Source organism: Takifugu rubripes, chromosome 4 (assembly GCF_901000725.2).
Source record: "Takifugu rubripes chromosome 4, fTakRub1.2, whole genome shotgun sequence".
Classification (NCBI taxonomy): Eukaryota; Metazoa; Chordata; class Actinopteri; order Tetraodontiformes; family Tetraodontidae; genus Takifugu; species Takifugu rubripes.
Genome location: NC_042288.1, coordinates 10,841,611 through 11,129,968, shown reverse-complemented (window position 1 = coordinate 11,129,968; position 288,358 = coordinate 10,841,611). Strand labels below are relative to the sequence as shown.

At 44.2% G+C, this 288,358-nt stretch overlaps 7 protein-coding genes and 1 long non-coding RNA gene across 14 annotated transcripts; 4 read left to right on the top strand and 4 right to left on the bottom strand.

Annotated features, from left to right (window-relative positions):
• The first annotated feature begins 8,829 nt into the window (after positions 1 to 8,829).
• On the top strand, positions 8,830 to 10,906 carry LOC115249573 (uncharacterized). Its single transcript, XR_003888248.1, has 3 exons — positions 8,830 to 9,081; positions 9,844 to 9,922; positions 10,080 to 10,906. It is a non-coding gene; the product is annotated as an uncharacterized lncRNA (long non-coding RNA).
• Positions 10,907 to 18,242: 7,336 nt separating this feature from the next.
• On the top strand, positions 18,243 to 36,569 carry pcsk2 (proprotein convertase subtilisin/kexin type 2). Its single transcript, XM_003963994.3, has 12 exons — positions 18,243 to 18,859; positions 20,318 to 20,422; positions 23,990 to 24,103; positions 24,680 to 24,788; positions 24,907 to 24,944; positions 27,607 to 27,683; positions 28,590 to 28,678; positions 28,916 to 29,091; positions 30,478 to 30,693; positions 31,793 to 31,893; positions 32,757 to 32,984; positions 35,528 to 36,569. Exons 1-12 carry the CDS (start codon positions 18,677 to 18,679, stop codon positions 36,015 to 36,017), a joined length of 1,926 nt encoding a protein of 641 aa, XP_003964043.1. The 5' UTR covers positions 18,243 to 18,676; the 3' UTR covers positions 36,018 to 36,569.
• An 806-nt stretch (positions 36,570 to 37,375) lies between these two features.
• bfsp1 (beaded filament structural protein 1) lies at positions 37,376 to 45,166 on the bottom strand. Its single transcript, XM_029835821.1, has 8 exons — positions 44,644 to 45,166; positions 43,636 to 43,696; positions 42,855 to 42,950; positions 41,045 to 41,137; positions 40,083 to 40,196; positions 39,434 to 39,654; positions 38,996 to 39,087; positions 37,376 to 38,742 (listed from the first exon to the last, which is right to left on the bottom strand). Exons 1-8 carry the CDS (start codon positions 45,015 to 45,017, stop codon positions 37,787 to 37,789), a joined length of 2,007 nt encoding a protein of 668 aa, XP_029691681.1. The 5' UTR covers positions 45,018 to 45,166; the 3' UTR covers positions 37,376 to 37,786.
• Positions 45,167 to 52,325: 7,159 nt separating this feature from the next.
• Positions 52,326 to 57,517, top strand: prokr1b (prokineticin receptor 1b). The gene is made up of 4 exons (XM_003963992.2): positions 52,326 to 52,629; positions 53,364 to 53,965; positions 55,603 to 56,304; positions 56,401 to 57,517. The coding sequence occupies exons 2-4, from the start codon at positions 53,514 to 53,516 to the stop codon at positions 56,462 to 56,464; spliced, it is 1,218 nt and encodes a 405-aa protein (XP_003964041.2). The 5' UTR covers positions 52,326 to 52,629; positions 53,364 to 53,513; the 3' UTR covers positions 56,465 to 57,517.
• A 4,389-nt stretch (positions 57,518 to 61,906) lies between these two features.
• On the bottom strand, positions 61,907 to 67,991 carry plek (pleckstrin). Of its 3 annotated transcripts, XR_003888342.1 has the most exons (10): positions 67,839 to 67,991; positions 65,932 to 66,087; positions 65,364 to 65,545; positions 64,939 to 65,078; positions 64,662 to 64,846; positions 64,371 to 64,475; positions 64,200 to 64,283; positions 64,051 to 64,123; positions 62,271 to 63,929; positions 61,907 to 62,191 (listed from the first exon to the last, which is right to left on the bottom strand). XR_003888342.1 is itself a non-coding variant. In XM_029835667.1 (9 exons), exons 1-9 carry the CDS (start codon positions 67,878 to 67,880, stop codon positions 63,790 to 63,792), a joined length of 1,107 nt encoding a protein of 368 aa, XP_029691527.1. In that variant the 5' UTR covers positions 67,881 to 67,991; the 3' UTR covers positions 61,907 to 63,789. The 3 variants fall into 3 exon arrangements, 2 of the variants coding, with proteins under 2 accessions (XP_029691527.1, XP_003964013.1); XM_029835667.1 differs by having other exon boundaries at positions 61,907 to 63,929; XM_003963964.3 differs by having other exon boundaries at positions 61,907 to 63,929; positions 64,939 to 65,030.
• Positions 67,992 to 78,582: 10,591 nt separating this feature from the next.
• Positions 78,583 to 200,500, top strand: pcdh15a (protocadherin-related 15a). 4 transcript variants are annotated; one of them, XM_029835283.1, is made up of 40 exons: positions 78,583 to 78,750; positions 78,858 to 79,166; positions 115,571 to 115,689; positions 122,457 to 122,471; positions 123,775 to 123,840; positions 130,988 to 131,148; positions 132,032 to 132,187; positions 132,921 to 133,040; positions 133,168 to 133,278; positions 134,152 to 134,322; positions 136,500 to 136,608; positions 136,717 to 136,829; positions 138,924 to 139,130; positions 140,902 to 141,036; positions 143,998 to 144,147; positions 145,662 to 145,855; positions 146,309 to 146,441; positions 146,560 to 146,639; positions 150,021 to 150,114; positions 152,172 to 152,300; positions 155,091 to 155,396; positions 158,094 to 158,324; positions 159,934 to 160,050; positions 161,875 to 162,015; positions 163,040 to 163,152; positions 175,713 to 175,822; positions 176,853 to 176,993; positions 178,392 to 178,519; positions 182,272 to 182,487; positions 183,248 to 183,336; positions 183,868 to 184,044; positions 185,204 to 185,422; positions 186,956 to 186,964; positions 187,588 to 187,707; positions 193,625 to 193,646; positions 194,430 to 194,468; positions 194,606 to 194,679; positions 195,758 to 195,872; positions 196,019 to 198,111; positions 199,138 to 199,269. In XM_029835283.1, exons 3-39 carry the CDS (start codon positions 115,599 to 115,601, stop codon positions 198,086 to 198,088), a joined length of 6,672 nt encoding a protein of 2,223 aa, XP_029691143.1. In that variant the 5' UTR covers positions 78,583 to 78,750; positions 78,858 to 79,166; positions 115,571 to 115,598; the 3' UTR covers positions 198,089 to 198,111; positions 199,138 to 199,269. The 4 variants fall into 4 exon arrangements, with proteins under 4 accessions (XP_029691143.1, XP_029691144.1, XP_029691146.1 ...); XM_029835284.1 differs by lacking the exon at positions 122,457 to 122,471 and having other exon boundaries at positions 78,583 to 79,166; XM_029835286.1 differs by lacking the exon at positions 196,019 to 198,111 and having other exon boundaries at positions 78,585 to 79,166; positions 195,758 to 195,824; positions 199,138 to 200,500.
• A 26,565-nt stretch (positions 200,501 to 227,065) lies between these two features.
• On the bottom strand, positions 227,066 to 229,218 carry LOC105416356 (dickkopf-related protein 1-like). Its single transcript, XM_011603261.2, has 4 exons — positions 228,547 to 229,218; positions 228,290 to 228,434; positions 228,026 to 228,160; positions 227,066 to 227,925 (listed from the first exon to the last, which is right to left on the bottom strand). Exons 1-4 carry the CDS (start codon positions 229,045 to 229,047, stop codon positions 227,660 to 227,662), a joined length of 1,047 nt encoding a protein of 348 aa, XP_011601563.2. The 5' UTR covers positions 229,048 to 229,218; the 3' UTR covers positions 227,066 to 227,659.
• Positions 229,219 to 230,502: 1,284 nt separating this feature from the next.
• LOC101061256 (cGMP-dependent protein kinase 1) lies at positions 230,503 to 287,268 on the bottom strand. Of its 2 annotated transcripts, none has more exons than XM_029835262.1 (18): positions 286,463 to 287,268; positions 280,473 to 280,639; positions 265,741 to 265,854; positions 251,285 to 251,390; positions 247,763 to 247,826; positions 245,679 to 245,756; positions 244,775 to 244,869; positions 240,361 to 240,426; positions 238,715 to 238,789; positions 235,619 to 235,715; positions 235,371 to 235,510; positions 234,927 to 235,016; positions 233,732 to 233,873; positions 233,455 to 233,618; positions 233,214 to 233,336; positions 233,077 to 233,139; positions 232,901 to 232,967; positions 230,503 to 232,812 (listed from the first exon to the last, which is right to left on the bottom strand). In XM_029835262.1, the coding sequence occupies exons 1-18, from the start codon at positions 286,717 to 286,719 to the stop codon at positions 232,714 to 232,716; spliced, it is 2,007 nt and encodes a 668-aa protein (XP_029691122.1). In that variant the 5' UTR covers positions 286,720 to 287,268; the 3' UTR covers positions 230,503 to 232,713. The 2 variants fall into 2 exon arrangements, with proteins under 2 accessions (XP_029691122.1, XP_003964012.1); XM_003963963.3 differs by lacking the exon at positions 286,463 to 287,268 and adding an exon at positions 283,366 to 283,945.
• Between the last annotated feature and the right edge of the window lie 1,090 nt (positions 287,269 to 288,358).

Genomic DNA, 288,358 nt, shown 5'->3' with positions numbered 1-288,358 from the left:
ATACAGTTTGCCCACACACACATATGAATTTGATCATATTTAAGTGAATATTTCTTCAATGAGTTTAATGATGTAGCTATGACTTAAAGAGTGCACCATAAAGAATTTCGGTGTGCTACAGCAGTCCGACACCGATGTGACATTAACAAGAGAGGTTTTTTTGATTCTGGAGGAAAACGTCAAATACATCATTGTTTCATTGACAATTTCATAACCTATTTTATATTGGTTTCACCTCACTATAAAACAACTGGGTTTTTCCAAAATTCCAGTCTCTAACAGAAGGCAGATAGGGCAAAAAAAAAAAAGATAGTTCAAGCCAAACCCCCCCCCCCCAAAAAAACTCACGAGTAACAAACTAAAATTGCTTAAATGCTTGACAAAGACAAACTGACACCAACAACAGGGGAGCACACACTAAATACAAAAAGGAGAAGGAACACAATGAGACACAGGTGCAACACAAAGGGTGTGGCAGGTAATCACAGGGGAGGAAAATGTGACAGGAAGTGATGTGCCAAGAGTGGAGTTTAGACAAAATAAAACAGGAAATATTGATCTAAAATGGGAAATCCCAAATACATGACAACACATGAAGCTTGCAGGTGGACGTTTTTATTTCCATTCCTGTGTCTGCAATCACAAAAGCAAATTCAATAAATATTATGCTGCACTTGTGGAGCACAAACACTCCATGCCTGGTATTTGAGGAAAGGGGGAGGAGGGATGTGCTGGGGTTGGATAGGACTCACTGGCCTGTTTTTGTTTTGTTGGGCCTATGTGGAACTGTTAACTGTAAATTGTACTGTTAACTGTAAACCGTAAAAGACCTTGATCAAAAAGAAGTTTATGCTGAAATTGGTACTGCCTATTGTGTTTTGAAGGAGCTGTTGCTTGTCCAATTAACAGGGTAATTGTATATTAAGTTTTTCCAAGGGTTGTCACTATGACAAAAATGCCGTTTTACAATAGAAACAAACATCCAGTAAAAAAGGCCAAACACATGAAAGGTTACAGCATTGTATCCACTTGGTGGCAGCTGAAGGTCTTCATATGTTAGTGAAAGGTTTTGTTTTAAGTTTTGAAAATGAAGTGATAACCTCTCTTAATTAAAATCCAAAAATATATTCAGGCAAGTGTGATGATTTTCATGATTTTTGATTAGTTTTTTGTAAATCTGATCTGCTGGATGTCAAGATGGTCCTGGTCGTTCACATATGTGTCCTTTTGGCTCTGTTCAGACTGATTAGCTTTGGAGATCACTGAAAAATCATTCAGAATTTGATCTTCTTGCTCTTCTCTGAAGAAGCAGGAAGACTGATCACTGAGCCCCATGTCTTTCTCTGTTTCTTCCTCTGAGACATCAACAAATGAATGCAGAAGAACCTCCAGCGGCATAATACGTTTCTGAGGGTCTACATCCAACATCTTCTGGATAAGATCCAAAAACAGGTCCAGACCAGTCTGAGGTCCTTGTTTCAATATAATTTCATCTTTGATATCGTCAAAACCACTTAACTCACCTAAGTGCTTCATGGAAATAGCTCCTGTCTCATGCTCATATTGTTTGACTGTCTTAATTGACCATTTTGGCCTCGTTTTGATGTCTTCATTGAAAAAGGCTCGTGTTGTACTGCCATTGTCTAGGACATGGTCTGGTGGTTGGCCCATTATATTGATGATAAACTTTAGAATGTCATAGTTATTGTTGAGGGGTGGAATAAAATCCGTTCCAAGAGCAGCAACGACGACAGTAAGTCCCAGAGACCACATATCTATGGCCTCATCAAATGGACAGTTTAAGAGCACCTCTGGAGAGCTGTAGCAATTTGTGCAAGGAGAAATGTTAGAGTTAATATTTCCACAATACTGAGCTGTACTAAAGTCTGCTAACTTGACGTTCAGTGGTTCTTCTTGACGGTTCACCACCATGATGTTATTGGGTTTAATGTCTCCATGAATAATGCCGATAGTTTTCAGATAGTGCAGAGCTGTGGCCAGTTGATGTGTGATGGCTCTGACCTCTGATAAAGCAAGACCTCTGTTTAATGGTGGGCCCTTAGTATTAGAAATGTAGGAAAATAGATCCAGATCTCGGAGCTCAAAGCTCAGACAGGTCCTTGCCTTCTCAGAGAAAAAGTTATTAAATTTTGCTATGTGACATTCGTCAGAATCCAAGCACTGCAACCGCTTCAGGATTTGAACTTCTTTGTCTGCCATTGAAATCACATCTGATTTACTCTTTAAGATCTTTACAGCCTCAAATCTGCCAGTTTTATAGTTGTAACACTTGACCACTTGACCAAAGTTGCCCTGTCCTAAGAGTTTAATTATTCGATGATCGTTTCCTAGTGGGTCATAGGTATGTCCTTGAATCTGAGTAGAAACATTATCTTCTGCAGCATTTTCCGACTTGTCTTCTGTAGATTCAATCATCTGGAATTTTTGACTGTCCCCCAGATATGTGTGGAAATCAGACCTGGCTTGATCTTCTTCCTCTTCTCTGCAGAAGCAGGAAGACTGATCACTGAGCCCCATGTCTTTCTCTGTTTCTTCCTCTGTGACATCAACAAATGAATGCAGAAGAAACTCCAGTGGCATTATACGCTTCTCAGGGTCTACATCCAACATCTTCTGGATAAGATCCAAAAACAGGTCCACACCAGTCTGAGCTCCTATGTTGCTTATAATTTCATCTTTGATATCATCAAAACTAATTCCCTCATCTAAGTACCTCACAGCAGTGGTTCCTGTCTCTTGCTCATATTGTTCTACTGTCATAATTGTCCATTTTGGGTTCGTGTTTATGTCTTCATTGAAAAAGTCTTGTGTTGTACTACCATTGTCGAGGACATGGTCTGGTGGTTGGCCCATTATATTGATGATAAACTTTAGCATGTCATAGGTGTTGTTGTATGGAATAAAACTAGTTCCAAGAGCAGCAACTACTAAGGTAATTCCCAGAGACCACATATCTATGGCCTCATCAAATGGACAGTTTAAGAGCACCTCAGGAGGGCTGTAGCAATTTGTGCGAGGAGAAATGTTAGAATTAATATTTCCACAAAACTGAGCCGTACTAAAGTCTCCTAACTTGACCTTCAGTGGTTCTTCTTGACGTTTCACCACCATGATATTATTGGGTTTAATGTCTCCATGAATAATACCGTTAGTTTTCAGATGGTGCAGAGCTGTGGCCAGTTGATGTGCGATGGCTCTGACCTCTGATAAAGCAAGGCCCCCGTTTAATGGTGGGCCCTTTACGTCATAAATGTAGGTAAATAGATCCAGATCTAGGGGCTCAAAGCTCAGACAGATCCCTTCCTTATCAAAGAAAAAGTTGTTAAATTTTACTATGTGAGATTTTTCGGGATCCAGGCACTGCAACCGCTTCAGGATTCTAACTTCTCTGTCTGCCAGTGTAATCACATCAGCGTGACTCTTTAAGATCTTTACAGCCTCAAATGTGTCATTTTTGGAGTTGTAACACTTTACCACTTGACCGAAGGTGCCCTGTCCCAACACTTCTAGTATTAGATGGTCCTTTCCCAGTGGGTCAAAGGGATGCTTTCTGCTGTGGGTGGAAACCACATCTTCTGCAGAGTTTTCCCAGCTTTCAGGCTGGTCTTCTGCAATGTTTTCTGAATTGTCCCCTGTAGATTCCATTGTCTCAAATTTCTGCTTCATATGTGTTAACGTCTCTTTAGATTTTATCCTGCTTTTCTGTGTGGAAGCTGCACAACTGTTTACTGTGTTCCTCCTCTGTGTCTCCTTCTGTTAAAACAATAAGCTACTTTTACCTTTTGTATGCTACCATTTCTGTTACAACACAGCATATTTGTCTTAAATGTTTGTCCTTTGCCTCTGATCTTGGCTTTTTATTTGCTTGCTTTGAAGAACTAAGCACACTACCTTTGTTTTATTTTAGAGAAATGCTTTTTCAGAATTTTACAGGTGGTTTTACTGGTGGCATTGATCTTGCCAATCACATTTTTGTGACAACCTATCCATGTTCTATTTTCTCCCTGTCAGGGTCACATGAAAAAAGCCCCAAATTCACGTTTTTGGACTTGCGGAGGAGGCCAGGGATACACAGGTGAAACAAGCTAATTTCACCCCTGCTCAGATCAGACATAGGCTGGAGTACACAATCTACCCACTCAAGGATTTTCTAAAGAAATTTTTATTCATTACCAAATCCCCACACAAAGATAAAAACCAAGACATTGAACAGTTTTGATTATTTGTGGTGTGCTCTAATAATTTCAACTCATCACACAACACACATCAAGATTCTGTCCCATCATGAAATGTCACACGATCACACCTGATCCAACAAAATGAAGAATCATAGCAACAATCAGAAAATACTACAGACAACATGAAAGAGTAAGCAAAAGAAAAGGGGCCATGCGACTGTTTTTAATGGAAAATGCCATTTATGCCTGCTTCCTCGTTCCTCAGTCAGCTTGCTTCCTGATTGGCTACATTCTGTTCCACGTGAAAACTCAGAGTCCTGACTGAAGAATTGTTGCTTTCCCCATAGACATGAAGGTTTTTGGACTTCAACTGTTTTCAGAGTTGATTAGCGGGGAAAAATAACTCCGAACACACCTCATGTCAGATCCCCTGCTATGTCAGAGATGACATCATAAATTTGTTTGGGTTGAAACCTTATCTTCTGCAGAGTTTTCTGACTGGTCTTCTGTAGATTCAATGTGCTGGATGTGTGGACTGTCCACATATGTGTTAAAGTCACACCTGTATTGATCCTCTTGGTCTTCGCTGTAGAAGCAGGAAGACTGATCACTGAGCCCCATGTCTTTCTCTGTTTCTTCCTCTGTGACATCAACAAAAGACTGTAGAAGAACCTCCAGAGGCACAATACGCTTCTGAGGGTCTACATCCATCATCTCCTGGAGAAGATCCAAAAACAGGTCGAGACGAGACTGTGGTCCTTGTTTATCCTCTTGTGTATCCTCTGCAGAGTTTTCTAATTTTTCTTCTGTAGATTCAATCATCTGGAATTTTTGACTGTCCCCCAGATATGTGTGGAAATCAGTCCTGGTTTGATCTTCTTGCTCTTCTCTGCAGAAGCAGGAAGACTGATCACTGGGCCCCATGTCTTTCTCCGTTTCATGTTCTGTGATGGCTAAGAATGAATGCAAAAGAACCTCCAGAGGCAGAATACGTTTCTGAGGGTCTACATCCAACATCTTCTGGATAAGATCCAAAAACAGGTCCACACCAGTCTGAGGTCCTTGTTTCAATATAATTTCATCTTTGATATCGTCAAAACCACTTAACTCACCTAAGTGCTTCATGGAAATAGCTCCTGTCTCATGCTCATATTGTTCTACTGTCTTAATTGACCATTTTGGCCTCGTTTTGATGTCTTCATTGAAAAAGTCTCTTGTTGCACTACCATTGTCTAGGACATGGTCTGGTGGTTGGCCCATTATATTGTTGATAAACTTTAGTATGTCGTAGGTGTTGTTGTATGGAATAAAACTAGTTCCAAGAGCAGCAACTACTAAGGTAATTCCCAGAGACCACATATCTATGGCCTCATCAAATGGACAGTTTAAGAGCACCTCCGGAGGGCTGTAGCACCTTGTGTGAACACAAGTGCAAGAATTAATATTTCCACAAAACTGAGACCCACCAAAGTCTGCTAACTTGACCTTTACTGATCTTTCTTGACAGTCCTCCACCATAATGTTACTGAGTTTAATGTCTCCATGAATAATGCCGATAGTTTTCAGATGGTGCAGAGCTGTGGCCAGTTGATGTGTGATGGCTCTGACCTCTGATAAAGCAAGACCTCCGTTTAATGTTGGGCTCTTAATATCGCAAATGTAGTTCAATAGATCCAGATCTAGGAGCTCAAAGCTCAGACAGATCCCTTGCTTATCAAAGAAAAAGTTGTTAAATTTTACTATGTGACATTTGTCGGGATCCAGGCACTGCAACCGCTTCAGGATTTGAATTTCTTGGTCTGCCATTGAAATCACATCAGATTTACTCTTTAAGATCTTTACAGCCTCAAATGTGCCAGTTTTATAGTTGTAACACTTGACCACTTGACCAAAGGTGCCCTCTCCTAAGAGTTTAATTATTCGATGATCGTTTCCTAGTGGGTCATAGGTATGTCCTTGAATCTGAGAAGAAACATTATCTTCTGCAGCATTTTCTGACTTGTCTTCTGTAGATTCAATCATCTGGAATTTTTGACTGTCCCCCAGATATGTGTGGAAATCAGTCCTGGCTTGATCTTCTTGCTCTTCGCTGCAGAAGCAGGAAGACTGATCACTGAGCCCCATGTCTTTCTCCGTTTCATGTTCTGTGACGGCTAAGAATGAATGCAAAAGAACCCCCAGAGGCATAATACGCTTCTTAGGGTCTACATCCAACATCTTCTGGATAAGATCCAAAAACAGGTCCACACCAGTCTGAGGTCCTTGTTTCAATATAATTTCATCTTTGATATCGTCAAAACCACTTAACTCACCTAAGTGCTTCATGGAAATAGCTCCTGTCTCATGCTCATATTGTTCTACTGTCTTAATTGACCATTTTGGCCTCGTTTTGATGTCTTCATTGAAAAAGTCTAGTGTTGCACTACCATTGTCTAGGACATGGTCTGGTGGTTGGCCCATTATATTGTTGATAAACTTTAGTATGTCATAGGTGTTGTTGTATGGAATAAAAGTGGTTCCAAGAGCAGCAAATACTAAGGTAATTCCCAGAGACCACATATCTATGGCCTCATCAAATGGACAGTTTAAGAGCACCTCCGGAGGGCTGTAGCACCTTGTGTGAACACAAGTGCAAGAATTAATATTTCCACAAAACTGAGACCCACCAAAGTCTCCTAACTTGACCTTTACTGATCTTTCTTGACAGTCCTTCACCATAATGTTACTGGGTTTAATGTCTCCATGAATAATGCCAATACTTCTCAGATGGAGCAGAGCTGTGGCCAGTTGATGTGTGATGGCTCTGACCTCTGATAAAGCAAGACCTCCATTTAATGTTGGGCTCTTAATATTCCAAATGTAGTTCAATAGATCCAGATCTAGGAGCTCAAAGCTCAGACAGATCCCTTGCTTATCAAAGAAAAAGTTGTTAAATTTTACTATGTGACATTTGTCGGGATCCAGGCACTGCAACCGCTTCAGGATTTGAATTTCTTGTTCTGCCATTGAAATCACATCAGATTTACTCTTTAAGATCTTTACAGCCTCAAATCTGCCAGTTTTATAGTTGTAACACTTGACCACTTGACCAAAGGTGCCCTGTCCTAAGAGTTTAATTATTCGATGATCGTTTCCTAGTGGGTCATAGGTATGTCCTTGAATCTGAGTAGAAACATTATCTTCTGCAGCATTTTCCGACTTGTCTTCTGTAGATTCAATCATCTGGAATTTTTGACTGTCCCCCAGATATGTGTGGAAATCAGACCTGGCTTGATCTTCTTCCTCTTCTCTGCAGAAGCAGGAAGACTGATCACTGAGCCCCATGTCTTTCTCTGTTTTCTCCTCTGTTACAGCAAAGAATGGATGCAGAAGAACCTCCAGTGGCATTATACGCTTCTCAGGGTCTACATCCAACATCTTCTGGATAAGATCCAAAAACAGGTCCACACCAGACTGAGCTCCTATGTTGCTTATAATTTCATCTTTGATATCATCAAAACTAATTCCCTCATCTAAGTACCTCACAGCAGTGGTTCCTGTCTCTTGCTCATATTGTTCTACTGTCTTAATTGTCCATTTTGGGTTAGTGTTTATGTCTTCATTGAAAAAGTCTTGTGTTGTACTACCATTGTCGAGGACATGGTCTGGTGGTTGGCCCATTATATTGATGATAAACTTTAGCATGTCGTAGGTGTTGTTGTGTGGAATAAAACTAGTTCCAAGAGCAGCAACTACTAAGGTAATTCCCAGAGACCACATATCTATGGCCTCATCAAATGGACAGTTTAAGAGCACCTCAGGAGGGCTGTAGCAATTGGTGCGAGGAGAAATGTTAGAATCAATATTTCCACAAAACTGAGCCGTACTAAAGTCTCCTAACTTGACCTTCAGTGGTTCTTCTTGACGGTTCACCACCATGATATTATTGGGTTTAATGTCTCCATGAATAATGTCGATAGTTCTCAGATGGTGCAGAGCTGTGGCCAGTTGATGTGCGATGGCTCTGACCTCTGATAAAGCAAGGCCCCTGTTTAATGGTGGGCCCTTTACGTCATAAATGTAGGTAAATAGATCCAGATCTAGAGGCTCAAAGCTCAGACAGATCCCTTCCTTATCAAAGAAAAAGTTGTTAAATTTTACTATGTGAGATTTTTCGGGATCCAGGCACTGCAACCGCTTCAGGATTCTAACTTCTCTGTCTGCCAGTGTAATCACATCAGCGTGACTCTTTAAGATCTTTACAGCCTCAAATGTGTCATTTTTGGAGTTGTAACACTTTACCACTTGACCGAAGGTGCCCTGTCCCAACACTTCTAGTATTAGATGGTCCTTTCCCAGTGGGTCAAAGGGATGCTTTCTGCTGTGGGTGGAAACCACATCTTCTGCAGAGTTTTCCCAGCTTTCAGGCTGGTCTTCTGCAATGTTTTCTGAATTGTCCCCTGTAGATTCCATTGTCTCAAATTTCTGCTTCATATGTGTTAACGTCTCTTTAGATTTTATCCTGCTTTTCTGTGTGGAAGCTGCACAACTGTTTACTGTGTTCCTCCTCTGTGTCTCCTTCTGTTAAAACAATAAGCTACTTTTACCTTTTGTATGCTACCATTTCTGTTACAACACAGCATATTTGTCTTAAATGTTTGTCCTTTGCCTCTGATCTTGGCTTTTTATTTGCTTGCTTTGAAGAACTAAGCACACTACCTTTGTTTTATTTTAGAGAAATGCTTTTTCAGAATTTTACAGGTGGTTTTACTGGTGGCATTGATCTTGCCAATCACATTTTTGTGACAACCTATCCATGTTCTATTTTCTCCCTGTCAGGGTCACATGAAAAAAGCCCCAAATTCACGTTTTTGGACTTGCGGAGGAGGCCAGGGATACACAGGTGAAACAAGCTAATTTCACCCCTGCTCAGATCAGACATAGGCTGGAGTACACAATCTACCCACTCAAGGATTTTCTAAAGAAATTTTTATTCATTACCAAATCCCCACACAAAGATAAAAACCAAGACATTGAACAGTTTTGATTATTTGTGGTGTGCTCTAATAATTTCAACTCATCACACAACACACATCAAGATTCTGTCCCATCATGAAATGTCACACGATCACACCTGATCCAACAAAATGAAGAATCATAGCAACAATCAGAAAATACTACAGGCAACATGAAAGAGTAAGCAAAAGAAAAGGGGCCATGCGACTGTTTTTAATGGAAAATGCCATTTATGCCTGCTTCCTCGTTCCTCAGTCAGCTTGCTTCCTGATTGGCTACATTCTGTTCCACGTGAAAACTCAGAGTCCTGACTGAAGAATTGTTGCTTTCCCCATAGACATGAAGGTTTTTGGACTTCAACTGTTTTCAGAGTTGATTAGCGGGGAAAAATAACTCCGAACACACCTCATGTCAGATCCCCTGCTATGTCAGAGATGACATCATAAATTTGTTTGGGTTGAAACCTTATCTTCTGCAGAGTTTTCTGACTGGTCTTCTGTAGATTCAATGTGCTGGATGTGTGGACTGTCCACATATGTGTTAAAGTCACACCTGTATTGATCCTCTTGGTCTTCGCTGTAGAAGCAGGAAGACTGATCACTGAGCCCCATGTCTTTCTCTGTTTCTTCCTCTGTGACATCAACAAAAGACTGCAGAAGAACCTCCAGAGGCACAATACGCTTCTGAGGGTCTACATCCATCATCTCCTGGAGAAGATCCAAAAACAGGTCGAGACGAGACTGTGGTCCTTGTTTATCCTCTTGTGTATCCTCTGCAGAGTTTTCTCATTTTTCTTCTGTAGATTCAATCATCTGGAATTTTTGACTGTCCCCCAGATATGTGTGGAAATCAGTCCTGGTTTGATCTTCTTGCTCTTCTCTGCAGAAGCAGGAAGACTGATCACTGGGCCCCATGTCTTTCTCTGTTTCATGTTCCGTGATGGCTAAGAATGAATGCAGAAGAACCTCCAGAGGCATAATACGTTTCTGAGGGTCTACATCCAACATCTTCTGGATAAGATCCAAAAACAGGTCCAGACCAGTCTGAGGTCCTTGTTTCAATATAATTTTATCTTTGATATCGTTAAAACCACTTAACTCACCTAAGTGCTTCATGGAAATAGCTCCTGTCTCATGCTCATATTGTTCTACTGTCTTAATTGACCATTTTGGCCTCGTTTTGATGTCTTCATTGAAAAAGTCTCTTGTTGCACTACCATTGTCTAGGACATGGTCTGGTGGTTGGCCCATTATATTGTTGATAAACTTTAGTATGTCGTAGGTGCTGTTGTATGGAATAAAACTAGTTCCAAGAACAGCAACTACTAAGGTAATTCCCAGAGACCACATATCTATGGCCTCATCAAACGGACAGTTTAAGAGCACCTCCGGAGGGCTGTAGCACCTTGTGTGAACACAAGTGCAAGAATTAATATTTCCACAAAACTGAGACCCACCAAAGTCTGCTAACTTGACCTTTACTGATATTTCTTGACAGTCCTTCACCATAATGTTACTGGGTTTAATGTCTCCATGAATAATGCCGATAGTTCTCAGATGGAGCAGAGCTGTGGCCAGTTGATGTGTGATGGCTCTGACCTCTGATAAAGCAAGACCTCCGTTTAATGCTTCAATTCGAAAAGGACGACAAGGACACTGCCACTAGGACCCCTCTCCCAGCAGACCACCAACCCATCACACTATCATCTACCGCCGTCTACACAGCCCTCAGCCGGATCAATCCACGCAAGGCTGCTGGTCCTGATGGCATCCCTGGACGTGTGCTCAGGGCATGCGCAGAACAGCTCGCCGGGATTTTTACGGACATCTTCAATCTGTCCCTCACCCACGCAGTGGTCCCGTCTTGCTTCAAGGCCACAACTATCGTCCGAGTTCCGAAGCATTCCAGACCAACCTGCCTCAATGACTACCGCCCGGTAGCACTCACCCCCATCATTATGAAGTGCTTCGAGCGGCTGGTCCTGGCTCACCTGAAGGACTGCCTCCCAACCACACTCGATCCACACCAGTTTGCCTACCACAGCAACAGGAGCATAGATGATGTAGTCTCCATAGCACTGCACTCTGTGCTCACACACCTGGACAACACGAACACTTATGCACGATTGCTGTTTGCTGACTTCAGCTCAGCTTTCAACACCGTCGTCCCCTCCAAGCTGATCACCAAACTTGGAGACCTGGGCATCAACCCCTCCCTCTGCAACTGGACTTCCTGACCGACAGACCACAGCATGTTAGGTCAGGTCACAGCCGCTCCACCACCATCACACTCAGCACCGGTGTGCCACAAGGCTGTGTGCTGAGCCCGTTCCTCTACTCTCTATTCACCTACGACTGCAGACCTGTACATGGATCCAACTCCATCATCAAGTTTGCAGACGACACAACGGTGATCGGTCTCATCAGCAACAACGACGAGACAGCCTACAGAGAGGAGGTAGAGCGCCTGACCACATGGTGCGCTAACAATAACTTGGTCCTCAACACCAGCAAGACCAAGGAGCTCATCGTGGACTTCAGGAAGGCAAGGGGAGGCACACAGGACCCCATCCACATCAACGGGATGGCCGTCGAGCGTGTCTCCAGCTTCAAGTTCCTGGGGACCCACATCTCAGAGGACCTGTCCTGGACCACAAACACCTCCAGCATCATCAAGAAGGCTCACCAGCGCCTCTTCTTCCTGAGGACACTTAGGAAGAACCAGCTATCCTCGGCTGTCCTGGTGAACTTCTATCGCTGTGCGATAGAAAGCATCCTGACCAACTGCGTGTCAGTCTGGTATGGAAGCTGCACTATCGCTGAGCACAAGGCCTTGCAGAAGGTGGTGAAAACTGCCCAACGCATCACAAGGACTACACTCCCTGCCATCGGAGATGTCCAGAGGAAGCGCTGCCTGCATCGAGCACGCAGCATACTCAAGGACTCCTCCCACCCTGCCCACAGACTATTTTCCCTCCTGTCCTCTGGGAGGCGCTACAGAACCCTCAGGACTCGGACCAGTAGACTGAGGAACAGCTTCTTCCCCAGAGCGGTGTCCCTGTTGAACTCCTGCTGACCCTTACACACTCCACACCTCACTACACTACAGCAGTTTACACAACAACTCACTAGTTAGTAACCAATGTAGCTACTGTTTAAACCTGTCCTGCGCACTCATGCACTTTATCATCTGTATACAAGTAATTTATAATTTGCACATCTCCTCTATCTTATGTAAATAGCTAAATAGCTCCTGCACTTATAGTCTAAGGCATTTAATGTAAACACCATCTGTAAAATATGTTTATAGCACAACCCGGTAAACGATTGTAAAAAATAACCGCACATACTGTATTTATTAAGTTATTATCCTCACTTGCTGCTTCTTTTGCACTTCTGGTTAGATGCTAAACTGCATTTTGTTGCTCTGTACCTGTACATGTGCAATAACAATAAAGTTGAATCTAATCTAATCTAATGTTGGGCTCTTAATATCGCAAATGTAGTTCAATAGATCCAGATCTAGGAGCTCAAAGCTCAGACAGATCCTTTGCTTATCAAAGAAAAAGTTGTTAAATGTTACTATGTGACATTTGTTGGGATCCAGGCACTGCAACCGCTTCACATCAGATTTACTCTTTAAGATCTTTACAGCCTCAAATGTGTCATTTTTGGAGTTGTAACACCTTACCACTTGACCGAAGGTGCCCTGTCCCAAGTCTTCTAGTATTCAGAGTTGATTATCGGGAAAAATTAACTCTTAACATACCTCATGCCAGACCCCCGCTATGTCAGAGATGACATCATAAATTTGTTGTCTTGTACCACCAAGTGATCAGACTGCAAATATGACATTTATCACACCCCGCCCGATCATTGTGTGATGTCAGACTACATTTGTGTAGTATGATCCATAACCCTTACCTGGACCTGAGGTAGACAGTTGGCTTTTACACCTTTCTATCAAAAGAGAACCCGCATGGGCACTGTGAGAACATACAAAATGCCGCAGTGGTTTCAAACCGTGAATTACCTTTTTGTAAGTCAACAGTGCCAGCGGCAATTGTGCCAACGATACAATTGCCGTTGGCAAGGTCAATACATTTTTTGATTCAACTTACAAAAAACTGATATCAAATAAAGCTACAAAGTAAGCTGTTTTATTATTATTATTAGCTAATGTTAGTTATTAGTAATTACCATTTTGAAGTGTTAGAAAAATAAACTCAAACATAAATATAGAGTCACTTACCCATGAAATTAAATATGTAACTAACAAACAGATAAATACAGAAGCTGACCCTGACAAAAACCAAAAAAATCCCTTTAAAACTTATATAGGTTCTTTTTCTGATTTCTTTTTAATTCACTCTGGCCCTTCCATATTTTTAAGTTTTAGAACTAATTTAAAAGTAATTTAAATTCACTGAATTTAATATTCTGAACATCACAAATGGGCAATAAGGGAACAAAAATGTTATAACATTTTAGATAAAAGCTACCGCCTTCAAAGAAAGAATTTATTCATCATCTGCAACTGAATGATGATTCATCTCTGACATTAATTTGCATGTTCTTTAATTCCTAATGCATTCATTAGGTGGCACAGAATTCACTACCCCAAATAGGTAATACACAGAGAGAAATAATTATTGGGATTATGAAAACTCTATTCCTGCATAGCTGTGTTTTTTCTCCAATTACACTTTAATTAATATTCAGAAAATGCTTTGACTAACAAAACAGGTGGTGCAACTCTCCACTGCTGAACAGAACCAGGGAGCTGCAGCCTGTCACATCCAACTGTATTTTTTGTTTAGTTTGACTTTTAAAAAGTGAGCTTTTTAAATAGGTGTATTCCTTTTGTAATTCATTTATGGAGAGTTTTAATGTAGTAGTTAAATTGACGCAGTTCTTCCTGTGGTGTCTGGAAGTGTCTCAGGACAAAGCAGGGCAAGGATATCAGTGTCATTTAGCACCCCACTGAGAGAAAGGCACTGAACATGACATATGTTGTTGCCAGCCAAATTACCTGTTCCCCACATGTCTGCTGCAGCTCTGCAGGGGGCCCGCGAACAGCTCTTACACTGCAACATAATGATTTTGAAGTGGAGAAGAAAGGTTATATTACAGACTGTTTTGCCGATGAGAGAGGGTGGCCAAGTGTGAGAAATGGCAGGCAATGAGCTCAGGTAAATGTTCTCAGTGTCGAGTAGCTTGGCCCAAAATGGATCGGGCTGCTGTTTCCATCTGGAATCTCTGTCACACATGACAGCGCATGAAGCTCATCGACCCAATTCAGGCATTTTAAAAAGTTATTGTCTAATCTCAGTCTACCTATGAAGCTGCTTATCTCTCAGAAGCAGAGACAGGTAGTAGCTTATGGAGAGAGAGAAAGAGAGAGAGAGATCCAGACGAAATCCACACCAGTGTACACACATGCACACATTAGTATCTTTGTTGTTAGACAGCTCCATACCCTAATGCTAAAATCCCAACTAAATATATATATATATATATATATATATATATATATATATATACAGTATATACAGTATATATAGATAGATAGATAGATAGATAGATAGATAGATAGATAGATAGATAGATAGATAGATAGATAGATAGATAGATAGATAGATATACACACAGGACAGCTAAAATACCTGGAGATCCCACAGGCAAATGGTAACCATGAGGAGGCAGCGAGGAGGTCAGCCACAGCTAAAAACTTACAGAGGTTAAGGCAGCTCCTCAGCTGAATGGTAAGCATAAGATCCAGGCCATAAACACCTATGCCCTGCCAGTCATCAGATACCCTGCTGGCATGATACCCTGGCCACTAGAAGAGATACGAGCCACTGACGTCAAGACAAGGAAACTCCTCACCATGCATGGAGGGTTTCACCCTAAGTCCAGTGTCCCGAGGCTGCACACGAAGCGAAAGGAAGGGGGCCGAGGACTAGTAAGTGTCCAAACTAATGTCCAGGAGGAAACAACAAGCCTCCGAGAGTACATCAAGAAGATGGCCACCACTGACCAGCTGCTGAGTGAATGCCTCAGGCAACAAAAGCCCACCAAGGAGGAGGAACCTGAGGGGCTATCATGGAAGGATATGCCCCTGCATGGTATGTACCACCGACAAATTAAGGAAGTGGCTGATATTGAGAAAACCTACCAGTGGCTGGAAAAGTCCGGACTGAAAGACAGCACAGAGGCACTACTCATGGCTACACAAGAACACCAGAGCAATAGTCGCCTGGGTCTACCATACCAGACAAGACCCCAGGTGCAGACTGTGTGGAGATGCCCCTGAGACAGTTCAGCATATCACAGCAGGGTGCAAGATGTTGGCACTGCACTGGACTGGAGGTCCCAGGGTCCAGGTGGTCCAAGATGGTGGTGGCCAATCCGCCTGACATAGTGGTGGTAGATAAACACCAGAAGACAGTGGTGATGATAGATGCAGCAATCCAAAGTGATAGCAACATCAGTAAGAAGGAACACAAGAAGCTGGAGAAATACCAAGGGCTGAAAGAGGAGATAGAGAGAATGTGGGGTATGAAGGCAACAGTGGTCCCAGTAGTGATTGGGACACTATGGGCAGTAACACCCAAGCTGAATATATGGCTCCAACAGATACCAGGAACCACATCAGAGATCTCTGTCCAGAAGAGTGCAGTCCTAGGAACAGCTAAGATCCTGAACAGAACCCTCAGTCTCCTAGGCCTCTGGTAGAGGACCTGAGTCTGAAGGAAGGAGGCACCGCCCAGGAGGGGCAAGAGATTTTTTTTGTCACAGCTGCGGGCGAACTCGCCCTTGTGTCCTCACTCACTCCGCGCACCTGAGGCGGATCATTAATTACGAGCCCTTTTAGTTCCCTGCGCTACGCTGCCTCCCTGCTAGATTGTCCTCTGTGTTTCCACATGACTCTCCAGTGTTTTCCTGCCTGCCTGTTTGCCTGGTTCTGACCTTGCCTGTTCCTGACGACTCTGTTCTGCCTGTTCCCCGGTATATCCTGTCTGCCTTCTGTTCCTGTTAATAAAGCTGTGTTCAACTGAACTCTGGTGTCGCTCTTGGGTTCTCGTATGCTGCCTAACATTTTTTTACATACAGTATATTGAAGTGTTATTACAAAAGGGAGTGCTGCTGTACATAATAGTCTGGCCGTGATGTCACACAATACTCCATATATATGGCTCATATTTGTTGCTGCACTTGTGTTTAGGAGAGCAACCCTGCTGTGCAAAGGACCAGAGCTGGACTATTGTAAATTATTAAATGTGTATTCACACTCGCTCAAAAGCAGCGTTCACAGCTTACTCGGGAAACAAAACAAGGGTACTATATCAAAATGGTTTAGACTTCTTGCCTACTGAGACTTTGGTTTCCAATGGAACAGTGAACAGATGTGTACATTATAAATTTGTTGGGAACGATATATGGTGCTGAACATCCCTTTTAACCTGGAGATCGCCCTGTGAACTGCAGAGCAACCGCTGATCAAGGGTCATTATTCAAGGAGCCGAGAGGTTAAATGCTGGTAACATTGGAAAACTGACTTCAGCACAGGGTTCTACAAAGAACAGACATATTTTTTGACAAGTCCTCAGAGAACATTATTATGTGAGATGTAATCAGACTGAAGGAGCTTGGCTAACTTCACACAAATCATCTGATGGTCCTCACGAAACAACACTTCTTCATGAGTGGAACATTTTGCCCTACCTCTTTAGATGTGCAAATATTTTTTCTTTTATTATTTTACTGTATGTTTTTACCGTAAAGGCGAGGTTTGCTTAAACAACCCGAATCCCCCTCAGAACAATAACACTCACATTTCATTATATACGGAAGAGTGGATGGAGAAATAATGGAAATTTAGATTTAGACGCAAATCATAAATTGGGGATAAAATGACTTGACTATGTCATTTAAAGGAAGAATATTCTCTAAATGGCGTGTTTATGTATTTAAAATGCAGGAACCTTCCAGGTTAAATAAATCCTGCTGTTTCTTCACGTTCCTCCAGACAGCAAGTATCACAGACTGTCAGCTGTGCAGCAAAAACCTCATAAGTGAAATGAGCATCACACTGAGAATAACTAATTATTCCCTCCTGCTCTGTGTCCACGCACACGTGCACGCCGCTCTTCCTCTCTCGTGTATAGCAGCAGACCCCTTTAATGAGGTGCCATTGTGACAGGGTCACTTATTGCAGGAGTCTCTCTAACAGCCTGCTCTTGTCATCCAAAGACCCAGAGCTCAGTGAGGCCCTCCTGGGCTTCCACTGCATAGGACTGGACAAACTGGATGGATTTTTGTAAGACATATAAGGAAAGGGTGTTTTTCTAAATTAGCATTAATTCCGTGAATCTTTTTGCATATATAATTTTTATTATTTTTAAACTGATGTAATGGTCAGATGTGTTTTTATACCGTTATGTTTTCATCAATTTAACAAACGGCAGCTTTATTGCGCAATAGTCAACCAGATAAGATCTCACATTCAATATGACTACTGACAGTTTAATATTTAGCATACATAATAAATGTAACTATCTGCTCCGTGCCACCATAAACAAATGTCAGTGGGCCCCACCGAAATGATTGTTCAGTTTAAAGATTAATAGAAATCTATCAGTAACTTCAATTGAGGCGCAAGTAAATAGGGAAAAAATGAAAATAAATCGAGCGTGGCCATTTTAGTTTTATAATTTTACCAGCTGCTCATTTATTTCCACGTGATGCATTACATATTTGACTGAGACAAACATACCCTTCTGATTATCGACGCATATAAAATTATGCTATTAATGTAGCGCAAGATTAAATAAATAAGGCTGTAGTCGGTGATATTCATCCGCTTGGAATAGTGCCGCGGAATATTGTAAAACTGTTACATTTGTGAGGTAGAACTTTAAGAAGGTCACCGCATGCGTACTTGGGTGGATGTATTTGCTTTTTCTTTACCCCCCCCCCACAAAAAAAAATAAAAAATAAATAAATAAATAACTGCAGGGAGTAAGATTTCGCTGAGAGGAGATTCTCCGAGGTGCTGGTAAGTGTCTCGGAGCTCATCCGGGGAGGAAACGAATGGGGTCACACCCGCCGGAGCCCATTGGTACAACGTCACGTTCACCGAGTACCCGAGCTAGGTAAATGAATTATGATGAGAGGAGAAGAGCAGGAGGAGGAGGAAGAGAGATAGAAAGCTGAGGATGCAGCTTTGGCTCCACACAACGTCCCCCAACTCGAACCACCCAGCCTGAGCGGCTCCACCCCGACGAAATCCAACTTCCACTGGTCTCACCAGCTGACGGCGAGGAGATGCTTTGATTCGACCCCCTCGCCACATCCGCGCATCCTCCTCTTCCTCCTCACCCTCTTCTCTAGCGAGGAGCATCCCGTACACTGATCTTTCCACCCCCCACCCCCGCCCGACGAACAGGCAAACGGGCGGACTGACAGCAGCCGGACACGATGCGCGGGTCTCCCCGACACAGGACAGCGGCGGGATGGATGGTGCTGCTGAATGCGCTGCTGCTCTCGACGCAGCCCGCACACGGTGCCATCACGGACCATCTCCTGGTTCAGCTGCGCGGGGACGCACAGGACGAGGCGCACCAACTTGCAACTCAGCACGGGTTTCAGAGTGCAAGAAAGGTGAGGAGATGCGTGTTTATCTGTTTCCCTCATGCGCAACTTTGATCAATCTAAATCGGAATCATATGGAAGATTATTTCAGTCAAAAAAATGACCCGTGTTTAATGTTTTCTAAAACCCAACGGTGCGGATCACTACGCCAAAGGCTCCGTTTTGGTTTGATTTACTAGGTATGAATACGTCATCTCCAGTAAATCGCAGGTCCTGGCCAGTAGGTTTCCCCACTGGCCTGTGGCCTCCTGTGGAGATTTATTTAAACCTCCAGCCAGCTTGGAGAAATAGGACAAGGCAGGTTTTCTGTGGGAGAAAATCACACAGGATGTTAGTCTGTTCTGTACAGGTCTGTTAATAAACGCTGAATTTCACTTCTGAGCTCATGCTTGACATGGATAAGATCATCTCTGGACACAAAAGATGAAGCTTTCTCCACGTTGCCGAACACGAGCAAGTCCTGACACGACAACGATGGCATTCCGATCAGCTCAGCTGATGTCTCACCAAACGCAGCCCTGCGCCACCACATGTCAAAAGGTCAAAAGATGCAAATCATCAGTTTAAGCTGGACCTGGGAAACAGTTCCACCGTCGGCGAGAGTGTGTCCACGTGAATAACCGTGTGGGTGAAATCAGCCCTAGCCTTAGTCCCCCCAGCAGAAGCAGGTCTGTTTACTGACGGATGCCTCCCCCCTTTCCTGCACTGAAAGAAAGCAAACAAAGAAAGTAACGGATTTTTTTTTTGGGGGGGGGGGGGTTAGCTGTGATGCCAGGGCAATCTCTATTCCTTAGACAGTACATCACCCCTCCCACCCCTCTATGCCCTGCCTTCCAGCCTCGCAGGTTATGTAATCGGCAGCTATATTTGTCTTTAATGGGATATGCATCATTAAACTATGTCTATGTCATTTGAATTAGCCTCTATTGTTGATTAATTGATGAGACTGAAACACAGAATCAGAGCGAGGATGGTTTCTCAGACCGGCCAGTATTCAAGTAAACCATCGTGAGGTGTAGATACATCTGGTGTAGGCATATATGTATAGATATTAATGCAGTATGCGCCCTATGGGAAACAAATGCAGGATCCAGGCAGTGAAAGACAGAATGAATTCTTCAGAAATAAGAATATTTGTGTCCACAGCCGCGCCGTAAAAGCGTACGTTTTGAGGATTGACCCTGGTGCTTCTGAAGCATTCGGAGGGCTTTTATCTGCAGCTGGGGGAAGCTCTGGATGCTGCATCTCATTTGGCCGCCTTGGTGATTTATTACGGTTGATTTCAGCGCTCCCCTCCTTAAATAGATCCTCGGTGAAAAGCCGGTGGAATCGGCATGATTGTTCTCACCTGGACAAATGACCCACCGGCCTCCTTCACCATCCAGGCAGCATTTTACGCATTTGCCTCTGTGATTTCTTGCCTCTCATCCTCACCTCTACCTCGGCTCCCTCTGTTTTTCTACCCAGCTTCCCTTCGGAGAGGGGCTCTTTCACTTTTATCCTCAAGATGCTTCAAAGAGGAGGAATAAGCGCAGCACGCACAGAAGACAGCAGCTCCAAAAAGACAACAGGGTAAGTGTCCACAGGAGAACAGAGCATGTTTCTCTGTGCCATGAACCTCATTTATTCAGCCTGGAAAGATCAGCGACAGGGTCTCATGCCTATCATACATGTTGTGCATGGATCAAGACAGAGCTTTTAATGAGCTCTTTCAATTCATTACTCAGTCATTACCAACTGTAAACATCATATATCTATGTTATATTGATTTTTCCCTCTAATATATAGTTTTGAATCAAGCTGCCCTTGAGAAAAAAACGCTTAATTTTAGAGCTGATAAGTGGCGGAATGGTGGAGATGTGACAGCCTGCTGCTGCTGCTGTGGAAGCCATTCTTTATATTCTTGGTTAAAAGGGTCCTGGATTTATCCAGAAGGGTTTTTTTTTGGATGCATATGGTGCCTGTGTTAAAGCAGGAAGGTAATTTGAGTGTGATGCATGCAGTCATCATATGGAGTAAACACTGATTATTTATTCCTATGAGCACCTTCCAGTTTGCCTGATTGCGCGGAAGCAAAATGCAGCGAGAATCACACGATTTGCTTTTTTATTTTTATGATTCATTGACATTATGTTATGACCCAGACAGCAATCCACGCAGCTTTTAATATGCCTCACAGAGATCAGACAGAAAATGTCATGACCGTATTGTTTGCAATATTTTCCACAAGCAGAGGAAAAATTTAACAAAGAGCTGTCAGATGAGATTCACGATGCCGAGAGATGGAAAAATTACTCTGTATTTATGAATGCTGTGCAAAACAAAGGCATGTATGCTTCTCACTGAGATTCAACACGAATCTGAGATAAATGTCTGTTCTAGTGGCGTCGTCTGATTGTTAAATGTCAGCCAAACACACAAAAAGGAAAAGCAGAAAAGTCCCCTTTTGAAAAAAGAGACAGACTAGTTATTGGGCGCTAAACCAGGTAAATCAGACTGCTTTGCTTGTGAGCTGAGCACGTTTTGGGTTTTAATACTGTCCAGTGCTGGAGGCTGACAAAGTGGTGATCCTGCTGGAGACAATCAACTAACCTATCTGATTGCAGTTGTGAGGAGTGCTAATGAAAATAAATGCTAGCCTCTCTGCCAGGCTAATGCGGCTAATGGATGCGAGACAGCGAGGACATGAGCTGGTCTGTGTTCCAGGTGCTGGGTTTTAATCAGATGCTTGACATGCTCATATGCAGCACCACACTTATTGATTTGTGTGCTTCTCTGGAATAGATTGCTCAGCTCGTCTGATTTAATAGAGGCTGTTTATCATTTGGAAGCCTCTTCCCTCCATCTTTCTGGATGATGCAGGGAACGAGCCTCACTTTTCCACCTGTAACAGCGCAAAAGGTGTCTGCAAGGAGTAACAATCACAGAGCCTTTCGGTAACGGATGAGCTGGGGGCGAATTTCTTAGAATCCCCAAGAGTCCTGTTCTTTATCGACTTATCGGAACAGGATGACCCACTTCTAACTCCCCCATAGTTCTTCATACTTCTCTTCATCCCTTTCCTCTTCTGTCCTTTGCTTTTGAATAAAATATCTATTTCAACATTTTCAGCAAAACCTGGTCTGTTGTAGGTGAGGTTGGGCGGGGGACCAGCGTCAGGGTACACCTGCTGTGGTAGCAATGCTTGTGTGAATTCACCCCAAATCATACATGAAAATAAATTTGGTATGATGTTCTCACTATAGCTACTGCCACTTTTAATCTAATCTAATCAAATCCAAGCCATTTGATAAAACCTACAGCTCTATGCTTTAAGATGAAGACCCCACTAGGACAATGTATCTTTTTAAATAGCTGTCAGCTTTTTCCGCATGCAACTGTTAGCAATCAACAAAGGTCATGTGCGTAGCTCAATGCTAAATGGACTGAATTTACAGTGAAAGGGACCTGCATCGAGCCTACAGCATGTGTCACCAGAGCACATTCTCTAGTTGCAGCTGCTATGTGGAACCAGGAGCTATTCTTCTGTTGTGTTAGATAGCTGGAACAAAGACCTGCCTGGTACGATTTATCTGCTTTGTTGGCTGGAAGACATGTTGTGATCTAAAGCTACGAGGTTGCTAATTGATCTACAGATCACAGATTTGTAAACCTGGGGTGCTACCTCAACACGGCGCGTTCATTTCAAATTTCCGTCCACTTAACCACGGTTCTTTTTTGGGGGGGCAATGTCAAAATCTCCTCCTACAATCAATTTAATGAAGTGGGTGTGAAATAGGAAAAGGTGATTAGCAGACTCTTGAAATCTTTAAGAATGACTGAGTATCCCTGGTCCGTGACATGTGCTCGCCTGTGCAAGCCAGCAGGGAAATGAGGATGGTGTTTGAAGTGAACAGAAGCATTGTTAGACAGCAGAGAGGGATGTGATGGCGTGTGGTTACTGGTTAATGTTGTAAGTGGGCAGACTGACATGTTTTCTCTGCCGCGGTGGCGACTCTCCTGCCAAGAGACGCTGAGCTGAAAGTGAGGCTAAACTCAGGGATAATGCTAATGCATCCTCATGGGAATCCAATGGCGTTGTAAATGCTCCCAATTAAAACAAAAATCCAGAGCGAAAAATCAGATTTGAAAGCAAAAGACTCACACGTGAATCCACTTATTTCATTTCTCGGGCGGTTTTGTGTCTGAACGACTTACTGATACACTCATTTAGAGTGTGTGTGTGCAGTCTGATTGCGTAGAGTGTGCCGTAAAAGAGAGACCTGGATGAATTGACTTTGCCTGTTTTGCTACCGTGAGTGCTGCTCTGCTGGCTTATCTGTGATGGTAAACATGTCAGACAATGCCTGTTTCTCCACCCTAGATCTGCAACGGCAGAAGGACGCAGTCGCACAAACCCCTTGAAAATGCTGCCTTTTAGTATCAATAAAGCCACCATATTTATAACAACAGATGCAGTCGTTTGAAGATATACATTTAGGTGTGGTCTGGAGAACAGAATCAGAAGGGAGACAGAAAACAGCCGACAAGATCCCTGAGACCTCAGTGACAAGTGGGATTTTTGTTATTTTTTTCAATAAATGCCATGCTCGCACGCTTGTATTAACAGACTGTAGTAAATTGAATTATCTTGCCTCTCTCCTCAAGTGTAAAAGGCAGCCGTCTGATTTGTCCTCGTGAGCGCTGACAGAAGAGAAAGCGCCATGTTTCTGGCTCGCATTTCAAAATGGAGCAGGAATTGAATAAGAGAAAAATTAGACAACACTCCATTATTAAAGACGCATAATTATTTTGGATGGCAGCCGCCACCTTAAAGGAGGCCCCGGTGTGACTGCGCGGCGTGCATCCCCGTCATTGACGTGCTCCTTCCTGTGTGACTTAAATGACACTCTCAGGAAACGTCTCACTCTAAACTGTCTTCAGTGAGTCAAATATGGAGGAAAAAAAGACTTTTGTGTGACGGTGAGAGCCTTGGCACCAGCTGCAGCTCCTCTGACTAGGAGATAAAGAGTGTCTGATATGAAGGTCCTTCCCCTCCCCGTGTTTGCCGATTTCCCGTGCGCGGTGCAGCGACGCCTGTTCGACGTGACCTCTTTGTTAACTGCTGGTTGTGACCCTGACCTGACGCTGCCTCCGCAGGTGAAGGATGTCTTCGAGCAAGAGGGGTTCAGCCGTCAGAAGCGAGGCTACAGAAATATCGACGACATTGAAGTCAACATGAGCGATCCTCTGTTCACCAAACAGTGGTATTTGGTGAGTAATCAGCCCGGCGTCTGCCTGCTCGCTGCCTGACCTTTAAGACCGTCCCATATTCTTCCACCTTAATTACACAGAAGCCAGGCATATTCTCTGTGACTCCCTGAATCAGTGCTATTATTTATTCTCTAATTAGCCCAACCAATACTGCCCGTGCCAGCTCATCAGCGCATTCACGCCTCCGCGCTTGTTTACTCCTGGCGACGGGGACATCGATAGAGCGGCGTGCCTTCCCCCATTCATCAGGAAGATCAGAGGAACGTGGCATATCTCTGACCTTTACTTCGCATTTTGACCTCCTTCCCACCCACCAGCTGTATTCTCTCCCCTTCCCATACACGCACGTGCATGCACACACGCTCTTTGTAGTGTCTACTATGTAGCTAAAGAGTAGCTAGGTCATGGCAGGGACCCAACACAGGACCCCCACACCCTCAGGAAAAGCTGTGATTCATCACAATCTGACGTTAAAGCAGATTTCGGAGTTAAAAACACACAAACACTTCTTGTTTGTTGATGGAATTTCCCACCTGGGTGCCATGAGTCATGCATATCACTGTCATCCGTGATCAGATAAACACAGGCCAAGCGGACGGCACCCCCGGGCTGGATCTTAATGTGGCTGAAGCATGGCAACTGGGCTACACGGGAAAAGGCGTGACCATCGCAATCATGGACGATGGTGAGTATTAATTGCTTGTTTATGGCCCTTTTGATGCCCTTTGATGGCAAAGAATTTGTTGCATTTATTTAGTGAAACACAAAATTCTGATCAATATTTGATCAAATTCACCTTTCAGGCATTGACTACCTGCACCCAGACCTGGCATCGAACTATGTGAGTACACAGTTGCATTTCCTTCTTGCCGTACCGGTAAAGCTGGAGTGCACGTCGCTGGGCGGATTTACCGTAACGGCCATTATATTTGCCGCCCTTGGCAATGACAGGTGCTTTTCAAGCAGCTTCGCGTCTCCCTGCGCCCTCCCCTGAGGCTGCGGGGGCAGGCAGTCGGCCAGCCGAGCTGTTTAATGTTAATGCACACTGCGCTGTTCGGGCACAACGGCAGGCCGATCTGTCAGGAGCAGAGATAATGGCGGGGTAGTTGGCAAGGCATAATGTGACGCCGTAGCTCCAGAATACTGATAAAACTGTAAAGGACACGATGCATTGCTAGATTGAACAAGGATGGAAATAACGTTGTGTTACTTCACGATGACGTTCCATCAGTCCGACAACATGATGTCATCATCTTACACCCATACAAGTGCTATCTGCAGGGAAATCACAGGCGCTTAAAAAGAGTGAGTCAAACCCTTAGAAATGTTACTTGTATTCTCTATTATATCTCTCTATTATATATCTACTATATTTTATCTCTGTTATATATTTTTTTCACAATGACTCCCTTAATCTTACGCTAAGCTGCAGCTTTACAACACACTGCTCACATGCAGTTCTCAGAAATCAGCCGCGGTTCAAAAATAACACTCGGTCGCAGCTGGGGCATTATGCCACCGGATTGATGGATTGTGTGGTGTGTGTTTGTGGGAGTGTGTTCTGAAAGGAAAGATGCTACATATGTAGTCTGGTTTTGCCTCTGTTGTCATGGTGTTTCGCAGATCCACAAAGACCTCCTAATACAGAACAATAAGCTAAACAACAAGGCGAAACTTGGTGTGTTGATCACATTAGCAACGGTGTGCATCCCTAGGTGCTGCGTGAAGCTGCATTGTTCTGGCAAATATGCAGGGGTGGTGGTTGTTTCTACCTTTGTTGTGATGATCACACTTAACAGCTCCCAAGATAAACACTGATATGAGAAATTAGCCTGGGGGGACAAAATCTCTAACTTGGTAGGCCAATTTCATGGTGAATTTATCTGAAAACACTTCAGCTCATATTCAGGTTAATAAAAACACCTCCAAATTCTATTACACCACAGAAATGAGAAATTGCGATCCGCTGTTCTGTTCACTGAAAACCACCATTGTGGGACTTTGATAAGGGACCACAGCAGCTAGGAATCATTTACTTTCTTCTCCGTGTTTATCTCCTTGTTTGCATCATCCATGCATCAGTACGTATTGGGTTTCGCTGCCCTACAGCTGGAGGACTTCTGAGGGCCAAGAGCCTCAATCACAGAGGTTTTCTTCCCATCTTAGTCTCAAAGACAAGTTGTTTTGTGCAGCCATGATGCAGGTTGAGGATGTTTGTGAGGAGGATTCTCCTAAAATAGATTCTGGGAACGCTACGTTGCCACCTGCTCTTTTTCTTCCAGTGTTTCTCTTTGCAAAAGTACGGTAGCTCCTCTCGGTGTTCTCTCTTGAAAGGTGGACTTTGTATGACTTCACCAGCATTTTGGAACATATCACATGATACTTTGCAACCTTTTGTCAGCTTATCTGAATTGTATACTCAAGGTTCTCCCTGCCAAATATTTAAATTTGTTGTTGATGATGAGGTAAATGGTTGTAGGACAGACACCAGACCAGTCAGGGCTGATTCTTACTCTTTTTTGATTGAATCGTTTTAAGGTGGAAAGTCCGCTGTTGTTGATGGTGTTGTTTTTTTAAAGGCTAAGAATAAAAGCTGACCAAATATCTAATGAACCTAAAGTAAGATACTGATCAAGTAGAGTTTAAATTGGTCTAAATCATTCAGTACACTCTTCAAAGGTCCTAGTTAAATAATGAGGTGGCTGAAACAGGACATGATCCAGTATCCTGTTCCTCACTGGACACCAGAGGAAGATAAGAGCCAGATTAAGACACACACTCACACAAACGCACCACCACCTCCACACAGGAGAGCCGTGCGCTCATGTATAAAGAATGAACCATCAACAGTTCATATAAAATTCTGTGTGCATGTGTTAGAGCTGAAAGCAGATGGAAGCTGAGGTGAGACATTCAGGATCAATAAAATGTTGCAATCTTGTTGCCAGTTACATGTTTCACATAAAGTTTAATATATTTTAAATCCAGTCCTTTATCCTGCACCACATCGTCTGGAATGCATGCACTAAACCCCAAATGTGTCCTCAGAGCGGCTAATAAAATTTAATAGAAAATAAAAATAGAGATCCACTTCAGCAGTTCCACTTTCCTCTAATGACCTGCTCCAGACTGCAATAATCATGTTCCTCCACTGGGCCAATAAACCTTTGCTGTTTTTGCTTGCTCTTCATTGGTGTCTGGCCGCAGCTTTAAAACACCCTCGTGGCTGTGCAGCGGAAGATACACGTGGGCCAAGTGTGTGTGTGTGTGTGTGTGTGTGGTGGTGGGGTGTAAAGGTCACAGCAGGCTGAAATCCCTGACCTTTGGCACACAAAAGAAAGAAAGACTAACCTTCATCAAGGCTGCTACGCCTGTAACACAATAGCTAACATAGATAGCGGTTAGCACTTCACTGCGAAATCTCCCTCTCCCCACTTTGGTCTCTCTTTTTTCTCTCCTTCTGTCCTGATTGATTGGTGAGCGCCTCCATTTGGTCCTTGCAGAATGCCGATGCCAGCTACGACTTCAGCAGCAATGACCCGTTCCCATTTCCACGCTACACAGATGACTGGTTCAACAGGTAAAGACCATCCATCCGTATCTGTTTGTGTGGACACACGTGTGCATGTGCACTCTCCGCGCTCCGGGAGCCCGGGCCCATCATCTTTTCTTTTCTGTTTTTTTTTTTTAACTTCAGACATAATGGTAGGGTATAAACAGAGCTGCACCACAACATAATAGAAGGTACAATGGCCATAATTACCTTCTCTAACGGAGGAGATAAAGTAAAAAGGAGCACCAGTGAGAGCGGAGTCTCCTTTTATGGTGGCAGTGTTCACAGCGGTGACCTTCTGTCTGATAGCGCCTTATCTGGCCTCCATCTTCAATTCACACAGGGTGATCCACTGCCTCAGCTACACATGGCAAAGCGAAAAACAAAGCCTAAAATATATTCTCTGTCTTCCTGACCTCCTCCTCCTTTGCACACCTCAGTCAAGCGTGTGTTTGTATGTGTGCGTGTGTGTGTGTGTTTGCGTGGGAGAGAGAGAGAGGAGGCAGTATTTGGGTTTGGCAGTTTAGCGGTTGCTGACTGTCGGGCTCAACTCGCTGGCTAATCATCTGGATGTTATAAATAGCTGCCTGGCTGTAGCAAAGGATGCTGGGAGAGAGGGGTTGCAGTATCTCTGTGGGGAGCGGAGGGATGGAGAGATAGAAAGACACCGCATGGCGCTTACGGAGCGCTGATATGTGCAAACACATCGAGCCGGTCTAAGATGATTGACGGACAAATGGATAATTCATGTGGTCTGTTTCACACAGACAAAATCTCTTCTTCAGATAAACTCATTATCATAGAAAAACAAATCTGTTTCCCATTTGAAAATATGATTTCATATTTAGCGCCTTTGTTGCTGTTTATGTAAATTCATGCAAAATCATGCAAATGTTCTCCGGAAAATGATTCTCTGCTTTTCACCGTCACCAGTCACGGCACACGGTGTGCTGGAGAGGTGTCTGCAGCAGCCAACAACAACATCTGCGGTGTGGGAGTCGCGTACAGCTCCAAGGTGGCAGGTGTGTGTCACATTACAGCTCCAACCCAGACAGAGATAAGCATATCAATGAGCCGACGGCGGTGTCAGGGAAATTGTGGCTTGGATGGCGGTAGGGTGACGGTATCAGGTGTGGGATGAGGGCTGATGTAGAAGCTGCATGTCTGAGTCAGAAAATGGGCAAATATGGGCAGAATCTGGATCAGTCTTTTACCGTTTGAAAACAAGCCCGACGCGTGTTCACGCGTCACTCTTTTAGGCATCAGGATGCTGGATCAACCCTTCATGACTGACGTCATTGAGGCGTCGTCCATCAGCCACATGCCGCAGCTCATCGACATCTACAGCGCCAGCTGGGGCCCCACCGATGATGGCAAGACGGTGGATGGGCCCCGAGAGCTCACGCTGCAGGCCATGGCTGACGGTGTCAACAAGGTAAGATGGCAATAAAGCTATCACAGCTATAATAAAGGCCGAGTTACTGTGAGTTTCTTTTCAATAAAGTAACGATTTTGTGTCCACTGGGGCGCCAAATGTGGAGGTCCGCTGTCTTTGTAAATCTAATTAAAACAAGGTGTCACATGGTGTCCGGTTCCTTTTTAGTGCTCCATGTGCATGCTGGGGTCATAAGAACATTTCAGTTTTGATGTTCTTGGCTCATCAACAACCACCTGAAGTGTATCGCTGGCGTTCCCATAAGTTGAAATCTCGGTTGATTTGTTGTGCACTCCATCAGTTTCCTGCTACTAGTTATGCTGTTCTAACCTACAAGTTCTAGTTGCTGCCTCAGATTTCCATTTACAACAGAACAGCCAAGAATCAGGCTGGTGAAGGTTCCTCGTCTCCGGCTGAGAAGGAAGAAGCTGTAATCTGCGAACAACCAATCAAGCTGCCACTCTGCAATCTGTTAGATTCTAATGATCACTTACAACGGCTACCAGCAAACCAACATCATGGGCACTGTGCAAAAAGCACATTATGTTAAATTAACAGTTGAGTCAGGCGGAGCGGCTTCTTGTTGGCGTCTAAAACACGACTGTGGTTTGGCAAATTGGCAGCGATAATTGAAATACACGGCGATGTGCAGTAAATTAAAGCACTTTGTTGTCTCCTACAGGAGACTGTAGCCGGCGGCTTACATTTACATCATGTTTGTAAATCGGGAGGATTTTTGCTGTTTGTGGCGACATCCAATCGATATTTAGACAGCTATTAAACAGACCAATGATTGGGTACAGTCTCTCTTGGGGACAAGACTCACTGGTAGGAACAAACTCAATCTCAACTGACTTTAACAGCAACTTCTCTTTAAAAAAAAGGCTTTTATGCATGCTAAACTTCAAAACGTAGAATTTGCACCATCAATAATGTTCAGAGTTCAGCAAACCTTCCAATTTGAATCATGTGATGCAGAACTGCTGCGGAAGTGTGGTGCTGTAAATGAATGACCGCTTATTTTAAATGAATCTACTCCTTCGTTATTTCCTTTGGGTTACCTTATGAAAGCCGGGCTGACAGACTGTCGGTGTGAATTGTTTCGCATCAAGAGAAGCTGCACAGCCCGAGGCTCTGAAGTTATATATATTTGGTGTTTTTCATATGGTGTCAAAGGCAAATTGACTGTTTGTGAGTCGTTCTGATTTCTCGTCGAGCAACTACCAGGGAGCATGGGGTCTGGTTTGTTTAGCATTTATTTGCCATCGCTAACAACACACACGTGCCTCCTTTCAGTAAAGCAGAAGAAGAACTCGTACTCCCGGCTCTCTTTTCACTAGTAATATGGTCTTTTAACTCTGTGATGATGGCATCTTTCTTGTTAAGGGGCGTGGAGGCAAAGGCAGCATCTATGTGTGGGCCTCGGGAGACGGCGGCAGCTACGACGACTGCAACTGCGACGGCTATGCTTCAAGCATGTGGACCATCTCCATCAACTCGGCCATCAACGACGGCCGCACGGCCCTGTACGACGAGAGCTGCTCCTCCACCCTGGCCTCCACCTTCAGCAACGGCCGCAAGAGGAACCCAGAGGCCGGAGTGGTGAGTGCTCCACCGGGCCAAAGTTCCGCGTGACTGAAAACTTTCGTCGAAATTAGTTTCAGTGGATTCGTGAGCTTTCAGCATTCAAAGAACATATCTTTTTTTTTAAAGCTCATTTATAGCTTGGAGGAAAAAAAGATGCTTCCTTTCAATGCAGCAGAGAGTGAATCTGGGACCTTTCAGGAAATTTGATGAGATCGTGAACCTTCAGACCTGGGAAGCTTTTATGCCGTGGATGCTGACGGGGTTTGATAAAAATGGACCCCATCTGTGGCAGGAGTCTTTCTATTTTATCATTTTGCTGGATGTCGGTCTGTGGCATTTTGCCACATTTGCTTGGAGCAACGGTATAATTCAACTTTAAAGCAGCATCTGTGTTTTTAGAACATGAAAAGCAAAATTAGGGTGATTGCAAGACTTCATTGGCTGCTATTAGCAAATATGCATTCCTGTATCATATCCAGCTATCATTCCTTCCACTTCTTAATAAAAAATAATAAAGCTGCTAAATCTGCCCTGCATGCAAATCAGATGCAGTTGGATAAAATTCTTGTCTGCAAACAGAGTTCCCCCATGTACAAACTGGGTGACAGTGTTTGTGTTTGTGATTATGCAAATCACCTTTGGCTGTTGACAGAGCCACAGATCCTCCCCAGGGTAGCCCAGTCAGTCTGTTGTCATTTCTAATTAGGCACTAAATTAAATAATTTATTGCTTATTAGGTGAAAACCAACATGTTTGCTCTTTTTCTGTGCTGAGCTTCAGTCTTTTATTATATACATATATACTCTATTTTTTCGTCAGACGTCTCTCGAATGTCGTAAATGATGAACATTTGCCCAAAGCAGCAGGACCGATCTCAGTAAATAAAGTGATTGAGTGAGGAAGTGGAGGTAATGAGATGGGGAAAGTGAGGGGGTGAAGGTGAAGAAACAGGAGGTACCACCTGATTACCCGGGAGATTCAACAGTAAGGAGAGGCTAACAGGGTTGGAGATTTACCCTCCAACAGCCCAACAATAGGAAAAGGATGAAAGAAAAAGGGGCTGTGTGCAGCACAATCGCTCATGAAGTTCTGTCTGGTTCCTGGGTTGTTTCAGGCAACCACAGACCTGTACGGGAACTGCACGCTACGTCACTCTGGAACCTCGGCGGCGGCTCCTGAGGCGGCCGGTGTCTTTGCTCTGGCCCTAGAAGCTAAGTATGTGCACCGTGTCCGTGCAGCTCTAACGAGCCTCATTATTTATATCAGTGTAAACACAGTCGGATGAGAATACCAGGAACACATCAGCTGCCCTCTAAACAATGGGTGCTTTCAGCTGTGTTTTGTATTCAGAGCTGCAGTCTCAGACATTTACAGCATATCAATCTCACTGACTCCCCCCGTCAGTCTGCATTCTCATGACGTTTATCAATCCCTCTCACATTACCACAGCCATAAAAAACAAGGTCTCTGGAATCTATGTCAGTTTCTTCAGGAGTTACCACTTCCTGGATGCACTTATTGCGGCTAATGCAGGCTAACTAGGATTTCATAGCTTCAATGGGCGTCTATAGTGGATTGTTCTGATGTCCTTGTGGATGATAAGCAAAATGGAAACATTTGCATGGATGCAGACCCGCCCACATGAAATCGCATTAGTACGTCAAATCTGCAGTAGAATCTGAGGAATCGCTGCTCCTCCAGCCCCGGAGAGCCATTGCTGCTCCCTCCCCCGACTTCATTTTTCACATGCGAGCCTGTCAGGATTCTCCTGCCATTAACTGACACCGCCGAGTGGAGCTGAGCAAAGAAAGGCTGTTTGCTGTGCACACACGGTAATGATGCCGCTGTTAGGATGAACGCCTACTTGTCCCCTTTGCCACCAAATACCTCACGAGGCTGTTGGGGATGAGTGCGCGGCCTTTTTACTGCCCAAACACTCTCAAGCGGCGTCAAAGGGGGAGTCAGTGAGTCATTGGTAGCAAAGCTGTTGCCACCAGCTGGATAACGGAGGGAGATGCAAAGTCAACCACCTCAAAAGCACTCAGTGATAAATTATTTGTCTTGATTTCCCGCTCCAGCCCCAACCTGACATGGAGGGATATGCAGCACTTGTCTGTGCTGACCTCCAAGAGGAACCAACTCCACGACGAGGTTCACCAGTGGAGGAGGAACGGCGTGGGTCTGGAGTTTAACCACCTGTTTGGCTACGGCGTGCTGGACGCTGGGGGGATGGTGAAAATGGCCAAGGACTGGAAAACGGTGCCTGAGCGTTTCCACTGCGTCGCCGGATCCATCCAGGAATCCCAGTGAGTCTGTTTCAAATGTGACATTTCATTAGGTCAGAACACATGCTGCCATCTCGACAGGTTCCTACCAAGATTTTAGAAAACCAAAAATACAGAGTAGGAAAGTCTTTCTCATCTAATTATTGGGCAATCCCACCACTGCCTAATTTAATTCCACATTTACAATGGGAGTGTCCTATTCATAACCCTGTAATTGCTGTGTCTGATGATCCGTCAGAGGAATAATGACATCGACTGATAACCTGACAGGTGGAAATTAGTTCATGTTTTCGGACCTGCCCACAGGAATGACTGATGGCTGATGTTGTGTAACATCATTATAGTATGAGATTGCATACTAACATAGCTTGCTAACATTGCAAGCTATGTTAGCCTATGCTAACATAGCTTGTTCTGAATGTTGCTCTGTAATTTGCAATTTTGTCTCAGCTTTGTCAAAACGAACAAATTGATCAGAGCTATCTCAATCAAATTGCACAGACCAAAGTCCCCCTCGTCTTTATCCCCCAGTCTCAGAGGGAGACCTGGGACAATGGTGGCTGCTGGGGTTTGTAGGCTCAATGATGACAGAGTATTCCCATTATAAATCCACATTGCTATCATGCTGAGGCTGCAGATGAATTTGTAATGACTCCCTCTCTTTCCAGCCCTCCCATCAGTTTTATTCTATAAATACTCAGTTTTGCATCGCCTTGAATCAATGTGTGGACAAAATGTGAGAAAGCCATGCTGCTTGCAGCATTTATTTAATTTTCTTGTGCTAATACAATAGCAGTCTGTGCTACTGAAGCTCCTTTCTAGTGTTGAAAATGATCAAATTACCGACTGGACCTTGGAGACAACAAATGGCAGAATTAGCTCCATAGATCTCAAATGCAGCTGTCTTGTCAAGAGCTCCATCCTGGCAGCGAGGAGGAGATTTCAAGAGTCTTTCCTCTAACCTGACCCTGCCACTGTGCCAGCATGTGGGTAAAGATAAAAGCACACTGAATAAGATGCCCCCCACCCCCCCAAAATCAACCAGTTCCTTATTTCATTTTCTAATCACCGCTCCGAAGCCCATGTAGTCACGACTGCGTGCTGCGTGGGCGCTCGACTTGAGCGCGCCGGCGTCTAAAAGGAGGCACCTCTTCTCACAGACATGTTGCTTTTATTGCGTCCCTGAGGATGACGCGTTCAAACGGTGGTGGCTAGAGTGCCCCGACATGTATAAAAACTAAAATATCTGCTCTTAAAGGAGTTTATAGGTCTTTCCTCATTCAAAACCCCCACATTGCTGCCATGTTCCTCATCAGCTCAGTGTCGCCGTGGCAGCGCCACAGGGCTTGTTCTGCCTCTATTGCAATACAGATATAATTACAACAGGGCCCCCCTCTTATCATAATGTGTCGCCAGAGAGAAGCAATAAACACCATTAGAAGTGTTCACAAACACACTGCTCGGCACAGATCTGCTCTGGCCAGCTGGAGCTCACTTAGCCAGAGGAGAACTTTTATTTTACTTTAGTTTAATTAATCATAAACATTATCTGTCTGGATAATTAGTCTGGGGTCAAGAGTTCGTCCCATTTTTGGAGAGAAATGCGCAGTATAGTGTTGCATTTGGGAATGTTCTTAATCACCCCTTTGAGCTCAGTGGGACGATCGATTCCTCATTTCTCTAACAGGATGTGAGTCCACATGACTTCTTCGCACGCTGCGTCTCATCCCAGTTGCCATGGATGATTCTCGACCACCGCGATTCAGCCTTGGCATTTAATAACATTATTACGCCTCCACATATTGTTCAGCCACCCCTGCCCTGCTGTCCCTCTTTTCTTTCCTTCATCCTAAGAGATGAACAGCAGGTTGTCTCCTTGACCGCACAGCCAAGTCAATACAGAGAGCAGCTTTTACACAAGGTTCTGTACAAAACCATTCTCAGAAGAGAGAGAGAGTGCGAGGAAAATCAGCTTGAACTGTTTCCAGCACATAGTACATTCTATTAATTGCTGTTATTGTTCTTTTTATAATCATATGATTATTGTTATTATTTCTTGTTTAACTCTGCCTTGCAATGCCGCCCACGAAAGCTAGGTGGCACTAAATCACACATTCACAGAATCACTGATATAGGTGGATGGATTAATTTAAACTTGCAATATAATATTGTCTATATTTGGGTGTCTTGCAGCATTAATTATAAGATATGACCCGGCATCATCAATGTATTGTTTTGCTGTCTTTGTGAGAAGACAGTCACCACTGTTATTGTGACAGGCTGAAATTGAGGCCTGTCTTTGTCAGGTTTGGGTGGTTCTATAGGAAAAATAGGTCGAGCACTGTAATTAGTGGGGAAAAAAGGAAGACAGGACTGACTGTGCTGCAAATGGACTGAAAAATCACTCTTTTTTTTAATGCATTCTCACAGAGATGAATGCTGAAAGTCATTTCTTCTGTTATTGCAGTGGTTTTGCCCCAGTATTTCCCTTCATTTTGTTCAATTTTGAGTCTGAAGTTGCCTTTTCTGCCACCCACATTTCTCTCTGTTTTCTCTCCTACCAGTAAAATCCAATCTGGCAGAAAGCTAGTGCTGGCCATCAACACCGAGGCCTGCCAGGGCAAGGACAACTTTGTCCGCTACCTGGAGCACGTTCAGGCAGTGGTCACGGTCAACGCCAGTCGCCGTGGCGACCTCAACATCAACATGACCTCCCCCATGGGAACAAAGTCCATTCTGCTAAGTCGAAGGCCCCGTGACGACGACGCCAAGGTGGGCTTCGACAAGTGGCCCTTCATGACCACCCACACCTGGGGGGAAGACCCCCGTGGGACCTGGCTTCTGGAGGTGGGCTTTCAGGGTAAGGAGCCACAGCACGGTGTCCTAAAGGAGTGGACCCTCATGCTGCACGGAACACAAAGTGCCCCTTATATAGACCAGATAGTGCGTGATTATAAGTCCAAACTGGCCATGTCTAAAAAGGAAGAGCTGGAGGAGGAGCTGGACGAGGCCGTGGAGAGAAGTCTGAACAGCTTGCTGAGTAAAACCAACTGAAACCCATCTGCATGTTTGCCCGATCGTTCACCTTCCCATATTTCTTCAGCCTTGGTCTGTCCTGTAACTCCCATTGCTCCTTCCTTTCTCCGCACTCTTTTGCTTCCCTCTTTTCAACACCTGGTTTTGTGCATCTTAATCGCCCTCGCCTCACCTTCAATGAATGTCTCTTGTAACCCAAAGTTGATTAAGAATATGTAACCTTTCACCATCTGTTGTAGAAGAAAAACAAGCCGTATCAGCAGATTTTTATTAAACATCCCATAGAACTGTACTTAGAGCCAGACTGCTCCATCCTGTTCCACATCTCTTCTGCCAACCGTTGTACAGTTTGTGTGTGTAAATTATTTTTCTGTGCCATTCTACTTAAAGTTTAATATCTTGCAAATGATACAGTGCTACTTCTTTCTGTTTATATTTTTTTATGTGACATGCGCTGTTTATATTTAGAAGAATGGGAGTGAGTGATTCATTTGGCAGCCTGTGGTTCACAGCCCCTATTTCATTATCTTGGATGTATACTATAATAAATATATTCAGCTGTTTATTAAATCTCTGGCGTGATTTCCAAAAAATTACAATATAAAATATTTTCACAGTAGACGCTCGTTATTCTAGTATTAATGATATGGACATTAGACTGAAGTCTTCTCCCACCCGGTGGGATGTATAGGCAATACACTCAGAGCGGGGGGCACGATTTAAAGCAGGGCTGCACAAATCCAGCCCTGGTGGGCCGAGATCCAGCCAGGTTTTCTGTCCAACCAGGCAAAAAAAAAAAAAACCCTGACATAAAGGAAAGGGGATTTTTACTCTGGCATTCAGGCTACAAGCACACACTTATTATGGTGGCAGCCAGGTGCTGTTACTTTGTAACTAGATGCATTAATAAATAGTTAACTGTAAGTCTGTTTTAACTTTTTTTCAAATAATGATAAAAAATGATTTCAAAAGTAGTATTACAACCAAAAATGTGTCTCTTTAGAAAGGTTGAGGAGATTGGAATTGGTCTGTTGTTGATCTCAGCCCCTTAATGTGCCTTCATTGGAAGCCTAAAGCAGGGACTTCCTGCCATCTGATGCAGCTACAATGGAAGGATAACATGAAGAGCTAATATGTCCATGGAGAACAGAATAGCGGAGAAAATTACCTTTAATGACATTAAAATGACTTTTAAGTAGCATCCTTGCTTTGCTGACATATCCCTTCATTAATATTTTGGCTCATACAATAAGAAATATCATGTTAAAAAAACCTTTTCTGTGAATGTTATAGCTATTATTTTTGTTCCGACATGGTCGTGAATGTGAGTTCACACTATATGGTGTCTGTAAGGAAACGCAAGCTGCACAACAAGGTACCAACTGATATTCCGTTTCATTTATTATTCAATAATTCAAAGCAAATTAATACACAGCAAAATGATGCTGAGGACAGGCAGTGGCATCCAATTAAAGAAATGATCTCAAAGGGGAAAGTTGGAGCTCTAAGACAGAGTTCAAAGGGTGGCACAGCTTTTTTTGTCTTTTTATGCGTAAATTTGGACTTGTGGCATGGAGCTTTCCAGTTCGTTGTCCCAAGTTTTCAGACAGTAAAGGACTCATGAGACAGCATGAGTCGGGTAGAACAGCGGCGGCAGGATTGATGGAACCAGCAGAACGTATTCTGGACACAAGACCAGAGACTGCAAGCAAATGGAAGAGCGCTACGCGTCAAGAGAGGAATGTGAACATGACTTGTTGTAGTTTTGACTGGGACTGATTCCATCCTCAGTGTTTCTTCTTGCTGGACTTCTCGATCACCGTCTCCACAACCATGGAAGTCTCCTCGTAACCTTTAACCTTGTGGTCATTTGAGAACTTCTCCACGGATTCCACCACCTCCAGCTTCTCGTAACTCATGCTTTCTGGGCTAAAGCTGCCCGAGCTGGTGGTGCTGCTGGAGCTGGAGCTGGAGCTGGAGCTGGTGCTGGCGACACGAGGCGCGGGCTTTGGAGTGGGACCACTGGGCTCACTGTCGTTCTTGCTTTTCTTGGGTTGCTTGTTGGCGGGGGTGGGATCTTTGGAGTTAGAGTTCGGTCCAGAAGGGGGATGGACTGGGCTTGGATCTTTGGGCCTTGGATCAGTGGTCTTGTTCTTTTCCTTGTCGCCGTTTGCATCCTTACTTCCTCTTTCATCCGAAGGCAAGTTGGGACTGAGGGGCCTTGGGTCGATCGTAGGCTGAGGAGATGGAGGAGTTGGGGTGCTGTGGCCATAAAGCTCATATGGTGGCGTCATTCCATCTCGGATTGTGACAAAAATGTGGCCGGCTGATGGCGTGGAGGTACAGAAGCATGGGTCTGGGTAGCTGCTGTCACCGGTGACGAGGACGTAACGACCCTTGGTATAAAAATCAGCGATGGGCTCGGGCTTCTTGTACCTCCTCATCCTGTCTCTGACAATGTTACAAAGAGTATCAAAGGCTTTGCTGATCTGGGCGCCATCTGGGACGTCCTGCGGCGACACCCCGGTGAGGACAGGCCTCTGCTCTTTCCTCTTCACCCACTCCTCCTGCACTTTGTCGGGGCTCCCCATTGCGTCTGCAGCGGCGCCCCCACCGTTCCTTTCCTCCTGGGTGCTGTCCATCACATCTTTTGGGGTCAGGTCTTTCTTCTTCATGACCTTCTTTGCCATAAACTTCTGCCGAGGCTTGATGTTGGTGATGTCCTGGATAGCCTGGGTGATATCTGGACACATATATGCTCATAGGTTATCCACTGCATGTATGAAGACACCTGCAACCACGGCGTAAATGTATTGAAGTTGCTGAAAACGCAGACTAGGAAAAGGATCACCAGTGGTCATGATACTGGAATGTTTGCAATAGATGAATTAAGTTTTACTGAGATAAAATCAGCTTAACAACACCACCGACACCAAATGCCTGAGACGGCAGCGCTAACACTGATTGTGCGCGTCCGCAGCGCCCAGCGCCCTTACCTCTCCCCCTGCTTGATGCGGCAGGCGTGTGGGTATAGTGGTAGTTAGTGGTGAACAGGGTAATGGGAGTGCCGATGATTGCCGAATTCAACCTGCAAGACAGAAAGCGATGAAATGGCACCTGCTCGCTTCGCCATTCAGGAAAATCTGCGGCAGATATTGACAGGTGGCTTAATTATTTTAATCAAAGAGCCACTAAGCAACTCAACATGATCCAAGCAAACCTTTGACTGGTAGTTGTTGCTTTAGTAGAGGAAATCTTGACCTGCTTTAAGACCTCATTAAGATCAAACTACTTGTAATTAACAAAGAAGAGAATCTGAAGAGTACCGGGAAGAACCTCTCTGTAGAAAAATGTGTGGGAAACACATAGAAACTGCAGCTGATCCAAAAACTGTACACAGCCCCAGCACCTCTAATCTGGGAGTGGAAGGTTACCTGTTGTCTTCGTTCTCGATGATCCTCTTGTACCTCTCCAGCTCGTTCTCCAGAGATGTCTGGTACATGGCCAGGTGGCGGCACTCACAGGTGAACCGCTCCAGGGCCCGCTCGGCCTCTTCGATCTCTTTCCGCAGCGTTTCGATCTGTTCGTTGTACATCTGTATTTCATCGTCGTAGCTCTCCTGTGTGTTCTTGATGTTTTGCTCCAGCATTGAGGTCTGACAGAAGACACAAGGTCATTTTAATCGACCTCATCCCACATGAATCCTCTTGGTTATTGAAGACATCGCTTATGATAATTACTATATTTACAAAATGAGAGGTAAAAAAAAAGGAAAGTAGTTTATGGTGCCGATTATAAGCGTAGTGATTGTGTTCAAAAGTCTCTTTGTGGTCTAATAATCGTGTTCTGTTACTGGGTGGTCGAGAGTGACATCTAGCGGTTATTGGGTATAACCTTCCGACGTCCCATATTAAAAGTCACGGAAAAAAATAATTTTGTTTGCAGATTACATCGGACAGAAAGTTAAACAGATTTATATTGTCAACTTCTAGGATCCAAAGAACAAACCAATAAAACACTGAGTTCGTTGTAAAAAGGTAATAAATAAGAAGCGTGTGGAACCTTGATGCTGGCGTGACCCACCTCAGTGTGCAGACGCTGCTTCTGCGCCTGCAGCTGACAGAGGGCGCTCTTGAACTCTTCCAGCTGACTCTGAAGACCCGGAACTTTCCTCTGAGCCAGGAGTTTCTCCTGCTCCTGCACACATTAAGCATCACATTAACAAAATCAAAAGGCAACAGGCCTCCAATGATGGTGAACCCACACTCACTGATCATTTTAAGAGGACGTTTCTGGTATTTGTGGATTGTGGGAGAAAACAAAATTCAAAAGTGACAACAATCGCTTTTCAGCGTGGTCAATAGGTGGCCCCTTGGGCTCTGTTTCAAAGCAACGACCCATCAGTGTAACTCTCTTCCTGTACCAATGGGTTCAATTTAGATTTTCTCTCTGACCTCATTGGCTTACGGATTTGTGATGCCACAAATTGTTATGTCGGCTGGCCTCAGGAAAGAAAGACCACCAAACTCAATTACACTAGCTCATCACTTGCTTTCCCTCCATCCAAGCCCCGAGCTGAGGCTGCATCCGCCCAGCGAGGGTAGATTGACTAAAGCGTGAGGGTGATTCTGCTTTTTCAAATGTTTTTCAACTGTGGCTATAAAGGATTTGCATACGCAGCCTTTCTTCCTGGCAGTTTCTCCATTATGTGTCCTGACACTCTAACTGCTGGCCTGTCCTTGTGTTCTGGGGACAGGGTTGATTGTTTGCACACACACACATACGGATGCACGCACACATGCACACACGCACACATGCGTGCGCACACAGACACACACACACACGCACACACACACACACACACACACACAGGCAAATGCGAGCAAACAGTTCAAAACCCGGACAAAGAGACTGGGAATCTCATCAAACCTGAACACGTATGCAGTGGTGACACCAATGCAAACACTCTATTTGGTCTGAGGAACACACGCACGCGCGTGCACACACACACACACACAGGAACACTGTGACATTAATGACCTCACCTCAGAAGTGCCCAGTGACACATTGGGAACGAGAGGAAGTGTCTGATTAATTTGCTGCAGAATGTTGACATAGGTCTGGATCTCTGCAAGGTTCTGTGCACAAGATGAGAAAACATCAGGAAAAAGACAACAGGGGGAGAAAATGGAAGGTTCCGATACCCGCCTTGGAAAACACTTTATATGTTGTGCCTGCAGTGCCCTAAAGTATGAATTTATCTCAAACAAAACCCAGCAGCTTCGACCCAGAAATATAAAAAGTCCCTTCTTTACAGTACGATAACAGACGTGGCGACAAAAGCAATATTGGTGGGAAACTAAAAGAGGGCAAAATTGAACGAGCAAATCCAAAACCTTCCATTGGGTTTCTTTCTTGCGAAGCCTTAATGCCATTTCTATTACTTCAGTTTTAGCCTCGCCTCTGTTTTTCCTGTCATAAATCTTCTCCCGCAGTGTGAAACAGCTACATTTCACCACATTCCCTTCGCCCAAATCCCAGGAAATACATTTCTCCAAACCCGGCAGATATAAAACATCTTATCAGCATCAACGGTGTTCAACAGAAAAGAAACGCACGCATGCATATGGGTCCAACCCTAAAGTATATTTTCTGCTATGGATCAGGCTTCTAACGGCTGGAACCCTCTGGCCTGATAAATGATGTCATCATAAAGAAGAATGTGTTTCATTGGAACCACCGTTAACGGTGTTGTAGATGACAGGGATGAACCAACGCCGTTTCTCTCTTTTACTGACAGTATCAATAACCTCACCCGGAGCATCAGTGCCCATTTCCACCACATGCTCACGCACCTTTCCTCCTAACGATCTATTGATTTCTCATCCGTGATGGAGATTTACTTTCTATGATATTTACAGATTCGCTCACCACTGAATACCCCATTATAACCTTTATAGATGAGCTCTTTGGTCACACACTGTCCCTCATGTGGTGAGTTAGAATTGCAAATGTGTCCTGAGGGTCTTAATAGCGTCACCCAACTTGTTTGTTTTTACCGTGCTGCCATTTCATGTGGACCGCTTTTCGGCATTCAAGAGTTAAGGGTGGTGAAGCCAGCATCTATTATCTGTCACTGTGGACTGTGTGTGTGTGTGTGTGTCGGTGGGGAGGGGGTCAGTTGATGACATGGAGAGACAGTCTAACCTACAGTCGGAGTCGGAGTAACTAATTAGTGTAATTGCTTATCTTTGGTCCGGGGGAGGATGACGACTTGTCGGGAGGAGACATGCTGGAGGGGACAAACATGCTAAGCTCACACCGGGAGGAGTCAAATTGAGAGGTGTATGTGTGTGTGTGTGTGTGTGTGTGGGGGGGGGGGGTTACTGGGACCTTCTCTTTGGCAGGTCACAAAAGGCTTCTGAGGATCAGCAGGCAGGACGTGCACGATTTTATAATAAAGGATATGCCCTCGTTACAAAGTCAGTAGTGGCTATTAAAAAAAAGCGTGTTGCCCTCTCATGTCATTCTGCACGCTTGGCCTAATGGCAACAATACAGCATTTTAGGCACAATGGCCCCTCATCAGGACAAACCCAAAGAGGATTTTTGTCATGCAGATGGCAGGGTTTTTTTTTCCCATTTTCATGAATATTTAACTGTTTAATATGGCTGACAAGGGCCTCAAATAGGTTGTTGTTAGACAATGAACAAAATATGCTTCATTTATTGCAGTCATGACAACTTTACAATATACTGTATTTGTTGTCTTAAGGGTAGAATATTTTTAACAGGACACTTTTTTCCCAGCAGCATGAATGAAATATCCTGAAGGGGATGAATAAACATCACTCACCTTCTTGTGTCTCTCTCTGGTGGAGTTGATGTCATCCTGCAGGAACTGGGACTGGATCTGGTACTCCAGGTTTCTGAGAAGAGCATCATCGGCCTCCTGCAGAGGAGAGGAGAGGAGAGGAGAGGAGAGGAGAGGAGAGGAGAGGAGAGGAGAGGAGAGGAGGGGGAGGAGAAGTGAGGAGAGGAGAGGGGAGGAGAGGAGGGGGAGGAGGAGAGGAGAGTAGGGAGAAGGGGGAGGAGAAGAGAGGAGAGCAAGGGGAGGAGAGGAGGGGGAAGAGAGGAGAGGAGGGGGAGGAGAAGAGAGGAGAGGAGAGGAGGAGAGGAGAGGAGAGGAGAGGAGAGGAGAGGAGAGGAGAGGAGAGGAGAGGAGAGGAGAGGAGAGGAGAGGAGAGGAGAGGAGGGGGAGGAGAAGTGAGGAGAGGAGAGGGGAGGAGAGGAGGGGGAGGAGGAGAGGAGAGTAGGGAGAAGGGGGAGGATAGGAGTGGAGAGGAGAGGAGGGGAGGTGGAGAGGAGAGTATGGAGAAGGGGGAGGAGAAGAGAGGAGAGCAAGGGGAGGAGAGGAGGGGGAAGAGAGGAGAGGAGGGGGAGGAGAAGAGAGGAGAGGAGAGGAGGGGAGGAGAGGAGAGGAGAGGAGAGGAGAGGAGAGGAGAGGAGAGGAGAGGAGAGGAGAGGAGAGGAGAGGAGAGGAGAGGAGAGGAGAGGAGAGGAGAGGAGAGGAGAGGAAGCATGGTTTTTATGCTTCTAAAAGCCTCCTACAGGTGCTCGTTTTTCCTCTGCTGTACCTTGTTCAAGTGTTCCAGTTTGTTCCGCAGCTGTTCTTGATAATCACATTCCGTTTTGTACCTGGAACATGAGGCAGAGAGAAGTTCAGAGAAACAGTGCTGCAGAAGTATGTAGATCTGCTCTGAATGATCTGTGCGTGCACGTGCGTGTGCACGTAAATTGGCTCAGTTGTTCAGGTCGAAGACAATCTTGGCTTAAGCAAAACCAGTTAATTTAGAACTACCGGTAAATTTAAAAAGAACAGAAATCCGATTTGAATGATGAGGCATTGGTTCCCGAAAATCCTCACAAGGATAGAAGCACAAATGTTATGTGTGTGTGTGCGCGCGCGTGTGTGTGTGTGGTGGCCATGATTGCAGATCCAATGCCCTCATCTAACGCATCATGAAACAGTCGTGATTCCAAAGTGCCACAGATGGAACTTCCACATGTTGAAATCCAGCTGTCCCACCTACCAATTCTTCCACGACCGGTCGATATTCTTCTCAACACATCAGTAATTAACGGAGGCTTTGTGGTGCGTGGAGCACTGATTTCAACAACCCCCCTCCCCCATCCCCCAGGGTTTTTTGCATTGTGGAGGTGAAGGGATTTTTAATTTTTGGCACCCGTGACTCATTCATGGAAATCACTGCGTAGAGTTTACACTCAGTTTGTCTTTTTCATTGAAAACCTCTGCTGAACTCGCATATTATCGAGAAAAAAACAAGGAACCCGAAGAGAAAAAAATGTGGCGGAAATGTAATCATTCGGAATTGATCCTTGGACGTAATCACCATTATTTCAATCCGGTGTCATTTTACTGCCTTGTTTCACAGTCTCAGTTAATAATGTCCAGATAATTAGTATTTACCTCTGGATCTGACTGTGGTCCACTGCCACCGCAGTCATTTGGTTACACTAGTTTAAAACAAACCCCAAGAACCTGTAACTTTCTGCCACTCCACCAGGCGACATTTGACCTTTGACACAGACCAGCCACCACCATCCGCCTGTTGCTGTCTTACTTGCTGGTGAAGTCATCCAGCAGGCGGCACGCGTCCTTCAGCTCGCGCTCCAGCTTGGCTCGGTCAGACAGCAGCTCGCGGGTCCGTTGCCTGTTGACGTCGATCTGCTCCGTGAAAGCTTCCTCCAGTCCGCTGGCTTCCTCCATCCGCTGCAGCGTCTCCAGCTGCTTCCGGAACACGGCGTTGCGCTGCTCCAGCACCCGCGCCCTGTTGATGTAGCGGGCGAAGCGGCTGTTGAGCTCCTGCAGGCTCTCCCAGCCCTGGATGGCGGAGATGCCTGCGGAGGACTCGGCGTCCGCGGTCTCCTCGTCGAAGACATCCGAACGCTCGTACTTTTCCTTGCGAACCTCGTGCAAGTAGCTGCTCTTGAACATGGTGGTCGGCTTCTCCTGCTGCGGGTTGATGGTGTCCCCAGAGTGCTCGGTCCCCTTCCGCACCTTTATTGTGTGAAAACTTGGGTGTTCACCCTCGGCTGTCTCATGTTAGACTGAACCCTGCACAGCACCGGCGGCTGGCGAAATACCCTCAAAACCTCCCCGCTGCTGCAGCTGCTGGTGGCGCTCAGCCTGGGACCTTCCAGCGGGTATTGTTGCCTTTGTGGCAGGGATTAGAGCAGTAGCATGGTTGATGACAAAGCACAACCACAAAAACAAACAATCGGGCGTCCCGCGAAAGCACTGGGTTGTCACATGCCATTATTTTGGTTCTTAGTCAGCTGCTTTCTGATCCCTGTATGATACTGTTGATGGATGGCGGCCCGTCGCTGGACAGAGGGGAAGCTTCGTGCGAGGTAATGTGTGCGGACAGCAGGGACCTATTAAGAAGTGTTGACATATTTCGTGGAGAAAGCTGGAAAGAACAAGCGGTGCAAAATGCATTTGGTTCTCTGGTCTAAAAAAAACAAAAACAAAACAGCAAAAAACCAGCCCATAATAGAGAGATAAATGTTCCATCCCCAGCTTGATCAAAAAGGCAAGCAGCCCTCTCCCTTTCACATTATGGTGTGAACTTGGATTAATGAATACAAGTTCCAGTCATTAACTAATGACTTCGCAAGGAACAAAGCCACACTTTCAATGGGAACCAAGACAGCTTTGTCTTCTTCGCAATGTGCTTTTGCCAACGTTCTGATGTTTCTTCGTGTGCCACCATTTCATCTTTAACATTTAATTAACAGGAATGTTCATAGAAATCAGAGGGCTAAAGGAACAGAAAGAGAATAGCTTCCTGAAATGGCATTAGCTGCAAATCAAAGGCAGAACAACAGGCAACTGAATACATATATAAAGAAAGATACAGACAACAGAATCCTTTTATTGTCTTTTCATCCAACTACACGTCTATTCTCGATTTGCACGCTCGCATGTACTTTCACTAGAGACCTGCACTATTATTGTATTATTCCTCACTCGTTTTACCCGCTAGATGCTCAACTCTGACCCTGATCAGGCATCAATGTCAGTCACAGCCTTACCGAGTGTATATTTAATGGCATCTACGTGTTGTCCAATGATTTCTTGGACATGGACGGATTATCGCCTGGACCCCTCACAAGAGTTCCATGTACAAACTTGGTGAAAGACCTTTAAAACAAGCTCAAGGTGTTCACTGACCTCGCTGCTCAAACTTGCAATCATACCTGTTTCCAGCGGTGCGTCGTCTCCGTTCTAACCAAATGTCAGTGGTTCCACTGCCACGTCTTCCTTCACGTTATGATCCGTGGCGCCAAGGCCAGGTGAAAAACAAGCCTTGACCTTTACGGATACCCCGATCCAGCAGACAGACAGGGAAAGATCATCCTGACCCTGGACGCTCACTAACCTGTTGCCGCACAAATAAAGGCAGAGAAAATTCAGTGGACCATCAATCACATCACTAATAAGTTAAACGTCTATGTGGTTCAATGCTGCTCGCTGGTTTGGACGTGTAGCTACAAATTCTCACCCCCCCACCCCCCCCCCCCCCCCCCATACAGCCCAAAACCCGGAGACAGATTCACATCTATTTATATTGATAATGTTTCACTGGTGCTTAGCTCCACCATTACACTGTCAGCCATGAATTACTTGACGCGTCCACCCGGTTGCAGAGGCTGTATATCAAAAGGTCTTGGGCTACATAACGTTTCATGCTTTAAAAGCACTGCTCCCCTTTTTTTTCCATTCACATTTGAAGAAGCTGTAAATCCAGACCCAGGGTGAGATTAGAGAACAGGCCAAAGGTGGAAATGAAAACCTGGTGTTTACTCTACTGGGCCTGCTGGCCTAAAGAGACACATTCTGAATGAGTAGCCTCTGATATTTAGAGGGTAATAAAAGCTAACAGGAACATGCTGAGACTGATCTGGTCGATTTTGGTCTCGGGATTCTGTTGAAGCTGTAGAAAGCCAAGCATTGGTTTTTTTTGTTTTTTTTTTGCTGTTCAGCAACAATTAAACTTTATACCTTTTTATATAGATCCTTTTATAACTTTTCCTAAAAAACAGGGCACTGTTTTTTTACTGCGTAATCTGACTGCAGTTGTGCATTTACTGACCTCCTATCTGTTTGAATGCCATACTTTTAGGACGGGCTCATATGCATAAGTAGGCCAGGCAAGCATGTGTTCCTCCACTCCTCACAGGATGGATTGACAGCATTTGGGGCTATATTGAAGGGGCCTCAATCAGCAGCTCAGATCCACCCACCGTGGTCACACCAAGGTAATTACGCAGTCTATTCCATTTTACGGGCAACATGACCCCATAAGACGGCTGCAAACCGGAGTTGACCTTTCATGCGTCACAGCGATCATGACATCCTTGCGCCTTCTGCTTGTTGAGTCCTCGCATCGCGCACGCGCGTCCACCTCGCCCGCGTCTCCGCGTCTGTAATATTCTCAGGGAATATCTTATATATGCTGTAGTGCCGCCCAGAGGCATTTGTTGAAAGTCGTCACCCGGTAACAAGGGGTGTGTCTATCGGCTAGAGTTAAAAAGACAATCTGGAGTACCCGTATGTATTCGCGAAGTGGAAATAAAAGTTAAGCCCGCACGTCGTCCTGCTTTTTATTATTGTACATATTGTGCAATACAAGACATGGTGTCAGAGTGACTCGAACCTGCATTGAAAAGAAGAAAATAATAGTGGAAATATGGACGTCGCTGGAGTTCCTTCACCTCGCATGGACTGGGATGCGAGCAACTTGCCCGAAGCATGGCGAAAATTCAAGCTACATGTGGACTTGATGTTCTCTGGCCCTTTCAAGGAGAAAAGTGAAGAGGAAAAATGCAGCTACTTGCTCCTTTGGATCGGAGATAAAGGTAGAGATGTTTATAACACATGGACACTTACTGAAGAGGAACGCAAGGTATTAAAAACCTATTATGACCGCTTCCAAGCATATGTAGAGCCCAAAGTGAACGTGATTTTCGCTAGATACATGTTTCACCAGAAAGTACAGGGAGCTACAGAGCCTTTTGAGCAATTCGTGACCGAACTGAGACTACTTGTCAAAGACTGCAGCTATAATAATAGTGAAGAGATGGTGCGAGATCGTGTGGTCTTTGGGATTTATTCACCAAAAATAAGAGAGAAGCTACTCAGTGTCGGGTCTGATCTAACATTGGATAAGGCGATAGACATTGCCAGGAGCCACGGCATGGCACAAGCTCAGCTCCGGAGTTTTGCTAACAGCGGGAGTTTTGCTAACAGCGGCAGCGCAAACTCGCGCGAACAAGGTGTACACGCGGTGAGCCGGCATACATCAAAGGGTGCCGCATGGAAAACCCGCGCAGACTGGACGAAAAGAGAACACGCGCAATACCCCAGGAATCCTCAGGAGGGAGACAGAAATCACTCCAAATCGTGTGGATACTGCGGAAACAGAGCTCACAGAGAGAAAGACACTTGCCCAGCAAAAGGAAAGCAATGCAAGATTTGCAACAAGTGGAACCATTTTGCAAAGGTATGCCGTTCCAAAACAGGCAAAGTGCATTCAGTCAGTGAAAAAGAGCAGAACCAAGACCCAGACAATGAAGATTTGTTTATTGATGTAGTGACACAAGAAAATAACACAAATAAAACAGAGCAAGCCTATGCAAATGTGCAAGTTGGCCCAAATAAGACTGTAGTTCACTTTAAGTTAGACACTGGCGCAGACACAAATGTCATAAACCCAGATATACTCAGATCTTTAGGACTACAGGATACACTGGAGCCCTCAATACGCCCACTCTATGGCTATGGAGGTGAGCAACTTAGTGTTAAGGGCAAATGCAACATAAAATGCCAATACAAGGACACTAAGCTAACGTTGAAAGTGCATGTTGTCGACACACGTGCGCCACCAGTGCTAGGCTTAAAAGCATGTCTGGACTTTGGACTGATTAAGCTCATACTATCGGTGTTTGACACACCAGATGTGTCAATTCTGGACAAGTTTGCAGATGTCTTCACAGGAATAGGACTATTCCCTGGTGAATGCACCATCCACCTGGACCCCAAAGCAGTACCTGTTGTTCACCCACCAAGGCGTGTCCCCATTGCACTGCGTAAACGTCTCCAGATGGAGCTACAAAACATGGAAAGGCAGCAGGTTATCATCAAAGTAACAGAGCCAACCGAATGGGTCAATTCCATGGTGGCAGCAGAAAAACCTCGCACAGGCAAGCTGAGAGTATGTCTCGACCCCAAGGACCTGAACAAGGCTATCAAGCGGCCACACTATCCCTTGCCCACTCTCGATGATGTCACAGCTAAGCTGGCAGGAGCCTGCTATTTCAGTGTTATGGATGCCAGATCAGGCTACTGGGCTATTAAGCTCACAGAAGAGTCATCTAAACTGACTACCTTCAACACTGTGTTTGGGCGATACAGGTTCCTCCGCTTACCTTTTGGAATCATATCAGCCCAAGACGAGTTTCAACGGAGAGTCGACGAGACCTACGAGGGTCTGCAAGGAGTCACAGCCATAGTGGATGACATCCTGATTTTTGCAAAGACTAAAGAGGAACACGACAAGAACCTCCATGCAATGCTACAGCGCTCCAGAGAGCGAGGAGTGAAACTCAACCCAGAGAAGAGCATTATCTGTGCCACAGAAGTCAGCTATTTTGGGCACCTCATCACCAAAGATGGAATCAAGCCTGACCCAGCCAAGGTCAGAGCTGTGAGAGACATGGAACCACCTAAAGACAAAGGTGAACTCGAAACAATACTTGGCACAATTAACTATCTGTCAAAGTTTTCCCCTAGGCTAGCAGAAACCAACGCTCCTCTGCGTCAACTAATGAAGAGCACAAGTGAATTTATATGGGACGCACAGCATGATGCCGCATTCAGGAAAATAAAAGAGCTGATCACACGGGAACCAGGACCAGTTCTCACGTTTTATGACCCCAGCAAGGAGCTCAGACTCCAAGTCGATGCATCAAAATATGGGCTCGGTGCTGTTTTACTGCAAGAAGGAAAACCCATAGCCTATGCATCCAAATCACTCAGTGACAGTGAAGTGAACTATGCCCAGATTGAGAAAGAGCTATACGCCATCTTGTTCGGATGCAAGCGCTTCCATCAGTATGTCTATGGCCGCCACACCATTGTGGAAAGCGACCACAAGCCCCTTGAGTCCATTATGAAGAAACCGCTTGCAGCAGCGCCCCCGAGGCTACAGAGGATGATTCTCCAGCTGCAGCGATATGACTTCTCCATCGTACACAGACCAGGCAAGGACATTCCTGTCGCAGACACCCTCTCCAGGAAGTCACTGTCTGACCAAGATGACAGTCTCAGGGAAGGCATGGACATGCAGGTGCACACAGTGTACAGCAACTTACCTGTCAGTGACACAAAGCTGAAGGAAATCAGAGCTGAGACTGAGAAAGACGCACAGCTCGTGCTGCTGAAAGAAACGATCAAGTCAGGCTGGCCTGAGAAGAGGCCAATGTGTCCTCAGAGCATTGCAGAATATTGGAATCACAGGGCTGAACTTTCCGTGATGAACGACATCATATTCAAGGGGGAAAAAATCATCATCCCTACGCTACTGCGCACAGAAATGTTATCCCGGATACATTCAGGTCACATGGGCATGGAGAAATGTAAACTGAGAGCCCGTGACATTTTATTCTGGCCTGGGATGAACAAGCAGATAGAGGAGATGGTTGGAAAATGCCCCACATGTCTCACATACAGACCGTCTAACACCAGAGAGCCCATGACGTCTCATCAGATCCCAGACAGGCCATGGCAAGCAGTGGCTACAGACCTGTTCACTTGGAACAACGATAACTACATCGTCACAGTAGACTATTACAGTCGATACTTCGAGTTGGACAAACTACACAGCACAACGGCCCCCACCGTGATCCGCAAGCTGAAAGCAGCCTTCTCCAGGCATGGTGTGCCTCAGACCGTCGTTTCGGATGGTGGTCCTCAGTATAGCTGCAAGGAATTCGACACGTTTGCCAAAGAATGGGAGTTTACACATATCACCACCAGCCCATACTATCCTCGCAGCAATGGCCTTGCTGAGAAAGCCGTGCACATTGCCAAGTCACTCATGGAGAAAGCTAAAGTGGATAAAAGAGACCCCTACCTCAGTCTCCTTGAATACCGTAACACACCTGTGGACAACTTCAAATCACCAGCCCAGCTGTTAATGAGCCGTCGCCTGCGCTCCATCCTACCCAACACCCACAAACAGCTGCAACCAGAGGTAGTCAACCACGGTGATGTCTACACCAGGAGAATTCAACAACAGCAGCATCAGAAGAAGTACTACGACCGATCAGCCCGCCCGATGACTACACTGCAGCCAGGACAAAACATCCGTCTCCAGGAGCATGGTCGTTGGAAACCAGCAGTCGTCATCAAGCCAGCTGACACAGATCGATCCTACCACGTACGTACTACAGAAGGACAGGAGTACCGACGAAACAGACTCCATCTTCTGGACACTAATGAGGTACACAGCGATGAGGTGAGCTCATATGAACAGTATACTGCACCACCTGCCCCACAGGCAACCGGTGACACCACACCTCCCGCTGTGACTGACATTACACCACCCACCAACGTAACTGTCCCATATCAGACAAGATCTGGACGAACCGTCAAACCCAGAAGTGTTATGGACTTGTAGGTAAAGCTACACAAGGACTGAGTTTCATGACATAGTTGAACCTGTAAAATGTCATTTTGGATTTACACTGAGTTACGTTGATTATTGATATATACTGTTTTGCCACGTTCATAAGTATTACGAAGCATGCAGAAGAAAAACACTGAAGCTTGGAATGTATGTTTCTGTTCATTGCATTAAGGAATCTGTCTTCTAATAGCTGAAATTGAACATTTATTACACGGGTTACATTACGTATTTCAAAGTATTGCATGGTACAATTCTGTATAGAATATGTTTGTTTATCTCGTTATTAGGCATTTTAACCAGTAATATACTGCGCCATTTTTCAAAAGAAAGGGGATGTAATATTCTCAGGGAATATCTTATATATGCTGTAGTGCCGCCCAGAGGCATTTGTTGAAAGTCGTCACCCGGTAACAAGGGGTGTGTCTATCGGCTAGAGTTAAAAAGACAATCTGGAGTACCCGTATGTATTCGCGAAGTGGAAATAAAAGTTAAGCCCGCACGTCGTCCTGCTTTTTATTATTGTACATATTGTGCAATACAAGACAGCGTCATCGTCGGATTTTCTGGCTTGACGCAGAAGAAAAACGCGGACGCAACTTTTTCCACCCAGTCTTTTCCTCCTCTTTGCGCGGACAAGAAGAGGCGCTCCGAAAGGTAAGCAGCTGCAGCTGACGGCGCAGACGGTGATGGTTGAGGGAGGCTGATGATGCCTCCTCCTGTCTCCACCGGTGGAAGAGCTCAAGCAGAGATCACCCGGACGCGGCGCCGCACTTGTCACCAGGACAATGGAAATATTCATTTTAGCAATTAACGGGCGCGGGAAAGTGTCGGACTGAAAGTCTGCACAGTCTGCAGGTGAGCCTCCCGCTTATTCATTTCCAGCCAACAAGATTTACTTATGATAAAGAAATCTGCTGTTTTAAAACTTTGTTTGGATGTGTTGTATGCGTGCGCTTGCGGTGATTTAGATTCCTAGTGTCCTTCTGCGGCGCTTAAACTGTTCAGACTGTGACTATAAAAGCTTAATACTAGGTGACAGTCCCCCCGCAGCCTGTGAGAGCTGCATGAAGGTTCGCTTGGGGTATCAGCGTGTGCGTGCGCGCCCGCGCGTGTGTGAGAGGGGGGAGATGATGGATAGATGGTTGGTTGGCTGGTTGTGTACAGTCTAATGCATTTCATTAGAACCCCTCTAATTACATCTGGAAAATGGCTTAATTTATTTCGTTTTAATCTCAAATCAAACAAGATTGTTGAACCAAGGGACACTCATCTTTGTGCCTCTTGCTGTTGCTGTGTGTGTATATCACAGCATCCTGACGCAGGGATTACTGTGTCCATTTCTTAACAAACACAAGCTACTCGCTCATCTTTGGGAGTTGAAAAATGATTTGCAAAGTGCCCCAAAAAACAAAAAAATGATAAGAATGTCTTTACAGCAATAATACACTCACCACAGAAATGCCATGTGCTGGTGTGTTTGTCCTCTGTGCTTGGTTATTTATTTAGAAAGTGTCATGTTGCCATGAGTGAATAATGGCTTCACCCTGTGCGACGACTACTGATACTGAAATACTGAAACTCTCTTCCAGGTGAAATGCCGCTGCCTTTTCCAGGGATGAATTCAATTTGAGTCCTCCCTTAAGTAAATGAATAATTAAGCGGCCTCAAAGGAATAATTGCAGCCTTTATAAAAGTCATCAAATTTTCATTTGCCAATTTTGAAAGAGTGTGTGCGAGACATGGGGGACGAAAACATCAGCCGCACGGTCCCTGAAGCAGAGCTCCAGATGGGCAAGTTGGACCAGTACGTGGAGCACTACGATACGGATTACGGCATCCACCCTGACGAGATCCCGGACACCACGCAGGGCCAGGCCTTCTACGTGGCCACCATCGTCATCGGCGCCGTGCTTGTCTGCATCATGCTCGTTTGCGGGCTGGGAAACTTCATATTCATCGCCACTTTGACGCGCTACAAAAAGCTCCGAAATCTCACCAACCTGCTGATAGCCAACCTGGCCATCTCTGACTTCATCGTGGCGGTGGTGTGCTGCCCGTTCCTAATGGACTACTATGTGGTGAAGCAGCTCTCCTGGGACCATGGATTGGTGCTGTGTGCTTCTGTCAACTACCTCCGGACTGTGTCGCTCTACGTGTCCACCAATGCGTTGCTGGCCATTGCAGTTGACAGGTGAGTGCGTTTTGTCATATCTCTGAGCGTTCAAATCAATAAAACTGGTATTTTCTCATCCCTTTTATTTGGCTCTTATCTGCTTGCATCAGAGAGATCCATCCCAGAGCTGCTCTGTATTTCTTGGTTAGTACTGTTGGCTCTTAGCATGGTTCTCGGTTTGATTCCGGAGCTCACAGCCTGGTCATATGGAGTTTGTGTTTTTGCTGATTTTCTTCCATTGTGCCCAAGATTAGAATGAATGGAGACAAACACTGCCCCCCGGTATGAACACTGTGTCTGCCTGTGACGGACCAGTGACCTTTCTATGTCATATTCCTGCTTCCCAACAGGTAACCCCACCAGCGTACCCCTCTCTACCCGGACCTAAGAGTAATTCTGAAAAAAAAAAAAGTCTCATAAAGGGGGACATGATGACTAACACCAGGAAGTGTTGTTGTAGGCGAAAGGGGAGCAACCTTGCTGACTGTTTGCATTACTGTTGGCCCAGATTGCCAGAATCTCTTTTTCTCTTCCAGTGAAAGATGTTTCATTTTGGTCTTGCCCGATAAAATTTCACTTTTTTCCCCCTTAGTCTCTTCTGAGTATTGTGCTGTTCATGCACAGTGTTTCAGACATTCTCCTGCTGAACATGTGAAGTTAGAACAATGGAAAGATCTGGATTAAATGAAAAGAAAAGGTCCCTGGTTCAACCCCGGGTTTCAGCATCTTATTAAGGGTTTTGTTTGCCTTGGCTTGCCTCACATAGTCCCAATATTGGAATTTTCTGCTTGAAAAAGAAATACTGTACCTTAAGCTTGGAAAAAAATGGTTACTCTAAAGTCACTCTTAGCTTCTGCATGAATGGATGCTTGACCCTCCCTCATCGGGCATGAAGCATTAATGATGCCCCATAAGGGACCTTTGCATTCCTCAGGTTCCCCCATTTTGACGTGATTTGTATTTTTGACATTTTACGTGGAAAAAAGCTTAAAATCATTACTGTTACACCGTGTTTTTTCTACCTATCCCAAAATCAAATTGAAAAAGGTACAGTATCATCAAACTATTTAACATTTCGTTCCTGTTAAATAGTTTTGAAAATAAATGCATTTGGAGGTTACTCTTCTCGCTAACCGTCACCAACCAGGTCCACCCTTTGGTAGAAATTATGGATTTCCAATAAGGGTATTGGTTTTAAGCTGATCAAATAGCTGCTCCTGGTTGCCTGTGCTGATAAGATTACTGATGATTTGTTCACATGTTTGGACAGAAAGAAAGGATCATATGTACTGTAGTCATGAGACCACACTACTGAGTAAAGAGGGACAATTAGTCCCCAGTAAAGGTATTGGGCAGAGGAAAGAGAACCATGCTGGTGTGGGAAGAGTGTGAACATCATATTAAGAAGCTCTTAAGCCTGGGATTGAACCAAGACCCTTTTTGCTGAAAGGCTTTAGATTACACAGCCTTAAGTAGCTCAAAAGCCATAAAAATGACCCCTGAATGAATCATTCAGGTCACTGAATAATAAAAGGCTGTATAATGAACTTTAATCTTCTCTGGGTGACTGAGAAATATTTGTTGAAGCTACTGACAACAGCAGTCTGTGCTACACATTCTGGTTTCACTGTGCTGCCATGTTTTTGTTTTTCCAGGTACATGGCTATAGTCCACCCTCTGAGGCCACGGATGAAGTTCCAAACGGCCTATTGCCTAATAACAGGAGTCTGGATCTTTCCAATCCTGCTATCGATTCCCTCGGCCTACTTTGCCTCTGTGACCAAGTACCCTAATGGCGGCAATTCTGAGGCCACTCCCAAAGTGTTCTGTGCACAGATCTGGCCTGTAGACCAGCAGGCCTACTACCAGTCCTACTTCCTGTTTGTTTTTGCGATGGAGTTCGTCGCTCCTGTGATTGTCATGGCAATGTGCTACGTGAGAATTTCCCGTGAGCTCTGGTTCAAGAGCGTCCCGGGATTCCAGACGGAGCAGATCAGAAAGAGGTTGCGTTGTCGCCGGAAGACGGTAATGGTCCTGATCGGCATCTTAACAGCGTACATCCTGTGCTGGGCACCGTACTACGGCTTCGCCATCCTGCGAGACTTCCATCCGACGATCATCTCCCGAGAAAAGAATTCGCTGGTGGCCTTCTACATCATCGAGTGCATTGCCATGAGCAACAGCATGATCAACACTTTGTGTTTTGTCAGTGTTAAGAACAATACGGTGAAGCACTTGAAGAAGATTGTGCTGGTGCGCTGGCGGTCGACGTACACCCTCAACAAGACCATAGATGAGCTGGACATGAAGACGTCCTCTATCCCCATAACGGAGGAGATTGAATGCATTCAGCTGCGGTAAACCTGCAATTTAACATTATTATTTAAGATTTAAACCATCAGCAAGGTAGCATTCCACCCATTTCCTGCTAACTGCGACATATGTGTAATTAGGAGTCTTTCCCAGCAATCACCAGGAGAGAGGCAGGAATACGACCCATTTGGCGGCAGTTCCTGATGACAGGGTTTCTCCCGGCGGCTTTTCTGGATGTAAGGAGCTTTCCACTGATTATGCTCTGCTCCAACTGAAGTAATGATGCACTGCTGCAGCCGAAGCATCACAAAATGACGCAGATACTACGGGACATACATCAACCTTTTGATTAATGTCTCATTATTTGATGATTTGTGGTGAGAAAGGCTTCCTCTCATTAAGCACTGGGGTTGGGATTAGGATTGACCAGTAAGGCATCAAAAGTGTCCCAAATTGTGTACTTTGAAATCATTGAGTGACACGTTGGTGTTTAAACGGGCAGGATAGTATGGATTTATGGAAAGCAGTTGACTTTAATTCTTTGGAATATATTTGGACTGAAGCCTAGACCACCAGGAAAGGTAAAATTAAACCAACGTCTCCACCAGATGCACCAGAAGCCACCGCAGCTGGGGGGTAATCTGCAGTAATTACACCCAATATTTGGCTTTCCATAGTAAACAGTCACGTCAGTGCTGCAGCAAGTCTGTTAGCAAATAATGAATCCATCTTATTTTATATAAAATACCTTACAGTGACAGTATACATGATAAATAATTAAAATAACAGAACATAAATCGTGTCAAAAAACAGTCATCTTGTAAATAAATGATCCACTCCTCAGATGTTCTGCAGAAAATTGCTGCTGCAACTGCAGACACGTGCACCACAGACCACAATTGTGTTGCATACATGACCACTCAGAGTCCCATCTTGTGAATATTCAGAATACCAGATGCGATGCCTAAACATGTGTTTGCATGTACAGTTCTTCAATGGAGATTTGGCAAGAATGTGCTTGTTTTGCATACTGTGACTATACTGTGATTTTGTAAAGTGTCGTGATTTGTGTTGATGTACAAATGGAAGAAATCCAACGAAAAACTACTGAGTTTTAATAATCACTGACTATCTGCCGTCTCTAATCTTCGTGTAGACAGTATCTGTTGCTAAGTGTTGATATTGAAATCCGGTGACATATTCTGTTTTCTCTGACCTCTGTCTGTTTCTGTGTGTTGTTAATAAATATTGTGAAAACTGGAAAATTGTGGTTTTGCTTTCTGGAATCACTTACACCAGGTCTCCGATTCCGAACCGAGTGGTTTGCTAATAAAGTGAACAAAAACAAAAATACGTGTTATACCTGCAAATGTATTCCTCAGTTTTTACTGCAGCGGGAGCTGCTCTGACGCTGAGAAGATGTTGTACATTCGCCACAAAGTCACCTAACGATTGCCATTTATACAAACCCACGGCGGGAGTTATGATGTAATCATTTTATGATAATTTTCTCTGCCAGCTCTCAGTGTTCCGCTCAACAGGACCATCTCAAAGGTTATAAAAGCCCACAGTCACATCGGCCTTAATTCAGAGGTTTCTTCAGGAAAATGTTATGACGGTAATAACTGTCAGGAGGCCAGAGGGACACGTTCCGTACCGTCATGATTATGTAAAATCTAAAGGTGAGCCTGAAGTGAGGTTGCTTTATGTCGACTGTAAATGGAAATACCTCATGTTTTTGGTGGATATTGTGCTCTGTGTTTCGATCTAAACCACCAAATTTATGGAAACTCAAATCCCTGAAAGGGTTAGGGTTATCTTGGTTTAATTATCACAGTAGCACTCCTATATATCACCGTCATTAGAAGTTATGAATCAGTATCATCTGTTGGAGTCAAATCCTAAAATAAATACTCCATCTGAGGACAGAGCATGATGGTGGCAGGCCGAAGGTAGAACCCTGAGGGACTCCATGTTAGTTGGTGTAAATTATGATGGCAGTACTGTTCTTACTACTGCAGCTTTAAAGTTCCATTGATATTCTATTGTTCAGATCCAAATCTCTGTCATTTGGTCATGTTTGTTAGTTGTTTCTCAGTCAAAAGGTAAATTCAAAGTGGAAGAACTTTCCAGAACAGCTGCTTCCTTTTACAGGGATCCAGTGAGTTAAAACAAAGGCCAAACAGGAAGTATAAGCTACCCATCCTTTGGTGCTTTTGCCTTTACATCAGCTGTTTGTGACCACACCGAAATTAAATTAATGTTGCAGTTGAAGACAGAAACCTTATTTTCATTAATGCAGTTCTGATTTTAATGTCATCAACCAACTCAATTAAACTGACTAGACAGAAGTGTTTTCCCCCCTTATCTATCCATAATTAGAGTAATGCATCAAGAGGTGATGCTGTACATGCAGTACAAGTGTGATTCATATTCTTCCTGCTGGCCAATTTTAATAGTCCATTTGAAAATATTAAATGATTAAATATAAACAAATTAAAAGAATGCTGGAACACAGAAGCACAGACTATACAATATTTTAGTTCAACCTGGTCCAAAAGTGAGAATATTTGGGTTTTTTGGCACTTTTTCTTTCTTTTTTTAATCACTGTGGAGAGATCAGAGAGTGTCATTCGTTTCCATTATGAAAGTCATTATGAAAGTCCATTATGAAAGTCAGTATAGACTGTTGTTGATTTAATTGACTTTAGATAAACTCGCAGCAGTGGGGTAAAACGACCATTCATATTCTGATTCATGCACATACGTTAAGGGGGTGCAGATCAGTTATGAATATCTGAGTGGTTGTTTCGGACACATTTTCTTTAAGCTGCTCTTCTCCTGAACACCACTTTGCACGCTGTGCATCACCTTTATTGTCTTATCTGCAGCTCAGTCATGTTTCCTGTGGTTTTCCCATTAGGCCCCGGTTAAGTGCGATGATGGCGTGTGAAGATTAGCGCCTGGTATGCTAATGTTCTCATAGACCATTGTTTAATGTTGGGAAATGCTTGATTTGCCACTGCCAAGGGCCATGCTTATTGTCCCCATTACTCTATGTCCTCTAGCTCCCGTGGGTGGGTTATAAGTGTCAGTTAAGGCTTGATTGTTTGCCACAATTTAATCACCTGAAAATGCTACAATTAGGTCAATGAAATGGACCTTGATCGATCGATCTAGGTCCATAGATAGATCTATCTATCTATCTAGCTGTCTGTCTGTCTGTCTGTCTGTCTGTCTGTCTGCCTGCCTGCCTGCCTGCCTGCCTGCCTGCCTATCTATCTATCTATCTATCTATCTATCTATCTATCTATCTATCTATCTATCTATCTATCTATCTATCTATCTATCTATCTATCTATCTATCTATCTATCTATCTATCTATCTATCTATCTATCTATCTATCTATCTATCTATCTATCTATCTATCTATCTATCTATCTATCTATCTAATGATAAGTCCTCCAGGAGGCCTATGGAGGGTGTACACCCAGATGATGTCATTGTTTATTCATTTTGACGACATGGCCAGATTACAAAAAGTCAATTTATTGCTATTGCAGCTAAGAGTAAACACATCGTTTTGGTCACGGTGGAAACAGGCTGGGGACATTGTTCTTTTCAAGATATTTTTTTAATGTTATGATTTCATAAAATATCTCTGTGACATTAACAAAAAGCTGTTGGTCATGTTCAGCGTCTCCCCTCTAAAAAGCGCCTGGCGGAGGCTGGACATTAATCCCGTCCTTACAGAGATCAAACGGTTTGTCGGAGACAAGCCTTCCCTTAAATGGTTGACCCGTTTGACTCTCAAGGCAAGTGGATCCAACCGGGTGACGCTGTCCAGGAAAGTCTGGCTGATTTGAACACATCATCTCTTCTTTGTTAAATATGCAGACATGTGGCTGTGCTAGCAAGAAAAATACACCCACGCCGTATGTCTTCTGTTGGAATATGACTCTTTACACAACTTTACAACACACACACCAGTACAAAAACACACACCATTAACCTATAGATTTAAAAGTCTGCATTGTATGGGAGGGTTTTCTCTGGCGTTATCTCTTTTATTTTGACAGTTTCTCTTCACATTAGGGCCAAACTCACCCCTGAGCCGGACCTTGACTTTGGCAGAGCGCTGCCAGGATCAATGTGTAAGATTTAAGACGAAAAACTGGGCTGAAACTCTGGCAGGAGTGAAATATAATATTCCTGACTGTGTTTTCATCAGTATCTTGTCACCTCAAACCAAGAATGTTTCATGATTATGAGCCTTTTATGCCTGCTGACGGAGTGGCTCCCAAGTCCCTGGACCTTGAAGTCCTGCAGTTATCGATTTAGAGGCAAAATGATTGAGGTGTTTTTTTTTTTTTATCCCACGCTAACAGATTTTGGACAGTGAGAAAATATAATGACTTTGTTGTATATTTTACAGGCTTTATGTATGCTGAGTCCTGTCATCATCCTTCAGCAGGTAAATATGATATAACCCCCCCCACCCCCCACCCCCACCCACCCAAATAAATCCATACGAAAACAGCAAAGCTGAATTTGAGATTAAGCTGAGAACCATATGACAGCGACAATTCCTCCAGCTGTCCACAACACGAGATTTTGCTCCACCGTTTCTGTAGGAAATAGAGACAGGGATAGATGGTGATTTCCAGGGTCGGTGCGATAATGACTCTTTGACTTCACTTTGGGGCTGTTACGGCCACATCTCCCAGGTAGCGCTTGTGTTTGTGCACTCCCCCAGTCTTTTATGTGGACAGCTTCGCAGGCAGGCGGCATCCTGTGACAGCAAATCATTGACGGGTCATGAATAATGATGTGGTCTATGGGTTACACTGAGCGGGGAACAATGCGATCGATACCCCTCCTTTAGCAGCTCTGAGGAACAATTGCCAGAGATCTCTGTCCCGTCTGCAAATGGTGTGATGATGACAATGAAAGAGATGATGCTGTTGATGATTTTAACAAAAACGAATGGGGCTGCAGGATATGCGTTGTGGGGATTGATCCGACCACTTGTTGCACACGTGTTCCACCCCTCAGACATAGTTTCCAACCCCTTTACCTTCTCCTTCGAGGGTTCCTGATCCTTCCACTGAGCTCTACCCCGTCACACCATCAGAAGTGTTACCTCTCATAAACTCCACCAGCATCTCCTCCGCATCCCAGAATGCAGACCCACCAGGGCACAGACCTGTCCTGTCGCTTAATAATTAATAAATCCCCAACTCAATTTGCGCTTCTGTTGCGTCCTCACGTAGAAAAGTCCGCGGGAATGTACGAGGCGGCGTGAGGTGAGTGTTGATGTCCTGACCGACATCCGCCGCCGCTTGTGTTGTCAGAGCACGTCAGGATTACTCTTGGATGACAGACAAACTGTTTCATGGATCTCCGGATAAAATTAGCATTACTCCGAGACAGGTGTCATCTCAATCTCAGCTTCAGAAGATTTAATGACTTGAGACTGTGAATGAGCTTCCCGACCTTTATGAATGAAATGCTCGCTGCAATCCGTGAAAACCACAGGAAAAAGGTAAAATCTGTGCAAATTATTACTCAGTTCTTTCGTTATTTTCGGTATAAGGCTGTGTAGTTTTTCATTTTTAGTTTAACGCATTTCTTTGTTTTTTAAAAAAAAAAAATCAATCTTTTTGTAGAAATGTTTACATTCTTCACACCGCACATATTTGTTTACTCTTTAGCACTTATTCTAGCTTTTCCAGTAGCAAATAGTTACAAATATTAATGACCATTTTATGTCCTATACATAAGCCAACGTAGCAACATAAAACCCAGCGAGATGTCTGTATGTCTGGAATGTTCTTTAACTTCTTTAAATGTGGACCATTTCTTCAAATCAGTGATTTTTCGTAACGGAGGCGAGCAGGACCTTCAGTCGTCTTTTGTCCTCACCTCTCCTGGAAATGTGCATAATGATAAAGTCTGAAAGACCTACAGAGACTGAGACCATAACATATCTGATACGCTTATACTCACCTTCTCCTTCATAAGAGCACTTTTCACACTCCTCTTCTTGCTGAATGTTATTGAAGGAGAACATGTTCTCCATCAGAGTGCTAAACACGCCGTTATCATTACGCATTAAAGCCAAGAGACGAGCCCGTCTGTCTGCTGAATTTACTCACTGTTTTCTGCTTTATGTTAGAGGTTTGGAAGAGAATCCTGCTCCCTACTTCATGGTGATCATGATGAACAGTTTCAAGATGATCGCACCTCTGATTTACTGTGGAAAACATTGGACCAAGTTATGAGATTTAAAGTTCACGGTCTCATGTACATAAAACAGGCCCCATAAGGACAGTTTGAAATATTTTCACTACGTTGCGTCTAAATATTTTAATTAAATGCATTCTGGATGTATAGTTGCGATAATGGTGGCGTTCTAATTTAAAGTGAAGGCCAGGTATTTTGCGTTGATATACAGCGCTCCCTTCTGTTCAAAAATAGAACTGCATGCAAGCGAACAAAGAATACTTTTTTTTATCACTGAAAATTTGTCACATCAGTATACTCACCTTTCGTATTGGACTTGATCAGAAAGTGAAAATGCATTAAAGCATTTGACCAGCCTCTTAGGTACAACAATGATAACATTTAATGAGGTTGTTCTCGTTTTGGCATAGTTTCAAGGTTATTGTTGAAAGGTAAAAACCACAAGGTAAAAGTGAAAGTTTAAAGAAAACTAGCAGAAATATCCGCACGTCGTTAATTATGCAGAGCGAGTCCACACACTGTCATGACAAATTAAGGTCATTCTAGAGTAGCTGCTTTTTGTCCCATTAGCAGAGCCTGATCTGGTCCCTGAATGCAGCACAGCTGCCTTTGGTGACAACAGGCTGACTCACCAAGGCCGTGCACGTGGTTACGCTCAGTGAAGTCAGTCATTTCTGTCACTGATAATATTCTCCACTTGGAACCGCAGTCTGACAGCAAAGTGTGAAGTGTCACGGGAACAGGGCGTCGCTGCCTGGTTTCAAGCATCTCTGACCCTTCCAAGCCAAGTAAAGTCCGGACTATTGGTCTTAAGGACAGCGTCTTTTCTCCAGTCTGACATTAACTTTCCTGCTCATTCGGCAAATTAGAGCCATTCAAAATGTTGTTTTGACTTTATAGTTACAAACAGGCCAGTATTATATCGTTGTAAAGACTTGAATGTTTCTCAGACGGGTGAAAATTCTTTCATGTGTTTATATCAAAGCATGAAAGAATTTAGAATCACAATATTCATTCAACATTCAACTTTTTCTTTATACAGGAAGCACTTTAAGTTACAACCTCATTAAAATATTAACAATAAATATCAGAACTTTAACATAATTTTCTACATTTATTGTTCTGTTAATATTAACATAAAAAAATCAATGCTCAGAATTTGTATAAATAAAGAAATAACACCTTGTTTGCTGGAAATTGACTATTTCCTGCTGTGGTAGAGTACTGGGTAACTTGCTGTTCATGTAACTGCTTTAAAGGTTTCACTGAGGGTTTTTGCCTCCTATTTGCCACATTTTGCCACCACCTGCACTGCTTTGATCCAGTCCTTCCTCTCTTCGGCCGTGGCGGCCTGCAGGAAGTAATGAACCTCATCGGAAGTGATGATCTCAAAGAAGTTGCCGTCAGCACCGTGTTTTTTGGCTGAAAATGAGAAATAAAAGAGCAGATGAGCTAAAGGAAAACCAAATGAAAGTCAGTGAGAGTAATCCAGGAGAACTTTCCCGTCCGCATTGTAACGGTAGGGGGATAATGCCCGGCTTACCGTCGGGCACGAAATCCACAGCTGTGACCACAGAACCACGGAGGGGGATGGAGCCCAGAGGATCATCGTCATTCTGATGAGAAAGGAAGGAGAGCTGAGAACTGAGAAGGTCTGATGTTCCTGCTCTCGCCTGGACCGGCTGGCGTTACCTTTGAAGGGTCATAGTAATGCATGAATGCGGGGTCGTCCCTCAGTATGAACTTCCGTACCTTCCAGTTTTTTATCCTGTGACCCTGTAATGAACAAAGTCTGTGAGGGCCTCAAGGTCGGGAAAGTCAGGGCCACATGGTAAAGTGTGACCTTTAAGCAGGAATATTCACCTGTTTGAGCAAACAGCCCTGTTTCACAATGTTTCCTCTGAATTCTTCCTTCACCAGCACGTCATCATCGCTTGAGTAACCTTCACAGAAGAATCCACTATCGGCCTGACACACACACACACACACACACACACACACACACACACACACACACACACACACACACACACACACACACACACACACACAGTCAGAGCTGAGAGGATGGTGGTTTGTGACCAAAGTTTTGTGTCACCAAATGCCTCTCTGACAAGTTTCCACAGCAGTAGTTTTGGTTTCTCATCGACTTACAAAGTAATACAGAGCATTTGTTTCATCTAAAAAGGTCGACTGCTCCCCGCCCCCGGCACCGTCCTTTGACAGGTCGCCTGCGGGCAGCAGGAAACCCTCGTTCATGAGGCCCGTCGCCAGCATCAGGGCCTCAGGCTGATTTCTCGCTTTCCCCTTCTCGACAAGCCACTCGACCACTGTTGCACCTGCACGGAGACAGGGAAGGAGACCAGGTGTTACGCAACAGCAGGGAAGAAGACGGCGTCTTTGGGTGTCACTGGAACCAAGTCAACAGCACCGGTGAAGCAGTGGTTGAAGACGCGTTTCTCCTGCTCTAGCACCAACTCTCTGACTCCATCGTCCTGGTCCTTCATCAGGCTGTAGAGCTCACTGCAAAACACAAGGCAGAGGACGGAACCTCCTGAGTCCTGCAGTTTCCTGCCAATGTGAGAGCCACAGGAAGTATCTGGGTGGGTACTGTAACAACCTTGCATACCCTGATATATTTATAGAGGAGAGTGATGACGCAATTAAGATAGCTTCACACTACAGTTACCCAAAAGCCAGACCGCTGAACTTCCACCAGTTGTGGATAAATAAAGTTCAGAAGTCATTTCAGTGATAAAAAAAGGGTATTGCACCAACTCTCAGTTAAAATACAGAACTGCCACTGTTCCCCTGCTTTTGTTTCACTGGAACTTTGGATGATTTTGCGGAACATACCACAGGTTGACGGTTTCTGGGAGGCGGATAGAGCGCCGTGTGGACTTCCTGGCAAACTTTTTGCCCCCTTGGATGCAGGTGAGGGCCCTTTTTATGTCTTTGACCCAAAGTTCTCTCTCCTCCACGTGAGAAGCTTGGAAGAAGTGATCGTGCTTCTTGTCCGTGGTAATCTTGAACACCAACTAAGAGAAGAATTATCAGCCAGTGACTTTGCTGCACCTCCACAAACCACCAACAGCTCAAGTGCGGCCGTTCTATTTCAGTGGTGTTCACTTGAGCTGTGGAATCATTAAGGTCGAAACTGCTGCTGCCTGGTTAGCGTTGGAGGTTAACGAACCTTCTGCTCGCTCACATTAGCAATGGAGCTAGTGTGAAAACACAAGGCTGGAGAGTTGTTCAGCTGTGTGATGAGGACATGACAGGAGGGGACTAGAGAAAGGTTAAGAATCACATGACCTCCAGCACTGACCAACTATGGCATCCATCCATATTCCTCTCTGTGTTTGCCGCCACTAGTTAATTTAGATTTTCTGTATCCTGGATGGGTATAATCATATTTTCTGCTTACCAGCCTCTTCCCAAAGTCCTGGCAGGGGCTCAGGAGTGTGGCTCCTTTCAGTGGAATCATTCCTTTAGGCGACCGGTCTGTTTTCTTCTTGTAGAATTCCACCGCATCTTCCGATAACACGACCCACACTGGCTTCCAGGTGTTTAGTACAGTGCCCTGAGGATCAGAAACAGGGGTCAGGAATGTTGCTTGACAGTTTAGCAAAAATGTTATGAACATTGCCCCCCCCCCAGATCCGGATGGGTGCTGTGGTGTGATATCTTCTGCCCTGTCCATGAGTGATCCACACACAGGGTTCTTCTCCTCCAAAACATTTCTCACTGGGTTGACAGCAGGAAATATGTCTTTCCGCATGCTATAAAAGCACACGATCCATCTCTGCTGTGGACTCGCTGCGGCATCACTTTCACTACCCACACAGTTGTGGGTAGTGAAAGAGTCCTTTATTTTCTCTTATTCCTGTTCTCCATTTTCTGAAATACTTAGATCAGGACAGAATAAAATGCAAGAAATCTGCCTGGTGCGTCATAGAAATCACCCCCTTTGTGCAACTCCTCTCCAAAGCACTTTGAGCTTCATGTTTTTTGGGAATTGTCAGCTTCATTTGGTTCCATGTTATTCCATATAAACTTAATGATTCCTTAAATTGGCTATTTTCAAGATGGCATCCACAACAAGCTCTGGGTGAGGCCCACAAATTATTATTACATAAATTACACACAAGAACACTAGATTTAATTGCACCACCCTCCACGATTTTGGCTTAATGTAACAACTGCACCCATTGATCTGGGAAGAATAGCATCGTATTTCTCATGCCCATAAACCCAATAACAAGAATCATCATCGGTGCTATAAACTAGCATCAGAAGCAGAATATCTCCCTTGATTTTGAACCAATATTAATATTATTAATAACTAGAAATGAGTGTTTTATTTTTACTCAGAACCTGTTCAATCATGAAACATATTGAAGAATATTTTAACAGTAACTTGCTGTAACTTACTCACATGTTTATTGTTTACTGTCAGAATATAGGAACGATGACCTCATCCAAACCACCTCTGTCCCATCTGTTAATCAATCTACAAATCAATAATCAACCAACTCAAATAAATCAACCTAATGCAGCCCCAGATTTACATTAAGTGGGAGGTAATACTCTTTATAGTTATGTCTTTGGTTGTCAAAGTACATCAAACAACCAGGTTCTTCCTGGTTTTGGATGCTTTTGTGTGTCACTGCTGGGAGTCACGGCGAGTTTGATGATCTCACAGTATTTTTAGCTTGAGATTCGGACAGAAACAGGAACTGGAGAACCCGTGTCGGTGATGCCCAGCTGGGGCCCATCAGACCGCGGCTCGTCTCCAGATAGGTGGATAGCGACTCCGACTCCCTCCTCCAACTGTCGCCTGGATGCCCTTCTGTTGCCTGGCCGTTATTGCAGACGTTTGCTCCTTCCTGTCTCTGCTGAAACTGCTACGTCCTCCACCCAGCGTCCACTGGGAGACACTTTACCCTCCGCTCAGCCTGCTGACCAGCACTACACTGAACTTAATTACGCCCAACCACCAGTGCTTCTTCTACAGGAATGAAATACAGTTCTCTGAAGTACTGCCCTTTGTTTTGTGTTTTGGGACTGTATCTGTAATGTACCAGGGAATGCTGGGATACCTGTGATGTGTGTTATGTTATTGGTAGTCGAGTAATGCGCCGTGTCTGCCGGCTGTGTGTTATTAGACCAACACACCACAAGTTCTGCAACTATTGTTGCAAATGTGTGACCCAATGTTTTCTGCAGTGTGTACCCGACTGCTTCAGCCCAATCACCGCATATATGACTAAAACCCACTAAAGCTTGTCAAAGAGGTGGACATGACTTAATCAGAAGCGTTTGGTCTCTTACCTTCTTCACCAGGTATCCTTCTCGGATCTCTTGTGGCTCCATGTCCCTCTGCTCTGCTGCTGTCAGGACTTCTGCCTGTTTTCAGACACTTCACTCAATGTTTCCTATTTAAAACTCCACCCACCTACACACACACACACACGCAAACACACACACACACACACACGCACACACACATACACACACACACACACACGCAAACACACACACGCACACACAGCACACACACACACACGCAAACACACTGACACACACAGCACACACACACAGGAAGTTGAGTCTGAGAGTGTGTCAAAATCATCAGCGGTCAAGTCACTTCCCCTTTGTGTCACTGACAGAAGCTTCCTGAATTCCATTATTATCATTTCAGTATGGTACGCTTGCTCATCTACATTGTCAGTAGGGTTTCTGCTGGTAGAACTATTGTAGAAATTTGCACAGATCGGCTAAAAATCACACGGTGGAGTGCACGTGGAGCCAGATCAGAAGAAAAGGGATTCATGAGCGGCGGGTTGAGGCGTTCCCTTCCTTTGGCAGATCTTTTTCTTAAAACTTGACACAGATTCAGACTCTTCTCCTTTCTGAAGGAAACGCCAGCAGTTAACCATCCATCTTCTGTCACTTTCCCTCAGCGGGGTTGTTGGGGGGGGGGGGCTGGAGAGGTGGGTTACACCCTGGACATCCATTTGCACCTAATGCCAATTTAGGATCACTATCTTTTTATTCAAGGGGAATTTTGGCAACACTGTTTATACTGACTGAGTCAGACAGCGTTAAAAGGAGGAACCTGGATGCAGGAGGGGTGCAGGAGGGGTGCAGGAGGGGGGCAGGAGGGGGCGGCGCAGCGTGCAGGGGAGTGGACCAGAGCAGGCAGGCAGGTCAGTGCAGGTTACAGTCTTTGATCAGTTCTAATTGGAGCAGCTGGAGCAAAACAAAAGCGAAAATGGCGACTTAAGCTGAAGGTTTATTTCCAGACCGTGTGAAAAACAAAGAAGAATCTCAATTTGGCTTTCTGTGAAAAGTGTGAATCGAATCTTTTTTTTTTTGCATCCTTCATTCGTTCTTCTTCATCTAAGCGTCTGTTTTGGGTGGCATAGGTGGCTCCTCAGCTACTCTGAGACGTGCTGCTGGAGTCTTCTCAGACTAAAACATGTGTCACTCTGTGCCTGTTCACACAAATTTTCCAGCACGACAGGAAAACTTCTCATTTGAGGCGTCAACTCGCAGATAACAGAGTGACACAGGGTTCAGTCGCCAACTAAACTGACTGCAGGGATGAAAGGAGGAGCTCTTTCACAGCACAAAGGGCCGACTCAAACTCCTCCAGTGCAGAAAGCGTGCTCTTCTCAGACTTTTGGAGGTTATAATCTAGCTGAGCCAAACCAGCCAAAAATGATACTTTTGATTAGCATTGGCGGGTTAGCTTGGGCTTGATTTGGAGCCAAACATAACACCCTTCTCTCTCCCCGCCTCTCACACAGAAATGAAATCCAAAACAACAAAGTCTGATGTCGACATTAATTCGCACTGTTGTGGCATCGGCCTTCTATTATGGGGTGTTCTGTCAGGGAGCTCAACTGACTGAGGACACTGCTCAGGGGAGCCTGTTCTGCCCTGGGATGTCACCTATGAGGTGGAGACAGGGAGGAGGACTAAACAGTCATTTATGTTAGTGAACAACACCCACTCTCTGCAGGATGCATCAACATCACCGGGGTGACAAGTGGCTTTAGCCAGTGTGAAAGGGTGCTATTGCAGGTCCTTTCACAGTCAGCACTGCTCCCAGCAGACCACAGGCTCACAACATGCACAACCTCAGACAAACTGCATTGTGCACCCTAAAATATTTGTTCTGTGTGAAAGCCAGTCCACACTGTGCAATACTCCAGGGAACTCACGGCAGTACTGAAATGTTATCATTGCTATGTGCAATATTCATATTTTATTATTCCAAATGTATAGTGACAGCTATTGCCATCTACTGTCCTAACATTTATGCAATACAGTATATATATTGTATTGTTACATTTTAATTTGTCATCTTATCAACTTTTATGTAATATCCAATATTGTCCTGTAGACGGCGCACGAATACATACAATGAAATTTAAGGCAGAAATCTGGAGGCACAAATAACAGAATGATGCACGTTTATTTTTCAAATATATTTGTGATTTCATGACAATCCCAAGACGAAGTATTATGAACATAATCTGATCTCCAAAACCTGCAGAGAGAGTCGCTATGTGGGGCTGAACACATCTATTGTGAAGTTCTGGCCCAATGATGGTGCAGGATCCAACATACAGGGATCATTATTGTTGGGATTCAAGCCTTAACTTAAAAAACCACACACACACACACACACACACCATATCAATCATTAAATGTCTATATTACATAACATTAACGCTACGAATGCTTCAGCAGAAACCCCACTTTGCCTTCATGAGCAAGTATAAAACTGGTTACTATAAAAGGCCACCATGACCATCAAAACAGATGTACTGTTAGAAATGCAGCACTAAATATTACAATCTCCTCTTTGTGAAAATGCTGTAACATTTTCATTGACCTCTGTTAACGCTGCATAGCATCATAAATAAAAACCTATTCCACCTGAAGATGATTGCTGTCTTTGTGTCGACGCTAACGGTGATGAGCATGTTCTGTACACTGCTCAAGCCATAAAAAGCTTTGCAGAAGATTGTGCTGTGTGGGAGCACAATGGGAACGGTGGGATGTGCAGGAGAGACTGAGGGAGCCATAGAAAAGCCATCAATACCCCCTATTTTCAGCTCACTGCACATTTTAGCAGGATTATTGACGGTTCTTGAGATGTACAGTTGAGTGGGATGAAGATGTCACAATCCCTTGGCAGCCGAGGGAGAAAGAGACCGCAGTCTGGGGCAGCGAGGGGAAGAATTCATTCTGCAGCTATTGTGTACAGCAAATGCAGAAGAATGAGCACGGACTGGCAATGTCACTGCTGTCAATATCGTGTCTCAGGGTCTGTTGTTGTTTGTTGTCTGTTGTCTGTTGTTTTGAAGGAGGAGAGAACACTGTATGTGGTTAGTTTACCACCAGGGATATTGTTCCAGCCTTTTCTTCCAGCATACATGCAGAACCCCCCCCCCCCCCGATCTGGCTTCCAGGTGAAAGAAAAAATACAAAAGATTAATCCCCTGCCACTGAAAAAATTGATCTACGGAGGCCCCTTGATGAAACCTGACAACAGCTGCAACATCTTTATGATCAGAGGACGTGTTCCGCACAGCCGGGACTACTGACATCGTGGAACGGTGAAAAATGGGGGAACAGGCGGCTAAAGGTGCCATTTAAAGCTTCTGGACTGTGAGAAGAAAACCAGAGAACCTGGAAGAAACAGAAGAGCAGGGAAAATCAGGTTCCAACACTGAAAAAGGAAAAAGTTCTAACACAGTTCAGGATCCAGTTTTTTCCAGGACAGGGCGTGACATGATCGACAACTGAACGCCCGCTCTGTCAGGAAGCTCTGAAAATGATGCCGCCTCGACAAGCTGGCAGCCACAACACTGCTGCCACAACATTAGCTCCAAACATGCTGCTCAGCTTCCCCAGGCTACTATGAACACAGCTGCAACAGAAGTGACCTGCTCAAGTGAATCTTTTTAAGGAGGAAACACCTTGAGCCTACAAAAGAGGACCTGAGCTGCTTAGAGGGTTTGTGGCAGTGGCAGAAGTGAGTGTGGAACAGGTGAATCTCACGCAGCAGTGTGGGAAGAGCAACAATCACACGTGGCCCGCCACCACCAGCGTCAGAGACAGGAAGTGGTCACATGCTTGTTCGAAGCGCACGACAACAGGAGCTACGCCACATCGAAAGTAACAGATTCAAGAATGATTTCCGCAGTGAGAAATGGAAACCACCAATGCCACCCACATGCCATTAACAGCCTAAAGGTTATTAACAAGCTTATTTATGCCCTTTTATAACCCTCTAGTCTCTACATGTAACTGCCACATGAGGTCAAAACTATGCTCATGTGAGCTTTTTGGGGGGGTTATTTTTTTGAGTTTTTGTGTTAAGAAGATAAATCTCATCTGTGTCCTTCAACCTGTTCTGCTTGTATGCTATTTCCAGCATGTGCGCGTGCACACACAATGTTATGCTACAGAAACAAGCGTCGACATGCTTGCAAGACCAGAGTGACTGATTCGGGAGCCTTCGGGAACCTTGTCTGAACCATTTATAAGCTATTGATTGGAGCCAGAAGCCACTGAGGAGGCCACTTGTCATCATCGGGCTTAAAGTGCTCAAGGCCACCTCAGTTAGGTTGCCCTCATGGTTTCTCTTGCATTAACGTAATGTCTATTTGATCAGTTGCCTGCACCTGTGGAGTCACTTTATAGTTTTAAAGATGATGCCGATGCTCGTGTTTGCAGCTCCAGGACCAGATTAATGAACAAATGTTGAAGTGCCTTGATTTTTAAAATAAAACGTGGGTGAAACTGCAGTAAATGTCGCCGGTCACCCTGGACACACACTGAAACACTGTACAGAACCAACACTGGTCGAGTTAAACCGTGTGTGTGTGTGTGTGTGTGTGTGTGTGTGTGTGTGTGTGTGCGTGTGTGTGTGTGTGTGTGTGTGAGCACTGGCGTGGAAGTGATGTGGTTTGATGGGGAAGGCTGGCTCAGTCCTGCTGGGGAACAGAGGGGAGCAGAGAGTGAGAAGGTGCCAAAGAACAGACGGAGGCAGGATATAAACCAAATCCCTCGGGAGACTCCCAGAGACACGCTGGGCATTCTGAAGTCTGCCAGCGTTTCAGGACCAAGGCCACCGGGACGCGGGTCCAAAATTTGATGGAAGCACAGGGGCGGAAAAGAGATTACGCTCTGTGATAGACAAAGATCGGCTCGGGATTCAGATAGGGGCATGATGGCAGGATGGATTCACACACAAGTGAAGAGTTCAAGTCCAGAAGTTAACGATGATTCCACAAGAGAGAGGCAGTAACAAGGAGAAACAAGTGAGACAGAGACGCCCGCAGTCCAGCACAATCAGGAAAGATGGACCTTGCAGACACAATCAGGGATGAGGAAGAGGAAACAAACCACAATCAGAACACAGGAGAAAGACAACACTTAAAGAACTTAACAGAGAAACTAAGAGAGAAAATCAGGATAAATGAAGGACAAATTTGGAGCATGATGATGACAGGAGAAAGACAACACTTAAAGAACTTAACAGAGAAACTAAGAGAGAAAATCAGGATAAATGAAGGACAAATTTGGAGCATGATGATGACAGGAGAAAGACGACACTTAAAGAACTAAACAGAGAAACTAAGAGAGAAAATCAGGATAAATGAAGGACAAATTTGGAGCATCATGACATCAGCATAAAACAAGGTGTCTGTTTTCACACCCCAAACAGGCGTTTTTGTCCCAGGAGCATGTCTTATGGTTTCATTTCCACCTTTCTTGGTCCATTTTAGTCTGTCTCATCTGATTTGTCAACATAAAACCAGTGCATTCTTCACCATTCTGCCTCTCTGCACGGCCCAATCCCGGCGGACTGGATCAGGGGCCATGATGAACTTGCATATGCTACCATTCCTTCCCCGCACATTGATTCAGACTCAGGAGTCCTGGAAACCTCATTTCCGCTCAGCTGAAATGATTTAGGTGCTCAGTTCAGTCAGACGACTCTGGATTAAGCCGAATACCTAATTACATATGCAAGTATTTGCAAAATTAGCTGAGCATCAATTTAACAACATCGAAGCAGGTTTGGCGTCAGGCTCTGTCTCAAGGTATTCATTCCAATGTGAGTCTGCCAGGAAAGGGAATGAACATTAGCCCCCCCTAAAGTGAGCAACGAATTAGAGCCCACTGGAGGATGCTAGGGAGGAGGTGGAATTGAGCTCTGAAGAGCGGAAAAATTAAAGGTCTGATTCTTTTGAAGATGCAAAAGAATTCCACAGAAAGAAGCACAAAGGAGTGGTTCATGCTAGTTTGGTGGAAGATAAGAGCTGAGGAGACACACGTAGGCTGTGAACTGCTTGAATAACTATGGAATCTTCCAGAATATCAGGATCAAACATTTTACTCATCAGTCCAAAGTCATCTGCTAGTTCCTGGGAAAGGGAGGTTGCCAGGATAGAATAGAGCAGAAAGGCCCAGCACACTGCTCTCAGGCTGGGCCGGTGAGCACATCTGACTGGTCTCCCTACTGCAAAAGAACAAACTTTGTCTGCTTTTGTAGCCGGATGTGCCCTGTGTCTAATTGTTAGCAGAGAATTCCCCTCACATCGTTGGTCATTCGGTTATCAGGTATCACCAATGGACAAAACCCAACTGATTCCCCAGCTTCCCTCACGCAGGATATAAACCTGGTCAATCTGTCTCAGCTCGTCTCCAAGGCTGTTCCCTGGACCGCCGTGTCTACAGCCTCTTCTCACCCTCGTCACGGTCAACTTAAAGGCCAGTTTGAACTTCGAATACCGAAAGAACTCGCAGACAAAGCCCTGGAAAAACAGTCACCATGTAAGTCTGCACCAGTGCTGCGCCTCCGAGCTCTTGCTCCTCGGAATACTGCAGTATTCTCCCTCCCACGCGTGTCCGAACATTTGGAAAGTTTTCAGTGCCATGGCCCGACCCTCAGCCCGTCTCCAACACCTAGTTTAGGACATAAAAAATGAATCAACGTCCATTCAGCCATAGGGATCAGGGTCAGCCCCCCATTACCGAGGAAGTAAGGATGTGTTCGCCTCCAGGAAGAGTTCCAGCAGTGGTACGGTAAGACGTACGGGCTGATTTACAGCCGTTGGGCTGTAATATAGTTATTTTGTTACCCGTGCTGGTTCTTCCTGTCTGCATTTTAAACCAGTACAGTAGTAACAAGTTATAGTAACTCCATGAAGTAGCTTAAAGCTAACAAATAGCTAAAAAACTTTCCAGAGACCTGCATTTAATATAGAAGGGTTTTACCCCCCCCTTCCCCCAGCACATACTGGTTTAATTTGTTCCCAGAGATGAGTTGACTGTCATGCTTATGGTCTCGCTCATTACCAAAGCTTCAGTCAAAACACACCCGTCTGAGGACGCAAGAATTAATGAATCCTGATCCCTTGCTTCCTCCTGTAGCTTCAAATCAGTCACAACATTAATATCGGTGACAACTGGAGCGAATAATAATGATCTTGTTCATTATACAATGTTCTCTGGTTCTGAGAACTCTGGGTCACAATTCATGCACATTTCTCCACACGTACCACCTGCTGCTGCCTCCTTCGTCGTCGTCAGCGATGAAAGACTCCAAGCTTTGGTTCCAAAACTTGGAAAATAATAAAAGTGGCGACTGGTGAGCGGCACCACAGGCTTTTGCTGAAGATCCTCTTTTATCTCTGGAGCATTTAATCCATTTTTGATGACTGATTAATTATGTAATTCATATGATGCCTGAACCAAGATGCAGGATAATTGGTATGATTTAAACAAGATGAAGCATTATTTCCAAATAAATGTAATCAACTATAATCATGTAATGATGCCAATACTAGTCATCAACATAATAATATAATCATCTGGATTTATGGAGCATTATTAATAACCCAGGATAGACGGGGGCGCTTCAAGGTTAAAACCAACAAAAGTTTCATGAAAAACAAAATGCCCACACATTTTCCGTTTGAAATGTAAGGCGATTGTTAGACTTCTAGGACTCCTACTGCAAGTATTCATAATGCAAGGAATTTTTTCTCCCCTTTTCTTTTTTGAGAAAAAGACTGCTGCTGGTTCACCGAACACATTTTTGAGGTCAGAACAGGACTTAGTATATGTGCGTTAGGTTCAGCTCCTCGTATGTGGAATAACAAAGGAAACAAACTTTAACTGCCTCAGGCTGCATGAGCTGCATCGTTTAGCCACCAATGTACACAGAATAATTTAGACGTGGAGTTGGTGTATCTTGCACTTCCTGGCGCTCCCACCAGGTCGTACAGTACAATCTCTTATTTCATCTGAAAGCAGCCTTCGTGCCAGATTGTCACTGATGGATGAAAATAACGGCCGCCAACATCGGATCTGTGCAGATGACAGCAGGCGATACAATCGGGACTGGAGAGGAAGGAAAAAGAATCCATCCTCTGGCAACATAGAGGCCGAGCCGATGCTGAAGGTGGGCCTGCCAGATTAAACGTGAATTATCAGAATAATAGGATCGTTATTGTGCGGCTCTGTCGTGTTTTTGCATCCAGATTCGTTCCGACAGTTAAAAGCACAGTTAATATTTTATCACGGGCACACAGCAGTCAGAGCAGGGGGCATCTCTTCACCACATGCCACGTATTCAGCACGAGGAGGTAAAAAATAAAGGTGAATGGAGACATTGATTCTCTAATATCAGTTCTAAATGGCTGCATGTTCGATAGGCTGTGCTATTAAAAGTAAGAATATTACAGACTTCCTCATTTTAATATCAATAATGAGATTAAATGCAACTTTTTCCAGTAAGTAGATCTCAACTCCAGGGAAAAATGAAACTCTATTGTGTGTGATCCTAATAAGGAGGCACAAAAGCATATTTTACCAGCGATGCAGAGGGTGATAGGCTGGCTTGGAAATGAGTTGTGGAAATGTTTCAGAGGGCTGGAAGAAAAGTCAAATTTTCTATGTAAATCAGAGCTGAGCTCAGATGGATGTTTGGTTCTGGTGGTCTGTTATGAATCATTCAACGCTGCCGGGCGACGTCACTGCGACCCAGATCCTTTATACGCCAAACTCAGAGGGACGCAAACCCTCAACCTTTCCTTGCTGCGAGAGAGATTTGCAAGCCTGGCTAATATCGGTCCATTTAGCGCCGATTCCCCTGGCACTGTGTTATTGTTTGGGCTTTAACAACAATGGTGTAGCCTTTAAATCTTTAAGGCTAACGGCTCTGTCAGACAACCAAAAACGGATTTGTGTTAGATTAAAAACCTCCCTCTCAGCCAAACTCCTGATTGCACCGGGCGGATGGAGTTATTATGATTAAGCTGCAGGTTTATGGATGAATGATTCCCACCTGCCTGAAAATCAATAAAGGTTACCTCTAAGAGCATTTTCACGATAGCCCGAGTTGCATAATAAGCTTTCTCAAGCTTCCACCTGGTGATTAATTGCATTCGATCCCGAAGTCGAGTTCAGCCATTTAGCATGGTAAAGAGAGACGTCAGCAATGAAAATGCCCCTCTTAGATTCAAATGTGGCTCATAAAATATCCTGATACCTGAAATTCACTCCTGTTTTTGGTGTAACATTATGTAAACCTCTGATATTGTGTTTGGCTTGGTTGGGTGAGCGCCACATGCACACACACACACACACGCACACACACACACACACACACATTCTGATTATGACTCTTTTCTGATTTCACTGTCGCTCTACCTTCTTTTATTTATGCAGGCGCCTTCATTTGTGCAGCACACTGCTTGTATTGAAGTGTAGTGCCCACTGGTGCATGCTGTGCCCTGCCGTGTTTGCTTTTAACCTCCCTGCACACCTTTGCTGGAATGCCCATGTGGACAGCATAGCATGTTGATGCATTTATTAGAATATTTGTGTTTGCTGAAGAAGAAGCCTGAACCTCCGTTGACCCTCCTGCCCGTAGTTTCATAATCAGATAGAAAACCTTTCATTAATTAGTCTCATTTCCACATTTTGCCCTGGCAATCCCGGAGCGATTTTGTGTTCAAATGTGATGGTCAGACACAACACAAGATTTTTAAAGGGATATTGTAACTAATTATTATTTAGCAGATACATTACAGCACATTCAGAATCAGTGTGAAAACATTCTCTCAAATGGTTAGAAACCCATGAACAAAGCATCTCAGCTGAAACTGCCTGGCGGTAAATAAAAGTTTCCTCTTAAATCTGATGTGGGCTGCTAGTAGAAATATTATTGGAAGTAATTCCCGACTCTTCTCACTCACTTGTGTAAAAGAGCAGCAGTTATTTGTTCGTCTAGACTTTGGATACTTGTATTAATCAAGAACGCTTGCTTATGGTGGTCTGATGTTAACGTCAGACTGCGTGAATTTGTTCACTCATTTTACAGAGATTCGTAGAAATAACCGAGACAGATACAGAGCTCGCATCGGATTCCAGTCCTGACTTTCTGATGTCAGGCAACACTTTGGCTCTTAGAAACAAAATCGATTAAATATGCATCTCTTTGCTCCTTCAACATGAGCGTGTCCTGTCAGACCTTTCACATTTCACGGTTTTAGCTCGTTTCAGTGGATTAAAGTTAACAGAAATTCAAACGGGTGTGTTGGGTAGGACTTAACAGTGTCAAGAGCAGTGGGGCAACTAGAAAGGCATAAGATCTCTAACAGACCTTCAGATATCAAGCGAAATGGCACCGAGGTAGAAAGACACTGCTGCACAGGCGTTCAATTCTGCTGCTGGCTCAGAGGGAGCGCTTTCCTTCCTAATCAATAAATCACAACAGAAGGAGGAGAACCATTCAGACTGATGTCCTCCAACATACAAACTACACACCACTGTATTGTGTCTCCAGCTGAACGACGGAGTTGTGAAATTGTTGTTATTCAGACACATTTTGTTGCTGCATTTGATTGCGTTTTCTGTCACATCTTCTTCCTGCACCAGTCAATAACCAGTTCCCTGCGTCCACGCCGGGAACTGGGCAGTTTCCTTTCATTGATTGCCATCAGCTGTGACAGTCCCCCCTAAATCACGAAAAACAGGTGTGAAAAACACAAGTGTGCCAGTCGGAGATAAAGATGGATACGCAGATACACACGGGCATGGCGACGTTTGAAAATGCTTCCCAGGTCAGGAAGACTCCTCAGGACAACTTTGGGTGGCGCCAGAACGCAACAAAAGAGGGAGAGAATGGGTGGCGGGCTCCACACGAGTAAGGGTTTAATCTGCGCACGGCGCCGCTCCAGTTTCGGTCGTCTCCGCATCCCGGATTGTGCTTGCTTATTCACGAGTGTTTGGGGGTCGCCTCTCTCGCCGCAGACACGGACAGAATCTCCCAGCTTTGGGGCAACAGACGCGGGCAACTTTGTGTGAGCGGCGCTGCGCAAAGGAAAGTGAAGCAAACGCACCAGCTGAGAGTGCTGCGATTCCAGAGGAGCGACGCGGCGCCCAGGAGATTCAGACCCAGCTCACTTTGAAGATTAGAGGGCTGACAGCGTCTAAAGGACACTGAGAGCATGGATTAGGCATCTCAAGCTCCCCTACTTCTCTTCACTCCTACATCTTGTCCTCTGAGTATTTGCGCAATGACCTTTGGTGCACTTGGATTGCAGCGGGTACGCCCGTGAGGTAAGGAAAAAATATTAATTTTTTCTTAATGAGACCGGAGTGAACTGCAGGTATTAAGTTTTTTTCGGGCTATGAATCAACTCCAAAGACGTGCCAGCGCTTAATTGCCGCCTGTTACGCGCGCAGTTGCCGTCTGAAACCTGTGAATATTTCAGTACCAGCGAAAAGCACATGTACTTTTGACAGGTGGAGTATTTCTGATGGCGCTTTCATCCACAGGAAACCTTTTGGATGATCCTAAAATATCGTTCGGCTCTCGGCGGAGCTCAATTTGCGGGATGAGCCCCTAAAATGCTGCCAGTCAGTTCACGCATCGGTTTTTTTTTTTATGTGACGTTTTAACCCGCGCTGCTGCGTGACTGTATAAAGGCGACAAATCTAAGGCTTATTGTTGTCAAAATAAGTAATGAATTATTTGTATTCGCGCTGTTCCACGCTAATATGCGAGCTGGATATTCTGAGTAGTTTTCAGCTCCTCCAATACCGTAAATTAATTGTAGTCATTATATTTGGGACTGGAGAGATTTGCTTCAGACCAGACACAGCGCTTATTTTAAGAACCTGGGACAATCATTACAGGACAGGACGTATCGCTGCATCAGCTCTCAATAATTCATAATTTGTGGTTCACCAAAGGAAAAACGCAGCAGCAAAACCTTAAAATAGACGCAAGTTCTTGTGCTTTTGAAGCATGGAAGCCCACTTTCATCTGCCTCGACTGCAGAGGGTCCTTACACAATTATTCAAGCAACAAATGTGCACAAAAGCAGCACATGTCACATGTCTTTGATGGTATGAATAATGTAAGCCCCCCCATCATCAGTCCACCTCCTTCAGAGAGGTGCTCGTTTTAGTGAAGTTTTAACTCTCAACATTCCCACATTAGCTCCTCTGAGGACCACAGAACATAATCCAACCCTGGATTTGGCGCATATCAACATTTGACTGTCTGTGTGCTTGTTAGAGCTGCATACTAATGTTTATCCAGCAAGATTTGTCCAGTGAGGACTCCACAGTCCTGCCCTTTGCACTAAAAACAATTCCTTGTTTGCTCCTTTCCTTGGATTCCTTTGAAATTGGTAATTTGAGGGCAGGAGGAGGAGGAGAGCGAAGGGAAAAGCTTAAAAAAAAAAACATTGGAGGAGATCATCTCGAGTTGGAGTGCTTCTTTCCAGAAGGATTTTATAGTCGGGAGATTAGACGCACGTATGCTGGGGGGGGTTATTAGAACCTTTCAAACCTCCAAACAGATCTTGTGTTACAAAGTCATGGATTTAAGCAGCAAATCAGTGTTGTGCCCAAGATGGAAATCCCAGTCAAAGTTGCAATATGTCGAGTTCAAGCTCCTCACAGTTGGTCCACAATGCAGCAGCTCACATCACCCTAATTCTGCCCCCCCTTCTCGAAATAATTTTTTTTTTTGTTTTTAAACCCTTAAATGGGTTTGCCACCCATGTATTCCAGACCTTCTAAATAATTAAATCTTTCTGTTGTTAATGTTTGCGAACCAGCAACAACTCACCGTCCCAAAAATGAGGCTGTGGGGGGCAATGGTCATTAACCATGACCATGCCCCCCCCCATCCCCACCTTACATACTCCTAAATCTTTAAAATGGACTTTTCCACTTTCACCCAGCTTGAGTCGTGTAGCCTCTGTCTTAGTTTGGTTTTGGTCTTTTGCTTCTGTTTTTAGACAGGTTCTATTTATTTATTTTTACTGTATTTTACATGTTTTATGCACTTTGGGAACCTTGTGTTTTAAAAAATGTGCCATATAAATAAAGCAGATTAGAGTGTGGTGGGTAACATATTCAAACATTTTTATGCCCTACACATTTCTGTAAGTAGCGATACGGCCCTTCTCCCTGGAACGGGATATGAACTAATACTATTACTCATTTTTAATCCATCACCTCTGCAGTATTACAAACCAATACCCCAAACTAAATTTCAGATTCAGGGGGTCATTTCTAAATATATCTACATCAGACACATTAGACCTGTAACCACCTTTTGAAAGATTCAAAAATATGGTGGATTTATAAGCTTTTGGATGGGGCTTTTTGAATGTGTGAACATCTTTCTGATGTATAAATGGTTTAATGACTAACCTGGAGGACATAAATGACTCGGAGTAGGAAAAGGCTTCAAAATGAGAGAAATAAAATTATAGAGCCAATGTCAGGCCAGATTTGAATGGGTTCCATGTCAACTCCCGACTTCAACTGTATTTGTGCAATGAGGGATGAAGAGTAGCGGCTCAGCTCAGACATGCTGGCATTGATATTCTCCCTGCATCACTCACCATAGGCAGCCTATTGTCACGGCCTACTCAGCGGGATCGCGTGTGATGATTGAGGCGGAGAAGAAACCTGAAAGTCAGTATGGGAAGAAATTGAAGGTTAATTTTTTGAAGGTTACTGCCAATATTACAAACGTGAAGTCTACATGCAGGGCGTGCTTTAGCCGCGTGGAGGGGAAAAAAACCAACAAATGATTGTGAATGCAGAATAATGGGAAACTGGATTAATCATATTGAGATCAGTGGATCCTTTTCGAACTATTCGATCTAGATGAGCAGGTTGAGAGTTATTGCTATTTAATATTGCAGGGTATGTGAGCAAGTTATTGGTTCCCCAGTTGTGCAGGTTGGGGCAGCAGCAGACTCTCCACGTGTGGTCGGGAGATTTATCTGCACAGGGGGTGGAGGTGCACCAGCCTACACTGGTCTGTCTGTCTGACACCCTCCAGTGTGTCCTGAAGAAGGTCCACAGCTGTGGGCTTTAATGGCCCTCTTTCAGGTAGAAGAGATCGATTCTCGGTCTTATTTCCAAAACTCATTGAACTTGGACTCATTAAAAATTGTTTTTCTGTAATCATGTTAGTCGGCGCTGACGCGCCTCCACCAGCTGCGGTTCGCCTCATTGACGCGCTCCAACATTTGAGGGGAGAGGAGCAATCAGACATGCAAGTGCTGCAGCTGAACGTCCGCTAAAATGCTGAGCAACTGAGGGGAGCAGGTGCTGTCGACAAGTCCTGACTAAGCAGAAAAGACCGAGCAGCTCTCCAGCGAGCAGCTTCATGACTTGGACGTCAACCCTGTAGTGACTGTGGTCTGTCCACTGTGGATTGTGTAGCGTGACATCACAGCGTGATGATGTAATGCGGGGGTCATGATGGGTCATTAAATCCAGAGATTAGGTTTATAAGTGGGGGGGATGTCTCTGAACACAGATGAGTGCTGAATGATGATTCTGGCTCAGGTCTTTATTTGTGAATTTTGCATGTTCCCCATGTGCCTGAGCGGGTTTCCAGTTGGAGGTTGACTCGAGACTCTAAATTCCCCACAGGGGTGTGCTGCCCACGGTCTATTCCTGACCACTGAGGTGGACACCAGCACCGACTCGGTGTTTCGCAGGAACGGGCTGCACAAGGAAACCAGCCTCAGACAAACATTTCATGCTGTTCAGCACCACTGGAGTCATTTTCCTGACATGGCTCCCATATTATCTGAGTCCATCCAGCAACTGGATGATTGACAGGCCTTGACTGACAGTTAACCTGTGGGAGTGTGGGTGGGCTACACCAAAAAGCAAGTCAGCCACCCAGCTGGACAGCAGGTCACATAACCGAGTGGCCAATTATGTGAGAGGGAGACCTGTTAACCAGCTAGTGGGGACTAAACAGCGGCCCGGTGGGACAGGGAGGACCCGGTGTACCAGATGGCCAGTCCGCCCCTAGTGTTTAGAATAAATGGTGTTAAACAGAAGATGGATGGGTGGAAGAGAGATGCAGCAAGAAGCATCCAATACTGGACTAACTCAAATTGAACTGTACCGCTCAATGATGCTGGACACACTCCTCGCTCTTGTGTTAATGATGTGACACCCGACGAGGTAACGGTTACAGTACATCGCAGCAAAGGACATCGAGGAAAAATGGGCGCGCCTTAATTATCCGCAACCCAGCTAGAAAGTTAGAGAATCAATCTCGGCAGCGGCCCCGAACGACGATAACCTTTGGAAGTGCGATGAGTTCAGAAGTTTTAGTTGCTCCAGTAAGCTTTCAGCTTCACCGTGCAGACTTGAGCCTCCCAAGTTTGCTGCTACTTGCCTTCCAAATCAATCTAAGGCATAAAAGGTCTGTACGCTAAGTAAGTTTGTGCCTTAAGCTGAATTGATTTCCCTTTAGGACAGTTGGTTCTGGTGTCAATAAGAGCATTAGTCACAGGTTTGCTTTTAATGGCTGTCAGAGTAAGCTGCTAATCATGATTAACTACAGTTGTGGTTTGTCTTTCGTACAGGATACAACACTGTTCAAATTTAAAAATGAAAAAAGCGGGTGGAAAAGGAGACGAATACAAACTGCAAGTGATGTGTTTGGCATATGGAGGAATCTACATCAATGTGTAGTAAAGACGCAATTGCACTTTTTTTTTTTTTAGCCCCTAATATGCTTGCAGAAGCACTCTCTGCTTGTTCATATGTAATAAGCAGTATATCTTCTGTCATCCTGTTGTAGGCGTGGTAGTAAGAACCGCATCAACTTAATAATTCAGAGGAGCTCGTGGCTGGCTGTGGCACACAGACAGAGAACATGACATCTGGGTGTTATAACTTTGCAGCCTTGTAGCGGTCTGAGCAGAGCCCGACTGGCTGCCGCGGCCCGGCAGCTGCAGCAGAACTCTGAGCCCGCGTCACTGGAGCGTGAAGGCAGGAGGCGATTTCTTCTGTGTGTAGCCATTGTGACAACAGCAATGGTCTCAAAATTAACATCGGGGTGTTGATACAAATATTAAAAACCCACTCATGCGTATAGACAGCACAGATTTACCCTCTGAGTTCCGCCCCTTGTCTTGTTCCCCCAGCAGGGCTGTAGGTGTGGCTTTTACCCCTCAGACGGGCTTGAGATTTTACTGCTGCCAAGGTTTTTTCAGCCAAATGTTTGTGGATGCTGGGCTCAGGACTGAGTCAACAGGCTCTTTGTGAAACTGAGTTGAGTCATTTCTTTGACAGATGGATCATCAGTGATGAAAGACACCGTTTATTAACAGCACAGAAGTTGGACTGATTAGGACCAGGGCGCGCACCCCCGAGTGATGTCGCGGGCGCCTGTAACCAATAAAGGAGCAGACTGTGTTGGTCATTAAAGTTAATAATCCGTCAAACCACAATGACGACTTGTTGATTTTACCCGGCTGGGAGGGGCGACACACGTAGACCAGCCTGAAAGATCCGGAGTTTGACGTTTGTGATTTGTCCCTTTTTTAGAAACGTCACCTTGGTGTCTGAAGGGGACGGATCAAGATTGACTAGTATGAATGCTCACTGAAATAACTATTTATTCCAACTCGTATCTGACACCAATACAATGAGGGGGTAGGAATTTCCTTAGCACATTGAAGCTCAACTAAGCATCAGCTGCACCATTTGTAAGTGCAAGATTGTGGCAGTGTTTTAATTTCACACTTGAGCAGGAGTATTTATCTGGCTGATGTGGCGGTTCACGCTGCCTGTTCTGTAACTCTGCTGTCAAAGACAATAACACAGAGCTTCTGTAGTCTGTGTTTTACATTTGAATAGTAAAATGTGCACTGAACTTAAGCTGTTGCATATCTAATATGAAATGTGGAGCCCTGATCCTATCTGGGAATCTGGAAATCTGTCTCCGGTTTCTAAAGGAAACAGGATTTAATCCAGAAAATATGTATTCAAGCATAATTAGCTGTTACACACTAATTTTGGCCTCTTTGACCATCTTCCTCCTCCCAGTTTGAATAAATACTAAAAGCATGGTTGACAGTCAGACAAATGTATTTGTTTCCCAACAGCCTCATAAATATTGAATATTTATAACGAACATGTGAGTGTTTGACACATTAAAAGGAAATCTGTGTTGGTCTCCAGTCACATGTTGCTACTAAAATTACTGTTTTATGCATCCCCGGTGAGACCGTAATAAGCGCTGATAGATGAATCAGATTTTTTTTTGGGGGGGGGGGGTTGATTCTATTTTTTTCTTCCTGCAGTCTTCTTTGGCAGAGTTTATAACATCACTGGAGAGCAGATATTTGAAGTTTTATCGGGTGAAACAATTAATTGTGCCTGAATATTCCTAAGAACAAAAAGTGAATATTTTGTTCGCCTCGCGTGTCTCCTAAAGATGCGGACGCTGCAGGAGTCTGGGCTCGTTCCTGTATGAACACTGCTTCCCACTGTTGCCTGCACGCAGAGACGGACTTCATAAGACATCTTTGTCTTTTTTAGCTCTTTGATTGCAGCTCCAAAGAAATAAATCCTCTTGCTTTGGCCCCGTATAACAATCCTACATGTATAAGAAAAAGCTTTGATGTGACAAAGTTTAAATGTAACTAAGTGGGACAACTTTGTGTGACTTAAAAGCTTTTTATCTGTAATGTGGACACCATCGGTTGCATGCTGGGAGTTGATCGCAATACTGGTATCAGTAAAAGTTCCCTTTTTTTTTTTTTTAAAATGAATGTTTGATACTGTGCATTTCTCTCATAAAACCCCAACAAAACCCAATTGTGCTAAATGGAGCCTCCATGGTGGTGGTGCCACCTGCAGCTCCAGGTGGTGAGTGTGGGGTCACTGCTGCAGGTATGCTCAAACATCAATATTCACGACAGATTACACTACAGTGGTGCATCTTAATGGCTCATGAGGAAGAAATGTGGTCCTCAAGCACTGGCCAAGGCCAAAATATCAGTGCACAAGTAGGCGATGCCTTCACTGATTATTACCATCTTGAGTAAAAGTTGGTTGGTTTATTTTTATTTATTTATTTTTTTTTGATCCATGACCAGTGATGGAAGGGTAAACGACACGGAATTGAAACCATTATTGGTAACAATGGCCGCACCACTGCAGATATGGACACGTGTAAGGTATCAGCAGTGAGGAACGTGTGGCTTTAAAACCTTTTGTTTAATTACCTCTGACATCCTGGAAGCTCTTACTGTATCTGCAGAGCGTTGATAAAGGGGCGAGTCGAGTGGTCACCTTCACCTAATTAACCACACTCTTTCTATCACTGCAGTCCCTGAAGACTTGACTAAAATATAATGGTACTTGTCAAAACACTGAATGTTTCCAGCTTCCTAATTAGAAATGCCTATGGTGCATCCAGGTGAGCTGTGAAATGGAGCGCAGCGCTGGGAAGAAAGTAGGTACAGTAAAAGTTGTGTGTATGGATGGCGTTTTGTGAAATGTGGCCTGAACAGGGACAAACCTGAGGATTTCTCTGCATCCCACTCAAATTGCATGCATAATCCTGCACCACAAGCAGGGCCTGCACTTGTTTTTCCACCTTTTCTTTAAAAACCAGTTACCACAGGCCAGTTCCAGAGCAGACACACATGTGGCTTTGCTCCCTTCATCTCAATCAGGCACCTTTTTAAAAATTACACAAGTGGGCAAAAGTTCACTCCAGAGCGGGTTGTTTATGGTTTTATGTGGTGAAAGGTTCACTGTTGCGCCGCTGCCTCATGATTCACAAATCACCCTCCAGCCAATACAGACAAGAAATGGATTACCTGGTTTTGCCTCTTTTTGGGACACTGAAGTGGATTTAGTCTCTAGACCACTGGTCCATTAATCTGCAGCTAATCAGCTTGGAATTGATCTACACACACACCTAAAGCATCAAACTTAACACCAAACTGTGTTTAAAAAAAAAAAATAATAAAAAAAAAAAATCACTTCACTCTCCAACTGAGCTTTAGAAATGCTAACACTCTGTCGTCATGTGTGAATGTGCTGCTTTTGTGATTATTTTCATGCCAGGGCACATTGTTATTCCATATTACAGCCTCGCAGAATAGTAACACATTCTTATGACAGATAATGCAGGCGCTCTACTGTACCTCATTCCAGTTTTCTCTCTCCTCGCAATAATCACCGTAGCGCTTGGCTTATTTTGACATTTCATATCACACATTTCATTAATCTGGCCTTGCACGGAGCAGAGGATGCTGTTTGAACATGACAGGCTCGAGGGGATGCAGAAACGGGCCTTTTAATGAAGAGGGCAAGGTTTTAGCCTGGAAAATGAACTCCAACAAAGAGAGTGAATTGCTTTGAAGTTGGAGTAAGAGGCTCAATTAAACAGGAGAAAATGTCTGTACTTTACATTTATGAGCCTAAATCCTGAACCTCCAACACGCCCCAGATTTCTGCGGTGTCGTGCCTGCTGCATGAGGGCGATGCATCTTCTGCATGTGGAACATAAAAGCAGCATGTAAACGCATAGGGTCAAGGCCCATTACCTCAACAGTGAGTGGGAGTTCACTCAATAAAGAAAATGACCTTCTGGCTCGCTGAGAGTGAAATCTTCCTGTGCATGTTGCTGTAAACTCCCATCTAGCTCCAGGGATTGAAAGTGCAGCTTGATTTCCTTATTTTTTACAAGACATCAAAAAGTATCATTTCACCCATTTGTTAAGACGTTGACGGCACGATATGGCCTTTTCTGGGAACCGGCTCATCTGCACTCAGACACATAAATACGCCTCACACCTTCCCTAATAATGAAGCTTTGTGAATGATTCTGCTTTGATTCCTGTCAGTTTGGCTGCGTGTGATTCATCGACTGTTGTCGACATTTGGAAGGACCATCCAAGTGATGCTAAAGGTGTTTATCACCCCAGTTTTGTGTGCGATGTCCACGTGCTGACTCTCGCCAGATTAAAGGAAAATGGCTGGACAGACTCTAAGACTGGACGTGAGCGCCGTTTTTGCATCAGAATGAAACTAAGATAAGCCGAGCGTGCGTATATTAAGGTGGACTGACGCCTTTTATAAAACGAGGACCTGAAGCTGCATTACTCTGGTAAATGGGTGTGGGGGTGGAAGTACCGGCAAGAGACAAGTAAAAAAAACACTGATTTCATATTTATGTTCCTAAATTCTCTCTAAACACAATTTCCACACCATCCTGCTGACAAGATGAAAGCCAGAGGATCTCCTGGAGTGGTTAAAAAGCCCAGCGGATAAACCTCGTGATATTATCATGCATTGCTTCATGTGTATTGATTCACTTTATTCTGCTTTGATGGATCTCTCCTTCCTTTGGCTCTGTGAGGGTTTTTATCAGAAGAGAGTCAAATCAAAATGTTCCTGACATGCTCTCGTCTCGTCTAATTCATGAAATCCCCCGACGGCTCTGGTAAATAACCTCCAGTGTTCCGGCGCTCATCAGACTTAAAAGTTTTCAACACGGGAACGATAATTTCCCGAGGTCCAAATTTCCACATTTCTTCTGGATTACCGAGTTACTATGATAATACGGACCTCTTGTGGGTGCATTAAGTTTGCTTCAGTGTGATATCTGGTGCTGCCTTTCTCAAAATATCCAAGTCTGCTGGGTCAAGACGATGGATACTTTACAGCAGGACTAATATTTGTTTTAAAGCCCCTTTGGGAATTTGGAGATAATCTTCTTCCTCCATTATTTGCTTTTTTTCCACAGTAGCTCCAGAGTTCTCTGGGTTAAAATGTATTATCGCCGCCTTTTTGACTTTAAGTTGGGGCGAACTGCAGACTTATTTATTTGTTTACCTATTTGTTTGTTGTGGCAGCAGCTGGGGATAGTTTGTTTTCTTTGTAGCAGGGATGGAGGGGGAGTGGCGAACAAAGCTGCAAGAAGGCTCTGGGTTTGTTTCCAGCAATATGGCCTTCTGTTTTGCCTCTGGTGTAGTCAGAGTGCTTATTTATATTTTAAACTAAAAATCTTTTGGGTTATTGGAACATTGAAGGTGTGTGGCAACACTGGATGGAAGGATGGAGCAGAGTTAACATGCTTGTTCACATACTTCTTTAAATGAACATAAGGACATTTTAATCAAAATAATAAAATTCATGCTGATGCATTATTGTGGTGGTCTTCTTGATTATTGGAATCGCTTGTGCGTTTGAAGTGGACCGACATTTGAATCAAATGGGGTTCTGTCTGGTCAAAGCGCCGTTAAATGCTCCATCTTTATGAAATTACACTAAAGAAAATCAGTTTCTTTTGGTTGACACTAGGTTGACTACTCAGCCATACTTTAAGATTAGATGTTTATTAAAATAGGCTCTTACAATAGAGCATTTCAATGTGGAAAGCTAAATGCTAGAAACATGCTAGTGATAGTTTGTGAAACATTTTAAACATCTGGGTTGTTGATTGTGATAACATGCCAATCTATCGTGTTTTAGGTTCTCTGGACCTGGGTGAGCTTTTATGGATTTGTTAATGGTTATGCAATCCTACTAATTTTTGTATATTTAACAGGGCACCAGAGGTGTAAAATGTGGGTTAAGTAAAGCTGATTTTGAAATAAAGATTAAAACCTTTGAAACTTGGGCTACATCGCTGAGTAAATGCTGATTATCTATTAATGTAAAGCATGACAAGGAAAATCTACTGTCTACTAATATTCAAGAGGGATTCTTTTGTTAAACTTAAATTAAGGCTGCAGTATAAATGAAATACTGCAGGATGTTGTACAGGACGCAGGTTTAATGCAGCAATTTTTAAAAATAAATCTAGTCACAATTTCCTGCACTAATGGAAAAGAAAAAAACAAAAACTCCTATCAGCAACAGATTCACCATGGCAACCAGGGACAAGAAATGGCCGCTGGACCTTTTTCACACCACAGGAGAAAGAGGTTTTTCAGCACTTATGAGGGATATAAAGAGGTAGAAAGCACTGTGGTGAATAGACAGCTGACAGGTGAGCCTAAACATGAGGGGGCCAGATCATTATTGACCTTGGCTGAAAAGTCAAGGAACTGAACAGGCATGACAAAAGTGCAGTTTTTCAAAGAAGGTATGAGACACATTTGACTGGAAAATAAAATATACAAATATTGTCTGCCTCTGTGAAAAAGCAGCAATAAAATATGAATCACAAACCTTAAATGGCACCTAAATGGGAGTCTCCAGCTCCAAATTGGTTTGGAATTACAGATACCTTTTAAAATTGACTGCGCTAAGAGAAATTACAGCATTTTAATGTTAGCTCTTGTGACTTTATCAATGAAAAATACTTTTTTTTCTACCTATGGCTAACTTTAATTCATTTTCTGAGCTAAATCTGACTTCCGGACGGACATTTAGACTATTGTGGCTGCTTTGCGGAGTGTTTTAATGGCTTTTTCTTATTAAAATGTTTACCAATGACATTTCTTGATAAGTATAGTTGTTCCATGGTCACAAGCACCTTAAATGGATAAAAGTGCAGCTTTTAGCACTGCTGAAATAATTAATAGCTTTAGGTGTAACTTCAGGATGGGGAGACTCAGTATATTTGTAGCCAGTTCAATAGAGTGGTGGCGTATAGAGAAAAATATATAAACAACGCAGCCCCACAATGTCTGATTGTATGTTGTTTTGCTGAACATTCCCCCAATATAAAAGTCACCCAAGTTAAAAGGAGAAGCACTTTAAAATATTCTATTTTGAAAAGTGAAAAACCCACAGCGTAAAATCCTTCTGGACCCCAAACGTAAATCACAAAATTGGCAAGTATTAAAATGCAAACCAGCGGTGTTGTTGATCAGCACCTGCAGGACGTCTGGATGCTGCAGATTTTGTGGCGTAGTCATCTGACACACGAGGTTTGTAGTACCACCATCCTGGAGTGTGTTGGCAGCGTTGGAATACTCAAGGTTGAGAGGTTTTTCCACACAGTCAACGGATCCACACAGCAGGAAAACAGTTATTTGTATTGTTTTAGGTTTTCACAACCATCTGTATCTGAAAGTGGCAGAAAAGAACAATCAGTCGGATCTACAGTTGGGATTGGCTGAGATGACGAGATGAAGCCATCCGCAGATGTGAGGATTAACATTTTTAACAAAGTTATCAGCTGCTTGGTGCAGACATGTATTTTGCTCAGCAATGAGCTTAAAGTTCGGAGAAAATTGGATATACTCTGGAGCGACAAAAGTTCAGGCATGTCACCCTTCCTCATTATCTCCATAAATCAGTTTCAGTTGTTTTATCCCTACTACACGTTATTGTCGTCATAATTGGCAAACCAGGTGTTCGGGCCACTCGTCTGCTGTAGCTAATTCAGTCTTTACATAGAGCTCCCGGTGACATTTCATCATGGACATTACATTTCTAATCAGTTGAATGAATCTGGGATGTTGGATTGGAAAAGGGGAACTTTTTCATGGCTTAACAGTCAATGTTAAACTGCCTCAGTCCAATCAGCTGCAGGTCACCATGGTTGATATCAGGCATGTATTTTCATTTCTTTCTAGAGTCTTAAAGACAAAAATGTCCCACGCAGCAACTTCCAGAAGAACCAAGTTCCTCTGGTGTGGAGCCACAACCTCCCAAAGAGCAGAAATGGAGCATTTATTTTGAAGGGACAACCTGCTGGCAGATCTTTTTTCACGACAAATAAATTCAATTTTCTTGCTCTTTTAAAAAATATCGACAAATGAACCAGCAGTAGGGTCTGAAAGGCCTTTACATCCTTTCCCCCCCCCCCCCCCCCCCCCAGTTTAGCTGCTATATAGTTCAACACAATTCAAACTGTCCATCTCGTACACTTCCTCCCACTCTCCTCTGCAGTTCCTTTGCTGATTCCCTTTGGCTTTTTCCTTTATCATGCTGCCTTTCTTGCCCCACTGCTGTCATTTCCTCTTCTCCCTCTCTCCCCTTTTCGCCTCCCTCTCCTTTGCTTCGGCTCCTTTTGAAGTGCTAAACAATGAGAAGGAGCCACACTCACTGTTAAGCTCATGGGGAAATCCGAGCTGAAACAGCACGGCGCATCGCCGCGGTATCTTTCTCCACGACCACAGGTGGAAGGAGGCGGAGACGGTGGCATCAAAAGTGCGACCGGCGTGCAGTGACAATAACAGTATCTGCACAGAGCCTTTATCCTCAGATCTGTCGGCTCAGCGGATGAGCACAGCATGGTTGGATGCTAAAGCTAATGTCCATGGCCGTCTCCGTCGTTTCCACTAGTGAAACCTGACATCTATCTGCTTCCTCTTAGGCTTCCTGTGAGACTATAAAGGCGTCATTATGGAGCCCTTTCATGTCGGTGAAAAGGCTTTATTTTGTTTTTTTCACTTCAGAGTGTCACTGTAAAAAATAAATGCACTTGTCTTGCTTCCACTTGCCTGCTGAACAACCACGTGGTGATGAATGCTCTTTATTATGGAGGAAATGGAGCAAAACCTGACTTTGAGAAGCAATCAGCGGCACGGCCATATTCTGTCACCCGTCGAGGCGCGTGACATGTGTTCATCCACTCCTGGAGGTTTACTCGGGGCTGCGTTTGGCCGCCTGTTCTGACGCTTCCTGTCACCTTCACACATTCGTCTTTTCTGTCTACGTCTGTCTCGTTTTCAATAATTTATCAATGCCAGCGCAAGCTACACGGCGTTCTCCGTCTCACAGCGCGGGCTCAATAATTCGGGTCCCATCAGCCACCTTTAATATCAGCCATCCATCTGTTCTTCTGGGTGACATGATGAGTTCCACAGAGGGGTTTGTCAAATTTTACACATTTTTGTTTTACCTCATTTTATGGAGTTCATATTGGTGTCAAATTTATGCCTCCTGCCCAATGTTACTGTTTGCTTTATTGTTAGTGTTGATTTCAGATTTATTTATGGGCTCTTTGGGCTAAAGATGTTTAAATCATCTGCGTGTGGCTGAAATTTGCCAGATTTTGCTGGCGATAATTCATAGGATTAGCATCAACGCCTTCATTTCACACAGCAGTTCTGTGTTTTATTGTATGATGGATGGAATAAAGAACAGGAAGAGAGAAATGATTGACATTTTTAATTTAGTCACCATAATTGCTGCTCTGTATTTGGCATCGTCAGGTGAGCCGCTCATGACCTTTGCCACCAAACGCAAATATGGAGTCAGATTAGAGCAGATTGTCTGTCAGGTTCACGCAGCAACTACAGTAAAAATGTAAATGATGGCTGAGACTACTGCACTGACAGCAACCATCATTTTTAATGTATTCACACCCGCTTGCAAATCTCCAGAGCTGCTTCAACAGTTTCCTGACACTTGTCAGTCACATTTCTGTGAGAGAGATTCATTTTTTTGATGAGAGGCAAAAATGCTGGTAAAGAAGTAACCACTAATTCAAAGTTCTTGTGTACTGCCTCGTTTAAAATTTGGATCCTTCACACGAACACGTCTGACACACTGCATCTAATAGTTTTCCGACCGTCATGTTCTGCATTTCTGCCGCAGCGTCTGCAGACGAGGAACTCGGGGAAATCTATTTTACCTTATTAATAGTTTGTGTGCTGACAGAGAATGTTGACTTTTAACAATGAAAAATGCGACTTCATACTGTTTGTTTGCGGATCAGTGTCAGGGCAAGATTTGAGTTTAGGTTAAATGAAGCACCAAAGTGGAGGTGTGTGTGTGTGTGTGTGTGTGTGTGTGTGTGTGTGTGTGTGTGTGTGTGTGTGTGTGTACGCTGACAAACACTTGCAGCGCTGCAGAGTATGTTGCAACAATTTGTTGTAGTTGCATTTACATTTGTAATCCAATGAAGTTCTGCAGAATGTAATTTGATCGTGTAGAGTGAGCAGGCAGCCAGATAGAGGGGTGCCGTTATCTGAGAGCGGAATGAAATTGTCATGGCAACCAGGTTTAGGTAGGCGACATAAAAACCAATAACAGCCCATCAATATATGTATAGAAAGATAAAAAGGGGACCAACATATAGTCAATAAAGAGTCACCACACACAAGTCAGCAAGAGACGCATATATTATGGTGATGTGTGATGCATTCAGGGTCTGTGAAGGTCTGAGACCTAAGTCTGATGCATTCAGGGTCTGTGTAGGTCTGAGACCTAAGTCTGTAGACAGCGTGAGGTCAAATGCATTTGACTTATTTGATTCTCCTTAGAGTTGATGTGAGTCCAGGAACTTGAATCTGGTAGATTTTGGGTGTTTACTTTACCCGGATAAGACACAAAACCCGTGTTTCCAGTGTTGTCAGTCGTCTCACCCGGGCGCATTAGCCTTGTTCTCCATCCTGCTTGGTCAGTTCTGCTGTTATTCGGCTCTGACAGAGCAGAGTAGGACCTTCCAGAGACATACTGAAACAGACAGGATGGACCGTTGGGGGTTTAAAGCTTTGGTTTGCTATGTTTTATTGATGTCCCCAAGTTGATTTGCCCTGACATTTGCTGATGCTCCTGCTTCAAGCAGATCTCCTGCACCCTCAGTCTCATTATTCAGGGTATAATGTGTGTTCACTATTCTTTTAAAAGGTCACAATTATCTGTATTTATTAAGGCTGTTCAAGTCAAAAGACTGAGTTGCTGTTTTCTAAACTATAGGTTGTATGAATTTGTAGGGCTGGATCTTTGATTGATCTGCCAGGATCTCTTCTCTGCTGGGTCTTCAGCCAAAAGTACAAAAGCAGCAGCTCCCCCTGATCAGTAGTGACACCAGCCTATGCGGTTTACAGTGTTGTCTTTGGCCAGTAGATTAATTTGATTGAGATGTTGGATTGTCAGACTCATTGTGTAGATTGATTTCACTGGCAGACACAGAAGCTCGTTGCAAATTACGACTCGTGTGGATTTTCTCATGTTCTCTCTGTGACCCATTCATTCTGTCCCACTTCCCATTTCTTGTGTAAATCATAATTCTGGGTTTGCATTTAGCTTTTTTCCCACCTCAAGAAGTCTCATTTGCAACCCACACGGCAATGGACGGGTTCAGTTTCAGCATGAGGACGGAAGAACAAGGAGGATGGAGAAGAAAAGCAAGGGGGAAAATAAAGAGGCAGTGGTGCAGGAGAAGGGGACTGTTGGGAATATGTTGTACTCTGAGAGAGTGGCTGGAGTGGAACTGGGGCTTCTGCTCATCATTTAGCACGTACGTTGAGCACATCGGCCGTAGCTCAGTCTGTGGGGGACTGAGCTGAAAAGTGGAAGGTTCTTGGTTCAAGACCCCAGTGCACACAAAACATGGACGAAACATGTCCTCAGTGGTGCTGTGAAGGTGTTCTGGTAGAATGAGGATGTAGCCATTAGTCACACACGTCAGTGAAATAACATCACTTAAGAGTCAGTAAATCAGGTGCCATTAGCAGACCGTTTCTTTGATATTGACAGGGAGAGAAGGGTGTCTGTGAATTAACCTAGTTCAAAGTTCTATAATGTACCATCCCCTTCCTACAGAGTCGTACTGAATGAATCTACTTGAAAGAGTAATCAGAACACAATTTCCTCTGCCTTCCTTCATTTCTAAGTGGCATTTCACTCATTCCCAGTTTTATTTGGTAGCTTGTAGCAAGCAGAAATAATTTAGGCAGTGCTGTCATGATCACAGCGTCTTATTACTCTATTTATTCACCATGTTTTGAACAGTTGCTTATTACCGTGTGCATGCATGTAGTTGTGGATGTTTTTAGGTGAACACTGAATGGATTATGAGAAGATAGTCATTCCAGCTACAGGCCTGTGCAAAGCGTAAACTTGAACTCCAACCAGTAGGGGGTGCTAATGTAAGAACCATGCCAAACTTACCTGGTTACTGAAACAACACCTAAATAGTGACTTTTTTCTTCAAATCAGTGCTTTTAAGGTGGCCTTTCTGACTAACATTCACAGCCAAATGGAACAGTCAGTTTATCCAAGTAACCTGCAAACATATCTGCATGTCTTGTCAGTCGTGAGTGGTCGGAGTTCCTGGAGTTCAAATTCACTTCATTCGTTCATCATTGTAAAGTTTTCCTCCTCCTTTGTGTTTGGCACGTTCTGTCTACAGAGCTCTCGAAAAACCAGAGCACGCCATGAAAATCAAACCTCTGTCGCGTCACCCCCCTCAAAATTGTCCACAAGGCATCTTATATCTGATCCGTGCTGTTCGCACATGCACGACTTTAGAAAACCGAGAAAAAGGGGAGCTTTGGAAATGAATTGGTAGCTGCCCGACTGGCTGGAAATGACAGATGATGGAGTTATCTGTATGGATCAGAGCAGGCAGAGCCTTTATTACAGCTGGGTAATTTCTGAGGCTCGTTGACTGAGAGAATTTTGGATTTGCCAGAGGGCGAGTTGCGAAAACAACCAACGTTCCCCGTCTCATTAACATAAATGATGTTTATTCATCTCAGAGGTCACACAAGTCGTTTTCACCGGTAACTAAGAAGAGTTTTCTTAGCTTTGCATCCTCTCTCCTCTCCACATCTTTATCTCATCACCATCTTGGTCTAATCTCCACATAGCATCTATGTCCTCAGTCTTATCTGTAAGTGCCAGACACAAGGGAATGCCATCTCAATGCGAGGGAGAGATAACTGAGTGTAAAAATAGGGGTGGTGGTGGGGGGGGTTACAATTCTAGAGATTTAAATTAAAACGAGAAATCCCAGGGATAATATGCTACTACAAATCTAAAATCAAGCTTTGTCTGGGTCAGTCATCACATTTGAGAGCTGAAAGCCTCCTGAATGGAATAATTTATCCTTTTAAAACTTGAACAGAAAAAAGGTGCCAGTCCCATCCTGCTTTGCAGTGACTGGTGTTTTGACTCGCTTTTCCTCCCCCTAACTTCAGAGGTTGAAAGACTGCTCTCCAGTTGAAGATGTCAGATACTCTTGTAGGTGCTAATGGACTCCTCAGAAGTTGCTCTTGGTTGTAAAAGTAATAACCTAAGCTAGCTGTCAAAAAGAGTCTCCCTTAGGTTGCCAAGGTGCACTTGAAACAGAAGAGAAAAGGTATGGCGCGGGAGAAAAGGGAAAAAATCTTTTAGAGGGAACATTTTCATTACTGCCGTGAGTATTGCTTTCTGTAGCTTCTGGGAATCCAAGTAACGGGTCTGCTGCCAGCGCTCTGCTCCCCGTGTGTTCCAATTATCAAACCCCTTTAGCTTTAATGCCCTTGTGAGCTGCACACGGAGACCGACAGCTGAAGGTTACCGGAAATCAAGTCAGACAAAGAGTATGACTGTAATAACTATGCCATCGGTTGGGTTTCAGTTAGTTAACTTTTTTTTTTTCCTTTAAGCTGCAGTATCCAACTTTTGCACAGTCGCGTGGAAAGACGGCATAATTAAATGGTTTATTCACTTCTGCTTTGTAGGTTCCTCATCTTTAACTCGGGGAAAGATTTGATTAAGGGAGATAATCACGCATTTGTTAAATAAGCTCTGATGTCGCAAATGCTGAACTGGCATAAATATTGGTGGTTTCTTTAAAATGTGCATTAATATCTGAGTATTTTATCTTTGTGTCCTGAAAACTGTGTTGGAGGATCAGCAGGACGACTAAAACTGACCTCAAGGTTCTTCTTTCTTTCTCTTCGGTCTTTTCTGCCACTCAGATTTATGTTTAATTTGGTTTTCAGTTTGTAACATCTTCTTTTTTCCACTGCCGTGGCCCTTCTTGCTTAAACTACCAATTTTCTTTTCTATCTCTTCAACATTTCAGAATTTTCTCTGAATATTCAGCCAGAACGCAGCCTACACTGGTCAGACGTCTCCTGGGGATCTAGACCATCAATGCGATTTTGGGATCCACCGTAATATATATGTGACAAGACAAGATTCTGTGTTATTCATTATTTGATGTATATTTGCTAACTTGTGTTCACTTTTTTTGCCAAGCCTGTGTCCTTAAAAAGGTCAAAGCCTTTGTCTCAGTTCACGTCTGAGTTGCTGGACTAAAAAAACAAACAAAACACAGATCTTACGTGTTTTGAAACCCCCTGACTTATATTGAGTGTTGGCTTAAGTGGAGAGTACTTTAACAATGACGTGTTTGTTTGTGGAGATTTCCCAGATTTACCTGCACAGCCGCCTTGCTCATGGATTTGCCACTAAAAGCTTTTTCACACCAGGAATGATTCCTCATGCAGAAAACCCAGCTCGTAATAAAATATAAATCGACTCCAGGTTTGTACTATAAATACCGTGGCTCAAATCTGCAGGCAGCAAAGGTCATTTGCATAATCACTCACTTCATAACTCAACTGAAAAAGACATTGTCAGATTAGCTCTCAGGAAAACATCACAACATGATGTTTAGAGCAAACTACTCTGTTATTTTCAAATCCACCCTGCTGCAGCCTTCAAGCTTCTGGTCATGGATATTTATGTGATGAGTCAGCTGTGGCGTTCACGCCTCGACAGGCTTCTGATGGAACAGAACCCTGAATTTAGGGTTAAAAAATATTACTTTGTTTGTTTATTCTTCAGCTGAGCTCACATCAGTGCACCACTGTCTGCTTTAGATGTCAAAGGAATACAGTCTAAACACACCTGAACCCCTGCATGTTTCTCACACACACACACTTTCCCCCCTCGATCCCTGCTGCTGTGTCCCTGGTGCCCCACCTCTGTAAATAACACAGGCTGTCACTCCTCAGAAAGACATCCCCCCTCCCTCCCTCCACAACACCTCTTCAACCTGGACTTCCCTCTCGGCTCTTCTATTCTCACGAAGCAATTTTCAATTTTTATAACTGGTGTGTGGGGGGTTATAGAATAAAGGGTCGCAGTCAAAGTTGGAGAAACAGACGTGTGTGTGTGTGTGTGTGTGTGTGTGTGTGTGTGTGTGTGTGTGTGTGTGTGTGTGTGTGTGTGTGTGTGTGTGTGTGTGTGTGTGTGTGTGTGTGTGTGTGCGCGCGCGCGCGCGCATCACAGACCCCTCAGTACGTATAGGAGGCTGCACACATCAAGAAACAAGTTAACTATAAGAAAGCAGTGGCCATTTTTCCGGACTGTGTGCTCATAGTGGATGTGTGTTGAAAGCATCAGGGAAATTTGGTGTCTCACAAGACAAAAGGGGCAGATTATTGCTTTATCATATCAATCCTTAACTTTGTGTTTGGTATCTGGACCACTGCACATAACTTGGTAGCCCCATGGTGGGGGACCCAAGTTAGTATTTCTATAAATGTATTAATTTTACAGAGATTAATCTGATAAAATGTACCCTGGTATTTATAATTTATAAATTTTGCACATATAGATTAATGCATGTATGTGTGGGGGGTTGGAATCCCCACAGGGCTAAAGAATGAACAGCTGTGAGTTCAACTACAGTACAGCAGAATGATGCCTCAGCAGGAAAAATGGCTCAGTTAGTCCCCATGAAAAGCAGCGTTGGAGATAAAGCGTCCCTTTGGTGTCTGGGTCCTTCTAGCTTTTGATTTTTCTGTTTCGCATCACCCGCACAGCCTTTATAAGCTTGTTGAAATGTCCTTTCAAAGCTCAAGTTCAAACAGAAAGGTGGTATCAATGGGTTCCATAAACAAGCGAGTAATTCAGAGTTTCCTCCAGTACCTCAATGCTTCACTGTTGCATTGATTAAAGCACCCACCATCAGCTGAATCTCTTCTTTTAAGCATCCACAACACGTTGAGTAGATGTTAGTGTGAATCTCAGAGCTGTAAATTGATGGCCCCGAACGGTGCAGCACTCGATGTACCGCCAATGCCGTTTTTATTCATAGGTGAGAAAGCCTTTCACTCTTTCTGGTCATTTCTCTTTGAATAAAATGCAAACTTAAATAGCGAAAATGTAAATATTATCAAAAACGGATATATCACCGAGGATCACTATGTGTCTTTTCCTTTATTTTGTGTTTGGTTTTCTGCTGTAGTTGCATTTTGTCTCCCTGTCGCCTGGTTTCTCCCACTCCTCCTCTCATCTGATCCCTCACCTCCGTCTAACTGTCTCCCTCTGTCTTCCTCGTGCATTTAAATCTTCGCTAATAGAAATAGATTGGTCTGATTAGTGATTGAACTGTTACGTTATCATCAGTCACAGCTAATGTGGCTCTCTCAGAGGACCCTCAGGCTGGAACAGAAAAAGCCGGATCCTTCCACAACTCTGGGAATTCGGATGCCAGAACACACATTTAGATGCAATCGAGTTCAGTTAAACCATATTTTCCAGCTCTTGAAAGGGGGTACCAAAGGGACACAATCTCTTACACAACAGAAACTGCTACTAGACAAAATTCAGGATGATTTACCAAATAAAACACTGCTTTAGTATGAATCAAAACATGTTTCTATAGCGTGATCGTCGCTCTCCTACTGATGAAACAACCCAGAATAGAACTGCTGCATTAATTCAGAAAAGTAAACACCACCCCGAAGGCACATGAATCTTGGTATTGGGGATTTTTCTTTTTTCTTTTCTTTTTTTCTAAACTTGCTCTGTGATACTATACTTTTCTCGAGCAGCATTTGCCATAATCAGCCTGTTCTGTTGGGTGTGTTCACTCCTGCGCGGCCCCTCAGTCTCGCCATGTTTGTGCCGCAGCAGAGATAAGAGCGAATTAGCAGGGGGCTGATTACTGGAGAGGTTCCTTCCTCATAACAAAACAAGCCCGACCAGGTCGAGGCAGCGATGACTTAACCTGGATTATGCCATCCTGCTCATCCAGGGCGGATGCAGAAGGGTGAAGGGCTCCTTTTTTAATAGTTTAACTGCTGCAGTGGATTCCGGATGCAGCCATTGTCTGACCGATTTGAATAGCGCTTTACGTTAGAAACCATCCAATGATATTGAGGCCACATTTACTTCCTGGTGAAAATATTTCCATCCCAATTATGTACAGTTGTTATGGCAACCTCCAGTGACACCGTGTACCATTTGTGGATGTCACTTTTCTGCTTTTCCTTTCACAGAAGCATGTAGGGAGTCGCCGTGGACTTGGGCGCCTATAATCCAGCCCCCTCCTTTGCACTCACCCCTCAAGTGACTGATTCAAAGTTTCAAACCTGCTTCGTCTCTCCGGCTGCACCCACCACATATCAGCACTAATGACGCTCGGATTAAGGGTGCAGGTTTATTTCGATCATTAGCATTTTGGGTGCAACCTTCCTGATTTTCATCTACTACAGCCTCTACGCATGTGGCAAATTGTTCCGCTCTCACTAATTACCGTCTGTTTCTCTAGAGCTGTACGGAGCGGGGCATGCGGTAGAAATCCGAAGATAAAACAGAATTCTAAGATCAAATCCATTTTGCGTGGTTTATTACGCCTCTGCCAAGAGTTCGCAGCGATAAAATCACTCTCTGTACCAGCTGACAAAGAGACTTTATGGTGGAGAAACAGATGAGAATGTGGAGCCGGAGCCAGATTGATTGAGCCTCTGATAACGGTTAAGTGACTCCTACTGTGGCCCAGATGGGTAATGGTGCCCCTTTCAGCCTCTTGTCTTTGACTTTCTTCTGACCCACAGAGTTAGATGCATCACTGAAATTCCAGCAACATTTAGCCGGACACATTTGGAAAGGAATCTAGTTAAAAGCGACAGGCGGCTTTTTCTTAACGGCTTAGCAGAGGTATGCCAAAAAGCCAGCGAGTGATACAAACCTGAACGGCTCAAGTTTTTCTTGATCAGAACGTCGCTTCAGTTGGTTCAGACAGCACAACAGATCACACTCGGAATTGAGAACTTACAGTAAATTTGCATTTATTGACCTTCAGTCAGAATTTAGACCCATAGATTCACCAGAATGCCATTGCAATTCACATGCAGTAATAAGATATTGATTAGTTTGACCTCCCTGACTTTAGTATAGGAAGGATTCTCTGTTAAATACAGTCACTGGGCCTCAGGGGGCGTCTCATGAGTTAGTCAAGCGCATGTCCAGCACATATGAAGACGGACAATAGACTTACAGTTTCACCTTTACTGACCGGTTTAATGAGATTACTCTCCACGCACGTCATCCACAAAGAAAGGGAGAGAGCGAGGGGGCGCTGAAAGGGAGCTGAAAATGTGCGCTTGGAGCGCTCGGCTCGTAAACCCGCCGTAGTGCGCACTGCTGAAGCGCATCTGACGGGTGCTGTGGTGTAGAGACCAGGCGTATGGATAGATTGCTGCTCATCCTGATGCGTTTTTCCTTTCTGAACAACATATCTGGTAAAAACATGGTAAGGCGCTACCTTTCTTTCGTTAGGGCTGGTCACTGCGTAATTTGTCGTTTGAGACCGCGGAGTTGTTTCGGGATGTGTGCTTCGCAGGAATTCTTCACCACATTACAGCTCAACAATTTCATTTAAGTAAGCAATCCGCTGGCCGTTTACTTTGCACCTCATCTGCGCTCCAATTTGGACGTTTCTCAAACGGAACGCGTTAACTTCTGTGTAATTACTTAGCCGCCCCGTGCGGATGACTGGCCGGTGTCGGTCTAAATATTTAATTGAAGCATCGCTTTGAAATGGAGCCAATTATCGCCTGAATGTCTGACTTTTCCCCGTCTTTACATGCGTATTCAAAAGAGCATTGCAGTGAACACGGTGAATACAATAAGTTCACTGCCAGTGAAACTGCTGCGCTGCGAGCGTCTTCATCTTTAACGCGCCCCCAGCTTTCACATACAAAAGTAATAAAGTTGAGATCCCGACGCCAAAATCATGTTGAGGTCTGCTCTTTCGAGACTTAATATGCCAAATGAGTGCTAAAGCCCCTGTAGATCAGCTCCTTTCAGTGTGGCACAGCGGTCGTCTGGAAGTGCAGATGTGGCGGTAAAGTACCTGCTTATTACCAATTTTTAATGTTAAGTGATTTGAAGGCCAGAGACTGTTGTGGATGATTATGTATGCAGTTTCCTAGCTGGTTATGGAAATAACTGTGCGTACTCCTGGTTTCTCATTGTAGATTTTCCTCACAGTACAATAAGATGCAATCATTGCACAACAGATTCATATTTAACTTCTGGCCTTGTTAGGAGCCTGTGTGCCATATCAGTTATGTGACTCTAGCAGTTTTCATTTCAAGTCTTCTATAACTCCGTAGATGAGTGGAAGCTGGTCAAACTGGCAAGCACACACTGGTTTGTTTGCAGTTTTTATCTCCATGCAAGCCAGTTCCCCTCACACGAAAGGTTTGTGCACACTGGACCGGATAAACTGGGAGGTTGGTTTTCGTTCGATCTCTCCGCTGTTGGTTCCTGGTATTCCGAAAGTGATTTTCTGGAGGATGGTGACATGAATCAGATTGGTTGTCATTTTATCCAAGGTAGTTTTCTCTGTCAACTGGACTGGGTTTCTTCTCTTGAAAACATTTCGCCTTCTATCCAGAAGGCTTCTTCAGTTCTGAAATCGCTGGGGAGAGAGCTTGAAAATATATAGCGCCTGTGGACCATTTGCATGCTAATGATCTGGGTGGTCACCTGAGAGTCGTTGTGATTTTAGTGAGTTGCTGGCCGATCGATGGTGTGATTCCCCCCCACCCCAGCCTTCCGCATGTCCAGGTGACCCAGATGGTGACAGATCACATCAATGGTTGAGTTCATTTATGCGTCCAAGTTATTGCGCGGGTGAACGCAAAATAGAAATCAAACAAATACATCATGGCCAAATATTCCATTCTCTTAATTTCTACATAGGAGTCAAATGCAACTGCGAAATGTGATCTTACTGTAGCCGCAGAATTTTCTGTTATCCTTCCAGACACGATGTTCAGTAAAGTGCATGAAATCATCTCAGTTACAGGCTCCAACAGGTTTCCCTTGCACCACCTGTATTTGGATTTCCAATCAATGTTAGAGTAGCCAGTTACATTTCACAGACTCATTCATAATTCATAAAACGTGTCACAGCAGGTAGAAATAAGGTTAATTTGACTTTTACGCATGATGGTTTTCACTGATAAATTTATGTGTGTGATAAATATACTGCAGAATATCTGTTTTCAGCCAGTCTCAACAGGCTGTGAATTATTCCTTACGCGCTGATCACTTGTGTTGATGACAGTTGGTGCTGTGTAATAATGACAGAAGCCTCCAAAATAGCTGCTGCAACAGACTCCCGTGACTATCTGAGGTTTGGTGCGTTGGCTCATCGGTTCAGGGGGCTAAACTAGTAACTCAGTCAGCAGTCAAGCCTCTTAATGGCTCCAAACAGCCTCTGGGTCTCTAAAGCCACTTTTTTTTCTCCTCTGCCTCTGGAACAGACCTCACTAATGTGAGTGCACCAGGGCTACACAAGCTGGAAGAAAGTGCTGCAGTTTCCAGGTTACATCATACTTTCATAGAAAAATCCGATAATGTATAGATGGGACTCCTCCATCCAGCTTCAAAATTGGTGCATTTCTCATGTGGTGATTTTCCCCCTTGTCTCAGTCCATGATGTGGTTATTTCTTGGGCTGTGATCTATGTCTGGCTTTTTTGTCATCTTGTTCAGCTGTTTCTTTTAGTGTCTTGGTCAATCGCCCGGCTGTCTCCTTCTCACATTCATTTTGATGTTCCTTTTTTCGGGTGCTGAGGTCTTCCGATTTCTCCGATGTAGGTTTTATTACAGGATTCGCGTGGAATTCCGTGTACGATATCGCATTTTTTGTTCAGTGTTTTTGTGCCTTTGGGTGTACAAGCTTCTGCTGGAGGTTTGAGTGTAGTTTTACTGCACAGTCGGCTGTTTTTAGACACAGGTCACACTGAGCAGATCACTTCTGAAGAGGGCTGAAGCTACAGCTGGATCTTGCTCACAGGTAGCTTTTATCTTTTACCTTTTATTACGCTGTAATTGATCTGATAATATTCAGGTGGGTTAGGTGAGGTGTTGTTACTTCATACACATAATTAATAATGATTGTTTTGCTGATTAGACATCTGTCTCAACCTGTAAGGCAATTACAGGTGGTTCCTCCACCATATGGTCGTCCGTCCGTCCGTCTGTCCGCCTGTCTGCCTGTCTGCCTGCCTGCCTGTCTGTCTGTCTGTCTGAGACGCAGCCACTCAAATGAGCCAGTATGTTATGTAATGTTTAAAGTCATTTCAATTAATAATGCAACATTTTATTTCAATTAATAATGAACCAAAAACATATTTGTGTTTGACAGATTTGCTTTGGTGTCTGGAGAAAGAGACTACCCCTCCTAACACACACACACACACACACAGCTGTTGCCTAAGCAACTGTACTGCGTGTGATGAGCAATAAAAAAAAAACGAAATATATTTTATCTTCCCACCATCAAATAGAGTAACACAAAGAAGAGATTCTTTAATTTTAGATGCAATACAAGGAAAGATTTCTGGCATTCTTTCACTCCCGCAGTGACCTCACTGACAAATCAATTACTGAACTAGCTTCTGATTAATTTTCTGTGGGACTTTTAGCCTTAAAGCTGTGATCTATAGAGTCAACACTGTCTTGGACCACCCTATAATGATGATATATACAGTATATTTTATCTTTTAGGTCATTTACAAATTTGGAAGTGAGTTTATAGTTATCGCCCTCCAACCCTGATATGTCTTTGTGCTTTTCTATGAGACGTGTCTTTAATAGCCATTTAGTGGAACGATATAATAAGGTTTTTGTCTTTGCCTACTCTGGTGGATGCCGTTTGATTAATAGGAAGTCCTTGCCTTTCTTATGAGCTGCGGGGTTATACGATTTTTAGTGTCATGATGGAAGGCAGATCTCCCTTTTAAAGTTAAGGCTGAACTAAAGATGCTGTAAAATTCCTTAACCGAAGGGAACCACAATGGCACAGAGGAAAATAGCCGGTTGTGAATTGTTCTCACATCTAAGGAGCACCGACAGATGGCAGGGAAGCAAAGCCTCCAGGATGTGGCTCATAAATTGAACAGGGGACTAATCTTATCAGCAGGTGGTCAGTCTCCACTGGTTATAACAGGTTATCTCAGATGGAGAAGCTTGTTAGAGAGCTGTTTTTTCTCTACCTCAGCTTTATGGCTCTGCATCAAACACAATGCTCAGCAGTCCACACCTTCACAGCTGAAGGCGGGTCATATTCAGAGTGTGTGCTTTGCATTTATTTGTGCTTCACTTGCTTATTAGAGCACACAGGAGGAGCACACAGGGACCAGGGGCCTTAATTTAACTCTGGCCAGCTCTTGCTTTTACATTTGAATCCTCATCACAATTGACCACTTCGTTGGCCTAACATGCATCATCAGTGTATCATCATCATCGCCAAGGCTCGTTTGACTCCCAGGTGACTTCAGCAATGGGGCAAAACTACTTGACCGTTGGTCAGTGGCACCATGGTGCAACCTCAGCCCACCCTATCTCGTTCCATGCTGCAGCGTCCGGTCCACCCAGAGCACTCTAGCAAAGACTGTACTGGATAAAAGATATGCATGTCGCACAGTCTCACATCTGACTGTGTAGAAACAGACTCCCATTATCAGACTGCATGAAATGGGAGGAAATTGGGGTAAAACGGTGTCGGTGAAGCCAAAACAAACGGCTAAAAAACCAGAAAAGAGCAATGAAGACTCCATCCTTGATTCTAAGAATATCTGTTCTTATTTGACAGTTCCCAGCCTTCTCTTTTGTTTCTAAATTAGTTGTTTATCAAAGCTCTTATTTAGTAAAAAAAAGTCCACATTGTGTGGTTAATAGTGACTATTTGACCCTCACCATTGTTTCTTATTACTCAGACATTTGTGTGTGAGACGTCTGAGACGATTCAAGGCTCAGTGTGCTGCCAGAGCAAAGAAATAAGAGCAATTGAGAAATGCTCTGTTCCTGCTCTTCCTCACGGTGTTTCAATTTCTAGTAATGCTCCATAAAAGATGCAGGGGGAGGCACTGCAGATTGTACGTCTATATGATAATGTCACACTTTTCTCCAGCTGGTTCCACGTCTGGAAGATAAGAATCTACAGAGCAAGAAGGTCGTTATCAGATCCGCGGATAAGAAAGGAGATCTCTTTCAGGTCTGTTCCAAGAGTAAAAGTCTGTTAGAGCTTTAACTCGCTTCATTACCACTGTAGATGTCATTGATGTGTTTTTTAATGTCCTCTGTACAACATTTACATTTTCTTTAGGATTTAAGTGGGAGTTTCATGTTATCCTTGCTGCAGATTCTGGACATATTTTTAAACCCTCAAAGTAAAGCCTTTTAATATATGGAGCAGGGCTTTTTCAGTACTATAGCATCAGTAGAAGGCAAGATTATATTCACTTTTCCCCAGTTAATTAAACATCATGTCAGAGATGAAAAACAAACAAGTTTTTAGATGTGTGAGATGTAGCAGGCTCTTAAATAGAATATATAGTTAAAAAAAAACACATTCATTCCACTCTGACTAGGCAATATTCTTCGAACTGGGAAAAAGATTTGAAATTGGGGGATAAACAAGCATTGAACGAAACCAAAAAGGAATTTGAAAGTAGGGTCTTTGTATTATTTATTAGAGTGCGAGTGTGTTCCGGTTGTGAGCACTTGAGTGTGATCGGCACCTCGTCTGTGGAATTGATGGTGTTTCTGAGGCTCTAGTCATTTGAACAAATGCAATTAACAGAGCAACATTTGTTAATTTATAAAACCACCAATTTATTTTCCCTACTTTCCTTATCAAAGGTGGAGGCATTCCAGACGGGAAAATATGGGTTAGACCGATTATGCTCAGTGTTAATTTCTGTTAAAGCTAAATGGTTTTGTGCTACTTTATATTGTTTGTTTTTCCCAGGTAAAGCTGGTTTTAATTACTAAATACATCATTTGCATAATTGTAAATGCATTTACACTTCAGTGAGTTGCATGGTCCTAGTATGTGCTGGTTGGTGAGACCTCTCACCCGCAGCGTGTTTGCTGATTAAATCCTCAGGCTGGATGAAGGCATCCTCCATAAACACCTAAATCAGGATATTACCACAGAATCACTCATTTTAGAGTCATTGGTTGACTCTCAGCTCATCACATAATGATCCTGTGCTGTAATTTACAATTTGATGTGGGGAAAAAAACTCTTTCATGCGCTCAGACCGACAATGGCATTGTAGAGCCTTAACACCTGATAGAAGTGCTGGAGGTTGACCTCTTTGGTCCTCTGAGCCACCACCTGACCAGGATTCTGCACTTAACTAATCTGGAATGAAAACATGTCGGTATTTGTCAGCTTTAGGCTTAAATCTTGCTCTTTTTGGCTCAGCGCTCTCCCATATATAACTCTCCCATAGCTTGCGTCCTGCATCACTGGTCTGCTCTCTGGCTGACCTAGGATGGGACTGGCAGGTAACACACTGACTAAGCACAAGCACCTCAAACGGGCCCATTTCAGGAAATGCCACGGCAACTTTAAGCGATGCAGCTGTCAATTCTTTTTAGAATCTGATTGGTGAAAAGGCTGTATTTTCCAAGTCGATGGAGGCCTGGAGAAAAGTGGCCATATGCTTCATCATGCAGATCCGTTTTTTAGCAGCTTTAATCAGTCGGTCAGATATGCACTAGCCTTCTAAACCCTCCCTGCCAAGCTCAGCCATGTTGTGATCATCAGGGATGGAAGAAAATACTGGCATTGTTTAATGATTTACAAATTCACAGGCTTTTTTTTTTTTCTTTTTTTATTTCATCTGGCATTAGCTGTAAAGTGGTTTCTGTTGCCGAGCAGTGCTTCCTGTGACACAGATGTGGCTTTGTTGATGCTAAGAAGACAGATTGGAGTGGCCATTGCACCCACGTGGACTGAGGGTTTAGAGATTTAGAGCGCGGTCATGAGATGACTTAAGCAGAGGGATTAGGACCTCTGAGACCTGCAGCTCACTCGCTCACAATCATGGAAAATGAGAGTTTTAGGGGACCACCAAGCATGAAGTCATTAGCTGCAGCTGAATCCATTAACTTTACCCCACTGCCTATAGATTTACATTAAAGCAACATTTCTAATGGTTTTTCAATAGAGTTACACTGTTGAAATGTGCTCAAATCAGTGATGCTAATTTTAAAAATGTGTATTTTCACAATATTAATTTCTTCACTTCAAAAGATGATCCCGCCGCTGCTTTTATTCCAGTTCCAGACTTCCATCCCCAGAAGATGCTAAAGTATCCTCCGTGTCCCCGTTTCTGCTTTACCTTACAACCAAGTCTTTCGAAATACGTAACAGCACACTCATGTCTAATTTTGGATTTTAATAAGGTTCCATTCCACAGTAATCCACCAATGGAGAATTGACTTTCTCTGGTTAACCAGTGTAGATGCGGTGCAGCCATGTCTGATCTCAAGGGTGAACTGGTTCAATTTAGATTTAGTGGTCAAGGTCACTGTTGCATGGAAAAAAATAGTGAAAAATATTTTTGTTTGTTGGCTTCCCCTATATATTTATTTTAGATTTCCCCTCCTGTTCTTTAAGCGGTGTATGCTTCCAGTCACCAGTCCTCTGCTGGTGGCTCATCCAGAATAATAACTGCACTTTGGGACACAAAACCTTGTGTCAATCTTGATGTGGCTGCAGTAGGGATGTTCTCGTGTGTGTGTGTGTGTGTGTGTGTGTGTGTGTGTGTGTGTGTGTGTGTGTGTGTGTGTGTGTGTGTGTGTGTGTGTGTGTGTGTGTGTGTGTGTGTGTGTGTGTGTGTGTGTGTGTGTGTGTGTGTGTGTGTGTGTGTGTGTGTGTGATGCTCTCAGCTCTCATCACCATCACGTTGGTGTCACATTAGCATGCCTTTTCCAGAACGAGTGTGGTCGGATTCACATATAGCTGCACCCTTTTAGGAGTCGCAGTAGTGCCTTTCTCCAAAACTTCTTCAGAGAAAGTCGGAACACTTCAGGTTTTTTGCAAACTTCGCTCTTTCTTTGCAGCCGTGCTCGTGCGTTCGTGTTTACTCTTCTTCTTTATACTGAATTCCACCCAGCACCTTTTTTTTTTTTTCATCATTTAAACTGGTCAGGGAGGCTTTCTGCATGCCATCTTATTCAGGCTACAACACTTTTCTCTTAGTTTTCAAATGCTGGGAACTCATGCAGACACCTTTGTAGAACAGTCTGATCAGCTATTCCGTTTTCAGCATTGCATTGATCCCCAGAATGAATTATACAATTCTTTCCTGCCGATACGCACTTGTACTTGTGAACACTTCCCGTTTCATTTCCTCTTTCCTCCCACTTCTACTTCAAGCGGACATATTTTTGTCCAAAGAGTCACGCTGCACGTGCAGCTGCGCTGCGTTCATCGCTGTTTACACCTTCCCAGTGCAGCGCCGCAGCAATGAGAGCATTCGTGTTCTGCATCACATCCTTCATTTTTCAAGAGCCCATAATGGTGTGTGCGCATTGTTTTGCCCAGTGAAACATCCCAGGGTTGATGTCTGTGTTTGGAGTCGGCAACAGTCGGCCCAGTCTCGCCAAAGCAAGCCAGATGAAATACACCTCCAGGTGCATCGTTAGAAGGCTGGGAGAGTTTTTGGATCACCGCCATCACCGCGGCCCTCCAAATAATCACTTGGTTATTAGAGTGTTTACATCAGAGGGAGAGAAACCGGCGGAATTCATGTGACACTTCATGCAGAAGGATTTTAGAGAAGCAGCCATCACTCAAAGTCAGGACAAAGTGGTCTTCAGTCCTTGTTGCTCTTCAGTGCAGGCTTTAAAACTGGAGGCATCATAACTGAAATATTCTAATAATGTAGTTTGGTACATCATAGGAACATTAGTTTCTGCTACCTCAGATGTACAACAGCCATGTCAGCAGTCCTCTGCTAATGACCATACATTATTTTACTTTTGAGTCATGACTTCTGGGGATTCTTTTGATTATACCTCTAGGCGCGAGCATGTTTGTCGGCCATCTCAAGACATTATGGTCAAAATAAATAAATGGAAAGATTAAACACAGTGGGCAAAGACATCCACCTATCCTAAAATCTACATTCATTTTTAAGGGGAAGTGGATGTCTTTGCCCACTGTGTTTAATCTTTCTATTTATTTATTTTGACCATAATGTCTTGAGATGCAGTTGTATAGCTGAATATATACAATCATTATGGCATTATGGATTGGATTCACCTCTCAGTGCTACTACTTTGAGTTGAGAACATCTTGCTTCCATTTATTTTACTCTATTTGGAAATTAGACCAGGCTGTGCAGCACGGTTAAACCACTATGATGCCTATCTGTAGGTTATTTCTCCAAAAGGCATTCCTTGATTAAATGTGACTCACTTTGTTGAGACATTACAGATGCAGACTTTTGTTAAGTACCACTGAATTTGACACTTAGTGTTAAAGAGGTGTGCATCATTGCATGGAAAATGGAAAAACTAATGAGGTATAGAAGCCAGTTTCCACCTCATTCTGACTGTAGGAACAAATTAAATTAAAAAGCTTCTTTCTACATGAGTGCCTCATTCAAATCTACCAGCTACTAACCCAGGCTCAGACATCGGTGGAAAGCAAGTGAACTGTGTGTCTGGTTGACTCCAGACGTTTCCCTGGTGCGTGTCCAGCTGGGAGGGGACCCCAAGCAGAGAGGGACATGCTGGAACTTTTCCATCCCCAAGCTGCACTTGAAAAAGTACCTGCATGAGCCATGAGGAGAGGATAACCGGGGCTTACGTCCACACAATGGGTTGTAGCCAAGCACAGGTCAGCTCCTTAGCTCAGTTTAATCTCTTCCAACAGTTTTGCTACTCCTAAATGTTTCTTACGATTGTTTTTTGTACATATTCTTGTTTTAATGTGTAGTGAGTGGGGCCCTCTGAAATCCAGAGCTCATCATTTCAGATTTATTAACACAAAACAACTAATTTAAGCAAATATCAGAACATAAAAGCAGTTGTCAATGAGGGAAAAATCTAAGAGGAAATGAGCCAAACTGTAGAGTCCAAATTCTAAATGTCATTCTTTCCATTTTCTCTTTAAGCTTAGCTTTAAATAAATATGGTTCATGATACTAAATTATAGCTGGGTGCTGCTAGCTCATCTGGGTGGTTTGACAAGATGGTGATGAGACATATTACATTTGAAATTTTACTTAGCTGACATTGATCCTACATTTTGCTCTGTCAGCTGTCCCGAGCTGCTGTCAGCATCCTTTCTGCAAAACCCACGACCACTGTGAGGATTAAACACCCCCCCCCCCCCACACACACACACACACACACACACACACTGTTTTTGTTCATTCTTAAATGTACTCACACTTAGTAATAGTTGTTAAACTGGACACATGCCAATGCTGTCAATCATCCACTGTATACACAAGCAATGTTCAGTATAATGCAATTAAAAGTTACTTGTATAAAGTGATTCTTGTACTTATGTAGAAAGTAATAAACAAGTTTAATAGTTATTTTGTATTTAGCCTCACAAAAATGCATCTTTTACATTATAAGTTCCCACAGTGGACAATTAATACCTCAAAGGGAAATTTCCTTGGCTTTAATTTATTTAAATGTAAATGTCTGTTTTGTTTTTATTATTTACACCTAATCACAGCACACACGCAGCCGTGTTCTCCACACTGTGGCTTTAAACCAGAGAAGATGGACTTTGCTGGACTACAGTGGCTTTTAATGCGTCTGTGCATGTGTAAGCTTTCTACGGCTGGCTAGTGGGCAAACTGGGAAATGTGCAAGTAGCAACGGAAGAGAGTGTTTGTTCTGCTGCATTTGCAAGACAGAAGATAAAAATGATGCATTTTCTTTAAATATTCCTTGCTCCCCTGACCTCCCGCCAAACAGCTCATGTGGGTGGACCTTTACCTGCAGAAAAGGTGACGGGCAAAGTAAATTGTTCCTAATTATTTCACTTAAATTGTAATAAGTAGAAGCTTGATATGGGAAATGTTGATTATTGGATGGGTTTTTTGGCCTGGCTGATGAACACATGATCTAAATCTTTACGATGTTTTCGTCAGCGAGCCATCTCTGACAGTCCATCAAAACGGAGAATGGGAACAGGAAGACACTGAAAAAGAAATCAATTGTGGAGGAAAAGGCGATCGAAGGAACACAGGCAGAGGAAGAAAGGAGGAGACGAGCTGTCTCTTCCTTCCACCGACAGACAATCCCATCTGTTGACAAAGAACTGCATCTTTACTGTCGTTTTAATCCACATACGAGATGGCTTCACTCCTCTGTTCGCCTTTTTTATTTGCTTGGTTGTGAATCAGTTTTCTTTTCACGCCCGCACTCGAAGGAAACATTGAACCTGCAACAACCTTTAATATTACAGTGATTACAAAACAGCTAATTCATATGTTTGCATTGTTGTTGTCTTTAATGGGCAGCCATTACGTTGAAACACAATATTAAATGTGTTTTTATTTAAAATTCTGCTTCTTGGTCAGTAATCTCTTCAGGCATCCTGTTTATTAAAATTGAAAGTGAATGTAAAGGAGTTGCAGTGTTCCCATAACAACCAAAAATAGGTTTGAAGAAGGCTTTTGAAAGTAATAATTATCCTCTTCAGGGTGGCTATTTGGGCAGGTCTGGGGTTTCTTATGTGAAAGGGATCAAAGCCGTCTTCCCTGGCCCTCTTAAGGAAGGAAGATGTACGTATGTGGGAAATCAAATCTTCAAAAATAACCCCACTGGGACCTGAGGAGATGAGAGAAAAGGAAGCTCGTGTGAAATCTATCTTGTTGCACTGTAAGGGTGAGAATACAGCTGTCTCCTGTTGTCCACAGAGAGTTCATAGAGGATGTCTGATGTCTGGGTTCTGCAGTGTAAAATCGGCTTCTGCACGTCTGGCCATATTTGTATGAGACCAAGTAAATACACCGCGCAATGTGTGTGCCAGAGATACAGAGAAAAGAGGGAAATCTCAGAAAAGAAAGTGGCTGGTCGAGTCCAAAAGTTTGCCAGAGATGCTTTGATCTGACGGTGTTGCTCTTTTCCTCTTAAGCGCAGCAATCAAAGTGGATTTTGCAGCTTATCACCTGTTCCGAGAGTTAGCCGTCTGAGGGGGGTTTGACATCTGCCGGCACGGAGAGAAGTGGGGAAAACCTCCCTGTCCCTCGCAGGCACAGGCAGGGAACGTGCTTGACATCCCTATGTGCTACTGGACAAGAATTAACATGCTGTGTGTGTGTGTCTGTCGTTTGTAGTTGTTTTTGACCAAACATTAATGGATATTTTCCAGTAAAAGACTGGATCTGGCACCATTACGCTGACAGCATTCTTGCTCTCTACTGGAGGATCAGCAGCAGGAGATTTTTAATTAGGCACTGTCACATTTTTATTGGAATGCAGTTTTATTCCAATTGGAATTAATTTCTTCATAGCCAATAACTATTAATTTTAAGAGATACAGTGAATCTACATAAAATGCCATCATTCAGGATGCACACGTTTACATAAACAGAAGGGGAAGAGGACCAGTAACAAAGGAGTCAAGGAGGGCAAGAGAAGACTGAAGTTGGCTGCTCAAAGTATGAAGTGTTGGGAGAAGTGACAGTTTGAGAGTGTTTTGTAGGGAAGTCCAGTCGTTTGCAGCAAAGCAAATTCAGCCCCGAGGCTGGGGGCAGAGAGCACAACGAGGCCACTGGTCAAGTTGTTATGGCAAAGGTGCAGGAGACATCTGTAGGTAGACTTAATGTTGGGCATTATCATGACATGTATACAATAAAATCCATGCTAGATGGTGATGATGCTAATCTGTTACGGTCTTAGACACTAACGAGACTGGCACCTGGCCAGAGCAGTGACCTGGTGCACTTAATTTTTGACTGCTCTCTCATTAGTGGCCTGACAATAATGAATTCTTTCTGTTGGAAAACTATTCTCCTAACAACAGCCATTGAAATACCTGCTTTTGATAAGAGTAGCTCATCCGAATGCTTTGAAGCTTTGTCAATGCGACAATAATCAATGTTCAAATTAGCATTTAAATGCACCAGTCTTTATTCTGTTTTCTCTTTTGGAAAGGAACTTCCTTCATAGCCTGTGCACAAGCTACCTCACTAAACTCAATTACATGCCCATTATAGGAGCAGAGAAATGCTGTTGGAGGAAACTAAGCGTATAACTCAAAGCGATCAACTCTTTTTGCTTCTGAAACCATATGCAAACATAAATCATCCACCTGCTACCCACCTAAAGAGATTATCCTCTCAATTCTGAGACCCACATTACTCCTTAATGTCAGGTGGAGTAGATTATTAATGTAAGTGTTTTCTGTAGCCAGGTTTTTAGACCTTATCATATTTTGTTACGTTGCTAACCTACACTTCATATCCAAGAACAGCAGATTGAAACCAAAATCTCAGAATTAAGCTTTTTTTTAGGTTTTACTTGGATGATTAGAGACATTTCTATGCTCCCACCCATGAAGCTCCAGTTTGTACAGTTGAACAGCAAAGACCTTTAGTTATAAACTCAAGGAGACAGGTGAAACTCTTCAGCGGACACAGGATTACATTTTTGGCTTCCGAAATATATTGCTTTGTGATATTGCCTGGGACAGCTGGGAAGCAGCTAAGGAATTTCCTTTTGTGGGTGACCTTTGTAGAAATGAGACGTAAGATGTACAACATGTCAGCTGTACCTGTTTCCCGAAGGTATAACTGCCATCACTCCCGAGCCCACAAAACATCCCTCAGACGGTTTAACTTCCAAATGAGAATCAGAAAACACAATGGGTTGTGTAACATGTGGCAAGAAACAATGTGTGTAGACTGGAGATATGAATGAATAATATTCTCCTTTTTCTCTCCTCTGGTCCAGGTGGGCAGGCACTAAGCCTTGACAAAAGATGCAACAGGGGCGATGGCTCATCGGGTGCCTGGGGGCAGGAATGGCAATTCTCTCTTTGATAAGCCACAGCTGGGGCCAGGACACAGAAGGTACGAACAGCCAGAACCCCCTCCGGCCTTCCCGTGTTCACTTAACTCTGTGGTGCTTCTGCCAACAGGAAACTGGTAATAAGGGAAAGGTGACGTTTGGCTGTCAGAAGAGCAGCCTGGAGTAGATTCTCCTTACAACAGCAACCAGTTTGCTGCTTATACAAGAATGCGCCAAACAAGTGTAAATCGGACCTTTGCAGTGGTGAACGAAAGCAGTTAGACTGGTGCAGGAGTATCAATTTAAAGAATGGGTGCATTGTTAAAAAGAAAGGAGGCTGTGAGGAGCCTCAAGAAAAGACCAACACCTACATAAAGTATTGCAGAGGGCAGACAACAAGCCACTAGAGAACACTGGAGATCAGGAAGCTCAGCATTATGACACTCAGCTGTGAATGGAGCAGCCAAACTGATGTTTGTGTCTGCTGACAGTCACTAACAGCACGAGTGCTCTCCTCACATTCCTCATTTCAGTTCAGTTAGCCCCTCTCATTCCCGCTGCCAACACTTTGACTCCTGTTTTGTCAAATTTTCTTTTTGCCATTTTAAGGTAACACACTGTGGATTCCACTCAAAACCAAATTTGCTTTTGTGCAATTAATTGGAAGTCAAAGAACACACACTGCTGGGCTCGCGTATTCAAATGACTCAATCCACAGAAGAGCTGAGGTCTGGAGCACCACAATCCGACGTGTGCGTTTGATCGCTGCTGTGTACCAGCCTGTTTGGATCTCCACAAACTCCCCAGTGCACGTTTTCATAATGCCGACGGGAGGCAACGTGATCACATCATCAGTGACATGATGTTGATCAATAAATCACATCTGGAGTCTTTGAGGGTGTAGCTTTACTTGGATAATTAAATGTTCTGAGCGGCCATGCAAATAAAACTGAAATGCAATCTATTCACAGCACAGAGAGAGGAGCTCAAGGGCATCAAGTGTTTAAAGGGTGCTTATAAGAAGGCCAGATTCCAGGATGTTCCTTTTCAGAGTAGTGATCCTTGAATAAAGACATCGGATTACTTGCCAAATTTAGAACAACATCATTGAATTGCTCTTTTGGTGTCTCTTTGTTGTTTTTTGGCTTAAAACTAACTTACCTCCATGTTATCTGCTGAATTTTAAGTTTTGCATCCACAAAGCTGAAGATTAAAAATAACACCACTGAAACATCACATCCTGACACATCCCCTTTGTTAGTGTGGCACATCCGGGGTTGGTTTGATTGCTGGGATCGGAAGGACCACCGTAACAGTACCAAAGTACCAACACAGCTGCCATCATACAGCTGGTTATCTGTCAAGTGGACATGCACAAATCCAGCTGTCTGCCCGTGCACATCATTCATCACGTTAAGAGGATTGTCCTTGATGTTTAATATTTAAATGAAGGCATCGACATTCACTTCAGCCCAGAGGTGACTGGGTTTGTTGATTAGTTCCTAATCGTCCAACAAGGTGGAAGCTTCTAAAGGCTGTTTCCATGAATGTATTCATGAATGAGTGAATGTGGCAAAAACAGTAAAATGTATTAAGGAATCATGCAAAATTCTAACAATATCCATCTGCCATCATAAGAAAGATCTCTTTTTTTCACCACCCCCCAGCTTATTATCAGTGAGGCTGCAGCCTTTTCAGTGAAGTGCTCCAGACAGGATTGATGACTGTCATTCTGGGTGCAAATGGGCTCTGATAGAAATAAAGCCACCAAATGACCCATGGTGTCATAACTGTAATGAGAAAGCAGAGAGTTGTTTTGATTTGTAATGTGGACGCCAATGTTGCCGCTCGGCATCACCTGGGGACGGACAGTCGGAGGATGGATTTTAGCACATCCCTCATCTCACTTGGAATTCTCCTTGTGCCGCCCACCGTGGTTTGCCCTTGGCTTTTCGGCTCTGTCAGCCTGTTTGTTATCAAATGAAAAAATCAACCAGAAATGTTTAGATGGCATTGAGTTGCGGAGGGCCAGTAAATTCCAGCCGGTCTCTTGTGTCTGTCAAGATTTAAATTAAGTACAGCAGAGAAGTAATTGTTAAGCTGTCAGCGTGGACAAAAATGCAGAGGACGAGACAATGACAACCGGCAATTTATTACCGAAGGTTTGGAGAGTTTTCATCCGTGTACCTTCCATTTGAGGTACAATTTGGGATTTCTCTCCTCTGTTTTGACCGAGCAAATGTTTGCCAAACTCTGTTTCTACACGCGGGTTTTAATGAACGTTAATAAAGGACGCGCCACAGTCTGAAAGAGCGTGGACAGATGCGCACTTAAATCCCTCTGTGGCTAGAATCCAGATGTCGGTCAAACACACATGCACGCACCCTTATTCAGACAGCACCGGGCTGCATTTGTGTGACGTGGAGATTAGCGACTATGCCTGCAGACAATTCTGACATGTGACATCAGCCCACCTTCCTCTCTCGCCCCACCCCTCCCCTCTCCATCTGCACATCCTTTCGACTACAGTTGTAAATCAATTTTAGGGATTTTCCCGATGAGCCAGATGTGCAGATGGTGCCTGACTGAAGCAGAGGCCTGTGGAGTTGGGGGACAGAGGAGCGAATGTGGGGAAAGTGGTTGGCAGGAGAGAGGTGCTAGTTGTGGGGGCAAGGGGGGGTAATCCACCAGCCTGCAGCCTGTAATCGGTGAGCTCTAAAAGGAAGGGAGATGCTCTTGACAAATCCAAACTCCGCACTGGGGGAGGCTGGGTGATGAACCTTTGACCTGCTGCCTTTACTGTGAACCTCAGGGGGAGTGAGAGGAAGCGCAGGAAGTTCTGCAAAGGATTACACCACAGAGATAATCCCTTTCTTGCTTCTAATATCAGCCTCTAATGAATAACATGTTGCTGCAACAATCCTTTCTTAGCCATCCTCTCTCACTGCCAACACACGTTCCTTCTTCCATATGCCTCTATTCTTTCCACTTTGAGACAAGATCCTTGGAAAATACGCAGACGTAATTACAGAGGGAAGCTCTTCACAGGATCCTACATTTTATATAATGAGATTTGGAGAGACAGAAGAACAGAGGAGTAGTCGCCTCCAAACAAAGAAGCATTTCTGTTCCCACATTGGTTTTCAGGTTTCATCGTCACGAGTTGGAGGAAGTAAAATTCTCACTTTTTTCTCTAGCTAACAGAACTCACAGGTAGTATTTTACCCCAAGCTTCTCCTGCTGCTGCAGTTCTCAGTGGTCAATAGTTGAGGCAATCAGGTTTTTCCAGATGCAACCAACAGGCACGAGCTCGAGGCCAAAGCAGCCGTTTTAGCCGGGAAAACGCTTTCAACCTAAAATCTTAACTTGATCTGAGGGGAAACCGTTCTGCCTCCACCCAGCTAGCAATTGTAGGAAATTCAAGGAGTTTTGATGTCACGATGTAAAAATCTATATCTGGCTGCTTTTGAAAAGGTTCATTCTGTCTCCAGGAATTCCAACCTTTCTATATCTGGCTGTGTGTCATGTTTAATTTGGTACCATTCAAAACAAGATATTCTGACAGGTTTGAGTTTGTGGTTGTTTTCAAGGCCAAAATGACCTTGATGCTGTGGTCTTTACATTGATTGTTAAAGATGGGTAATGGATCTGGGCTTAATTTTGGTTATGATGAAATCCATTTAAAAATATGTAAATATATGCAAAACCACCGATGAAATGAAAGTTTTATCACTGTCAAAGGCCTGATGCCCATATATCAGAGTGCAGAAACATTTAGAATATATGTGCAATGTACAGTGTCAGGCTTTTTTTTCCCCCTGTTGGCATTTTGCTATTTACCTATAAAAGATGAGAAATTAGTTCCTCCTCCTCAATTACTCCATGGCCTCTGTCCTTTTGTCCTTTCTCATAAAGGTTCCTTTTCAGCATCTGTAGTTCTGTGTGCTTACACAAGTCTCCAGATTCCTCACATTGTTCACGCATTGTTGATCTTCTGTACAAATATCTGTTATCCTGGTGCTAATTACATTTAAAGATCAATTGCCCCAGTCAGGCGTCATGTATGTTCGCTGGTTGTTCTTCAAAGCTTCATTTTTTTTTATTTGTTTTTTTTGTTTGTTTTTTCTTGTTTCGATCTTAACTCTTCAGGAACAGAAGTTTGATTTATTGCTTGCTCTAAAGGTGCTTTCACTGATGAAGGCACAGGAAAGGTTATCGACTCAAGTGGCAGAAAAATATTCCTTTTGGAGCTAAATGTCAGCCGCCAGACATTATCCTTGTTGGGCCGGTTTGTAAAAATCTTCTTTCATTGTCATGATGTGACCGCCATGTGGGAGTTTCCGTTTTATCTCAATGTAATGTAGCAATATCCAAAACTAGCATGAAAAGCTCCGACAATGCTTTTCCCCATTAAAATGTAGCAATAAATATGTATTAATTTGGTATATTTACTCTCGCTACATTTGTTTTCATCTCTTATTAATCGATTAGGAATATATTTGTGTTTATAGATGGGAAAAACAATCCACACAGTTTATAATGCATGTCAGGCTCTTCGGTAAAGTCAAAGAAGTTAATCGCCTGATTAACTTCTATCTTAATCGGGTGATTAATGGAGAACAAATGCACAACTCCAACAGAGAAAATGAACGTGATGAATTATTCATATAGGAAATCTGATGTGTTTCGCTACTTTGCGGGTTTATGCAAAGATCCAACAGGTTTAATATTTTGTCATTCAGCGGTTGTTAATGAAGACTAATGACATTATGTTTTATGTCAGTTTTAGGCTGCAACAAAGGTAAATGGTTCTTCTTGCTCTGTATTTGTAATACTATATAAGCACTTTTCTGCCTGTTGTTATCTTTTACCCCTTCAACAGCTCTAGATTTACACTTTAACACCAAGCATCAGCTCCTAAAGCAAGCTGGCTGTGAGCGCCTCTATCGAATCATGAATGCACATATGATGCGTCGTACTGGCGTCCCCACAGCTGCTGCCCTATTCTTTATATCTGTTGATGCACCTTGTAGCTCACTCATTCGCTTCTTTTATCATGCAAACATTAATAATTAAAGTGATATGTTTAATTTTGAAATGGCTGCTGCTAAAATCCCAGGCAGCCCTGAGCCTTGTTAAAAATCGTTAGAGCGTAGTCAGCAAAGCTGTCTGCTTCATTACATCCGTCTTTGAGCTCCTACGACCAAAAGCGTCTCATGTTCTCACCGTTGTCCTTGTTTCCAACTTGAAGCATCATTTTATTTTCTTATGAATAGAATGCAACATTCAGCCGCTAACTGACATTTATACTCAACATTTTATGGCTCCTCGACACATATCGATCAAGTCACCTCCACAGAATGAGCTGATGCACATGTCCAATAAAAGTAAGCCAGCAGGACTCTTCTCGTTGCCTTCAGAGTTGCAGGACTGTAACCTTTTAGTTTGAGCAGTGGGATTTGGCATCTTGTTGCAGTTTTGGGCTGAAGTTGTGCTGCAGTTATGCGCAAGCCTTGTTTCTGCTCTGGTGGCACTTAAAGTGATAACAGTAAAGTTTTCAGGCTCTCGCTGGATGCTACGCTGGATGCTACACGCAAATATATGTTCATTGTTGCCTGGAAATGACAAAGCAGCAACAGGAAAATGAACTTAGACAGGTTTTACAAGCGCCCCCTCACCTGTACGGTGCTCTGTGTATTTACATATTCATCTTGATGCTGCTTGTATGAAAAACAAGTGCAATTCCATCTCCAGCAGATGGTTACAGGTTGTCTCATTAGTAGAAAACCCCTCAAAGGATGCTTTAAACAAACACTTAAAGAATTAGCAGCAGCACTAGATTGCGCTGACATTTGTTCCACGAGAATTTCACACGCGTGCGCATCGTCTAGCCGCCTCGTGCCGGTGGAGGGTTTTCACAGAGCTGCTCACATATGGAGCGGGATGAAATGGCTCACGAATCTAAAGCCCTACATGAACTCATTTTAATGACAAATTAAATTAGAGGAGAGACCGAAATGACATGCAGGAAATAGCGTGTTCCGTTGCCTCGGGATTTCATTACCATTTAAGTGCTAATTATTGTTTGTATCTCGACAGCCACATCACATCTTGAGGTTTGTGCCTCTAATTCATAAGAATTCTAACAACCACATTATAGCGAAGGCTCGGGGCATGCATATTTGATAGGAAACCTAGCCACTGTTCATCACTCCAGGTGCAACAGGTGCACAGTTGAAACAGAAGGGCGCTGGGAAACCCTATAGCAGGTGACTACTCATGTGGTGTCACTGGCCATGTGTCTTTTTTTATCGTGCCCCTATCTGATTGCTTGTAAGGTAAGAGGACTCTAGCTAACAGCTTGCTGCTGGCTGTCCGGGGTCTCGCAAGATGCGGGATGAGTAATTTGAGAGAGACTGACGAGTGACGATGCTTGTCATTTGCATTCCAACACACTTTCCTTTTTTATTCGCGTATGATATGGCTTAATTTAGCTAAAAGAAGCTTTTTAGTCCTCAGACTGATTAATATTTTCACTGCACTCCACTCCTTTCTTGTGGAATAATGTCAGCCAGCAGCTACTGGCAGAAGATTTCCGCTGGCCATATTTGCTGAAGCTGTGCACTTGACTAATATTTCTCTAGTGGAGTGTTCTAAACTACAGAAAAGTGCCTCTCTTCTCTTGTATTTCTATCATTTCTTCCTTTTTAAAACAACAGTCTTTTATCTATTTTCCTGACAACGGAACTGTCTGTAAACCCTCGTTTCATTGCCTTTCTTCAATGCTTCCGCTTCTCTCCCCTCTGGTGCCACTAACCTGTGATCCCAGACTGGCAGTATGAGGGTAAGAGGTCAAACTTTAATTGTATGTTTTCCTTTTAATTTTTCTATAGCTCTACTACCTGACTCTGCCTCCATCACACCCTGCCCCCCTTCACCCTGCTGAAAGATGCTGAACCTTCCTCATCAGATGCAGAGCATGTTGCCTTTCATCACCTATTCCTCAACGTTAGACACCTCCTGTCCTCTTTGCTCCTCTGTCCCACCTCTCCTGCTGCCCCATCTGCTGCTGTCTGTCAATCCACCAGTACCGGTGTCCCATGCGCTCATGCCGTCTCATGCCCCCCCCCCCCGTCTGTGAAGTTGCTCCAGCCGTTGCTCCATTCATGATGTTGGCACGTGCTTTGGTCTCCCTGCGTGTCTGCTGTCACTATCGCACCGCTTGCTCCTTTTTGATGCTTGTGTTGTACCAGTTAATGTGTTTATTATATGTTGCATCAGTGCTGCTGTCCACCCTGTGACAAACTCTCCTATTATTATCTGGTTAATCGCTTTGGTCCAGCAGTCTCCAATTCAGTCGCAGATGGCATTTCTGTGACATTTTCGATCTGTTTTAAAGGTCCACTGTGTAAGATTTTTCAATATTTTTTTTGTTGGACTTCTCATTTACTGTAAGTTTCAGTAGCACAACACTAATATCTGTGTTTGTTCACTTCAAATTTAGATACTTCTGGAAACATCTATTTGAGTCTCTTCCATGGGTGCTAGAATTTTGCTCCAATATGTTTCTACAATTTTTAATACTTAAAAAAAGCTAATGTTAACAGAAAGATTAGCTTTTAATGTTGATGCTCAATTCAAAGGTCAGTGCTAGTTTCAAAGTATACCTGCAACCCACAGAAGGCCTCGGGGCTGAAAACACTTGGACGCAATAATGTAAAAATCCATTTGATCCCTCTTGTATGTTCTTCGCTGCCCCTGAGAAAGGATGTTAATGACAGGCAATTAATCCTTGCGATCTGTGTTAATATTTTACAAACAGGGTCTTTAGAGCTAAAGCCATAATTGCTTGAAGTTCAGGTAAATGCTGTGGGTGAATTAAACCCTCATCATTTTATTTGGGACAATTTGCACAGGTATCAAAGACTCCAAGAGTGTCCAACTAGGATTTGCTTTCAGGTCGTTTGAGCACTAAATCAAATTATGTTAATACTTTGTCAGTCATGTGAGTCTTAATATACAAGATATGAAAAATATATATATAATGAGGAATACTCTCCACATTTGGCTTGTAGACATTCTCAACTAGCTACTGATGTTGTTTTCTTTGTGTAATTGGATAATTTTTCTTCCTTCTGCCCATACAGAGTGTAAGCTGTCCCGCCCAGGCCCTCCTGCAACCATAGTAACCATTGATGAAGAGAGTCCCAATGGTATGTACCAACCAGTTACCTGCTTGCCTCCTCTCCTGCAGCATTCCACTTGTCCAATTGCTCCTGCATTCGTGTCATGGAGTGCACCGTTGGGACTGTTTGTGTTCCACAGCGAGCGCTTCGGTAGTGCAGAAGACCTTAATGCTTCCACTGCTGTAATTGTTTATTACTTGTGGCGTTGTTCTGCCGGCGCCACTGCTACATGGTTTACCAGATGCTGTGGTTGGACGGTTTTGATTGAATTATAATTGAAAGGTAAATAAATAGCTCCCGTTCCTGGTTTGTAGGTTTGTGCGCTCACGTGCCTGCGTGTCTCTGAGTAAATTCAGATGGTATTTGGCATCCAGCGGCGCCATGGCGTTCATTAATGAGTATTGTGCTCCTTGTACAGGTTGGATTTCATTGATTTATACAGTATTTTTTTGCTGCGCTCTTTCAGGCAAAAGTGTTGCTTCTCCATCTTTTAGTCATCTGCATCACTTTCCTCGCCTTCCTCTGCTTTTCCTGCATCACGGCTCCTTTTACAGGATCCAATCATTTGCCATCTGTTTTGTTAATAACTTGGGGTATTGGTTTGATTATGTGTGTGTGTGTGTGTGTGAGTGTGTGAGAGAGAGAGAGAGCGGGAGACAGAGCGCTGACTAGTGCTCTGGGAGGGAGGAGCCTTGTGTGCATTGAGGGAATGAGGAATGCATTTCCCTAAAAGGAGCAGGTGGGTGTTTGTCTCACTCGCTCTCCCTGTAGGTATTTGTACTGCAGGTTAATCGAGTTTAATGAGCAGATCACACTGAAGATTGGATCCAGAGGTTTGTTTCTGCAGGCGGAATACTATTTCACACATGCTGCTATTTAGGCTGACGCTACTGCTGTTTTCAAGAGGAGACTGTGTGCATATATAGGTATGCACATTTCATGCATATTTGAATCCCAAAAGCTCATTGAATGACAGATGAGGCATCCATTCATCAGGGTCTCGTGGTCTCGCCTCCTTCCTCCTCTGTGTGCAGCTGTGGTTTGAGGCTTTGATCGATCGCCAGGGGAATGGGTGTGATGGAGGTAGCCAAGCCTGCATCTGAAAGTCTCTCTCACTCCACACTGCTCTGTGTGAGGGATTTACACTAATCACCCTCATAAGGCACTCATTTACCTGGGATATGGGTCTCTCCTGGCTCCAGCATCCTTTTATTTATCTCCCCTTGATGAAACAGCACAGAGCCAGTTCTTCCTATAATGGAATGTAAAACAGCCAACCAGAATGATATTGACCCGTGCAATTATCCCTCTAAATGCATTTCATCGCCTCTATTCTGTCACACAGAAGCCATACAAACGGCACATAATAAGATTCATCTTTTTTAGTGTTTGCCTTTATTTTCATTCATGTCAGCAAAGGGGAATGCAAACAACATAATCACCCATCTGTCGTTCAGTGTTTGTTGGAGGTCAGGAAAGATAAGCAAATAAGTGTATAATCCTGTTCCTACTGGCTCCTTATGAGAGCAAATTTAGCCCCTCAGCCAAGAAAGCGTCGGCTTCCCGTTCAGACATGGCAGTCGAACGTGCCAAGTCACTATTTGTTCATCGCTGGCTTAGTATTCAGGGCAGAATCATATTTAAATCAAAAGAGTCAAAGGTCACGCCTTGGGCAAGGATAGATTCTGAAGTCCTCTGTTGTTTTTTTTTAAAGATGAGGTTGGTGCTTTTCTATTCTTGAGAAAATAGAAACCAAAAGAAAGATTTCATGAGAGGACAGCAGCTTGCTGCCTCAGTTGGAGGGTAACATGTTTAATTTACCAGCTGCGTCTTCCGCAGACCCGCTAACGTGCCAAAAACAACACGTGGCATCACGCTCAGTGTGCCGACCAGCCTCATTTCCTATAGGCTGCTTTACTGATCCAGTGTAAATGCAAAATGATGTCGTCCAAATGGGCTGAGGCACTCTGGATATAAGAAGGGAGGTTTTATTTTGACGCTGATCAAACTACAGTGAAGACTATGTCAAACAATCTCTCCAGGCTTTTATTACATCTGCAAATTCCTGATTTGCCACCTGCAGCACAAAAAAAGTCCCAAACTGTGCTGAGCAACATCTTATATATTAACTGCGCTGCTGACAGGCACCGATGAAACCTGCGTAGCACTGACCTCAAATGCTGTAAAATGGGTGGAATATGTAAGTGTGAAATGCGTGTTTGTCCTCTAATGTCACACATCAGAATATTTTTCCGCTGTCTGGGTCTCCCAGCTGCAGCTTTTCCAAGCATCCTAATCAGCCGAGGGTTTTACTGTGGTATCCATAGACGTGGGTTAATGAAACAGGAAGGCTTTTCAGACTACGGCCAATCAGAAACCTCACACGTCTGAGCAAACGACAGGGACAATACAATATAATGACATTAAACTCATAATCCTGGCTGGAAATAACCACACTGCCTCCATCAAAAGCAGGAAGCACTGCAGGAAAATGGGAATCAGCAAACATTTTACCAGAGATGCAAACTAAACAGTTTAACCGCATGTTGGTTTTTTTTCTGTGCTTTTTTTTTTTTAAAGATGCCTTTTTTAAGAAGAAATCCTTTGTGAATATACTCAAAAAAGATGTCAAAAATAAAATGAAAAACTGGAGAAAGAAATCTGTAGTTGATACAAAACCAAGGTGGGCTGTGATAAACTATACACACACAAAATATAGCTGCAACAGGAAATCTAAAGCTAATGGACAGGGGGGAGCCACAGGGAAGTTTGGGTCTTCTCACCAGTAACTCAGAAGTAGTTAGGAACACATATGGAGCGTTTTATTATCCATGTCCTTCAGCCTCTGCAGCTGATATATAGAAGTGTTCAGTGTTTTATCTTCCCCTGCAGGTTGAGGCCAAATGATCTCATATCCAGGAGTTCAAGCTCTGCACCTCTCAGCTGTTAGAGATGCTCTTTTTATTGCATTTGTAGCCATTTAATGTGCATCTCTTTCCAAAAAGATAGAACTAAGCTGTGTTGTAAATGCTGGGAGATTTACTGCATGGGTGCGACGCTCCACCCCGGATAAACCATTCACGGACCCCACCCACCCCCATGAGTCTCGCACGTTTCTTTTTGCACTCCTACTCAAGTGTGTTTCAGACCCGTGTCAGCTAAGTGACCTCAAGGGCTCGGCGGCAGCTCATCAAGGTGTTAAATGTGTTAGCAGTTTTAAGCAATTAATGGGATGAGGCAGCCTGTGAGTGTTTTCCTCAGCCACTGTGGACTCATTAGCTCCTCTCCTTATAGTTAATTCAATACCTCAGTCTGGTTTCATCACACAGCTTGTTTGTTTTCCTTATTTCTACAGTAAAACTCTGTAAATATTCTAAAAATAAAAAAAGAAACTCATTTCACTTTCATTTTAACCTCTGAGAAATATTTTCTTTGAATGGATGATTTCAGAATTTTATTTGAAACCTTGTCACATTTATCTGAATTGGCCTTTTTTTAGTTGTCCAACTTGTAATTAGATACTCTGAACTTTAAGGTGTGGCTCTCAGGAGAGACCACGAAGCTGCTCTTACTTTAATTAGAAATCTAATTTGTGGAGATGTAGGCAAGAACATCAATAAAGAAACCTAATTTTGTTATTTCAAATTCAAGATGAATATTCTGTTAAAGATGTGGTGTTTGCTGTATTACTATATCACACACACATGCACACACACACGCACAGTTCATTAGCTCCAGTTCTGATGATTGCTGGATCATCAATCTATAATTAATGCACAGTTGAAGGCCTTGGATTGGGATTAGGGCACAGCACCTGCTGCTGGTGGATTATAGAGCGAACCAGGAGGGCGGGCGGGTCTTACCGTATTAATAAAGGACTACAGATTTATTTATATATATATGTGTATATATATATATATATATATATATATATATATGTGTGTGTGTGTGTGTGTGTCTTGCACCTGTCTTCTTTCCATGATGCGTTTCCTGTTTATCTCTGGTTATATTTGTAGATAATCACTCCTGCAAAAGCCTCTTGTCCATCAACTAATTTACTTGAGTAGGTTTATATAATTGATTTTCTCTGCAGGGGCTTTTTACTGTTTAACAAAAATAGGTTGACTGTACCCACAGCAGAAACTAAAAACTAGCAGGTACCCAATGTTGACGTGTTTTAGTGAATCTCGATTGCCTCTGCATGTGCGTATATGGTATATTTGTGTGTGTGTGTGTTTGTGTGTGTGTGTGTGTGTGTGTGTGTGTGTGTGTGTGTATCCTGATGACCTGTACTGGTGCCTTCCTGCCTCTCACCCAGTTAGTGGTGGGGTAGACTCCAGCCATCATGTGACCCTGAACAAGAATAGGCTCCTGGTTAATGGATGGATGGATGGATGGATGTAGATAACCCATTATCTCATTTTAGTCAGAGTAATTGTGGAAGATAAATTGCATTAATTTGTGTTGCCAACCCAGAATACACCTCCTGTTGCCATGCCGCCTCCTGCAATACATTATCTCTAATAAGTCCACCAAAGGGACAGATATTTTTAATAAAAAAGATTAACTTGGAATTTAACTTTTCAGTTGCCATTTAGATGGCCTTTTCTCTCTATTATTGATGACAACCAAGTTCTACTCTCTAAGATGGTCCAGTTCTGGCTGGTTTTTGCTGGTTTCCTTTTATTTCCTAAGTTAAACTCATACATCTTCTCCACTTAACTTAAAATAAGTATGATAGATGTCTGGTCTGATTCTGATGTACAGTTCCATAAAGGATCGGTTAAGAAGGATGGCAGAGACATTTATTGCCCGGGACATCTTTCAAGCTGACACTGAGTGAATGCACAACCGCTTGACATCAGGAACACATTACACATTAAATCTCTCCTCAAATGAAGCTCTAAAATGGCTGCGTTTAAATAAGATTCCATCATTCGCTCTTCACACATCAGCTTCAGGCAGCTGCAGCAGATTTCCTGTGTCATGGTCTTATTTACCTGCTGTGAAAACGCCAGTAAAATGCACTGCATAAAAATATGCAATCCGAAGACTGACCAGCTTCAGCTTGGAAAGACAGTGGACATTATTTTGTGGATTAGCAGAATTTTCTGTTCCTGCTGAATCATTGTTGGTGGTAGTGCTGGGACCACCATCAGTGTCTTGACGTCACCGTCGGGCCTCAGTTCGGTTGCCGAGTTTCAATCTTTGCTGAAATGTGGGGCACATGTTGCAAGGATGGTTTCTGCCAGGCTGCTTTTGGAATTCAACAGGGAAGAAAAGTGTTGTAGGACAAACTTGTCTCAGGGAATTAATAGGATTGTCTGGAGAACAGTCTGGCAACTTTCATCATTTGCCGACCACGCTTTGTCGTAAGGCACCTCTGGTGTCAACATCTGCCCTGGCTGACCCCAGGACACAACATTCCACATTCTGGACGCATATAATATTGTGATGTCGGTCTTCCTTCAGGAAATGCACTTTCGCAAAGACAGAGCTGTGCTGCCTTAGAAAAATGAGAGGTTTGTGGTTCACCTGAGGTTGAGCTGGATTTCAAAGATGGTTCAATGCCACTCCTTGTGCTCAGGGGCCCTTGTCAAGGCCCTCGAGTCACTGAGATCAGACGTAGACCTGCTTCTCAAGAACTGTGTTTACAGAATGAACCAGCTGTTCCTAGTTAACTCCCGCAGGCACGCATAAATATACAGATGGCATTCCTGTCAAATTATATCAAAAGTTATAAGGAGCCATTAGGCATTTAAGATGGCAACAACATCCTGTCTATTCTCATTTGATGGTGGTTGTAAAGGAGCTCCCCTCAGTTGGCAATGGGTGTGTTTAGGCAGCTTCCTCAACAGTTGGAGATGATTCTTTTGGAGTTTCTTGACTTTGTAGCACAGCTGTTGTTCAAGACTGAAGTTAAGTTAAGTTGTGTTTGGCTTTATAGTTTTTAAAACTGGATAGGAGGTCCATCCATCCATCCAATTTCCAAATATGGAATTTCTGGAAGCCGTTCCTATGGTGACATGGTCATAGTTTTGGTTTGCTAGTGACAGACCTAAAGCAAAGATGGTCAGAATGGCTCAGAACAGCCATGCATGTATAAATAATGTACCTTTTATATTTACTGATCTTTAAATAGATACAAGGCTCTCTGTGCCCTCTGTCTCAATACTATGAACAATATGTAATTTCTGACTTCAGAGCCTCACAAAGATGTGCTTCCAGTTACCAAGGCAGATGTATTTCGAGACAGCTGTGCTCCAGCTGAATGCAGCTGTAAGTGGAGGAGTGTCTTTTGACTTTTAAATTAAATCCCTACAAGATCCATTTTTCAGATGCAGTTTAGCACCGCAGAGACGGATAATTGCAGGTCCTTGTCATTACAACACAGACATGCATCACAGCCAGTCGGCGGCAAACAGGGAGCAGACTCATTAATAGCTGCATAAAAATGAGGCAAGATTATTATGATTATAAGGTAAGAGCCTCCATCTGTGCTCCTTTTAGAGTATCTGAGTGACTGTGCAACATTAATAAACACACTTTGTGAAGGGCTAAAGTACAAAATGTTGCGTGAAGTAATTAAAAAGCACATTAAGGTGCCAACACTACTTTAATAGCTTCTAATGTTAAGTAGAATCAAGTTCATTATCGCAAAATCAGACCTGCACATGGTTTATGTTCCATTTTAATATATGTGAAAGTCTACATTCTTGGTACCTTCACAAAGGTTTATTTCCAGGGAGACAGTTTGCATTTTATCCTAAAAATGACAAACATTAATTTTCAGACTTCGTTTTTGCTTAGAATTCCTTCCTGGTTATCGTCAATTTGGTTAATCTTTCTGGACATTTTCAAACCTTCTGAGACACTCAGGAGGACCAGATGTCAAACCTCGATGACCGTTGCCAGCTGTGTTAACGTGCACTCGTTTTACTGCAATGTCTTACCATATAAATTACATTGCCTAATTGAATGTCCAGTTCCTAGAATGGGAGCCGTCAACTGTGTGTTCAGATGAGCCACAGAGGTTTTTTTGTTTTTTTTTCCTTTTAACACTTCCTGTCTTATCACCACTTAAACAGTCCCTCAGACTGTTTAAGCGTCCCAACTTTCCAGGGTTGGGATCCTCACCAACTTTTGTTGAAAGTGGATTCCTTCCTCGCCACAGGTACCGTCTTGGTGGAAAACATGCAGATAAACGGCCGTGCGCAGGATCCAGGTCGAACCATTTCGCTGACTCTGCTGGACAACTACGACTATTGGGTGATTTTGGAACCGGCCCAGCAGCGGCTGTATCTCAACAGCACAGGACGCGTTCTGGACAGAGACGTAAGCTCTCAATAAAAATAGATTTTTATGTCGCATTAAAAAAAAATCGCACTAAACTGGTGACGGTTATTGCACACAACCATAAACACTGTCGCTCGTCTGGAATAAGACTGGCTAGACTACAACAACAATAATAATCAATGACCGGTGATTATGGTTGGTGAACTGATGGCCATCATAATATCCTCAAAGTTCCCGCCGGCAGTTCTGGATTCCTCAGCAGTCTTCAGGCTGAGTTCCCTGAAGAGCTGGGTATCATCACACTCATTCATAATGCATTACCAGCCGAGACGATACAATTCATCATGTGAATTGCTTCACTGAACTCGGACTCCATTTCTTTCAGCTTGTTTTACGGTGTCGGTTCCCTCGCTGCCCATTATTGCAACTTGAGGTGATGAATAGAAAAGTCATTTATCTGCCACGTTATCCTGCTTTGTCAGAATATGGAATATTTTCCCAAATGCTCTCGAATTAAGCGCTTTATCTGTTCACGGTGGTGCAGGAGTGCATGGAATAGATATGCAGTATGGGGGGGACCGTCAGGAAGACGGTAATGAGAACATGTCAGGCATAAGGCCAATGACAACGACAGGGGTGGAAGAAACAATGGCAGGCGGCCTTCTCCAGTAATGAGAGGTGTGATCCATGCTGTGTTACACCAGATTACACAATAGGTCAAGATCATCCATGTTTCTTTATTCAGATTATGCTGATTATGCTCGCGCGCACACACACACACACACATACAAACATGTTATCCTTGGCTTGTTGTGACCAGCCAATTGTGTGATTTTATATCAAAAACTAGAATTGGGTATAAACAAAATAAGAAAATAAACCCACACCTTTTATAAATGGTGCTTTTATTTCTCTCTTCCAGCCCCCAAACTACATCATGACCATAGTGGTGCAAGTCCAGTGCACCAACGAGCTGGTTGGTACTGTTATTTTCCACGAGGTGCGGATCGTCGTGAGGGACAGGAACGACAACATCCCCCGCTTTCAGCAGCCGCGTTACTATGTTGCCGTCAATGAGGTAAGATGCATCTGTTGTTTTTCTTGTAGTGCGTGTACACCGAGACACTGTGTGCTGAATTCTAATAGGACATTGTGATGCTCTATCATTGCTGTGGTTTTGATCACTGCCATGAATCGCACCGTTCGAGTGGTCAGGCTTGTTTAATCGAGCAGAGAGGCATCCTTTCTGTGCTGAGAGTGAACAGTGAGCCGCACTTGACCCCTAACAGGCCAAACTCTCAACACTCCTGCACCTCCATCTTGCTTTGGCTTGCCTATTACTGCACGCTCCAAAGGTCCAGGTGCATCGCTGTCACTACCTGCTGCTGTCAGCCCAAATTACTGATAACAGAATTAGTCCCCATCGCTAACATTTCATCTGGGTTTTTTTGAGCCAATAAGGTCTCACACTGTTTTTGGATTGTTTGAAAAATGCCTCAGTCCTCATGGTCATCGCGTGTTCTACATTTATGAGTGTGTGTTATCGCAGCTGCCCCTGCACGAACATCACTATCTCCCTTGCACCAGCTCATCTGCCCACTGCATGGTCCTCCACTGAGTGCTCCAGGGAACAGCAGTCTCTTCCCTCTCCTCATACTGGCTTTTTGTTATTCAGCAGCGTGTGCATAAGTGTGTGCAGACCACTGCTGACTACAACATTTGCTCTCCTGGTTTTGTTTTATACTAATGGATGTCAGCCATAAGTGCGTGTAGATTCACCTTTGTTTCTCCTTCTCTTTTACTTTCTGTAGCTCACGCCAGTCGGAACAACGATTTTCACTGGATTCTCAGGGAATAATGGCGCCACCGATATCGACGATGGACCTAATGGACACATAGAATACAGCGTCCTTTACAACCCCAATGACCCGGTATATGGACAAGTCACGCCATGACAAACACCCTCTGCACCATTGTAAATTTCTTCAGCAGTCATGGCTTATTGCTCTCATCCAGCTTTCTTTTTATCTTATGTCGACTCTTGTGTCTCTGTTTTAGGAGTCCAACAAGACAGTAAGCGTTGGAAACACGCTTTCAGGGCACATTATCCTGGCAGAGAGGCTAAACTACGAGGAGAGGACACGTTACCTGGTTGTTGTCCAAGCTAATGTGAGTCAGCTGAAAACTCCCTTAAGCGTCTGGGAACTCCTGGTCTTTTTTCCCGTTATCAGGCTAGGTCGTGGTTTCGCACGAGCTATTTTGCATGCATTCAATTTCGTGCTCAACGAAAGCTATTATTTATATTCTTTGGCCTGAACTAAAGACTTGCCCGTGCAGTTTTCTTGTAAAATGCATGTAGTTATATAAAATAAAGTTAGATGGTTTACATTATTTATATTACTTCTTAATCCCTCACCCTAATAATCCTAATAAAACATTAAAATGGAACATGTTCTGCAGCACAGCCGATCACTGCTCACCAACCTTTCTGTCTATTTCCTGCTTGAGGGAGCCGAAGCATTGATCCATTAGCCCAGTAAGCAGAAAAGGAAGGTAACAGGACGCTTGCTGGAACTCTGCTCGACACTAAACATCTATTCTTTTTCCATGGACGGACAGACATGAGTGTTTATATCGGATTGCAGGTTCCCTATTGTGTGTCAATGGAAGGAAAGTTATATGGATTAAAATTCTATTGTTTTACACCTTCTTTTTCATGATAGCAATAATGAGGGTATTATGAATGCACCGTTTTGACAAGATATCAAAATTCCAATTTTGATAATCCGCTGTTTGAAATGAAAGAAAAGAGACTTTGAAATAAAGAAGCAAAGAATAATCATTGCATTGCACTAAGCTTCCATTATGTCCACTGCTGAGATATACGCTGAAGATCATCTGCAGGGCTCCGTTGTGGTTTTAACCTGATATTGATTTTAGCTCAGACTGTGTTTAGCCCTTCTGCACAACGCAGCAAACCCTCTGAGTTTAAAGGTAAATATTTAAAGCTTCTTTTTTTTTTTTTTTAAATTCATCCTCCAGGACCGAGCACCTTACCCACCCAACAGGCGAACGGCTACAACCACCCTGACCGTGGACGTTCTGGATGGAGACGACCTGGGCCCCATGTTCCTGCCGTGTGTGTTAGTGAACAACACGCGTGACTGCAACCCGCTCTCCTACCGCGCTGCTATCCCTGAATTCACTGAACCGGTAAGAAGGTGGCCATCAGGCAGGTGCGAACACGCTGCTCCTCCAACAGGTCACTTTGACACGCCCGTCTCTGTGTGCGGGTTTGTGTCCTCATACATACAGCTCTGTCTCTTTCGCTGTGCCAGACAATTTGCATTCGTGTTAGCGCTGTGTAGTATTTGCCGTGTTCAGTGTGAACTGTTGCCACAGCTGTAATTGCGTGTTGCGTTAGCCCCTCTGCATAAAGGCAGCCCACCTGTTGCTCTGTTGTCTCCGTCTGCTCAGTCCATGAACATTTTCTGGTTAGGTGGGCCAAGAAATTGGAGTTAAAGGGCTACGGTGACCTTGGAAGATCATTCTACCCCACCACTGTTACCCTGGAGCCTTTCGAAAAGGCGGGAATGCAGAAGAGGCACCTGGCCAGTCATTGACCAATCACACAATACAATATACTGCTATCAAGCTAATACTGGCTGTCTTTGTTTTACTCAAATTAAAGCATGAGTCTTCATTTTTACTTTCACTAAAATTTCAATATGAAATTGCTCTCACTGAGAAACTAGTGGAACCTCTGAGGTTATGGAGTTTTAAAATGACATCTCCACAATCACGACACAGTCAGAGGACAATAGGTGAAAGATCATTTGTTCTGAGTTTTTTTAATTTAAAATCCCTATCATGCATAATTTATGGTAAATCTCCTCTTCCCTCCCTATATCGTGCTCCTACAACTGCAGACACAAACAGGATTTTTCCACCAGACCTTTTCATTTTTACCCAATAGTTCTTGTGTGTTACTCTCCTAACCCATTTTCCTCGTTAAAAGTGTTTTTCATCCGAGTTTATTCTGAATTGTCCTGCTGCCCTTGTTTTGCTATTGTGCACCAATCTGTTCAGTTGACATTGTAATGATTGTACCATCATACCCATCAACATTGAGATTTCGCTCTTCATAATTGATGAGCTTGTTGTAATTAACCACGTTGGCTAGAGAGGAATTATTAAGTTAATCTGGTTTTATTTATTTATTTCTTTGGGGGGGATAAAACGTTGGCTCTGGAGTCCTCCGGATAATGACTGCTAGAGGAGGGTATTACAGCTAATCATCATTGTGCAGAGCCAGGGGGATTTGATTTAGCACACCTCCAGACATTGTAAAATCGAGGGGGGGGGGGGGGTTTGCTCTAGAGCTGCAGGATCTAATGGGCGTCCTCAGAGGAGGGTTCCTTCTGCATTAGAGCAGTTAGGCATGTATGTGATGAGAAAGTTTAGCATGGACACACACACCGTCTCAGCTAGCCATGCCTCAGTATGCACCAGGAAAGTCCACAGTCATGACCAATTCTTGGCGTGAAATTAAAAAGAAATGCTCATTAAATATAGTGGGAGTACTTTGTTTTGGTCAGTGTTCTATAGGGATAATGTACATTGGAACTCAGTCCATAAAACTGAGATAAGCGATTCAATTTTTGCTCTGTCATTTTGAATGTTTGCAGCCTTTTAAATTAAGGCACGGTGAACAGAGTACTTTTCTACTTATGTAAACAAGCTCAAGTGTGTCGGCTTTGGAATTCTCAGCATAGCACAATGCAAAAGTGCGTGGGAGGAACATTATGCATGAGGATGAGCAAGTAGTTCTTCTGTAATAGCCGAACACAGCAGTGCATCAGTGTAGTCTTTTAATGGCTGAGTTATACTGTTTGTATCAGGAAAGCAGTCAAAATCATTATACGAGCCAGGGAATTTCTGTAGATAATTGACTTTTAAAATCAAGCACTTTGATTGTGCACCCATTAAAACCACGATTAATTATAATTACTGATGGATTAATACTAATGATGATGATTTTAGTTAGAGAACATCTTTTAAACCAACATACCGTAAATGAGAACAGCGTATAGAAACGGAATGCAAGCAATCAGTGACGACTCAGCCGTAAAAAAAAAACCACTGCTGCCATAATCGGCAATTAAAGTGGGAAGACAACGACCCACTGACATCGATAACAAAACCACTATCAAGGAAAACACACTCGTTAAATGATGGAAGTCAAGGATTAAATGAATAAAAATTAAAAAGTTATCAGATTCCAATGCCAGTAAAGTTTGTCTGTAAAAGTGGAGAGAAGCCATTTCTGAGGTGCCACTGAGCCTGATCCTCTTCAGCTTGCCGAATGACTGCACCACATCTTGTTGCAGAGCAAATTGAACCCACTGAACGTGACCCCCCCGATTCGTGCCGTGGACATGGACAGGAACATCCAGCCTCCATCCAACAGACCCGGAATTCTGTACTACATCCTGGTTGGTAGGTTTCTGACATTTAAATGCATCAGTAAATACATTGGTTTTATGTTTATGGCTGATGTTTTATTTAAAAAGGGTTGTTTTCCTTCTGGATTTTCTGTTTTTTTAGGTCACCCAGCCACATTTGCAGAGTATTTCTCCCTGAACAAAACCACAGCGGAGCTGCGCGTTCTGCAACCAATCAACAGAGACTTATATCAGAGGTTCACCCTCATCATCAAGGTGATTAAAAACATAATTCCAGTCAGTTAGCTGTATTTATGAGTTTGTTGTTGCTTAATTAAGAGGCAGCATGTTTGGTTTGAGTCGAAGATTAATTCATAGTGGTGCAGCCATTTCCAAAATGAGGCCATTGCGTTTCATCAGGAGGATCTTTGGAACGATGTTCACATAAATTCTCACATTTTCTGGACACAAATTACAGTTGCAATTGTTTTTCCAATGATTGTGCCACTCTCCTTAAATACGCAGTGGATTTTTACATGACGGACCAGCTGCTGCAATGTCTGATGGTTTATTCGTCGCTGCAATAATCGATCGTGAACAGGCTTTCGCTGTTTGCAGAGCAATTTACCGAACCCCAGCACGAGGAGGATCGCCCTTTCACATTTAGTTAGTGTGTCCTCTGGTCAAGCAAAGGTTTGCATTGGCATTCACAGGTACTACATTGTTGGTCTGGTACAGCATCAATGTGCATGGATTATTCCATTTTAAGTAAATGACTGAAAAGTAAGATTGATCATCCAGCTGACCTTGCCTGATTTCATTGTACAATTGTGTATAATGACAATAAGGCTCCTTCTTCATCTTAGGGTTAGAGTTGGTATTATTTTCTCTTATACCAAGCAGACTTCTCTGAGGCTGTCTGACCAACCCCCAGACCTGAATAAGGATTAAGCTGCAGTCCAGTCCCATGATGACATCAGATTGTCCCCAACTCTTCCTCTTTATCATTTGTTACATTGACCAGAATTAGAATATATTTAAGACAAGTCTCTGTGGGTAACACAGACAAAGAAAGGGGTTGAGTTTTTAAAGGAGAAATAAAATGCAGTATGATGACATAAATGATGGAGTCACAGTGAGAGAGTGATGTCGGGGTGATACACGGTGACTTTTTGTAGCGGTCAATGACCAACAGGCTCGATGGGGGTCATTAAGCAATGGCTTCCAGACATAAGGACATAGCTAGAAAGCTAAACCACCAAGGAATGTTGTAATCCCAGACCCAACCTTTCTGTCATTCTGTGTGCGTGTGTGTGTGTGTGATGGAGAGTTCCAGGCACCATGTGTTGTCTGCATTTCTCCCTCAGGTGTTTGTTTGGGATGCTTTGTTGGGCACCCCCCATCGTTAAACTTTTTTTTGGGGGGGGGCGGAGAACTGTGATGAAACTCCCCTGGCTCCGCAGAATTCATATTAGGGTAAAAATCCAAAGTCACGGCAAACAAGAGCAGCATGGCAGGTGGCCCCTGAGTCGATTATCAGTAAAACAACAAATTATTCTAGTGCTGTAATTAGTATTCTTCTACACGAGCCCTTTGAAAGGAGGCTAATGCGTAGAATTAGTTCCAGGTCATGGTTTGAACTGATGTAGCCTCACTCCACCGCTCCACTTTTAAGTGTTCCTGAAGCATCCCAGTAGCAGCGTATGTGCAATGATGAGAGCGGGTGCAGTGAGATGCTCACTGACAGACTTGGGCTATTTGGTTTGACCCCACCAAGACCTCCAGACACGACCTTTGGGGGAAAAAAGCTCTCTTTATTTTGCTGTAATAACATTGGTGGGGGTATAGCACAACTGGACTAATAGCTAGTTTGCAGCCACATCTGAAAAAGCCTTTTTGTACAGAACTGAAGAGAAATAGCTTCTACAAAACCTATTTCAGATGCAAGGAGAAACATGATCAGGGTCTGCATTGATGCTGCTTTGACCTGATGATGGGGAAGTTACACCAAAAACATACATGTTATGGTAACTGGTAAAATAGTAAATTTTAATGATGACAGCCAGTAATATTTCCCGTTAGCTGTTTCCTGTCTGTGGTCAGTCATTTGAAGAGGTAGCAATAGTCTAATTACAATGGCTTCCCTTTAAATCATGGTAGTTGTATTGAGTGCTCTGGTAGCTGCTGTTTAATCCTAAGTGCCCCCCAATTAAATTAAATCAATTGATCTTTTGGAATCAAATGACAGAGAGAAATTAGTCATTGCAAGAACGGGAGCAACTGAAACAGTTTTTCCCACATTTCTGTCAGTGTCTGGCTGGTTTTCAGGCAACTAATAGCAAGACAACACTGTCAAACCCTTGTTTTTAGGCTGAGCAGGACAACGGACACCCCCTCCCGGCCTACGCCGACCTCATCATCGAGATCCTGGATGAGAACAACCAGGCGCCGTACTTCCAGCTCGCCACCTATCAGGGATACGTGAGTGAGTCTTCGCCGGTGGGTACAACCATCTCAGGCAGCTCAAACCTGACGACGCCCCTGGAAATCATCGCACTGGACAATGACATCGAGGAGGTAGGTGGGACGCAACATTAGCACACCTGCGGTGTCTCATGAACATCGGCGCCAACACGCTTGAACATGTGACAGTATCAAACCAGACTGATGCTCATTCATTCCTGTATGCAATGACCTCATGACCATGACTCATTTTCCTCCCGTTGTAGCTGGAGCCAGGTGATTCACCTGTAGGTAAAGGGTTTGCTTTTGAGTGCAGTAACACACACACACAGGCATTCACACATGTGTCCTATAGGGATGTCCTATGGTGAAAAATATTGACTATATATTGAAAATAAGAGTTTTAACAGCTCCAAATTCCAGCTGTATAGACTGAGGCAGCTTTTGAACAACAGAAACTGGTAATTAATTGTATTTGTTTTTGTTTCAAAACCATTCATCAATCAGTCGTTCATGTTTATTGTGGCATCCGCACCTGTCGTGCTTTAATTACAATGGGTTTTAAATAAGCAAAGAATCCGCATTGTTGTCATAAAACAAATTTTGAGCCATTAAAAATCTTTCATTCATCTGAGGTAGACAGCAGATTGCTCTGGGACATCTCTATTGTGTTGTTAATTTATGCGTCACATTGGGGAAAGTGGAAACGCTTGTTGTTACTGGAGACATCCAGAATGTGCAACTTTGAGCAATTTAGGAGGGAAAAATTGACTTTCTGTTGTGCTTGGAATGATTTTCCCTATCGCAACATTTCATAACCGCTGAACTAAATACAAGCATGTCTCCAGTAATGATGGCCGTGCACTGACTTTTGTTTTCTAATGAGAGTGTGTGCGTTTGGTCTTTTGCTGTGCTGTGTTCTCTTTCTTATTATGCAGATTGCTTTTTTCGGTCTGTCTGGAGCACTTTGCATAACAAAATCCCACCGTCATTCCGTCTCGAGACCAAATGTATTGTGTAAATCATTATACACGTACAGTACATGCCGGACTCCATGTCCCCAACTCCGAATGCACTGTTTAAAATTCATTTAGTAACGATCAAATTGTTGAAATACTTTCAATTAATCAGATTTTGCGAACAGATCGTTTCTTGTTTTTGTATTATTTACATCTGTCCTTTCATTATTTTGGGAGAGGGGGTGGTTGAAGATTCTGATAAAATAATTTTCCGACTTTGTAGTTATTTAACGCAGTTATTAAGACAAAATTAGGGAGCAGGTGCTCATTTGTTCACCAAATTCAAGACTTAAATGTTTATGATCTCTAATTAAGCGCTATTATACCAGAGGTCCCAGGTGGCACAAGAAAACCTCGAGTGCTTTTAGGAAAAAAAACAAGTCAATGTCAATTAGAAAGCCAGGTAATACAATCAATCCCCCCCCGGCCCACCAGGGCGGACTGTTTACCAAACCGTCTCCGCGGGATTCATTGATGGTCAGGAGCCGAAGGTGGCAATGATAATAGACTCCAGGTTTATTTAACAGTTTACCCAACAATGTTTAACATTGCACAGCAGCTGTTAATTGTATTAACGCTTCCCGCCAGTTTTTGCACGTTTCAATAAGTGATTGATAATTGTGGTTTCCTCTGAAAGTGACCAGAGCCGCGATGGCGGCAGAAATCATTGGCCGGAGTCGCTTTGCGGCGCTCCGCTCTTTCCTGCCGGCTGACACTGATTACCCTGCCGGCACTCTGGCAGTCGAAAATGTTGTCTTTGATACGTTTTTTGCAACCACACAGCTGCGACCTCAGAAAAGCCCATGAAAAACGCATCACCATGGTAACGCTTCTCTCCTTCTTTGAAAACTGCTTCTCTTGCAAAGACAAAAGACCCGTTGGTGAAGATTTCCCTCGACAACTACGCCACGATATTTGGTGTGACTCCGACTGGCATAGTGCGCTACCTGAGACTGGTTACACCTGTGGACCGGGAGAAGCAGATGGCTTACACGTTCACGGTACGACTCCACTTCTACCCTTTTTTTTGTGTCCTATTCTGTGTTGAAGGAGTCACACAGTAGGAGGCACCTCTAGGTATAAAATTGACCTGGCATTTACTGGGGATAGAGAGGGTCTTCCTGAGGTCTGAGATTAAGCCCTCCAAAGATCAAGACCTCATAATGTACGAACGTTCCCTCCTCTGTCCATCAAGTAAAGCCTAAACTTCACATGTTTCCTGAAGTTCAGTTAGAGCCCAACCTCTGATAATATCTGTGATGTTGCTGTTGCCGTCACGGCTGATGGGATGTGCTCGGCTTTGCCATTATAAATCTTTTTCTTTTCTTGTAAGATCCAAACGTTTGTGTACAGTTATTTTGAAATGCTGTCGGTGATGGATGGACACGGATGTTGCCGTTTTGGCCTTGGTGTGATGCTTCACATTCCCACTTCTGATGCTAGACTGAAAGGCTGAAAAATTAACATAAGCTGCTTTACCATCACAGGGACTTTTGTTTGTGATTTTGAAAGACCAGCGGAATAAACTTTCCCTCAATCCCAAACTTTCCCTAACCAAGAAGGGAAGCTATAACAAGTGGACCGACGGTCAGATCCAGACCATATCGAGCATATTTGTAAGGAGGGACTTTAACTCAACAACAGGAAATGACTGAGTCCGTCGAGCTGGGAAAGTTAAATGTGAGACAATGAAATGAGTTCGGCATCAGGGCTTCGAAAGTTCATTAACCCCCCCCCCCCCCTAATCCCACCCAAACCCCTCATCTGTCTGATTTGAATACATTTTCTGGAACTTTGAGGTGCAGAGAAATGCAAACAAAATTTTCTGGGACTTTTTTTTTACCCAGGTAAAAATTCCTGGCAATAAACGTTCCTGGAACTCCTGGTGGAAAGTGATTTAACTTGTTCTAGTATCTAAATGATTTCAGTATTCTCTGAAATGGTTAAGCCTGAGATGAGTCCATCGTTAACTTTTAAATCAGATGGCGACGTCTTGTCTCCATAACCTTCATAAAAGCAGCGCTAATACTAATAGTTAGTAATAATCTTGATCATTTTGATTGAACTATTGAACTAAAGAAAGAGAGCATATGATCCCACAGTTTGTCATGTAAAGTCAATCATGTATTTACACCTGTTTTACTGCAGGGTGAATAACTAAGTGTGCCATAAAAACAGATGGTAATAACATAATTCATACGACCACATAATAAGCGAAGTAGTTTGCTCCTGACTGTCTGCAGTTTGATTTAGCAGCAGATCCTTAAATCAGCCTCTGCCGTGGCCACGAGCCATTGTTGTGCAGCTATTATATCACTCCTGTAAGAAGAAAACAATATTTTCTCCATTTAAATGCACAGCTCATAAATCAACTTGAACAAATAAACACCGTGCATATACAACAAGGAGAAAATGGATATAAGGATGGTGGTACAAATGAAATGAATGGCTGCTAACATCGCAGGCAACCACATCTCAAACCCGCCTCATCAATTATGGACACTTTGACATCACACATGCCAAATGAGAGCGGGCCTGTGCCGTCACTTTGCTGCTCAGACAGTCAGCGATGGTGTGTCTCCCAGCGCTAACGGCTGCATTTCCCAAGTGTTTGATGCTTCATGATGAATTTCGCTCAACATATCACACAGCCTTCACATGCACTACATGACAAGTCTGGAAGCGATTTGACGTTTATGACGGACACTGAATGAAAAGTTTAGAAGCGTATTACGACGCGCTTGTAAAGTAGCCCGGATGTTTATTTACCAAGCTTGTTTTAATTATTTTCCCCTAATGAGAATATAATGATCAGGATGCTGAAATTGCGGGATGTGAATTACATCACAATGAGGATAAGTAGACAGTGTATTTTTTTTTTTTTTTTTGCAGCTGGAAGCCAACATACAGCTGTTTTCTTCAACTTTTAATTTGATGGGTAGGAGGCGTCTGACCAGCACAGCTGCACTATTAACAAACGTGTCAACAGAGAGCCGGAATGGTGGCTGTCATCCCGATTCCGCGATGAGGCTCGTTTAATTAAAATGGCAAAATTGATTTAACACACGCGTCAAAGCAACCAGTTCAGTTCGTTCAAGTTCTGAGATGATTATCCAGATTAAAGCTGAGCTGCAACAGAAGAAAACGCATCTCGGGGGACAAAGAGATCGTAATAATCTTCTGTCCATCAGACATTAAAAGAGAAAGGGAATGTTGTTTACATAATGATAAACAGCAGAGGGACCTTAAAGATTGCGCTCTTGCCTTTCTCTCGAGGTAATTTCCCGGAATATTGGACAAAAAAAGGAAAAACACGTCCTTTTGAAAAGGGCAGCACTAAATCAATTCTCTAAAAACTGTCTGTGCCTTAGTAGGGAAAGCACATCGATCCAATTTAGATGAATATCAGACTGTAAAGATTGAAGTTTTCACATTTTGTGTTTGCGTGCAGAAAATGGCCGACTTTGTTTACAGCTATTTTGTGCGGCCGTATTGAGAGACACGCATCGGTTCTTCAGTTGTGTACAGGTGTACACGCACAGTAGTGATGACTCGGTGAATCTAAATTGGCTCTTGCCCTCGACGTGTTGAAAGGCTACATGAAGTCAACACGTGGTTGGACAGGACGGGATATCGAGGTCGTGCTGTATGTTATCAGGCCTTTTCTGTGTAACACCTTCACACCTGATTGTTGGGCTATTACAGTGTATTAAAACCTGCAAAATGTTTCTGTCCAGAGAACAAATTATAGAGGAAAAGCAATTTCCCACACAGAAAAGTACCCACCTTATCAGTTTAGGCCTCTTCTGTACTTTGTCGATCCGCTTGCTCCATTTTACTTCTCCCCTCCCACGTTCTGGAAATCAGAGCTGCGGACAAATAAATATAAAATACTGTCTTTTAGAAAGACACACAGTCGTGCGCTTAAACCCTATGCTCCTACACACCTTTCTCGTTTCCAGATGGTGGCATCGGATGGTGTCCAGCAGAGCACCCCAGTGACTGTCAACATCCTGGTCATCGACGCCAATGACAACACGCCCACATTCGCCAAGGCCTCCTACAATGTTGAAGTCTTCACCGACATGCAGCCGGGGGAAACCGTTCTCCAGGTAATCAATCAGGGATAGTGTCCACCTCCTTATACACGCTGGCTCGGCGTAACTCTCTTTGTCCCCATTGCGGCACACCTCGCCGCAGCGATCCCGTGATTTGTGGACAGGACGAGCATCCATGTTCAGGACAATCAAGTCTGAAAGAATGCTTCGTCCTGGGAACCGTGCAAGCACGATTTAGGTTAATCGCCAGATGATTTTCAAACTGGGGTTTTATTTTTCATAATTTAACCGGCTTATACAGAGATTGTTATTCCATGTTTTCGGTGCCTCCTCAGATTTAAAGGTTGTGGTTTTCTTTTAAAGGCCACTCGTATACATGAGGACGCAAGTAAGAATGCGGCTATGGCCTTTTGATTCAGGAATCCGTAAACCCGGTCTTCTAAATCACTTTCTTGTCTGTGTCACTCAGAACGTGGTCTCTCGGCACAACCGCTCATGAGAAAAAAAAGTCCAACACTCAAAAGGTCAAGTTTAATCTGTCTCGAATACCAGCTGTTTTGCCCTCTCCAAAATGAGGCCAAGGGTCACGGAATGTCTGCCATGACCGCTTAACTGATTTTGTAAGCCGTTTATGAAAGCTTTGCTGCCCCCGAGGATGCTGTTGCTGCCTATTTGCTAGCGGTGATTTAAGTTGCAGCTTCAGGACCCCGATTAGAAGTTTGAGGTCTTCTAAGATACAAAGCAACCAACATCACAAGGACTCTAAATCACAGGCAGCAGAGCACCCTGGTGAAGAACAAGCTGCAGTAAGCCCGGTTTATATATGTCATGTATCTAAAAAGTGTAGTAAATATATCAAGAATCCATTCTGATCTCACTGACGTGTTTTTGTTCTGCGCTGTTTAACTTAAAAACAACCATGGCCACTCTGCAACTTCCTTCTTGATTAATTCGGTTAGTCGGCTCCAAACGCTGCAAAGCTAAAGTAATCTGGATCAAAACACTGGAACTAAATCCACAATCTGTACATATTCCATTTCTCCTGTTTGTGTTCCTAGCAGCTAAGTGTTTACATCAATTTACATCAGTCAGTGGGACATCGCATTTAACAACTGTGTTATTAACTGCGTTTGTGATTTTTGCCATAATCGGTGCAATCAGCCTGAACAGTAGTCGTTACCAGCCATCTGGAGGTCAGGCTGGGACGTCGGCCGGATGCTCTGAGCGAGAGGACTGTTTTTGATTTCAGACTTCAAAGATGGGCGCTCGCTACCCGAACATAAGGCAGCAAAAGATTTGAAATAAAAGTGTATTAACAATCAGACTGAAGTCAGCCCTCAAGAGGAAGAACAAGTTTTCTGCACTGCTTCACACTGTCAGACGAACTTTCTTACTGAAAATCACAACATGCACTTGGCACTAACCTGCCTCTCTCTCTCTCTGTCTGTCTGTCTGTCTGTCTGTCTGTCTGTCTGTCTGTCTGTCTGTCTGTCTGTCTGTCTGTCTGTCTGTCTGTCTGTCTGTCTGTCTGTCTGTCTGTCTGTCTGTCTGTCTGTCTGTTCTGCAAGTTAACTGCAGCGGATGCTGATGAAGGATTGAACGGCCTGGTGACGTATGAGATATTGGCCGGGGCCCAGGGACACTTCATCATTAATAATCGCACAGGTCGCCTCACCGTGGCGCCAGGCGTGGCTTTAACTGTGGGACAGTCTTATGCACTGACTGTCAAGGCCTCAGACGGGGCTCCAGAAACACAGCGAAGGTGCTTTTTGAGTGTTATTTCTGTTTTTATAACACAATTACTGTGGTGGGCTTTTATTGGTGTTCTGGATTACAGAATCTTTGAATTCTGGGTGAATTACAAGTCTGTCCTTCTGTGATCCAGTAACATGAATTGTTTATCTTGTCATTTACAAGCAATCATTTCCAGTAGAAGTACAGCCAAATAAGGCTGATTATTGGATTTTGAAATCTCATTTTGATGCATACATGACCCTTCACAGGAGTTCAACGAAAGGTGTCTCACACAGCGCAGGAGTAAATAATCATCACAGTCTGTGAGCCTGAAAACCAGCAGGCTCATTTTTAGGAAAGTGAATGAAAATGAGGAAGCGCACTGAATTTCTTTGACTCCACTGTCTGATCGCTGCGGCTCAGAAGGTGATCTAAGGAAATGATGCTGTCTAAAATGATTTTCATTCTTCTTTCCCGTCAGGAGCTCCATCACCACCGTCTACATTGAGGTTTTGCCACCCAATAACCAGAGCCCGCCGCGCTTCCCCCTCCTCACCTACAGCCTGGAGGTCAGCGAGGCCATGAGGATCGGAGCGATCCTGCTCAATCTGCAGGTGAGATTCTTTTCTGTAAATGAGTCCAAGGCCGCCATCCTCACAGAGGGTTGCCACATGAGCCGCAGCTTAAATGGTGCGTATTGTTTTCAAGAATCTGTTTTTCTTCCCCCTCCAGGCCACAGACAGAGAAAATGACCCCATCACTTACCGCATTGTGAGCGGAGATTCCCAGAAGGTGTTCAACCTCTCTGAAACGTGAGTCCCGTGTTTCCTCCCCACCTCAGGCGTACTTGAGAGGGAATATAGACATGCGGTTTGAAGAGCTAATGAATTATTAATCAAAAGATAAAGTATACCGACTGTCCTTAAATCACACAGCGCGAGTGTGTGTGTGTGTGTGTGTGTGTGTGTGTGTGTGTGTGTGTGTGTGTGTGTGTGTGTGTGTGTGTGAGTGTGTGTGTGTGTGTGTTGCATACTGGACCAAAATTAGCTTTTCATTGTCAAAGTAAGGACATTTAATTCAAAGCAGGTTTTTGAGGGTTAAGACTTGGTTTTAGGATCCCAGTTGTGTTTTATTTTGATTTTCCCAGCATTTATTCATGGATCAATTTTAAAACAAGTTCAGACTGAAAAGAGTTTAAATTTGTTTCCATTTTCCCACACATCGAGTCTTGTCTCAACAAATATCTGTAAAACGACTGTAAATTATTCATGATCCAAAGATTGAAAAGAACAGTTCTTCCTTTAGCTGCTTTATCTATTAGATCTAATAGAATTCAAAGTACCATCAACATTTTAGAGGTGGCTCATTTGGAAGATTTTCAGTCTATGCTCAGGTTTGTTTTTCTTGAATACTTCTATCAAGGTTGTAAATTAAGATTTCAATTCCTAAAAGCATCCATTCTTATTAACATTTATTAAGAAGGCAGAGGTGAGCAGCAAAAACAAACACAAACCCCTCAGAATTTAATGAGCATACAGTACCTTTGTTTTGTTATCTGTTATTGTGTTTTCAGGGTAGAATTACTTTCCCTTTCATTCCACACATTTCTGGAATAGCATTAACAGACTAGTTTAGATGATCCCTGCACAAATAGAGATAGAAACAAAGAAGCAGAGACAGAATAAAAAAACAGAGATATTTCTGTTTAGTGTGGCTCGTTTTTTCCCCCCACATTCTCTCTGGCTTTTTATCTCTCGCGTTTCTTCTGCCTGAAAGGAGGAAGACAATATTTCTGGGTATAAAAGCACCCCAAATACTTCGGTATACCTCTCATCATCTACATCAGCATAAAAGAAAAATCACCTGACTCAGAGGCATAAAATATTTAAGTGGTCTGTGCTTTTTAACATCCCTTAAATAGGCGAGCAAATATGGAGGAGAGCGGAGACGTGTGGAGACTGAGAATGAAGGACCCTGCCAGACACGTTTCGCTCTAATTGATTAAAGCCTCTTTTGTTTGCATCCTCAGTCCCCTGGCTACACAAGGGCAAGCTGTGTCGTCCTGCCATTTGTTTCCTCTTAATCTGCCTCATTGTCTTTCAATCAAAACTAAATAAAATAGCGCCGTTGTTTTTGGGGAGACGTGTCAGGGAGGCTGCTGCCGTGGACGGCTCCCGTCTCCTGTTATCTCTGTGAATGAGCTAATATGATCACAGCCTGTCAGCGGCAGAACAAACATGAAAACCACACGATTAATCAAAGGATAATTAGCTGGTGCTCTTGATGAGTCCTGATCCAGTGAGGAATTTTGCTACACACTCCGACATCCAGAGTGGCTTCAGTCGGGCTATTATGAATAATGAGCTCTCTGATGTATAACTCACTTTAAATGGGCCAGACCCCCCCCCCCCCTCAAGAAGGGGGGGATGCTTGAGATTCCACCGTCATGTGTGTGAGCAGTGTAGACGACTCTGAGCGTGCGAGCCGACATGATGTAGGTTGAACACGTCACACCCTCAACGCCTCTTCTGCCCCCTCCCCTCTGCGAAACATGTGACACCTATAACACCACATTTTAAATTTATATCTGGATTCTACTAAATTCATGTGTCAAATACTTAAAATGCCGGTTGTAGCCCGTTTGGTCAACTTGATTTCATAATTGTATCCAACTACATCAATTTGTATAAATTTACATCATTTTTAAAACTCTGGCAAAAACCTTTTTCAACAAGTCATCTTGGCATATTTAGAACTATAATAACTGAACTCGTGTCCTTTTCATTTATAGTATTATTCAGAAAGGGACATCTACCGCACATCCTTTTAAAATGTTTTGCTTGCTTCAACTTAAAAAGGATGCCACCCTTTAATTCATAATTAATAAATGGAAAAAGAGGTAAAAATGTCACATAAACTGAAAAAAATAAAGAGGTTGTCTTTATTGGTACATTGAACCAGACATTTGGGTCATTACTTAAGGTTTTAAATGTCTAAATAGAGCTGCAGATTCATATTTGAAATTACTGTTTTTTTTTTCCCGTGTTCAACAAGACACAATCAGACTTGGAGATCAGCAGATTACCTGACCTGGCCTGCGCTGCCGCTGCCTCCGCCGCCACGTAATACGCAGCCGAGCGTCCGCCGTGTTTGACAACATCCTTTTCACGAGCTGGTTCTGGGGACAGAAGGTCGTACATTATCAAACATGATCAGTGAACCTCTCAGACCCAGCTGCTGGAGCACAGCTCAGCACTCCAGCTGCAGGAAGGACGTGCCTCCCCCGGGCGGGCTAATCTTTCCTCTTTAATCATTCCGATCCTTGTCAGCATCGCCATCAAGATCACCCGGATAATCAGAGTAATTATGTCAGTCCTCATCCTCACATCTGTATTATTACAGTCAAGTCAGAGCCAGCTGCGCCAAAGTTGCCTATCTGAATGCCTGTCCAGAATAAATAAACTCATCAGTCATAAGGGAAGGATGGCGCTGCCGTATTTGACCGGTTTGGATCATTGTTTTTAGTTTCTGACCTCTGGGTGTATTGGATCATGCTCACCACATTGGATGAGTGACCAGAGAAGTAGACGTTCTCGGATCTCGTTGCATTACAACTAAGGCAGTAAACAAGGAGGCTGTCAGCGTCTGCTCCGACTTTAAATCAGAAATTCAAAAAGGGGCAGGAGGGAATTGTGATTGGGAATAATCTAGTGGTGCATTCAGATGTGTTCTTGCACAGCCTCTTCTGTCGCTGGGAAATTGGTTTATTTCTTTATGTATTAGTTTTGCCCGCGTGTGTTTGTTTACCTGTTGCTGCACCTGAAATCACATGTTTGACCATCATTTGGCATTCCATTTGTGTTGGAATACTCTGATGCCAGATTATTGCTTGTGACTGAGCAGGGAAGCTAGGTATTGTGCTGCAGAATGAAGACACACGTATTTATGCCTGTATTTCCTGTGCTGTGGGAGAATAAGTGAGTTTTTCTTGCTAAAACTCTGACCGCTGTCAGCCATGTTTGATGAATCCTGAAGTGAATTCCCTCTGACGAGCAGCCTTCTCTGTCACCCTCTGCTGCATCTGAAAATAAGTGCTTGTGCATGATTGTGATTCAAAGAAGCTGTTGTGTTTGTCTCCCCAAAGCGTCTGCTTGTAACACCTCCGTGTTGTCACCTCTGACCCCTCTCTGCAGGATCGGGCTGTTACTTCTGGGGAAGCCTCTGGACAGAGAGAGCACAGATCAGTACCGCCTGATCGTCACAGCCTCCGATGGGAACCCTGGAGGGGTGAGACACAACTCTTTCCTCGTTGTCTTCCTTCAGAGCTGACAAACAACTGACTTTCTAACTCATTAATCTGGAAAAGGGGCTTAAAATACCGAACATCCACAACGCAGAAGAACAAGTGAGAGAACAGAAACTATATCGACCCCACTTGTTGCTTCAGAGAGGTTGTTCTTCATCCAAACCATCCAAGTCCCCCTGTTTCACCTTATGACAGTCAGAACCTCAGCCCAGTTCTGACCATCAACCCTGGAGTTTAAAAGGAAATCGGCTGCTTTCAAGCTGTTTATCCCCCTCCTGTGCTTCAAAGTCTACACGCACGCAACACTTTCTTTTCCTGTTTTAATATGTAAAACTGCAGTGGACGGCGTGCTGGTGCAGTGGTCAGCACCTTTGCACTAACAAGATTATGGATGGATAATTAAAAAGTTACAGTATGTAATTTAGCTTTTGATGTTTTTACCCCTTAGAAATCCACTCGCATCCCATCCAGGTTCTGCCATCACTTCTCAGACAAGTCTAATGAAATAAAGCAACTATTTCCGCTCTCCTTTATTAATTAGTAAACAGTAAATTGCAGAGTCATCATCCGTCCGACTACTTCCTGTCACTGAGCTGTCTCTTCAGCTCATCGCGGGGAAGCAGCCCATAGCTGAACTAAAAGTGAACGCTGGCAGCTTCCCCTCCCGCCGAGAGTTTATAATCACATCAACCGTCGTAATTTGATTCTGCTCCTTCGCGGTTGGCTCAGGCTTCGCTGCCTCGATTCCAGACAAGTTTAGGTGAAACGTGGATAATAGCTAACGACATGAGGTGAGGGGCTTTGGTCGGCACGGCCGTGGCGTGCACGTGCAAACGCGCCGTGCTGGACGGCTCATTTTTATCTGTCCATAAACTACCGGTTAGTGAGAACTGGCATCAGTGTGAGCGGAGAGATGGATGGATGGGTGGGTGGGTGGATGGATGGATGGATGGGTGGGTGGGTGGGTGGATGGATGGATGGATGGGTGGATGGGTGGGTGGGTGGGTTGTTATTCTACGAGAAAAAGACCAAAATCGTCGTGGAGTGTTTTGAGTTTTCAGCCTGGCCAGACGTGTCATTATTATGATTACGCGTCTCCGAAACGAAAACCAAAACAACCGCAGAGAAGGAATTCCAAACAGAAACCGAGATGAAGGTGACAGTAACTAGGCCATTTCTTTCATGACACTCGGCTCAGTGCTGCGTCTGCCAGGGTAACTTCAAACAGCGCTCTCTAATGTCTCTCTCATGAAGACCGACTCCTCCCACCTCCCACCCAGCACTCCTCCCCCAAAGGAGACCACTTACAAAATTATTTGCATACAGATTCCCCCCAGTGCACCGAGAAACTCCCAAAGGTGCGTTTTCAACTTTAGTATGCTGATTGAAGTAAAGGGTTGAGATTTATTCCTAATTTAATAGTTATTTACTGTGCTGCCACTCATATGACGATGATTTGGAAATAAATGGACTCGTGTTATGTTGCTGGTTTCGATGCCGCTATCTTTCTTTTATCACTCTATCATGCTAATAGTCTGATTTATATTTAGCGGTGGCCAAAATAATTCGAACACCTGATATTTGAGAGGTTTGGGGGGGCCTCTTTTGAATTGGCCAAAAGGAAAGACTTCTATTGGGAAATGAGGACCTCCTGAAAGTCTGAAGCTCAACCTCATGGAGCATATTTGGAGGGGAGATGGAAAATAAAAAGGGCAGATTTGTTTTAGATTTTGGTCTGAGTTGCAGAAGACACAAGAGAATGTTAGTGTTGAGGTTTTCAGGTAATATATTGAGTACGCCAGATCGGCGTGCTGCGGTGCTTAGAACAAGCATCTGCATTTTTCATGAACAATACGAGAGGAAATCGTCTTTTGGAGGTCGAATTTTTTTTTTTTTTCAGATCTTTCAGGTGTTCAAATAACATTGGCCCCTGTTGGACATTGAAAAGAGTCAATAAAGAACGAGGAGAATCACAACTACATGTTTTACACCTACACCTTCGGAGGCGTGAAGGCTGTTGTTTGTGCTCTGCCCTCAGACTTCCACCACCACGGTCGACATTGTCGTCACAGATGTCAACGACAACGATCCCAAATTTGACTTCGCCATACCTGTTAACTTCACCGTCCGAGAAGAAGAGGCCGACCTTTTTGTGGGCCTTGTGAGGGTGAGTGTGACGTCCGCGTCGCTTTCTAACGTCTGCTGACACAACAGTTGTCGCCTTCAGACGGCGACGCCGTATCCCTGTTGTCTGAGTCAGTTCGGCACCATCGAGCAGCCAGAATTTCCTAATTAATGTAGATTAATTGGCCTGATGCCTGTCAGTAGATTAATCCTTGAATCATGACAGGAAACAGCTGTGAGGAACCGATACAGAACATGTTTACGATGTGCCAGCTAAGACAGGGGAAAAAGCTGCCTTTTTTTTTTATCATCCAAGATTATTTTTTCCCTCTCCTATTTCCCTCAAGTCAGCCCAGAGCCTCAGCTGATTTCCACAGAACACCTTTATGGCACGTGAGAGCTGTGCTGTGACCAGCAGCAAACCCGCAGCCATTCTGCTCAGCGTTTCCATTGTTACAGATATTGAAAGGTTTTCTTTGTTCTAAAGCTGATGTGGGTTGTGTGTGCAATCAGAAGCATTAATTCAGACACTTCTGTGTGTATAGTTTCAGGAGTAATCCCTTTTTATGATATCAGGAGTTCACACTGTCAATTCAGACAAAAGCTTGTATAAAGGAAGTTTTTTTTGCCACCTTCAGCCTCCAGTCTCACAAATACAGCCAGCAATTAGATTAGGGATTAGGGGATTATGGTGTTCTATGCTCTTTGCAAGTTAATGAAGCACTTTTAGCTACTAAGTTAGATACTCAAAAGGATAAAGACAACTTTTCATATACCACTTGTTGGAAAACTGTGGATATTATTGTGTATTTGATGTGTTCTAGGTCAAATAAATGTTTTATTTTAAATAAACAGGGCGGTTCCGAGTGCCGCTGCTGATCTCTTAACTAATAGACTGTGCTGTTGGTGCTGCCAAGATACGCCTGCGACATGTCTCGTGGCAAAAAAACAAAAACAAACGGCGACCATGGAAGTGTAGAAGGGCAGGAAGACAGGAGACATAATGCATACAAACCCAACGCTCATCTCCCAACGAAATGGAGGGATGACTGAGGTTAACCATCCTGGGTCAGGAGAGCACCACAGAGGCGAGGAGGCTTGAGAGGAGTCGGGGAACTCTTTCAGTTTGTCGGCCAGGTATCTCCAGAGGCCGATGGGAGCACGTATTAATCACCATACTGATTTTATCCAACTCAAATCTGGTTGATAGATACACTAGCAGTAGCAGGGAAACTAACGTGAACGCTCATAAGCTAGGGTTGTCTGTAGGCTACTATAGAAGTCAAAGTTGATTATATTTAGGGTTTACTCAACCAGTAGTGTAATAAATAAACAAAAAAAAAAATCTTTACTATAATTGAATAATGATAATAACTGGTTATATACTTACTACAACTCCACTGGGTGGTGCCCCCCGTCCCTTATTTTCAGGAAGGTGGCAACCCTACTGCAGTGTGCATAATGCATAATGCTATTAAGCAGCTTAATGCTAGCCCTAATGGATTCTGGCTTATCCTGACAGTAACTGAAAACTGTTCACGGAGTCGTGTTCCAATTCTCTCTACGTTCTGTTCCAAACTAAACGACTCGTGTGAAAAATGCCATTTAGCATTTTGTAATCCAAATTTTTTAACTGCCATGTCTGCTCACATCTGTTACAAATTTGGTGGATTAGGCAGTTCACTGGGACACACGGTGCGTTACGCACAAAGGTGTCACTACAGAATTTGATTACAGGCAGCAAGCAGTCAAAATTACTGATGTGTGATCGCTGTAGGAGTCTGTTCACAGGTGCCTGGATTTGGTTGCTCTCTCTGACCTGGCTATTGTAAATCTAAACGAGTGGTACAAATGTTTCACCTTGTTCTCTTGACTCTTTTTGTAGGGCTTCTTGTACAAGGTTTAATTCAGGCTCAATGGAACCTTTCTGAACACTGTGCTTGATATATACTTTTGTGCTTTTTTTGCACTTTTGTGCTTTATGGTTTGAAACACAGAATCTCTCTGTGCCCTAAGCTTCAAAAGAAAATGCTTTTCCTTTCTTTTTTTGTCGCAAATAAGGGCCTGAAACATTTACATCAGATTATTTTAAAAGCTTTTCTGGAGCTTTTAGTTCACTCTTCTCTTTTTGAGTTTGAGTAATTTAGTACAGCTTTTAGTCTGCAGGGAGTACACAAAGCAAGGGTGATTCCCCGCGTCTGTCTGTATGGACTTTACTTTAAATCAGCGTCAATATAAAGCCTCACTCTGTTAAAATAATAGAATTATTCCTTTTGTCTTTTCTTTCCCCTTATTTTGTGAAGCGTTACTTTGGAATGACACCATGTTCATGCTTTAATCTCAGTTATGTGAAAGTGATGTTTGAGATGAAGATCAGCAAACTGAAATGTTACTGGTGTTGTTGTTTATCGGTACAGCTGTGCAGCTTCTGTTCCAGGGGCTCAGACAATGCATCATATCAAAATGGGAACAGCTGCTGCATGCTCTGCATCACTTAAAGCTAATTAATCTCTGCCTTTGTGAATGGAAATGGGTTCTCTGTCTTTCTTATGTCGTCATCTACTCAAAAAAAGATCATCTTTTAGGGTAAAGTTTAACACCAAATCAAAGAACTGGCAAATAAAAGTCCTTTTGATGAGTTGCATCATTTCTATTACAGAAACTTAATTGATTTTGAAGTTATTAATATAACTTTTTTGATCAGACAGTTCATCAAAGATAAACAGAAGCCTGGATTATCAAGTCATTAGTTTAACTCTGGATAAACTAGATATCAAAGCTTTTTATTCTGGTACCAGTAAAGAAGCCCTCTGATTATGTTGCTCCTCCTCAGGCTACAGATCCAGATGCGGGGGCTAACGGCCAGGTGGGCTACCGGATCATAAATCACCCCGACTTGTTTGTGATCAGTGCCAATGGCAGCATCTACACGAAGGTGCCTCTGGACCGGGAGCTCCGGAGCCAGTATGATCTTGTTGTGGAGGCGTCGGACGGGGCTGTGGATCCACGGCGGACCACCTTGACCCTCTCCATCCAGGTCACAGATATTGATGACAGCAGTCCGGTTTTCTCCCAGCAAAATTACGTGGTGAATGTTCCAGAAAACACGCCTGTGGGGACCGTCGTATTGAAGCTAAGCGTAAGTATGAATGTGTGCGCGCTTGCTTGCGTCCCACGTCGGTTTTCTTTTTATTTCTAATGCAGCACAGGGGCTGCAGTGCCACATGTTTGACTTGAGTCGCAAGCGGTTTGTGAGCTTACGATAGCAGGAAGTGTTTAAAATATTAAATGCTTTGAGACAAAAGCATGCAGACTGAAACACTCGGTGCCTTAGGTGAGGCAGACCGTACATGACAGCTGGTGTGGAATGGCGATCTTCCTGCCGAAAAACAGGAAATAGGTTAAAACTATAATATTTACAACAGACAACAGCCCAGACTTTTAGATATTTGCAGATACATTAGAATATCGACATCAGGACCTGTTTCACTTTCTTTTACTCCTCTGTGTGTACCTGTTGGCCAACACGTGCAGCTGTCTATGTGATGTCATCTCGCTGTGACATCACCTGCATTCTTAGTTTTAATATTGTCTTCCTGCACAAATCAGTGGCACAATGGCTGACAATCATTAGTATTGTAATTTCTAACTAAAATGAAAAAATTCTTATTTTCTACATAATTATTCCCATTTATTAATTATTCAGTGATACTAACGTCATTGTTCTGACAGAATGTGATAATTAGCTTTGTTTTTTATAGCAACCCAAACCGAGTTTGTATTCTATAACTTGTCCTGACCAGCAAGGATATAAATAGAAAACTCTCACCTACCTGCTGCATTTTTTACTGGAGTGTCGAAAAACCAGGCAGGGAAAACAAAACAGGGCACCAGGCAATTGCGGATTTATCATGAGTGACGGTTTCCAGAGAGAGATTAAGTGAAAGACAGAAAGAGGAGTTCAGGCATGAGGTTTGAGGTTGAAGGGTGTAAGTGACAGTGGCAGCGTGACACCATTAATCTCCCTGACAACACATCTCAGCTCTAAACAGATGAAGTTGGAGACGGGGGAGAATAACAACAGCAAAGACCTCCTGACAATGCTGAACTCTCGTTACCTCTGACCCCGTCTTGTGGTCCCTGGAACTGGGACCTCTGTCTGGCTGTGGATTTTCTTGTGTTTATAATGTCTTTGCCAGGCTGGATTGGGATCTGAGCATGTTGGAGGTGTGATTTTGATGTTTGACTCTTTATTATGCCCCCGCCCATTATACCATCCACATGAATCCCAGTAGCTAGATCCTAATGTCCAAAGGCTTGTGTGGATTTCATATTTGAAACCTGGCGCTCAAATCCAGAAAAGTACGTACGTGCAAAAAAAAAATTTGATCCAAGCACATTTTTCTTTGTGCGTCCCAGCTTGGAATGTTCGAGTACCAGTCTCCTCCCTCGCCACACCTTGAATAAATGTGCAAATTAGTAGAAACGGGGGAGGATTCCCCTCTCTGCACCATCAGGTAACGGAACCAAGCCATGAGTTGTTAAGGCAGGAAGGGGAACTTTACCGATTGTGAGTTTGAGACGAGGGATAAAAAAAATCTTCTTTTTGGCTTCTGGAATTAATAGTAAAAGACGAGTTATATTCTGTACAACAGTAAATCATCCGCCATTTGGGAATTTGATACACCACTAACATGGTTTAATTTCTTTAAACATGGAGACATTTAGGGGCTTGTCACTAACTTTTACCACTGCCGAGTAATGATGCCGAACCCAGGCTCATATTTCGGGGGCACACATGCTCCACACCTGTCAGAGGGATTCATTTCAGGACAAATAAATGATTCATTTACCAAGAAGCCACCCATCCTTCACCGTGTCATCTTGTAGCCTGTTGCCACCAATGTTGGTCAGAACAACTGAGTCATGCATTGATCCAATGTTGGTTAATAGTATTTCATCACAGCTGATCTGTACACCGAGCAATTGAAAATGCTTCCTGCTTACATAAACAAATTCAACTTGTGATGGTGCCTTTATATCAACGTGTACGATCTAATTAGGATAAACAGCTGCTGCAAATTGTACTTTTATGCTGGCCTGTTAATCTGCAGTGTATACGGGAATCTGGTGTATGGTGCTGACATTTGGATAACTGCATGCCACACAGCTGCCACGGCTCGGCTCAGTGTCGACTGGCTCAGTCCCAATTGGTCGGCCAGTTCTCGCTGAAATGACCCCGTATCTGGGAGGCCCGTGTGGTCAGCACCTGTATGGCCACAGGTAGGGCATGGCTCCTGGCCATGTCACGCTCCGAGCGCCGCAGCAGCTCATTGCAAAGGTCCACTGAGGGTGGCCAACAACTCCAAAGTGCTACAAATGTGCCTACGCCCACCAGGCGATCGACGTGGAGGACCGCATGTTTCCATGGACATTTCCCTTTTGATAAATCTGAAAGTGAGCGTGGGGAAAGTGCATTTGCGCTGTTTGCACATGAGGCTTCTGTAGTTTCCAAATAAAGCCTCACATTTGAAAGAAATGGTGATCCTCACTCACTGCACAAGTGACTAGTTTTAATGTTTTGTTTGGTTCTTGTAGACCTTGATTGTTATATATGCTGATTATTATATATGCTGATTGTTGTATATGCTGATTGTTGTATATGCTGATTGTTGTATATGCTGATTGTTGTATATGCTGATTGTTATATACGTTGCGCCACTGTAATGATTTTTTTTTTTAGATGACTGCACAGGATTTTTGATATTGGCTGTTTCTCTTTTCAAGCTCTAACTGTGTGACTTTCTGTTGCTCCTTTTTCTGCCTCCTCTCACAGGCAACAGACTCGGACCTCTTCTCCAATGTCACCTACCGGATCAGGACTGAGGCAGCCCGACAGCTGTTTTCTCTGAACCCTATTACAGGGGAGCTGGCTGTGCTGCAGACGCTGGATTTTGAGGACCTGGCAGCTTTGGGCATTGGGACCTCTTATGCTTTCCAGGTAGAGGCTATAGACCAAGGAGGGATCATGCCCCCGGGGCAGGCAACTGTCACAGTCCGCATCACGGTAGGAGTCCCTGGATGTTCTATCAGCAGTCCTCTTTTATCTTCTCATCTGTCACTTGTAATGAATACAGGATGACTGTTAGCAGTCCTATATTAGCTCAACATAACTGGCAGTCTATAGATTACAATGGTAAAGATTCTAATGTTCTGTTATGCATCATAAATGCAGCAGAGGTTTTCTTTGTAAGACACACCAGGCCTCTCAAATATAAACCTTTGGCGGTGTGAAGGCCTTTTTTTCCACAGGTGCTTGTTTATGGAGCCAGAGGAGTGAAATTGTGCAGCAAGTCTGCATGGCACCCCACAGGCACCAGTACCAGAACCACTCCCATTCTGCTCATCCCGCTTTCAATCGGAGATACTTCGGTTATGATGGAGATTGAATGAAAAGGGCTCCTGAAAATTCACCATCCCAACGGACTGTTTGACCAGCTAAAAAAAATTTTCTTTGGGAGGTTGTTCTGCACCGTTCCACCAAAACACCATAAAGTCAAATTTAAACCAGCTTGGTTCTGTGTAAAAAAATATTCAAATAACAAACACACACTTATTTGGGATCTTGAAGTTCCAGATACAAATATGAAATCCTTTGATGGAAGCATCTGCTCCTCAAAGCAGGATGAGTCGACTAGGAATGTTCTGGTGCACATACGCGCATCACATTTAAAAGAAATCTTTTAATGACTTGAATTTCTTTTTGAAAGATTGTTTTTTTTTCAATTCTTTTTTTATTGCCAGCATTTTCATTTGCATGTCTTTCAGCGACAATGTCTCAATTGCGTGACTGCAGTCTTTATATTATGCTGGATAAGAGGCAGCTCTTAAAGTAATACAGGAAGGGCTGCCACAGCCAGTTTGTCCTCTGATAAGGACACACATTGTTGTGGTGTTCAAGCTGTCATACAGGAACTGTGCTGATAGGATGAGATTCAGAGCAGCTCCTTTATATAAAATGGCAGACATGAATTGGAATGAGCCTTATGGATTCTTCCTGTATTCATGAGGACTTGAGATGGTGCTGAGTCGGCTCCTTCAACATATAAAAACCTCCTGAGGGTTATTGAAGTCATTTCTGTTTGATTTTCCTTTGGATTGTTTTTCTGTTTCCTCTTTTCATTGAATGCCTTACAGTGACGGATGGAGTGTCCTGTGGGTCTACTTCCTCCCAACAGGTCTCTTATTTCTTCCATCCTTTTACTGAAAGTGAAAAGGTCACCTGAAAGACAGACACCCTCACGTGTCCTCGCATACTGCTGCTAATGTGTCAAAACAGTGGGGAAAATCAGCTGTCCTCCTGGATTAGGCCGCCGTGTTGCCGAGGAGTGTGCACCACTCTTTCAGGGTTGTAAACTGGAAGAAGGGATGAGGAATTTAGCTACAGTTTTTTATGGTATTAGAGATTTTAATTTCACTCATGAGCTGTTGGCATATGTTTACATTTGCTTCAGATTGTCTGCAGCTGTTTAAACCCTGCAGTGGGGAGATTTATTTATAAAAAAAAAAAAAAAGCACCAGCTCATTATGTGCAGAGCTGCACTTTCCAGCCAGCAGCAGCAGAGCTACATTACAGATGCAGTAAAATAATCCTTCCTGGAATCTCTTTTCTTTAGGACATGAATGACTTCTCACCCGTGTTTAGCCAAGACCTGTACAAAGGCATGGTGGCACCCAATGCAGAGAAAGGAACGGTGATAACAACGGTGTTAGCGGAGGATCGGGACCCTCCGGTGAGTAAGAACCTTCGCAATACGTCACGTCTATATTTAATACACACAGCGCATAAAGTACAAGCTACAAAATTTAGGCAGATGTTTATCTCCTTATGTGATGTTTCATCCACAACCGGCTGGAGAATTTGCCACAATGAATTTTGAAGAGGCTCAGAAGGCTCTTATTTATAGACAGTAGCACTGCGTACATTAAGGTTCCTCACTTGGATGAGTCATTTATCAGATCCCCAGATTTATTTATCTCTCTGAGCTTAGTGCTAAAAATGCCTCTTATAAGTACTTCTGGGAAGCCTGGATGTGACACCTTTTAAGACTACAAATTATGACTGGGGAAAACAGGATGGAAATGCCCCTTGTGACTTTTTTAGTCTTCTAAGAGTATGTCGACGGAATAAAATACAAATTTAGGTTTTTTTTTAACAGTCTTTATTCTGCATTCAGTAGAGTAGAAGCTGTTTTATTTGCTGTGGCATCAATCTTTCAGATTTCTCCAAAACAAACCACTTTTATCTTTTGTGTGTCTATTATTTATAGTTGTTTGTGGCTTAATACAGATCATCTTTTCTGCCAGAGTCCGGCCGCTCTTAATTTCTGCGAGACTTTCCATACGTTTCCCCCGCTGGTGGCATCACATCAGGGCTGGGTGACTTCGGTCGCGCTGTGTTGCATGTGAAATCTGAAGGATAATGCCTGTCGGACTGAGCCGTGGGCGGAAGTCACCTCACAGCGTCACAATGATGACAGCACGTCTTGCATTTTCCCCCGCTTTCCTTGTCTCATCTCCACCTCACTGTTCAGACTTGAAATGTTCTCTTTAGCTGGGACTCAAATCTTAAGGATTTTAACAGGACTTAAAGGCAAGTCATGTTGAAGAGGGAGGCAAAATGACCCCAAGCTCAACTAACTGGCACATCGGAGCGATTCTGCAGACATCTTTGACAGACAGGGGATTAGAATTTGAACCCAGAGCTGATGAACTAGCAGGTTATTGAACTGAAACTGGGAGCTCAAATGATTTTGTTGATGGGATGTCTGTCAGAGACTCCCCCCAGCTGAACAGAACTCAGGCCTGTTTAAAAAATGACATGCACACTTTGTCTCTAAAGTAATGATGCCGTAAACAAGAGCTCTGCAAATTAAAAAGTCGATTTTTAAAAAAAAAAAATGTTTTTCTCGTGGCAACAGCCCGCAGGAAAAGGGGTGATATCGCCTTTTTTTTATTTTAAATCAAGCTGTCTCCAACAACTTTTTCATTACCTGTTGGAAAACAAGTTGAAAAGCTTTTAGAGGTGAGGCCCACTTTGCAAGTCCCCCTCTGTGCATTCACTCTGATGGTTTTTGTATATTGTAAAGAGACACTTGTGTGAGGAATCCTCCCAGAGGATCAGCTGTTTCTACAGGTTTCACCTCATTTCTCTAGCCTCAGGATTTACTCCCTCCCTGGGGAGTAAAATCAGTGCAGAGAAGGCAGCAAACCTTATTAGACAGAAACCAATGGGATGAAGCTGCAGTTATATAACGTAAAGCGATGACTATTAATCAGAAATCGTGGTTAATGTCGTGAAGAAGTTACAGCGCTAATGTAGGTGTTTTAGTCTGCGAGTCAGTTTAACGGCAGTAATTCTATTGTCTAATGAAAGGCCAGAAACTTGAAGCACTTAATGTTTAACTATTTTAGAGAAGATCAAAGTTTTTATACTCAAACCTCTTGAAGAAAATGTAAGAAAGCCATTAACCTGCCTAATTAATTTAACTTTACTGTCTTTGAAAAGGTGAAAGGCAAACCACTCTTGTTCTTCCCACTTCTTCATCTCCTTCCAGGATACCCCAGCCAGCTTTGTCCGCTACCGAGTTGACCTGGACAGGTCTCCCTACAGCGGCAGCATCTTTGACGTGGAGGAGGAAACGGGAAGAATCGTCACTAAGGTCAACCTCAACGAAGAACCCAGCGTCACCTTTAAGGTGAGCCCACGTAGTGACTGGAAAGGCCGTTGGGAAGTTTGTTTTCTCAAGGTACCAAGAAGAGAAGCTGATCTCGTTCATGGGGCCCAAAATAGGACACAGGAGGCATAATCAAGTTCTCCCAAGCTGTGAGAAGTCTCCAGACAATATATTTCTCTGCTCCTGTGGGGACCATATTACCGTAAGCCTATTAGTTGCTCTTTTGCTGCTGCTCAACTCTCCCTCAGTAAACCATTGAGGAAGTGCGCTCACAAATGCAGTCCCTATAATCCTGATGTTCGCATGACATCAGCAGAGATGTTCTCATCCAAACACACGTCCTCCATCTACAGTCAAATATTTCACCTTAAAATATCATCAAATCATCGCTCTTCATAACCAAAACCTCCACGTACTCCTTCAGGCTGATTGTGCCGACTCATGGTCACTCATGGTAACTGTCTATATAATGATGCGTATTGTGATACAGAGTGGGCGAGATCAGCTCTGCAGCGTCGCTTCCTCCTGCTCGCCAGTGCTTCTCCGTGTGTCCACAGTGATAATTACCTCCTATGTGTTCCCGTATTGATGTGCTGGCACATCTAAAATTCTGATCAGTGGGCCACTCGCTCAGCGATCACACCGTCAGTCCCAGTGAAGTCACTTCTTTGATTTGGGCTCCCGTGTTTCCTTTGCGCTGGACTGTTTCCCTTCCTCTGTTTCTTTAAACACTCACTTGTGTTTATTCTCTTCCTTCCTATCTCCTCTGTCTCCGTGTCACCCCAGCTCACTACCGAGTTCTCCACACTCAATGATTGCAGATCAATACATTAGTACACGCTCGTGGCGAGTCCAGCAAGACGGCTCACAGCATCCCGTTTTGTCAGTCCGCCCGTGTTAAGATGCCAAACATGTCTTCACCAGGCTGCCACTGGAGGGAAACGATCAGTGCTGTGCCTGGTCCAAACAGCGCCGCTGTTATCTAAGGCTTCACATTTGTTTCTGCTTCATTAGCTTCATCAGCCTCTTCTCTTCTGTGCCACAGTTGTTTATCATCGCCTTTGACGACGGCGAACCGGTGAAGACCAACAGCACTCTGGTGGAGATCACTGTCCTCCAGCCCTCTCGGATCCCCATCTTCACCCAGGAGGAGTACAGGTTGGTCATCTCTGCACGCGCTTTGTCATTTGGGCTTTCAGGTTATGTGTGAATGGAGCTGCAGGGCTTGTTCAGACCCTCATTTCAGGTTGTTTAATACTGTTCAGTTTTCAATGTTACCACTTTGTGAGTTATTGGGCCTTGAATTACCTTCAATGACCATGAAGATACAATTTCTTGTGCATGCCTTGTCTGGTAAGGACGATAACTGTACTTTATTGTTCCCCGAACACTCAATAAGATTCTTGCAGGTCTTCTTGTTTGCCTTGCTTTCTTCCCCCTGCTTGACTGATGAATCAGCTTTTAGTGTGAATATGCATTAGAGCTTCGGGGTGGATGCGGCTGATCATCGCTGCTATAAACATAATTTGTTTCTCACTAAAGGCAACGGACGGCTTTCTTTGAGTTCATTAGTAGCCTGTTTTGACAATATTAAGTGTTTAGACCATCAAACTAGCAGAGAGGTGGGGGATGATGGAACAAAATCTATAGTTCTTTGAGATCACTGTTGTCTGCACATGTGATCTATGAGCGTACTCTTCCAGAGCTGATTAGAGCTTGTCTGAACTAATATTACTGAGGTTTATGGGCCAAACACTCATTTATTATTAAACCAGCCCAGTTTGCTTTGAGAAATCTGCCATGGTGGTTGGATGGGTTTACCGTTCTCTAGGAGATCCTAAACATTCACCTTATCTGTAGTGAGCAACCTTTGTGACCTTTCATCATATCTTTTCCGCTCTCACTGATGTTCTTCATTCTTTCTGACCACACCTTAACACGAGCATATCTTCAGGGGGGGTGTATCACACATATAGCATATCAACGGGGGGTGTATCACACATGATCCAGCCGTTCGTCTGTGTTCTGACCTTCTCCTGTTGCTCACTTTTTATTTAATCATCCATAGTGAATCAGCGGTGTAGTTGCTTTCTGTCTGACACAGGCACACGTACACCAGTCAGGGACCTCTGTAAAGTAACAGTGTTAGCCGTAGCCAGTGACAGATCTGCCCTAAATTGTGAAGCATGAAAGCATTAGCCAGGCGCTGGAGCCACTTTTGGCTCTCCAACAGAGAGCATCCAATCTGCTCCCTCTCTGATGAATCGTCCACCTTATTCCTCATCTCTGCGTGTCTCTCCCAGAGGACGGTTCTGAGCAGAATTCATTCTGAAAACGTTAGCAGGAGATCTCATCTGTCTCTGTGATAGCAGTTAGTTATAGCAGCAATCAGGTAAGCTATGCCTGCAGGTCCAGAGCACACAATTAAACCATCTCTGTGGGGTTTTGGCTGACTTAATGAATCCTGCTCCTGCTTTATAGTTGCTCACCTCCATCTGTCACTGGGAAATGAGGGGTTCCCAGTCATTGTTGGCTGGAATAGATGACTAACATTGGAGCTGCTACTGCAGCAGCGCACTATAATGCTCTTTGCAGAGACTTTGTGACCATTTGTCGAATCAGAAATACAAAAACATTTGTAGACATTTTCGTGTTTGACTACCCTCCAACTGTTTTTCAAACATGCATTCAGTAATGTTGTTTACCTCAAACCAGTTGTGGGTTTATGAAATGGTTTCCTGCAGAGGGAGGGAGTGCATTTACCTCAGCAATGCTTCTCACTTAAAGCTTCAGTCGGTCCCACCCCCCTTTTTTTCTGCTGCACATAAACACATTTTAAATGCTCACACATCACTTCAGACGGTGGAAGAGCGTGGTGATGCATTAATGTTGGTGTTCGGTGTCATTATTCACTATTCAAACAGAATTACATCAATGCGATGTGACAACCATCTTCCTGCATCATTATTAACGCTAATTACAACCAACTGTTTGGTAATGTGGCTGGTTCCCATCAGCTGCTGTGCAGTAGGTTTGCTCAGTTAACATTGTATTGGACTAATTGTGCGCTGATGTTAATGTTATTTTAGTAGAAATTCTGTTTTAAATGCATTTCTTTTAAAAACTGCCTAAATTCCATGGGGGAAAATATGGGAATCCAAATTGCCTGGAGTCCTTTGGTAGCATCATTTTAACAGACCCAATCCAATAATATCCCTGATCCCAACCCCAGCTTCCTAAATTATTAGTTATAGTTGCGCTCAGTTGTGTCTGCCCCATGAGACGGTGCTGATCGAAGTCAATCCTCTGCTAGGAGTTCTGCGATCGACTTTGTAATCCCTGATGGCTTCAGCTGTTATCTGCCACTTTTCAGGGTCTCGACTGTGACATCATCTGTAACAGCAACAAACTTCTGCTTTGTGTGTGTATGTAAAAAAATAACAAAAAAATATATATATTAAAAAATACAATAACTTTCTACTAAAAGCTCGTAGATATAATGCTAACAGGGAGTCTTTAGTACTGAGTGGATGAAAATAGAATAAATGTGCATTTCCCCTTGAGAATGTGACACGTTCCCATTATGTAAATCCGCTCTTGTGTGCTGAAGCTAGATCATTGGCCTCGTGTTGAACGCCTGTGGTTTTCTCTGCTTTTACCTTTCTCGCAGCACTTCCACTCCTAGATCCAAATCACATGAGAATTTAGCCTCGAGCCTCTGGGTATTTCATTTTGCTCCATCCCAGCTCGACTTTGCCTGAGCGTTACCTCCTCGGTTTGGCTCGCCATGTCAGTTTACTCCATGTTAGCCTCTGAGATTCGGAAAGTCACATTATGGCATCAACAGAGCTGAATATATATTTTTTTAATCAGTTTTTTATTTATTCACACTGACTGACTCTAAGGCTTCATAATGACACCCCGCTGTGTAATTTCCTTTAGCGATCAGGTTGCGTCCTTGTTTAGATGTGCTGTTAGCTGTGCTGTGTGCAGAATGCAATAACATGACAAAAAGAGTAATTTACTGTTCCTGTTAGATGGCTCATCGCCTCATCCTCTGCTTCTGTAGTGTGTATTACCCTAAACTCGCTGTGTTAACACTCCAGTAAGGGTCCTGCACGCGGTTGTTCAGCTTTTTGATGTCGCTGGTCACTGGTGGCCCCCTTTAAATCTCCTTTTCCCAGGTCACAAGTGACAAGAGCCAAAAACCAGGAACAATACTCGATTGTCCGCGTAAAAAGACGTGACCTCAGTTGCAAGAACAGTTTTGTGGAATCCATTACATCTCACACACAGTACAGTGTAATGCAGTGATTGCTGCCTTTTTCTATATTTGTCATATTATTTCTACTTTGGATGCAACACTGTTATATTAGCAGACCCATACAGCTGAGGGACAGCTATGCGTAGAACCATTTTATCTGTCGGAGCATTTGTTCGGGACATTTTCAGTTCAACCAGAGTTCAGCACGGCCTTGTGTTAACATCAGAAATGCAGAAACGTCCCAATACAAACACAATACCGACCTTTTACTGCGACGTTACCTGACATCACGTTGTTTCTGGTCAGCCCATGAATCTATTGTTATAGTATTTCCATGCGGTCTCCTCCATTTACTGTAGAGCGAACTGCTGCCCAATCCAACATGACTTTTGAGTTTTTAAGGAGGTGGTGCTACAAATGTTAATGAAGCAGAAATGCAGCCCACCCAACCTGACTGCAGCACAAATGACCTTATCAGAAATGACATAATCAGTGTAATCTGCCTTCTTCTCCTTCGCTCGTACTTCAGCGAGGCCATCGGGGTATCGGAAACAGTGTTAAAATGATTCATATCATCGACTGAAGAGGAAACCATCCGGGAGTGATCATGTATTCTCTTTATGGCGGCGATGTCGCAGGCAGCAGATGTTGCTCCATACCTGCAGCATTAATATGCAGCCCTGCAATAGTCGAACACAACAACAGATTATTGAGCGATGCCCTTAGTAACATTGTTAGCACACCTTAGTGAGCGGTGTCACCACGGGTACCATCAAGAGTGGAGCTGCTAATTATGTGATTACTGACAATATGGGGAAATGATTCTGCTTTATGACAGATGAACGTTACAAACTCACTCAGCATTTTCTTAGGGAAGCCTTTTAGAGTAGATGATTTCTCTTTTAGACTTGCCTGTTTAATTGGGTGTTTCCTGCGTTAAAGTTCTGAGTATTTAAACACCTCAGAGTTCTGAAGTAGAAGAAGAATCATTCATTCATCCCACAGAAATTACTGTTTTTACACACAAGATGCTTTCAGTTAATGAATGTGAACATATAGTGAACACCTGCACATGTAATCATTAAGTATTTGCTGCCTTGCTCAGGAGTACCTTCACAATCCTCTGAAAGCCTCCCAGCACCTTACCGTGACTTGAACTGCTGCTGCTGCTGCTGCTGCTGCTGCTGCTGCTGCTGCTGCTGCTGCTGCTGCTGCTGCTGCTGCTGCTGCTGCTGCTGTGACAGAAGCAGCGACAGCAGCGCTCGTTGGGCATTTAAAGGGTTACTCTGAGCCCTGCTGGGGTCTCTCCCACACTGTCTGCATGTGTCAGGGCAAATAACCACATGCTTACAAATAAAACCCCAACAAAGTCAACCCTCTGCTTCTGCCACCTCATTCCCTCCGCCCTGTCTCCCATCATGTGAGCTACAGCTTGATGTGTGGATAGCATTCATCCTCCTGAAGGGCATGATTGATTTTCAACCGCAGGTTTGAATCCGCTGTAGCGAGCCTTGAAATTGTTAAAACCAGAAGTGCACTGACCTTTCACTAGCATCTGCTAAATAGGCAGACGTCACTCGGCTGTCTGAGAGACGCCCAGTCACATTTATTTCACCAATCCCAAATATCAGCTAAAAGGTCAATGTTGCAAGCCTGCCAAGACAAGCAGAACACGCTGGACTATAAGTCCTCACTACAAACCAATAGTAAGCATGTGTGGACGCAGGATCGCCAACAGTCAGACTGGCGCGGACATGAAGAGAAACACCGGCGAGGGGAAAACGTAAAAAAAAACAAAGCAGGACTCGTTTGTTTGCCTCCCAGTAAGAGACGGAGTGGTTTCCAAATCTTATAAATGCCCCACCGCGGTGCTCTTGAAGAAGGAGGGATGAGGAGGAGATCAAACTGGTTTTACTGGGCAGAATCCAATATGTGAGTCAGTGCAAGGTTTAAACTGAAGAAGCCTCTTGTTTAGCTGTGTAGCATTATGTAGCACACATAAAAGGAGGTGTTCGTTTCTGAATATAATTGGGCTGCTGTAAATAAAAGAGCTGCTGCTTTCAAAGAATCCTCATTAGACATTTAGTGTCATTTTTCAATGAGCATGCTCATTAAATATCGGTGCCATTCCAGACCAATCTATAACGCCTGCGTATGTGTTCTAGGTGACATGATTAAGGTTAGAGTTATTGTTGGGGCACAAAAAGACAAAGGGATTATATACTATTCTGGCTAAATTTATCATTAATTACTATAGCAATTTATTGTTGAAGTCAATGTATTTTCAAACAAAGGTCAAAGCTTTGAGACAGTAAAAACTCACTTCTAGGACATGTTGGCATATTAAGATTCTCTAATCTTCAAGTTGGAAGCAGATTTGTTTGTTCAAAATGTGTTGGCAAGTGAAAAAGTCTTTATGACAATTTTATCCTGGTAAAATGAGGGGAAATGGTGCAAATGCTTTACAGACCAAATAAGAGTCTGTAAATAAGTATAAGACATTTTCAAACATATGATGTGATTTTTTTTTGTTTGTTTGTTGTGGTGACAAATGTTGTGTAAGAAAAGTTGATTTAGGCAGGAGCAGCAATTAGTCAGGCATGCAGGAAACAGAACCGTTTCACATTGTGAGCCCCAGCGACTGGCCCAGTCAGACACCAGCGTCCAGGCGTTTACTGGCCCAGGGCTGGAGGATGATATCATCCAGTGGGCTGACACGGCCAAGCCGGCTCATACTGTCCGCCAGAGCAGTAAATGTTGTACTCCTCAGCGTCCCCCTCCCTCGTGCCCCTGAGAAGCTGTTTTGTGTTTTGACGGCCTCTTTCTTTTCCTGGAGAAATGCTCCAGTGTGACCACAACAGAGACGGCGGGTCTGCTGTTGCAAGATAAGTGATCAGAGGAATGGCTCAGAGAGGAACGTGATCAGACCTGTGGTTGTGATGACAGGTTCCCGCTTATGCTAGCTGTACTCCCTGTTACAGGTGTTGGATTCCAGAGATGTTTTTTTAGCATCTGAGACTTCATTAGTAAATCCTATTAGCAAGTGAGAGTCAGCAGCCCATCAGGAGTCTGAGCTCATATCTGCACGTGCTGAATCTGGTTTGCAGCAGCGAGTCTTTGATTGAGCAGATGAGGAGAGGTTTTAAGGCCACAATAGTCAGAGAGACCTGTTAAACCTCCCGGTTTAAGGCCATTCCCCGGAATCCACTTTGACATCCATCACATGTACAGAATATTCCATTGAGCATTAAAAATGTTCTTTGCCAAAAAAAATAGTCGGGATTTTTAAAGGCCAAGTGTTCTGCTATATGTTTGAAGATTTTTAAACTCCTATTTTTAGGGGCACTTAAAGGCAGTAACCTTTAAGATATGGCTTTAAAAGTAAAAGAACAGCAATAACAATGATGTCAATGGTCTGGATTATTTTAGAAAATGTGCAATACATATACATAATGACTATAGGTTTCACAGTCCATACAGTCTAAATATGAACATTAATGATGTCAGTGTCTTTCAATGAGACTGGTTTTAAAATGTTAGGCTCACTGTAGTTTATTCTGGGATAAAACTGTTCTGTGTGTTGTTCTACAAATTGCTTCAGAGCTTTTTCATTTTTATGTAATATTGAAAGGAGCAGTTAAATCTCCCTCGCTCATCATAACAATAAGAATTTGGGGCTGTCAAAGGAGAATGCAGACTATTTATTCAGATTAATCACAGGGCCACTGTGGATTAATGTAGATTAATCACAATTAATTCTAGGCCGTTGTTAATTGTGTTGGATCAAATAAATATACCTGCTTGAAATTTGTTTTATTTAGCAAATTGTGAAACCTGCCTAAAGGCTGTTTCCATGATGATTTTGGTGTTCTTAGGATCCAGGCCAGACTTTGATTTTTGCTTTGATTGTCTCCTAGGTAGACATCACCCATGTGTGTGTGCATAGGCCTCCCCAACTGCTTGATTCATGTTTGGAGTGGCAGCCTTTTAAAAAGGACCAATAAGATGCGTAGAGATGTCCATCTTGATGGTTCTGCTGACAAATAGCATCATAGCACCAGTCCTGGCCAGTGAGTCAACACGTGCTGCATTAAAGTTCCAAAATACTCGAGAAACTAAATTTGTTATCCCCTTAAATATATCTACAATAATGGAGTAGACTAGGAACTGCCATCATTTGCATTACATTTGCAAGTATAAATACTGTAGATGAATATTTAGACACATGGGATCATCTGATTTTCAAATCAAGGCCATTGCAGAATGAAAGTGTTTATAATTCCCTCTGCAATGAGCACTGAGTGGTATGAAGAGACGTTAGGGGTTATGAAAGGTGCTAAACTGATCTAAGATGAGCCCCGATTCCTCTCGACATCAGGTCAACACACCTGATTTCCAGAGCGTGCGTCCAAGGCCGTATGTTTTCCTGCCTCGCTGGATGTGATGGACAAGGCTCCGCTCTGCCCGCTGATGTATGCTGATATATTCAGCCACAGAAAAACCCCTCTCCTCCTATGGGAATAGAGTCCCTTCTGTGATACCCACCGAGTGAAGGGGGGGGTGCTGGACATTGCCACTCGCTTCAGTATTCTGTCCATCGGCACCACCCTGAAATCACAATACCATTTCCTGTCAAACTGGGTCAGAGCACGCACGTTGGTTCATTCCCCTCCTGCCGCGCCACCAGTCGCAGCATATGAAGCTTGGCCCTGGCCCCTGTGACAAAAGGGTCAATGAAGCGGCCCTTGGATGTTTCAGTGCTTCCTACCCAGAAGTGGAGCTCTCTGTCTTTGCTTTGTTAGTCAGAATACGTGTGGGAAGAGAGCAGCCGCGAACCGGCTGGATCATTTTGGCCGAAATTGGCTTTTATTTTCAAACCAAATGAATCCTCCCGCTGCTTGTTTACAGGCGGAGGCGCGACGAACAAAGCGTCCCATGAATGTTGAGATCAATTTGTCACCTTGGCGACGGCTCCCAGTCATGTGAGTCTTGCCAATTAAGCGCAAGGCCACACTAAAGAAGGGAAAAGGCCCTTTTTGCTCTTTATTTGCAGGTAACATCACGGTCGCAGGAATCAAAATGAACGGAAACAATGCTTGAAAACGGGACCCATTATTGTCTAGATCATTGTAGCTTAACCAGCGATGCGTTGCAATTGTTTACATTGTCATCTAAATGAATTGCATTATTTTACCAACCGTGAAAATGCACCTTAAACAGGAGTCTCCTTAGTTTAAACCAACTGCTTTATTGACTTCCTGTTTTCCTGCTTCCTGCTGTTTGACTGTGATCATTTTAACACCACAGGCGGCCTCAAAGGGGCCGTGAGGGGCATTTAACCTTTTCAGAAAAATATTCTAATGAGGCCTCCTCCTCTAAAATGGTATGAACTGGAAAGTTAAGATGCTGTCGTTTGCCGAGGACACATAATCGTACCTCTGACAAAGAATCCTCCTGTTCCTTGCTGCTCTGCCTGGACCTGGACCTGATGTGTCCTGTCTTATTTACTCACAGGTCACCAATTAGCAAGTGAAAGACTCGGTGTTGGTTCAGTGAGCCAGGCTGATTAACCATTGTTCATGGTGGGGTTAGCAAGTGCATCTCTGTTAGGACTCTTGTGCTTAGGACCTTGAGACAGGTGAAGACCTCCTTGCACCCAAGGAGATCCCTCTTTATACATCCCACCATTTCCCTCTCTGTGATATAGTGCATGAATAGCAAGGGGAAGGCAAGCTAAAGAGATCATTGACACATTTTCAGCAGCCCCTGCGCTGCACTACGAGTTCCAGACACCTCTGTCTTGTCTCATAAGCATCAGTGCACCATTAGCCTTGGGGCAAAGTGCTCTCCGACACCTGTGTGCCGCCCACCACTCTCAGTGGCGTTCCGTTCACCTTGTCATGTTGACGCCAGGGTTTTGCTGCAGCCTGTAGACATGTCAGCTTCTTATTCTTCTACTTAACTTTGATACAACATTTTTTTTTTCTCATCCAAGGATGAAAGTACTGACGGGTGGGCTCTTCTCATTAACATTTATTACTATTCATAACGGCATAACTGACTTGTTTTGTGCTTTGACAGATGAATAATCTTCTTGAGAATTTTTTCTGGTAACATGGGTCATTTGTCAGTTCAGCACCCTTAAATTCTAGTGAAAATGAAAAATCGTAATTTTCCATACAGTTGGTTCTGCTGGACTGTCTTGTATTAGCATTAGCTAATGCTGAACCGTCTGATAAACTGACGTGAACCCACATGTTTGATTCACATGTCAGACAAATATTGAAACAGTTGACAGTTTATCTGATATTTCAGATATGAATCAGCCCATATTCTTTAGAGGCCAACAGATATTGATCACCAAAGACGACAGCCTAATCCTGGACAGATAAAAAGGTGCCCAGAATTACACTCCTATTGAGAGAATAACTGCCGGTCCTCCTCAAATTGATCCTAGTTGTTGTATTGCTGAACCGCTCAGTGGGGCAGCATCTGAGGGGAGCCAGATATCTTTTGAGTGCACATTTTGATCTGGACGCTGGTGTGCGTGCGCACCTTTCTGTCCACATGTGCCCCATTTCCGCCTACACAGCTGCACGCTTGACATTCACACGCGGCTCCGCATTTATCTGCAGCTCACAGCCTTCAGCAAGAGCCGCTTTGTAGGGAAGTCATAACCTGTCAACTCGGCTTGTTCCCAACAATCACACCATGCAGCCCAACACTGCTGTCCCACACGCGGTGCTTTCATAACTGATCTGCACAGCAATTAACACCCAGATGGCAGTTATACATATACAACAGTCGGCGTTCCATCCAGGGCTCCCGCAGTCAACCTGTCATAGTGTCCTTGAGGAAGATACCGAATCCCAAATGTCTCCTAGGGCTGCCTGGTGGGTGTGTGAATATATCTGGTAAACTTTGACCCTCCTGCCACCAGTGCAAAGTCAAAAATACCTGCCTGTTTTTATACATCTAGCTTGTCTCATTGACAAGAGTAAAACTGTGCAAGCGGACGCCCAGAAGTTTTAAATTTGATTGTAGAACATGCAAATTTGGAAGGAATGATGCCTCTGGGTATTATGTGCAAACATTTCATAAATATTAATTCAATAGATTTTAGCTTTTTTTTCATCTCTCTTATACACATCTCCTGTGAAACATAATAAGGTTTAGCATTTAAAACATTTCACTTTTCTCTCTGACCGAGAGTCCGCAGAACTTCACGAGCACGTGTCATGTGATGCGAGTCTTTTATTAAAATTCCATTTAAATTTGATTTCCATCCACCCTTTTTTATGAGCCACCACTAATATGACTCTTTAATTCGTATTCTAAATCAGGGATGTGGGTGATGCTGGAGTCTCTACCAGCAGCAGTACATGGACAGCACCATTCACCGAGGGGCTATTTAGTGTCTCCAATCACCCTAATGAACCTATCCCTTGGGGAAAAAAGAGGTCTTACTATTTCTATCCATCGATATATGCACATATATTACAGATTGTATGTATAAATCTAATGTTTTAAGTAACTAAATGTGTTTAGAATCATGAGGACTGCAGTGGCTTGTGGTGATTTTAAAATAACATGAATAACATAAAATTGAAGGGTACTTTAGTGTCCATGTAAAGCCTATGGTATATTTAGTTCTTTTTCCGCAAGCATTTGCCTCTGTGTTTTTCTCATTTTGACGTTCTCTTAAAGGATATAATGGCCGCATTAAGAAATCCCCTCCTCCTGTCCTCAAAAGCAGGATGGATTTTTGCTTCCGTCTGCCTCGGAGACTGCGCTTATACAGTATAGTTATTATCACTAACTGCCCTGTATTTTCCACAAAAAGGCAGCACTACACATACATTGTGCGGCCAGTTTCTTTGCAGCACAGCCTCAATAATGTAATCTCTCAGCATGGGATGCTATATCGCACTGCTTGGCAGAAGAGGGGAGTCATTTTCTTTTCATTCATTTTTCATGAAATGTCTTTAAGTGATATTTGTCTCTGGAGATAGGAAATAAAGCCCCCAGGGTGGGGGGTATATACAGTGGATGTCTTCAGCGGCGTCTCATAAGAAGCCTCCCTCTGCATGTCGATATTCTGCACCAGTTGTCATAAGGTAACTTAGCGGGTTGTTTTACTCCAGTGTGGGGTCCAGACTTTGTCATTTATTGCCTCCGCATCTGTGCATCCTCTCAGTTGTGTCTTGTTTGGAACATTGTGTTATCGGTGTAGTGAAAATGTGCTGGAAAGGAGGAACAGGGACAGAGGAGGAGGTTTGAAGGGTCGATACACACCCTCGCCCGAGCGTCCGCCGCTCCAGGCTTGCGTGCGACTGCCTGGCTTCTTCCTTCTGCTGTTATACGAGGGAGAAATATTTCTAAATGCAAAATTGCCATGGAGAGCTTCTCCAACATGCCCACAGAACTCAATACGGAGGGCTAAAATTCAGACATGGCAGAATAGGGAAAATAAGTCACGCCAGGGTTTCACGAGCCGATGACGCCATCAGCTTTAATCAGCCGTCGCCGACACATGACCGAAGAAGGCTTCCCCGCTATTCACGGCAAGCCACGATCATATCTGCTGGATATGATTACCCACTTGTAGGCCTGACTCATCGGCACGGCTATTTGCCGTTAGTCTCACTCATCGAGGAAAGAAAAACCCCAATCTGTTCCATGCTGTGTTGTTTAAAGCCATTTTCAATTCCATCTCAAATTTATTTCTCAAGACGGGGAGATTTCGATGGTAAATGCTTAGTTTTTTCATTTTTCATCAAGCAAACTGTTGTAGATATCCAGCCAAACAGCCATCTGCTTCCGCCCCAGCATCTCTCCTCAGTCTGCACTTTCCTAAAAGATGAAGACAGTAAGATTCTTTCTCCGAGATGGAACAACCACAGCTGGTTACCGTGGACACAATAGAGCATCAGGTCCATGGGGGAGGTCCCTTGGGTCAGTAAGGATAAAGTGAAACCTTATTTCAGCTTCTTGAATGTTCCTGTTCTCGGGCTCGCAAGTCTGGGTGCAGCTAAGCTAATATGTAGATAAAGGTTTGTTTTTGTTCACCATTTTAAAATGGGGATTGTCCAACGGAAAATGATAAAAGCTCAGGACTAATCCTTGACCCTCATGACTCAAACTGAGCAGAAAACGAGTTATGCTAAAGGAAAGTGTGTAGGCCAATAATTACACCCCATACTTGGCATAGCTCAAAGCGCTGGGAAAAGAGAGGTTAATTCATATATCAATAGTGACACACTGTGTGCACAGCAGACTGTTTTCTCTTCCAACTAATCTACATCAGTCACGCATGAATTAGGAGTGCATAATTAATAACTCTGAAATATCTTGCCTCGTTCTTCTGGAGACTTCTATCTTCATTATTTCAGGTTGTTTCTTTGATGCCAGGATGATGTCAGTAAACTCAAAATTTGTCCTTTTTTTAATGCAGGTTTCCTCCAGTAAGCGAGCTGGCTCCATTCGGCACCCCGGTGGGGACGGTTCTGGCTGCTGCTGTCAATCAAAGCATCTTCTACTCCATCGTAGGAGGCAATGATTTAGGTATGCAAATAAATGTTTATAGGACAGTTGTATAATGTTATTGTACATCATCGCACGCATTTTCTCCTTAAAAAGGAAAATTGCCTTTTTGCATTTGTTTGTTTTCGTTTGTTTGGTTGCACTTTTTTCTTCCATGTTTCCAGCAATGTCGCTGGTAGGGATATAGCGTAAATATTTAAGGTGGTTCAAACCTGGCAGTGATGGAAGAGAACAGATCAGGTTTAGAGGGATCTGCTTAAAGTTTGCCCTTTTCCTGAGCTGCATCAAAGAGCTAAAGATGCCGACAGCAGAAGCATTAGCCTGACATGTGACAGGCAGTTCAAGCCCCTGTGAGATTTTTGAGATCACGATTTTCTGTGGATTCCACTTCAATGGGCTGGGTTTTGATGATCCACAGGCTGCTGTTTGTATGTATGTTCTAATAGGTTTGTCAGGTGTGTATTGTCCAGTTGTTGTTAAAAGATGGCACAAAGGTTGCTCAGACACAAGAATGTGCTTGTGAATTCATTCAAAGCATCAGAGCATCTTTTGTGGCACTGATATCTTCATTTTAATTGTTTAACAATGTCATTCTTGATCGTTACACTGCCTTGACTGCACGCCATCAAAATGTGACAATGTGCTTAAAATCCCGTTAATGATCCATCCGTGGAGAATTATCTAACGCAACGCTAAAAGTTTTAATAACCAGCCAGTCTGTCCTTATCTCCTCATCTGCACTGAAAATTGCAACGGCTATGTCAGGATTTCCAGATCCCAACTCAGCATTCAGTATTCCGAGCCATGGCGCTGATTAGAAAACACTGATTACAACAGTATCGGAGAATCAAAGCTGCGCTGGAAAACCAAAGTAAAATAATCCCGTGAAGGACAACAAATCAATTCAATTCACAGGGCTGCATTTGAATATTGACCCTGAGGTGTACGTGTGCCCAGGAAGGAGGCAGTCTCACACGCACACACAACACACACACACACACACGGCTGCTGTTTACGCTCCCATCTTTCATTTCCTCATCTGCGCTTCCAGGTCATTTTCAGATCAACAACAAGACAGGCGTCATCTCCACAGCCAAACCTCTGGACTACGAAAATGTGACAAGCTACGTCCTGCGGGTGCAGGCGGACTCCATGGAGGTCGTCATGTCCAACCTGCGCGTTCCCTCTAAAAGTAAGGACACTCCATCCGATTAGGGGTTGAAAATCAGGGCCCAAACGATGTTTCACGTTACTCCAGGTGTTGTATTTATAGTGAATCCCAATCTCTCCGTGTGACTGATTATGATTACACGCAGCTTTTTATTGCTGTTTCTTTTCATCACTTATTTTTAGCTGCGTGTTTACCACAATTTTTATGCATAAAAGCATCGAGTCTGCCCGACGACTAGAATGTCAGAATCTCACAAAAACCCTACAGTAAACGTCGGTGGTACATCTTTCCCACAGCTTTCCAAATGACGGTTTTTAATTGCGTTTATACATAATATACATATTGTAATATATGTAAGTAGATGATCACTTAAAAGGTAAATAATATAATGTTAGTATTTGCTTTCATTGCCATTAAGTAAATATGGAGCGTTACACAACCAGGAGGAATTATTGCACCGACAGAGCAATAATTCCACAAGAACTTTGGCAGTTGAAAATATTTTCCTTGATAGATTTCTTTGTTTGCTCCTGTTCCTCATTTTGGGGTTGAATTTAGAATGACTTCATTCTGGTGTTATTAAGTCCGGTTGCTGTGGCAACCGTCCTAGTCCCGCACTCACCATTTGTTCACCGCCAATTTTAATGTCAACAAACGTCTCGTCGGCTGAGGTGAGCTTTAATTAATTGGGCTAATTTTTAATGGCTCCATATTAGTTTGGAAACTTAATTGATGCTGTCATACAGAATATCCACTCTTCTCTTTTTCAGATTTATTTTTTGGGGGTGGGGACACACAGAGAGAGAGAAAGAAGGGGGCCTTGGGAGCATCTTAACGTTATTAACGTAGCTCCACTAAAGAGCGTCTGTCTCATTAGAAGAGCTTCTCTGAAAATGCACTTCAAAGCGTTTCTGCAGGAGATTTAATTTACCTTCTTTAGTCAAAATTGACCCAAGCTGCATTTTTGTGCACATCACCAACCTATTTTCAGTTATGATTGGATCTGCTTCAGAGACGATACTTAGGCTGCACCTTATTAAAATTGATCTAATCTGAAGAAATATGCTTAGATGTCTGCAGTGATGATTGGCTGTCAAGTATTTTTGAAAATAATTTCCAAGTTCTTTTTTGAAGTTGTTGAACATCCGCTGGCCATAAAATGATTGTATTTATGTCACAGCTTGAGGTTAAAATATGCAGGATTTGATATTTGTGGCTTCAAATAAGTTGACAGATGTGTTAATTTAACACGTGGTGCTGGGGAAGATGTCAGTTCTGCAGTTTGTGCATCTCTTGTGATTTCATCGCCCTGGGGGTGCAATAAACCAATCACTGGATGAGTGAAAGCAAATATTATTTTTGGATTTCTTTGTAGCTCATGTTGCAGCGAAACTGTTCTGTTCTGGTTATTTCCTGCAGCTAACACAGCCAAGGTGTTCATCGAAGTGCAGGATGAGAATGACCACCCACCCGTCTTCTCCAGGAAGCTCTACATCGGCGGCGTGACAGAGGACACCAAGATCTTCAGCTCCGTGCTCAAGATAGTGGTAAGAAAGCTAAAGCGCCACTCGGGTATATATACGTTCCTCCAGATGTGCACTTTGACACCTTCCCCGCAGCCATGGTGGGGGGTGTGATCTGATCCGCTCTCTGCAGCGCTCCCTCCTTCCTCCTTCACTTTCCTGCTCTCCTTGAGCTCTTCCACACGCTGGAGGGCTCACTCCGAGCTCAGCTCTGTAGTCCCCGTACGTTCCAGAAGCGGGTCTGGACAGCGTTCTGCAGAAGGTTTCATTTTGTCATGTCGAGTACTTTACTGGAGGCTATGTCTGCTCCTCATTTGTGAGTGGGAGTTATGGAAAATATAATCTTGTTTTTGTGCACAAAATCCTTCCAAAATCATTGCCTGCAACATCTACTTTCAGTTTCATCACTCACCCTCAATGCAGGTGTGCATTGATGCTCTGGAAACAACCAAGTATAAGACAGTAGTAGTTTTTCTGACGTCATGTTGATGAAAAGTGTGTTTTCCCTTATTAACCTCTGATTGTGCTCGTCTAATCCATCCACATTGTAGCAGACACTTGCTACAGAAAATACTAAATCAAGCTCTGAAATTATTGGTTGGAACTTGACCTCAAAGGAAGGAAGACTAATTGCTCACCCTGGAAAATACATTGGACATGATTTTCATGTACTGGTGATATTTTCTTTAATAAAAGCTTTAGAAGAGTAGGTGGTGGTTAAATTAAAAAATCTAATGTTGCTTTCTGATCATTTGACAATAATCAAAAGGTAAATCCAAGAATATAATCTACACACATTTTATTGTGCAAAAGGAATCTATGACATTCATACTAACATTTATTCATTATTACGCATTGAGTGTAGTTACTTTAAAGAGAAAATGCCTCCACAGTGGCTCACCTCTGCCCAGACAGGTTGTGCACATGGGTTGTTTTTGCTCATATCTCATGTGTAACATCTAGTTTATTCAGCTTACGATGAATTTTAAAACACTTTATTGATCTACAAGGCAAAACTCAGCAACCCCCCAGGGCGGCTGCTCGATACAGCATAATCGGATTTGCATTCATGGTGCTGGGCATGAGAGAGACTCCAGGACAATGTGAGGCGAGCAGCAGACCTCCACTGCCCTCCGCTCCTACCCTCCCCGTCCCACCCCCCCCCCCCCCCCCCCACCTTCCATATCTTCATAGATATGAAGTGTAATAGGTCCAATCATAACCGTTCCTTTCCAGCCAGATAAATTCTGAATTCAGTGTTGCATGTGTTCAAAACCCCAAATCAAAGCATCAGAGTCAGAGCCTGATTAAAGTGCAGAACATCGTGGCCACGTGATAATTCCAGAGAGGTGAAAGCTCTCCTGGGAGGGCAGTCGTGAACAATTGAACTGATTTTCAGTCTACTGTTACTGACATAGGGGCAGAAGGAAAAAAGGTTGTTTCTCATCATTAAGAACGCTGTTACTTATCTTTAATTATGTGGCACTTGCCTTCAGTCTGCAGGATTAGACCCTAGTTTCTTTTTATCCTCTTTAGTTTTGGTGTTAAAGGAAGCAGGCTGGTGCTATAAATAGCAGGTAAGTCGAGGAACACAGAGTTCATAGAGTGATTTTATTAAAAACCCTAATAAAAAAGTAAGCCTATTTAATAGTCTTGTAACTTGTAAAGATTAAAAATCAAGAACGTATCCCTATGTGCAAAGACAGAAATGCTACAGGCTGACTAAAAATATTATTGAACAGTGATCTACTTAAATAAAGCTCTGGGGTTAGAAATGAGCTCATCCCTAATCTTCATGTTCTAACCGTACAGAATCATGCCTCACAGGATGGTTACGTTATTCCAGAATTATCTCTGGCTCCATTTTATAGTTCATGTTGATCCATCATGCGCATTCCTAAAATTAATCAGAATAAATATAAATGGGCTGGGAACCATAATTAACACATTAAATCACTGATACATTTATTTACATTAGTAATGGTTTTACCCTTTGGTATAAATTCTACTTGAATATCGGGATGGGGGGGCGTTATTATTAGTCTACAGTTCATGTTTGATAATCCTATTATTCGCGCATCGTTAATGATCCCGTTAAACATAACCAACAGCAATTTGACCAGCTATAGGCTACATCAGTCCTCATTATTTAAAGCAGTGAATTACGTAGAAGCAATGTTATCAATATCCACAAGACACTTGAGTACACAACATATTAGATGTAACACCAGAAGCATCTCTCTGACTGAAAAAGCACCGCGGCGGGTGCATTTTAGAGCAGTCAACAGAGGGATTATTGCCTCCGCATCTGTGTGTGTTTCCATCACACACACACACACACACACACACACACACACACACACACACACACACACACTTTGAACCAGGGACAAATATCTTATTTCAAAATTGGGGAGACGATTAACAGGACATTTTCCCAACTGCAGTGATTGAGTGTGCCGCCATCGTTGCTGTTTAGCAAAACCTGTTTAACATGCTGGTGTTAAACTGGAGGGGAAACATTTATTTCTAATTTTGGTCTATTTAAAATAATTGAAAAGCGGGTTTTGCTAAAGAAAACGGATTTTCCACAGAGAAAGTCAAGTTGTCCCCTGTGCTCTAATGTGGGTGAGATGGTGACTAACAAATTTATTTCCTTTTTCAGTTTTGGATCCAAAAATGTTTAATGTCTTGGTGATAAAGAATGCAACATTTGAATCATCGCAAAAACAAAATACCTACATTGTTGACATAAAAATCAAAATTACATTTACAAAAAGAGGTTTGTGTGTTTGTTGTAGGGAGTACAAGGGGGCAGGCCAGACCCTGTATGGCCCACATACATATGCACTCAGTCAGATTTCTCACAAAGAATCCAAATTCTCCACCGTGTCCACATCTTCTAAATATATAAAACACATCTGTTTGAAGTCTCACATGTTGCCCTGAGAATCTCTGATTGAACGCTTCAATCAGTCCAGCAAATCAAAACCCCTCTTCTGCCTCTAATTTAGAATTGACACCAAAGCGCAGAATATTGGGTCAAGTGCTATCTATAATTTTCCCAGAACCAGATTCTTGAAAATATGACTAGCGTGGAGTGTTTGTACTTGACTTACTTAGGAATGAAGCCGGGCGCCTGTTTTCTCTGAAGATAATCTGTTGAATATTATCACTTCACACACTTCTCGATTTCTGTTGTTTCACTCATTTGGAGTGAAAAGGAGAAACAAACTGAAGTCAGAAGTCATATCTGAGGGTTTTGCATAAGTGTAGCCTGATAAACGGAAGGCTGGCAGCATCTCCGTGCCTGTACATGACAATGACTTGACCTTCTTTATCAACCAGCAGCTCATCAGATTAATGGGGCAAATCAGCCTTTTTCCTTCCCATTGACAGTTTTCCAGCAGTGGCTGTAACATCTCTGTACAAAGCTAGCACCTGTCTTTGGTTTTTTACGCACTGACAGTACTTCAGGGTTAATTAATGCGTCCTTTCAAAGGTGCATCCCTCCCTCTTTCCCTTCCCTGTCAACTGCTGAGGAAAAAAAAAATTGCTCCAATTTGTCATGTGTCGCTCGGACTTGCCCGCCCGTTGCGCGTCAGCCCGGACCTGGTTTGTGCTGCAGAGGCCACAGATGTGGGTGTGTTTCCAGCACAGACAGACTAGCATTTACAGTAATGATGCTAAACCTCGATGTGTTTGAACTGAAATAAAATGAAACATCCAGACTTGCATTTGTTTGCTGAGCCATGTGTCCCAAAACCTCTCAACAGGCCACTGACAAGGACACCGGGAATTACAGCGAGATGGCGTACCGCCTGATTATTCCGCCCACCCAAGAGGGCCAGGACAGCTTCGTCATCGAGACCTACACAGGCATCATCAAGTCGGCCATCATGTTTCGGAACATGCGCAGGTCCTACTTCAAGTTTCAAGTCATTGCCACCGACGACTACGGAGCAGGGCTCAGCAGCAGTGCTGAAGTGGTGGTGAGTGACCGGGGGGGGGGTTCTAAACAGTTACTGAACCTGCTCAACAGGTAGAGCAGCAGCTAATCTTGATGTGGTATGGGTGTGAGCCTTGAATTCCATCAACCCCTCGGATGTCATCGGTTTATCAGGTTTGGATCTATCAGAAGAAACTGCAAAACACTCCGGTGTGCTATTTGTTAATTAATTATAGTTGTTCTGAACGTGGCCTCTGCCCAGCTGAAGAGCCAATTACAGTCCTGTTTTGATGTGCGTTGACATCGTGTACGGCCGTAAGTGTCTGACTCATCTCTCTGCTCTTCTGTCCCTTAATTATTTTCTTGCTCACATACTCCGATTGGCCTTATGTTTCCCCCCACCCCCCGCCTCTTCGCGCGTGTCTTTCCTGGCTGTGGGCAGGCTTATTTTTTTGTTCCAGTGAAATATGCCCGCTAACAAGCTCCTAACGAGACAGAGGGAAGGTCTGGGACATCACCTCGCTATGAGAGGGAGCAGAGAGTGCTTAACCACGATGCTCGTTAATTTTCAAGGGGGAAGCCTAATTTCACGGGAGCCGCTTGGGAGATTAGGCTCCCCAACGCCGAGGCAGCGGCCCGTGCATTTGAGTGCAGCCTCAGACTCGGGACCCGTTTAGTCTGCTGCGTGACTCTAAAACAAGCAATTAGTTGTCATGTTTGGTCCTCAGAAAATCAGCATTTAATTCTGGGAACAAAACATGTTTTCTATCTTTTTGAATATCATTCTGATTTGTCTCCCTCAGGTTTCTGTGGTCAACGCCTTGGACATGCAAGTTGTTGTGTCCACCGTGCCGCCCACTTTAGTGGAGGAGAAGAAGGACGAGCTCATTAGGTGAAACAGTCAGTAACTTGTAATTCATGTGTTTATTGATAAATTGATTTTATGCATGGAAATGAACCTCGTGCACATTTGCCTGTTTAAATAAGGGTCATTTTGTTCAAGGTGGTAGCTCTTTTGCATTTGAAGTACTTTTTTATGTTTTGTGTGATTCACCTGTGCCAAACAACTGCTGAAAGGAAGTTGTATTTAATTGTTAAATGCAGATGAAACTAGGTTTGACATTGCTTTTCAGCCCCTTATTGTTCACGAAACTTGTTTTCATTGGCCTTTTAGGCACACTACATTTAGTCCAATTAGTTGATCTAAAAGGCAAATTAGGAAATAGTTGTTTTGAATAACTTAATGTCTCACTCTAATACATGATTGTGCGCTTCAGGCTCTAAAACCCAACATATTCACGTTAAGTTGTTTGCACTAATGCCATGTGAGGGTTCTGCGATGTTGCACAAGGCTGTTCGTCACCCCTCACAAAGGCAGACAGCTATACTGTATATGCATAACTTGTCTTTTTGTTGGGTTCAGTATTTTGGAGCGCCACGTCCAGGACCAGATTCCGGGTGCCAAGGTGATAGTAGAGTCCATCGGCCCCCGTCGTCATGGCGATGGCTTTGAGCTAGAGGACTACACTAAATCCGACCTGATGGTCTACGCCATTGACCCCCTCACAAACAGGGCCATCTCTCCCAAGGAGCTCTTCAAGTGAGTGGTTGAATAGAGCAAGAATTAAACCCCATCATTTGTTATAAAATGGCTTCCTGATGACCCCTGGCGTGCCGTTTGTCTTCCCTCCATAATTCATAAGCCGCTTGCTCAGGTTCCCCTTCGTCCACATATTCACGCAGCTCCTGCAGGTGCACCACGAGGCACCATATTTTGGGCTCGTTGTGTTTTTCTGTTCCCTCAAATTCCACGCTGGAAGCCCTGGACTCACCTTCCAGTCCTTGAGGCTCGTCCTCGGCTCGTGCTCCCGCTTTTCTGCAAAAACAGGCAGTTGAGGCAACTTAAAGGGAACCTCCATCAGAGCATGAGACACAAGTCAATAGACAACAGCCTCACTTCACTCCACCTCCCTGCTTATCTCACATCGGGCTGTGCGACACCATCTCGTCTTTGTTTCTGTTTATCTCTGGTTACCACCAGAACCACCAGTTCCATGTTGTGGGCCCCCGCCTCTGTCTCTGATTTCAGGTCATTTGCAAAGGCTCCGCTCAAACGCTGAACTCTGAATGCCCCACTCTGTGTCCTTGACTGTTTTCTGCCTGTTCTAATCAGATGCCCAATCACAGTGAAAGGAAACGCCTCCCTCAAACCTAAATAAGTTCTAGCTGCTGTAATCAGAATTAGCAGCTGTTTAAAATGCAAAGCTTGCTTAAAAGATATCATCTTCATCCGTGCTTTATTATAAATATGCTTCTTTAGATGCCGATACTCTTGTGCTTATCATTGAGAGGAGCACTGCTTTTTAAGCATGCAGACCATGTTTGACAATATCAGCAGGGGGGAGATGGCTGGGGGGGGTGTAATTGCATGTAGTTCGGATCAGAGGGAGGAAGAAAAGATCAACAGAGGGGGACGTCTTCAATGCACAGCCCTTTAGAGCACTTTGAATACGACATTGTTTGCAGTTTCTCAGATCTTGGACTTTTTCTCCTCTTGTCCCTGGTCGCAGATTTGCAGTGGGGGGCAATTTTTTTTAAAGTTTTTAGCTGTTTTCATTGAAAAAAGGCAGTAAAATAAAGATCGCTGTAACTATTGAACGAACAGTGAAAGAAGGAATCTGCTCAAACTAATAAGTGATGACATCTATGGATTTATGAGCTGTTTGCTGAGTCTCTTGTTGGCCCCCCTCTGCTGACAGATTCCTCGATGGCAACGTCCTGGAAATCAATAAGGAGTTCCAGCCGTATCTGGGGGAAGGCGGCCGCATCCTGGAGATCCGCTCCCCCGACATCGTGGCCAGCGTGAAGAAGGCCGCCCAGGCCGTGGGCTACACGGAGGGGGCGCTCCTGGCCCTGGCCATCATCATCATCCTCTGCTGCATCCCCGCCATCCTCATCGTCATGGTCACCTACAAACAGTGAGCAATCTCCTGGCTAATAATCAGTTATTTCAGCACTCGATTAATCATATTTAATTTGTTGTCAGAAAGTTATAAAGGACATATATTTTAATTACGTTGACCATTATTACGGGAGCTATTGAGCTGGAGTTTTCACCTTCACTGACTAATTTATTGTTGCAATGTCTGGTATGCCGGCAGCGCCTGGCTCGTGCCCACGTGCGTGCGCGCCGCTCTCCCCCTCCCTTCATCTGTTATCGTCAGCCTGATTGCGCACTCTGCTGGGCTAATCTCCCTGCCCATGCTCCATGCAAGCAGATTAATTAACACTCATTTGTGACAAACATCTACAGCCAGTTGTGAGCGCCACACGGCGTCTTGATGCTACTCAATCATCTTGGCGTGGCGCTCGCACGTTTCATCTGCGTCTGTCCATCCGTCTGTCTCTCTGCCGCTCACGAAGCCGCGATGCGTTTGATTTCCCGTTAGAAAGATAAAAGAAACCATTGCTCAAGTTCTTGTTCCCCCTAATCGTCTGTATGCTGAAAGTGAGCTGCGAACAATGTTGGGGGGACGCGTAGTCAAAGCAGATGGGGCGGATTGGTCGCGCATAGACAAATACACGGGCCAAACGAAAGCAGACGTCTGGCTGGTGACATTAGACCGAACGCACACACATCCAGTCACAGCAGATGGCACTTTGTTGTGATGGCTTAAAGTCGTGTCAAAGGAAAGGATTTAGAAAATCATTTTCAGATTTCTGTCTGCATAATAGGAGCCTTCAAATTGGGAACCATGTAGAGGTTTTGTGAGTCCTGTTTGTTTATTACAAAAAACAAGTAGTAATGAACACATTGAGTATATTAAGCTGTAATTACTGCCCAGCATTATAGGCATATATGGCAATTAAGCTATTAACGGTATCCATCACTGTCATTGAAATTAGACGGTGGCTGGGCTTTATTAAATGTGTGACAGCAGTGCACTGAAACTCATGTCGACAGCCGTGAAGAGAGTTCAAATCTAGAAATCTTAACACAGTCTGCACAGATCACATTTGATCTTTGACCTTCCCGTTTATGCTCAATGTCACCAGTTGGTAATAGTTTTCCTTTTGATATTTGTGTTGAATGTGGTGAACATTAGCATCATTTTCGAGGGCATTTTGGCGAGGTCTGAACCGCCTTTGGTGATCGGTTGTAATCTGGCCATACTCCGGCGAGAATGCGTGTGGTTAAATTGAAGGAATTCCCTTAAAGCATTCCTCGGATATTTTTGTTCACAAGGAGGCCGCAAAAGGTCAATACAACAAGTAAAAACTCTTCATTTCCGTCGTCCCCGGCACAGAGGTACGAACATAATAAACCATGTAGTGTGGAGGAAACACCCAGACGGAATAAATGTTACAGACGTCTGTGGTCTGTTGAGCTTCACATCAATAATATCTGTTAAAAAACCTGATGTTGCAGTCTTGCCTAACCATGCTTTATTTTATCTCCCTCTGCCCTCCCCGACTCCTCTGCTTGTCACTGAATTCCAATGTATCACCAGATTCAAAGAGTAAGTACTTTTTCTTTTTAATATTCTACACCTGCTATCTCCTTTTCCATCTCCGACTTGTTTGTAAAGTATAGTTCCTTTCATTTTTGATGTTCATTAGTTATTTAAGAATATGCAGAATGAGTGAGGCCCATGAGCAAAATGCACAAAGGCCTTTTAAAGTGGCGGCTGATGTATCTTTTAGATTAAGGAATAAATGTTTAATTTAGCAGAAGGATCTCCCTTCGTGTGGAAAATGCCATCCACTTAGAGACAGCTCAACCTGGATTATCACAGAACTTTGGCCTCCTAATCACTTTCATTTTCCTGGTTTTGCTTCAATTTTCCCTCATCCAAAGATTATTCTACTGATTTATTTTGAATACAATTTGGACACTTTGCTTCCAGTATTTGCAGTGTTAGTTGGCTGATTGAAGTTCTGAGTTTGCTGGGGAAGAGCATTTAAGTTGTGAATTATTACACCTCAAATTGACGACCCATTGCCAAATTTCCTGTTGTGTTTTACAACCCCCCGTGGTTTTTAGCCACAATTCTTTTTTTCCACAGTTCTTTTTCTTGAGAAGATGAGATGATTTCACGTGTGACTCAGAAAGACAGACTGTCAATGTGATCTATGGTTACAGGCGACAGGCAGAGTGTGCCAAAACTGCCCGGATTCAGATGGCTTTACCACCAGGAGGGAAAGCACCTGCAGCCGCTGCCCCCACCGCAAACCTGTATGAGGAGCTGGGCGACGGTAGCATGTGAGTTAACACTCTGCCATGATTAATATTCAGCCGTGGTAAACTGCACCCACCTGCTCTTCAGCTGATTTTAAGAAAGTCCAGTCTGCCTCTGTGTTTAATGCTGGGAATGCTGCTGCTTTTGGGGGTGTTAAAAAGGAATTTTCTGTTACATATGGAATAGATTAAGATGTATGTATGAGTTAATGGAATTTGCTGCTGTCCTGAAGAGCAGTTTGCTGTCAGATTTTACTCTATGAATATAATCTTATGCATTAACTGATTACTCCGAGAGCTTCTCTCAAGGTAGGAATTTGACCTTTGCTCAACATTATTATTGAAACTTTTTTGCTTTGTACGTGCCTCTTATTTCCCTGTGGGTGCTGAGGCTTGGAGGTCTTTATGTTTGACCCTCAGCATAATCGTGATAAAAAACAACGCTGAATGATGTAATGTCCATAGGTGGACCTTAGATGAGGAAAGGACGCCAGGTTGGGGTCAACTCTTTGCTGTTGTCATGTAAAAGTCATAGTAGCTTATTGATTGAAGTGAGTTTTATGCTGCCCAACACTGACACAAAGAGCCAGACAAACGGCCAGGTCTGATGCCATTTGAGGTTTGGATTTGAATCCCAGTTAGAAAATTGTTTGCACTATCATGGAAAGATTTTAAATCCCCGTTTAAGCTGCTGCTCTCAGGCAAAAGCCACCAGGAGACATCATTCAGGCCCTCATCAGTCTGTAGAACTGAACTCCATATTCTATTAACCCCACCATGATGGCTGAGTGTCAGCAGAGATGGCTGCAGTGTGTGTGTGTGTGTGTGTGTGTGTGTGTGTGTGTGTGTGTGTGTGTGTGTGTGTGATTGCAACAGTCTCTCTGGCAGGGATGGCTGCAGTGTTGCCCTTCAAAAAAAAAATCATGCATCATCCAATTTATTCTTGCTTCTTTTTGCTGCTCCTGTGTTTTCATCTTACCATTTTTCATGTTTCCTTTCTGTTGTGGCTTCAGATTTCAGTAAGTAACAACAGCACATATACTGTACACTCAGGTTGTGAACAGAACTACCACAGTTTTGATTAGAAATACAGCTTCTTTCGGGATATTGTCAGTGTAGTTTCATAGTGCGCTTCATCGGAGACTAAAACCTTTGTATGTTTTAGATTGTTTGTAATGTGATGTTTGTAAATCACTAAAAAAAACCTTTGTATTTTGTAAATGGGGCAAGTTTTAGGGCTGTAGAAGCTTAGCATCCAGTACTGCTGTTGTGTCTTAGTTCAATTTGCAGGATTTTGTTTTGTGCTCTGCTGCTCTCGTGTAGTTTTCTGGTGTTTTGACTGATTGCACCCATGCAGCCGCCCTCTGTCGATGGCAGTTCTTTTCATTGTATTGTTGGACTCGGGCCCAGGCTGTAGGCGTCACAATTGCATTATTTCAACTACAGCAATTTGTACAGTAGGTCGTCAACATTTGTCGGCCCTCATCACTTACACAAATATATATATATATATATATATATATATATATATATATATATATAAAGCCATGTCATTTAAACCAGTCTGAGGAACAGTCAGAATCAGTCAAGACAGGCTAATGATAGCGCTGCTTCTGCTTCGCTCGAATTTAGTCTTTCGACTTTTATGTTTAAAGGTTTTTTCTTCTTCTTCACCTCCTCTTTTACTGTGGCAGGGCTAAAAAGTCTGTCATTGAAGAGGCAGAGCGCCAACGGCTCCTTAGCACATTCGCCTGTCGCGCCATCACAGCCCGCAGCAACGGAGCGCTGCAGGTTAATTTGCCCAGGTCGGAAAGCAACGTGACGTTCCTTTCCGACTGCAACCCACTCACCACTCGCAACCCCCTCTATGATGACAGCAGTCCCAGCAGTCCTGATGTCTTTGCACAGAGGCGCGGCTTGCCTGAAAAGCGATGGACCGCCTCCCCTTCCTATTCACCCGGGTCGGGGGGGTTCAGATCAGTGCCTGCTCGCATTCACAGTGGACTGCCGGGTTGCGAGGGGCCAAGGAGGCAAGCTCTTATGGACCCAGACGATTGGGAGGCATCAGAAGCCAGGAAAAGGCTGCAGAGTTTCAATACACTTCAGCTAGGAGACAACACAGACACCAAGCTGTCCGTCCGTCAGCAGGCCAAGCAGTTTGAGCAGAAGGTCATCCAGGATCAAACCCTCAGGCAGAGCAGAGACTCCCCCAGTTCTCTTCCATCCATCATTTTCAGGAACAGAAACAGTGACTCTGTAGTAGAGCTGCCCTCAGAAACCCTGCTCTCCATCCTGGACCACAGCACGGCAACTGTGGGCAGGGACGCCCCACCAGTGGTTGTCGTATCCCAGGGTGACGAAGCACGCCCCCAGAGACCATCCCAGCTTGATATCAGGAGGTTCAGCTCCAGTATCGGCAACTTCATGGCACTTCAACCTTGTCAGATCACGGTGGAAATGATCCCAGACCCACCAGAGGATCCTCCGCCTCCCCCTCCAGAACGGCCACCTCCCTCCTCCCCAAAAACATCCCCTCCTTATAGTCTGCCATCTACCCCTCCTTTACCCTCCCATCTCCACAAACCCGAGTGCCCCCTTCAGCCGCCTCCTGGATCCAGCAGCCAGGGGTCCCCCCCAACACCACCACCGCTCCCCCCACCACTCTCCCCAGCGAGCAATCAGCTGTGCCAGCTTCTCCAGTTTGTTCCAGCATCTCTGCCGCCGGTGTCCTCACTGCGTCCCGTCTCGCAGCGAAAACACCCCCCTCCTCCTGAGTCATCTCAAACTGACTGTGGGAGGAAAAAGGAGCTCAAAGGGATCCTGAAAAACATCCAGAATCTCGCTGACATAGAGAGGTCCATTGCCAACATGTACAGCCAAGTAGACAAAAACTACAAGGTGCCCAAGCTTCATCCTAAACCACAAGTGACTGAAGAATCCGAAGACACCGAAAGTACTCAAAGCTCGGATCCCTGGGATGAGCAGAGCACCACCAAAACAACCAAATCCACTTCCGCAGATGACTCAACAATTACGAACTGCGCTGAAAGCGAACCACGTCCCCTGAACGCGCCATCAGAGAGCCAATCGAAACCAAGCCCAGACTCTGCTGACCTGAGTGACTCCCAGTCCACCGTGTTCTGACTGCTCCTCATCCACACTTTTCCTTATTTCTTGTCATATTTCTACTGTACGCCTTCTTGTTTGTGTTTCTGCTGATGCTTTTTACTTCCTACCTTGTGTGAAAATCAAATTTCGCTGTCATCTGCCAAGAAGCATGCTCAGTTCCGTCACGCTCGCTGCTCCTGTTGCTCACTGGCTCGCACTGCAGCAGGAAAGAGGCTTGCATACATTGTCAATTTGGCTCCGTTTGTTTCCAAGTGTTCACTATTTCAACTGCTACAAGGTCTAGGATAGCGCTAAGTATGCCCCAGAATGGGCAGATTAGTCAGTTTTTCATGATATAAGTATGTGATTTTGGTTTGCAACACTAACATTAACATTTCATAAGCAAATCCACTTTAATTCAATTAAATTGAACAGCAAGTGATATAGCTAGCGATCTTACAACCCTGGGGTCTGTTTCTTGCAATTTACTGGCTGCCTATGTCTGATTTGAGTTAGTGCTTAGTCTTCCACGTGAAGATAAGAGGCTAGATAGTTAGGATACAGCCCCTTTGTGCAGAATCCAAATATGGCAACAGGAATAATGTGTAATTTTAGATGACTGGAAATTAGCATAGCTGTTAAGAATTTCCCATTGGTATGCTAATTCTGTGAAATCAGCTTCGGGAGATTCAAGGAGGATGATCACACATTAGTTGATTTAACATATTCAGAAAGTTGTTGCTGAGAATTAAGCTTTTACAAAGTATTAAAAAATGCTCTAATGTGCTTTTAACAGGAAATACACACTGCGATATTGAAATCACCATTTCATGCAAATAAATACGCCGACATTATTCTGCGCTTTTCCTCCTCGTTTCTCTTTTAAATGAACATTATCTCCCGGTTGGCTGTAACATTCCCTGGCAGGCTCGTGCTGGATGAAGACAGTCGAGCTCTGGGGGACCTGTCTATTCACATGTCTGTAGAGATCCTCCCAGCATGATGAAAGAGTCACTGTGGGGTTTAGCTACACGCTAGAAAAGGCTAATTAAAGAACCAATCAATCATTAACCAGGGCTGCTGCCTATGGGACTGTCAGCTACTGTTACCATTTCTTTTTCCAGCCTTCTGACCTCCTGCCTTCCCTGTTTGTCTGAGCTTCTCTCCCGCATCCTCACACTCTGCAGTCAGCCATAATACTTTTCAATCCACAGGCTCTTCTTCGTAATCCCCCCATGGTTCAGAGATTCCCTTAACTTCTTACCGTTCATTTCAGTGGAACCGCTGGTTTTTGATTTCTGCTCTTCTCTGTCTTTCTCTGACTGCCCTTCATCTGTTTGTTTCACCCTCTGTGCCCAAAGGCAAGTGGTCTTACGATCCCTCCCTCCCCAACATTGTAATGTTCGATTCATCACACATTCCCCATGAGCAGATCGACAGCCTGCTAATTCCGTATTCCATGTTCACTACGTGGGGTAAACTCCTTTTTTCAAAAGGCTAGCAGCTCCATGCTGTGTTTTTTTTTTTTTTTTTTAACTCTTAAGAACAGAAGCCTCCATTTACACAGCTGATATTATCGAACAGTTATATCATGGCGAAACATCTTGGCAACACAAGCAGAGTGCAGGGATAAAAACAGGTTAAAAAAAGTAATAAGCATCAAGAAAAGTGGCAGTGATGCTGCGAAACAAAACTGGAACAAAAAGCACCATATGGTCGCAGACGTTCCGGTGGTCTGAATATTCGTGTTCATATGAAATGCTAAACTAAATCCTTTGTTGCTTCTGTGCGCATGCTGTGTCACAATCCAAGTTCATTATGTTTGTCTTGCATGAACACAATGAATCTGCTGGGAGCGGCTTCCTGGCACCTGCACAAGAAATGTGAAACAAAAGCCAGCTGATTCGCATAGACATAAATTAAAATCACCATCTTTCCGCTATGCACATACATATTTTAGCTTTTAAAACCAGTTGATCCGTTAAAGTAGAAACCTGGAATCTCTCTCTCTCTCTCTCCTTCTACCGTCTCTGCATCACTTTTCTGAATCTTTACCTACAAGCCTGCTCTTCTGCAAACCACGTATAGCTTCTGTCCTTGGGGGAGTTTTCTCTCGATGTCACATGAAGCAGTTGGAGCAAATAGACAGGGATCAGGATCCACTCTGATCAGCAGTTGAGCTGGGATGTGTGGCTGGCTCCCTCGGACCCTCCCCCATAGTAACAGATTTTAGATGTTGTCATTGCTCGGCCATATATCTGACTGTTAATGTCATCAGTACTACTGTATTAAAGGGCCCTGATAGGTTAAACAGGAGGATCTAACCAGGCTTTTCCATTACTCTGTTTCTCTTTGGGCTGTGCTGAAAACACTTTTATCCTCCTGAGCAGAAAAACCCTCATTTAAATGCAACACATAGGATGATGGTGAGGTTTGTGGAGGGAACCAGAAACTGTTTAATTACCTGCTTTGATCACTCTCCCTGAATCTGATTGTTTCCTGTGAGCCAAGATAGAATTATATTTAAAAATAGTTTTCTTTGAGACTTTAATTCTTGTATTCACAAAGTTTTTTTTCCAGGTGAGGGGGGAGGGAAGCATCAAACGCCACCATGATAAGATGGTGGCTTTAGGGGATCTGTAAAACTGAACTGAGAGCTGCTTATTCTGTTATTTAGCAAATGAAAAAGCACTGTAAGTAACACATTGGTCAGCAGAATGTCGGCATTCTAGTCCTCTAGCTTTAGTGCTACTTTTATATGAAAATCCTGGAAGTATAGGTCCAAGTATAAACATTCATTGCTTGTGTTATTTCTCTTTTGTGCCTCCCACAGCAGACGAGGTTATGGCAGACAGGTAAGCCTTCCTTTCTTTTTTAAAAATCTTATAATTCCAGGATTGTTTTTTTTATATATTCTATTATTCTTATCTGCAACGCTGTTGATGAATACTAACAAAAATGGGATTTAGGCAAGACTTTCAAGCCTGACTGCATCGCTTTAATTTGAAGCCTGTTTCTGTTCCGCAGCACTCATATTATACAGAAGATAAACGGATTTGTTTTAAAGAATAAAGAATCCCAGTAAAGTAAATTAGCTGTAATGCCAGTAATCATACACAGGGGATCAAATGACCCCTTTTCCCCCATTGAGTTAATGTCATCCCCATATTTCCATTCGCTCCTTTATATGCGCAATCGGTGGCAATGTCCACTTTGTTTCCTGTCAGAACAATTCTGACATTTCAGGATCTGAACAAAGGATGGATAACTGACACTGTGCCTCATTTGTGCAACAGCTGGAGCTGCTCGTGGTCTCTCTCCTCATTGTTTGTGCGTCCAGAAACATCACTGCGACACATTTCTGTCAGGCCCCAGAAGGAACTCAGTTCTCTGTTCTGCAGAGGCACAAGGATAGAATATTTCCACAGAAGCTCCTTTAAAATATCCCATCCTTCCTTTCATTTTATCCCAACCACTGCGCCTGATTAAAGGTTTACATCAGTTTTAACGCTCTGGCTGCACACTGCATCGTTACATCTGAAGGATTTGTAGAGTGTACTTTCCGTGGTGTTTGTGTCTCTCCTGGACTTTTCCTTCCTTCCATGACCGTATCCTTCTTCTGTACTAATCTCTGGCAGCAACAGCAACTGCTGAGGCCATCTCTGCTGAGACCTGAGGTAGAAACTTCCCACTTCTCTTAATTCAAGGGGATTGTGCTCGTACTCCCAGTTTCCGCTGCTGCTGCTCTTCTTGTGGTCCGGCCTTCCTTCGAGCAGCGTTGAGTGATTTCTCTCTTTGCCTCCCTGAATCACAGGAATTCTCCATGGAGTCAGGTATCGACCCAGGCCAGGATTACTATGCGCAAGACTACTATAATTACGATCAAGGGTGAGCATGCCGCTGTCTGTCAACCTCGCCTCCTAACAGTCTTCCTTTGATCCCAGACACTCGTCTCTATTGTTTTGTTTAAAGAATTTACAAGAGCACAATCTTCCAATTCCTGCTGCTTCAGTGCAGCATTGAAAGTTAAACTCAAGTTTTAAGAGGTTTAAAACCTAACTAAGCATAATTTATGCAGCCATTTAACCTCCCTATTACCATCAAATGAGCCAGACTCAGACATCTAAGTGCGAGAGACACATTTACTTTGAGTTAATGGATGGGGGGGGTTTAGACGTCCCCCTCACATCGTCCATATGGCGTGAAGAGGGGAAAATATGGAAGCCGGAGCTGAAACAGCCAATGAGAAAATGCTGTTCAACACTCCTGCTCTATGACAGATGACTTGTACCAAGCTGAGGAATTATCTTGTGAGTTTAAAAAAAAAAAAAACACTTTAACACAATGTTTATAATAACACTCCTATTAAAGCTCAATAATTGAAATGGTTAATAGTCATTATGATACCTAATCAATGCAACCATAATGAAAAAACTGCACATAAACACATAAAGTGGTTATTTTTACATTTATGTTGTATTATATTAGATAGATTTTAGATATTTTGAAATAGTTTTGTTGATTGATGCATTTGTCAATAAACAACAAAGAAATTGAGTTTTAAGTAAATTATCTTTTTTTTCTCTTTAAGCCTCTTCTCATGAAAGCCAAACATGCTGGCTAAAAATCAGCACATTTGAGGATAGTTACACAACTTAATGCTCAATGTCAAGGTTTTAATCCTTCAGTCCTTCAGCTGTTATCATCAGCGGGTCCACTATCCTCTGGTTCTGTGTATTAAAAGCTCTAAAAAGATTATTTTTCTGCTTGCAGTGATTTCACAGAACTGTAAAACAGTTACATACTGCTACTGCTGGCAGTTGAAATAATATCAAATTTTGGACTGAAATGTGATCTTGCAACAGCTGATTGTTTCTGATGCTATTTTAGGTATCATTGAAAGAATATAAATATTGCAACCCATATTTATTCAGTTATTCTGAACATGTAATGCAATCTCTTTCAGATATGACCTCCCTCAATATGGCAGTCGAAGGAGGCTAATTACACCTATGTATGATGAATATGGAGAGGTAATCATGGAGGATGATGGGTATTATTACAGCCCTCATGGCCCTGAGGTATTATGTTTCCATATATTTGAATTTCACACTCTGTAACTATGTCAAAATTTCAATTATGGACTTAATAGCGTGTGTGCCGTGTGCGTTATTCTAACATCATCAGGCCATATAGCAGGTTGTTACATTAACTATGACTGTCCTAGGGTCGAGGCAGAATGAGAGGCCGCGGTGGCATGCGAGGCAGAGGCCCACCAAAGAGAGTTGCTTTTAGGGATGTCCCACCACTAGATGAAGTCGATCAAACTGAACCGGCGGAACAAGCTGAGCAGTCAAAGGCCGCCAAGAAACTGAAATCTGTGATGAAACTCAGCAAACTTCTTGCTGCTGGCAAAATAGGGCAGGGATCTGGCGCCGGTCCTTCTGCACCATCTCCATGGAAGAAAGCCAAAATGTTAAAGTTGTTTGGAACCAAGAAAAAGGACAAAAATTACGCCAAACTGATGTCCGCCCGGCGTATTGACAGTGAGGAGAGTCTGGCTGATGGACCGGCACTTACAGGACCGATTGACAGCAAGTCGGAAACCCGGAGTCGGCTTGGAAAAGCTCTAAAAAAAATCAACCTGGGCAACAAGTTACAGCGCCGGCGGAAATCACAGAGTAGTGTGAGCCATGACTCGGTCACAGGTAGTGAGAGAGATGAAGAAGCCTCACAGGCAACCAGCGAGGATGACAAGAAGTCTAAGGTGTCCATTAGCATCACGGAAAGTGAGCAAGAAGCAGGTACAAGTGGGAGCGGCAAAGGGAAAGGCTCGGATGAAGAGTCCTCTGAGAAAAGCAGCGTTGACAAAGATTATCTGAAAGTAGATTTAGACCGGGATGATGCCAATGAAAGCACCGTGGATTCAGAGGAAGAGCCCGATGAAGAGCCAGAGGATTCTGAGGAGGAATCCAAATCTGAAGGAGATGAAACTGAGAAGGAATCTGTCAGCGAGAAAGATTCTGGGACTGAGAGAGAGTCGAAGAGGTCATCGGCTACAGAGGAAGAGTCGGGAACAGAGAGAGAGTCAGAGTCCAGGAAGTCATCGGCCACGGAGGAAGAGTCGGGAACTGAGAGGGAGTCAAGGTCAAAGAAGTCATCAGCCACGGAGGAAGAGTCGGGAACTGAGAGGGAGTCAAGGTCAAAGAAGTCATCGGCCACGGAGGAAGAGTCGGGAACTGAGAGGGAGTCAAGGTCAAAGAAGTCATCAGAAACAGAGGAAGAATCTGAGTCAGAGAGTGGCTCAGGAACAGAAGAAGACTCTGGGTCTGAGAAAGACTCAGAATCCGAAGAAGAAAAAGAGTCGGGAACGGGAACAGAGAGGGAAACGAGCACAGAAAAAGGATCACCTACAGAGGCAGACTCTGAGGAAGATCACCAAGAAGATCTAGATTCAGGGAGCACCAGGGAGAGTGGCTCTTCGGCACGCTCCTCCTTGAGATCATCAGCGACCGAAGCCAGCAAAAGAACCGGTGCTTCAGCCATTAGTGGCAGCGGGACCACAGGAAGTGAAAGTTTGAGTCGGACAGACAGCAGCCGGACCAATGGTGCTGCATCTTTATCTGGCTCTAGTGCCCGGTCATCACGGAAAACCAGATCATCAGGAAGTGCAGTAGTGTCAGAAAAATCTAGCGAAGAGGTGAGTGAGGCAGAGTCAGGGACGGGGACAGCTAGCGATGCTGAGTCAGGTTCAGGAAGTGAAGGTTCTTCATCTGGTAGGTCCAGCCTAAAGAGAATGTCTGGCACTGAGTCTAGTGGAGGGCTTTCCCACAGCAACCAGGTGACGGAGCAGAGTTCCCTGGGTAGTGAAGAGAGTTCAGGAAGTTCTCGCTCAGCCAGTGGCAGCAGGCGTTCCAGGAAGTCCTCGTTGAGTCATGGATCTGAGGACACAGTCACAGAAGAGGTTGAGGAGGAGGACGAAGAGTCAGAGTCTGTTGAAGAAAGCAAAGAGTCGACTAGTGATGAATCCAAGAGGTCCAGCATGGTATCTGAACACCCTGGACCCTCCACCGCCTACAGCGGACCCCCCTACAGCTCAGAGATCAGAAGCATCAGTGGCACCTCTATGGAGACATACGGCGGACTGTCTCCCATCACCGAGGTGGATGAGGATGCCATCTCCTCTGACAAACCTTCAGAGAGTTCTGCCTCAGACACTGGCAGCACATCTAAGAACTCCGGCGAAACAGAAGCAACGTCAGATGAAGATTCAGAGTCTGAAGGAACTTCCTTCTAGAGGAACATGTTTACCAGTGACATGTAAGAGTGTGTAAAATCGATTACCCTTGCATGAGAGTGAAGGAGGATATCTTTTCTTGACAGGAGGCCTCAGTCTTCCACCTTTTCTTCGGCTCTTCTCAAGGGCAGCCTGGTGGTGTTTTCTGCTGCAACACACCAGCTTTGTACTTCTGCCTTCATCTCCGTGATGTCTCTTTAGAGTGTTTTATGCTTTTTCTTGAATGTTTTTGTCTCTTCTGTGCCTCTTCTGCTGTAGTTCCTGCTATTACATTTTTTTTTTACTTTAACACAATTATTTTCCTGGAACAGCAGCACAGATGGCGGGGAGATAGAGTTAGAGATTGATGTATTTATCTACTTGTTTACAGCTTGACTTTCTCCTGTTACACCGGAGGAGCTACTCCAGTCGTCAAAGTTGTCATTGGCTATAGAAGTATTTACCAGAGAACAACCATTGCACATTCACACTACATTCTATCGGCATATGCTTAATGATGTGACAGAATTATTGATTAAATACTATTTAATAATTGAAAAGTCGTAATTAGATTAATTACAGTGCCCCTGTAGCTTCATTTAGATGAATCACAATTAATGTGCATTTATTATCGTGTCATCTCGTTGGGGCAAGACAATATTAAGTGGAAGGTTTTCATATTCCACGTTGAGCCTATGTCGGTCAGTCTGTCAAAGGTAGACTTACTGTAGCCCCTGATGTTCTCTGAGGGTGCTTAGAAGTAAGCTGGGCATCTCCTACGTACTTCCAGTGGAATCTGCCACTAATGTTTTCTTCGCCTCATGTTAGGCCAGAAATATTTGGGTCAAATGAAACCTTCCTTCTGTGCAATCTGCTTTTCCTTGGGTTGGCCGCGTCTCTGTCAGGCCTACTTTTGTAGATCCTTCTGAGTGTACTTCCTATAGCTGTTTGTGGAGATCTTCGTGTGGGGAAAAAAACTTCCCTTTCCCCAAAAAACTTGCATGACTCTTGTGTCAACAACGACCTCAATGTGGATATGTATTAATTCGGTCTTGTTCTGTCTTCTCTAGCTTGGAAAGAAACGAATTATGCTGGTTTTAGATCGAGAAAAGGAGAATAGCACAGCAGGAGAGGAGAGCAATACAGAAATCCAGCGGGACAGACTCCCCAACAGCCACAGCAATATTAACGGGAACATCTACCTCGCACAGAATGGCACTATAATCCGGACTCGGCGGCTGCCCCAACCAAACAATCTGAAGGTGGGCTCTCCGTGCCGGCTTGGTAAGCAGTTTAAAAAACTAGAGAAGCTGGGTGTGACGCTTGAAGAACCTGCTCCCATCAGTAGCATTGAGAGCCCAGGGAAGGACACAGAAAACGGAGTAGGCGTGTGTGTTCCTGCTAATATGGACATCACGAACAAGCAGTCCTCCTGCGGCTCCATGGGAAGGACCATCACAAACCTGACAAGTTTCGGCTCCAAAAATAACATTACCAAGGTCTCGATTGACAGCAACAGCAGCCGGAGCGTGAATGAGGAGCAAGAGACTCATGTTGACAACCACAAAGACGGGCACACCGAGAGCCACACTGAGCCCCCAGCGACGGACGGGGAGGAGCTGTGGATGGGACCCTGGAACAGCCTGCATATACCAATGACAAAACTGTGACCGGGCCATGGGTGACATGGACTCTCCTCGCATTCTATCGTAACTGTGTTTGGATTCATTTCAAATCAGATTGTGTGCCTCAAGAAGAATAAGACCTTCACAGAGAACTTTGTCCAGCTGAAATCTATTTAACCATTATTTTTCGTCTTATCTTTAGTGTTGCAGCGTGAGAGCGGCGAGTGCCTCAAGGACAAAGATTTTTATTTGATGCACATTTGACTGAATTTTTCTTATCATTTAAAACAAGAGGGTTCTTTCGAAGGTTTTCATAGTTTGCTTTCTCTTCACTGCCTTGTCATCCTTTACATCCTGACAGGATCACAAAGAGATTTACAACTGTCTCCTTATCACCCTAAAGAGAATCTGCATTTAACAAAGAATTTGTCACGATTGTCTCTGAAGAAGGAAAAGATGCTTATTTTGCTATTGACTTGCAGAGAGATAAAGATTGTCACAGATAATTTCTTGTTTTGAAAATTTCTGAAGAATATCTAATATTTTTTTGTCTATTTTGTATCTAACGCAGATGGAAGAATTAGATAGGTCAATGGTGTCATCGCTGTATTTCAACAGTGAGATATGACTGTATGATCATAGTGTTTTTATATGCACATTTGTAACCTGAGAATGTGGTATTTTATGCCCCTTTACATCGTGCAGACCCACTACGTCAATGATAATTTAATGAACGATACATCAGGAACCCACAAAGGACTACCAAAAGAAATGTGCTAGATTCAACAATAAAGATCTAACTTATTTTAACGTGCATTGTGGAGCATGCTTTTTGTGGGACTAGGTCTGACTCGTGTCAAGGTTTTTTTTAAGTTCTTCAGCTGATTGGGTTGAGCTACTAGAACTTTAAATGCAAGCTAATAGAAATTTATGGTTATAAAAAAACTAGTCCTTGAAAAACCTGAAACCCATGGAAGTGGAATAGTTGAGGTTGAACCTTTTGTGCAGATGATATTTTTTTTCTTTCTCAATTGTCGGCACAAGCTGCGAAACGATGAAAAACATATCGGTGGAAGTCATTATAGTTCAAAGAGGCAGCGGGCGATGCACATCTCGTGTGGAGCCTGTTCGTTTGTTCTCTGTGTGATCAAACGCTGACAATAGCACCTCCACACTGACATTCGCCAAAAAAGTGTCCCGCCGTCAACCAAACTCTGAATGTCAATCAATTTCAGAAGACTTGGGGAAAGGAGCCGGAGCCCAAACGGTTCAAAAGGCTGCTCGGAAAGTGGGTCGGGAGGGGAACATGTTCAGGGTCCTGAAGGATCACTGCGCACTTCTGCGCTGGGAAAATACATCCAAATACATGTATGAGGGTCACTTTGAATTGACCACCAGGCAGGTCTGTTTATTTCTGACAGCAGAAGCTTCTTATTCTTTTTTTTTTTTCCATGTTTATCAAGACGTGCCAACTGTCCTGCGTCCAAACAGAACAGCACTCAACATTTGGAGCATTGTGGAGATTATCTTGAATCCATAAATAGTCCAAAATGGGATAAAGTAGATAAGAAACGCATCAATTTGTAAATTAACTTCTCCACACAAGGGCTCAAATCTTGAGTTGAATATCTTTTTGCATTAAATTGGATTAAACCTCACCGCAAAAATCATGGAAGGGTTTCGACTGAGCACGTGGGTCTGGCATTATTTAACTTTTTGCCCAGATGCGTTCACTTAGTAGATTAAACTGCTAATAAGAATGCGCACGGGGCTCGGCTAATGGATTTCTGACCTGAAGAAATCTATAATCTAATGTCTGCTCAAATGGGATTGACTCTAAATTTACATTTAAAATTTGGAAAGACTCTTGAGACAATAAAATGCAGCACATCCAAACAAAGGTGACGATGCCGTCCACGTGAAGGGTATCTGTCTGTGCAGATACAGCTAGTAATGCTGACTATTAATGACAATTTTAGAGTCCAAAGTGTGAGACCTAGAGTCTCACAAGACAAATTTAATATTCGTGCACATCCAAAACAGATTGCCTTCAGCAACAACTGAAGAAGCCTTCTGGACAGAAGGCAAAACGTCTTCAAAAGAGAAGAAAAACAGTCCAGTTGATAAAGAAAACTACCTTGGATTACTATGACCTGGATGATTAAGAATCTACAAAGATTGCCTTCAGCAACAGACATTTTAACTAAGATAATTTAGCGACCAGGGCTTCTGCCACCCCCCCATTACACACACACACACACACACCCATCCAAGACCCAGCAGAAGCTCATTATTTACTCATCCACTGATAAACATGAATTAATAAGATGGATTGTTTGATGCAGGCTCCCATTTTAAATGCTCTGACTCTCAAGCGCCTCCTCAGCTTTACCTCATCTGACATCAAGACGTCAGAATCCGCCGAACTGACTGAAGCCTCTTCATGTCTCCAGTCGTCACGCAACAAATCTGTTATGTAGCGCCATCATGAGGTCAAAAGGCTTTAGTTTAAGACGGATGTCTGTAAAACTGGGAAGGTAAATAACATAAATACATTAATAGAAATGTATCATAATGATAATCATTAGCACAAAGCTGCGGTGTGAGGCGTTACAGATGCCTTCCACTTGCTGTTCCGCTCAGTTAGCGGCCCACTGATCTATTTCCGGAAACATAGTGAGCAATGTGTGCTGCAACACCCTCACAGCAGCCTGTAATCAACAAATAGATGTCAAATTATCACAGCTCTCCCAAGGTTGCATATAAAGTGATGATTTATAGACCGAAAGGTGTGAGTTAAACAGCAGCGCGGGGTCACGCTCTCTCTGTAGCTTGTTAGAGTTTTCTCTTTCTAATTGGCCTGTCGAGGCCCCCGTTCTCAGCCCGAACTTTAATGAGGCCTACAAGCTCTCATTCATTCAGACACGGCCAAAGTTTCTCTAACAACTGAGCAAAGTCGTTGGTTTTCCCAGCGAAAGCGGCAGCAGCATCAAACGGAGTCGTAGCTCCTGATATGTTAACATCCAATTTGACAGGGAAACGAAGAGGGAGCAACTTCACAGAAATCCATCAATAATAAATCACCCCCAATGAAATATTCATCCTGAAAATTAAAACTAAGACGTGCACTCAAACAGAAACTTTGTTAATATTGGTATTATTTTTTTTATCGATCTGTCTCAAGCCCACAGTCCGCTTTTGTAGCGGCACAACAGCTGTCATTGGCGTGCCTAAAGGTTAAAGGTCAAAAAAGGACCCGCGTCTTTCGAGCTGACGCCACGTTCAAGGTCAGTAAATAAAGTCATTAGCAATCGCTGAATTGACACAATTAATTGTAGTTTTGAACCCGGATTGTTTTTTCCACCCCAAAACACTGGACCCCCCCACCCACCACTGCACCAGGCCTCATTTCAGCAATGTTTTGCTGACAGGCGTATGACTCATTTGCTGCGCTCAACTGGCAAAGTGTGCGGTGAAACAAAATGAGCTCATCAATAATTTTCGAGGCACTAGTTTTGAAGCGCCGATTCCCCGAAACCGCGGGAACATCGCTGAGCAAACAGGATTAATACCCCTCCCCCGCCCCCCAAGTTCGTAAAGAAGCAGATTAAATTCAGATGGAACATTAATTCCGTTCACTTGGGAATGTTTGGGGTTTTTTTTCCAGGTTCAGATAAGCAATGTTGTCATTCCGGGTCCACCGGAGCCTCCTGAGATCCATCTATTAGCATTGCCTACATCGGATATCCTGGCCTACAGAGGGCAATATGGTAATCTACTCATGAGTCATTCTGAAGGAGATTATGGCAAATCCACAACGGAGGGATGAGAAACTGCTTTCTAATGCCTTTTATAATACCTATCTGTCACCATTACTTATTGCGTACTTAGACCTGCAGGCAGCGCTCTTCATTTCCTCCTGGACTAAGCTGAAATGTATAAATGATCAATTTCACCATCTCTGTCTTAATATTAGAGGTCAGATGTTTGCCCAGTGAAAAATTCAGATGATATGAATAAAATAAATATTACAATACCATGCTGCCATACAGAAAGCTGAGCCCAGAGGCTGTTGCAGATGAAATGACGGCCTATGGTGTTCAGTAAAGTCCATATTTTCACTCATTAAAGTGGATCAGCTCAAGCCTGTGGGAGAGACCCAGGTTTGTTGCTGAGGAGCCACTTCTGAGGGTGTCTTTATACCACCAAGGGCACATGAAGGTCCTTGTTATGTAGGAGAACAACTGGTTTTCCCAACCACATCATACCTGCCGCCTCTGACATTTGGCTTTCTATGTTTTGCTGAGAGAAGTGAAATGTGATAACCCAGAATGTGCAAAACAGATATAATCCGTCTTCTGCCTCCTGGTTGGGGTCACGGGGGTTGTTGGAGAACGTCCCTGTGGTCGCTGCGCAAAGATCAGCTAAAAATGTGAGGGTTTGTGCGCGGCCAAACCAGTTCAGCAGTAAATTCTGCCGTTCTCTTGAACATCCATTCTTTAAATAACCCAGAAGGACCCGTGTGAACGGCAAACTGGAAGGCACAGAAGGGTAAATGTGTTGTTATTAATGTGATGTGACCCAGAAGCAAGCACGTATGTTTGTGATAGTCTTCCACCCAAGTCGTGCTGCTTTAACATTTTCATTTCTTATCAGGCGTCATGGTAACGCGTGGCTACTGAAATTAAGAGTGACCCTAATGAGAGTGCTGAGCAGAGTTTGGGTCACGATCTCGAGCAAAACGTGCCGGACAGAATTTTTGAGTCGATACAGATCCCACGTCTTTTCCTGGAAGAGACATGAATTTAAAACTGGAAATCTCTGCGTGTGTTTTGCGATCCGGCGCTGAAATCTCTGGACAAAACTTTATAGTAGCTCACTGCTTGAGCCATGGGATGTCAGATGGAGTTAAGCTAGTGTGTTATTTTCTTGTGTTCACGACTGTATTGTGATTACTGAAAGGATTACAGCGCCCTAATGATGTTGGAGCTTCCCGTAGAACATTAATCCTCCTGACACTGATGTTATTATTGAAGCTCCGGCCTCGCCCAATCAATGTTAAATTCATCACAGCTTCCCCTTCAGCCATAACTTGATTAACTACACTTAAGTCCAATTCATAAACATTGTGCGAATCTCAGCGGGGCCCTCAGAAGCCACTTGTGATCAATTTGGCTCTGTCCTCCTCAGTTTTTCGCCCGGCAGCTGAGACCCCTTTCAGGAGCGCACCTCCTTCACATTTCAGCACATGTGGGGATTGGTGACAGGAGCTCCTAAGGAGCGCGTTAAAGGCGGGATTCTGAGGATCAGCTTGGGTCCCACAGGAGGTCCCAGTGGAAGCATCCACACCATCCTGGAAGAATGATCACACGCCAACATGAACATCACCAGACAAACCTTTTAAAGACACAAAGACTTGGCAGCAGGCAAACGTCCATCTGATTAATCCTCCTCTCCTCCCCCTCATTGTGTAGAGTTAATATCCAGAAAGTGGGCCCTTTTGTAAAACATTTCATCAATAAATGAGGCAGCAGGGAAACGATGATAAATATTGTAATGGCTGTTTGCTTCTACATCTATTAGTCATTGTCACATTAAAAAAAACGACCTCACTACCTTTTTCAGATTTTTTAAAAAAATTATTATTGGAAGACAAATGTCAGCAATGCACCCGAATCCGGGAGTTGGTCTGCCGGCCGCTCATGTGCGTTCATGGCCACAAGATGGCGCTTAATAACCACAGAACATCTGCTCGAGAGGAGAGTGGAAATGAAAGGATGCAACAGGCTCGGGAAGAGCTGGGAATAAATGATACGCTGATACAACAGTTATTTGTTTAAAGGATTGTATTTGAACACAATGCAATGGTTAATGTTTGAAGTAATGATTGTCTTTACACCATACAAGAAACAAAGAAATGTCATATTTCAGAGGTTCAAATGAGCTTACCTTACATAGTTTGTCCATTCTGTTGGTGATATCGGTCCACCTTTCCATTCATTTGATCATGAAATGGTTGAATTAACATCAGCCTGTCATGTTGCTGTTGGGGTCTCTCTGATGACCCCCCACCCCCCTGTTTTCTTTCTTGGAGGGCCACATATCACTGCTATTTCCAGACAGTGATGCTTAGGCAGTGGGTAGATCCATAGTCCTTCATCATCTCCTCATTTCCTTCAGCTATTTAAAAACTGTGTCTCTCAAAAAACAGTCGCCCGATGACCACAGCTTCAGTCATTCGGGGACTGGTTTTCCGGCTAATTCTGGGATATTAGGATGTCTTGTTTTGACATCTTTATACCTTTGTTGATCGCTGTATGTGCAGAGCGCGCGCCAGCCAACCTAATGTCATTTTAAAGTCCCTTTGAATGTTTTTAGGTTTCCATAACCATATATTGTACAACTTGAGTGCTTTATAATTTCCAGGCTGCACATTGTTATTTTGGAAATGTACTCGAAACCCAAAGTAAGGTTTAACTGACAGACGGAACGCACAAACACACACTGCAGCTCCGAGAGCGCGGGCCTACAACATCCCGCCCAAAGGTTATATTCTATCTGAAATGTTGGGTGTGTAGTAAAATACATGCTCCTTACTGTCTGGCTCTCCTAATGAAGGGGTGTGTGAGTGGTAGTCCTGTGTCTGTACCATGTATCATACCCTGCTCCATCACTGTGTACAAGGGCTCAGCATGATCTTATTCTATATCTGTGAGAGGATCCAGAGATGGAAGCAGGGCACAGTGCTACTTCAGGGACTACTTCAGATTGATGGCGTTAAAATGATTTGATCTGATTTTGTGCTCCAGTTGCTCTTTATTCTATTAACAGCACATAATGAAGTTTTCATAAAACCTGCCTGCCGTTATGGAGGCAGAGACGGCCCAATGTGGCCAGACTTGTCAGATTGTGAGCTTCCAGCACCCACAGTGTTAATGTATAATGTCAACGCAGGAGGGAGCCTTGTTAAAAAGCAATTAAGCCAAAATGATTTAAACATTGTGCGGTTTGGCCAGCGACGGGCCTCGAGGTACACGTCGTGTTGTTGTCTTAAAATGAGAATTTCACTGTCTGCTCACACTGAAAACCACTATTTGTGTGAGTGTAGCTCTAACCACACTTTCCCACAGCCGCCAAACCATACCAAACCACAGACTTCTGACTATGAACACCAAACACACACACACACACACACACACACACACACACACACAGAGCAGTATTCACATGAGGAGTAATTGAGGGGTTTGACTAGTTTTTGGTGCATTAAAACAGTAGCTGTTTAAAATGACAGGGGGCTGCCGAGACATTTTTTGCATTGATGTCTGTGAGCCTGCTAAAGATGGCTGATTACTAAAAAGAGGACGTGGCATTCCGTAACTCTTATTATATCCCTCTTTATTCGGAGGAATTTGACTGAATCATAGCCATTTAAGCTGTTCCTGTAATACATTCTTAATGGCTCTCCTGATTGGCGCACTTAACTTCTCCAGTGATTTCAGGCACACGCCTCTCTGCAAACAGCGTCTCGCTTGGACGTTTGTGGCCCTCGACGCGACGCTGACAGCTGAGTGTCTCCCAGCAAGTCTAGGACTATGTCAGGAGCCTTAATTTTGGTTCCTGTGGCCCTTGTCTTGGGCAAAGATTAGTTCTAGGACTCAGGCAGACACATTTTAGCTGTTGGCAGATTGTTAGCTTACACTCTGTGCACAAATGTGCTCATCACAGCCAGACTTGCTTGGATGTGGTTTGGAACATCTGTGTGGTCCCCACTCCACAAGACAGACAGAGGAGAGACAGGGGGGGGGGGGAGTGGTGGGACCCCAGGGCTCCTCAGAAAGAAGCCCTCAGTTTTTCCATCACTGCTGCTGCCACTATACTGCCAGGGCATGGTATTAGGCAGATTAAAAATGGTGTGTGTGTGTGTGTGTGTGTGTGTGTGTGTGTGTGTGTGTGTGTGTGTGTGTCAGAAAGAACAACCTAAGGACTGTCTTTCTGCTTGATGACTGATGGAGCTGAAGGTTACGTTATCCGTGGAGCTGATGGCAGGGGTGGTAAGAGGAGCGTCGAGAGGAGGTCTGGTCCAAACTTGCGGTCCCCCCCCCCCACCACCATCAACATCGAAAGCCCAGCTCCCTGCCTGCATGTGTGTGGCGCTTATTTACGAGCCTGTTTAACCACGGCGCGGGTCCTGTGGTGGACTGACACCAGATGACAGCAGCCTAAATGTCTTGCCCTTTAAATCCAGCCTAATGGCCGCTTAATGTTGTGGAGACCGACACTGGGATGGGCGCCAGGGGTCTTTTCATAGAGGCCCTCTGAGTAACACATCAGCTCACACATCTATGGGCCACCGTCCAGAGCCTTATTACTACCTGCTTCTGTGGCTGTGGCGCCACTGATTTAGCCATGGCTGGATGCAGAGGGACAATACGAGCATGGGAATATTCATCTATTGCCACCACTCCGAGAAAGATCTTGGATGTAAATGTCTTTTTAATATCTGCGTTTGTGGTGTCTGGGCCACTGTGAATACCCACTGGAGGCTTTGGCTGAAGAGCTAAAGTGCAGCAATTTAACCTGACGTTCAGGGTGCCTGTGCCTCGCAAATGTTGGATTCCCAATTCTGAACCTGCCATTTACTTTCAGGAGCTGAAAAATGGGAAGTCTTTTTTCGTTGTTTTTAATATTTCACGCTGTCCAGACGAGAACAAAAATAGCTAGTCGCTCGCGTTTTTGCCCAAGTGTTGTGGTAAGTTAATGGCAGATGTGAGTGTTATTGGGCAAATTATATGCAATATAAGTGCAAACATGCAGTTCACACAAAAAAGCGACCTGCAGAAACACACCATTCATAACTGCGTGGCATTCTGTGTGGGCTCGCCAGCCGACGCAATTAGATGCTTTCTGAGAGGAAGGAAAGATTACCGTCCAAAAGCTTGCGCCTTGCACAATTCATGCGAAAAAGAGGCATGTTTATTGTGAGTCAGGCTCGGCCCGTCAATAATCCACAACAAATCTTAGCTAGAGTCGCTGTGATCACACCTCAAGGATCTGTGAGAGGAAACACGGGTGGAGGGGGAGTTGGCCACAAATCCCATGGGAATCCATCTCCTCAAGAGAGTCCTCCCCTGAATCACCTGTTGGCCTCGCTCGCCGTTGTTATCGCAACCTCAATGTGTTGCTCAATGAATACACACACACACACACACACACACACACACACAGAGTCTTCAATCTGCATGCTTCAGTCCTGTGCAAACACAGATCAGACTACCCTCTTTGGGCCGTGTCTCTGGCACTCATCAGGCTGTTTGTACTGCAATTTCCTCTCTGCTCTTATCCCTGTTTTGTCCACTGTCATTCCAGCAGGATTATGTGATGCTTTCATCATGCAGGGACATCAACTGAGGCAGTGGGGGAAATGCAAAGGAGGCATGTTGTTGTGCTCCCTCATCACTCATAGTGTTATCATCACATGCCATAATGAATGCTGCAGTCTGAGGTTATCCCTGGAACTAATTATTATTTTGTAGCTGCTCGCCTGTCCATTCAAACAAATATAGTCTTTGAGGAAAAACTTGTCCTCATTCCACCTTTTCCAACTTTGGATAAATGCTCCTCGTACGCGCTGGGTATTATTATCGAGAGTAACCCTGTACTGATATTATCATTCTGTTGGGTACTTTTCAAGGCTGATGTTTTTAAATGTAACAGTATTATTTTGTGCTTTCACACACTTTTGTAGTAGTCAATACATTTCTTAGTGTGAAAAGGAGAAATGCTGTTTTTTTAAAATTGAGGCTACAAAGTTTGTTGGTCTCGTTTGAGTTTACCTTGTTTTTACATAAAAATCTTCTTATGTTCTTAGTGTTACTGACCTGGAGGATTTCGCTAATTATTCGGTAAATCTGAAGGAGCGATTGCAGCAAAAGTAAGGATTCATCCCGAATAAATTATTATTGGCACTTTTGGAGGTAAAAGCTCACATGAAATTGAAGCTCACATGAAGCCTCATATATTAACATGAATTAATCTGCTTTCTGTGTCCTATTAATATTTTCCTAAGAAAATGCTGCCAGCGAATATGCCAAATTATGACAACATCCTTAAGTGGAGTCATCAGAGTAGATTTGCGTGCCGTCTAGACACAATCTGAGGTTTGACTTTTGTTTTCTTTTCATATTAGTCAAGGCTTTGGTGAGGTTAAGACCATTTAGAGGCAAAGCTTTGAGGCTTCGGTCACTGGTGGCTTTAATCTCAGAGGGAGTGGGGGCTTCAGTCGACCGAGTCTTTGATGAGGAGCCCTTTGTTTCTAATACTGATGAGCTGTGAGTCGTCAGCACTGCCCAGTCGTTCCGCTGCGCTCTCTGTCTGTCACCTGCCTCCTGTCCCACAGCCTTATTGATCCCAAAACAAACAGGCAGTAAAGTTAAGCTGTGCTATTAAAGGGATATGGTATAGGCAGTTTAAGAGGGGAGAAATGAACCCGGTCAAACAAAATGGATTAATTTGTGCACAGCTGGAAAGAAACAGAGGTTGTTGACTGAAGAAACACGAATGTTGTTTGGGGTGCCGTCCTCTGTGTCTGAAGAGTGAGTGAAGACAGGTTATAGGAGACACAGAGGGCTCAGACTGGGCTCTTAAGGGGCCTTGAGACCTGAAGGATTAAGATTATGGGGGAGGTTCCCTTAAATGACTGATAGCACAAAGTGAGAGAGGGAGCAGGCAGGGCAGGGCAGGAGTCTGTGTGGCGGACCAGCAGCAGCTTTACTCTTCAATCAGCGAGATGAAAATTGCCACTCCTGTCAAAGTGGAGGTGTTTACTGAGAGTAGGACAAGGGAGAAAAAGAAATAAAGAGGGAGAGTTATGCAACCTGTAGGCCCAGAGGTCCCCTGGAGCACAGTTGCTGAATTTGGCCAATCAAAGCTCTGGTTGGCAATTCTCTAAATTTGTAGGTGTGGGTGTAATCTCCCATTTTTTTTATACTGACACAATCCCAAATGGAATGGCTCCTGAATGCAGCTGGTAATCCAGCCTGTCACTGAAACAGGCAGAAAATATGGAATTGTCTCACGCTGCTTAGAGACTTTTAACCTGTAAAATGTCACACGTGACCTGCTCTAAAATATAAATGTTTGCCTTTCTGAGGGGACTGAATGGAAGCCTGGCATGGTTGTGTAATATGGTGGGATCAGTGGTGATTTATGACAGCGTGGGCTCTTGTGGCGGCGGTGCCTGCAGCCTGTTTGGTGTCTGACTCGCCTCTATTGATCGGGCGATGTGATGGAGAGCCGTTGTCAGGCTTCGTCGTCACCGGTCAGCAAAGACACAGAGTCTGTAAAATATGCTTTCCTTTCCAAAAGCTTGCTCTCTTTCAAACGCTGCCATCATGTTGTCGCCTCCATAATTTGGGGCCGTTTACAATTTGGTGTCACTGCGAAAGCCGGTATGATTAAATGCTCGTCCATTCGGCTTTTTAGGGAAGGCATATTTTTATTGCGCGTTCTCTGACGTCTTCATAATTCAGCCTAATCATAGGTTTGCGGTGCACCCGTGCCCTGTTTGTGTCTTTGTTAATAGCACGCATATGTGACCAATGACACGAGCGAACAGCTCCCTCAGCTGTAGCGGCGGTTAGACGTCTGCTCCTGCTCCCAAACGTATTACAGGGTAAACATGTTAGACATTGTTTGGTTGTTTAACTGTGGGCTTAAATTATAAAGCATCACTCATCATCATCAAACCAAACCTTCTGGAGAAGTGAATATCAGCAATATTTATTCCGACATATGTCAACATGCCTGTGGTCAGCTGCCATCGCCACTTTTATTTGGTCCTTTCATGTTAGCTGACTGAATTGCCTTTGATGTGCCGCGCGGATGTTGCCCAAAAGAAAGAAAAGAGAACTTCGGAAACAATTTGGTACTGTATGCTTTAAAATGATTCAAGGTCCAGTTCATCAGATTTGGTGGCTTCTAGCGGCAATAAAAGAAGAATGAGGACCTGAACACCGACTCCATCCACATATAGATTAAGTCCAGAGTTTGTTTCATATATACACAAGTATATTAGGATAATAAGGGGGAATTTTGACATTTTACCATGTTTTTATGAGTGTTTGTGTGGGGTTTTTTTTGGGGAGGGAGGGACTAAAATTCAGATTACAGTTGTTCTGAGTAAAATGCAGTAAATAGAATGAAGTCATTATAAACTGCAAAAAGCCCGACTGTCTATAGATCATTGAAATCTGTACACATTTATCTTTGAGGGCACACTGTGTTTTGATCATGCACTGATTAAAAAGAATAAACAACGCTGAGACTTTTAAGAGAACACTTCAGTCCATTATCATTATTTTTTTATTGTTGCTTTTGTTTACAGAATATATATTTTACTGCGAGCCACTTGACACAGGCGGAACCAGCTGGGCACCACATGTCAAGTATCCTACTGTGACCTCTCCAAAGACAGGATAGAACTGTTTGCTTTCCTCCCCTGGCTTCTCATCTTCTCGTGTCTCTTTCTCTTATCTGAGGGTTTACGCCATCCACTGTATTGAAGCGGCATCCATTATCAGAGGTCGCATTAAATGGAGGTTCAGGTGCTCTTTCAAGAGATCTGTAATGTGGAGTCGGTCCTCAGTCAGATAGAGGTTGATGAATGCTGGAATGCCTTTGGCCTTATCCTGTTTTTGTCGCAATGCAACCGCAGCCGGCCAAGCCCAAGGGAGCACGTGGAGGACATGATGTCATCTTGAATTCAAAGGGCTGCACTCGGCTGCGTGTCATGCGAGTTTACGGCTTTTATGTTTGTCGCGGGTCATCGTTAAACTAATTAAATATTACTCACAATTCCAGCATAACTGCATCTGTGTTTGTGCTTGTTTGATAATTTCATAATTGGTCGACAGTTGATGTATTTTATGTGTGGGTGTGTGTGTGTGTGTGTGTGCCGGTTGGTTGCTGATGGGAGGTTGGAGGAAGGGCTGCTCCTTTTCTTTTTAACTGCTTGAAATATTTTGATATTTTGTGTTGCTTGTTTTGTCTCTATAAAGCACTTTGTGTTGCATCTTGTATGGAGTTCCATACAAATAAAGTTGGTTGATTGAATGATTAAATGTGGCCTGTATGTGCTGTGCTGTGTTAAAGGAATCTTGAGGATGCTGCGCCCCCTGCTGGAGGGTAGCAACTTTCTTTACTTTTATTTGATTATATAAAAACTCTAAGAAAGCAAAAAAAGTGCAATGAATGTTACACTTGATGTCCCAAATCTGGTCTAAGTATTAATAGTGTCAGGATAGACTCTGTTCTCCTGTTAAACTGTGTGTATTTACAGCGCTCTAGCAAAACGGCGACAACAACTTCCAGCCGTTGTAGTCGTTGTCGAGCACAGATCTGGTTATGATTAGTTTCACGGAGACAGTAAATCATGACGCAGCATGAGGCTAATTTGTGGTGGAGTAAAAAAAAGAAATAAAAAAATCAGCCTGGCTCATTCCTTGAGGAGTGGCACAATGAATAAATGAATTTGAAAAAAAAGAAAATAGAAGTGTCTTAATGTAGGAAAATCATGGGAGAGAAGCAGTCATGAAAACAACTCAATTATTTTTGCTGCCAAATGAATGATGCACAAATGATTTCAAAATTAAAGGCAGCATCAGCACTAGATGACTAATGAGACCACCACGACTTGAGAACAGCTTCAGTGTTCCAGTAAATCTGGATATTCCTCAATATTCTTGGGCTGGTTTTGCTTGAGTTTTTGAAAACAGGTCTGTAGTTTATAGAAATGAGAAACCTCATTGAGAGTGCATGTGTGTGTTTGTGTGTGTATTTCATAAAAGCACACCTGTTCTGATGCTGTCCATATTAACACAAGTGCTCCTGTCTTAAAAACAACCACTTCTACAGCTTTGAGTCAGAATTTTCCACTCTTGTTGAGTCAGCATCAATAAAACATTCCTAAAATCCAGCACAAGTTATCCCGACCAGTTTAGAACAAAATAAGTTACCTTTTATTTTAGCTGTGAAACCACAAATTGGTCAACTCAACCCTTTAAAAATTCCCCTTTTCAGAAAGTCTAAGGGGCTATGGGATACCTAATAGGCTTTGTATAGACTCCTTAATTTTTCAAGACTCCCGTACAAGACAAACAATGTTTAGAGAAGTTCTCCGTCTGCCCCTTAATCTGTGGCTGTTGGGATGTTTTTGTCTCTGCTCTGCTTTTCAGTTTTAACTCCTTTGAATCTAGCTCTCTGGGTCAAATGATTCCCTGGCTTCACAGCAGTTCTGTGGTGGCTCCACTAATGGCGCTGTAATTTTGCAGCTCTTTGAAGTTCTCCCCGACCGTTGTGTTACCTGAAGTCTGCGTTTCTCTGAGGTTTTGGGATGGGGCAGGCTAGCTACCCTCTGCAGCCTAATTAAATGTAATTGCTCCATTTTGTAGTGGTGCCCGTGTGGAGAGGGGAAGCCTTGTAATAAAGGAGATTGCGTGAAGGGTCCGAGGATCACAGACGCCAAAGAGGAGCCACGAGGAGACGATCGGAGACACTTCCCCCTCTGTCGCCTCGTCTGTCCTGAGCAGACCTAGTCATTACTCCCTCCACTCTTCTCACTCTGGCTCTGTCTTTCCTTTCCTCTCTTGCACTCCTTTGCTCCTTCATCCTCTCTGTCATCATCACTCTTCCAGTCGCCGGCGTGCATCTGCCCAGCGCGGCTGTTTTGCACAACAATCTGCCCAGCGCTTCATCTGCAGTTTGCGTTTCTTGTTTTTCATCCTCACATGAAACAAGCGATTCATGTTCCTTCCAGATGAAAGGCGAATTCAGGAAGTGTTTGGTTATGATGTCTACGGTATTCCCTCAGGTGGCGTCACTGTTGTGGGTGCAAAGGCTGGAATCCTTGGAATCCTTCAGGCACCACTGGGACTCATGAACATGAGTCAGACATTGAAATGGGTTGTTTAGCCCCCTGACACTGACTAGAGGAGCGACGGGAGACACTTTTTTTCCAGGAAAGAGGAGAGGGGGGGAAATTACAGAGCAGGAGGAAGACAACATGACACAGAGCGAGCGCCAGTGTGACCGTGACCCTGTGGGATGATAGAGTGGCAGGGGATGCGTGAGGATGTGTGTTCCGTGGGTGCAAAGGTGACTGAGATCAACGGATAAGAAACGTCTACTCTTTTGGGGAGGTGCCAGAAAACCTCTCAGTGGGTTTCATTGACATTCCTCCTCGCCGCAGCACCACATACTTCTCATGCCTCAAGGTGTCCGGGCTTTAGCTTCCCTCACCTTCCTGCACCTCCTTCTCTACCCTGTGGTGCCAGTGCGTCTGCCACTCAGCCGTTAAGGCTAATGTGACACAGGCTGTGGGTCGCATTTCACATGACAACCCCCCCCCTAATTCATCTTCTCTCAACCTAACTCTACACCTCCACCCTACACTACCCTCATTTCCTTTCTAGCAGGCTGACCAGACCTGGGCCAGGAACCATACATTTGATCGGAAAGCGCAGATCAATAAAGGAACAGGATGCCAAAGCCATCATTTGGTGTTTTGTTGTCCAGGAAAGTGTCAGCGTTGTGATTTCTCTGCTTGTTAAAAGTGTACCTCTGTGTGTGTGTGTGTGCGTGTGTGTGTGTGTGTGTGTGTGTGTGTGCGCGTGTAGTAATTTCTAAATGTGAAATGCCAAACACTGAGCAGGGAAACATGGGGAGTGTGGTGGGGAGTGAGTGTGGCCAGATCGCACACATTGCCGGGCCTGCTGTCTCTCCCATGACCTCCCTCTGATGTGGCTTCCTTGAGAACCAAACATCCAGCCACAGTTGTTTCCATACAAAACCAAGCCGCTTTAGTTATCCCAAAGCTTTCTTTTTTCCTTTTTCCTCCCAAACTAAGCCCTGGGCTGCATCTGCACGGCTCCTTTAGCCTCAAACTCCATCCTCGCTTGCTGCAAAACGTCACCGCCGTCAGCGTCATCCGCTCAGGTATTCGGCTGTGCCGCACAGTCGGCCGCTCTGCTGCACCGCCGCATGCCTCTTCTTGTAAACACATTTACCAAAAATGATGCCTTCAGCCCTCGTGAACGTGTGCTGCAGCTCCATAAATCTGCCAAACTTATCACGCTCCCGTTTTAAACTGGGGGTATACCCAATTAACAGTCTGCACCGTAATTCACTGTCTGCGCATTGAATAACTTCTCACTCCCAGTTCCCATTAGTGGCTTATAACTGCAGAGGTTCATAATTATACCATGAATTGTATACATGCCTGATTTGTAATTATACCATCTATATAATTATAGATGCAGGCTTCCTCTGCAGCCTGTTTTGACACATATGTTGTGAGCTGTTGCGATCAAAGCTATTGGTGAGTAAACGCTGGTGAGTTGGGGATTGCTGCAGATCTTTTGGCAACGATTTCACGTTGTTTTCAAACATGGTAAAAGCTGTTTTGGTGGGTTTTTAAGAAGAAAAAATGGTGGAAACATTTCCACCTCCACAAGAAAGCTAACTGGATCTCACTTGCAGAGATTTATTCAGTTCACTGAGTAAATTGGTGGAGATCTCTTTCACCTAATCAGTGCATTTGTACCGAAGTGATACATTTGGATGAATGCCATTCATCCGGCAAGTGTCCGGAAGGAAAAAAAAGCAATGAAGGTATTAAGTGTAAAATTAGCATCACGTGGCTTTCATTTATGAGTTTATCACATCCAGATGGATTTTTAAGCGCAGTTAAAATTTCAATCTCTTTCAGTCTGTTAGCAATTAAACCACTCATTGAGCGTTCAACAGCCTGAGAAGAAAACTAGATTCAGTGGGACCCAAAGCAGGGAGAGCTGTTAACACCGGCAGAGACCACCCCTGGTTTTGACAGTAAATGATATAATACGTCCGTCACGGCTCAAAGTCCAACATCAAAGCGAGGGAGACAATACAACTGTAACTGGTTTTCACCCAGTGTGAGAAAACCAAGAGTGTTTTGCGGCACTAATCTCTCCTTTGGATACATAACAGTGCCGATATTTCTGCTGTGGTAAAACCCAGCAGATCAGGTGAAGAAGCCTTAGTGCCAATTAAGCGAGTTGTGAGAAACTGCAGATGTTCGGTGAGATCAAGAGAAAAATAAGACCCAAAACCACAGGAAGCACAAAGAGAACGCGTCTCGAGTCATCACACCACGTTAGTGTTGGCTTGGTCAGCATCGCTTTTTAAAGAACTGGTCGTACAACCTTCTACAATCCGGAGGCACTGACAAAGTTCACATAGTGGTGGAATCTGACAAACTGGCTCTCAAATGACTAAAAGCTGGAAGCGTTAGGGTTATACATAATGCTTTATGTCAGTCGATTGTTCGGCCTTGGGTTCTGCTGTATGGAGACTTACTCGCGAGAGCCCCAGTCTGTTGCTTTGAGCTGTCCATCTGGATCAACCCGGTTGTGCCAACAAATATTGAATAAAGAATTTAAATCACATTAATCCTGCCGACAAATGAATTGGGATTATCACGTTTTGAAATCCCCAATACCATATTCTCAGGGCAATGGAATCAAAAATGTAGTTTTGATTGGTAAAAAAGACCCATAACGTCACTTGTCTGGCACGAAATGGAGGCAAAGGGTGAAAATGGATTAATTTATCCCAAATGAAAAGGCAAAATCCTAATACCAATTTGTGACCAAGGAAAAGAAGGATTAGGAAATGGCATTAACATTTTACAAACCAAATAGCAGATTGAAGATGCAAATACAAATCATGCTCTAACCACATAATGAGGCGGTATGAGCACGTTTCTTTGAGATGACAAAGCTAATCCTGATGGTAACAAATCTGCTGTTTATCTTTCTCATGGTGTTCAAAGGGCGAAGCTTCTGCTCAGGTGGCAGCTAGCTCAAGGGGTTGAAACCAGCATTAAAGTCTCTTTTATGTCCTTTCGCTTTCAAATATTTATTTTCCCAAAAGTGGAACTGAAGTATGATTAGCCAGGAAAGGAGACATGTGTGAGACCAATTGGGCAAAAAAGGATTGTAAAGGAGGACTTGAAAGAGACGCGATGTCTCCCGTGGGGAGAGAGATGGACCGCTGAGCGCTGGTTAGCTCCGCAGGGGGTCAAGAGGGCAACATCTAAACTAAAAACAAAAATCAAATACAAATCGGCCTCTCTCATTAGAGGGCAGCGCACCATGGAGACTTCCTGGGTTAATAACTGGGATGGGGTTTGCATTACTTTGTGTCTCCACAGCAAGAGAGGAACACAACCCTTTAATACAGCAGCTTCAATTACACCACATCAGGAAAATGATGTCCCCTTAGATCCTATTAACAAAAATAATACTCAGAACACGTGTGTGTGTGTGTGTGTGTGTGTGTAGAACTGAGTTAATTTTGGCTCCTCCACTCATGGGACGGCATACCAACATCTGTTAAATCGCTGGTATTGATAATCATCACAACTACCGGCAAATTGTAGTGCCTTATCGCACAACAATTAAGGAAATAAGAAACTTCTTAAACAGCCCCCGGCTGTCTCTCCCCTTCCTGAACCTCTCTCCCCCGCTGCACCCTCAGCTGCTCAGACATGTGCGGCCCCAAGTCTGGGGATGCTTCTCGTAGTGCCCATTGAAGGAAGCCATTTTGCCAAATGCCAAAGCCATTGAGTTGCTTCATATCCTGTCAGATAAGCAGCCACAAAGAGTTCTCTCTTTCTTCCTCTGGCCCCTGAGCTGTTCCGAACTTCTAAACATCCCACTCTCTTCCTCTCCGCTCCCCTCCTCCTTGATAAAGAGCATCGTAATGTCAGGAAGGACTCACATTCCTGGCGATGTATTCATATCTCTGAGGAGCGGTGCAAAGAGTGTGATGGATCAGAGGAAGAGCAGAAAATAAAGCGACGGATGCAGATGAGAGGGGCAGCGGGGCGGGAAAGACATGACGAGACCTGGGAAATGTCCTGTCTCTTTGTGTACATGCCAAAACATAAAGTTGTGTATATTTAAACGTGGCGGGGGTGGTGGTGGGGGGGAGTGCTGAAACAACCATGGCAGAGTGGCTGAGACTTTGATGGCAAATCACACGCAGACCACAGAGAAACTGCTTGGGCCAGTGTTTTAAAGCTGATTGCTGCAACATTTGGGTATCTCACAACCAGAAAGCGCCATAAAAACCAGCTCCAACCTGAGTCGTGAGCCAAGAGACTCGGAGTGCTACACAGGCGTTAATTGCCTCGATGCCCGTAACTTTAATTTACTTTTTATAGCGCTGTTGTTTTTGTAAACAGGTTTATTTTGAAACGACCGTAAATATGCGCTTGTATCGTAAGCGAGCGGGAAACCGGGGTGCTGTTGTTCGTTTCGGGTTGATGCGTGCAAAGACGCCAAAGATCGGGCATCTGCGTTATCTCACAGACATATGGTTTCTTCTCTGCTCCAAGAGCTTTTATCACTTTATTCTCACTAATTTTGTCCCATGCTTTGTTTTTGTTTTGTTTTTTTCTATTCCAAACCTGAAACTGATGTTACAAACTGTCTCCAGATGCTCCACCTGAGGACACGAGTCTGATTTACACCAGCTTTGCACAACGCTGCCAGAATCAAGCATGTGTGTACAGTATTTATTTATTCATTTATTCAATAGCGAGCCAGTCTAGCAAAGCATGCTAATTCATTAAGTGCCCTTTCTTCTTTTAAGTACAAAAAGATGCTTTGGGGACAGGAGCTGAGGAGCTGAAAGCTAAGCTAATGGCGAAAAAAAGAAACCCATTAAAATTTGCTTCTGCTGTTGGAGGTGCAAGCATGCATTGCCAAAAAAAAATAAAAATGCAGGTAAATGTTTTTAAAACTCTGCTGTCCTCAGTTGAGCGAGTATACTTTAGGTGTACATTCAACCCAGCCAGCATTGCTCAAACTACGAAATGTCTCCGCTTTGTGACTAAAGCAAATATTTTAGATTGTTGTTGTTGTTGTTTGGTGCTGTTTGTGCTCGTCTCAATTATTTTGGGTTCCACCATTGAGAGACATGAAAAACCAAGTTTTGGATTGAAGTGTTTAAAAAATATGTTTTTGTTAAATGCTTTCACTCTGCGGGGATTAATAGCAACCACTGGGCTTTTTTCTTTTTCTTTCCATTCCTCCCACAATTAAAGCTGGACTCTTGCTCGTTAGATTTACAATCCCCAACATTTTACAGCTCATAACTGTCTGGAGTTTAATGTCATTTTATTTGCACATTTTCAATTTGTCAACATGAACATTTTTTTTTTCAGCTTGGCCTCCTCGCTGACTCTGCAGAAAAGTCTGCTATATGTAGCGCGAGTGAAAACATTGCTACATGTGGAGCCCTCCCAGTTTGGCTCCTATCAAAATGGCTGAGATGCTTGTGGCTTTGTGATTAAGCTGCTGCAAACCGCAGAGCCCGGGGAGAGTAAAACCAACGTTTAAACCAAAACCCAGATACAGGCAGCGTGGGCAACAACAGTGGCATATTAGTTCTTACCCAGAGACGTAACGTCCATCATTTGTGTGTAACCCGCATTCAGTCGATTTGGCGTTTTGACACGTGGAATGAAGTCAGGGAGGCTGGATAGGGGTTAGGCTAGCATTATGTAGTCATCTGACGTGCCTGCATTGTCTGTGGGAATTAAGATGAAATCTTCTGCCCAACGAGAGCCTTGCGTGATTAACGTTAGTTTGCAGCATTCGCACTCTTGATCGCTTTCACGTGTTCTGCGTTTGTCCTTTTCTCGTGTGTTTTTCAATGCTGTCTTTCAAATTCGGATCACCTGCCGGTTGAACTTCAAAGCGACCGACAACTGCATATCAAGAGCGCCATTACTTACCAAGTCCCTGTGAATCCCTCTGGGACCAGTGGGACCTTCACGAGGGGGAAAATAACCCATCTGTCGGGCAAATGATTCCATATGGACAAAAAGAGCTAGCCGCATTCTTGTGGAAATGAAAGCAGGTCCTTTAATCTAAGAGACATAATCAATAAATGATAAGCCCTGTATCCGCAGGGCAGAGCGGTAGTTTGAGGACAAGTTAAGATTTGTGATGGGACAACAGGGGGCGGTGGGGGCCATGTTGAATTAAAACATTATGGATGGACTGGGGTTTGTTGCTTGGTAATCACGGCTTCCTATCAGCTCTTTAGATCACTTCCTGCAAGCTCAGTTCAGCCGTACTCAAGCGATCGTTGTTTTATCTGGAAGGAATGCTAATTAGAGCTGTAGAAAAGCCAAACCTTGCCGGCATCACCGAAATACATTCGGTGCCCATTTTAAACAAGACAATACATGGTTTCACAACGGCAATTGTGTGAAGGAGACATTACACTGCAGAGCAATCGCTGTCTGACAAAGATTTACAACAGGGATTCAGTCTAAGAGATGGCTAATGACGAGCAAAGAAGGGCTAAAATGTAAATTCAGGTGACAATGGGTTAAACTGAGGCTAATGCATTTGCCCCGAGCTATTTGTGACGTGAAAGATAACAAAAGAAGGGCGAGGTGACAGATTCAAACTAAAAAAAAAAAGAAAATGTGTGACAATTTGTGGGAGCTGTTAATAAAGGAGTGGCCCAGGCAAGAGCCACAGGTCTGGAGCCCCTAAAAATAGAGATGCTTTGTTACCACATTCAGGCCATTCCAGACACAAATTATGACACCAGGCAGAGAGTTTAATTCTCCTTCTTTTATGGTTATTACTGAGAATTTGCTCTAACAAGCCTGGCAGCCTTTCAGACAATATATTATGGAAATATGTCCTCTGATGTTGGTGTTACTGAGCCAGGAAAGCAGCAGGTTGGGAGCTGCATTCACATTCTAATGCAATCCCGGGCCATTTGTAAAACATCCCCTTAACTTCTTTTCTTTCCTTCAATTAAAATGAAATATTCTTATGTTTTAGGGGGCACCTGCTCAGCAATTAAAAACTATTTGGACGAGGACTCTTTTAGTCACTTTTTAAAAATGAAAAGCCACCTAGTGGACACACGTCACGCATACAAAATCAGCGGCTGGCTTTACTGTCTTCACGGACCATCTCTGCGTCAGAGATTAAGAAGATTTCATCACGATTTTCAAAACAGAGGTCCATCCGCTAACCCAAACCCTAAACACTAGCTTTGCTAATGTAGGAAATGTTCTCCTGGGTCGAATTAGTCAGCCGGAAGAAACAACCTTAGTAGTGCGACTTATGTGGGCGTGTTTTGGTTGGAGGACTTGTTGATACAATAGGTTCATGTGGTTCTCAACAACAAAGGCCTTTATTCTGCCTCAATGTCAACACTTCATTAACTCGGGGGCGAAATATGATAGTTCTGTATCTGCGGCTGCGGTGAATGTGTGGGGATTATATATTGAGTGCCGGCTCAATATATAAGGAGAAAACAGAGAGAGAGCGCGAGAGAGAGACCTTATCTATGTGACTAAATGGTCCTAGTCCAAAATTCAGGCTATTTACTGTAATTCTCTTGGTTATATGCTTTTGAAGCTTTCCAAACAAGAATCACTGTCCATAAAACACCTTTTTGTTTCAAATTAACCTCGCTGCACAGTAAAACTCAGGGGAGCGCATGCTCTGTGACCGGTCACAATGGATACGTGCGAGCCAGCATAAACAGGAAAACGACAGAATACCAAAGCAGGGGGCGACAATGGCAGCTGGCATTTTTCTTGCACGGATCGATGAAGTCTTCCTATTTAACGCTATAATTTGCAGTCCACGGCACCCATTCAGAGCTAAAACGGGTGCGCGCTAGCGTGGGCGACAGGCAGAAATACACAGAGCTATTTTAAAACTGAAAACATATTGTGAAAGTGAACAGTTAACTTTGTTAGTGAAGAGAAAGAGGTGAACTTGACACTTGATTAATGTACTCTACATCCTCTGGGTGTGTCTTTTGTCAACTCATTTAAGGCTCCTCTGATGTTGGTGTGAACAAATCAACATTTAGATAACTTACTAATGTGCCGCTGAGAAGGCCCTCTGAAGATATCTACCTTTGATAAGACCCCCTGGGACCGACACTGTCCCCAGCTTAGCCTCATTCAGCAGGGGGAAAGACAATCCAATCCATTTGCCCCCCACTGTGATCAAAGCACTGTCCTCCTCCTTTTTCATTCTATTACCAAAGGCTCCACCTTTGCAAAGTCCTTAAACAAATGAGACTGTGCATCAGCCGTTTTTCCGTGGCAGGGTTGAAGGCAGTGTTTTTGAAAGGATGAAAAACAAGCAGGGACATTAAAGAGTCAGGTTAACGGTTCGGGGGCAGGGCAGGGTGGCATGAAAGGCAAGAAAGGCTCTGATTAAGGCCTGATGACTGTTAATGGGACAATTGTTGAACGGCTGGAGCCATTACTGGGTCTTTGTCTCGGAGGATGCTCCCCCGTTGAGCCGAGGTATGCTGTTGTGCAACATGTGAGGCTTTGGATGCCTCTGTTATTTTCCCCTGTCTCAGACAGACAGACTCATCTCCTGTTGAGGATGTTTTCTGAAATAAGGCATGGGTGCAGAGACACCTATTTCCTGCCCCTCATAAAAAAGCCTGTCTGCTCAGAGAATACTGGATTAAGCATGGTTACCAGCAATGCACGCTGCGGCAGATGCTCGTACCGGCTTTTGCCAATCATCAGCTCAACTGCCAACATAAGTACTATAATGCAATTTTCAAAGTGTACGATTTCTGTGGTTGCCTATATTCAATCAGTGCTGCTAATTGACTGTGACTCCATAAGCCTGCCCTCTTTCAGTATCGTATAACTGGAAATATCTTTATTATTTACTGAATAGCGACTCAGTGCTTGTTAGTTTTCCACAGACTCCTTCGTTCTGCAATATACTTTTTTGACTCCCTTGAAAACTTCATGCATAATGAGTAAATTATATGTGTGAAGCGGCTTTGCGCAATGTGGTTGTGGCTGAGGCAGACTTAACATAGCAGCCAGGAGCTGAGCCAGCTCTGGCCCTGGCCCCCGTCCGAGCCCCAGCCCCAGGCGGCCAGCTGCAAGCCTGTGGACCAACCATAATGAAGAGTAGGCATTTTTATACCCGGCCGTAACTCCCCCCACTGTTTCTCTGGCGGAGGGGGGAAGACATTGCATATTTGGGATAATATTTGTATAAACAATTGGAGTGTTTGTTTGCTCCGAAATTGCTCGCGGCTGCGTAAATCTTCGGGATGTATCGCACGGAGAAATAGAGATGTAGCCACCTGAAGTACACAGGTGCCCGCGTGACGCTCCTGTACGGGCTGCAGTGGCTATGCTTAAAAAAAAAATGGCCAAAAGAAAACAACCTTCAATCCAAAGGGCATCCGAGCATATCAAAACACAGACCGTTGTGGTCGAATACCTCTTTACTTTAGATTTTGGTGCAGTTTGTTTCTGTGACAGGCAGTTACACAACATAACAGCACAACCGCTTGTTTCTGTTTTAGCCCAACACACGTACTGACCGTGGGCCTTAGCAGCCGAAGTCGGAGCAGCCGGGGTTCCTTCATGTGGTCAATGGCCAGCCAACTGTGGCATGACATCATCAGAGGGACCTGGGACCACAGAGGGGGGTGTCAGCTATAGATGGAAGGAACACCAGGATGGATCAAACCACTCGTTGCAGAGCCCTACCCCAGAAAGGATCCAGCTCTGTCTGCGAAAGAGACAGACGAGGGCCTTATAGTCGCCATACAGAGCTCCCCACCCACGCATTTTCTTGTTAATGCTTCATGGACATCAGACTAATGTTTTCATTTAATAGTTGGAAATAATCCTATACTGTGTGTGCCCAAGGTTCCCAAGTCTCCAAGGCTTATTTCTATGCTTATTCTAGCTTGTTTAATCAGCCTGTTTCTGAGGACAGCTCTGATCCACACATGACCAACATTCAGAAGCTTTAGGTGAAGATCCCTCATCGCATATCAAATTTAAGCTTACTTCAGTTTGAAGGTAGCAAATGTGTCACTTCCACCTAACTAACAAACTGTGCTATGCATTATGCCCTGACAGCTCCATTATCCTCGAACATGACCTGCCTAGTTACAAAAAGGCTTTTGAAGGTTTCCTGTTGCATTGATATCACTCAGAAGCAAAATCGTTGGAGCAAATCTGCCCCCCCCCCCCCCCCCCCCCCCCCCCCCCGACCCCCTCCCCGTTCACACACTCCCCACTTTGAGCTTGAATGAGTCGTCTTTTGTTGAGCCATTATTCCCTAAGGACAGCAAGAGTTCCCTGCATTGCTCACTCATGGAAAATGTCATCCCACAGTGATGAATAGTCAACATTGTGTTTCTTTTCTCAGAAGCGCAGGCACCCAGAACTCGAACGTGCCGCTCGCGGAGGTGAGCCCTGCCGTGTCTTTCATCTAACCAGATGACACAGATTTCCCTGTGTGTACACAGCGTTTGCCCTTTCATTTGGGCTTCGTCCTGCTCATGAATCTGTTCGGACTGACGCATCTATCAAGCACAGCGATCTCAAAATACCACTGGTGGATTTGCCAGATTGAAGTGTAATTCTCACAGTCTGGAAGACAAATGGTGCAAAGAATGGAAATGGTGGGTTATGGAATATCAATCACTCAGACCTGGGTTGTTTGCATAAGTCCAAAATGCATATAATACATAAAAAAACAGGATTTTCTTTATTGATATTTGCCTTTTTATTCATGTTGCTTGCATGGAGGTTTGGTGAACTTACGTGTTTAGTTTTTAGTAGGTTACAGTAACAGGAAGATTCATGCCAACACCAGTGCTGATTCATTTTTTTCATGGTATGACAACATCAAATGTTGGTTTGGATGCCATCGCGTGGGCGTGCACGCTGCTACTCTCATACCCCGCGATTAACTCCTCTGAGGTGGTATGTGTGTGCGTGTTTGTGCGTTTGCATGTGTGCAATGGCTGCGAGATGACATGTGAGGACATGATTGTGTGTCTTTCTTGCCATTGTTATTTTCGTTTCTCCGGGCTACACACTTTGTACCGACACACATGCACACACTGGTCGTCCGGGAGTTAGGGCACATGCCTGTGGCCTCTGGAAGTCTGTGGTTGAAGCAATGATGACAAGCTCACACACACAGATTCCAGGACCTCCACAAACATGACTTGGCTGAGCATTCATGTTTTATTGTAGGCTACTGCAGACAATGCTCCAATTACTCATAATTAGCCTGAAGTATACTGTAGACACCCATTTCATACCCATGTCTCGTGCATGCGCACAAATCCTTGTCAGTGTGTGTAGATGCCCAAAGGTTTTTCCTGCAGAAACCAAGTCCCACTTTTTAAATAAAAGGAACAAGCATTTGAATGATTTTTGTACTATTATGGGGTTTTTTCATGGAAAAAATTACCATTAAGTAGTTGATAGCCATTTAAGAAAAATGGATTTATTTTAATGGTACCATTTTGAAAAAAGGCAGCAGAATTAGTCTAGAGGAGTGGAAAAATCTTAGAGTGAAGTGAAAGGTGCATAAATTTGGGCAGAGACTAATGACACATGAGTACGGACAATTATCCTTGTGCTGCACTTGAGTAAATGACTATATCCTTTTGAATATGATCGTCTGACTCACTTTGGCATCACTACAAATTACCTTTACTGTAGGCCGACACACAAAGAGGCTCTCTGACTCATTCAGGTATTAAGAGTGTCCCTTTTTGATCTGACACAAAGAATCAGGAGCAAAAGTACACTACTTTAACATGCCTTCTTCTAATCAAAATTGTTGTAATTAAAGGAATTCAGTTGTGTTTGGGAGGACATGTAGCATCCATTGCAGTGATGTTCACCCTAAACAGGATTTAAAAACAACGTTTTAAATGCTCTGGTGAGATTCCATGATTCCTCATGCAGGTTGAGTAAGGTGAAGTAATTAGAGGTTTTTGCAGGGGTAGTTTGCTGTCAGCTCTGCTGAGCTGATGTAGTTACTGTAGAAACTAGCCAGTCACACACTTTAGCTGGTCAATGCTCACCAGGCAAGCAACACTTTACCATCACCTTTTATCAGTAGAACGTCTTTAATGTTCTATCTGATAATACATCCTCTGGCAGGATGTATAAGGCTGAGGTTCCAGACTTAAATGCTCATGTTCTGATGTAAAATGTATTTAAAATGCTCTCTCTGACTGGAGGCCATTTCTAAGAACTTAGTCAATGTTGGACCTGTTTCTGGCCTAAGTGAGTTAAGTTAGCCAGGACTTTACAGCAGCAAAGTCAATTAGTTAAACTTCACGGTGATGAAATAATAAAGGATTCATTCCCAGAGACCTGAAAATAGCTAAGAGTGCATTTTGCACCTCTTCTGTTAACACCATTGATCAGACACTCATCAAAAAAAGAAGAGTAGAGAAGAAGTGAGTTTAGCACACGTTTAATAAAACAAATATATTCACATTTATATATATATATATATATATATATATATATAACAATTTCTTATAAAACAATATATAACACATTTACAAGGCATGCAGCACTATGACTTATAATACTTGTGTTGTCAGAATTCACTCAAATAAGTGCCACCTCCAGGATAATATTTACAATACAGTAATTTACTGCAATAACCGAGGCTTGAAGTTCCATAAAAAGAAACAAAACAGCTCTGCCTTTCAGTGCTGACAACATCAGTCGATCTTAAACTGAGAGAAGACCCTTCCTAAACTGCCCGCATCTCATCTGTTGCTGGGGAGAATGGATCAGTCCATATTGCAGTGATGCATCCCTCTGGGCGTATCAGTTTTCCATGAATCGCGCCTCATCCTTCCGGGCGCTGCGTCGGCAACTCTGGCAGGGAAGAACGTGTTTGGTGTCTGTGTGTGTGTGTGTGTGTGTGTGTGTGTCAGCATCTCTGGCGTATGAAAGGCTGAAAAGTGTTTGTCAGTGTTTGTGACCTGTTTGTTTTGTTAAGCGTGTGTGCTTGTGTGTGTGTCTTGTGAGCATGTGGTTCTGTCTCTGTCTGTGTCAACGTCTCTGACAGGTGTGTAGGTTCCGGGCTGCAGTCCTGCTGACGCTGTGGTCACGCTCGCCCCTCTCTGGTCGGCAGGTCATGCCTTCTCCACAGTCGCAGCGCTGGAAAAGCTCCAAGCCGTGGGTGCCTTTCCTACGGTGGCGTGTACACACCTGACCCTCTGTCAGCACGGGCTTACAGATGCGAGACCAGAAGTGCCTGGCGCAGCAAAGACCCTCGGAACAGTCTGCAGATCGCAGGCAAGTGTCTCCCTCCATGCCTGGCGAAGGGAAATTGAATGGTGAAACAAATTTCGATCCCACAAACTTCAGTCAGTGTTTCTTTAACCTAAATCAGAGCGGTGCTGGCGGGAAGCTCACCTTTCATAGCATTGGGCTGATTGCCCTGAGCAGGGGGAGGCTTCTTAGTGTGATGCTCCTTGGTGTTGTTGTGTCTGTGCCAGCCAGTTGTGATGTGTGCATCTGCACCATCTATGTCATTTGCCTGGCAAACACCTGGAAAAGTAATTTTAAAATGAATAAAGGCAACCTTTGTAGACATTAAATAGACATAAGCATATACAGTCAAATAGCTGCTATTCACTTATTTCCTCTTGGGATTACATCTGTAGATTATCTCCTTACCATTGCTGCAGCGGTTTCCTGTGCAACACATCGAATCCCGTGCGCAACGCTTTCGACTCTTGCGGCATGGCAGACAGGCACCTTTGGCGTCATTGCAGAATTCATCACCTCCACAGTCACCATCTACCGTGCACACGCCTGACGACTATAATTAGATAGAAAGAAGGGGGTGTTATTGGACAGTTATGACAGTTTAGGTGAAACGCAAACAAACTCGTGCCGTGGCGCACAGAATTGACTTTTACGCATGGAATTACCTGCAAAGCATCTACGGATTTGTGACCAGTGCCACCCGGGGGAGAGGTGCGCGGACTCGGACTGACAGTGTCGACCACTTTGCTGGCAAAATCCGCGGGTAAATTCTTGATGGCGTTGGAGTTCATGGGGACCGTCCCTGCGTAAACTTCCCCAACGTATCCAAAGAGCGTGAGGTACACGGCAAAGAAGCGATGTGCTGTCGGTAGCTGCATGTTGAAAGTTCGCTGCGTGGAAAATAAAGTGGGCAGGAAAAGAAATCCTTTCTGACTGGCAACAAAGGCGACCAGGTCCAAATCGGCCTTATATCCTGAGTCCCGGAGTTTCCAGAGAGTTGCTTTCGAACGATGCTTTCGAAGCCTGCTGACTCTCGGTCCGGGGATGATCTCTTTATACATGTGGACCTGTTTGTCTTCCCGCCCCTCGCTGTGCACAACAAAGGCTGAGGGGTGGAATTTCAAAGAGAGCCCCACTGTACGGAAATAGCCGTCTTTTCTGCACATGACTGCATTTCACAATGTTTGTGTAATGATAATGACCCGCAAACTGTCCGAATGCCGATCACTCTGTGACGCACATTAGAAATCACATCCAAAGTCCCCCTGGACTCAGGTAGAAAAAGGCTATATTTTACAATCAAACTAATAGAATGACGCATCTCTTCATTGGAAGAAGTGTGGTTTTATTAAACGTGGTACGTTTTGTATGCAGACACTTGTACCCACCCCACCCGTATTGAACATTTGTCATCACGTATTTTAGCGACATTTCTTAAAATGTATGTTTCTTTTTTTTTCTTAATTGCTTACAAAGTTTATACTTAAGTCTATTTCAACTGGATTGAGACAAATCTGCGTTTCAATTTGTGCTGAGACATTAAAAAAGCAAAATAAAGAGGTCGTTCGGTGCAAACTGATCATTGTTAAAATCTTTATTGCTGGTTAAAACATCAGTTTTCCTTCACAGTGTGTGTTTCTTTGTGAACCTTAAAAGCTGTTTGGTTACTGAAGTCTCTTTTGACATTCAAGTAGCCGTGTGAAGACGCTGATTGAAGTCACTTGCGTCGATTAACCACTTCATTTGATCCTTCTGATTGAAAAGGGGGGCAATTATTCTCCAAAGTGTTCTTGATTACACCAGTGGCGGACATCAATGTCTACGCGCACCATTAAGGGGTGTGAAAAGTTTACTGAATTAATGGACTTCCGTGGTGAGGCCTTTCAGGGCTGACTGGCACTTTGAGATTAAAGGCGGATTTGTCTCTGCCTCTGACCTGAAGGGCTCCAGCTCTCCAAGGGGAAAAAAAGGTCATAATCAGTCGCAGCATGCGTTTTAAAAACTATTTAATTGACTTTTTTGCCTGTTATGAATGAAAACAAGCGGAGTGAAGCAACATTTGCTCAGGTTCGGACAGGTGCGTACAAGTGCGTCTACGCGATCTTCCCGAGATCACAGCACAAGCACGTCATCTGCTGGTCACCCAGCCCACGCCTGAATGTGGCGCTCGGTGTGTGCGTGCATGTGTGCGCGCCAGACACCTGACAAACACTGTAGCACTTTGCACGTTCGAATTACCGTATATCTTTTGAAGTGGAGCTTTTATCTCCACTTTGGTAAATGTCAGTGCCGGTAAGGTGAGCTCCTTTGATGCACTTCCACCCCCCTCACCCCCCCTTTGATCATTCACAAGTGTCACCCTGTTGTTATGACTGAAGCCATTCCTCTGTCCTGCCCGAGATTTCTTGTGCAAACAAGCATTCCAGCAGGGAATCTGAATCATCTGATGAGCGTGACACCAAGGAGATTACACGGAGCTGATTCCTGAATCTTCATCAGTTCGGTCCGGGTTGTTGCAGCTGCAGACTTGCTGCAGCGCCCTCTTGTGGCAACGTTTAGAAACAACACCCTGACGCCTTTATATTCAAAAAACAAATGAGACAGACACTGCTTAAAAGTATTTTTTTTACTCTGTAATTTTTAAAAATCTCGCACGTGGCACTCTGCAAAATCAACTTACAGCAGAATTAACAACAAATCACAAGGCAAACATCTGGTAACATTGCAGAAGGCGGTCAATATAAGACTCCGAACCAGTGGTTTGTAAAGTGATGGCGTACATAAGGCTTTGCGATAAACACAACCTGCTCTTATTAAAATAAAACACGTGGTCTCTCGACAGATGTAAGGTTTCCTCCATTCCACTATAGTGATTTACAAATGTGCGTCAGCTGATTGCTGGGGGCCAAAATATGAGGTGATCATTTAAATAAGGAGTTGTGGTCAGTGTGATCATACTCTCAGAGATTGTCAGCAGTGGTAAACAACAACCTTGATGGGTTCAACGGACGCTCTGAGCTGCAAATCATTCATGCCTTTCTACAGAAGATGGAGTCAGATGGTCCCGCTGAGGTATTGATCGACTGGATTATTGATCACTTTTTATTTGCAGCGATGGTCGTCATGGGAACATTTTCTTATGTATGAAGAAAAGCACGTCATTGCAGCTCTGTTGAGGTATGGCGGAGGTTTCAGAAACAATTTGTATGCCTGAAGATGGTTCTGTCAGCTAAGCCAACGGCGAATTCAAAGAAAAAGTACAGATTACTGAACCATCAGATGGAGAGAAGTCCCGTATCCGTGGTGATTAATGTGATGATTAATATAACAACAGGTGAGAAGCAGCCATCTAAAAGGACACGTTTCTGAGGTGTGTGTGTGCTCATGCAGCATTGAAAAGGACTTGTGATGTTCAATTTGTATGCCATTGATTTAAGGCACTTACATTTCAGATTTCATGTGGTGGTCTTTGGAGTGATTTAATGGTGCTTGTATCTGCGGCGCCAAGATGTGCCTGTCGCGCAGCGGAATTATCATTATCATTTTCAAGTTCCGTAAGGTGTTTTGCTCCGATTGCGTAAGGGATCAATTTCCCCTCAGAGGATTTAAGGTTCCATGTGTTGATGGAGAATTTCACTAAGCACAATGCAACATGGTATCAAATAATATCCAACAAATGTTCACCCGAGTTTTGACAAATTTACACAAACCTCTAATTCTCGGAATAAAGAAGCCAGTTACGGAAAGAAGTTCATCACCAAAAAAAGAAAAAAAAGGAATCAAAATCAAACTCACTATACAAAAACAATAACCATACTGTCTTCTGACCACTACTTAATATAACTGATCAATAACAGCACCAAAAACATTGAAACCATGTTCACAGTTGTGTCAGAGCTGTACAGGGGTGGACAGAGGATGAGGCATTAGGGCATAAAGTATTTAAAAGCGTGGTTAAAAGCTTTATAAATAACAGAAAAACATGTGTTACTTCAACTACTGAGGCTCAACAAACTACGACGGCAGATATTCTCAGTCTTAAGTGCATAAAAACACTATAATTCATGGATCTTCTAGCAGTTTGTCAGCGTGTGAATTCCCTAATTTGAGGCAGGGCACTTAAAAAGTCACCTCTCTCTACCGGACGCACAGTGTTTGTGCTTTTCAAGCTAACGTGATGCGAGTAGTTTTCCTTTTCACGCCGTTGTGTCCGTGTGTGAGTGCAACTTTGAATTTAAAATGTTCTGTACTGCACATGCTGCTGCCGTCAGGATGCCGCAGAGTGAAATCTGCCACGCTCGGGTCAATCTTGAGCACTTGAAGCCAGTTTTTCTTGCCATCTACAGCGCGTTGACCTCTGTAAGGTCTCAGAGGTCAACATCGGCCTCTAGCTGCACATCAACAAACAGAAACCAAACAAGGAAGGACCCTCGGATATTGCCGAGTCACCCAGGATGATCAGCCTCTCCTCTGGTTGAGTGGTCCGTCGTATCTTTGTTATCCCCATCTGTTGCATGTGTGTGTGTGTGTGTGTGTTTCTGTGACGTGTGTGTATCCCTGCACTTTCTTTGCCTTCAGAGCCAAGGGTGAGACAACACCGAAGAAGTGCTACAGCCGTCCCATTATAAATGCTTGATCCAGCGCCACAGTGATATAAAGGCATAACGGTGACCCGGAGGGTTTGCCATCCAACTTCTCATCTGTATGCACTCTTTTCTTTAATTGGAGGGTTTTTTTCTTTTTCTTTTTCCGTTTCAACCCCGCAGGCCAGGTCTTCGTGACGGCCTCCAAGCAAACTAAAGAAGGGAGAGTTTCGGTTGCTGAAATGGACTTCAAAAATCCACGTCCCAGCCAGAGTTGTCGTCCGGGGGCGGGTCTTCCTTGTCCTCTGGGAAGTTGTCAAAGTTGCTTATGTCGACTGCTGATGTGACCTGGTGGACGGAGAGCAGAATCGTTCAGAGAAGCTCAAACGGCAGCATCGGCGTTCCTGAAACCCCACTGAGGGGAAGGCAAACTCACGGTAGGGATGATGGGAGGTGTCAGCGTCCCCTTCTTCAGTCCCTCCCAGTTAAAGCCCTCAAACCATCTACAGCAGCACCAGTAACACACAGGCATTAAATGGCCACTTAAATATTTAACCAGACAATCGTATCATCAGGAGAAATTTTAAAAAACTTGTTGATTGACATGCGTACTTGTGCTTTTGGATGTCTTTGACACCATTTTTCAAGTTTCCTAGTCTTTCCGAAGGATTATCCCTACAAAAGATAAACAAATGAATATCTAAGGTAACTTCAGAGCTAAAGAAGATAAATGAAACAGAGAGGCTCACCTGCATAGCTTTTTGATAAGGTTGGCAGCATTTTTGGTAATTTTCTTTGGGAATTCAATCATGTCAATACCTCTCAGGATGATGTTGTAGGTTTTCATCGGATCGGGGCCAGAGAACGGAGGGCTGGCGAAAAGATAATAATTCTTTACGTGTCAGTGTCACAACTCAGGTTATCTCCTTTAATCTCCAGTGACATGAGGCTGGGATGGGCTCCAGCGTCCCCGTCCCTGTGTGCACGTACCTGCCAGTTAAGAGCTCAAACATGAGGATTCCCAGGGACCAGTAGTCGGCTGAGATGTCGTGGCCTTTGTTCAAGATGATCTCTGGTGCTACATACTCCGGCGTCCCGCAGAAGGTCCACGTCTTCTTCCCAAACCCGATCTTCTTCGCAAAGCCAAAGTCGACCTAAGAAAAAAAAAAATTCTACCTCAATTACTGTAACCAGAAGGAGGCTGTGAGAGGCGGCATCATTTGTTTGCAGAGAAAATCTGGTTCGGATTCTGCTGCTTTCAAATTACCAGTTTAGCATAGCCCCTGTGGTCCAGTATAAGGTTCTCTGGTTTGAGGTCTCTGTAGATGATTCCTTTGGAATGCAGGTAGGCGAAGGCCTCCACCACACAAGCTGTGTAAAACCTGGTTGTGGAGTCCTCAAAGGAGCCCCTGCAGAGAGCAACCAATGAGACGGATGGACAGACTGACTGACTGCTGAAATTAAACAGCTTTGCATTTGAAATCAGCCTTAAAGTACCGTAATTTCTGGACTATAAGCCGCTACTTTTTTCCTACACCTTAAACACTGCGGCTTGTGTGTAGATGATACAAACGTATATTTCAAGGCAGCTGCATTACAGACACTGTTAGAAAAAAAAAGCATTTACCGGTAAAATATATTTATGTTGCTAAGCGGATTAAAATAAAGAAAAGTTAAAAAATCCTGATGTGATAAAATTTGGATTTAAGGTCTCTGTATAAACATACAAGTGAAAAGAGTGGCTGTTGTTTCTTACCTGTCTGTCTGTCACTCATCAGTGACTCGTCTCTTACGGTAATAAAAACATCTACCGGTACTGAATGTTTTCGATCTAATTTTTCATATTACTTCGTGGGATACCTGCGGCTTAAAACCCGGGGCTGCTTGTATAAGTACAAAATTGATTTTCTTTCTAAAATTAGATTATGCGGCTTTTAATCGGACCTAAAGGGTTTCTACCTTCTTCCATACGCGTGCGTTGTGTGTGTGAGCGGATAAACAAACATACTCCATTGTCCCCATCACTTCTCTTCAATCCTAAGCTGACAGCTACAACTAGCAGTGCTCCTCTGGCCGGGCATATAAAAGCATCAGGGCTCACTAGGTTTGAAAAGAGATGCTAAAAGCATCCACTTAATTGTTCCTGCATGTTCCAGGATGCCAGAAACCCAGAAAATAGGCAAATTATAATACAATAGGCCATAATTACACAGCCAAACATTAGACAAAACGGGTCAGGCATGTGTTTTCCTGCACGGTTCAATTTCCCATTTGCATATTTCATTACTCTACTCGTGCTCTGGTTCACTAGAGCTCAACGCCAATTAACCCGATCTCTGGACGGACTCAGAAACGTTTACGTTCCTCTCATTGTTGCCTAAGGCCTCAGATATCAACACCAAAACGGGGTTTAAACCAGCTTGTGAGTTTTGGATCCGTAATTTAGGAGAAGCGGAGCTCACCGATCTCGGAGGATGGTCCAGAGCTCTCCTCCTAAGCAAGCTTCCATCAGCATATAGAGGTACTTGCTGTCCTTAAATGTTCGATACAGCCTGCAACAGAAAATACTGATTCATTTTCTCGAGCTCAGATCATAAAAGGAGATGTGGCTGCTTTCACTGATGAAAACAGCCATGCGTAGGCCCCCGGGAGCTCCCCCGGTGGCATGTGCTTGTAACTTTTCCAGGCAATTTTTACTCTCGCAAACAGCCAGACTTCTTACTCTCCGGTATTGAAATTCTTGTCTTGGTGACACGTGTGATAATAAAGAGATCAAAGTCAAAACCCAGTCCTTGTCCAACCGGGTTTTCTGAACCACCAGGTCCAACCTTGGTTTCCACAGGAGGACAGAAAACCCGGCCGGACTGCGACCGGGTTTTGCCGTCCACCATCTCCATGAAGCCTACCTAACGATGAAATCAGAGTGGGCCTCCTGCATGATGAGTTTCTCCGAACGAATGTGCTCCTGCTGTCTCGTGTCCACTATGTGCCGCTTTTTCAGGATCTTCATGGCAAAGGTTTTGTTTTCGTCGCTCTTGAGCTGAACCTGCAGTCGTCCAGGAATAAAGAAAGGTGACAGCCGGTTGTACCGTTTTTCCTTCTTCTTTTCTGGCTGAATCGATTAATGCCGGTGTCACGCCGCGGCGTCCCCTACCAGCTCGACGCGGCCAAAGCCTCCAACCCCCAGAGTGTCGATGATGTTGAAGTCGGCCAGGTTGAGGTTGAAGAAAAAGGCGTTCTCTGCTTCATACCTGTCAGGCCAGGAAGAAAGGGAGAATGTGGGAACAGGATTTAAAGATGACACGGCGGATAAAAGAAGAGATAATCCACTTTCAACATCCTGAGACGGAACATCCATCCGTACTCCGCTCATTTGTTTGCAGATATTACTGGATTGGTCTTGTGGTAATCTGTCAGGGGTGTTATTATCAAGGATGTGGAGATTTTGAGACGTTTGGGTTAAGTCCCGGTAAAGCTCTCAGCCTCTCTGGGAGCTCCCAGTTCGTCCCCGTTCAGACGCAGAACGGCCCCAAAGCAGGGCCTTTGTCAACTGTCAGCCCCTGGTGAAGATGGGCCTCGGCTCTGCCAAAGAACACCCCGCTGTTCTGCCATCGCAGCTTTTTGATAAGGTTCGTCCCCGCGTCTTCTGTATTATCATATGATCCCTTTCAACAGCTCGGCCCCTGGATCAGCGGGGCTTAGGACAGATCTGCAGGCAGGCGGCTCTTTTCTGGGTCACCCAGAACAGTCTGTCGCTGCCTCGTCCACCAAAATAGCTCAGAAAATACGTTTATCACACAATCCGCAAAAAAAGATGATTTGTGTGGACAGGCCCATTGTTCTTAGGGTCTAGTGAAAGGACCGTATGTCACGCCACACTTAGACGGTCATCTGAGTTGACTTCCTCAAATACCTCCAGCAGTTTACTGTATCTACTAAATGGAACAATAAAAACTTTTTCCTAAGCTGCAGACCACCGAGTAAAGAGGTGCCATATGGTGGCGTTTTTATGAGCACGGTCTTCGACGTGTCTTTAGAAAAGGGTCAAGTTTCTAGTACAGCTTTTATTGGTTTATTTTAGTTCAGAGGCACTACAAGCAGGGTGGAAGAATTGCCAGGTAATCCCCATGTCTTATTCCCTCTCCCCCATCTGGAAACTGGCCAAAATCCAAAGCTGGTCTGTGCTCAATAGACAGTCAAGCAAGAGAACATGAATTACTGTGTGTTAAGAACAGGATTACAATGATATGCCAAGGTGACTGACTGACTGACACATGGCCGCAGCAAAGGCCCAACAGACTGTTTTTTGAAAGTTCTTGGAAACATCTTCTTTTTCAAACATTTTATAGAATCCTATGATAAACCCTCTGATGTTGTGGTTACATTTTAACCAAATGAAAAACTGTTTTTACAGCTACAGATGTAATAACTCCTATCAACCAGCAGATGGCAGCATTGTCCCGTCACACGTTTGAGGACAACGACGCAATAGTTTACGTGCCAAACGGCAACCACTAGGCCAAACTATAAAATAAAGCTATTGTCTGCTCAATGCACAATCAACCTCTTGCACAAAAGAAAACATGGGGCTGGAAAACAGAAACCAGTTGTGGTTTTAGCACTATAAGTTTTAAAGACCAGCAGTGTACCAGCCACAGTCTTGCTTTACGTTTCAACTAAGTTTAAAAAAAAAAAAAACATGCTCTGAGGCTCCGAATGAACAAGAGAAGCAGGAATGAATACAAACAGATTTAAATTTCCATGCTCGTGGCTACAGCGTTAATGGAATTAGGGCGCAAACATCAACTTTGAATAGACGTCTAAACGCTGACCTTGACTGAAAACAAACTGAGCTCAGATGTGCTCTAAAAGGCTGCGTTCAGACTTGATTCACCGTGTGTTTATTTCAAAGCCTGTTAAAAATAAGGAGGGCTGCAGTACGCCGCCGTCCTCTGTGGGTCAAATATCACCCCAGTGCCTTATCAGCGAGCGGATGAGGTCATAACACAGTGACGTAATCCCCATGTGTCTAGGAGTGTATAAACGCACATGTCAGATTGAGAGCATGCGTGCGCCCGTAGGTTTCTGAAAACCTCATTTTGCTCTGCTGCATTCTTCTGAGTGCAGTCAGACTGGAGGCAGGACGGCATCGCTGACCTTCTAGCCCACTCACATCAAATGCCACAGTTATTAACCAGTGAAAGGGCGGTTTGTTGTCCTCCACACCTGCTCAGCACGCCTCATCTCCCCCCATCAATCTTCATCCACAGAGTTTTCTCGCAGGCTGGTGCAAGTCAATTACTTACCCAAACACGGGATATGTGAGCGCCACATGCTCCGATTTCTGAAGTAACATCAATCATCGACTTACTGACATCATTCGATACTCTATAACGCCGCACTTTCACTCGGGGTTTCTGTCGGCGGCTAAAAATTAAGATTTCATTGATGCGGCCACATGACAGCAGTGATGGATGGCTGATATTCACTCTGCTCCGCCCGATACGATCAATAAAAATGTGCGGAGACACCCGACTGTCGCAGGAGTCTCCGTCTTTGTCTGCCACCCAGAGCGCTGCTGTACGCTTTCTGCGCGCTGCTCATCCTCCGTATCCAATTAGAGGCAGCTTTTATTGCCGTCGGATCCAAATTCCGGATTTCCTCACAAGACACAAATGTGTTTGACTGGGGGGGTGGGGGCAACAGACGCGTGCAGGTACGCCACCTTCGGCAGGGCGGCGGGGAGCGGGTAGACGGTCTGTTGCAGCCTAATTATAAAGAAGAGAAACTCCTCGGTCTGTCTGTCACAGTGACTGCAGTTATCTTCTCCTCTTTGCTCTGACTTGCTAAAGGCGACTTGGTGCTGAACCCTCCCGGCCTCCCCGTCCCTCCTCGCTGCGTCCGTCCCTGAATGCACCCGTAACCACGCACAGCGTGAGCCAGGCCTGAGGCAAAGCCAGAGCGAGGCCGCCTGGACCTGAAGACGCCCATTTGACGACCAGCGTCTAGCACAATCGATTTAGTGTTCTTTTTAAGGAGCCACAGAAAATAGAGGAATCTCAACTCCACCAGAGAAAGAGGCGGAGGTCGTAACCTCTGCCCAGCAGGCATTGTGGGTATTATGTAAGCTGCTTAAAGGGACAATGCAACAACAAATGCATCTGTTCCAGAACCAAATTAATGGCAATGCCTTAAATAATAAATGATCTTGATCTGATTCACGCCTACTCAGAATGTGGGAGGGTCTTACTTGGCTTTGGCGTCAGCGTCCTCGTGGCCTTTGCTGGATACTTCCTCTAAACCTCCAATCAGGTGCTTGAAAGAACTGCAAGAAAGACACAAAATACCAGAAGACGTGAGCAAATGTGTCTCACACAGACACACACACATGCCCAACAAAACAAACAAACAGGTCACACTGACAAACACTTTTTAGCCTTTCCTACGCCTGAGATGCTGACACACACACAGACACCCAACACCAAACACATTCTTCTCTCACATCTCACCAGTTTACCCTAAATACCTCCCATCCCTCCCCATAGAATATCGGTGTGATCCCAGTGCTGTTAACACTGTGTGTGTGTGTTGGGAACACCCCGACGGTGGCTCAGCAGTCGGGAAATGTGATGTTTACATCCCAGAGTTAGTTTTAGTTGGCCGTATAGAGGGAGGGTTGGAGCGGCCTGCATCTGGCTTCCCACCTGTAGACGTGGAAGGGCTTTCCAGCCGATCCCTGCCGCTAAATATGACACAGCTCAAATTATCTCCAGGATTCTTCATCTGAAGTGACTGCTGTTGCTGAGATTAGTGCGAATGAGTTAAGTCGGAAATAATCAGCTACATTATCTGAAATGAAATCCAAGCTGCATTAAGAGGAGATCTCACTTGACTCATTTTTCCTATGAGGAATTAAGTTCGGAAGGCAAAATCTCAAATATCCGAGCAGATTGACGGGGAGATTTCATTCAAAGCTCATAAAGCTGTCAGCCAGAAGATGAAACGCAGCACACGCTGTTGTTTACTCCTGTTGAGACCATAATACCTGTGAGCTGGGAACTGTTGCATCTGTTGTCAGCTCCCTGAAAACATTTTTTTTTCCCTAGATCTTATCGCCGTTCCGCCTTTGCACATCCTTCTGTTCCAATGCCATTCCTGCAATTACTAGTAGCTCCAAACCGCCTGGGTTAGCCTCCATTTACTACAGGCAGGAATGATAACAAACATTATGAATACAACTAAATATTAATGTGCAACATCTGCACCAAACTGGCCAGTGCCTGGACCGGCAGTAACCAGCTGAATGACAGGAGGAGTGAAAGGCAGTGGTTCATCACCTGGGCTAGAGGACCCACTCGCTATGGCCTCTTTTAGTGCTGAGGATGGCCCACTTGAGCCTGGACTGTTCCCTGAGGCCACAGGAAGGCTCTGAGTAAGCTGATACCATCCAACCCCCTGCTCCACCACCCCCAAATCTCCCATCTGTCTCCCTGTTGTCACTAAGCACAATCTTAAAGGGAACAACACGGTAAACATACCAATGAAATGTCAAACCGTGTTAGCGATATGTTAATTATAGGGGAGATTTGTCTTCCCTGCAGCGTAAATGCTAACGTTTAAGTTCAATGGGTGTTTGTTTTTGTTTGAAAACCATTTGTAGGCGAATAATCACAGGTCTGGACATTGGAGGGGGGTGTATAGGGAATGATGTTGTTGCCCTTTATGAGCTATCAGCATTCCAATATGGCCCGCAGATGCACAAACATCCCCCACCTGGTTTATCGAATTCAAGATCGTTCACTATTTTTAGGCAAACAGTTTAAGCCGAGCCAGCCCTGCACCATTGGTATTCTCCTACATTTATTACACAGGATAATTAACTTTGCTGATACTTACTCTCTGTCGATGACCAGACAGGTGACCGCCTCTGCCGCGATGACGTTGGCCGTCCTGATGTCCTCCCTGGTTAAAGACATTATGCAAACATTACGATCGATGATAATTCAATCACACATTGCTCTACATTTCAGATGCTCCCTCAGAGCCGTAATGGCACAACAGCAGCCGCACGTCTCATTCAACCCCCATGCTTTCAACGACGAGGGCAGCGAAAACATGCGCCTCAACAGGCTCAGCCACTGTCATTACTCTTTATCGCAGCTGACGGTAAGATCGTCGTCCTCTGATAGCGACGATTCCTCAGAGTCACCCCAATCGCACGACTCCTCCAAATCTGCATCCCAGGACGTCATCCTCGCCACGTCCTCCTGGGTTCCTTTATGATTGTCTCTGCTTATGAACCAGCGTGCTGCCCTTGGCGACGGAGGACAACGTAAAGCCAGGAGTGGTGAGAAAGCTGGGACAAGAATGACTGTTACAGGCAGAACCCCGAGGTTTGTCCCATTGACGGATTAGCTCAGGTCCCATCTCTCAAAGCAGGAATACCTTTTAAAAAAGGATCATTCTGACTTTGAAATCCTCATAGAAACAAAAAAAAAACACTGCAGTCAAGTGTTAACAGCCACTCACACTCTGTGACTCTGATCTGAACACCCACGTACGGCAGCCTATTTCAATGATCCGAGGTGAGAATTCCTTCTTGCGAGCTGCCAAACTCTTCGTGCCTCCCCTCTTCCAAACACACACATGCCTGACAAACTCATATGCATTTGTACTCCTATCTTTGTGAGGACTTTCATAGATGTAATACATTCCCCAGTCCTATATTTTAGTCAATTAGGGGACGCTGAGACACTGAGAGACACAATCAAGCTGCCATGCCATCGAGACCAATGTGGATAAAATACTACCTTATGGTCATAAACTCCCCAGCACACGTGCAACTGCCAACTAACAGCGCAGAGTTATGGAGAGGGAGTGAAGAGGGATGGGAGCAGGGGAGAGGAGGTGAGAAGAGAGAGGAGGAGAGAGATAAGTGCTGTTAGGTGAGCAGGTACTCTCAGGAGAGATGTGTCTTCAAGGGCTTTTTGAAGGAAAAGAGGGTCGCCCCTGCTCTGATAGACCTCGGGAGGTGGGTCCACCATCGGGGTATGAGAATAGTCTGGATGGCCGTGTCTGTAGAGACGGTTCAGTGGATGAGGGTGAGGATTTCTAGTGACTTGAACTTACTGTGGGCAGCTATAGGTAGCCAGTGGAGCTTGACCAGCAGTGGGGTGATGTGTGTGTGTGTGTGTGGGGGGGGGGGGGCTGGTGGGGACATTCATAGAGACATAAGAGAAGAGTTATATTCCAGCTAGCGCCACAGACGGGGATCAAAGGAAAGACCCTCCTAAGTAGTGATGGTTAAATTTCCTTTAAACTAAAAGAAAACCCAACTTTGCTGGCACGCTGCACACTCTTCATCTACACCCTCACACCTGAGGGCGGATTAGAATCCCCAATCACTGCAAACTCTACATGCAAGCAGAATCCAGAAGGTTTGGGGCAGCGACCCAACACCACCTGAACACATCTCACCTACCAACCCTCCTGTGTGGTATTTAAATTCATGTCATGAAATACTCGAGCGCCCAAATGCTTTTCAGATGATGGAACATGTTCTGAGTGAGGCATTCGCGTGCAGGATTATTATTATTTGTTCTTATGTTAATACTGAGCAGCACCTCTGGCACACACAAACACACACACACACACACACCAGCTTTCTCATACATAATGATGAGCTCAGGCTCCTTCTGTTACCCGTCTCATAAAAGGAAGTACAGTGTTTGTGTCATCAAATAACCACGGCGATACAGCGATACACGACCCTCGGGGGAACAGACAAAGCACCACTTATGTAAGCATAACTCATCTCAACCCTGAGCGCTCACGCTGGGCCAAAGAGGGCTCTGCACACGTTAATTGTGGCGCAACGAGAAATGAACAAGGGGAAACAAACAGACACGCGGACACACGCTCAACCACAGACACACTAAAAGCAGCCGGGTCTGGAATGTTCTTCGGACCTAAGCAGGAGGTGGGCCGCGGTGTTGGTTTCCACCAGATAGCTTAGATGAAACTTGTAATTGGATGGTGATCTGGTGTCCTGGGAAGGGGGTTAAGAAAATAACTACAGGCTGGAGGTGTGGCAGTAGCGCTGAGCTGCAGTAAGACGAGTAAAGCCGGGATCAGGTTGGGACGGGAAAGAGCGGGTGGACGCGGATATTCAGCCAAGTGTCGCAGCCTTACTTTAAACATGCACGTGGCTCCGTTGCTTGAGGCCTTGCAAAACAAAACAAAAGTACCGTTGCCTTCAACTCTACAATTCTAGAGTTCTCCAGGCAATTAGCTGCACATTGTGAATTCTGCATTCACTTTCACCTGTTTTTACTTTCTCATCTTGACTGCTTTATCCCTTTCAAGGTCACAGGGAGGGTGCACATATGGACACTCCTGGATGAGTGGCCTGTTCATTGCAGGGCCCTATGCGATCAACATTTGTGGGTTCCATACCTTGCTCAAGGGTACCGTGGCAGTGCTCTGAAGGTGTTCTGGCATCTTCCCCCACTACCAGAACACCTTCCAAGTTTGGTCTGCACTGGGGCTGTAACTGTAACTGACTTGGTACAACAGAGGTTTTATGTTCCTCAACTTCCAGAACTGTGTGTAAAATGCTGTTGAAAATGCGGGAACACACGCTTAAAAGAGCACAATCAGAGGAACACTTTATTGCCTTCTTAAGTAGTATATTCACTAATGCAGCCCCCACAGAACATGGGATGGATGGATGGATGGTCCTGTGTAGGACTGAACCCCCATTCACAGAGTACCTGTATTCACCCCAACATTTAATGCTACGGTTGGCCCTGCGTGGCCAGCAACACCCCACAATGCAGTTAAAGCATCAAACTGGATCTCATGTGTGTAGGAAAACTCACCAATACACATGTGAACTCAGAGGAAGCTTACTGATCAGGCATTGTAGCCCCGAGAGAGCAGTCTTTGATTTGTAAATATGATGTTGTCGCACATCAAAGGTGAGATTCTAAGTTGGACAGGGCAGCCTTTGAGGAGCCATTGAGTTTGATGAGCAAGGACACACATGCACAGTTCTAATGTGAAAAGGTGGCCAGCACAAGTGCTCTCTGATCAAAGGCCTGATTTTAAGATGGTCAGCAGCGCTGTCGTTCAAATTTGAGGCCCACTTGACCATCAAAGGTGGAGCCTTGATTACACCATGACACTCCAGGACAAAAGACATCCATAACAAGCAACACGATAATGACGGCGAGCAGATCTTTGCGCTGACACGGTGCACATTTGAGGGCGAGACAAGACTGAACAAAGCACAAGATGCACTCAAAGGTGTCTTGTGCTGACAAACAACAAGAATCGTGTTCATAGAGCTGCAGAACGAAATGTGACGGCACGTTTGTGCTGAGGAGAAATTTGAGTGGAATCTGTAAAAGTGGAGTCAAAAGTATGGTGTTAAATCAGTGCTCCCCTCACGCAACGGCGTATTTTAAGGTCTCATTCCTGAGGAAAGTAAAAAAGTCTAATTGTAACTAGCTGGGGCCTCTGCAAAGGGTGGACCGGACCCCCCCACCCAACTCTCCTGCGTATAATTTAATATGCCCTCATCTTCTCTGTTTTTAAATTTTTTATGGTAAAGCTCAGCCATCTGTGCCATTACAGCCGATTACCCAGCTTCCATTATCTTCCCTTTGAAAGAAAAAAATATCTGGAATTCATTTTTCAGGAGAGCGCTCTCATTTAACTCAGATCTCCTTGAATTTGTGATATTATTGCATGCCCTTGAGACAAGATTGATGGCCTGGGAGCTCCTGTGAGGCGGCTCCTTCCCTCAGTGTCCACAAGATGGCAACATCATCTCTATTTTCTTTACACTGACTCTCTGTGCATATAGAGCCATGATATTATTAGGGGTAGGTCCATATGGTGGTGAATAGTTTTGTGTAAAAGAGACAGCTTCTTTTTGGTTTGATAAATCCTTATGTCTCTTTCATCAGCAATTATACCATCATACAAATGTTCACCACACTTTTGCATTCACCCAATCACAGTCGCATTCACACACTGGTAGCAGAAAATCAATAAAACATCTGGAAAAACCATTTGTGCTCTCTTAATTTAGCTTTCGGTGGCTGCAGTAGATCATTATAACGCACAGTTGTGGTTAAAATAAGATACGTGAGTGCTGTAAAATGAGCAAGAACAGATGGAGTAGATGGGTTGAAAAAAGAAAAGAAAACAAAAGAAAAGGGATGGGTGACAGTCAACACGATAAAACAGGGAGAGGGAACCAGACTGAAATTGGAAGAGGCAGATTTATTACACACATTCTTACCCTTGCAGAGCTTTCTCTCCGAACCAGTCTCCTTTCCCGAGGCTCCGCAGGTAGACGGGCTCTCCGCTGGGCGAGTCTTCCCTCGTCACATTAACCTGCCAGGAGCACCAAATGTGGGGAGAGGACACTTAACGATCAGCCTGACAGGCACTAATAAAGATTCATTTGGCTCTTCCTCCAAAATAACTAAATTTTAACACACGCACAAAACAAAGAAATCTGCAGGGAAACACAACTGATCACTTCATTAACCAGAGGACGTGCAAGCGATTGCACGCTCCTGTGTCAGAGCACAGAACAAATCAAAGCCTTGGGGCCTCAATACATATTAAAGAAAGTGAAAGGAGACAGTCCTTATTATCAAATGGAGGACCTTGTCTCCATTCATGCCTTTGAACCCCTGTGCCAACTTTATACTGGGCCTTCATCTTTTGTGGTGGCTAAAATCCTGTGTTAGCACGTAAGCCCCTTTGAGCTGGACGACGGTTTGATCATCGCATACAGTCATGACAAAAATAATTACGGGGCGGGGGGGAACATTGATCGTCAGAGGCGAGAACTAGAAAAAGTATGAAAGGGGGAGGAACGTGAGCATATTTGTCCAGGCATCCACCTGCAGCGATGTTGATGCCGGACAAGGAAGTGAGTCACATGCGCTCTGTGTCAAAGCTGCTGCCCATGGCGGCGATGTGAAACGAAAATGACTCCATTCCCATTTCCCCATCTCGCCACAACCCACGATGAAAGAGCCGGTGCTTCTGTCCCTCCGATCTCCCGCGGGGACGACGTACCTGCCTCCAAAAAGTACCAGGCCATCACTTTACTTCAAAGGCGGGCTGTCTTTTCCCGTGTTTGCTGCCCCATCCCGGGCTGAGAGGAGCCGATAGTTATGCTGGATGCTCACCTTTCCTTTACTGATGATGAAGAAGGTGTCTCCTCTGGCTCCCTGTCTAATGATGTACTCTCCATCTTCGTAATGTGTCTGTCAGGAGAGAAGGCCACAGAAGAATGCTTTGAATGTGCTCCTTTTTCACACCTGGTGACAAACTTGTGCTGAGAAAAATGAGCCCCAGTCATTCAAAACAAATGCTTCATTGGTTATACAGGCAAACCATCTCCGGCGCTCATCCGCCAACAACCAACAACTTCTTGAGCTGCGGCTGAAAACCTTGAATAAGGACAAACAGGAAATCAGCTCCTTTTCAAATGAAAGAATAACGTAAGTTGTCTATTCACTGGAAGTGGCTCGCTGGACAGGGTTGCTGGAACCCAGTGTCGCTTAAAATGAAAGAGAACACACACACAGAAACACACACACACCGTTCAGGATCTTGAAGACATCTTGTACACTGTATATAGGGGGCAGATGTGATGTGGCCGGGGTCGTTTGTGTCAAAGGTCAGAACGGAAGCACAGTATTTGTGTGTTTCATCACCAACTCCAGCGAGGACAACATTCGCTTTTTACCTCTATTCCCCCCAAAGCTCGGCCTCCCCACATAATCTGCTTGACATTTCCAGGTTTGTCTCCTCGCATTCCTCACACCGAGCTGTGAATCACTGCTGAGGAGTGTCACTCAAACAAGAGCTTCTTGGTAATAATGGGCTGATGCTACAAGGTTTAGTTCTGGGTTATTTGTTCGACTGGCAATAATGTCGGCCATTTTTTGAAGCAAGCGGGTCTCCTTGGAGAGGCAAGCAGGTAATAATAGTTCTTAAACTGGATATTAATTGTATTTGTAAAGAATAGGTCACGGAGGAGAAAGAAATTCCAACAATTATTCAAAGGTTTCCAGCAATTTCAGATGCTGCCACTTGTTGAAAAATCTGTCAAAGGCTCATTTAATGAGGTTTCAAAGAATTAATGCCTTGTCCAAAAGGGAAGACGCATTCGTCAGCCCAGTTAAAAGAATGCCGAGAATGTCCCGAACCCTTCAGGAACATTATTCTTTTCAATACAACGTACATGCCACCACGGGACTAAAACTTAATTACATTAACTCCTTAAATCAATTTAAGGGAATATTTAAAGGTCTTTCTTAAAGCGCTTTTGCTGGCAGGTTTGTTTGAAATAACGCTTTTTAATTTATCTAGTCCAACTGACAGAAGAAAAATGTCGGTATTTGAGCTCTGATTCAGTCATTCTGGATTATCCAGCTATTGGGGATATAGCTGGTGGGGAGTAATGTAGACAATTTTAATGAATTAAATCTAATTCAAATGCATTTAAAGCTATTGTTTGAGACTCTCTCTCTCATGAAGGTGGCAATAATTAATAAACATAAATGGTGGGAATAAACCACAATGGTGGAAATAAACCACAATTCTCAATTAAATCACATCTGGCATTAATTTAGAGGGAGCTTCAATATCAGAAAATGTAAATGAGAAAGCTTGTTGTTGTGGAGACGTGCTGTAGGCACCTGCGGCAACCAGAATAACCGAAATGCACGAACAGCTTCACAGCTTCAACATATATCATCCAGAATAACAGCAGCAGCACCTCAGCTATAAAGCTGTTCACGACATCAACCTTTGTTTGGATTATGGTCGAATCAAATGTTCTGCAAAGCTCACATCTGTAGCTGTTTGATATCTGTGAGCAGCTAAATCGCTTCTTTCATTTGGCCTGAATAAACATGCTGGTCCAGCCAGCTGATATAGCTACAGCATATTGGGCGCAAACAGAAGTTTGAAGTTGGCGTATTTTAGTTAAAATGGTAAAGGCTTGATCGTTCCTTTGGATCCACATTAGAGACCTCCTGTTTCTCAAAAACAGAACCATAAATCCCTCAACCGGGCCTGTTTATTCCATTAATCTGCCAGCTAAAACTTTCCATTATCTTAGTTAATCTTCTGGAACGACCCTTGTGACCTCTGACGCCGCAATAAACTATAGTGGCCGTATGGAAATGGTTCCATGTGCGGGAAGTCTTTGTGCCCCTGGTATCATAAAGGTTTAAAAATAATAATAAAAAGGAACCTTTACCTCCTCAAGGACATCTGCAAGCTTGCTCAGAATGTCTTCCTGCAGGCCTTGGAACGTGGGGACGCTGCAGGAGAAAGACAAAGCAGAGAATTGCATTCCCATATATGAAACAATCCTGAAGTCAAGCATGGAAGAAAGAAAAAAGCATCAGCCTTTCCAGGAATAACTTTTTCCTTCCTAATTTAACACAATGAAACCAGAGCTGTGATATAAGTTGCAGCAAAGCCGCATGAAAATCAATATTAGTCCACCGGAGTCCACATCACAAACAGCGGCTTCATATATGAGCAGCAGCTACAGGTTCAACACCAGTATGCTTTCATATCGTTCCACTGCCTCCCCGGCAGTCTCGGCGACTGTTGCACATTATCGCCTCTACAAAATAAAACCAGCCAAATGTTTATCAAAGAGTAAAAGAAAACAACGTGGGTGAACAAAAGCACGTATCTCCTCCGAACATCTCCTGTGTTTGTCTTTGTTTCCCCTCATTTTCCACACTTTATTACAGTAATCTCAGCCATCTCGTCTCAGCCTCCAGCCGCGGCGCTGGCTGTTGTGTTGATGTTTCCTCGACAGAAGCGCAGACTAATCAGCCCGGCGCTTGACGGATGAATGATGTTTTTGTATGGAAAACATATGGAGTTTCAGTCCCCCGAGCTGCCGCGTTGTCGGCGAACCGGCGGCTTAAACGTGTTACAGCAAATGGATTAATTATACAAAGCCGTCGGGGAGGGTGATATTACTTCTGCGATGTAGCGTGACGTAGCTGTGAGGTGGCATAAGTTCGCATGGTGGAAGCAGGAGGGGGTCATGTTTTGGCAGGATTAGATCATCTAAGCAAGCAAGTGGCTGACAGGTTAAGCCGACAGGCCACAAATCTACTGGTCTTACTGGAGTCTCACTCCTTGAATGGAGGATTTACATATTCACCCTCACTTTCTCATAACGTCTCTATATCCAGTGTTGATCTTTGTTCTTCTCTTGAGAGCCAATGTTGTACATAACCACCTCAGGACCGGGGATAGCGGATAATTATCAGTCATTAATGATAATTATTATTATTATTGCATTAAAATTTTTGAAATTGTAGCTGATTAAAAAAACAACTGATAATGATGGCTTTCTCTATTTAACAAGCTTTTACATTCCAACACTGCAGGGGGCGCAATAACAATCCAAGTGATGCCTCCAAACTGTGAGGAGAGCTGACCTCAAGATTTAAGAAAAAAGAACTTTTATGTCACCTAAAAACTTGTCATAATGACAGCAAGGTATTAAATATTCAATAAGGGTTTCGGGGGGGTTGGGTGTCTAAAATCTATGAGTGGATCAAAACTGCTCTTTAATTTTGGATTTAAAAAAATCAAAACCGGAGGGGGGGGGGGGCGTTTCCTGCTCCCGTGTCACATGTTTACATTACGATCTCTTTTCATCCAAAAACCGCAAACACGGCATTATCACTAATCTTAACGGCAGGTAATTATCGGCTGTTGTTATCAGCTCAAAAGATTCCATATCGCGTATCCCTAATGAGGATTAGAGAGCGCGGAGTGGAGTGACGCGGGCCGACGGGTGTTTGTTCGTAAAGTGTAGCTCTTTAATTAGATCTGCTTCTAGGAAACAGAACAAAAATATCATTATCTGCAGCGTATGTTTTGAATTATCAAGTCAGTATAAATCACAAATATCCCCCAAGATACTCACTCATAAATCAAGCGCCGATCCAATCTGCTGCATGAGTATTATTAAATATTTACTTATCTGTCAGGCAAGAGGAGAAAGGAGGGAGCTATCATATAGCACATGCTTGTGCAGGCAGCAAAGATTGCTTCATGTCTTTTTATAGAAACAACTAAAACGAGCCTCGGTTTAAGACAGGAGTGTTTGTCTGTGAGATAAGGGAGGGAAATATGTCTTTGCTGCTGCTGTTTTTGAAAGTCTGCAGTCATCTGAGAGCGTAGCGAGGCGGCCGGGGTCAAAGTTTCATTACCGCGGTGACCCCCAAATACCAGAACGTCACACAGCACTGGAAAAGTTGTAATATTCCACTTCCTTTTCGGCCCCATGGCTTTTCGCCTTTCAGGGTAGCCGCTGGGAAATGATGCTAAATGCTGTTTTCAATGCAACCGGGCGGGTGAGTCGCTACCGGAGGAAGACACCGTTTCAGCCAGACACCGTGTCAGACCTGCCGCATCAAGCCTTGCAATTCAGCAAATATCTCCCTGATTCTTCTGATTGAGGCCAGTGATGCAAGCTCTGGTTGTTGAACTGTTGCAAAGCTTTGCTCCGACCAGCCTACAGCTGGGGCTCTGCGGCCAGATTCTCCAGATGTTTGAACAGCATGTGGTGAAAATTTCGGGGAATTCTCGCTTCAGATGAAGGAAGGATGTCGGGTCACAGTAGGGTGAGCATGTAGCTGAGAGCTCCTGTCTCGTGGTGAGTCCTGGTCTCACTGCTGTAGTTGAGCTAAAGAAAAAAAGTTCCTCCTCTTCTGATGACGGTCGGGGTGACGGCAGAGCGGCCGGCTGACAATGACCTTTGTGTCTTCCAGGAGGCTGACTGGCGCGACATCAGGGAGCCAGATCACAGTTGGTTTGGCTTAAGAGCCTAAAGTATCATTCTTGTGTCCAAACCCTTAACACATCAGGACTGAGCTCACATCGGTCCACACTGTTGATATGTAGATTGCTATGAGCACTCCGTGAACAGGCTGTCGCTGAACATGAGGAAGACGCATATCCGCCGCTTCCAAACGAAATAAAGACAGTCATCACGCAAATATCCAGGACCAGATGGATCATTAAAGGCTTAAAATGAAGGACTGGGTGCGGCCATGTTTAGCCACGTCTTCCATCATTTCGCTAATGGATTATTGCCCTGAACATCTGATATGCTAAATGGTGGAAATGCGAATCGCTGGTTGTCTGCTGTAGCCTCGGAGACGAGTGATTTGTGAACTTGACAAATAAGCCGTGTTGAGAAGGTGAGAGGCTGCGGGAGGAACTTCTACAGTCAGCTACAATCGGAGTCTATATGTGTGGAAAACGTGGCATTCCTGCTTTAACTGCCCTGATGAAGACTAAAATGAAGGGCAATGAAAAGAAGCAACTCTGGCTCATACATGTTAACCACCACGCTGTTCCTCATCTCCCCTTCTGTCATATAGTTCCTGTGTAATGAAAAAAAAGAGCCTGCAGACGTTTTAAGTGATAATAAGGTTCTCCGCAGAGAGTTTAGGGCCACAACTCTCTAATACAGGAGCTTTATAAATGGAATAAAAAGCTTTAAACACCTCCAGTAAGAGGCCCGCTTTATAAATGGAATAAAAAGCTTTAAACACCTCCAGTAAGAGGCCCGCTGAGGACACTTTCAGCAGGATGCATCGAGATTAACATGATCGGTGAGCTCACACGTGCATTCAGGAATTAATTCTGTTAATTCATTTGATGCATTTCAGATCAAAGGTGTCCTGAGGCCCCCGGTGCCTCTGCAGGGGAGGGGCCAGTGGCCCCGGACGCTCACCTTTTCAAAAACTCCATGTACTCGGTCTGCTTGATGAGCCCGGTCCTCATCATGATGGTCTGGAAACACTGCCGGTCGATGGCCCACAGCTTCACATTTGTAAGAGCTGGCGGAGAGGGGAGACATTAGCGGCGTCATTAAAGACAAATATCACCCTCCAGCAATCAGAATAATATAACGGCACATTAAACATGCCCTGAAACTTCTTTAATGCTCGATGCATGCATAATATACCCAACCATCTTGGTTGGCTTATTCACTTGCTTTTGATATTGATCTATAAAATAATTGTAGTTGCTTCACTCTGTGTGGAGGTGAACTTAAAAAATAACCTTTTGTGGGTTTAGTTAAATTTACTGTTGTGTTCTTGTGTCTTTACAGCTGCTGCCATTGGGTGGAATTATTTGTTGTTATGCTTTACGCTTTGCTTCGGGCCAGAAAACTGACTTCTGGACACCATAATTTGAGATTGTTAAAGGGCAACAAACTTTCGCATTAAACCCTGAGTGATAACGGTGCTGTTTAAAGTTTCACCTCACAGCACCCCTCACGTTATTCTGCACTATTTCCTTGGAATTAATGATCCAATTAATCATGTAGGCTCTGCAGAGCTGGAGGCATGAACTAAACAGTGTAGCACCCTCCACACAGGTAAGAGCTGGAGTTCAAGAAAACAAAATTGAACGGCTCTTTTCTTCACCTTTCAGCACTTTTCACACAGCACTTATCCCATCGTGTACGACTGATGCCTGATTTATTGGGTCTTAACGTTTGTTGGTCTTTTTAGCCCCACAAATCTCCCCTTCCGAGGTTGTTTTTCATCAAAATATGCCTCGTTTCGACTGATCAGCGCTGTTGACTGCTTTCTTTTCAACAGAGCAACAGACTTCTGACCCACACATGAAGGATTTTAGAATCTCACATTTCATGGACAGCACTGGGCCTTGAATGCAGAAGCAAGAATCCTTCACCCTGGTAACAGTGACATTAGTTCCTGCCAGCAGAATCCAGCAGGAAAGTTGTTGTGATTGATTTATTCTTTAAAAATTCTTTTTAACTGGCCGCTTTGAGCCCCTGGGTGTTCTGTGAGAGAGAAAGGTTGTTTTATTTTGGGAAACAAGAATCAAGGCGACAGCTAACAGTTGTGTCAGGAGAGACGGGAGGCAGCGAGAGTAGATGTAGCCGTTGGTTTGTGGAAAAGAACCCTTCGATCTACGAGACTCTGTTAGAAGATTCTGCGATAGACGAGCACAAAGATAAATCCCCTGATGGAGTCCAGACACCGCCGGTAGCGCCCATGCATCATGAGCGAGGGGGGAACACTGCCCAGATGGTTCATCGAGGACGGAAAACAGCAGCACAAACAGCACGAACTTTTTAGGCTTTGACAGGCTGGTGCATTCGGCAAGAACAGCTGATATTTCTTATATACATGATGTGGCACAAGGAAGTTAAATAGGGCCAAACCACCCAGAAATGTCCTCATTCCAGACACATCTTAAACAAGAGTGACTCAAAATTCCGCACAGCGATAGAATTGTTTAGACATCCTGAGATGTTCTCTGCTGTCCTCCAGCTTTACACCCAGCGTTTCAGTACCAGGTTTAAAAAATAAGGTCCTTATTTACAATAAAACCGGTCACCCCCTGTAAAATCTGGGTCATGATATATCTGTTATTATAAAACAAAATTAAAAAACCCTGCTATCCTAGGAAAAGCAGAAGACCAAAATGGGTCTGGAGAGAACTTAATACACCACCCATCTAATTTGTACCCCACAGCAGCATGAGTGGGAGGTTAGCAGCAGCTGCCCACTCTGCACTGTGGAGTGAAGTGGTTCAAGATGGAGCACAGGGTGCTGGGAAATAAAATATGGAGGGCGCCCGCAGCGCAGTAGGTAAGCATATTATTGGGAGGCCTGACTAAATTGCGATGAGACTCGGGGAGCCAGTTAGGCCGTAGTGAGAGTGCAGATGAATGTCTTAATGCTGTGTTGTCGGCCATTAGGTCCAGGTCTGGAGGAGGGTTGTGGTCCGCAGAGGAGACGTGCAAACGTTTTTAGGAGGTTTTTAGGAGTGGGTTGAGTGGACCGTGAACGCATCGCGAGCAAATGCACGTTTGCATACAGGCATTACTAAAGCCTGTGTCGCATTTAGGTTTGCAGCTGAAAAGAGGTCAAAAGGTTAATAGATTCATGGACTGTGGGTTATTAAAACAATTATATGTCAGCTGATGCCTGTAGCCTGTATTATGGCATCATGAAGACGGGACAGAATGCATGCACTCGTTTATTTATTTAAAAACATTAACCTTCACCAGCAACATGAAACCAGTTTATTAATGTTAGCAAGTTGGAACGAGAAGTGGGTCCAGACGTCGCGGCGCGTCAGTGTCAGGGCTGCACGAACGTCTTCACAGACACTCACATTTGAAGGCTACGGGGGTATTTTTGTGGTTTTTTAATGACGCGCCGTCTGTAATGCGACGAAGGAGAAAATGAAGGAGTCATGGCGGATCGAAAGAAAACTTGTTAGCTGCCTGTTTATCAACGTGAGACATTGTTGGCATGGAAATAAGGTTACATTTGGATGATGATGATGAACGTTAATAACAGCTGAACCCCAACAGCCACGCGGATTCATTTTTGTTCTGTTTGCTGACAAGTCTCAGCAGTTAATTTGTGAGAGTACAATCCGTCTGTGTATCGTGAGTCACGTACTCCACAACTACTTTGCTCAGAGTGGTGACTAAAATGCCACAGAGAGCGAAATATGAGGCTGCGAGTGGAGTTTAAATTGCCATTAAATGCGCGTTAGCTTTAATAACCGCTTTAATGACTAATGTACAGTATGGTGCTGACCTTTAGGCATTTCTTATTGCAGCGTGTTGCAGAGCTCCATCAGTCCTCGGAACACCGCACACTGAATATTTCTCTCAGGAAAAAACAAATGTCAACACCACAGCTTCCACTTTGCTGAGAAACACTCTCAACACAGGACATTAAGTGGACAGGTTGTCAGCAATCCGAGTTTCTTTTTGCCCCCGAAAGCTCTTCTAAATTGAATGTAACGCCACCTCAGAATAAAGAAGGCCTATTCATAGCCGAGCCGCCCACAGCTGAGCACTTTATGATTGTCATTTGATTGTGCTCATCCTTCCTTTCCTTCCTTCTCCGCGACACAACGATCGTAATCCATCACCCTGCAATTTATACCAATACAGCAGATCGATATCTTTGATCGTAACCACTGCAGACTGTACCGCAGCAGGAAAAAAAAAACAATTTGTGTTTAAGGTCAGGGGAAACGGTGACGGATGCAGCTTTCCCACACAACAGATACCCAGGAGGGGGCCTGAATACGGTGGAAGGCCTCATTTATTAGTTTTAGTCATCGTCATAATTCAATGTAAGTGAATTTCAGCCACAGGAATTATGCAAATGCTCCATGTGTGTTTGTTCTTGTAATCTAATTTTGTTCATCAAATTAAAAATAAATATAGCTTGAGAGGTCTTCTCTCCGGTGACGAGCAAATGTTGATATGTGGGAGAATAAAATTTCAGTGGGGCTCCAACCTTGTGAGTTTATTCTTAGCCGCACACATTTAAGACATATGCAAACAGGTCGTTGATAAATTGAGGCTTTTTCGCTGTTTTCCAACTGTAACATTTTTTGGGGGAATTTATTCATGGACCAACAGCAAAATTCAAAGGGTGTTTCAGTCAAATGAGCCTGAAAATGTATCATACCTGGAGAAACTGATATTTGGGACAGGGAAAAACATTTAAAAAGTTGTTTTAAGGTCTTGATCTGCAAGAATAACAATTAGAAAGGTGCAGGAAAAGAGAATTGCTGGATAATTGCAGTAGACTGATGCAGTGGTCAGGGATCAAAATGCCCCACGAACATGTATATTTAATCACAACTTAGGTGAATGAACATCTCGGACATGTTTTAAATTAGACATTTTCAGGGTCGTTCATGGTTACAGTTTCGCAGAGAAGCAATGCCTCAAACCTCCAGACCAATAAAAAAAATAACACAATCCCTGTCGCTGGGCTCGTTAGGCTGTCTGGATAAAATCAATTACATTGATTCCAGGCGGCTCACAAGTCTTTCTACAAACCCCCGACCCTGGAGGTTTGCGTCCCTGCTGAAGACATCTGTCCCCTCACCCCCAGTACAACGTCTGCTGCTGCTGCCAGTCAGAGGAGCCGTTGATGTTGCTCCGGGTCGCCTCAAAGAGCTGGTACAGAAGACCGAAATGGTCGACAGCTGCGCACTAAAGTCTCGATCCAGGCGGTGGTTTAGCGGGGATTTGAGGCTCTGCATCATGCTGATTATGATTGGGCACATATCAAGTACTTCCATTTTGCACTGTTGAAACACTTACTTTCATTTCCAAAAAGCACCGCGGGGCCATACTTTGTTCGGACTGATCGATCACAGCGAGCAACAAAGTGGGAAAGGCGACATCTGCTACATCTGTATTCCGTGGGAAAGGCAGGATTAAAGCAGCATCGGGGACGGTTTTTCTGAGTGTTCTTACACGCGCAGAAAGCAAGTTTCCGCTCGCCAACAACATTCATCTGTCTGATGCAGGGAAATCTGTTTTTAATCCGCGTGCTAGCCCGCAGGCGCCCGAACCCGCGGTAATCAGATGGCCGAGCGTATATTAGGTACAGCAAAGTTCTCTCGCACCGGTAATCGAATCACTGTCACCCAGACAGGAAAGACGTGGAAGTATTCATCAACACGCCTCTGGACAATTCTTGGAACGACTGTAATTTTGACGCTCCTTTAGCACGTTAAACTGCAGCCTGCTGCGTCTCTGAGGGGGGTAATTACTGAGAGCGATCAGCGTTTTTTATCATCACTTGAAAACTAAATTTTTCTCAATTCACACACACACACACACGGTGACACGGACGCTTGAATGTCACACCGTCACGTGACCATCACTCCCTGGAGACTTCCTCCACAGCGTGCTTTGGAAAGCATCAAGGCAGCGATGTTGTCATAGCCATGAAGTGGAAGAAGGGAGTAATCTCTGGTCCCCCAAAGTCATTAATAACGTAAGCCGAGTGTGATTACATCGGAGCGAGGCCTTCAGAGCATGAGAAAGCGGGTCAGGTCCTTTACACCAGACGTTAGGAAAACACTGGAGGAATTCGCATCATGACAATACCAGTTTAAGACTTGGAACTTACAGTCTGAATCAGCAGCATTGCCTGATATAGCTGCAGTTCAAAACAACACATCAATAATTCCGATGTCAGAGGACAGGTGTTGGTTTGCGTGTTGTGAAATGAAGCATCGCGCGCCTGTTGTCAGGGTGGAGGCGCTTCCTAATTGCAGCTTTTTGCGTCTCGCTGAATGCCAACAAATACGACCGATTGGCTCCATCATACACAGCCTTCAGCTGGCGGCGCCGCTAATTCTCACCCCCCTGTGGGAGAGAGCGCAGTCCATATAGTCGGAGCGATGGAAACATCCGCCCACCCGCCGAGCTCCTACAGAGAGCACGCAGGAGCATGCACCTGAACACATCGGAATGCTGTTACGTTAGGTGTTGCTATTTTGGTCCCGCTGATGCCGAAGGTGCCTAAAACCAAACAAAGGCCGTCACTTAAAAGGGGATAAAACAACTAAATGCATGAGAGTCAAAATGTTTAAATTCATAAATCTAAAAGAGCAGGGACTGGATTCTTTCTTTATGTTGGAGCTGGAAACTTCCTGCCAGATGCTGATGGATTAGAAACATTCCCAGATGCTTTCCGTGTGTTTGAGAGTTCCATAGGGTTTTTAAAAAAAAGTAAATATTCTAACATCAACAAACCTCACTCTCGATGTTAATCCATCAAATGTGGCTGATCTGGGCTGGAGGTTTATTACAAACACACGCACACTTGGATGACTTGGTTATTATTGGGTATTTAATTATGCTGAATGAAGAACGGTTCATCCACTTTAGATCCCCAAGAGTAGGTTTTTCTAATACCAATCATCCCTAAAGCAGAAAAACAGTAAGCACCAGGCCTCAATCACAATATTAGATTCATTTATTCTTCTTTTTTGACCTAACGTCAAAGAAATGAAAAAAGATTTATGCGTAATAATTTGAGCTTGAAAAAACAGGAAATGTGGAAAATAGAAGGTTCTCTCTGCTCCTTCCTCTGCCAAGAGGAGCTTAAAAAAGCTCAAAACACTCAATAAATAGAGTCAAACTTGTTTACTTCCTCTTGTCTTCTACACAGTGAAGCACCTTGGTGATGTCGGTGGTTAAGATAAGAGCGACGGGCGAACCCGGGGACGCCATGTTTCCTCCCGCGAGATGAATTGCACCTGTTGCCGTCATTATTGTGGTTAGAAAAGCAGCGCGATAAATTCTCTGAGACAGAGGAAACACGTTTGAACGCCCTGATAAATTTGAGAGGGCAGGATGAACAAAATCACACAGAGGAAGTGTGGAGTGTTATTTTGGGGTTTTTTTATCAGCATGGTTTATTTTTAGCTTTGGGTGCAGGACGCCTTGTGGAGCGCTCAAACTCCCTCATTAGACGACTTAATTTATTCTTTTATCTACAGTCACATATCCTGGGAAGCAGGCAACACCATTACTTGGCACTTAACTCTTCCAGGGTTTGTTTGACAGTTCTTTTTTTTTTTGCACCCCTCAATTCTATTCTTAACATCATGTATGACTTCCTGGACACGTGATCACACTAGTGCTGCCTATGGGATAGCCTATGTGTGTATATGTTGCTTCTATTTATTCTGCGCTGGGATTGATGTCGCAGAACATGATCAATGTAATTACACTATAGCAGCTTTTCCATATACAAATGTCGAACGATACTATATAATTCCCTGATTTAGTGCAACAAAAATGAGTCAGAATTGCTAATAAACACAAGATTATAGCAGTACTGGAACAGCACTTCAAACAAAAAAGTAGCTTGAGAAGTAACCAGCAGAGAGGAGGAACCGGGGGGTTACTGGGGCCCAGGTCTGGAGGCAGGTTTATAAAATTAACTACAGGATTTCGAAATGTTTGAATTTTAAATTAGTGTTGTACAAAGTGTCAAATGTTTGCTGTCAACAGACATGAAATGAGAGGCTAAAGCTGAAGCGAGCCCCCTGGTGGCAGGCTGCAGTAGGAGAACCCTGCCTCACCAGATGAACAGAAACGGCAACAAAAACTACTCCGCAAAGGTTACTTAAAGACAGTTTGTGTCCCTATTGGAAGATTCAGGCAGGTTCAAGTGCCTGTTCTTTATAGTCGTGATTGACAGCCGAGCTCCGTTCGGCCTGGGCGAGCAGCCGCGTGAGCCAGAACCCAACAGTTACACATCAGCGCTGTGAAAACTCGCTCTGGCTCGACACCGCATGGACGAACCCTCAGGGGTTTTTTTCCCCAAAAATAAAAGAATATACGGCGTCTGATGGTATCCAAGGTTCATAGTCTGTGTTACAGTAGAATCCACACACTTGCGTCATACTGTGAATCGACATATTTTAAACGTTTAAGGTGACTCGTTAACGGGGCCTCATGTTGGCAGCGTGTTGCCTGCGTTGTTTCCACCCTGCTGCTTAACTCTGTGCTGTAATTCTGTCTGCCTGAGGGCCAGTGTGCAAAAATGATCTTCCTATATCACCCTGGTTTTTTTACCTAATGAGACCCCCAGGGAGCTATTAATGTCCATATTACACTATTTATGAGGTAAACTCATTTTACAGCACCGGACCTGTGCGAATACGCAGCACTTGATGATGTTCTCGCCCCTGTTTGGACCACTGAGGGACATTTGTGTCTCTCTCTCGTCGTCCTGAATCCAGCAGCGGCTGCAGCCCTCAGACTTTGCTGTTAATATAACACAATCACTTCTCACGGCCTCTTTTTTTATTCCTTCCTCCCTGTGAGAGACTGCGGCCAAGTTCCCGCAATCGATGGCTGCCTCCTCTAAACCAGTGAATCACCCCTGCTGCGGTTAGTCAGATCCCAAGCAGGAGTCAGACCTCTCGCCGCGTTCCGTCTGCTAAGTTCACCGTGTTAGATTATGTGACCACAGACATGGAGTGGGGAATTCTGTCCAACAGACACGACACACTCCTGTTCCAGGGATTTTTTCTGTCTTCCTCACCATCTGTAAGCACCTGAGTAGAACTGTGCCAGGGACTGATCCCACCCTGCCTGTCTAAAGGATGGGAATGGTCGCCTCCTTGCTGCACATGTCTAAAATTAAAGACAGGAAGCACAGGCGTGACATTTTGACTGGTTCATTTCCAGCTCACAGCACCAGCAGCATCAAGCGTCCTTGTACAGCGTTACTGTAAATACCGGTACTCCAAAACACAGACTGGATGGTTGACATATGGACTTTTTCATTTTTCTTGACAGGCACGCAGGAATCTCCACATGCTACTATAATTCTGGGTCCATACATGTTTTTTTCCAATAAAAAAATCAAATGACGTAAATGCCCAGCTGCATTTGAAGAAAGCTTTTAAGGGTAAGATGTGATTTTGATGAGTGAACTCACTTAAACGTGTGGACGCTGACTTTGACTTTAAGATGCAGCGATAACCCCTCAGAGGTTTACGTGCGTGAGCTGCAGCAGGGTTCTGTGCAGAGCTGATGGAGCCCTGCCATAAACCCAGCTGAAGAGCAGCCAAAGCACATCAGCAGGTACAGATTTTAAATACCAGATTTCAAGGAGATAAAAGCATTGAGGCTCCAGAAACACCCTGAAGGACCCATCTCACCCTGGATATCAGCTTGTCCTCAGATACTTTTTAGGGCCATGAAAACAGACTAGTAATTGTATTGCAATCATTCATTTATTCATCCTTTGCCCAATGAAAGCCATCGATTCCATATTAGTAATTAATCTCCAGTGAGGACTGTTTCCCTCTCCTTTAAAATAATCCAGTTTATTCGAGTTTAATTTTAATGTCACCGCTTGTTATGCTGCCTTAATTGGTTGGTTGATTAACACATCCACTAGGTCAACAGCCCAGAATCTCATCAATGATATTCTGGAACCTGCACTGTGGTGCATTACCAACCATCACGGTGCACCATTTACGTCCACGTTGTGATTGTATTATAAGCAGAGTGTTATCTCTGAGTCTCCTGTCAGAGGAGCGGAGCTGCTTTCAAGCGTCCCCTGAAGCTTCGTTCCTACGTTCTGACTGTGGACGCCTGCTTTGCTGTCTGACGACGCTTCTCTGACTGTTTTAACCTTTCAAGTCATGGAGAGCCCCAGAAGAGCCTCCGGCTCCCAGCTTGCACCTGCTCCAGATGATCAGGACCACAGCAACAGCAGCAGGGGCCCCTCGGTCCCCTCACACACACACACACACACACACACACTCACACACACGCTGTGCAACCTTTCACACAATACTGACTAAAAATTCCGGAGCTTTTAACCAACCAAAAGCAGCTGCCCTGTCGAATACATCAGCTAAAAATACCAACAGTGTTCCGGGGAAACAGTGACTTCTAAATGTGTGGCGGGAGGGGGGCTTCCCTGTCCTCATTACCATGTTGCCGTTTCTTATTGTATGCTGGGAGCTGTGTTTCCATGGCAGCCATGGAAACAGAAATATTTTCCCCAGTCGGTCTCACTGGGATTGTATCTACTGGATCCTGTCTTCCCATCCTCGTCTCTCTGTCTCTCTTATCTGACTTCATTTGGTTATTCACTAATATTTGAATATCACGTGATGGACAAAGGAGTACGTGCACGCCCGTGAAGCCCTCAGTCATATCAAACCTATCAAACCTACTTGAGTTTTTTTACTACATTATAACTATCATCAATAATGAATTGTTTCATCAATAATGCTGTGAAAGCAATCAAATAGTGCTTCCATGTGTTAACTGTTTAAGTGCTTGTGAGCATCTGATGTGGTGAATGAAAGTAAATAAGCTGTTCAAAACTGTTTAGGATCATATGAGGCCACACCAGCCATGTTGAAGGAGGACGGTTTTCGAGACATGGGGACATACGGGACCAGGGACCAAGGACGACCTGGGGAAACCAGAAGGATGTGGCTCGCTAACTGACTGACGGATTGAAGAAGAGTCCGGAGACCTCCAGCAGAAAAATCCATCCCCCATCACAATAGCAGACAAAGCGTTGCCGAATCTTTTCTGTCCCACCTGTTGCTAACATCCGATTGTGACCTCATCGCGCTCTTATCTCCCTCAGCTTCACATCCTCCAGCTGTTTACAGGCATTCACTGCGGCTGGAGTTTTATTACCCCTTAGACACACACACACACACATACACACAGGCTCACATGGACTGTACACTTGTGTAATTCAACAGTGCATCCCTGGCAACAGTTCAGAGGTGATTTGGTTAACTGGCTCACAATCCTTCCTCACCTTCTGGCGTTATTTTCTGTGCAGTGTGAGCACTGTGTGGAAAAGAGAACACAGCTTGCAAATGTTCTCCAACCACAGAGCCACTAACTCCGAGTTTCACATTGGCCCCACGTTTGATTACATTTACAATATATCATCATCTAGATACTTACTGTCACTTTGATGTTTTCTGCCTGGTTAATGAGGCTGCTAAACATTGCTAATAATTGCCTATTTTAAACACTAGGGCGCGGATGTGGACCGAAACAGAAAAGGCACAGAGGAAATGGTTCATCAGGGAGGGATTTCTAATTAATATACAGAGTTTTTTTTAATCATATTAAAATGCCAAAACCTTGAAATGAGGATTCCAAGGAGGATTTCTGGAGATGAGTTCCTAACAGATGACTATAGCTGAATGCTCACGGCAACTTAACGAAACCAGCAGCCTCTTATTAATGTTAACTGGTGTAACAGGCCGTCCCTCTCGCGAGGCTCCCAGTGTTTAACTGTGCTGTGTTTTCCAAAGAGCTGGACCTGTAACTTCTCACTCGCTGTCAAAATAGGTTCTCTTACAGGACTGGGTGATTCCTGAGACTGAGCAGATGTCGTCTGCGGCACGCACATGCACACTCTAACGTGCACACGCGGCTTCCTTCTAGACTGATTAGAAGGATTTCAAACCGATCTACCCGAGAAATCTCAAAGCACCGTGAAATAAAGTAGAAGCAAGAAAAAGGAAGGATTTGACTGACATCAATCAGCAATTATTCCCATGAGAGTATTCACCAGTTATAATAGGTAGACAGAGTGTAAACCTCTGACAGCCGGGCTTTTAAAGGCTCCACGTTCACCAGTTAATGGTGCACGGGCAAATCACCCACCCAAGACAGGATCCATCATAAAGTGAGAAAGACTCAGGGTTTGCGGGGCTGCCGTCAACAGGAAATGAAAATCTGGACTTGGTTTAAATAAGAGTCCCTGCACGGATGGATGGAGGGGTGGATGGATATGAAGGGGTTCATAAGCACGTTTTATAACACTTCCTTTCAACAAAGTGTGTCAACGTTGCCACCACTTACAGTGGAAAAAGGCTGAGTTCTATTTTCTAAAGAGGGAGGGCTGAGGAAACTTAGTCTCAGCATCTACCTACCTACCTACCTACCTACCTACCTACCTACCCACCCACCAATCCATCCATCCATCCATCCATCCATCCATCCATCCATCCATCCATCCATCCATCTGAGAGGTATAGCAATGCAGCCTTTTATTCTGCGTGCATCAGATGTGATCCATGCTGATGCCACGGTCAGGTTCCTCCACTGACGTCTGCCTTTCCACCACTATCATTAAGATGAAGCGGCAGATAATCAGTCACTGATTACGTTAGCAGGGGGCTGGCAGCGGCCTCAGCTCCCGACGCTCACAGCAACTTCGGGATTCCCGGCGCTCGTCTGCGGTTAATACGCATCTCCTGTCAGCAAATCATCACCTCCGTCGTGCTGAAAAGCTACGCAATGGCAGGACAGATTGCGGCCCGTTTTGACCCAGGCCTTTTGAACATTAAAGCCTTTTTCATGAATTACTGATTATCTCCTCTGACATTGTGAACTTGCAGTTCCTCCAACGTCAGGAGCTGTTTCATGATTTTAATCTCGATGTCTTGGCTGCTTTGTATGCCCGCCCTGGATAAAAACATTTTTATCGCTCTGCGCTCATTTTGCTGTCACTGTCTTGTATTTATCATCTCTTTTGGTTCTCACCCTGGTTTCTTCTTCTATTCTTCTCTTCTCTGCAGCATCCACATTTCTCTCCATGTTGCAATGTAGATTTGATGGTTTCTGCAGCCTGTTTCGCAGGCTTGTTTCCAATTCCAAACCCAAACAGTATCCATCGTTCTTTACTTCTCTGTGTCCCCTGATACTAAACACGCAGAGATAAATGGAGGAACTGCAAAGCCTTGAAGCAAACGCTCAAATCGAACCTGGCCTTGCGCGTATAAAACTGGCAGAAGGCTGAAGAAAACAGACGGCAAACCCGGATACCTGCACATCAAAGCATTATCATGCAACTGCTTTAATTAATACAAGGGAGAACTTCAAATTCAGCCTGATCCTAGAATGCATCTTCTCAACATGCACCTGTTAGCTGCACATCTCTCCAAACCAACGCGTCAAAAACTGCAGAAACACACTACAGGGAATTTGAAAGAGCACTGGAAATGACGGCCTACACTGCAGGTTTTACATCCGTCATAATAACGCCCTGTGCTGTCCAACTTCCCTCCAGGTAATTTTTTTAATACCAACCGGGTTTGACAAGAGAATTTGCAGATTGTAAATTAAATTTGTGATTGCGATAAATTTGTGATTTGATCTGGCTGAACATTAGGCAGAGATAATGCCCGGCGTGATGAATGATCAAGATCCAGCCTGTTTCACATCTGTGATTTTTATAATGTTCGATAATAATTAGAACCCAAATGATGCCTGGAAGATACTAACAACACCAGGGAGGAAGGTTAGGGTTAGAGTTTGGTTTCTTAAAGTGCTAAATTTAGAATCTTTACATGTGCATGAAAGAACTTAGCTGTGATTTAGCATTAGCAATACTGCTCTCACTTACAATCTCATATTACCTCCAGTTAGACTGAAGGTCACCAGTAAAAACTCTCCAATTTCTGTTACATTTGGGATTACGAATAAGAAAAACATATAGTCCTGGTGATGCAAGCTACGTATGCACTGACTCTTGTCTTCAATCAGGGCGCCTAGCAGCTCTTAATTGTTTCCGGCTCTAATAAGCTCTTCATTATCACTGTTAATGTTATTCTAGCGTTCCAGAGGACAGGTGGGCTCAGGCCGTACGCTGCTTTATGGATGGGTAGCCTTGGAGATGCGACGAATGCGACGCTGGAGACGGGCTCTCCCACAGGGTTTCCCACACGGATGTAAATCAATTGCTGAACGTGATGCTGAGACCCCAGTGCACAGTTAAGAACTCGCTTAGATGCCATCAGCCTGAGAAATGTTATTTCAGAAGAACTTTTCTGTATATTCTTGTGAAGAGAAATCCATTAAACCAGCATCCAGCCTCACAGGCACAGCCAAAGACCCGTTTAGGCTGTAAACTCACTCATGGCCTTTTAGACCATTACATCATTTGTTCCATACACACTTTTATTAAGTACCAACCGTCTGATGTACTTCAAAAAAAGAAAAAAAGTACTACAGCCAATGGAACACATTAAAAAAGGGTTGGGGGGGGACAGTCCAGACACCCTGTCGCCTACTGGAGGTGGAATATTTCTTCCCGTAAGAGTTGGCTCATCGCCTAGCGGGCACTTGTTTCCATAGCAACTGCACCTGGGAGTTCTGTCAAGCTGGTCTGGTCATGGGACGTGAGACACGCCAAAGAGGAACATGCAACCCCAGCACCACCATCATTGACCTCATTTCCAGTCTGCTCCGGCCCCGTCCGCAGCTCCGTGGAGACCCCTGCCCTCCGTGCATTCCGCGCCCATTTTCATTCCGAGCAGGAGGAACACAACCAGTCCACTAGGAGTCCACTTCCCACGCTTACGAACAAATTCCACATTCCGGAGCAACACAGCGTGTCCCATCTCACCTGTTTATTATTCCATTTGATATTTCCCTGCTTCGCTTACCCTCCTTTTTCATCATAACACACCGGCTTTTAACACATTTGGTGTGTAGTAGACCATCTGTCCTGTATTTCTGTGGCCCTTTCCAAGCTCTATTAAGCTGACTATCTAAATTGCCACCTACTAATCCAGTGTACATCCTTCAGAGCCGAACCTATCGACACACAAGAGAGCACTGGTGTTAAACCCTGACATTCAGCTCACTGGAGTTCTCACAAAACACTTAACTGGAGTGTTGTAAAAACATTGAGCGCCGATGCGTAGGGTTTCATCATGACCACTGTGTTCCCATTTATACAATAACAGCGAGATCCCCCCCCCCCCCAATAAGCTGGAGGGACAGAAACCTATAATCCTCTGTGCTGAGGGAACATTTTGATTATATATGTGTGTGTGGGTGTGCAGACTCACTCTTGACAGTGGCGGTCCTGGTGCAGTTGTAGAGAATAGCCAGCTCCCCGAACACCTTCCCGGGCCCCATGGTGCAAAGTTTCAGGCTCTCCTTCGTCACCTCCACCTTCCCGTCTGAAATAGGCACAGAAATAGAGACACCATTAAACATAATGTTATTCAAATTGCATTCGAATTTCCTCCTCTGATTTCCCAAGTGTGTGTGTGTGTGGGGTGGGGGTGGGGGGGGGTGTGCGCGTGCATGTGTGGGGCCTCCACTCAGTTTGGCGTGCACAACAAACAGGGTTTCAGTGATGAAATGTAGTGGATGATAGTTGTCTGAGGGCTTTCAATTCACTTTGAGGGGTGGGGGCATCTGGCCGGGGTGCTCTTGACTCAGTGGACTGGAAACGGAAAAAATATTATTTTCGGTGTCGTGTCTTGAGAAGCTACCGGGCCTCCACCGATGGCTGCGCACGAGTGTCGCATGCAGCAGCAACCTGAGAGAAACCGATTTAAAGCTCAACCCTGCCTGGCCTACAGGCGCCATATAGTTCATCATACCAGCATTATAAAGCTAAATCAATATGTGCTTGAACACGAAGGGCGGACTGATTTCCAATGCCACATTTGCCCTTTAACCTCAAGAATATAAAATATTAATGTGGCTAACACATAACAATCAATTTATGGAGAAAACTCAAGCCCCATCTCCAGTAAAACTGTCCAAAACATCTATCGGCACAGATCTATTTTTTCTAGCCTTGGCTTGCACCTGGAGCTTTACCTCCTTTGTCAAATTCTCTTGTAAATTAGCACAAGTTGCATCCGACTATTAGCATTTTTGTCTGATTAGTGCAATACCAACATGAATTCTCCAGAAACAGCAGCTGCTAGTTTTACAAACTGATGCATTAAATTAGGGCACGTTTCCATTTTGCCCAGTTCAAAAGCAGCCACCTTGGAACCGGAACCAGTTGTCTATCTGCTGCACAGGTGGCGTGGCTGGACAGCTTCTGTTTAAGAAGCAGCTTGTCCTGCGGTCCTGCGCGCGGCGTGTCCGCCCATCTGCGCGCGACGTACATGCAACAGATGGCAGCGTGGTGCCGGAAGCTCTTTTGAAGGGGGTTTGTGTGTCGGGGTGACGTGCGGTTACATTTGAATGGAGCCACGTTCATTCTCAAAGCTTCTGGCTCCTTCTCAGGGGGAATTACAGGCTGAGTATGCGCAGGTGCCAGTTAAATCCACCGCCCGCCAAGCGCGGCGCGGCACATTTAAAGGAGGGGCGCCTTATCTCACACTCCATTCTGCTGCAGTTTTACTCTGGTCAGTTCAGCTTGTGTGTCTGTAGCCTCTGTCCACTGGAATGTTTCCAACTGTTCACCCATCCACGTCGCATCTGCATAAACGCTGACCACTTCTGATAATAAGGAGAACGATGTTGGGAGAACGATGTTGGGAGAACGATGTTGTTTCCTGCTCGGTGAAAAGATGGAACAGGAGACATTTGTCTGATTGTGAAACTAAGTAGTTTGTCACGCAGTAGCTGGGTGATCTGGACCCACGTCATTGTTCCTGATTCCAGCTGCTGGAAGCATCTTATGACCTCCAATAACACATCGGTCCGAGCCACTTTCTGCTATCGACAGCGGTTGGAGGATCGCTCGCAGGGCGTCTGATGCGTAACAAAACTGTTCTTTACCATTTGCTTGTTTGCCTTATTCCTTGAATAATGCTGCTAACCAACTAGCGTGTGTGAAACTTTATTCCCAATTTATTTCAGGGCACAGAGCCGAGCTTCCCGATTAACATTCACATCTCTGAGCTTGCAAAGAGAGCAGAGTGGAAAGGCTGTCTTGTGATTATATGATGGGTTGTTAGCTAATTTGAGCTTTATTGTTGGCTTTATTGCTGAGCTTAATTACAAAAAATGACAATGCAAACCATTATAACCTTCTGCAGTGATAACAAAGAGGCAATTTAGAGGTTTATTGCACTCATCCTTAAGCAAAAGCCTCTAACTGATCCTTTAATGATTTATCCAGATAACAGGTAGCATTTTAACCATACCAACACAAAATTGGCACCGTGGATCATCCCATGTAATCCTTGTCTCATGAAATTAAAATAAAAAGTCTAGTATATTTGATTTGATGGTTAATTTCAATCCTAAAAAGCAAATTCTGAGCTTGCAAATATGAAATGAACCCATTAAATGATTTTGTTTTGGCTTAGTGGGTATGATCTGAGGTAAAAAATATTATTGTAGACTGTAAGAGACTTCCATATTCATCAGCGTGGGGCTGTGTAGATAATCTCCTTCCTCCTGGAAGCATAGAGGGGGGGTAGCAGATGCCATTGTGTTCAGTCAAGCCTCATCAAGCAAGACTGTTTCTGGAAAATCGTAACTGTAGCGAGACAAAGATTCCGATTCATGGAGAACAGAAACCGAAAGAAAACAAAGCCCGCTTGAGACGGCTGATGACACATGTGAAAATGAGAATAAACCCAGAAGGGAAATGATTAAACTATCAAATTAGAAAAGGCTAAATCACTTAAACTAATCGGAAATTTTGTTCCTTTCATCCAGCCTTTAATCTCCTAAAAACACCTCAAATAAAACCAAATGACCATAATTTAAAGCACACTCTTTTTTTGTGATACAATTAATAATAAAACCCCCAAAAAAATGGTTCTTTCAAATGCCTCTTACAGGTTAGCAATGAAGAGAGAAGCTAAATAAAAAGAAATGGAACTTCACGTGGAGCCGATTTCTTTTCATTAGGGTAGAGAGCAGGAAAAGAGGTACTTGTTTACAAAAATAACAGCATGGTTCATGCCTATCACTGACATTATACAGTATTTAGGGTCTGGGCTCGAAAAGTCCATAAACATTAACTACTGCGCTTAGCTCCCTGCGAGGCTTCACTTCAGTGGCCAATGGAAATCAATGTGAACCTGGAAAATACTTGTTATTCTAACCAGGGAAGTGTGAGCAGAGCTGGGGGGCAAACAGAGACTGCTGATGAACCGAGGATTACTAGCAAGGTACAAAGTGCCCAAAAAATATATGCTGGGGAAGGAAATGTCTTCATAGCTGCCTATAAAAGGTCAGAGATATATGGAAGCATGCATTGCCAGGGGTTGGGAATGATGCCGATGTTTATTTTCCATGTCAAAAAAATGTTTCTGAAGGTACTGAGACGACGGTGTCACGGCAGTTATGATATGAAGAGCTGGCAGTGCCAGGAAGGAAAAGAAGGTGAAAAGAAAGACAAATTAAAAGAAACACTTCTTCAACAGTATGATTTATTAGCCTTTTATCCCCAGGAATGCAGCGGTGCGTTAAAATGTACCAGGCCTTTAGACTTCTGCAAGCTAACCTACAAAACTCAGGCCAATAAACATGTACAGCGTCAACTGAAGGATGAGGGACTTCATTAAATGATGTCTGAGCTTTGACATCTGCAAAATTCTGTTTTCAACTTTCCAAATGGATCCAGTACCTGCCTGGGGATTGTCTGTTAATGAAGCAATCGGGTTACGCAATTGACAGAAGCATTTTAGACTTCCAACCTGCTGAGGGATAATAGTGACCAGGATTTCCTGGAAAATGGATAGAACAGCTGCCTCGTAGCACAAAGGGACGGAAACATGCATGTTAGGTTAACTGGAGACTCCAAAGCAGCAATGGTGTGTGTGTGGACTGGTGACCTGGCAGGGGTGTGTTCTCACCCGGGAAGAAGTTCGATGGATGGATGGATGGATGGATGGAGGGAGGGAGGGAAGAAGGGAGGGAGGGAGGGAGGGAGGGATGGATGGATGGATGGATGGAGGGAGGGAGGGAGGGAGGGATGGATGGATGGAGGGAGGAAGGGAGGGATGATGGATGGAGGGAGGGAGGGAGGGAGGGAGGGAGGGATGGATGGATGGATGGAGGGGGGAGGGAGGGAGGGAGGGATGGATGGATGGATGGATGGATGGATGGATGGATGGAGGGGGGGAGGGAGGGAGGGAGGGAGGGAGGGATGGATGGATGGATGGATGGAGGGGGGGAGGGAGGGAGGGAGAGAGGGAGGGAGGGAGGGAGGGAGGGAGGGAGGGAGGGAGGGAGGGATGGGTGGATATTGAAGGTGTGTTTCTTACTGATTTGAGTGCATTTAAAAACACCCAGAAGAAGAGAATGACTGAAGAATAAATATTAGAAGAAGAAGAAGAACAAGTCCCAGCTTATTCAGTCACATGTAAAACAACACTTTAAGGATTCCCGGTGTTATCCCTCAGATCAACTCAACCTGTGGGAGCGGAGCAACATGTTTCCTCTGTAAACAAGCCAGGTACGGCGCTCTCAAGGCAACTGACCCCTTTGGTGCACGTCTGCCTCTTCGTGACCAGCTCAGGATAATTATAATATCACAGACGCAGATAAAATGACAGGTTTTGCATAAAGTATGAGAGCCGCTGAGCTGAGGTGCAAAGAACGCTGTAATTTATGCAAAGAAAAGGAGGTACAATAAATCTACTATAGCAGTTAATGGGATGAGTAGATCTGAGCAGCTTGAAGGTCGAGTGTTCGCCGCTCGCCGTTAGCAAAGAGGTACTTCGTTCTTCCCAAATTCACTCCAGAAGTTCTCATTAAATATTACTTGGGTGTTAAAAGCGAATAAAAAGCCTGAAATTGACTTAAAGAGGCCGTATTAAAGGTAAAAGCTTTACAAGAGGCTCATCTCTGAGCTGAAAGTGACAGATTTATGCAAACATGAATATCTTTGACCATTGACATCGAGAGTAGACTTCTATAAATACTGCTGAGGTTCAGAGGTCAGAAGCTCGACACGCTTCTCATCTACCATTGATAGATTATTCCTCATGTTTTCAAAGTGCCGAAAAATAAACATCAAGAAACAGGACGTGGGGGAGTCGATCTCCCCGAGGGGACGACGTGCAACTGAGCATTTTCCACCATTTCCAGTTGAATTTGCACAAACAAAACAAGAGAACTGTCTTAAATTCTTCCTTGGTGGAACACGAGAGGCGGGTGAAATATACCTTTATTTCACACGGAACAGATCTGCAGAATCGCATCTTCAGTAAGGAAAAAATAAATAAATAAAATCGAGAAGAAACGTGAAGAACGGTGCCGCTGTGGGTTGTTCAAGGTCAAATAATGCTGAGACTTAAAGGCGGCGATGTTGTCGTTTTTGAGGCTTTGGCAAAGTCAAAGCAGACGAAGCACGTGGTGTTTTCAAAAGAACAGCTCAAATCTAGAAACAGAAAGAACTTTGTCTCTTGTGTTTCAAAAGTTTCACAGAGCTTCTAAAAAAAACAGGTTTTGTCTGGGTTTATAAAGAGCACAGCGTGACCCTGCTCCAAAAGACATGAATCAACAAAGCTCCCACACCAGAAAGTGAAAAATACCAGAAAAAAGACTGTTCGAACCTTCAACACAGCACCACTACGCAGATATGAAGTATTTAAAATACCGTTGCCGAGTTTAAGGATTAATAATAAGATAAATGAAAGAAAAAGCTCCATGAAAATGTCTGTGATCAATGATTCATTAAATAACTCCACTTAGGAACAAATCAGGCTTCAGATTTAGGAAAAACATAGATGTGGGCTGACGTCCCGGTCGAACCGGAGCAGGTCGCGGGCCCAACGGCGCCGCTATGAACCAGAGAGGGAAGGATGCATTTATTCATCGGGAAGTGACGAGCGTTGCCGTTTTAGAGGGACCTTGTCCGCGTCGCCGCGGGCTGCAGGGATCCAGGCGGCAGCGTGACGAGCAGGATCCACATGGGACCAAATCACTGTTTGACTGGAGGAATGCAAACGAAACGGCGAAGCGCTCGCATGGTGAATCACGATGGCCTCCTCGCACAGCTGCGTCGAGCAGGTCAGCGCAAGTAAGTAGTTTAGAGACTAATTATGAAACATTGTAGATAATAGCCAACGTTATACACCTTTGGAGGATAGATTTAGATCGACGAGCTAATTACGATTTTAACGCAGCGTTTAATCACGATAAATGCAGAGTTTTAAACTGATTAACATCGTGAATAATTCAAAATGCAGGAAATGCACGTGTGCCGTCCTCAGCTTCTGATTATTTATTCAGCTTTACTGGCAGAACATACTTCCACCGCTGTGTTCCTTTCTGCTTATAGAGATAACGTAAATATTGATGCGGCTCCAGGCGAGCTGGACTGTCGCCAGCTATTTTACGACGAACGGACTTGAGAGCAAACTTTTGGCATTCCTGCAGTCTGTGCAGCCAGGCTGAAATGGGTTTTTGGGGTTGGATTTAACTCATTTCCTCTCGAATAATCTTACAGTAAATTTGGCTTACCCGGGTTCTCCTCTATTTACAGCCTAATTAATTAATTCACTCATTAATATATAGTTTGATCTTTCACTTTCATCCATTTTCATTCCGGGGAGTCAAATCAAATCTCAAAAATACATCTGTTGATGGTTTTCCGACACCTGTCAACACAGTTGGGGAGCAGTGTGCGTACTTATGGAGGTGGAGGAAGCAGCGTTCAATTTGCCTCTTTTTGAGTTTGTGTGCGTGTTTACAGAAAATTCCACCTCCTCTTTTAAAATGACATGAGAAGGACGTTCTGTAGGTGGGCTGCTCCGTGGGACGACATCAACCAATCTCGGTTTCTATCACCGGCTAACTATAGAGGGAGCAGAGCAAGGAAACGGCAAAAGAAAAGGGCACCAGCGTGGCAACGGAGCATTTATGTGATGAAAAACGGAGGCGCTTTACGCTTGTCTGCAGAGATCAGGCTCCATCCCTGCTTAAAAGCAGGGAGGCTTGATGAAGAGGGGATAAGAGGACGCCAGATGTTCGATGCGAGACACAGCAGAATGTCACATCTGTTGCACCGAGACCACTCCCACGTTTAACGGCGGTAGCCTGGTGCAGGACGCCCTGCCATCAGCATGGTGGCAAATTGCACCGCACGTGAGGAAGCTGCTTCCGGTTGGAGGATGGCGAGTATCCTCCAGAAGGACGTTTTGTTCTGTTGTAGATGCATCCCACCTCTCCATGGAAGACACTTTCATTCAGAATGAGTAATTAGCCGGCTGAGGCGAGACGTTGTGCTTAAACGAACGTCTGCGGAGCACCACTCCTACCTGGATTTATCCACGCCACTTCAACGCTCCACCGCCATCATGGCCCACGTGCTAGTGGTAGACTCCCTTTCACACCGTATAAGTCAGCTTCAAAAACAGCCCACAGAGAGACCTTCTTTCTGAGGTGCAACAGCAATGGGCTTGTTTTTTCCACCATCTCGTCCTGCTTTAATGGCACCGCAGGCCAGAGAAGCCATTTACAGGCTAATTTAGATTCAGAATATTTACATATATTTACATACCGGAGACAGCTAGCATGGGAGCTTTTTACAGGGGTCATTTTCTCCTTGTTTTCAGTTACTTGAGCACAACTGCTCAGTCCAGAAGACACCAAAAGCCTCATCATTGTGTCCATCATAAAAACTTTTGAGTTGCTCTGTTTACCTCCACTAACCACCTAATAACAGAAAAAAAGCTAAGTCAATAAGGGCTGAGAAGAGTGTCTCTCTCCGTCTGTGTCTGTGTGTGTGTGTGTGTGTGTGTGTGTGTGTGTGTGGGCACAGAAACACAGCTCACCACAGACAATTTTTCTTTTTCTCCAGCCAAATTGCAAGAGTTTCTTCTCAGAGGCAATCAGAGCTCGAAAAGAGATCAAAGAGATCCCTCAGCAGAAAGGGGAATTTAAAAGAAAACTACATCTCTGATTTCAGCAACATGTCGTTGGAATTCTGTGGAGGATATCCAGCAGCAAGGGTCCAAGTTCACAGTAGAAACCAGCAACAGAGGCTGGAAAACCACCGACTCGGGACAGCAGAACCGATGTCTGCAACGTTCCCTTTACTTCTGCAGCCACGGTAATGCGTGCACGTGTGTGTTTGTGCGCACATGTCAGCCTGCAGGGGAGGTGAGGACTTTTTCCATCAGCAGAACAGCGCATGAACTCATGCCCTATCTTGTACCATCAAGTCCAAACCGGAGCAAACACTGCTCATTCAGTCACGGCAGACACACACACACACACACACACACACACACACGCACACGCACGCACACACACACACAAAAGTAAGGCTACAGAAGAGCACTGTTCATTCTTACGTCATAGCAAATAATGAAGTTTCAAGCATTTGCATCTGCCTTTCATCCGTCTTCCTTTGTTGTCCCTCTCTTTCTCTATCGTTCTCTCTATCACACACACACATCTAAAACACTGAGGATTTGTCCTCCCTCCTGATTACAGCCCAGGTGAGCCACAAAGACCGAGGTCTCATTCACAAAACGAGTAATTAATTCTTCCTCCAACGTGCGTTCGTCTGCACCCGTGAAGCGAAAGCAGAGATCAATGTCTGTGTCAGAGTTCAGGCATGGAAACAAAGGCCACCACTCGCACCCATCACAGATGAGAAAGAGGCGAGCGAAAGGACCCGGGCGGACGGGTGAAAAGAAAGGGGGAGAAAAGATAGCAGGGGCGCACCGGGGTGAAAGAGGAAGTGAGAGAGGACGCCAACAGGAAATGGGAAAAGATATTTACAATTTCCACTTGGCGTCGATGACGCAAAACACAGGTGAGGCTATTTACACTATTTGCACATAAATGACAGATTAGGCGAAGTCATTCTTGGGAGAAGTATTTGATTTGTGCTCGCACTCGTACAAGGATGTTTTGAATTTCATTTGGCTTCTAATCGCTACGAGCCAGAAAGGAATAATGTTTCCCGCAGGCTCGTCAAAAAAAAACAGTTTTGTGCTTGGGGAAGCTCGTCAAAGGCATCGTCCTCCTGTATTTACCGTCCTTATAGGGTTAGATGTAGTAATAAAATAGGTCTCTCCCTTCTCTTTCATCAAGATTTCCTTCAATAAAGTGCAAATTATTTAATCCAATTTCGACACTTGGGCGCGATCTCTGTAGAAAACCATTAAGCTCACAAAAACACCCTGTTAGCAAATTCAACATCAAGGCTTTTAAAAGGGACCCCCCCCCCCTTCCACATTCCCCCAGCAGGGCCTCTCGCTGGTGCGATGACAGGGGAAGAAAACTGGCAGAGACGCCAACTTAACGACCCTTTTGTCGCTCTCGCCTTCATGCTGACAAGAGCGAAAGCACCAGAATCGGCCCGTGACACTCACAGCCAGGGTCAACTGTAACAGACACCAGGGGACAACACCTTGGCCTGGGTGTTCAAATGTCAGTCCAATTACAGACCTCTCACCCTGTCCCCTGGTGACGTCTTAATAAACCTCTCCACGGGAATGTTATCACGGGGAGGTCTAGTTATACATATATGTCACTCTCATGGTAAAGACGCTGCAAAGGGTCACGTCCAAACAGTCTAACAGGAGGTTCCAGCGTTGACATACCTTCCATTAAATATCTACTTGATGAAATCTTCGGGGCCTGTCATGCCAAGATCTGTGTGGCTCAACGGTTTACTTTACTGAGCTGCATTTATTAAGTTGCCAGGCAACAATGCAGTTCGCTGTGCTTGTGCGCTTCGGTGGCCAACTGCCACTCGTTTCATATTAGCTTGCGATTATCGCTGCAAATGATTCACAACATTTACAGAGAAGGCAGCGTTTTTCGCACAGCGACGCGTTAGGAAAGGGACCGCTGGGCTTCTCCTTTTTCCCATTCACCTTTGACTCCCGCCCCCCCCCCCCCAGCCACGCCCAGCTGCCTCTAGTTATTACATCCGGACGCTGTGGTCACGGCGTCTCTTTGCTGAGCCTCGCTGAGCTCCGAGGGAGTTCTCCCAAAAGCACAATGAGAGGATGAGTCATCTCCAGCAAAACTGCTTTTAGACCTTCGATCATTCTGGCAGCGGTTCTTAAACGTCTTAATATCGAGGACCCCCAAAGTGAGACAAATTACCGCACAAACCCCCAGTTGGTTTGCCCCGGGGTTTGTCATGCAGAAAGTGCAGGAAACCCGTCACCGAGTGCGACACACGCTTGTAAGGTAGGAACGCTGGGGAGGCCTTTTCCTGGCTAAAGCCCACTTTACTCTGTAAATAACAGAAAAATCCCACTGCGGTGGAACCACAACAAAGGTAAGATCATGTTCAACTCTATCTTTGTGTTGGTTTCAGGACCTCAGCCATGAAAAATTACAAATGATTATCTTTCTGAAACATCAAAGTTGACACAATGCTCAAAATATGCAGGTTTGATATCTTCTGGACCAAAAACATGTGCGACAGGGAGCTCATCGACACGGCTGGTTTCTCCCTGAAAAATGGATTGATTTCTTTATCTTTGCTGGAATTTGGTGTGAAATGCCACCTGGGGTTCTTTCAGGAGTCAACTAGCTGGATATTGTGGTCGGACACAGTTTGAGTCACAACGTTTTAAACACTCCAAACTCAGTGAAATCAAATCATCTCTGATTATCTAGCGTCTGTCACAATCAAAATTGTCTTTAGGTGCTTTTCAGAAACCCAGGGCCTGACCCTGACGAGCAAAAGTGGCTACGAAAACTCCTCAGGAAGAAACTTTAAGCAGGTCCAGGCTCATATGGGGGAACCTCCTGCTGATGGCACAACTGCCCCCCACCCTCAGGAAGCAATAGTGGCTTCCCTGTAATAGGAAGAGACCTTGAGCAGGACCGTGATCCCCTTCTGCTAACGGCAGGTCTGGATATTGTTTTTCATGTCAGGTTCAAGTCATCCACAACGCGACAGTCGATAAGATGCTGGCAGACTCCAAAGGAGGATATCACAAGATAAAATATTCCATGAAATATGTAAACACAGGCTTCTAAGTGTTTATACTTCCAGCAGCTTCGGCGGCTCAGGCTCCTCCTTCACACAACCATGCTCACCAATCTTGAATAAAGCAGTGAAAACAAAGAAAAAGTGCATTTCTCCATGTCTCTGGAAAAGCAACAAAGCAACAGCTTAATCTCAATCAGTCATTAAAGGAGGCCAAAGCCTCATTTCAGAGTCAGACTTCAGACCCAGAAATCCTTCAGTCTTTACTCGCTACAACTGGTCCCACTGAATAATGGCACTCGGGTCCAATTTGTTTTGTGAAAAACACACACTCCCTTCGGAGTATTCTCCAATCCCCCCACACGCTTAAAAATGGCCTATGGTGCATCAGAGATGGCAGCGAGCAGGAGAAGCCTGTCAAAGAACCGTCAGCGTGTGTGGGGGGAACGCACAAGGCGACTCACGCTGGAACGTCAGCGCGCGCTCGCCCGCTAGCTCGACCTGCAAATTAAACTGGCAAAGACAGACAGGTCTGTCGGCATAAACAGAAGAAAATGCCTCCACTTAACCATCCGGCTCATTTCTTTTCTGCTTCCTGCCTGTTCATCGTGCCAGGAAGACACAATAGGAAAATAAACTATTAAAGTATCAACCCAAAAACATACGTTTATGACGCATGAACACAACACAACATTGTAAAACCCCAAAGCATATTAAACTTCTGTATACCAACATTTAATGGGTCCACCTTGGCCCATTCCACATTGTTGTGGGGGGGGATTTAGAAAAATGAAATCAATTCTCTTGTTATTGGTGTTTCTGGCAGAGCCAAGTTGACTGGAGTTTGGATCATTAATCAATACATAATCGTTAACAAATATTTCCTCGTGCATCAAATGATTCAGCTCCTCTCAGTTTATTATTCCGACCCTGTTGTTTGCGTCAACACGTCTGCCCTGAAGAGATAAAGTTTGTTTTAATTTCTCCTGCTGACTTACAAACTAATCACCTTTTCCTGCAAATTAGGCAAAATTGATTGTGTATCTGTGTGGCTGTTTACTAATCGGAGTGTTAATGCCACTTAATTAGATCATTTAATCTCTACTCTGAAGTTAAGGATTACCGGTAGGCTATTTGACAAGACTTCTCCTCGTAAACAGGTAGGACCGAACACACGTGCACATGAGACGATATTTAACAACGTCTTTGGAGGAAATGGTTTACTTTAGAGAGGTACTTGATGGTAATTGAATGTGATTATGCAAGTTATTATCATCATCCACCACCTGTGCGGGTCTACGGGATGAGCCAATACAAATTTTCCCTATCGTCTCCATGGAAACGGGAGATTTTTTGTCTCATTTGGAATCAGTATATTTTCAGGAGGGCTGGCGTCAATTACAGCTCCAGCGAGTACAACTAAAAGAAAAAAACCGCAAACATTCATTAGAGGAGCGACGGCCAGGCAGGCAGCCTCGTCATGGCTCCGGGTCGGCGCCAGGAAGTGTTCTGATTAGTCAGATTTTGTTAATAATCAGGCGCATCTCCAGCAAAAAAAAAAAAAAAAATCATTTCAAATATCCTCCGATATCAGAAAGTCCGATCGGGGGAAATTAGGAGCAGTAAAATTAGATATTATAGTGGATCTAGGGGCACATTGCCTTGATGCTGTCATTTAATTGCGCCTCGTACGGCCGCAGGCAGGCGTAACGAACCAATGTCAACCCCACCAACAAAGCGTTAAGGATTAGCATGCAAAGGCTCAATGAGAAGTGACTGCTGAGCGCTCACGGCATCAACCATGAAGGCACATCATATGCGTGATGCATTCGTGGTGGTGTCGAACCAGCAGCCATCCTGTCTGTGAAGTCAGAGGAAACGTTAGACATATGGAGCAAGGCACTTGTTCCATGTGCTAACGCAGTTAGCCGCAACAAAGGGACACTATTGAGAACAAAAGCAGAGAAGAAGAGAATGAGGAAGAGAAAGAAAGAGCAAAAATCTTTAGAAAAGTATGTTAAGCCATTAATGAAGACCGTTGCCATGGGTAATAATTAACCATACATTTGATTTTAGTGACATCTGACCGCTGCTCAACTGAAGCCCCTTTTTTCCAATTACACCGCCGCCGTTTCCTCCATCACTGTCAGGAGGGAAATCACAAAGCCCCTTAACAATTATTTCTCTTACAGATTGGTATCATTTGCGCGGCTCTTTTTGCTACGCATGAGGAAGGGCCTATTCATCATGTCAGCGCGACACTTGTTCGTGCCCTGCGACGAGTCACCTCTCGCACAGTCGACTTCTTACAGCGTTTGGAGCCACGTGAAAGGAATCAGTGTCGCCGAGGCTTCAAAAGTTCTCTTTTTACCCTTGTGTACTTAAAACCAGTAAAGCGGCAGCTCCTTTTATTTGTGACACGAGCATTAAGACAAACATGCCGTAAGAGTCTTGACAGAATTCACAGGAGTTTGTCGTAAAAGGAGGTTTTACGTCTAAAACAAGGCAAATATTGGAAGAGACAGCCAGATTTGTTGTTTGGACTGATTTAGTGGTTGTGACACCATTCCCTCCTCCCCCGTCAGTCCGATGAAAGTTACTAATACATATGCGAGCTGTCAAACAACCCACTACCCAAGAAAGGCATGTGCAACGTGCCGTGCTAACGTTTTAGCCAAAGTGCAGCGGCGCGTGGAGGGAGGGGAGGTAAGCAGAGCGATACGAAAAGAATCAAGAGGAAGAGCTTCCTCAATGGCTTCAAGCACAAGAAAGAGAAGCACCATCTCAACACCGAGCACGTGCTAGTCGGGGCTTCGAGCTCTGCTGCGACGTCTGATAAATGCAAATATTCGTCATTTCATTTCTCCATTCTTTCAACAGGGAAAACCGATATTTATCACATGCATCTTGTGTTTAATCACTTTGCAAAGCCTCACTCTGTTCTCAGCATTTGAAAAGGGTTGCACTGATTTCTTTTGAAGGCCCAGTGTTGATCATTTATTAATAGTTTCTATAGAGATATTGTTGCCAGGCAGATGCTGCAAGTGGTAGCAACAACGTATTTATACCCACATCTATTATAATCTAACATAACTCATAAATCAGCAGATTTCTTTGCCAATGAACACGTATTTTGGTGTGAAACCATCCGCTGAGGCGCCATCAATACAAACACAGACAGGCACAGCACGGTCCCCGACAAACGTGCTTATAGATGACATAATTGAAACACTACCGGTGCGTTAATTGATACGGAATTTCCTGTATGGTGAGTGAGTCATCCCATAAAGTGCTTCAGGAATGAACACGGAGAAGATCTGCTTCCTGTCTCAGTCACATTTAAGTCACCTCATAAATGTGACCTTCTTTCTTCTATACACCTTGTTGGAGGTTATGATGGCTTTGCGGGAGCGTACTGGCATCTGTGTTTCTAGATGTTCGTCTTCATTAGCGACCAACGTCAGAGGCCTCCGCTGAGAGAGATTATACCCTATGATGAGCAACTGAGGCAGGTCTCCCTGGGGTCAAATCTACTTTCAGACCTAATGACTCTCCGAGCATTCTAGGACAATATTGCATCTCAAATCATAGAGCACAAGTGCCCTTTACACAAATCCCATCAGCGCCACTGTGAACGGCGTCGTGCTGCTGCACGCCCAGCGCCACGGCAACAATGTTTTTTTTAAAAAATAAAGAAAGAAAGAAATAAAACAGGACCACACGCTGAACCATGATCGCTCTGAGAGGATGGAAAATAAAGGAGGCGGTGCGCACGGCGGGGATGGAGATCACCAAGTGCTGCACTTGGGACTTTTCTTTCGTGGCCCCTCAGAAGCCCCTGTTTGTTGCTGTCTGTTGCCATCCACTTCGTGTTTTCGCTGAAGTTCTGCTTTTGTTTTCTTTCCCTGACTGCTTCCTCTCTTGGTGCTTGATAGGGGTGTGTTTGTGAGCGTGTTCTACCTTCCATGACGTAGACCAGCGAGCCCACGTCGCCTTCCTTGATGATGCAGCTGTCTTTTCCATACTCCACAGGATACATGCAGTCCACAATCTCTTGGATCTGGGACAGCTCCAGGTTCTTCATGAAGTCGTTGTCCAAGATGGCCTCCTTGATCAGATCCTTGGACCTGCAGGACAGGATGAAAGAAAATTAGCATTTCTTTCGTTGAATGCCCTGCATGCCCTGGATAAGACGCAGGAATACATCCTGGACAGGATTCCCTGAAAATGTTGCCTTTTTGCTACACATTAAGACAAGTGACGAGTTTAATCCCAATCTAGCGAACACATGCTAATGTAGCGTCATTGGAAAAGTTTTGAGCCAACAGGTGAAGCAGAGACTCCTCCAAGCAAGCGTCGGCCATGTTGTTTCTCTCAGAGGGAAGCTTCAGGAGACGGGAAAAGATCTGACCTGATTTCTAACAGTGAGCCACTGACGCGGGCCATCAGCGGGCGGAGTCGGAGTCCTATGCGTCTGGTTTTGACTGCAGCAGCTGGATGAATGAGGTTAATAATATGTATCAAGGTTAATTCAACAAGGAACCCCCTGAAGCTCAAATAGCCCATTTAAGAAAATAGACCTCTCCAGATCTGCGTCCTGTCAACAGGACGTCTCTTTGTGCGGGGTGCCCTTTTCATGAGACAGATCACCTGAGGAGCTCAGAACCACCACACACAGAGAGCTTCACCATCAAACCTCCAACATCTGTCATCAACGGAACACCAGCACTCCCTGGAATTCTGTGTTTTGAAACGGTCATATAAATGCCTTTCCGCTGTGTCCCGGGGCGCTGAACCTGTTTAGCTGTGTTCCTCTACGGCCCACTAAAACACCACAGATGGGCTCTCAGAACATTTTCCTTGAGCTGCACAAGTATCTGCACACAGCTGGCCTTGGACTCTGATGGTCCTGATATTTATGGCGCCAAATTACTATTGGAAATCAAAAACTGCTCCCTTAAATAGAGGGATGGACGCCTGTGGGGCATCTCTTATAGTATTTCTGGATGAATTTTCTCCTCTGAAAGGCCACTTGATACGCGTAGCTCTGACTGAAGCATCTTGGCCCTGCTGAGACTTGAAGATGGGCCATTTCCTGTGCACGATCTCCAAAGTTCCCCTTTATCTCTCTGGGGAATACAAAAAAAGACAGATGTCACAAATGAGCCTCAGGTTTCGCGACCAAGCTGAACCGTTTATCGCCAGGATAATTGGAACGGTGCCGCTACGACATTCTGGGTCTTCCTCTGAAAATCAGAAAACTTGATGCTCTGAATAGGACAAGTGCTGCACAATTTTCCATTCCCACAATCCTCCTTGAGATGTTCCTGGAAAGCTGCTACGTTCTGCAGAGTGAGAAGGAAGATCTCAGCTCTCATTAGAGGCGTGAATAGATTTTGCGATTTTAGTAACGATATTTTAAACTGTCGCAGGGTCCCAGAGCTCCGGCTCATTAAACAAACAGGAAATCTGACTGGACCCCATGTTTTGGGCCTCTTCCACGCCAATCAGACCCCCCCAGCTAGAGCCTCTTGAGGACAAACGTTGAGCAACGTCCACTGAGCAGACCCTTGTGAAAACATCTGTCTGCCGCTCCTTTGTGAGGATGATGTATTTGCCTTCATCCACTGGTGAAGTTTGGGACTGAGTGAGTTCGGCCTTCCTTAAAAGGAGAAAATATGCTCTTTTAGAAGGAAAAGAAGGGGAGAGGGGTGGCAGAAAAGTGGGACAGGCTAACGGAAATAAGAGGCCAACGGACGGGGAGTATGTGTTAGGGTCCTGAAGAGGATAAAGCGGATGAGAATGAAATATAAACAAAAAAAGACAACAGAGACTGGAAGCAACAGAGCCACTAAAGGGATGATCCAGCTGAGTTAGGATGGGTTTTTTGTATAAACACCTCCACAGTCAGACTGTAAAGTCCCGTTATTTCGACCCGAGAACGATCAGAAAGCCTTTGGACCCGTTGTCACCTCAACACTTACAGGTTTAAATCCAGAAGTGCCTTCAAGCTGAAGGATAACCGTTTTTATACTTTGATGAAGCACCAAAAATAAAATCAATTCAACTCAAAACTGTGAGGCCACTTTTGGATTGTTTTCCTGTCTCCAGTCTGGGTCTGGCTAAAAGCCTCTTTATGAAATCTCTAAATGGAGGCATCAGGATGGAGACGTGTGCTCTTCTGTCAGTCAGGCCAGCGTCCAGGTTTATATTTACAGGCAGGTAACGCATCAGAAAACAAACATTTCTGCATTTTTCCCACCTACAGACAGTATAGGAGAGTTCTTTCTCCCTGCACGGACCAATAAGTCCCGGTTCTCCCTCATCTCACCTGGAATTCTCTGAGCTGTGGTTGCTATCAGTGCAACAGTGACATCCGGGTCAGACGAGAGCGACCTTTCGCGCTGCACAATATTTTACAGTGGATCGTTTCAGCCGGGGTTCCCTGTTCTGATACCAGCCCGAGCAGACGCAATGTGGAGCGGAGAACTTCCAGCCTGCCTCTGACGGGTACGATCCTCCGTTTTGTGAAGGAACTATTTAATTTTCCCTGGTAATTCTGTCGCCAGGATTAGTGACAGGCTTGTGTCACCGAGGCTGCTGATAATCTTGTCGAAAGACTGACAGTGAGGATAACATCAATTTCAATCCTGTGTGTGCGTGTGCGTGCGTGCGTTTCAGTGGGTGGGTGCGCGCGCGCTACAGGTGCTACTACTGCGCAACACATACTGGAATCTGAGAGGCGACAAAGGTGACAGAACTGACGCTGCAGCGGTGACCAACGCGGAATTAGTCACGAAAAAATAGCTGAATGTTACCCGTCTCGAAGTGGATTATTGATCTGGACACCTACTGTGGACTCTTGGGGTAGAAAGGTAGGGTGACATGGCTGAGATCCTGGATGTCAAAGGCAGTGGGCTCAGCCGAGATTGCCTGTCTCTTCGTCCTCTGCTGCTCCTGCAGCTCCGTCTGCTTGTGGACCTGTTGGGTTGCGGGTTTGATGACGGAGCGGTATTTGTCCAGCTCGTTTTGCAGTCTCTGGATGAGCTCGTCCTTCTGGTCTAGCTCCAGTTCCAGTTCGTCGATCAGCGCGTCCCTCTGGCGCAGCTCCTCAATCTTCTCCTGGAGCGCGTATTGGAGGTCGCGCAAGGTGCCCATTGTCAGCAGCGAAGAGCGACTTCCCGGTAAGTTTAATGAGAGGCGCCCAGTTTGGGATCAATCCACTCTCCTCTACTACACCGCTCACAAACTTTATCAGGCATGGACGTCTTCAGAGGCTCCGGCCCCCTCCTCTTTCCCTGAGGATCCCTCTCGCCTGCGGATGTTGGAAATTCAGGCGGACGTCGGATGCGATTGCCAAGGTGAGCGCGCCTCAACCACCGACACGCAAAGTTTGCTCTCTCTATCACGCTCTTTCTCTCTCCGTCACCGCCTCCCTCCCCCAGCGCTGTGACAACGGAGGACCGTCCTCCCCGGATGCGTCAGGCTCCTCGACCCAGAGAGAGCGCATGGCGAGAAGGGCGCCTACAGGAATCTGTGGCACAGTGCAGCCTGTCACCGGAGAGAGAGGCGCGCACGTCTGACATGAATAATGTGGTGTGGACGCCACTGCTGGAGGAAGCGTGTCAGCGTCCCTCCGTCACAACTCCCTGATAAATAATAAAATCCCAACCAAACCAAAAGCGACGCTTTAACTTAATGCTGTCCTTTAAGAGAATTTAATATTGGAAATAAGTACGATGCGGATGACATCATATAGAGATTAGAAAGTGGAGCCAGTGCTGGGGGCAAAGGATCCTGCACGTTTGTCAAGCAAGCGTTGCTTTACATGTTGGGCATCATGTTTGTGATCATTCTGATGTCCGTGTGTCTAGATTTCTTTATCCCTGCGAGTCATTTTGTGGGTCGTTTGAAGCTCAGTGCGACGCATTTTTGCCCCGAAAGCTCTGGACAACAAGAGAAACCTCAAGACGTGAAGAATTCTAATGGGAAAAGGACCCGCAATTCCTTTGGACGTGTGTGTGTGTGTGTGTGTGTGTGTGTGTGTGTGTGTGTGTGTGTGTGTGTGTGTCCATAAAGCAGACAACTGGAGTAATAAAAGATCACAGCTGCCCTCTTGTGGCGTGTTTGTGTAAAAGCCGGAAATCTGCATTTAAATTAATAAATAATGTTGAGCTTTTCAGACACCAGAAACTGTTAAAATTCTACCACAAGAGTGCACCTGCAGGTGGAAATGTCTGTTCATGTCTGCAGGTGTCAGTAAAATGACCATTCAAACATTAGTTCTTTGTCCCGCGCTCCATCAGAACTCTCTGGAAAAGCGCGACCCTGACCTGTGGAAAACTCCCTCGTCATGTGCTGTTTATTTAGGCTCTGTCAGGTCCAGCGTTACATCCACACCCCCTCTGTCCTGCTGTCCTTCAAAGAACCTCCGCGCTTTAAATTTCACCTTGCTGGCTTTCCAGCTCGTCCCCTTTCCTATGTAGATCAATAGAAACAGGATCAGCTACTCGCTGCTGTAGTAATCTGAGCAGTACAGCCTGGAGGCTGGTGCCATGTTCTGATTCTAATGATGGGAGGGGGGTCACAGTGTCTCTGACCCCCACACTGCAAGTAGAGGCTCTCCTCTGTGTGCCAGAGGCCGAGGGGCCAATTTTCACCCATAATTACAGTGAATAATGATAAAAGTTCCCCCAGAACGAGGCCAGGGTGTCCTGATTACCCTGCGGTGACCGTCTCAAGGCCCCCCCCCCCCCCCCCCCCCGCCTTTTACAGGCTGGCGGCTGCGTAGATCATGATGAACAGCTGTGTTCTGCTCCAGATCTGGACTCCTCCTGCACAGACTAAAGGTGCAAATGACAAGATTGTCCGTATCCGAGAGTTCATTGACTTTGCAGGAAGAGACGTCGTCCATCTTTACATTTATGGGCGCTGCACTGACCAAGTGTCCACAAACACCCCCCCCCCCCCCCCCCCCCCCCCCTTTCTTTTTGTATCTCTGCTACTGACAGACAATTAACCTTTCCACAGGAATCATTCTTTTTCTCCTAATTAATTGTTATCTTAGTTGATATTAACCTCTGTGCTTCACTCTCAGGTAGCCTGGGGGATGGTTTTTCTCTCTTCAGAACTCTGTGTGCTTTAGCGTCTGCGCAGGGGAGCCGGAGTGAAGGTAAAGACTAATCCGTCCACTGTGTGCGCTTTATTAATGCAAATTGAGATTGCAAAAAGTCTAGCCTCCTTAATACAATTAACCTCCAGCAACTCCTGCATCAACTGAGACCACTATGTGTGATGTGTCGTGATGTGACGTCGGAACAAGCGGCAGCACAGCCTGATGGTGTTTAGCAAATATGATCTGGCTCCTAACTTTGTGGCTGGAGAAGGAAGCTGAATTGGAAAACAAAGGAGGCCCAACATGAAATTCACCAAATAAAGGCAAAACGCTAAAAGGAGCAGCTAGAGGTGATGAAGGAAGCATATGGTCAAACAAAGCCTTTTCTAATGGAGTATTAAATATCCTCAGACATGCACTTCGGGTCCTCAGCGTCCAGCTACTAAAAGCCAATAATGCATCGCACTTCCTCCTGTCTGTCTCCTGTGGGACTACCATGATGGATCTGATCAATTAGGAGCCCTTTCAGAAGCTCGCCTTGAAGCTGCGTCATCGGCCCCAAGAATGAAAGTGCTCGCCCATTCATGGGCAAACGTCTCCATCTCCCATTAAAGAAAAAACAGTGGGGCGGGCGAAGGGGGGCGAGGTAAAGGACCGAAAACAGACGTTGGAACAGTGATCGGCGAACTGTGCGTCTTAAAGTTGCCATCAACACATGTATAATCGTTTTAAATCCCATGTTTACGGAGCGCCTTCAAACACAACACGAACAAACAGGGCGCACAGATCTGAAACGAGGGCATCGACGTGCCGACGCCCTCCGAAAGAGTCTTACCAGTCGGACTTGGCATATTTCCGAAAGGTTTGCCGCGACAGGTCCTGGTGCGTCTGCGGCTCCGCGGAGATGCCCTGCGCCCTGCGGGTCCTCGGTCCGATAAGTTGCGCGCTGGGCAGAACAGACTGACATTTGTGCAATTTTCTCTTCAGTTCCTGGATCTCGTCCTCCCTGTCCGCCAGACGCCTCTCCAAGTCTCGTATCCTCTCCTCTTTAAGCAGCAGGATCTTGGCGAAGTCTTCGTCCAGGTCGCTCATGTCGAATTCGGCGTTAAACTTTTCCCGATTATTCCGCGTCGTGCGCCGGAAAAAAAAACCCCAACCCAACCCCGGTCAACTCCCGGCACTCGCGGGGGTCGTGAAACAAATCTCTAGACGCTTGGAACGATGATGCTCCGTTGCTGCCCACTTGTTTGGTTCGGGAGAAACCAGCGGAGCTCTGGAGTGAGCCAGCTGAACGCCTGATGAAGCAGCGCCACGCTTCAGTCCTCCGAGCCTCCGGGGAGCTGCTGATGATCCTTCATTGAGAAACTAATTACAGCGGCTCCTTCTCTCCGCGGACGCAGAGAGGCCGTCAAAGCGGACACTTAAGAGCTGACAAAACTCCTGCAACACTGCGAACGCACCACAGAGGCAGCCCAATGCTGCTGCCGCTGTCAAATATTTGTTTACTATGCGTGCGCAATGCGCGCTGAGCGCATGTTTAACACCCACATCACCTTCACGACCTGCAGCCTTTTGCAAAAAAACAAAACAAAACTATTGTCCCGCATTGGCCCAGAGTTCACTGGACAGTGGAGCCATTCAGTGGAGTAAGCACACATTACAAAAGGTATAAAACGCACCTTTGTGCTGAGATTCTGCTGCCTTAGTTGCGCCTTTTGTGCATTTGTTTATACTCTACGCGTATTTTTGGACTGAAGTCAGCCAACATAAACCAGACTATTGCTGTGGATTATTAAGTTACGTCCATCTAAAGTTAGATAAAGTGGACCTGTGTGAGGTTTTAACCCATCAAACCGCAGCATTTGCCCGCTTCTGCAGTGATTTTAATCACTTCCGTGTGAGCCGGAGAGAGTTCTGTAATAGATCAGGCCTGCAATATTAGTCATTTATATGCATCATTTGTCATTCCACCAGCTAAATCTGTTTCAACCCAATGGATTCAGTGAAGGGGGAAGAGGAAAAGGGAGCTCATGGGCACAAGGGGGGTGTTTCATTAAAATTCAGGGTTAAAAATAGAGTGTGTAGAGTTTAGTTCTGCTGGTGTACTGCAACATAACTCGCCCGTGTCTCCTGCATGTCTGCTTTTTCCCTCCCCTCACTAAAGATGAATGCTTGTTGCTACAGAACACGGCTGTGAGTTTTATTAAGCCTTGTTTGACATTTTCTGTTTCACTTGTTTTTTATATAATCTGTGGGTCCTTGAATGCAACAAAGGTGAATGTAGCTAGCCGTCACACTTGTGCTAACCAGTTTAACTCGTATTCAGGGCTTCCCATTGTGATGCACGTTGCTCCATCTTTCTTTTCCTCTTTGCTGTGTGAGTGTGCAATCACTCCCCATCTTTGAATGGAATCAAAGGCAAGGTGAGTGCCGGCGTCGTGCTGTTATCAATGTGGAATACAGTGATTGCTGAATTATGTATGCGGCAGACGCCACGTCCATTGTGACGGCAGTAAATTGAGTGCCACCTTCAGCGACCCCGCGGCCACGGCCACAAAGAATATGGCTGCTCTCAGCAGCGCCGGTGGGATCGTCCTCAAGAAAAGGGCCTCCTGCGAAAAAGATCGGATCAATCACTTCGCATTGGGATGAGTTTGATCGTCGTGAAAGGAGCACAATCAATGGCTGCTATCAGCGAACACGCGCACTTATGACGTCACGGTTATTTGAG

Excerpts from the sequence above, each read along its gene's own strand:
- pcsk2 (XM_003963994.3), top strand. The coding sequence starts at position 18,677 with ATGCGCGGGTCTCCCCGACACAGGACAGCGGCGGGATGGATGGTGCTG. Across the intron at positions 18,860-20,317 it reads GGTTTCAGAGTGCAAGAAAG|CTTCCCTTCGGAGAGGGGCT; the intron begins GTGAGGAGATGC and ends TTTTCTACCCAG. Across the intron at positions 27,684-28,589 it reads ACAGATGACTGGTTCAACAG|TCACGGCACACGGTGTGCTG; the intron begins GTAAAGACCATC and ends CACCGTCACCAG.
- bfsp1 (XM_029835821.1), bottom strand. The coding sequence starts at position 45,017 with ATGTTCAAGAGCAGCTACTTGCACGAGGTTCGCAAGGAAAAGTACGAG. Across the intron at positions 43,697-44,643 it reads CTGGATGACTTCACCAGCAA|GTACAAAACGGAATGTGATT; the intron begins GTAAGACAGCAA and ends CTCATGTTCCAG. Across the intron at positions 39,655-40,082 it reads AGCAGCGTCTGCACACTGAG|ACCTCAATGCTGGAGCAAAA; the intron begins GTGGGTCACGCC and ends GTCTTCTGTCAG.
- prokr1b (XM_003963992.2), top strand. The coding sequence starts at position 53,514 with ATGGGGGACGAAAACATCAGCCGCACGGTCCCTGAAGCAGAGCTCCAG. Across the intron at positions 53,966-55,602 it reads CTGGCCATTGCAGTTGACAG|GTACATGGCTATAGTCCACC; the intron begins GTGAGTGCGTTT and ends TTGTTTTTCCAG. Across the intron at positions 56,305-56,400 it reads ATTGAATGCATTCAGCTGCG|GAGTCTTTCCCAGCAATCAC; the intron begins GTAAACCTGCAA and ends ATGTGTAATTAG.
- plek (XM_029835667.1), bottom strand. The coding sequence starts at position 67,880 with ATGGAGCCACAAGAGATCCGAGAAGGATACCTGGTGAAGAAG. Across the intron at positions 66,088-67,838 it reads AAGGATACCTGGTGAAGAAG|GGCACTGTACTAAACACCTG; the intron begins GTAAGAGACCAA and ends TCTGATCCTCAG. Across the intron at positions 65,079-65,363 it reads CCAGAAACCGTCAACCTGTG|GAAACTGCAGGACTCAGGAG; the intron begins GTATGTTCCGCA and ends TCACATTGGCAG.
- pcdh15a (XM_029835283.1), top strand. The coding sequence starts at position 115,599 with ATGCAACAGGGGCGATGGCTCATCGGGTGCCTGGGGGCAGGAATGGCA. Across the intron at positions 141,037-143,997 it reads AGATGGCTTACACGTTCACG|ATGGTGGCATCGGATGGTGT; the intron begins GTACGACTCCAC and ends TCTCGTTTCCAG. Across the intron at positions 158,325-159,933 it reads CTGTCACAGTCCGCATCACG|GACATGAATGACTTCTCACC; the intron begins GTAGGAGTCCCT and ends TCTTTTCTTTAG.
- LOC105416356 (XM_011603261.2), bottom strand. The coding sequence starts at position 229,047 with ATGTGCAGAAAAGACGGCTATTTCCGTACAGTGGGGCTCTCTTTGAAA. Across the intron at positions 228,435-228,546 it reads AATCCGTAGATGCTTTGCAG|TCGTCAGGCGTGTGCACGGT; the intron begins GTAATTCCATGC and ends ATCTAATTATAG. Across the intron at positions 228,161-228,289 it reads AGGAAACCGCTGCAGCAATG|GTGTTTGCCAGGCAAATGAC; the intron begins GTAAGGAGATAA and ends TTACTTTTCCAG.
- LOC101061256 (XM_003963963.3), bottom strand. The coding sequence starts at position 283,670 with ATGGGCACCTTGCGCGACCTCCAATACGCGCTCCAGGAGAAGATTGAG. Across the intron at positions 280,640-283,365 it reads TTCTACCCCAAGAGTCCACA|GTCCAAGGATCTGATCAAGG; the intron begins GTAGGTGTCCAG and ends CCTGTCCTGCAG. Across the intron at positions 244,870-245,678 it reads TCATCATCAGTAAAGGAAAG|GTTAATGTGACGAGGGAAGA; the intron begins GTGAGCATCCAG and ends TGCTCCTGGCAG.